Raw genomic sequence first — 288,358 nt, 5'->3', positions numbered from 1 at the left:
AGAAGAGGAAACATCTGCAGAGATTCCTGCTGGAATGCGAGCACTGTGATGTGGTGATGTGGGAGATGGAAGAGCCCTGAATTTCTTCCCAGGTCCCTCCTACCTTCATCCTTCCCAAGATCACCCAGGGCCATCTGACTCCCCCACTGTTCCAACCCCTGCCTGTTCTCCTGTCCACACTAGGGCTACATGTATTCTGAGCATAAAGATAGAACCAGCATCCTCTTCATCCCTCACCTATTCCCTCTGGAGGCTGACTGCTCTGGGGTCTCAGGGAGACCGGGAGGCTGCAGCTCTCTCCTCTGACACCTTTCTGAATAGCACAGACAACTCTTCTCAAGACTCTCTGAGGCTGAGGCTTTCTGACATTTAGTCTAAGGTCCCTGGGACACAACAGCAGAGACTTCCTGCCCCTCACCTTTCAGTCATCAGGACAATGTTTGGTCGCTTGTTTGCTTCCTCAGCCACCCTTGGAGATAAGCAAGAGACCTCAGATAACCCCAATCGTGAGAGAGATCATCGTGGTCTCAGAGAACAAATGCTGCAGATGCTCTCACGTCTCTTGCTCGACTGGTTAGAACCTTTTGGTTCCTTTGGGGATGATAAAAAGACACCACGTTCTCCTCTTCTACAATTCATTCAAAAAGTTAGGATCGGTTTCCATGTTTCTGATTCTGCCACCACTGCGAACCTATTCTTCCAAGTGCCACAAATATTATAATAACATTTCTTTTCCTATTACTCTTCCTTCAAATAATTCCTAAGGAATATACCCAATAGCACAGCAGTCAGGTAGTCAGGGGAGCCAGGAGCCTGCAGACCTGCACTTTGCTTTGGATTGTGGCTCTATCCATCCACTGTGTGCCCTTGAACAAGATACCACTCTTGTGAGCCTCGATTTCACCATTTGTTAAAGAGATGTACCAGAGTTTGCTCCCACTTCCTTAGTCTTTCCTTGAGGACTGGATGAGGCCACATATATTACAGCGACATGGGATGTATAGGATATGATACATGCGCATTGTCATCAGGCAGCAGAACAAAATAGTTAACAGCACAGATGCTGGAGCCACACTGCCAGTTTTCTTCTCTGGAAAATCAGGATAAGAATGTAGATTGAAAGCTCTGAAATCCCCAAAGCCCAGAAAACCAAAAGCTTTTTCATAAGTGGCATACCCAAACTTATTTGGTGTCACATTCAATGTGATGGTTTTGGTGGGCTTTGTCTAGCCCACTGGCTGCAGAAATGTCCATGTGCTTGTTTGCTAAGTGCTGCCCCAGACCCCTCTGGGAATCATTACATAATACACGGTGTAGGCACCATATTGTTTTTCTATGATGTGAACAATTCAGTATTGGAAACACATTTGGCTTCAAGGATTTTGGATATAGGATTGTGGGCCTTCAGTACTGAACTCACAGGGCTGCTATGAGCAGTCAGTTGATTCAGGTGAAGCTCTACTAAGAGTGTCTGGCCCACAATAGGTGCTCAATGGATGTTACCTGCCATTACTGTTCCCTCTGTTATGCAACCCTGAGCACCTCGAACAATTTCCACGTTGCCCTGGACCTCCTATTTGTGCCCTGGAACCATTAATGTCTGGATTTCTCTCTATTCAATCACACAGCACCAGACTCACCTGAGGTTCTGCCTTCTCAGCTCTCCATTAAAATGCTCTCCTTTTTAGGAATATGGAAATCCTCTCGGTAGCAACCCTCACACCCTTCCCTCTGCCTTCTTGGTAGTGAAGGAGGCTGGGAGAGGGCTCTGGGAAGAATCCCAGCAGTGTCTCAGACACCTAGCTCACCCCGACATACCTCCTATGGGCTGCATGGCTGAGATCCCATATGTGTGGGTGCAGCTCTGATTCCTTTAGAGAAATTAATCCCACCTTTCTAGACCTCCGTTTCTCATGAATAAAACACAACAGTCAGCCTAGATGAGAATGACATGCCTTCTGGTCCCCTGAAATCCTACCTCCTGGACATCTTGGATGCCACTTCAGCAGTCAAGTGATGTGACAGGGAGATGAAAGCTACCTCGCTTCAGCTCCAAGTATGGTACGTCCAGCCCCAAGAGGGCCATATGCAAAGCATTCTGGAACTTTGTTACCACAAGACATTAGATCCTCTTTTCCTGACTCCTGGGTACTGAAACCAACCTGACTGTAGAAACAGGCCTTTGGTCATCCTCTGGACAAGTTCAGACATGAACTGGACAGTCTCACATTCAAGGAGGTACAGCTGGGAGCCAGAGGGCTACAGGCAAGGATGCCACACACTGATTCAGGCAGAGACCAGGCAGCACACTGACCAGTACCAGGATCTGGTCCAAAGACAATAGAACTCTGATGTGGTGGTGAGAGAGGCTGAGGCAGGAGCAGGAGAGGGACTTTGGGGAGTGGCTTTGGTTCAGGGTAGGGTTCTAGTTTAGGAGGGAGACACATATGAGGGAGGGTGTGTGAGGAGAGGGGAAACATGACAGAAGACTGGTGCTGTAGACTCCGTCACCCAGAGGTGGGGGGAATCACCATGACCCTAAAATCATGGGCTCCCAGGGCTCTTTCCTAGAGCACCAAATGCTGCCATACTGTGACAAGACACTGTTAGATGCCAGTCTTACCTCCCTGTTATCCTTATGAAAAGAACCCAATTTTGTTTTAGAAACAGTCTAACTGATTAAAAACACTCACATCCCAGAGTCCCAGGTATGTTTAGTAAGATAAGCAGACGTTCCTGCAAAGGGCTGCAGGAAAATGTGTTAAAGGGGTCAATTCAGTTGGCATTTGCTTTTCCCCTTTATCCTTTCCCCCTTTTTTGTGCATGGAACTCATACAGGATGCTGAAAGAAAAAACAGCTGTGTAGTGAGCAGGAAGCCCCAAGCCACAGGCTCAGCCTCGGGGAGCTGAAAGCTAAAAGAAGCCTGAGACTCTGATGGCACTGGAGAAGTCACAAGACAGCCCTGAATGCTCTTGCAGCCTCCTGTCATGTGAGAAAGATAAACTCTTCTTTGGTGAATCTTGTATTGGGTTTTTGTTTTACACAAGCAAACCTAATCCTAATAGGCACACATACCTACCTTACACAATTGTCATGAGGATTAGATGTATTTGGAGACTCTGAAGGGTTGAAGTGAACCCAGAAGGCATAGCTCATCACCTAGAATCCTGCTTTGGAAATTTTATCCCTTCTTAAGCCCCTGTAGGTGGTGGAGACTTAAGCCACTGATAAACTTCCTGCTTCCAACATGATCTACTCAAGACTTAATGGGGTTAGGGTAACCCTGAGACCACAGTGGGGAGGTGTCAGTAAATCTAGCTGCAGGAAAGCAGTTAAAAACAACAGGAGAAGCAAGTTAAAGGATGACATGTGGCTTACTGAAAATTATCTGCACTTCTGGAAAAAATGTTTCCGATTATGTCAATGCTGGGTCAGTAGCACCTTCACATTGCAAGCACACGTCATTCATTCACTTCCTGAATGTCTGTAGCATGTCAGACACTGTGTTAGGTGCTGGAGAAACAAAGATGAATAAAATTACAGTCCTTGGCCTCAAGCATCTTCTCTGAGTTTCACACTTTTGGGGAAATGGGAACCAAAAGATGAAGGGTCTATTTGAGTTAAATATGAGGAACAGAAAAAACTCTGAATACTGAAATTGCTGTCATTTTGCATCCTCTGACTGATGCTGCAAAAATAATATACCCCAGCTTTTAGGAGATGAGGGGTTATTTCCAATCTAGACTGAAGTGGAAAGTTACTAGGATGCTAAAAAATCAGCTTACATAATTATGGGCTGATGTCAAACAAACTATAGAAGGTTGTTAATTTCTAGTATTTCCTTGGGCTGTAAATAAACTACCACTTGACCCAGGTAAAATATGCTGTCTCCTTAAATGGAAAAATACTCAGATGGTGGGAATTTTGTGCTATTTATCAAAAAGAAGCTGTTGGGTCTTCAGTGATACCCACTGTACCACATTCTGGCCAGCTGACTAAGGTGGCTCCAGCCCACCATATTTCAAATAGCTGCTCCTGACAGAAAGGTATTAGAGCATACAGTATATCTGCTCTGTTCTAGGGCATTAAAAAAAGAGTATGCAGTGTAGGCCATGCTTTGGAGTTCATGCTCTGGAGTAAGAACACCTGACTTTGAATCCTAACTTTGCTACCTATAGCTTGTGAGAAGCCAGGCAATTCCTTGGCATCACTGAGCCTAGGGTCATGAATGACATGGATATGATAATTCCTACCACATAGGCTTGTTAAGATGATTAGAAATATTGTGCAAAGGATGTTCAGTGCTTGGCACAGATTTAGAGCTCAAATGTGTTGATTGTGGGGAAAGTGAGGTGGGGAAGCAAAATGAGGGAATGCAAAATCTTTTCTCAGAGGAATCATCTGGGCTGGAGCCAGTTTACCCCAAATGGACCTCCTCGTACCAGGCGTAGTCATATTCTCAACAGACCTCAGAGCCAGTTCAACCTCTGTTTTCCCTCATTCTGCCCCAATCACTGTGAAGCTGCGGGAGAATGTGTGGCTCCCCAGTTATTTAACCAGAGAGCTGTATTTAGGTGGTGCTGAATTGTTCACTCTGAGGGCAGACATGTGGGCAGTTCTGTAGGGTCTGTAGAATGAGCAGGTAGGTCCAGTGCTCCCTGGGATGACTATACTTTGTGATGCTTTTTAAAGGTTTTCATGAAAGGCTTCCTTATATAAAGGCATTGGCTTTCTCATCTCTTCAGTGGAGGTGATTATACCAACCTCACCTGATCATCATGGGAATTAAAGCAAATGAAAAAGCACCCAGCATGCTGACTGGGAGGAAGTAGGCACTCAATAAACATTGCTTTATCCTTTCCCATGACCCGCCCTGGTGTCATGCTGCCCTCAACCAACAGTATTACTGTCAATGTGCTGACAATGTGTGGCAGGAGAAATAAAGGAATCTACTCTTAACTACTTACACTTTAGTTGGAATTACTCTGGCGAGCTAGGTCATCATTTCCTAATTCTTTTTAACTCTGGTGCACATTAGACTTATTACTGGGCAGAATTCTTAAAACTGCTGACGTCCAGCACACATCCCTCCTCCCACGCCAAGAGAATCTGATTTAATGAATGGCTCCTTAAAAGAATGAGCACCTCTCTGGCTTTCAGTTTGTTTCTGTGTAAATTGAGAGGCAGAAAGGTAGAGCAACTTACCATGTCGCACAACCAGAGAACACCCCATGTCCTCTGGAGCCCAGACAAGGGTGTTTACTGCAATGGATACTGTCTTTAGTTACAATTAGAATATTTTGTCTATCATGGATTTTTTGCATTAATTTTGATTTTTAAAATAGTGCATTAAAATATTATTTATCTCGATGATGGAGTTTTTTTTGGCACCCTGTTAATTTGCACTTGAGGCCATACCCAAATGTTGGGGGAAACTTAAGAAAAAACCCTCAGCCCATGTGCCTTCAGTCTTGATTCCTATCTCCTCACACATCCTCTCTCATGCTTGTCTCCCTCCTGAACTACAGCCCTAGCCTGAACCCCAGCCACTCCCCAAATCCCTCTCCTGCTTCCCCATCAGCCCCTCTCATCAGTGTCCTTTTGTCTTTGGACCAGATTCTGGTACTGGTCAGTGTGCTGCCTGGTTTCCTTTATTTATTATTTTGTTTTTTTAAACTTTTATTTTAGAGACAGTGTCTCACTCTGTCACCCAGGCTGGCGTGCAGTGGCACAATCCACTCACTGCAGCCTTGAACTCCCAGGCTCAAGTGATCCTCCTGCCTCAGCCTCCCACGTAACTGAGACTACAGGAACATGCCACCACACCCGGCTAATTTTGAAACTTTTTGTGGAGATGTCTGTCTCGCTATGTTGCTCAAGCTGGTCTCAAACACCTAGCCTCAAGAGATCCTCCCATCTCAGCCTCCCAAAGCATTGGGATTTCAGGTGTGAGCCACCATGCCTGGCCTGGTCTCTGACTTTAATCAATGGGTGGCATCCTTGCCCACAGCCCTCTAGCTCCCAGCTGGACCTCCTTGAACTTGGAACTGTCTGATTCATGTCTAGGAATTGCATCTAAAAAGGAAAATGAACTGGACATCTTGTGCTTTTCCCTTTGGAAGTTCATTCTAAGCACCCCCTTCAGTTTTGCGCTGTGTTATCAGGAGTGGTGATGACCAGTCACAAGAATGAGGATGAGCGGCTGGTCTGTGGCTGAGTGGGGCACAGGCCTAGTGAATTCCTGAGACTTCTCTACAGGAAATCAGTTGAGAATAAACTTAAGACTGGTTAGATTTTGGCTGTGTCTCTTTAGCAGATTAGGCAGCAAATGAAATTCCTCCTGGAAGAAGTACTCATTCTTTATCTTGCCACTAGTTTAGAGTGAGTTTTGACTTTTGGTAGCTTGAAATTTGCAGCCCTTAATAATCTGAACTAGGTAATAAAGGAATGGCAATACTAGAAGAATTCCTTCAGATGTCATTAGACAATGAGCTAACTGATTTGTCTGGCAGGAACACAATGCTTATCAGGTTAGGAAACAAGTCAACAGTTTGCAAAGAAAGATGCAGACAAAGTGGAGTCAGAACCAGGTAAAGCCTCTTCCTGGCAGGGTAGACAGATACTGGGGCTCATAGGAAAAGCCATAGCCTGTCTGACATCATCTGCCTCACGGAGTCCTCCAGTACCCTCAAGAGCGCCACTGAATTCTCCACAATTTCTCTAAACTCAATTTTCCTTTCCTTTGGTTTCAGTTCCCACTGCAACAGAAGCTCCTTTAGGACGAGGACATTCTCAGACTGTGTTCAGTGCTGTATTCTTAGCGACATAACTTTGCATGATTGTTCCGTTTCCCTCAGAAGTAACACTGAAGTCCTTATGTGGCCTGCAGACCTGCATGATCTACCCCCTGCTTACTAATTCAACTTCCAGTCAAGTCACCTTTCCGTCATTCACTATACTGCAAGCTCTGCCCCACCAGGCCTTTGCATGTTTTCTCCAGCCAGAATTCTCTTCCTCCCTATGTACATGTGCTTTCCTGTGTGCACTGACTCACCATCTTGCACAACCAGAGAACACCCCAGGTCCACTGGAGCCCAGACAAGGGTGTTCACTGCAATGGATACTGTCTTTAGTTACAATTAGAATATTTTTGTCTACGATGGAATTTTTTGCATTAATTTTGATTTTAAAATATTGCATTAAAGTATTATTTATCTGGATGATGGAGTTTTTTGGCACCCCGTTAATTTGCACTTGAGGCCATAGCCAACTGTTGGGGGAAACTTAAGAAAAAACCCTCAGCCCATGTGCCTTTGGTCTTGATTGCACATGGACACGCATGCACACATGCACAACAGAACTAGATTCTTCTCAGCCTTCGTGTCTCTCTTTAAAGGTCCTGTCTCCAAGAAGCTGTCTCTGATGACCTGACCCATCCTGTCCCTCTTCTCCTTTACTCTCATTTCTACATTTTGTTTCTTTCATAGCACTTTTCCCAACTTGTAATTGAATATTTTAAAATTTGTTCCCCTGTTTATTGTCTGTCTGCATATTTGATTCCAAAATTCCCAAGGGAGAGACTATGACTCTGTCCTGTTGGGGATCAGAAAATGATACCCCCAGATGAAGGCCTCTAAAGCATCCCCCAGAGTAAAAGATTTTCTCTGACATTTTCCTGCCTTCTGTCTGTGGCCCCTCATCCTCCCCCAAGACCAGCCATAGAAACTAGAATCCATCTTCCCCAAGGCAGACTGTAGAAACCAGAACCCCTTTTCCCCAAAGCCAGCCATAAAACCTAAAAATATTACTCTAACTTCCCCCCAGCCTTTTTGTGTAAAAACTGGCCATAAAAAAAAATTGTCTAGGCCAGGCGTGGTGGTGGCTCATGCCTGTAATCCCAGCACTTCGGAAGGCCGAGGCAGATCACTTGAGCCCGGGAGTTCAAGGCCGGCCTGGCCAACATGGTGAAACCCTGTCTCTACTAAAAATACAAAAATTAGCTGGGTGTGGTGCTGTGGGTTTGTGGTCCCTGTTACAAGGGAGGCTGAGGTGGAAGGATTGCTTGAGCCCTAGAGGTTGAGGCTGCTGTGAGCTGAGATCACACCACTGCACTCCAGCCTGGGCTCACTGTAAGCTGGAGGCAGGATAAAGAATGAATACTTCTTCCAGGAGGAATTTCATTTGCTGCTTAAGCTGCTAAAGAGACACAGCCAAAATCTAACCAGTCTTAAGTTTAATTTTTAAAAATTTTTAAAAAATGATCTGACTTATCTTGTTTGATTGTAGGTCATAAGACCCCCATTTCAAGAGGGTCCTGCCGCATACCCAGAAGGAAGGAATACTGCACAGAGAAGCTAAGAGGAATCTAAACAGACAGACCTTGCTGGACTTTCCTACTCAGTCCATCAACATTAGATCATACCCTTTCTGCCCAGTCATTTTTCTCCATGGCTGTCCGTACTTCATTGAACCTAAGCCTAAAAATGGGCAGTTTCTCCTGTATCTTTGGGTCTTTATTCTGAAGGCTCCTGTGTAAAACTATAATCAAATAAATCTGTATACCTTTTCTCCTATTAATGTGTCTCTTGTCAGTTGATTTTCAGTGAACCTACAGCGGATAAAAGGAGATTTTCCCTTGGCCTCCACAGTTCCAATGTATCCATTCCCCTCTCAAAGACCCTGACATAGAATAGGTATTTACAAATTACTTGTTGAATGGATATGTGAATGAACGAATGAATGAACGTTTGTAGTATGTATGACCCTGTCCTAGACTAAAACATGAAGATGGGTCTCCCCATGCTCTCCCTAGTAGGTGTTCTTTCCTTGCTTGTGCCAGTGGCCAAACACTGCCCATTAGCTGCCTAGGCCTCCTTAAATGCTCCAGCCTTGGGTTTGACAGTCTAGACAGTGCCCCCATAAAATGCTAAAAGCTGAAATGTGAAGTGCTGCACATAATATTTAGCTTTTAACATCTGTTAAAATGAATATACACCATTCTAAATACTACGGGAACATAGGGCATCAAGACAGTTTATGGGGAAATGATTTATGTGCAGACATGAGTGGTCATTCACCCCACAGGGCAGCCACCTGGCCTGTCATCTGTGCAGGGGGCAGATCCTGGCATACCTATTATAATTCATTTAAACCGAGTTCATCTGGGGTTTTCATGTTCTCTTGATCATTCTGAAGATATATTGGCTGTCTTGCACTATTTTCACTTCTAACATACAATAGAAGAGAAATAACTGAAAGAGCATATGTCACAATGTCAATAGTGCTTACATTTAGGTGTTGAGATAGGAGTGTTTTTAGCATTTCCCTCTTACATGTGTCTATTTTTAAATTTATCTTTATTGACAATATATTACTTTTATAATTTTAGAATACTTAAAGTATTACTTCACGTGTTCTTTTTTGTGTTTATATATATTTCAATTGTGTAAAGCTGAGCTGTCCAGTAGTATCCACTAATGGCATGTGAGTACTTAAATTTAAATGAATCAAAATGAAATTCACTATAAGGAACTTAAACAAATTAACATGTGAAAACCAAATGACCCCATTAAAAAGTGGGCAAAGGACATCAACAGACAATATTCAAAAGAAGACATACATGCTGCCAACAAGCAAATGAAAAAATGCTTAACATCTCTAATCATTAGAGAAATGCAGGTCAAAACCACAGTGAGATACCATCCCATCCTAGTCAGAATGGCCGTTATTAAAAAGTCAAAAAATAACAGATGCTGGCAAGGTTGTAGAGAAAAGGGAACACCTATACACTGCTGGTGGGAATTTAAATTGGTTTAGCCACTGTGGAAAGCAGTTTGGCAATTTCTCAAAGAACTTAAAACAGAGGCTGGGCGTGGTGGCTCACGCCTGTAATCCCAGCACTTTGGGAGGCCGAGGCGGGCAGATCACGAGGTCGAGAGATTGAGACCATCCTGGCCAACATGGTGAAACACGGTCTCTACTAAAAATACAAAAATTAGCTGGGCATGGTGGCGCACACCTGTAGTCCCAGCTACTTGGGAAGCTGAAGCAGGACAATTGCTTGAACCTGGGAGGCAGAGGTTGCAGTGAGCTGAGATCGTGCCACTGCAGTCCAGCCTGGTGACAGAGTGAGACTCTATCTCAAACAACAACAACAACAACAACAACAAAAACAAAAAAACAGAACTACCATTTGACCCAGCAATCCCATTATTGGGTATATACCCTAAGGAATATAAATTGTGCTACCATAAAGACACATGCACATGTATCTTCATCACAGCACTATTCATGACAGCAAAGAAATAGAATCAACTTTAATACTCTTAACAGTAAACTGGATAAAGAAAATGTACATATACACCACAGAATACTATGCAGCCATGTAAAAGAATGAGATACTATCCTTTGCAGGAACATGGCTAGAACTGGAGGTCATTTTCCTAAGTGAACTAACACAGGAAGAGAAAACCACACACCACATATTTTCACTTACTAGGGGGAGTTAAACATTGAGTACATATGGACACAAAGAAGGGAACAAGAGACACCCAGGGCTACTTGAGGGTGGAGAGTGGGAGGAGGATGAGGATAAAAAAACTACCTGTCAGGTTCCATGCTCATTATCTGGGTGACAAAATCATCTGTACACCAAACCCCCATGACACATAATTTGCCTATATAGCCAACCTGCACATGTACCCCTGAAACTGAAGGAAAAGTAAGCAAAAAATGAAATCCAATTAAAACGCAGTTCCTCAGTCACAGTAGCCATGTTTCAAGTGCTCAGTAGCACATAGAGCTAGTGGCTAGTATTTTGGACAGTGCAGAATAGAATATTTCTATTAGTATAGAAAATTCCATTGGAAAATTCTGGTGTAGAGTTTGTAGGTTTTAGCCATTTGAATATAAAGATAGAGACTTGCAGGCGGTGAATGGTTATGTGCTGCAAACAAAGATTTGAAAAGAGCAACTCTCTGGGTTCTTTGTGATCCAAATGCAGTGGGTATTGATTACTCATTGAAGGGAGACCTTGTTATGCTCACCAGTGTCCTTGGAAGGGTGCTTGATGAGGGAAATGTGTCCCTGAAATTTTATGGCTACAGAGGCTGATAACTGAGTTTAGCCTCCTGAGACTTTTTACAAGGCAATCTGAAAAGCCTGGGCAAAATGCCCACCATGATGTGTCACTCCTAGGACCCAACTTGCTATAGGAAATTCCCATAGGCTTACCTGAAATCAGATTCCCTAGGGGAAAATTCCTATTCCCTTTTGAACAGGAATATTCCCATCAAAAGGCTTTTAGCATCTATTCTTGGATGACTCCCTTTTGCTAAACTACAGGATAACCTAATGCTAAAGCAAATTTATTGGGCAACCAGCCCAGGAGGTCATGCTCAGTAACTTGTCCAGGCTTTTCTTTGAAAGACTTAAGGACTAAGTGACCTTTGACACAACAGAGCAAAATGTAAGCAGCTCTACTTGCTCTGTAATTATCAAAATTTGTTTGGTTTCAAGATGAATCCTCAAACCCACATTCTGGTGGCCTAAGGAATGCATCACATCTGCCTCAGCCTTTGTGAGCAAAGGGGACCTAAGTTATTAGCTGAGAAGTATAAGGATATAGACATTCATGTTTTTTTTTTTTCTCCAACAAATGTTTAGTGAGCCCCTACGTATCATGTGCTAGGTACTAGCGATAGGGCAGTGAATAAGACAGACCTGGAGACTGCCTTACAGAGTACCACCTCAAATCATCACAACAGCAACTTTATCAAGGTTAAGAATAGTCTTAACCAGAAGTGAGCTGACACCCAAGGGTCTTTTATAGGCAAGAGTCAAGAGTGTCTCCAAAGTGCAGTAAAGATAAAACCCTAGCTACATGTCTAAAGCAGGAAGTTACAGAATGTATGGCTGTGCTTTATATCAATTTGAGCTTCTCAAGGGAGCCCGTAAGCATCATTAAGGCCTATGTAACAGAAGAGAGTCAAAATGTTTCTGTAACGGGGTCCTGCAGGGGACATTAATTACTGTGTGAAACGACACTGTGCAGTGGACTGCCAAGGCCTACAGCGTAGCTCACTGCCCTTTCTTCAGGGCCCTAGGTTAACATGGCACAGGGAAGATCTACCAAAATGTCCATGATGAAAGGTCAAGTTTCTTCAAATAAATAAGATTATGGAAATTGCGTGGAGAATGTGTGGCACTATGAAGACAGAAGGACAGAGCAAAATAAAAGAATGTCTTCTTAAAACATCTTCTTGCCTATAAAAAACAAGAAATCAAAGATTGGATGCCAGTTCTAAGAAACAGACACTCAGAGGATACCCTGTAAAGTATATCTAATTGGCTAGAAAGGGTAGACTAGTAAATTTTACTGTAAATCTCTCCTTTGGTGGTGCAAGCTTCCAAATCACACACTGTATTGATTGATGCTGCAATGATACCTGATTGAGGCACAGAGACAGGAGAAGGAGGAAACGACATGTAAAGGCCCCCATGCTCCTGAAATAAACTTATCTGAGGAAAGGAAGCATATTGACTGATGGTCAGAAATCAGCATCAGGCATGGTGGGGGAGAGCTACAGCACATGTGAATTCTGCTAGAAGCTCTTTTATACCAATTCACACTGGCTCAGTGGCTGTGCTTTGGAAAACATTTGTTAACGACAAGAGTATGTAATGTTGAAACTCAAATGTAGGGAAACTTGTGGCCTGGGAAAAAGATTTAGGAATAATCAGTAGTTGTTAATCATTAACACAAAGAGCGTGCATGAAATCTGTGAGAAAGGGTGACACACGATGAGTGGATCCAAACATGAGCACTTGAGTATTCCCCAAATTTAAGGGCAGGACAGAATGAACGGTCAAAGAGAACCAGCAGAGTGTACTGTCAGAGAAGCTAAGGAAGTAAAGAATTTAGAGAAGAGACACTTGGTTAAACACAGCTGAGGAGCACACCCAGCTAAGGACCATAAACCGCTCCTTGGTTTGGCAATGTTTGCCAGAGAATTTGGAATGGAATGGTGTGAGCAGAACCCAGATTGCAAGAACTGAAGAAACAGAGAGGTGAAGAAATGTGAACAGGACCAGCAACTGTTTTCTAGATCCCTGAAATGAAGACCTATGTGGATGTCATTAATAAGCTCTTTACCTGAAAAACCTGGCTTGCTAAATTGTAGAGGTTTATCCTCAGAACTGACTTACCTGAACTGCAAGGGCAGGAAATAATTATACCTGACCCTTTGATCTGAGGAAGTGTTTAAATAACAAAGCATTCTGACCTTTATCTTCTTTGATTATTAAAAGTGTTGTTTAGCCCTTAGAGAAATAATTTTTCTTGAAAACATTCTCCATACCAATTCTTACCCTTTCCTATAGCGTAAAAATTCCCCACAAGAACTAGCTCTGCAGAGTTCAAGGAAAATGAGTTGGTATCTTTTCCTTTGAAAAGTGAGCTTTAGGGGTTAGTCAGAAATTGAACCTTGCAAAGTACTTCCCGCAGAAACAGGAAAAGGTTATCTTGATCTACTATACACAGACACTAGGCCCTATGTAACCTTTGGGTAAATAAAGATGACCAACAAGCTTCAGATCTGCAACGTGATTAGAAGGCTGTGCATAAACAAACACCCTGGAGATGTTGGAAGGCAGATCTTGCCTCCTATTAAACAGTCACAACCTCAAAGTTGTTCATGTAGACCAGTTGTATAAATGCCAAGAAAAATATTTCAGTGATTATTTGTTCTATTTCACAAAGCCAAGAGTCCTCGGCTATCACAACACCCTAATGTTTTCAACTTTTTCTTAGTATTAAATTCATTTGGTGACCTCAATTGTTTACAGGCTGTGAATATGTATAGTAGACAAAAAAGCTGGACTGCTGTGGTTGAAGCTGGGTGAGGAAGGGCTAAACTTACCTCCCTGAAATGCAAGATGCAATTTCAAAGCCTTAGCTCCAGAAAAGTGGTTCACAGCCCTGGGTTCACATGAGACTCACCTAGAGATAATCCTAATGCACTTAGGGATTCTGATTTAATTAGTCTAGGTGAAAATGCTCTGGGATAATATGTTTTAAAAGCATCCCAGATGATTCTATTGTGCATCAAGGGTTGAGAACTGTTGCCTGAGAGAAAGACTGTTTATGAAAAGCTTCGTTTGACTAAGAAGGCTCTACTTGTAGTAAAATTGCTGTCAAACCAGCAGTTAGGGGATTCACTGCTGTTGATTAATCAAATAGTTAATTAGATTTGGCAAGTTTACCACGAGTCATATACATATATTACAAAATTCAGACTGAATATTTCATTCAGCCAACATTCATTCAGAAATTATTTCTTCAGTGACACACTCTGTGTAAGGTGCTAAGAGAGAAATGCAAATGATTCTTCTTCCAATCTTTTCTCCTAAAGAACTATTAAGTATTCTGTGGAAGGTAGACATTTCTAATATGAAACAAAATCTAAAAACCAAGAAACGTTGAAGGATCTTACATATCCTTGAAGTCATTGTCAGGTCATTGGTGGATTAAAAATGACCACAAATTCTAGCCATCCTTCCTATCAAAAGGTAGCATCTGTTTTCCTCTCCCCTCATATTCGGGTTGGCCCTGTGACCTTCTTTGACCAATAAATACAGCAGAAGTGATTCTGTGCTAGTTATAGGCCAAGGCTTTAAGAAACTTGTCAACTTCTACCTTTGTTCTGCTGTAGCCTTCAGCTACAATGTAAAGTTACTTTGATGGAGAGAACACAGGGAAAGTTAGATGCCTTGCTAATGTTAGGATGTTAGCCATTCTGAACAAAGTGCTAGATATGTGAATGGAGCCTTGAAACGTAGTCTTGAGACCATTGTGTGAAGAAACCCATGTTAGCCATGTGGAATAGCCATGTGAGAACTAAGGCATCTTGGCCAGCAGCCTTAGATCAACTGCTAGATCAATACAGTCTCATAACTGAATCAGTGAGACCAGTGGAAGATCACTCTTTCAACTCACTAAATCCTGAGAAACAATATATATATATAGCTTTTTAAAAAAGACATGAAGCTTTAGGGTCTTTTGTTATACAGCAAATATAACTGATGCAGAAGTTGGTAACTAGAAGTGCAATGCTGATATAACAAAAACCTAAAGCAGGCCAGGTGTGGTGGCTCATGCCTGTAATCCCAGCACTTTGGGAGGCCAAGGTTGGGGGATCATTCAAGGTTAGGAGTTTGAGACCAGCCTGGCCAACATGGTGAAACCCCATCTCTAATAAAAATACAAAAAATAGCCAGGTGCGGTGGTGAGTGCCTGTGATCCCAGCTACTCTACTTGGAGGCTGAGGCAGGTTAATCGCTTGAACTCAGAAGGCAGAGGTTGCAGTGGGCTGAGATCGTGCCACTGCACTCCAGCCTGGGTGACAAAGCGAGACTCTGTCTCAAAACCAAACCAAAACAAACAAACAAACAAAAACTAAAACTAAAACATGTGGCATCGGTTTCAGATCATGTAGAGTAGGTAGAAGTTGGAAGGATGGCAAGGAGACTACTAGTGGAGGTTGGAAAAGCAGTGAAGTATTTGCTATCAGAAGCTAGAGAAAGCAAAACTTATGTAGTGCTGGAATTGTTTGGCAACATTTTTGCCTGTGGTTACCTGGAAGGTAGAAAACACATCAATGAATTTATGGATCTGGCCAAGAAAATTTTGAGGCAAAATGTCAAAAGTGAAAGTCAGCTTATTTTAGCCACTTATAATGAAGCATGGGAAAACAGAAATGAGCCAAAGAAGAAATTATTCGTTTTTAAAACAGAATTGAGAGAAAATATTTCCATCCTTGGACGTACTAGTCTGGAAAATAAAGCTGATTTTTATTGCATCTCCACGAGGAAAAAAGTTCTCAAAATAAGGAACGGTCTTAGGGTAAAGATTAAATCCATGATGCTGACACTAAAATAGTCTCAGAGTAAAGATTGAATCAAGGTTATATGACCTTGACTTGTGGTTGTGCAACCCTTTGACAAGACTTCAGAAAAATCTAAGATCCTTAATAGCATTTCCCCACAGCACCCTGACTTGTCGTTCAAAGGGGGAAAAATGCCTATTTTGAAGATGTTTATAGGTGTGATTTTTTTTTTTTTTTTGAGACAGAGTCTTGCTCTGTCACCCAGGCTGGGGTGCAATGGTGCCATCTTGGCTCACTGCAACCTCTGCCTTGCGGGTTCAAGCGATTCTCCTGCTTCAGCCTCCCAGGTAGCTGGGACTACAGGCGTGAGCCACCACACCTGGCTATTTTTTGTATTTTTAGTAGAAATGGGGTTTTACCATGTTGGCCAGGCTGGTCGCAAACTCCTGACCTCAAGTGATCTGCCTGTCTCCGCCTCTCAAAGTGCTGGGATTACAGGCACGAGCCACTGTGCCCGGCCAGGTGTGATGTTTATTTAATAAGGTCAATTTGCTATTTGATGAATAGAAAATATACAACATTTTAAAGAGGATTTTATTGGTAAAAGCCTCACCAGTTTTGACTAAAAGGGACAGGAAAGTACGAAATAAAATGAGGCTTCCAGACTCTAAACTTTACAAAAGCAGAAACCAGGCAGAGAAATTTACTCAGCTGTGAACAGTAGATTGGGAAAAATCAGCCAAAGAGCCAAATGGGAAATAAGAGAGCAGACATGGACCCTAATCAAGGAATAGTCTCTGTGCTATAGTAGGAGACCTGACAACCTCTCCCCAGATGGATTTCATAATTACTATGGGCCAGAGGCTGCTATGTGCTTCCCTTTCCTCCCTTTTTGAATGGGAGTACCCATTACTGTGTCATCTTTGTAGGCTGAGTGTCTGGGAAGAAAAAGAACTTGTGTTTTTAATTCAGAGAGCCACAGTGATTGGCTGTACTCAGGGAACTGCACCTTTGGAACCCCATTTATATCTGGACCTGATTTAGATGAAAACATTCTGGATCTTAAGTATGAGCCTGATGCCATAATGGAATAAGCCTTTTGAGGATGTTAGGAAGGAATAGTGTATTTTGCAGATTAGAGGAATATAAATGATTTAGCTTTAGAGCTGCAGAGATAGCCACAAATTCTATACGTTCCTTCCACTGAGAGATGGAGCTAATTTGTCCCTCCTCCTTCAATCTGGGATGGTATTGGGAATTTCTTTGCCCAACAGAATGTAGCAGAATCAATTCTAGCTTAGGCTAGACTTAAAATTAGCAGCCTTTGCTTTAATGGAGTTTTGAGCCACCATGTAAAGAGGTCCAGGTACCTTGCTTGAGAGGACACATGGCTGATTTCCAACTAGTCTAGTTTCCCAGCCAAAATGCCAGACATGTGATGAAGCTGTCTTGGAATGCTGTTTGGAAACCATCATGCTGTGTGGAAGCCCAAGCTAGCCATAAGGAGAGGCCACATAGAGAAAAATGAAGGTATCACAGCTGACAGGCCCAGCCTGGCTCCCAACTGATTGCAGTTACAGAACTGACCCCTACAAGACTATAACTATTTATTCAACTCACAAAATCATGAGAAATAACAGATTATTATTGTTTTAAGCCACTAAGTTTTGAGGAGGTTTGTTGTACAGAAATGGGTAATTTAAACAATTATGAGCCACAACTGGAGCACTCTAGATACACAGAGGAATCTTAAAATAGAGAGTTCTAGTTGAAAGGCCAGTTAAACTATAGTGGGTTTTTTTTTATTAGCAGATTTTTTTTTCTGTATCTCAGGATGACATTAATAAAAGCAATATTAGGAAGCTTTCAAATAAGTAAACCAAAGAGTAATGCAGCCTAGAGAGAGGACTTTGATTCCACTTATTATGTAGTTATGTCTAGATGGGCAAAGTACTGGAAAAACTCAATAGATATTTATCAAGAATCTCTACTATGAGTGTCAGTATAACCTAAGGAGAAAAACTTATCACCAATTTCTAAGGAAAGGTGAAATTTTTAACGCTCAAATAATAATAAAAAAATTAGCCAATTTTAAAGTTTACCTGACTCGGAACATCAGAGAAGTGTTCTCTTCTTCTATTTTCTGAAAGAGATTGTGTAGGATTGATGTTAATTTTTTATTAAACATTTGGTAGAATTCTCTCATAAAACCATCTGATTCTGGAGTTTCATCTTCTGGGAGTTTTGAAATTATGAATTCAATTTCCTTAATAGTTATGGGACTATTCAAATTATATCTTTCATGTTGGGTGAAGTGTGGTAGTTTGTACTTTTCAAGGAATTGGTCTACTTTATCTAAGTTGCCAAATTTCTATGTAGACTTCTTCACAGTATTCCCTTAACATTATTTTGATGTTTGTAGGGTCTGTAGTAACATTCCTTATTTTCTTTCTGATGTAGGTAATTGTGTCTTCTCTTTTTCTTTGTCAGTCTTGCTAGATCAATTTTATTGATCTCTTCAAAACACCAACTTTTTATTCATTGATTTTCTCTATTCTTTTTCTGCTTTAAATTTCATTGATTTCTGCTCTTTATTTTCTTTCCGTTTGCTTTGGAATGATTTTGTCCTTATTTTTCTAGTTTCTTGAATCCTTTTGTTCTACAGGAAAATACTACTTCAGTTTATCATCTATGTATGTGTTTTACTACATTCAGTGCAGTCATGCACTGCAGAATGACATCAATGGCATATACGGACCACGTATACAATGGTGGTCCTATAAGATTATAATGGAGCTAAAAAAATTTTAATGCCTAATGATGACATAGCCATCCTAATGTCATAGCATTATGAACCACATGGTTGTGGTGAAGCTTGTGTTAACAAACCTACTATGCTGCTACCAGTGGTATAAAAGTCTAGCACACACAATTATGTCCATGACATAATGCTTGGTAATGATAATACATGACTATGTTACTGGTTTATGTATTTATTACACTATATTTTATTGTTATTTTAGACTATACTCCTTCTACTTACAAAAAAAAAAAAAAACTGTAAAACAGCCTCAGACGGGTCTTTCAGGAGCTATTCCAGAAGAAGGCATTGCTATAGCAGATGACAGCTCCATGCATGTTATCGCCCCTGACGACCTTCCAGTGGGACAAGATGTGAAGGTGGAAGACAGTGATATTGATGATCATGGCCCTGTGTAGGCCTAGACTAATGTGTATATTTGAGTCTTCATTTTTAACAAAAAGTTTAAAAACGAAAAAAAGAAATAAATTTATAAAAATAGAAAAAAGCTTCTAGAGTGAGGCTATAAAGAGAGTAAATATTTTTGTGCAGCTGTAAAATGTGTTCATGTTTTAAGCTGTGTTATTACAAGAGTCAAAAAGTTAAAAAGTTTATAGAGTTAAAAAGTTACATTTAGCTAAGTTTAAGTCATCATTGAAGAAAAACAATTCTTAAATAATAAATTCAGTTTAGTCTAAGAAAACAATGTATGTGAAGTCTATAGTAGTGTACAGAACTGTCCTAGGCCTTCACATTCACTCCTCACATACTCACCGACTCACCCAGAGCAACTTCCAGTCCTGCAAGCTCCATTCATGGTAAGTGCCTTATACAGTCTAGCATTTTAAATAATCTTCTATACAGTATTTTCACTGTACCTTTTTGATGTTTCGATGTGTTTAGATGCACAAATTCTTACTGTTGTGTTATAATTGCCTGTAGTATTCAGTATAGTAATATGCTGAATGGGTTTGTAGCTTAACAGCAAAAGGCTATCCCATTTAGATTTGTGTAAGTACACTCTATGACGTTCGCACAATGAGAAAATCACCTAATGACACATTTCTCAGAACACAGTCCCATTGTTAAGTGATGTATGACTGTACATATATTAGATATGACAAATATCTAGTTATCTAATAACTATGATTATCTAATAACTATATACTTTCACATAGCCCATATAACATGCTTCCTCCATATTCTTGTGAAGCCATCGAACTATGCCTGAAAATAATAGTAAAACTCACAAAATGTGAATGGACTAAAAAAAAAAAAAATCAAACAATCAGACTAGCTGCTATATCCCCAGTGTGCTTAGAGGTGCCAATCATGACTTATGCCAGTAACAGGAGCAAATCATCAATGTTTTTTCCTGCTGCTCTAAAATTTTCCCCTAAGCAGTAACCAAGCAGTGGAAAATCCCCAGCATAAGGGTTCATAGAGGAAGTGTACTGGTCACTAGATTTATCTTTCAATGATGTGTTTCCAATAATAAGTGGCTCTCAGAACAACAAAGAATCTGAGTGTGAAAAGGCTTAGGTTAGCCACGCAGCTGCAGAAAGACCAAAGTGTGGTTCAAAAGTGACGACTGGCATATTTTCTTCTTATATTTGTACCAGTGTTCATTTGAAATTACTTGGTGTATTTTTAAGAGGCATGCAACAACCCACCCAATTGAATTTTAAAATCACACAATTATTTTTACAGATGTACAGACGCCAAGAGGAATCTGAGACCAGAGTGATGAAGTGATTTACCCAACGTTGCCTACCTGGGCGTCAGCAGAGCCTGAGCTCAGACTTCCCCGCATGGTTCCATTGTTTAGTCAACGAATATTTATTGATTGCCTACAGCATCACACAGACCATTTAGGTACTAGGATGAAAATTTTTTTAAAAAACAAAAAACCTTGGCCCCACAGAACTGGCAGAGGAAGAAACACAATAAACAATTAATGAATTAACAAAGTAAATTACATAGTATAAAAGGTGATGAGAAGTGCTACCAAAAAAAAAAAAAAGTTACAGCAGACGAAGAGGAATTGGGAGTGCTGGCAGAGATGCACTTTTTGTAAAGGGTAAATTCTAAATAGGGTGGTCTGGTAGGCCTCTTTGAAAAGATGTGGAGGTAAAGTTAGCCGGGGGGTAATCGTGTGGGAGAGAACATTCAGCAGAGGACAGAACCAGCCCAGAGGCCTCACAGCAAGTGCGGGCCTACAACAGCTTCCGGGATGAACCCGGCATGCTTGAGGAACAGAAGTCACTTTTCTGCGACCTGTCCTCTAAAAATCAGAGAACTATAGACTCTTAAGAGTTGGGAGAGCCTGAAAAAAAATTTTCATCCTAGTGCCTAAATGGTCTGTGTGATGCTGTAGGCAATCAATAAATATTCGTTGACTAAACGATGGAAACATGCGGGGAAGTCTGAGCTCAGGCTCTGCTGACGCCCAGGTAGGCAACGTTGGGTAAATCACTTCATCATTCTGGTCCAGCTGAAGCAGGAATGCTCCGGGCAGTAGCACAGATCTGCACTCGTATGGGTTTGAACAAATCCCTCTAGGCCACAAACTCACTGGCTTGCAAAATAGATCATCCCATTTTTTTGGCCACCTCCCGTGGTTAAAAGTCTCGTCTTACACTGAACTGAAATCTGCCTCCTTTGGCTTCACCCTGTGATTCCACCTCTACCCTTTGAAGCAACACAAAATCCCTCCTTTCAACCAATGCATATTATTTCTTTGGTCAAGGACACCTGGGAGGCAGTTTGGCACAAAGGCAAGAATGTGAACCCTGAAGTCACGCAGGACTGGGTTCAAACCCACTTTCCAGCTGTGTGGGCTTGAGCAAGTTCTTTCATCCCCTTGCACTTTGGGGTCCTCATCCCAGAAGACTCTTGGGGGCGTTAGAGACTATACAAGTGCACATTAAATGGCAGTTGTTCTGTATATTTTTTATCTGCAGGGTGACTTATCTTTCACTTAAACGCTGTCTCCAGGGCTTAGCATATACCACCCTTTGAGGAAAGCTAATTTAGATTCAGAAAGTCCCTGAACACTTCCCACTTGTGCTCTCCATATTCTGGCTGACCTTAAGGAAAGGAAAATCAAGTGGCCTGCCTGAGGTAGGTCATCTGTGATGGGAAAGCACATAAACCAGATGGTATCCAGCTGCATTTACCAGTTAGTTGGGGCAGAAGTTCTGAAATCAGAAGCCAAAAATCAATGAAGAAAAAAGCCCTGTGGAGTAACAATGTTTCAGAGTAAATTTGCTGGGTACCAGCACATACTAGGAATTTCCTACGGGAAGAAATGCAGGCAAAACAACTGGACACAGGGCCAATGAGTCAGAAGCACAGGATTATCTACCCAGATGCACTGAGCAATGCCCTTGCACACTGGAAGGTCATGGGGCCACCCCTGCTGACCAACTTCTTCCAGGAACTCAGGTGTGAAGTTGGCTGAGCCACTTTAAGAGAAGTCTCCTAGCAGTGACGATGCCATGAAAGATTATGCATCTGCAAATAACAGAAGAAGCTATTATCATTTACTGGGTCCCACCTGTGTGCTGGCATTATGTATAATAAACATTCTCTCACCTGAAAACAACAGGTACCTGACTTTTGTTTTGGTCAAATTGTCCTTCTAAGAAGTAGCAGCCAGCAGTCTGAAGACAGATTTACTAATGACCACCCTAGCCCCATCTCCCCTTTTCCAAACTCTTTCCAATCGTCTCAGCCCTTCTTTCTACTGGGAAGGTTACCAAAATCAGCAAAGCAAGGCTGAATTCAGCCAGATTAAATCAATCCATATAAAACCACTCAGCATAAACAAGTGTGGCAAACACTTGCCATACTTAAATATCTTCTTTGAAAGATAATGCTGGGTTTAAAAGAATCATTCTAGAACTTTCCATGCAGCGTATATGCATTGGAAAGTCACCAAGCAGTGATGTGCAAATATAAATCTCATTTTGTTTTTATCTGTGTGCATTTCTTTGACTAGTCCTCATATCTGCCTAGAGAGAGGAAACCTGAATTCAGGACAATTTAGACAGCTAAGGCCAACCCTGTCATTTTTTTAGCCCCTTTGAACTGAACTGTAACAAGATCTCTCTCCAGTATGCATTCAGTCAAGTACAGGCATTATTATTATTATTATTACCAGTTTTCATCTAGTTTAACACTCCCTCTGAGTTTCTGCTTGCCCCTTCCTCCTGTCTGACTCTTAAGCTCCCACGGGCCCTCACTCTGACCATTTCCTGGCAGCCTCAGCCTCAGAAAGAGAAGGAAGAGGCCTCAGGAACCTGGCTGAATATTGGTGATGGGGAGGTTCTGCATCTGGCTTTTGGTCCACTTTTTGGCTGCCTCCAGCCGATCTGTCCTTGTCTGTTGCAAGCTGTAATGTGTGGTGCACTTAATGTGCCCCTCTGCATAGCTTTTAGATATGGACAGACCCACAGGAATACACTTCCTTCCCTTGCCCCCAGGAACCCATCTCTAGTCATCCCGCAGCTATAGGCCTGGGTAGCAGCCACATTCTAGGGCTCACCAACTTCTATAGCTCATGCTGAGCCCATGGAAAGCTCACATGCCTTTGCCACCCCACAGTGGGGACGTGGGCTATCTCAGACATGTTTTCCGTGTCTCTCAGCTGTACTGGCTGACACCAGCCTTTCAGAGGATTCAAGATGAGAAATGCACACCAGCTCTATCTTCCAGAATGCTTCCTTCAAAAGTCTCTGGGTGGATTCTCCTGGTGCCTCTTCCTTGAGTTTGGGCGAGTCCAGTGCCTGCATCCTTCCATGAGGCTAGAAGGCTCCACAAACCCTCATCTGTCCAAAAAGAGCCAGTCTCATCCCTCCCAGTCCCTTTATATAGATCCTAGTGGCAATGCTCACAAACCAGGTCTTCTTGTTTATGCAAATAAATTTTGTTTCACACTTGGCAGGGTCGCCACTGAACCTGGCCATTGATAACCTAGATTATTTGTTCTTGGCAGTCACAATGGAATGGTAGAGTGTGGGGGTGATGACAAGGAAGGAAAAAGAACAGAACTGTGCTTTGGTGACTTGAGTCATTGCCATATGTAAAACAAAATACCTAGCATGCCCCTACCTTACACACACCTACATTCTACTCTTCCATGGGACAAGTGGCTACTCACTCTACTTATCATGATTATGAACTCAAAAACACTGCATTTAAAAAGGACTTTAGAGATAATGTAGTCCAACGTCCTAAATTTGCAGATAAGAAAACTAAAATCTATATGCATGAAAATATGAAAAATTTGTTTTCTCCTATAACTTATTCCTTTTGCCAGAAATTCTGGAGCATTTTAAGTGGAAGAAAATAGGTGCTAGCTATTTTAGTACAATCTGCAAACTCAAGATAATTAAAATTACAGACAGAAATATTTTAGGCTGCACTTATAAACTGATTATTTCCAAGTTCCTGAACAAAACCTCTTAAATTCAAAGAATTTATCTGAGTGCTGCATTTTCCTTTGAAGAAAATCTTAATTCAGCTGACAGAGGTAGAAAAAGTACTTGGAAAGCTAGACAGCTCCTTAGGGACACCTCTGTCCTCCTACTTGGAGAGGCTCTCAGTAAAGGGGAAGTGTGATTTATTATTAATCAGAGGATGTGATGGTTACCATTACATGTCAACTTGTCTTGGCTATAATACACAGATATTTGGTTAGACACTGGCCTAGATGTTGCTATGAAGGTATTTTTAAGATATGTTTAACATTTAATTCAGTAGGCTTTTTTTTTTTTTTTTTCAGAGATCGGATCTCGCTATGCTGCCCAGGCTGGTCTCAAACTCCTGGCCTCAAGTGATCCTCCCACCTTGGCCTCCCAATGTGCTGTGATTATAGGTATGCGTCACCGCACCTGGCATTGATTCAGTAGACTTTGAATAAAGCAGATTATTGTCCAAAATGTGAGTGGGCCTCATTCAATCGGTTGACAACATTGAGAAAAAAAAGGTCCCTCAAGGAAGAAGTTCTGCCTCCAGACAATCTTCAAGCTCAAGTTGCAACAGTAATTCTTCCCTGAGTCTCTAGGCTGCTGGACTTCCCTGCAGAATTCAGATTTCCCAGGCCCAATACTTTCATGAGCCAATTCCTTAAAATCTATCTATTGATTGATCGATTGATCCATATCTATCTATCTATCTATCTATCTATCTATCTATCTATCTATCTATATTATAGATCAATATTATACATATATATAAAGATGAATATCTATCTATTATCTACATATCTGTCTATCTACACATCCTATTGGTTTTGTTTCTCTGGGGAAGTCTGACTAATACAGGGGGTGTCACAGTAACTTGATCAATTTGCAGTGAGTGACTCACACTAAGCCCAAAGAATGGTTCAGTCCTGTCTGTTCTTATCACCTGGAGAGACTCTGACCTTCCCCACAAGGTCAGCAACAGGAAGTGTAAATTAATAAGACTGAGACTCACCACCTGGCCAGAATTCCCAGGGAAACCTGAACATCATAACTCATTTGCCACCCTTTGTGCCAATGATGATTTTTCTGAAAAGCTACTAATTGTGAGAAGGAAAAGCCAGGGAAGCCGTAAAGCTCAGGGCTAGGGTCTTCTATGCTTACGGTCAATTTATCCTCTCAAGACTCAAAATAAACTAGCCCGCTTTAGTGAATACCCTCTATTTTTATAGAAACTAATATGAAATTTTATAGAAACTGATTTGAAACAAGCTCCATTTGTTGCTTTCTCTGGTTTTTGAGGTGCAATGGTGAAGCCCTGCTCTTCTCTGTTTCACACAAGGCTCATCCATACCTGCCTGGGACCTCCAAGTTTAAAGAGAAGGCAAATGTGTGAACTGAAGGACCAGACATAGAATTGCTCTGCGCTTTGGACATGAAGACCATTTTCTCCTGAAGTTTAGTGATGTAGAAAGTGTCACAAAGTGAAGTTGGCCTCATTTCAGAGGTTCAACATTCTCAGGACCAATACCCCTGGGATTCTTTTGACTTTTCATCCATGGTCACAATATGGCTGCTTCTACTTTGGGCATGACTTTCACTTTTAAGGCAGGAAGGAAAGGCACAGAACAGCAACAGCAGGAAAACAAATGCTTTCCAATAATCCCAGCAGATAGTTGCTTAGGTCTCATTGGTCATAGCTGTAAGGGAGTCTGGCAAAATATTAGCTCTTCTAATCTTGTTAGTAGAAGGAAGAAGAAGATTATAGTGTATTGGTATTTGATATGAATCAGAATTATATATATTTTAAGAGCTATGATAAAATATTTTTGCATATAGTGGAGAAATATTTATGTAATACAACTCTCCCAAAATAAATGTTGCTTTTAAGGCCACCATGTAGGTCAGAGTTTTCCAAATTGTGGGTTATGAAATGTATTTAGTGGGACTCCACTAGAAGGAAGAGCAGGAGGAGGAGTAGGAAGAGGAGGAGTAAAGAAGAGGAAGGGAGAGATGGAGGACGAGGAAGAGGAAGATGATGAACAAATCGAAAATAACAATAGAAAATATCAGAGTGAAACTTTTGTTTCAGATATGTTTTTCTTACTCTTGGTTATTGTCAACAGGGTTTGAAAGCTACTGTTATAGAGCATGTGATTAGCAGGTTTTAAGAGATTTTTGCATACACAGCTTTGCACTTACCACAGTTTATGCATATTGAATATGCCCTCCACTTGTTTAGAATCTTTATTCTTAGCGTCTTTCCTGGTCCCTTCTTCAAAAATGTATTTCCTGCTTAAACATCTGCTTGATCCTGCTACTTTCTCTCCACTTCGTTCTTTCCTGGAGCAGTCGATCACCTATAACTGAGTAGTCTACGTTCACAACATCTGTTTCTTCTGCACTTCCTCCTTGGAAATTGGATTCTGTTCCCCACAACTCCCACCTCCATTCTCCCATATACATTCTCCAAATATCCTTAATGCTAAGTTCAGCCTTTCCTGGCCAGCCAAAGTTCTTCATCACTTTGTTGAAGGGTGTGTTTTTGGCCATGTCCTCCTTGAAACTCTCTCCTCTCTCTACCTCCTCCTGACTGCCTTTCTCCCTCCCTTTCCATCGAATCTGTTTCCTCCTATCCCGTGAACCTGGGAAAATATCCACAGAACACAGCCGTCTGCCCTCTGCTCTCTTTTCTTGCAATCTCTCTCTGCCTCTTCCTCTCTCTCATGTAGGTGTCTCTCGAAGATACAATTATCATCACCTTTAGCTGATGATTCTACTCCTGCATTTGCAGTTCTGATCTCTCACTCTTACAACCTGTACTCCACTCTTGCAAGACTTGAACTCAGAATATCTGAAAGGAGATGAATCACTTCCCAACGCAAAGCTGCTTTTTTCTACAAATGTTTCTGTCTCTGTAAACAGGACAACAATTCTTCAGTGATCTAGGTGGACATTATCAAAACCATCTTCACCTCTTTGCTCCCTTATCCTTTATTTTTTATTTTTATTTTTATTATTTCTTTTGAGACTGAGTCTTGCTCTGTCATCCAGGCTGGAGTGCAGTGGCATGATCTTGGCTCACTGCAACCTCCACCTCCCGGGTTCAAGCGATTCTCCTGCCTCAGCCTCCCAAGTAGCTGGGCTTACAGGCATGATTTTTGTATTTTTAGTAGAGATGGGGTTCCGCCATGTTGGCCAGGCTGGTCTCAAACTCCCGACCTCAAGTGATCTGCCCGCCTTGGTCTCCCGAAGTGTTGGGATTACAGGCGTGAGCCATCGTGCCCAGCTTCTTTTATCCTTTACATCCTTCCCCAAAAGCAGTCCATGCTGTGGGGAACAGAATGCCTTCCACTTGCCGCCTGTCCTGGGCTCTGGTAAGAGTGAAATATCTGAGGCAGCAGGAGCTACCACCCCGCCTTTTTCTCAGCTAGGCTAACGCTTAATTCCTGGAATTTCTTCTTTGAACAGAATCATTCTTTTTAAATTTCTGTGTGTTGAATCCGTTATTTTTTAATGAGAAGAACATCTTTTTTTATTCCATTAAGCATTTATTTTCAAAATTTAAATCAGCGCTGAGAGGCATTAAACATGTAAATTATTTCTCTCCGTTTAAGAAATGATTTGGCAATGCATCTAAAGAACCATGAAAACATTTATACCACTTGATATAATAATCAAAATTCTAAGGAAAGAAAAGGCTAGAATGCAGAGGTGTTCATTATATATCTATGGAAATATCAAAAGCAGTCTAACTGTTAAACAATTAAAGAATGGTTGGGCAAATTATTCTTAAGAAATTATCACTTTCATTAGCTATGATGCAGCCATTAAAAATGATCATTACTGAAATTACGTAGCAATCTGGAAATATAGAAAATAGCAGAATATAAATTGCATTTCTGCTATGATTATAGCTATGTTAAAATTAGGCATGTCTTTTGGCAAGAACTAGAAAGAAATGTGAGTAACTAGGAAGAACCATTAAAACCTAAGCTTAATCCTTAGCTTGCAGGTACAAAGCTGATTTTTTTCCAGGGTTTTCTGAAGTAGTTAGGATTAGATGAACTTAGTCAGCTAATCAAGCGCAGAAGAGACTCATGCCAGAAAGCTAAGTTAATTACTTGCAAAAGGAAATTACCAAGCACACAGGAATAACATTATTGCTTTTTCTCCCTATGAATAAAGTTATATGAAAACCAAATTGTAGTCAAAACTCTGTTTTCTGAGAATGGAATCAGAGAAGCAACTGAATGATCTCAATGGCTATTGTCAATAAAGGCCTAGCATGTCATCTCCACCTGGGTGCGTGCCTACAAACCAAACCAAATACCCATGGTCATCAGTCAGCATCTTCTCCACCTGATGCTAAAGAGAGATGACACTTTGTTAATTTGGGGGTTTTTCCTTTTTTTTTTTTTTATTCCATACCAACCTCTCTCATCTCTCTATTCATACTTGTTTGCTTCAGATGTTTTCTTCAGATGCTAAAACCAGTCATGTTATGCAAAGTACATCCCATAGAATAACACGTAAGCTTGGAAAATTTGGGGTTAAGCAATATTAAGTGCTTATTCCTGCAAGACTTCTGCAGAGTCTTTATGTATTGATGTGAATTATGAACCTACTTCATGGCATGTTTCAAGCTAATCTGAGCACCTTTTATTTCTCAAGTAATTCCCTCAGCATGAACAGCAGTAGAAAGGCTGGGGTCCAGTTTTCTGGCCTTCACATTTGTTTAAGTCTTGATTACATTATAGGTCCTATTCCTACATTCAGCCTGAGGAAATCCTACTTTGTTGGAATCACTTCTGTATAAAGGTAATCTTACCTGTTTTATATTGAATCCATTGCTTAAATTTCTTAATTGTGGTGGGGTCACCTAACTAATGTATTCACATACAAGCTATTTATTATATAATTTATATGTTTTTTTTTTTTACTAAAAAGGGATTAGTGACATTTGAAAAAAATTAGCAGAAAAGAAAAAGCCTTATCCATATCCCCACTATCCCAATTTGACTATGTGCAAAAAATGCAAGGACTTATTTTGTATATTCTTATAGTTTCTCCACAATTAATAAGTTTTTTTAAAAAAATACCTTCCCTCAGCCGGGTGCAGTGGCTCACATCCATAATCCCAACACTTTGGGAGGGCAAGGGGCGGGGGGGGGGGGGGGGGGACCCCGGGTCGGGGGGTCGGGACCCCCCGGCCCACGTGGAGAAACCCGGTCTCTACTAAAAATACAAAATTAGCTGGACATGGTGACGCATGCCTGTAATCCCAGCTACTCAGGAGGCTGAGGCAGGAGAATCGCTTGAACCTGGGAGGTGCAGCTTGCAGTGAGCCGAGATCGCACCATTGCACTCCAGCCTGGGCAACAAGAGCAAAACTCTGTCTCAAAAAAAACCCAAAAAAACCAAAAAACAAAAAACGAAAAAAACACCGTTATCTCAATCATTCATTTAAAAATATAATTAAAATCAAAAGTACTCAGTGTTCATTGTTTCAGCATTCATGTCTTCCTTTAAAATTACCAATTTAAAAATAAGTTCCAGGAGGTTGTCTAATCCTTTCCCATACATACAGAAAATAGGGTGCCTAATCATATTTGAAATATGATAACCTGCTATTATATTCAAAACCTTTTCCAGGAAAGAGAAAGATACAATAAGAGAATGTATCTCCTCTCCCACAATGGTTACCTTCCTGCAGTATTTGGGGAAAAGATAGCATGTCTCACGTCCTCATCTAAGTAAGTCAGTGTGGCTTCTCCATTGTTCTCTGGCTCCTACCCACAGTTTCCAGGGTCATCTTGCTTATTTCACTCTTGGTCGCTAGAATTCTGGTCACTGTGGTGCTAACTGGTTTCACCAGCGGGGTCAAGTTGAGGAGGCTACAATTCCCTTATTGCTATGCAATAGAATTTTACTGGATGTTTGCAGGTTAAAAAAACAGAGAGAGAGAGAGAGAGAGAAGAGAAATTTCAGTTCAGCACAAAACCAAAAACAATTTTAAATTTACAATTTTATTAGACATTTCTTATAAAACCAACAACTTCCCTATCACTGGGATTTTCTCAAACTAGGCTTGGTATGTTGCTAGAAGCTACCTCTTCCTTACCTTTCTCCCCAGATGCCAGGTTAACCTCCCCAAATTGTTGTTACTTTCTAGTACTTTCTTACTACAGTTAGGTAGTTAACCCATGTAACCCAGTGGTTCTCGACTGGGAGTAATTTTGCTCCCTTGCCCCCAGGGCACATTGGTGATATCTGGAGACCTTTTTGATTGTCATTACTGGGCAGGGAGGTTCTATTGGCATCTAGTGGGTAGAGGACAGGGATGCTGCAAAACTCCTATAATGCATAGGATAGCCTCTCATAGCCAAGAATTATCCAGCCCCCAAATGTCAATAATGTGCAGTCGAGAAACTGATCTAACTACAATCCACTGGAACCAAACCAGGATCAGGTCACATGTCTCCAAATCCGGAGACTGATTAAGGTGTTTTGCTAAATAATTTACTCCAAGACCATCTCTAGCAATCTAAAGAATCAGTGAACATTTTGAAATTACTTCTCTTTCTTTAGAAGCTCCTGATTCCATTCTTCAGCAGGATTATTATATCTACCTATTTCTGAAAAGTAAGAGGGACAATAGAAATATTTATTCTTCCCTATTCAGAAAAAGTCCCTCAGAATTGGGGATATTTTATTCCAGTTACACAATTGCATCTAAATTATGTTTTACATTCCTTTTTCTAAGGCCTTATTGATATAGAGCATTTTGCTGGTGGCAGAAAAACGAAGACAAGACTCATTGTTGGGTGGCTCTGCAGCTGTAGAAGTCAGAGGATTGGTGCTGTGGTTAGAAAATGGTTCATCTGGGCTGGCACGGTGGCTCACACCTGTAATCCCAGCACTCTGAGAGGCCGAGGTGGGCAGATAACGAGATCAGGAGTTCAAGACCAGCCTGGCCAACATAGTAAAATCCCGTCTCTACTAAAAATATAAAAATTAGCTGGGCATGGTGGCACGTGCCTGTAATCCCACCTACCCGGGAGGCTGAGACAGGAGAACTGCTTGAACTGGGACCTGGGAGGCGGAGGTTGCAGTAAGCTGAGATCGTCCCACTGCACTCCAGCCTGGCCACAGAGCGAGACTCCATCTCAAAAAAAAAAAAAAGAAGAAGAATAAAAAGAAAATGGCTCATCTTTGTGTTAATAGTTTATTTCGCATGAGTATTGTGCACCTCTCATCATGATGCTTGCCCTGTTGTATTATAATTTCCTGCTTACCTAGAGGACTTCAATACTCCCTTGACCACATCTCCCCTTAATTTTTAAGGTCCTCAAAAGTATCCCCAATCCTAGCACAGTGCCTGGACCATAGTAACCCTAAACAGTTGTTTGGTAAATAAATACATAAATAATTACTCAATGGAATCAGGTAAAATAACATAATTCAAGTTGAGGTTGAAATATAAAGAAGGACTTGAATTAATATGCAAATATGGGGAAAAATCACTAAAATTTCCAGTCATATGACCATGAAGTTTCATAATACTAATTTCTTTAAAGCGTCATTTTTAAAAAGCAATTTATAAAGGTAATTTTTAAAAAAGTATTTTGAAGTGTAATTTCTCTGGTCCTATATACTCAGATAGATAAAATGACTATGTGTAGATACAAATATATTTTCCCTGTGTTTGGGACTGTGTTTGTGACCCTTAAGGATCTCAAACTTGAGTGTGTATCAGAAACGCATAGGATGCTATTAAAATACAGATTTCCAGGTCTCAACCCCAGCAATTTTGAACCATATGATGTGAGGCCCAGACATAGGCATTTTAAAGAAACTCAGCAAATGATCCTAAGTTTGGTTAGAGTCTTATTTTAAGAAACATTCTTTATTATAACATACTTCTAAAAATAACAATAATAATGATAATATACACCCCAGACCTTAGCCTAATGATATTTATTTTCATTCATCAATAAATTATGACTTCATGCTGAGTCCGGTTGGAGAGAGGTGGCTAGAATTTCTTAAATCCTTAAATACTGTCTGAATTGGTCATGTTCTGGAATGAAAACTGGGTAAGTCTGCAGGTTGATTTAAGTGGTCAACTTGGGGAAGAGGGGAGGCAATGAAAGTATGATGAGGAGTCAGATGGAGGCTTCCTTAAGGAGAATTCTATGTGCCTGTCAGGGCTTTTTTGTGAGGTTGGTGTCACTGTTTATTAATTTTAGCTAATTTTATTTCAAAACACAGATTTTATCTGGGCTTTAAAACGTGTTGTTCATACTACTCTAACGTTTAAAAGCCATCAACAGGTGAAATGAAATGAAATCAAGAGGGAAGTGAAGAATAAAAGAGAAAGGAAATAAGTTTTTCTCCAGTAACCAGGTAAGGGCTGGTTTAAAGAAAGAAGGTAAAACACGCTTAAAGAGAATCTTCCTGGAATCAGTTTACAAGCGCTGCAGCCCAGCTTGTCCCTGTTGTGGTCCCTACCCTGTGAGATGAAAACAATGTTACGAAAGTGAGACACCAGCTGAAGTCCCAACAAGAGCTTGTCTGCCAGTCCTAAGGAACCTGGATCCTTCCACTCCCCAAGGCTCCCTGCTATGGACTGAATGCTGTGTCACCCCCACCCTAACTTCATATGTGGAGGCTTAATCCCCAGGGCAATGGCATTTGGAGGTGGGGCTTTGGGGACACATTACTTAAAAAAAAAAAAAAAAAAAAATTGCTAAAACCGCAATTACTTTTGCACCAACCTAATAATTACATCATGGCAGTGAGAAGACTGCCATCTGCAAGCCAGGAAGCAGGCCTCATCAGACATTAAATCTGCCAGCACCTTGATCTTGGATTTCCCAGCCTGCGGAACTGTCATAAATAAGTGTTTGTTGTTTAAGCCACCCAGTCTATGGTGTGTGTGTTATAGCAGCTCAAATGGACTAATACAGTCCCTAGGACAGAACTGAGTACATATGAACCCCTTCCTAACATATGGTTGATTATTTACACTTTCACTTCACACTCATCATCTAAAGAAAGCTCCAAAGAGCAGGGACTTTGTCTGCTTACTGCTGTATCCTTAATTTTTAAAAATTGCCCAAAGATGTAGTTCTTGATATTTTAATAAAAGATTATATAAACAGCAAATCCAACATCTCAGGAGCTCACAGCCAGGAAGAAAGATATTGTTCCAAGCAACGGGCAGTGAGTTCTAACAGAGACAGCTGGAAAAATATTAAAAAGGCCATGCTTTTCTGGTAAGCTTTATTTTTCTTATCTCTAGTATAAACATACTTAATTTGATAAAGAAAAACAGAATTCTAGCAAGTTATAAATTATATGCCAGCATGTACAAGTCTAAAGAGCCAAAGTCATTGTAATATATGCTAAGGGCAAAGGGAAATAGCCAATAGCTTTATTAGAATGTCTTCAGGTCTTTGAATTTGGACAAGGTAAACCTCAATATAATAATATTTTCTGAAAAGTGAACTTCACAAAACAAATGACAAAGCGATGATTCATTCAAATACTTCACATTCAGAGTTTATTTACAATTGAGTATGTTGACATTACCTCTGCTAGAATGGCTTTTAAGACTTCTTTGAGAGGTGTGTGAGAAACCTGTTTAGATGAAATGAGAATTTATGTGGTCAAAAATATTTTTAAGGCCTGAAGACACCCTTGATGTAGCCCCTTTCCTTCATCACTAAAATGTTTCTCTGTACTTCCTGCTTCTGGTCAACAGCCAGAGAAAGATGGGGCAAAAGGTGTAGCCCCAGCACAAGCAGAAGGCAGTCAGTAATTGCATGTTCTGCCTTACAGTCTTTCTTAGTTTAATATTTAGAATCCAGGGCATTGCATTTTCCTGATAAGAACAGCAAAATGGGTATTTTATACAAGCTTGCAGCTAATCTTATTAAAATGAGACAAAGGCAAAATTTCTACCTATTTTTCCTGGAAAACAAAATATCTGGAGAAACTGTACTTAAAGATGTAATGCAAAAGCATTAAATAAAACCATTCGGTCAACAAAATTTAGCAGCTAAAATTAAGGTGTGAAGACATATTTGGTGTTTTTTTTTTAAGTGCAGAAAAGATTTAAATATTTTGCAAAGTGTTCTTTCCAGTAGAATTGACAATACAGATCCTGTATAAATCATAGGGCTGTTACTGTTTTGTCATACAAACTAGACATCTAAACATTGTCCTAGACTTTGTTTCTGGAATTTCTAAATTTACATCCCTTCTATTGGGAGAATTTAGCCCTGGTTTAGCCAATAATGCTTTAAACCTGAGTCCAATAGCTAGCCAGACTGGTGTCATCCCTGCTAAGATCCACAACCATGGTGTGTACAAAGCCCCAGAAGCTTTGCCAATGACACATGGATGGACGACCTAAAAGTCTCTTGTGTCATTGAAGAGCATAAGAAGAACAGGACCTCCAGACCACTTAGTCCATTAACTGAAGATTACAACTCTTGTAGAATCCCTGAGCAATGGGAGAATTTGATCTAGGCTTCTTGGTTCACAGTAATTTTTCTCTGCATTGCCTTATGGTTTTCCTTCCTAATATCTGTGATTGTCATAAAGTAATGTAGCACTATAATACAAGGTATGGGTAATGAGGCCAAATATATCCTCAGTATAGATCAACCATTCAACCCATTGATTTTTGACTTTTCAGTTATACTTTACTATCTTGAGGATTTCTTACTTTATTTTATTTTAGATTCAGAGGGTATGCATGCAGGTTTGTTTCTTAGCTGTGGTGAACACATCCTCTCCTTACCTACAGAGAGAGAGACAGCGCAACGGTGAGGGTAAAGTAGCAAATACTAGTTCAACAGGGATTTTTACCTTATTTTTGAGCTCAGGAGGCTATTTGGAAGACATAATTTACATGTTAAGAAAGTGCAATTTTAAGAATATTCTCAGCTGCTCTGCCTATGGAGTAGCCATTCTTTCATTCCTTTACTTTCTTAAAAAAAGAGAATATTCTCATTGGCTTAAGAGGATTGGGTCAAAGTATTTTTAATTTTAATTTACTTGCATTTTCTGGATGTATTTTATATGGCATATTATGCATATGATGACTCCAGGCTTCTCTGCATCTTCCAAATTCCCGTAGATGAATGATGCCCTCCCCATTCCCAACTCTCAGGGATGTCCTTGATGTCTTCATGAGTGGTACACAGAAGTGCTGAACACGTGTTGTTTATCTGTCTTTGTCTACTATTCAAAAAAAATTTTTTTTTGCATCAGGTTATTAAGTAGCCAGTAGAATATAAGATATTATCAAATACATGTTAAGATCCAACTCATTCTATAAACATTCTGCATATCCCTTTGCAGCTGACTTGGCTAAAATTATTATTTTAGTGAGTAACTATATATTTGTTTATTCAGTTTTAACCCCAATTCTAATGGTTATTCTTCTATTTTCTTGTAGTCACAATAGTTTGAAAATTGAGGTAGAGTTTATTTGCCAAAAATTCTAGGTCTAGATTATGTCTTTTCCTAGTGATTAGTTTTTCTTTAAAGACTTGTTTTGCAAAATTAAAATTAATCCTAAAACAAAAACTGGTTTTCTTGTTATTAAATTTTGAGAGTTTCTTATTACATTCTTATACATTCTTTATCAAATATATGATTTGTAAATATTTTCTTCCAGTATGTAGTTTGTCTTTTTATTCTCTTAACAAAATCTTTTGAAGAGCAAAAGTTTTTAATTTCAAAGTTCAGTGTTCAAATTTTTCTTTTATGGTTCATGCTACCTATCATATCTATGAAATCTTTGCCTAACACCAGGTCACAAAGGTATTTTTCTATGTTTTCTTCTAGAAGTTTTATAGTTTGGAGTTCAGCATGCCAGTCTATGACCATTGATGTTAATTTTTTTATGTAGTGGAAGATATTGGTCTAAGTTCATTTATTTTTGCCTATGGATATTCAAATGTCTCAGTACCATTGTTGAAAAGGCTGTCTGCCATGGATTGAATGTTTGTATCCCTCCAAAATTCATATGTTGAACTCTTCATCCACAGTGTGATGGTATTAAAAGGTGGTGCCTTTGGGAGGTAATTTGATCTTGAGGATGGAGCCCTCATAAATGGGATTAGCACCCTTGTAAATGGAACCTCAGAGAGCTCTCCTGTCCTCTTCTACCATGTAAGGCTACATCAAGAAGACAGCAATCTGAAGCCTGGAAGAGGGCACTAAACAGAATCCAACCATGCTGGCATCCTGATCTCAGACCTCCAGCCTCTGTAACTATAAGAAGTAACTTTTTATTCTTTATAAACCACCCAGCTTGTGGTAATTTGTTAGAGCAGACTTAACTATTCTTTCCCCCACTGAATTGCCTTTGTACATCTATCAGCAATTAGTTGTGTATATATGTGTTGGTCTATTTCTGGGCACTTTATTCCATTCCATTGATCTGTTTGTCTGTATTAATGCCAATATCTCACTGTCTTGATTTCTGTAACTTTATAATAAGTCTTGACACCAAGTAGTGTTAGTCCTCTATATTGTTTTTTTCTCAAAATTATTTTGGCTATTCTAAGTCCTTTGCATTTCCATATGATTATTTATTTATTTACTTTCCACCTTGGTTGAATGCCATCCATATGACTTTAGAACCAAATTGTCAATTTCTATTAAAATGTCTGCTGAAATTTTGATTGGGATTGTGTTGAATCTACAGATCAATTTAGAAAAAATTGCAATTGTAAAAATATTGAGTCTTTCAACTCATGAACAGATAATGTATCTCTATTAATTTAGGTCTTTAATTGTTTTTAGGCAATGTTTTGCAGTTTCAATGTATAGGTCTTTCAAGTATTTTGTCAGATTTATACAAGAAATGTATTTCCTATTTCTTGATACTATTGTAAGTGGTATTGTCTTATTTCAATTTCTAATTGTTTGTTGATATGATATAGAAATACAATTCAATTTGTGCATCAATCTTGTATCATGCCACCTGGCTAAACTCATTTATTCATTCAAGTAGTTTTTTTTGTAGATGCCATTATATTTTCTACATAAAGGGCCATATCATTTGAAAAAAAAAATCTACTTCAACCTTTTCAGTCTGGATAACTTTTATTCCTTTTTCTTGCCTTATTGCATTGACTAGAACATCCAGTACAATGTTGACTTGAACTGGTGAGAACAGACATCCTTTTCTTTTTTCTTATCTTGGGGAGAAATTATTCGGTCTTTCATCATTATGTGTGAGGTTAGATGTAGGTTGTTCATTGATGCTTTTTATAAGGTTGAGGAATTTCCTTCTATTTCTAATTTGTTGAGTGTTCTAAAATCACCATAAATAAAAATTGCCTTCTTTCTTACATTGTTCCTGATATGGAATCTACTGTTATCTTTATTTTTGCTCTTCTATGTATAGCATGTGTTTTCTATCAGAGTGCTTTTAAGACTTTCCCTTTATCACAGGTTTTGAATAATTTGATTGTGCTGTGTGGGTCTGAAACTTTCATCAAACTTGAAATAATTTTAGTCATCATTATTTCAAATATATTCTCTGCCCCTTCCCACTCTCATCCTTCTGAGTGATTCTGATTAAACATATATAAATCCACTTGAAGCTGTCCAATAGTACACTGATGTTTTGTTCATTTTTATAAACATCTATTTTCTCTATATATTACATTTTGGATAGTGCCTATTACTCTGTCTGAAAATTCACTCCTTTTTTCTTTTCTTATGTTCAATCTTCTGTGAATCTCATCCAGTGAATTTTTCACCTCAGAAACTGTAGTTCTCATCTCTTGATGTTCTATTTGTTTTTTAAAAACATCTTTTGTGTCTCTGTTTAACTTTTTTGCCTGTAAGCAATACAGTTGTAATCACTGTTTTGTCTGTTATTTCTTCCATGTATCTAGATCTGTGTTTATTTTGGTTGATATCTTTTTTCCTATTATAGGTTATGTTTTTCTTTATCCCTAGTAATAATTGGCAGGCCTGGTAATTTTTAATTGGATGTAAGCAATTGGGAATTTTTATTTGTTTGTTTGTTTTTGTTTTTTTCTTTTAATTTTAATTTTTAGTTCTGGAGTACATGTGCAGGACACGCAGGTTTGTTATGTAAGTAAATGTGTGCCATGGTGGTTTGCTGCACCTATAAATCCATCACCTAAGTATTAAGTCCAGCATGCATTAGCTGTTTTTTGTAATGTTCTGTCTCCTCTCACCCCAACCCCCAACAGGTGCCAGTGTGTATTGTTCCCCTCCCTGTGTCCATGTGTTCTCATTCGTCAGCTCCCAATTATAAGTGAGAATATGTGGTGTTTGGTTTTCTGTTCCTGCGTTAGTTTGCTGAAGATAATGGCTTCCATCTTCATCCATGTCCCTGCAAATGACATCATCTCATTCCTTTTTATGGCTGCATAGTATTCCATGGTGTATATGTACCACATTTTCATTATCTAGTCTATTGTTGATGGACAAAGACATAAATAGACACTTCTCAAAAGAAGACATTCATGTTGCCAATAAACATGTGAAAAAAAGCTCAACATCACTGATTATTAGAGAAATGCAAATAAAAACCACAATGAGTTACCATCTCATCCCAGTCAGAATGGTGACTGGCAGATGCTGGCAAGGTTGCAGAGAAATAGGAACGCTTTTACATTGTTGGTGTGAATGGAAATTAGTTCAACCATTGTGAAAGATGGTGTGGTGATTCCTCAAAGATCTAGCACCAGAAATACCATTTGACCCAGCAATCCCATTACTCAGTATAAACCCAAAGTGATTGGGAATTTTACCTTGTTGCAGCTTTATATCTCCGTAAATATTCTTGTTTTTGTATTAGTTCATTTTCACGCTGCAAATAAAGACATATCTAAGACAGTAATTTATAAAGGAAAGAGGTTTAATTGAGTCACAGTTCTGCAGGGATGGGGATACCTCAGGAAACTTACATTCATGGTGGAAGGAGAAGCAAACATATCCTTCTTCACATGGCAGCAGCAAGGAAAAGTGCCAAGCAAAAGGGGGAAAACCGCTCATAAATCATCAGATCTCATAGAACTCACTGACAATCATGAGAAAAGCATGGGAGTAACAGCCCCCATGATTAAATTACCTCCCACTGGGTCCCTCCCATGACATGTGGGGATTATGGGAACTACAGTTCAAGATGAGATTTGGGTGGAGATACAGCCAAACCAAATCAGCTTTGTTCTGGGACACAGTTAATGTATATGAAAATAGTTCAATCCTTTCAGGTTTTGGTTTCATGATTTATTAAATGGGACGAGAGCAGTCCTTGTATTACAACGCTAATTATCCCCCACTACCAAGACAAGACCTTTCTGAGTATTCTGCCAAATGCCTTATGAATCATGAGGTTTTCCAGTGTGATTTCTGGGTACAAGCACGATGCTGACTCTGTGTGAATGCCAGACACTGTTACCTCTGTCCTTCCAGGTAATTCTGTTCCTGGACTCAGGTAGTTTCCTTCCATGCATGTGCTAATTATGCTCAGCTGAAAACTCAAAGGAAGCTACAGATCTTCAGATAGCTTGCCTGGTAGACTTTCCAGTGACTCTTGTCACTTTATTCACTCCCAACTTTTAGCTCTATTTCTAGTCAGGGAGTCTTCCAGGCTCCACTTGATTTCTTCCTCCCTGCACTACAGACTGGGCTCTCTCTCTCAAAACATCAAACCAGGGTAATCACAGGACTCACCTCATTCATCTCCTGTCTTTCAGGAATCACTGTTTTTGTCTGATATCCAGTGTCTTGAAAACCATTGTTTCATATACTTTTAAAATTTATTGGTTAAGGTGAGAGGGTAAATCTGGTCTTCTTCTCTATCTTGGCTGGAAGTGTAATTTGATCATAGAATATTTATTTGGAGAATGAGAATAGTTACTGTTCATTAGAAAGAAAAAGAAAGAGAAAAAAGAAGAAAGAGAGAGAGAAAGAAAGTTTTAAACAAGAAAGGAAAAAGGAAGTAACGAAGGTTTTAAACAACTGCTTGTTAGGAAGCAGCAAAAGGAGAAAAAATTGTATAGTTTTTCATGAAGCTAAATTTATTTAATTTAAATTGCAATTCCTTATACTGAGATGATCTATTTGCTACTTTTTGTGTGTCAAAACGTCTTTCATTTTGTTTTTTACCTTGCACAATTAAAACTGGTAATTCTTCTAACTAAAAAGATTATTGACCTCTCAAATTCCAAAGTCTAGAAAAGAGTGGTTGAAATTCAGGGGCTTTTAAAGTCTTAAAAGCAGTCTGAGAGAAAACACATGCTATATACAGAAGAGTAAAGATAAAGATAACAAGATTCCATATCAGAAACAACGCAAGAAAGAAGGCAATTTTTTAAAAAACAGGTAGGTGAGAAATTGATTTCTGAGGAGATAAAAAACTGAGAGCTCTTTGAAAGTTGTTGCTGTTGTATCTCTATTTATCATTTTATTTCCAGTGTCCAGCACATAGCTGGCACTAAATATACGGTTGTTGAGTGAATTAATGAATTTGGTGCCTAACAACATAACACCCTAGGTCTGGTAGGCCTGGGAATTTTCCAGTGCAGCTCTGCTCTTAATTGATCTCCTTTATTAAAGTGGAAACAGTGTGACTAATTGGCTTTGACACAGGCTAATTTCCCCAGGTCACTGATGTGGCTGTCACATACCCCTCAGTAAACAAGCTGTTGTGCAAGGCACCTGAGGCAGGGTCTTGGATCATGACAACACAGCTAGGGAAAGAGGAAAGAGTACAGCATTAACTGGTGAATCTGTGAATGTCTGACAGCATAGACACAAAACTGGCAAAGAATTGACCAAGCAGGTGCTGTGGGTTACAGCACCATTTGCTCATCAGAATCACTTGGGTTGCTTTTAAGACATATAGAATCTGTACACAGAGAGATTCACACTCAATTATTCTGGGATGGGGCAAAATTGGAAATTGAAACATTTTTAAAGCCCTCAGTTATTCTCTCGTGCAGCTAGAATTACAAGTCACTGCATCAAGCCAACAAATGAATAATCCCAATCCTTCTATCTTTGATGATTTCACCAATTAAAAAAGTGTCCTATTTTCTGGCATGGTGCTACCAGTAGACGGTATGCATTAGAAGAACCCAAATATCAGCAAATATGAAACACTTAATTTTGGTGCCCATTTTTCTCTTATAAGTTCCCATTCATGTTCTATAGCAGGAAAATAGTGCAATCTGTTAAGCACTGGTCTAATGTAATATATCTGTAGTCAAATTCAAGTATTATCATTTCAATTACTATCCAGTTCAAAATTCTCTCTTCACACTGCCTTCACTCCCTGCATTCAACTGCAATTCAAACTGCATTCAACTCTTGGTGAATTTCCAGGGAGGGAATCTCATGTCTGACTTCTTGTGAAGGCAACAGGGAGAGGGGAAGATGAGGAAGAATGAGCTAACTGATGCAGGCAGTGGGGCAGGTGGAAGTGGAATAGCTGATTTCAGTCACCTCTCCGCTGATTGCAGCTGCCAATGTCATCACCCAGTCTGGTCGATGGGTACCACTTGCTGGCTCAGTGATCCTTGGATGCCTATGGCATTCCGACATTCACTTCAGCTTCATCCAATCTCAGGATAGTGGTCTACCATGAGCCTCTGCAGATGGGATTCCTTCATGTCCACCCAAACTTTACAAGGCATGGGGCAAATGGAGGCCCCATACCCTAAGTATATATTTTTAAGAATTATAAATCAAACTAACAAATTGCTAAATGAAATATGTCCTGTCATCCTCACTTGACAAACATACCTTTATGAGGACAAATTAGAAAAATATATGTACAGCCCAGAATTAGCAAAATATCAAAGACTATTGAATTTAATTTGTATTGCATGTACCTGGGCGTTCTCTTCATGGGCTGGCAATGTTCGGATGAGCAATAATTCAGAAATTAGTATGTACTCACTTGCTGGAATTAAAATTTTTTGGTCATCATTTCTAGCAAAGTCACTAATTATGTTGATAAAATTAATATTTTCATATATAACTTGTATTCTTGCGTCAGCAGTGATCAAATGGATTAAAAGTTAAATGTAATTATATTAAAAATATATGCAATTTGAATGCATTAAGAAAATTTAAATTGGAGTAAACATAAACAAATATAAATAAATTTACTTTTCCTACATTTCTGAATAATTAAGATTTCATCTAAAATATTCAAGATTTATTAAAATTAAAAAGCCTATTTTATAAAAAAAGCTATTTGCAATTCTAGGATTTAATTTCTATCAAATTGCCATAGTAAAGAACAGGAATTATGCTTCATGCATATAACTAGACCTACATATATACGTATTTAAGCATAATATGAACAATACTGCTATGCTCTTCACACTCCAAAGCAGCCTCTGTAGCAGCATAGCCCACAGACCTTCAGAGTTTTGCATATACCATCTTTTATTTACAGGATCTAATGCAAGTGGAGATTTCCCTGGGGCCTGCATAATGTCAGCTGGGAGAGCAAATATTTAGAGTTTTAGGTTGGTCTGTGCCAGCTCTGAGCTCTGATCTCAGACCCAGAATGGCAGCAATACGTGTTCTTTAGTAAATATATTTGTTGGCAAATGCAGGACCCTGTAAAGCATGGGGTCCAGGACAGGGGACCCTTTAGCCTGAGACTAATATTGCTACTGAGTCCCTTTGCTTCCTGTGTGTCCAGGGAACGGAAGTTTGCTTAGCAATTCAACCGGCCAGTCAGCTATCTTATGGGGCCTCTGGGGCCCCAAGAATCTTAGACTCCCTATTACAACCACCTTGGGTCCTTGAAGAACTGGGAGGTAATTTGTGCCCTCTCCTGACTTGTTCTGCCCCCGTTTCTGAGGCCCTCTGCCTATGTCCAAAGCTGTCTGGTGGCCTTTGCCTGGGGCTTGGCATGTGCCAACGGGTTCTGCCACTTGGCACACTCCAAACGAGAAACTGGGGCCAGTCCCTATGTTCAGATGTACCCTTGAGCTTTGCGGGATTGTCTCTAGGGATCCTCTCTATGAGGAACCATGGCAAATGATCCCCTTTCTCAAGGAGAGAGGGAGAATAGAATGACTCTAATATCCCAAGATGTCTTCAAGAAGTCTCCCCAGTCTTACTCCTAAATCACTTCTAAATCACCACCTTTGGCAGGTAGGAGGAAGGCAAATCACTTCTCCTGATACACTCCAGTGTTTTTGTATCCTGCCTGGCATAGTCCTCATGGAGCCTACACATTCATATCTATGTCTATTCCTGTGACCCAGGAATGAGTTTGTAGCAAGGAGAAAAATGTAAATTGAGGTCTCAGTTATTGTCATAGTTAATAGCTTATGAACTTCTCCAGAACTTATCTTTGGTGGGAAGATGACAAGAAGCAAAAATGTCTTCCTAAAATAGCTTTGAGAAGTTGCTATAACTGGCTAGATGACTGGCCTGAATCAACAAGTAATATCTGTGATATTAGAAAACAAAACTCCACCTTTCCACAAAACCTCTGGAAGGATACTTCAATTTTTTTTTAATTTTTGTGGGTACACAGTAGGTGTATATATTTATGAAGTACATTAGAAGGATACTTTAAAATGTGATTCTTCTTTACTGCTATTTGTTTAGTTGAGAGGGTCCCTAAAAATCCCTGGGAAAAATGTTGTAATCTTGCCACTCAGAGTGATCTTCCCCAGATTTACCACTTTCATTAGTGGTGATATCTTCATTGATATCCAGAAACTAAAAGAATTGGAAGAGAAGTCTTCATAATGTAGCATTCTTCATTCAAGTATGAATTCTGTTCAGGCAAGCCAGATGTTAAAAATCTTTGCTTTTCCCAAGCATCTCTTTGGCAGGATTGAAGAAAAAATAACTGAATATAATTTTTATCACTGTGCCATTAAGATAGTGTCTGCTTTTAAAATAGGAGTTTGGGAAAATGTGCTTTTCAAATTCAACTTTGGCATCAATATCCCGGGCTGGGGGGCCAAGAGGATGATAGGAATTGCTGTGTGTCAAATCCTCTCTATTTTGTATTCTGTTTTGATATAAGGAGTCATTAGGTATGGTCCTACATGTTGAGGGGAAAATTAATCTACTGTGTCCAATCGTGGCAAGGCTCCAAGCATCAGCTCACTGCTCTCCCAGCTCCCAAACTCTCATCGATTACCCTGCTCACTCATTTCAGCAGCACCCAGAAGCTGGAAGGGGTTAGGACAAATGGCAGAAAGAACAAAAGCATTTTAAGTGGAAAGTGTGACAGATATTTTACTTCTTATAAGTATTTTACGTTAGACATTAAATTTTTTTTAAAAAAATATGAGGACTTGTCTGGATTGTGAAGCACCTAGATGTATCAATCCATCCCTGCAGACTTCCATCTTGTATCAATATTAAAAAATCTCTGCATCTCACAAGCTTCTGACTAAAAATCAAGGTAATGTGCGCATTGAATGCCTAAATTACTGTGGCTTAAGTTCCCAGCAGGTTGATTTTGAAACATTATCCCCCCTCGATTGAAGTTCAGTCTAGAGTTTTGTGCCATGTCCTAGAAATTAGCTCCAATCAAGTCTATGGGGATTAGATTTAAGAATGAGGAGCTCACACTTTGGCCCAAGGGCGAGTCAGTGAGTGTACATCTCAGGTTGGGTGTACTTCATCTTTTTTCTGTGTGTGAAGCACTCAGATCATCCTCCTGTCATCTTTGGATGCACCAATTTCTGAGTCCCGTCCCAAAGCCTCCCCTTTCAGGTAGGTGAGCACTTTTCTAACCCTTGCAATCTCTCCTTTCACCTCCATTCTCTTCCACTAGATTTCCAGCCCGTGGCTGTCCTCTTTGGTTTGGCTGAATTAAAATGTCTAGCCAATTTTAAGGAAGCTTCCATGTCTATGTTCATAGTTCATGAAATTTTAACAACTCACAGTGCTGTCCAAAAGAAATAGAATGTGCACCACAAATATATATCACCTACGTAATTTTACATTTTCATATAGTCACATTAAAAAACTAAGATGAAGGCTGTGTGGGGTGGTTCATGCCTGTAATCCCAGCACTTTGGGAGGCCGAGGCAGGTGGATCACCTGAGGCAGGAGTTCGAGACCAGCCTGGCCAACATGGTGAAACCTCGTCTCTACTGAAAATACAGAAATTAGCTGGGTGTGATAGTGCGTGCTTGTAATCCCAGCTACTTAGGAGGCCGAGGCAGGAGAATTGCTTGAACTCGGGAGGCGGAGGTTGCAGTGAGCCAAGATCGCACCATTGCACACTCCAGCCTGGGCAACAGAGCAAGACTCCATCTTAAAAAAAAAAAGTAAGATGAAACAGGTACAATTAATTTTGATAATATATTTTTGTTTAATCCAAATATATCCAAAATCTTATTTCAGCACTTAGCCCAATATAAACATTATTAACAAGGATAAGTTTCCCAGGAAGATTAATCAGATAGCTAGTAGTCTGAGTTTCAGAAGGTCATGATTTTCTCTCTCATTGCTTTAAAATATTTTTAAACATTTATTAGGTTTGCTTTGAGAAGACAGAGAGAAAAAGAGTGGCAAAGAGCTCTTTCAGTCTCTATTCTTTTTTTTAGTCTTTTTAAGGCATTTGGAAATTTTCTCATGATGCATTTACAAAAATTCTGGCATAAATGCCTGTCTAAATAAAAATGTCCCTCTAGCAAATGTGGTCAACTGCGTTAACTGACTTGTCTCCATAAATCCTCTTGGATTCTTTCCCAAGAAACAAAGTTTACTACTGTAGTAATCTTTTCAGTGTAAGACAGCCCACAGTTTCATCTCTAAGAAACTTGAGAATGAATATTCTAGAGGCAGAGCTACTCTAAGGGTATGCAAGGCCCAGGCCAATATTTGTTGTGTGGACCCTGCTTATCTAAATAATTTGAGTCACTCAAAATTAGCACGTCAGCACCATTCCGTAGGCATACTCTCCCATGATCTCAGGAAAGAAACACTTCTGCCAGTGGTGGGGGCAGTCTACTGGCCAGGCTCCTGGAACCAGTCTACCCTCCTGGAACCAAGGCCCTGGGATGACCCTGTACATTTGAGTCCTCGAGCTCCTGGAGGCATCTGATTGTGCCCCATGCAGGGTAGAGTGTTGAGGAGGGAAGAAATAGAGGTTCTAACCTGGGCTCCAGTGCCACACCGGGAAGGCCCTGCCATCCCCAGTTGGTCACAGGCACTGGAAAAGATGGGAAATTTTGAGAAGGGCACTCCCAAGTACAGGGTCCTACTTGTCTAGGTCTAAGTGACTAGTATGCTAACTGCCATGGGACCTAGTTAAATAAGTGCACATGCATGTGGACAAAATTAAAAAAAGAAGAAAAAGGTGCTTGGAGAAACAAAAGGAGGACTCGCAGCAGCAACATTGCAGATCCCACTTTAAAAGGAAATCTTTGGTTTTTACTATGCTTTGTTCAACCCAATACCATTTCTCATGTGCCATGAGCTGGGTATTATATAGTACATGCTTGATGAGCAGTGGTGAATAAGCATGCCCTCAAGATACTCTAGTACTGTGTTTCTCAAGTCCAGGTGTCCATTAGAATCACGTTGGAGAGCTTTTAAAACACTGTTGTTCTCAAGCTCCACCCCAAACCAATTTATTCAAATTTCCTGGGGTTGGGGCCCAAGCATCAGAATGTTTTAAAATTCTCCATGTTATTTTAATGTTCAGCCAGGCTTGAGAAGTCCTGGTCTAGCGAATGACTAGTCCTGGTCTCTCTCCTGCCTCTGTTTTCCATGGCCTCTGATCTAACCCAGCAGATGCTGAATCCCTTTAAGAATTTAGACTGGCTTGGGCTACCCTCTTTGGGTCCCTTCCCCCACTTTGTATGGGAGCTCTGTTTTCACTCTATCAAATCTTGAAACTGCAAACTCTTCTGGTCTGTGTTTGTTACAGCAAGAGCTGAGCTTGTGCTCACTGTCCACCACTGCTGTTCGCCGCCGTCGCAGACCCGTCACTGACTTCCATCCCTCTGGATCCAGCAGGGTGTCCGCTGTGCTTCTGATCCAGTGAGGCACCCATTGCCGCTCCCAATTGGGCTAACGGCTTGTCATTGTTCCTGCATGGCTAAGTGCCTGGATTGGTCTTAATCGAGCTGAACACTAGTCACTGGGTTCCATGGTTCTCTTCCATGACCCATGGTTTCTAATAGAGCTGTAACACTCACTGCGTGGCCCAAGATTCCATTCCTTGGAATCCGTGAGGCCAAGAACCCCAGGTCAGAGAATACGAGGCTTTCCACCATCTTGGAAGCGGCCCACCACCATCTTGGGAGCTCTGGGAGCAAAGACCCCCTGGTAACATTTGGTGACCTCCAAAGCGATGGGAAATGTTCCCCCCAAGGCAAAAACGCCCCTAAGATGTATTCTGGAGAACTGGGACCAATTTGACCCTCAGACACTAAGAAAGAAATGACTTGTATTCTTCTGCCGTACCGCCAGGCCACGATATCCTCATCAAGGGGCAGAAACCTGGCCTCCTGAGGGAAGAATAAATTATAACACCATCTTACAGCTAGACCTCTTTTGTAGAAAAGAGGACAAATGGAGTGAAGTGCCATATGTACAAACTTTCTTTTCATTAAGAGACAACTCACAATTATGTAAAAAGTGTGATTTATGCCCTACAGGAAGCCCTCAGAGTCTACCTCCCTACCCCAGCATCCCCCTGACTCCTTTCCCAACTAATAAGGACCCCCCTTCAACCCAAATGGTCCAAAAGGAGATAGACAAAGGGTAAACAATGAACCAAAGAGTGCCAATATTCCCTGATTATGCCCCCTGCAAGTGGTGGGAGGAGGAGAATTCAGCCCAGCCAGAGTGCATGTACCTTTTTCTCTCTGAGATTTGAAGCAAATTAAGATAGACCTAGGTAAATTCTCAGATAACCCTAATGGCTATATTGATGTTTTACAAGGGTTAGGACAATCCTTTGATATGACATGGAGAGATATAATGTTACTGCGAGATCAGACACTAACCCCAAATGAGGGAAGTGCTGCCATAACTACAGCCTGAGAGTTTGGCAATCTCTGGTATCTCAGTCAGGTCAATGATAGGATGACAACAGAGGAAAGAAAATGATTCTTCACAGGCCATCAGGCAGTTCCCAGTGTAGACTCTCACTGGGACACAGAATCAGAACATGGAGATTGGTGCCACAGACATTTGCTAACTTGCATGCTAGAAGGACTAAGGAAAACTAGGAAGAAGCCTGTGAATTATTCAATGATGTCCACTATAACACAGGGAAAAGAAGAAAATCCTACCACCTTTCTGGAGAGACTAAGGGAGGCATTGAGAAAGCATACCTCTCTGTCACCTGACTCTATTGAAGGCCAACTAATCTTAAAGGATAAGTTTATTACTCAGTCAGCTGCAGACATTAGAAAAAAACTTCAAAAGTCCGACTTAGGCCCAGAGCAAAACTTAGAAACCCTATTGAACTTGGCAACCTCGGTTTTTTATAATAGAGATCAGGAGGAGCAGGTGGAATGGGACAAACGGGATTGAAAAAAAGGCCACTGCTCTAGTCATGGCCCTCAGACAAGTGGACTTTGGAGGCTCTGGAAAACGGAAAAGCTGGGCAAATCAAATGCCTAATAGGGCTTGCTTCCAGTGCGGTCTACAAGGACACTTTAAAAAAGATTGTCCAAATAGAAATAAGCTGCCCCCTCGTCCATGCCCCTTATGTCAAGGGAATCACTGGAAGACCCACTGCCCCAGGGGATGAAGGTCCTCTGAGTCAGAAGCCACTAACCAGATGATCCAGCAGCAGGACTGAGGGTGCCCGGGGCAAGCACCAGCCTGTGCCATCACCCTCACTGAGCCCCGGGTATGCTTGACCATGGAGGGCCAGGAGGTTAACCATCTCCTGGACACTGGCAAGGCCTTCTCAGTCTTGCTCTTCTGTCCCAGACAACTGTCCTCCAGATCTGTCACTATCCGAGGGGTCCTAGGAGAGCCAGTCACTAGATACTTCTCCCAGCCACTAAGTTGTGACTGGGGAACTTTACTCTTCTCACATGTTTTCTAATTATGCCTGAAAGCCCCACTCCTTTGTTAGGGAGAGACATTCTAGCAAAAGCAGGGGCCATTATACACCTGAACATAGGAGAAGGAACACCCGTTTGTTGTCCCCTGCTTGAGGAGGAATTAATCCGGAAGTTCTGGGCAACAGACTGTCCTGTTCAAGTTAAACTAAAGGATTCCACCTCCTATCCCTACCAAAGGCAGTGCCCCCTTAGACCTGAGGCCCAACAAGGACTCCAAAAGATTGTTAAGGACCTAAAAGCCCAAGGCCTAGTCTTTATATGTCACAGAAAAAAACAGGAATAGCTCTAGAAGTGCTTACATAGGTCCAAGGGATGAGCTTGCAACCCGTGGCATACCTGAGTAAGGAAACTGATGTAGTGGCAAAGGGTTGGCCTCATTGTTTATGGGTAGTGGCAGCAGTAGCAGTCTTAGTATCTGAAGCAGTTAAAATAATACAGGGAAGAGATCTTACTGTGTGGACATCTCATGATGTGAATGGCATACCCACTGTTAAAGGAGACTTGTGGCTGTCAGACAACTGTTTACTTAAATATCAGGCTCCATTACTTGAAGGGCCAGTGCTGCGACTGTGCACTTGTGCAACTCTTAACACAGCCACATTTCTTCCAGACAATGAAGAAAAGATTAGAACATAACTGTCAACAAGGAATCGCTCAAACCTACGCCACTTGAGGAGACCTTCTAGAGGTTCCCTTGACTGATCCCAACCTCAACTTGTATACTGATGGAAGTTCCTTTGTAGAAAAAAGACTTTGAATAGTGGGGTATGCAGTGGTCAGTGATAATGAAATACTTGAAAGTAATCCCCTAACTCCAGGAACTAGCACTCAGCTGGCAGAACTAATAGCCCTCACTCAGGCACTAGAATTAGGAAAAGGAAAAAGGGTAAATATATATATACAGACCCTAAGTATGCTTACCTAGTCCTCCATGCCCATGCAGCAATATGGAGAGAAAGGGAATTCCTAACTTCTGAGGGAACACCTATCAAACATCAGGAAGCCATTAGGAGATTATTATTGGCTGTATAGAAACCTAAAGAGGTGGCAGTCTTACACTACTGGGGTCATCAGAAAGGAAAGGAAAGGGAAATAGAAGGGAACTGCCAAGCAGACATTGAAGCCAAAAGAGCTGCAAGACAAGACCCTCCATTAGAAATGCTTATAGAAGATTTGCAACCTACTCATCTGACAAAGGGCTAATATCCAGAATCTACAATGAACTCAAACAAATTTACAAGAAAAAAACAAACAACCCCATCAAAAAGTGGGCGAAGGACATGAACAGACACTTCTCAAAAGAAGATATTTATGCAGCCAAAAAACATATGAAAAAATGCTCATCATCGCTGGCCATCAGAGAAATGCAAATCAAAACCACAGTGAGATACCATCTCACACCAGTTAGAATGGCCATCATTAAAAATTCAGGAAACAACAAGTGCTGGAGAGGATGTGGAGAAATAGGAACACTTTTACACTGTTGGTGGGACTGTAAACTAGTTCAACCATTGTGGAAGTCAGTGTGGCGATTCCTCAGGGATCTAGAACTAGAAATACCATTTGACCCAGCCATCCCATTACTGGGTATATACCCAAAGGACTATAAATCATGCTGCTATAAAGACACATGCACACGTATGTTTATTGCGGCACTATTCACAATAGCAAAGAATTGGAACCAACCCAAATGTCCAACAACGATAGACTGGATTAAGAAAATGTAGCACATATACACCATGGAATACTATGCAGCCATAAAAAATGATGAGTTCATATCCTTTGTAGGGACATGGATGAAACTGGAAAACATCATTCTTAGTAAACTATCACAAGGACAAAAAACCAAACACCGCATGTTCTCACTCACAGGTGGGAATTGAACAATGAGAACTCATGGACACAGGAAGGGGAACATCACACTCCGGGGACTGTTGCGGGGTTGGGGGAGGGGGATGGACAGCATTAGGAGATATATCTAATGCTAAATGACGAGTTAATGGGTGCAGCAAAACAACATGGCACATGGATACATATGTAACAAACCTGCACATTGTGCACATGTACCCTAAAACCTAAAGCATGATAATTAAAAAAAAAAACAACAACAACAACAAAAAGAAATGCTTATAGAAGGATCCCTAGTATGAGGTAACCCCCTCCAGGAAACCAAGCCCCAGTACTCAGCAGGAGAAATAGAATGGAGAACCGCACAAGGACATAGTTTCTTCCCCTCAGGATGGCTAGCCACCAAAGGAGGAAAAATACTTTTGCCTGCAGCTAAGCAATGGAAATTACTTAAAACCCTTCACCAAACCTTTCACTTAGACATTGATAGCACCCATCAGGTGGCCAAATTATTATTTACTGGACCAGGCCTTTTCAAAACTATCAAGCAGATAGTCAGGGCCTGTGAAGTGTGCCAAAGAAATAATCCCCTGCACTGCAGGCCATACATTTCAATCCCTGTATCTTTAACCTCCTTGTTAAGTTTGTCTCTTCCAGAATCAAAGCTGTAAAACTACAAATGTTCTTCAAATGAAGCCCCAGATACAGCCCATGACTAAGATCTACCGCGGACCCCTGGACCGGCCTGTTAGCCCATGCTCCAATGTTAATGACATTGAAGGCACCCCTCCCAAGGAAATCTCAACTGCATGACCCTACTATGCCCCAATTCAGCAGGAAGCAGTTAGAGCAGTCGTCGGCCAACCTCCCAACAGCACTTGGGTTTTCCTGTTGAGAGCGGGGACTGAGAGACAGGACTAGCTGGATTTCCTAGGCTGACTAAGAATCCCTAAGCCTAGCTGGGAAGGTGACCGCACCCACCTTTAAACACGGGGCTTGCAACTTAGCTCACACCCAACCAATCAGGTAGTAAAGAGATCTCATTAAATTGCTAATTAGGCAAAAACAGGGGGTAAAGAAATAGCCAATCATCTATCACCTGAGAGCACAGTGGGAGGGACAATGATCGGGATATAAACCCAGGCTTTCAAGCCGGCAATGGCTACCCTCTTTGGGTCCCCTCCCTTTGTGTGGGAGCTCTGTTTTCACTCTATTAAATCTTGCAATTACCAAAAAAAAAAAAAAAAAAAAAAAAAAATTTAGGCTGGCTCTTACTGGGCTGTTTGCTTGGTCACTTCTTTCTGCTACTGGAGGTGGACAAGGTCTCTCCTGCGCCATTAATGAAACCGTCCAAGGACTGTTCACCAGCTGACTGTGGCAGACTAAGCCTGACATCACATCAGGTCACTGAGGAAATCACTTCTTTCATGATTCTTTCTGGCCCAGAGGCTAGAACCAGGTTGCCTCCAGTCTCAATGAATCAGCTTCCCAAACCATACACAGACTTTTTTGGAATGTGATAGCTCACCTGAAACAAATATGAAACCAAATTTTTGCCATGTTCTACTAAATAATATGGGTGCCTTAATTTTCTGTCAGCCTTGGGAATTTAAGTGAATAGGACTCTTCAAAATATAAAATACCTGCCTAATTCTAAACTCGAAATGACGTTTACAAAGTTTGTTTCAAGTGGGTTTCGAAAGAGGAAAAACATGTTTTTACTTAATAGCTTTTAGACAGTTCCCACTTATGTACACAACTCTATTTCATAATTTTAATTCCTTTTCCTAGAAAGGTTTTTCTCTCATATCAAGCATGACTGATGCTCTGCAATGCAATGCACATAATATTGTTTGTTATCTTCCAGGTTTATAATTTTCTGGGGCTGCCAAATGCTGACTAAATTATTTGTAGTAGTCAGTTCCCAGTGGGGTTTCTCCTTTTGAGTTCAGACAGGACAGCTGTCTCCATATTTTCATTGTATTTGTGTACCATCTTTTATGCTTTGTGTGATTTTAAACAGTATTTTATCTAGAACTGTATAAATCATAAAAATGACAAAATTTTAAACATGCAGTTAGTAACCCCCAAAAATAAAGTCAGCATAAGAGAAAGCAAAAATACCTGTTTTTTTGGAGGAGAAGCAATTCTTTCTATATTCTCCTCTTTCTTTTTTTCTGTTTTTTTGGATGGGAAGAGTGTAGGTGGTTTCTTATGAAGCTCTTTCTCATGCAGCTGGAAAGCTCACCCAGCTGAAAGGCTGGCTGTCTCTCAGTCACAAAGCTGAAAAAGTTTCCTAAGATTGAGAGAAAATGGGAATGTGACGAAAGTCAAGAAAAATAAAGTCCACTTGTTTCTTGCTTGATGTTTATGCAGGTTTTAAAAAGATGACGTTAGAGCAAAATTCTACAAGGAGTTCTGGGCTTTGCTGTTGATGTAAATTTCAGCAGTTTGGCTCAGACAGGGTCTTAAGTGTGGTTTCATGAATTTGTTCTTCCAATGAAACTCACTGACCACCTCTGTGCCAGTCTCTGCTCCACACTTAGGACTTAATGTTAAATTGGACAAGGTCCTTGCCCTCAGCGAGTCTTCCTGTCATCTTGCAGAGGTGCCTATAATCTACAGGCCTCAAATTACGTGGATGAGAAACTGTATTTTACCAGTTTTCCCTGGAATCTTCACTGTATGGAGAGTTGACTTATCGCAAACAAAATCCCAACAGACTAATTATAAGTCAGAATATGTAAGAGCTGGTACAAACCCTTTCACAACTCATTTCCTACTTACCTCCCAGGCCAATTCCACTTACCCTGATCTAGTGTCCCACTTCCATCATGGTTCCTCCCCAGATCCCTGGGGAGAATATATATATATATATACACACACACACACATATATATGTTCTAAAATATAGATAGATAGATGATGATGATGATGATAGATAGATAGATAGATAGATAGATAGATAGATAGATAGATGATAGATAGATAGATATTTAAGTCAGTATTTGCTATGCATGGAAAAAGAAGCTAAAATCTAAAGATCCAAATGACCTGTGCCTAGCATTGAGCTAGGTGTGGTTATCTCTGCGAATGTAGACTATATAACAACTATAAGGTAAGTATTTTTATGCTCATTTCATGTAATGCGGAAATAGAAGCCTGTAGATGGTAAATTGACCAATTGACCGAAGTCATACAGCTATCAAAGGGTGAAGCTCAGATTCCAGTAGGCTTGTCTGATTTCAGAGGCCTTCCAATTTCATGATCGTAATCTCATTATTAAGATCATCTTTCCCTCTTAGGTCAGTAGCAGTTAATTCTTTCTACTTATTCCAGGTGTCAACTACTTACTTAAGGTCATCTAATTTACCTGTCCCAAACAGTTTTTCAAAAAAAAGTCAAATGCATTTCTTCCATTCGGTTTCTTAACCATGGAAACAGCAGACATTTTCCCAACTTGGGGCATAATTTCCAGGATCCAAACATACCACAAGTTGGTTATTTCGTCATGGTCCCGTTGAGCAAAAAAAGGAAAAAGAAACCATAATATTTTTTCTTTATTCCCTTCCTCCTTTCTTGCCTCCTTTCTTCTTTCTTGTTTCATTTCCTTTCTTCCTTCTATTCCTGGTTTACTAAGCACCATGTGCTAGGCAAAGTGTACTCATATCTTGGTGTAAAAAAACAAATGCATACATATATTTATCAGGAAATAGGATATGTATAATAATAGAAATACACTCAAAATATAGTTCCAGCCTAGATGAGGATGTGATTAACTCCATTCTGGAGACCATGGAGCCAGAAAAGTTTTCAGAGAAGATGCTTGATCTAAACGTTGAAGGATGAGTAAGCAAGAGAAAGGGTGGCTTAGGAAAAGAGGACAGAGTATAAAAAGCTCGGGGACATCTCTGGTGGCTACAAATTCCTATATTAGTGACCATTATTACAATGGTCAGAAGAAGAAAGAGGATATAGAAAGGTTGGAGCTGAGCAAATATTGTATTGCTGTTGTCAAACACTGTATTGCTAATGGCAAAGTATCCAAAACCAAGTATTCTGCTGCTCTCAGCCCTGCTACAGTGAAAGGTGAGGCAGCTGCAGGAATGGCAGCAAGCCAGTCTATGTTGCTGGAATGGCTTTTCTTTCCTGGAAATTATGATATGAAGTGCTTAATTTTTATCAGAATAATTTCTGTTTGTTATAAAAAAGTCAGTTGACATGGTGCAAATCAGAGCAAGGCTGTATTTCAGAGCATTTACTTTCTGGCAAATATTTGTTTATATAGCTGACATTTCAAAATAAAATCTAAAAGTTACTTTTGTGTCAGCATTATCACTCTTGTCATAACTTTACATCTTATGGCCAAAAAAAGTAGGTCTCTATTTGCTGTAAATCAACTTAAGTAGGCAAGTTATGAAAATTATAGTAAATGACTATACATCCAGAACATAATATATTGTATTGTCTTTAAGCCATAGTAATTTAAATTTTCTGGTAACGGTAGACTAACTTGTTCCAGACCAGTTTTTTCACCGAGAGTAATTACGAAGTTCAACAAAATATAAGACATCTTTTGGAAGGGAATAGAGAACTACCAAAATAACAAGGACTTGGGAGGACAAAAATCTCAGAGAGAAGGAAGGCCAAAGGAATGACCCCAATATTCAGTGTAGCTAAGTGGTGGACAAAAGGCTGAGAGCTGAGCAAATTCTAGGGACAGGGTCTGTAGGGATCACCTAGGAGGATCCCTTGATTTTGGCTGATATCACCAAAGGTCTTAACTCTAAAAGTAGAGTTGAACTGGAAATAGACTAACACTCACAAAGACAGTGCTCAGATCATTTCAATTCTTGGTATAAATAAATAATCTGCATACCAAGAAACAAGATGATCTGGCCAAAAAAAAAAAAAAAACAAAATCCCAGGAAGAAATGGACAACGGAAACAGCCCCACATGGATCAACATATTGCTGCTGGGAGGCAGAGCTAGATGGTGGAAGAGAAGACTCCACCAATTGTGCCTCCCTGCAACACCAATTTAACAACTATCTACACACAAAAAAGCACCTTTATAAGAACCAAAAATCAGGTGAGCACTCAATACCTGGTCTTGTTTTGGCTTCGTATCACTGAAGGAGGCACTGAAGAAGTAGGACAGTCTTGAATCACCAATGCAACCCCTCCTCCATCCCCTGGCAGTGAGGGTGTGGTGCAAAGAGCAATTTTGTGCTTTGGGGAGAGGGAGAGCCAGCAATTGTGAGGCATTGAACTCAGTGTGCTTTCCTGTTATAGCAGAAAGGAAAGCTGGACCACACTCAGCTGACACCTGCCTGCAGAGGGAGCATTTAAACCAGCCCTAGCCAGAGGGGAACCACTGATTCCAATGGTCAGAACTTGAGTTCCCGAGAGGCTCGCCACTGCAGGCTGAAGTGCTATGGGGCTCTAAATAAATGCAAAAGGCAGTCTAGGACACAAGCACTGTAACTCCTAGGCAAGTTCCAGTGCTGAACTGGGCCCAAAGCCAGAGGACTTGGTTGGGTGGGGAGGCCATGTGACCTATTGAGACACCAGCTGGGGCAGCTAAGGGAGTGCTGGCATCACCCATTCCCTAACCTAACCCCAGGCTGCACAGTTCATGGTCCAAAAGAGATCTCTCCCTCCCCTTTAGGAGTGGAGAGGGTAGAGTAGGAAGCACATAGTCTTGCTTCCTGGATACCACCTCAGCCACAGCAGGACAGGGACAGGACAGCCCTCAGAGTTATGAGGCACCCATTCCAAGCCCTAGTTCCTGGATGAAATTCCTAGACACACCCTTGGGCCAGAAGGGAACCTGCTGCCTTTAAGGGAAGGACCCAGTCCTGGTATCATTCATCACCTGCTAACTAAAGAGCCTTTGGGCCCTGAATAACCAGCAGCAATCCCCAGGTACTACCTCAAGGGCCTTGGGTGAGACTCAGACTTATTGGCTTCAGGTGAGACTTGGCACGTTCCTGCCTGTGGTGGTTACAGGGCAAGACTCCTGCCTGAGAAAAGCAGAGGGAAAAGTAAAGAGGACCCCATCATGTACCTTAGAGACCAGCTTGGTACCTAAGGTGACAGACGAGTGGGTTTTTGGGGTCCCTGATTTCAGGATTTGGCCCTTGGACAGCATTTATAGACCAAGCCCCAGGGCCTTGAGGGGACACAGGCAGTAGCCAGGAAGTGGTTAAAGCAGGCCTTGGGTGAGACCCAGTACTGTGCTGGCTTCAGGTCTCACCCTGTGGTGGTGGCCATAGGGGTGTTTGTGTCACTCCACCCCCAGCTCCAGGTGGCTCAGAACAGAGAAAGACTTTGTTTGGGAGAAAGTAAGGGAAGAGAATGAGAGTCTCTGCCTGGTAATCCAGAAAATTCTCCCAGATCTTGTCCAAAATCATCAAGACAATAGCTGTATGAGTCTGCAGGACCACAGCATTACTAGGTTTGGAATGCTCCCTAAAACAGATATAGCTTAGATCACAAAACTCAAGTACTTTCAAATATCTAGAAAACCCTCCCAAGAAGGATGAGTACACACAAGCCCAGACTGAGAAGACTACAAATAAATACCTAACCCTTCAATGCCCAGACACAGATTAACATCTACAAGTATAAAGACAATCCCAGAAATCATGACTTCATCAAGTAAACTAAATAAAGCACCAAGAACCAATCTTGGAGAAAAAGAGATATCTGACCTTTTACACAGAGAATTCAAAATAGCTATTTTGAGGAAACTCAAGGAAATTCAAGATAACACAGGGAAGGAATTCAGAATTCTATCAAAGAAATTTAACAAAGAGAATGAAGTAATTAAAAAAGAATGAAGCAGAAATCCTGGAGCTGAAAAATGAAACTGGCATACTGAAGAATGTATCAAAGCCTTTTAATGGCAGAATTGATCAAGAAAAAAGAATTAGCAAACTTCAAGACAGGCAGTTTGAAAATACACAGAGAAAACAAAAGAAAAAATAATTTTAAAAAAATGAAGCACACCTATGGGATCTAGAAAATAGCCTCAAAAGGGTAAATCTAAGACTTACTGCCCTTAAAGCAGAGGTAGAGAAAGAGACGGGGGTAGAAAGTTTATTCAAAGTTATAATAACAGAGAACTTCCCAAACCTAGAGAAAGATATCAATATCTGAGTACAAGAAGGCTATAGAACACCAACTCTGTCATGTACCTTAGAGACCAAGCAATTTAACCCAAAGAAGACTACTTCAAGGCATTTAATAATCAAACTTCCAAAGATCAAGAATAAAGAAAGGATCCTAAAATAGCAAGAAGAAAGAAACAAATAACATACAATAGAGCTCCAATACATCTAGCTTTTCAGCAGAAACCCTATAAGCCAGGAAAGAGCAGCAAGAAATATTTAAAGTGCTGAAGGAAAAAAAAATTACCATAGAATAGTGTATCTGGTGAAAATATCCTTCAAACATGAAGGAGAAATAAAGTCTTTCCCAGATAAACAAAAGCTGAGGGTTTTTATCATTACCAGACCTATCCTATAAGAAATGCTAAAAGGAGTATTTCAATCAGAAAGAAAAAGACACTAATGAGCAACAAGTAATCACCTGAAAGTACAAAACTCACTTGGTAATAGTAAGTACACCAAAAAACACAGAATACTGTAACACTGTAACTGTGGCATGTAAACTATTCTTATCCTAAGCAGAAACACTAAATGATGAACTGACAAATCAATAACTACAACAACTTTTAAGACATAGTACAATAAGATATAAATAGAAACAACAAAAAGTTAAAAAACAGGGGGACAGAGTTAAAGCATAGAGTTTTTATTAGTTTCCTTTTTGCTTATTTGTTTGTCATGCAAACAGTGTTAAGTTGTTATGAGCTTGAAGTAATGGGTTATAATATAGTATTTGCAAGCCTCAAGATAACCTCAAGCCAAAAAACATACAATACACACACAAAAAATAAAAAGTAAGAAACTAAATCATATCACCAGAGAAAAATCACCTTCACTAAAAGGAAGATATTAAGCAAAGAAAAAAGGCAGGTTAAGACCACAAAAGATCCAGAAAACAAATAACAAAATGGCAGGCGTAAGTTCTTACTTCTGAATAATAACACTGAAAGTAAATGGACTAACCTCTCCAATCAAAAGACATAGGGTGGCTGAATGGAGGGAAAAACAAGACCCAATGATTTGTTGCTACAAGAAATACATTTCCTCTATAAAGCCACACATAGAATGAAAATAGAAGGGGTGGAAAAAGATATTCATGTCCATGGAAACTAAAAAAGAGCAGGAGTCACTATACTTACATCAGACAAAATAGATTTCAAGAGAAAAACTTAAAGAAAAGACAAAGACAGTCACCATATAATGATAAAGGTATCAATTCAGCAAGAGGATATAACAATTTTAAATATATATGTACCCAACACTGGAGCACCCAGGTATATAAAGCAAATATTATTAGAGCTAAAGAGAAAGAGAGACTATAATACAATAATAGCGGGAGACTTCAATACCCCACTTTTAGCATTAGACAGATCTTCAGGCAGAAAATCAACAAAGAAACATTGGATTTACTCTGCACTATAGACCAAATGGATCTACAAATATTTAGAGAGCATTTCGTCCAAGAACTACAAAATACACATTCTTTTCCTCAGCACATGGATCATTCTCAAGGACAGACCATATGTTAGGTCACAGAACAAGTCTTAAAATATTCCAGAAAATTGGAATTATATCAAACATCTTCTCTGACTACAATGAAATAAAACTAGAAATCAATAATTAGAGGAATTTTGGAAACTATACGGATGAATGGAAATTGAACAATATGCTCCTGAATAACCAGTGGGTTAATGAAGAAATTAAAAAGAAAATTGAAAATTTTCTTGAAGCAAATGATAATGGAAACACAACATACCAAAACATATGGGATACAGCAAAAGCAGTACTAAGAGGGAAGTTTATAGCTGTAAGTGCCAACATCAAAAGAGAAGAAAAATTTCAAATTATCTAATGGTGCATTTTGAAGAACTAGAAAAGCAGGAGCAATCAAACTCAAAATTAGTAAAAGAAAAGAAATAAAGTTCAGAGCAAAAACAAATGAAATATAGAAAACAATACAAAAGATCAATGAAACAAAAAGTTGTTTTTTTTGAAAAGTTAAAGAAAATTGACAAACATTTAGCTAGACTAAGAGAAAAAGTGAGAAGATTCAAATAAATAAAATCAGGGATGAGAAAGGAGACATTACAACTGATACTGCAGAAATTCAAAGGCTCATTAGTGGCTACTAAGCACAACTATATGCCAATAAATTGGAAAATATAGAAAAAATTGACGAATTCCTAGATACATACAACATACCAAGAATGAACCAAGAATCAATCCAAAACATGAACAGGTCAATCATAAGTAACAAGATAGAAGCTGTAATAAAAAGTCTCCTACTAAAGAAAAGCCGGGGACCTGATGGTGTCACTGCTGAATTCTACCAAACATTTAACTCCTGTACCGTTTAGAAAAAAAAAAAAAAAGCACAGCTCGCTGCCAACACTAATTTAATTTTACATAAATACACTATTTGAGGCTGAAGCAAATCTGACTGATTTTCAATATGAAAATAAAATATAAAAACTGTTCTTGGAGTTATCTCTAAAGAGAACTAACATCAGAATCATCAGAATAATCTATTCAGGAAAAATTGGATTCATCAAATAAATCTTCAGCCAAGTATTAGAGAACAATGTTAATGTCACAGAGAGGAATGCTGCATTTTCTAGGATATGACATTTCAGCGATGGAGAATTACTATATTTTGTGAATAAAAAAATCATTACTAAAAACAGAATGGTATAGAGTGATGTCTTTTGTTTCCAAAGTAGATTAATAGAGCAATATGAAAATAATAGTAAAAGTGAGATATTTCATGGCAAAGTTATCTTGGGGTAAACGCTGCAACCACAAGTGCTGCTGGCAAGTAGTCTCAGGGAAAATGGGGAAAGGGTTAAAGAACTAATAACAATCCTACTCAACTACTCCGAAAAATAGAGAAAGAGGGAATATTTTCAAACTCATTCTAGGAGGCCAGTACTACACTGATACCAAAACAAGACAAAGACACAACAACAAAAAAAGAAATCTACAGGCCAATATTTCTGATGCACACAAAAATCCTCAACAAAATGCTAGCAAACTGTATTTGACAATACATTAAGAAGGTCATTCATCATGACCAAGTGGGATTTATCCTTGGGACACAAGGATGGTTCAACACACATAAATCAATCAATGGGATTCATCTTATCAATAGAATGAAGGACAAGAACCATATGATCATTTCAGTTGGTGCTGAAAAAGCATTTGATAAAATTTGACATCCCTTCATGATAAAAACCTTCAAAAAACTGGATATGGGAGAAACATACCTTAACATAATAAAAGCCATATACGACAGACCTACAGCTAGTATCATACTTAATGGGGAAAAACTGAAAGTCTTTCCTCTAACATCTGGAACGTGACAAGGATGCCCGCTTTCACCACTGTTATTCAACACAGTACTGGAAGTCCTAGCTAGCACAATCAGACAAGAGAAAGAAATAAAGGACATCCAAATTGGAAAAAAAGAAGTCAAAATATCTTTGTTTGCAGGTGATATGATCTTACATTTAGAAAAACATAATGATGCCACCAAAAAACTATTAGAACTGATAGGCAAATTTAGTAAAGTTGCAGGATACAAAAGCAACATATAAAAATCAGTAGCATTTTTATATGCCAACAGTTAACAAACAAAAAGAAATCAAGAAAGTAATCCCATGTACAATAGCTACAATAAAATACCTAGGAATAAACTTAACCCAAGAAGTGAAAGATTTCTATAATCTAAACTATAAAGCATTGCTGCAAGAAATTGAAGAGGACACCAAAAAATGGAAAGATATTCCATGTTCATGAACCGGAAGAATCAATATTGTTAAAATGCCTGAACTACCCAAAGCAATTTACAGATTCAATGCAATCTCTATCAAAATACCAATAACAGTCATCACAGAAATAGAACAAATAACCTTAAAATTTATATGGAACCCTAAAGACCCAAAGTTGCCAAAGCTATCCTAAGCAAAAAGAACAAAACTGGAGAGGAATAATATTACCTGATTTCAAATTATACTATACAGTTATAGTAATCAGAAGAGCATGGTACTAGCATAAAAACAGACACATAGATGAATGGAACAGAATAGAGAACCCAAAAAACAAAACCATCTATAGTGAACTCATTTTCAACAAAGTTGCCAAAAAACGTACACTGTGAAAAGAACAGTCTCTTCAATAAAGAGTGTTGGGAAAACTGGATATCCATATGCAGAAGAATGAAACTAGATCCCTATCTCTCACCATATACAAGAATCAAATCAAAATAGATGAAAAACTTAAGTCTAAGCCTTCAAACTATGAAACTACTACAAGAAAATTTTGAGAAAAATCAACAGGGCATTGGCCTGGGAAAAATTCCTTGAGTAATACCCCAAAAGCACAGGCAACCATAGCAAAAAATGGACTGGTGGGATCACATCGAGTTAAAAAGCTTCTGCACAGCAAAGGATACAATTAATAAAGGGAAGAGACAACCCATAGAATGGGAGAAAATACTGGCAAACTACCCATCTGACAAGGGATTAATAACCAAAATATATAAGGAACTCAAACAACTCCACAGCAAAAAAATATAATAATGCAATCAAAAAACGGGCAAAAGATTTGAATAGACATTTCTGAAGATATACAAATGGCAAACAGGCACATGAAAAGGAGCTAAACATCACTGATTATCGGAGAAATGCAAATCAAAACTACAATAAATTATCTTCTCACCCTAGTTAAAATGGCTTATATCCAAAAGACAGGCAATAACAAATGCTGGTGAGGATGTGGAGAAAAGGGAACCCTCGTACACTGTCGGTGAGAATGTAAATTAGTACAACAACTGTGGAGAGCAGTTTGGAGTTCTTCAAAAAGCTAAAAATAGAGCCACTATATGATCTAGTAATCCCACTGCCGGATATACACCCAAAAGAAAGGAAATCAGTATATTGAAGAGATATCTGCACTCCCATGTTTGTTGCAGCACTGTTCACAACAGCAAGATTTGGAAGCAACATAAGTGTCCATCAACAGATGAATGGCTACAGAAAATGTGGTACAGATACACAATAGAGTACTATTCAGCCATAAAAAAGAGTAAGATCCTATCATTTGCAACAACATGGATAGAACTGGAGATCATCATATTAAATGCAATAAACCAGGCACAGTAAGAAAACATTGCATCCTCTCACTTATTTGTGGGGTCTAAAAATCAAAACAATTGAACTCATGGACATAGAGTTCATAGAGAAGAATGGTTTACAAGAGGCTGGGAAGGATAGTGGGAGAGGGTGTGGGAAGGAGGGTAAATGGTTAATGGCTACAAAAAAATTAGAAAAAATAAATAAGACCTACTATTTGATAGCATGACAGGGTGTCTATAGGCAATAATTTAATTGTACATTTTTAAATAACTAAAAGAGACTAATTGGATCATTTGTAACACAAAGGATAAATGCTTCAGAGGATGAATACCCCATTCTCCATGGTGTAATTGTTATGCACTGCATGCCTGTATCAAGACATCTCATGTACCCTATAAATATATACACCTACTATGTACCTACAAAAATTAAAAATTAAAAGATATTGCTTGCTGGTACAAGAAACAGAAGTTAAAATAACCATGATTCATATATTCAATAATTAGAAAATATGATAGAAAACTCCAGCAGATAAATTGTTTTATGGGAAACTGTAATAATAAAAAATGTGAAAATCTTCAAACTAAAATACAATAACTGAAACTCTGAGCTTAAAGAGAGGTTTAACAACAGGTTGCACAGAGTTGAATAGAGGGTTAGTGAATTGGAAGATGAGTCAGAAGAAGATATCCAGGCTGAAGGACAGAGAAAAGACAGAATGGAAATACGGAAACAAGTATAAAAGACATATAAGACATGATGTTAAAAATCCCACAAATGTAATATAATTATTTGTTAGAGAGAAAAGAAAGAGAATAAGCTTAAGAAAATATTTGAAGTAAAAATTTTCCAGAATTAATAGAAGACATCATATCATTGTTTCAAGAAGTGCTATGAACCTCACACAGGAGAAATATGAAAAATAAACTGCACACACTTATTTATAGTTTGGTAAAACTGCTATAAACTAAAGAAAATGAGAAAATCTGAAAAAGCAGCTAGAGAAAAATCACAGATTACTTTCAAAAGTGCAACAATATGACAGATGACTTCTTAGAAAGAGCAGAAACCAAAAGCAATATAATGACATCTTCAAAGTTGTAAAAGAAAATAAGTACAATCAAGAATTCCATACCCAGAAAAAATTCTTTGAAAGTAAAAGTAAATAATTACATTTTCATGAGAAAAAAAATGTAGAATCTGTCATGGTCTGACCCCTTCTACAAGAAGTATTAAGGAAAGTTCTTCAGGGAGAGAGAAAATTTTTCTAGCTGGAGGCATGAAGATAACAGGAAGAAATAAACAGCAGCAGAAAGGGTAAATATGTAGATAAATCTAAATATACTGATACATAAAATCAATGTATTATAAAACAACAAATCACACATTGTAGGACTTAAACTATATCTGGTATTAAAACACATGGAAACACTAGCACAAAAGGCAGAAGTTGCCTACATGAAATTAAGGTGTTCCAAGGTTCTCATATTGTACAGGAAGTGATAAAGGATTAATTTATATTAGGCTTTAATAAGTCAAGGGTGTATATTATAATCTTTAGAGTAATGACTGAATCATTTCTGAAAGCTAACTAACAAGGTAATAGGAAAAAGTGAATAATAAGCAATCATTAATCCAAAAGTACAAGAAAGAAAAGATAAAGGAACACAGAACATGTTGGAGAAATAGAAAACAAATATTAAAATCGTAGTTTAAAAAATATATATATATACACGAATGACATGAAAATCTATAGACTAAATGCTCAAATGAAAAAGATTGTCAAATTAGGTTTTAAAAATAATTGTATATTGCCTATAAGGAATATACCTGAAATATAATGATGTCGATAAATTGAAAACAAAACTTTGCAGGTAAAAGATATACCATGCACATCTTAACAAATACAAAATGGAGCTACACTGAAAGCAAGTGAAGTAGAATCTTCTGAAACATTTCTAGAGGTTAGAAAAAGGACATTTCATTGCTAAAAGGGTTACTCCATGAGAAAACAATTATAAGTGCAACAGCAATTAACAGAGCCTCAAAATATAGAAAGCAAAAATTAGGGGAATTAAAAAGAGAAAGAATAAAAATGTTAATCATAAAGGATACTTTAATAATTTAAAGGGAACTCAAGAGGATATTTTAACACACTTCTCTCAACAAATCGTCTATGATTTGGTCTAGCTGACCAAAAATGTCAGTAAAGATACAGAAGATTTAAAAAATATGATTAACTGACTTGACCTAATTGACACATTTAGAAGTATATAGAGCTAAACAACTCTAGTATGCATTCTTTTCAAGTATATAGAGAACATTTGTCAAAACTGACCATATGTTGAACTTAAAATACACAAAAATTTCAAAGGATTAAAATAATACAAAGGATATTCTCTGATCACAGAATTAAGTCAGAAATCAATAGCACAAAGATAACTTGAAATTCTTTGCATATTTGAAAATTAAGCATTTCTAAATAAGCTATAAGTCAAAGAAGATGTCAGAATGCTTTAAATCCTATAACGATGTGAAAGAAAACTAAGCTCTCAAATATTTTTATAACTAACAGTTTACCAAAATCCTGGATATTCTTTCTTTAAAATGACTTTTAAATGAAATGTCCTTTTTCTAACCTCTAGAAATGTTTCAGAAGATTCTACTTCACTTGCTTTCGGTGTAGCTCCATTTTGTATTTGTTAAGATGTGCATGGTATATCTTTTACCTGCAAAGTTTTGTTTTCAATTTATCGATATCATTATATTTCAGGTATATTCCTTATACCTTATTTTAGAAGTAGAACGGATAAAGTACTATTAAAATTAGAAGAAGGATGTAGAAAAGAATAGCTATACAGTAGAGAAGGAAGAAGTAAAATGACTGTTTGGTTTTCTTTAAATGAGTGCATCATCCTCCCATAAGGTCCAGCCTTCTTCCTCTCTCATGGAGGTCTCTGAACTTGATGGTCATGCATCCCTGTCAACAACAAATGCTTGAGAATATACCCCGATGTGGGCTTGTTTGTATGTTTATAAATCATATTCATGTAGTACTGCTACACTAATACATTATGAACGTTAACATTTCAAAATATTTTTGTGTGTGCATTGTATAATGTAAAAAGTAAAAAATTAGGAAAAAATAGAGTTTCTGTACACACTTTGATAAATCTAGCACATTGCCTGTTCCTTATACCCTTTGATCAGATTTGTTAAGAATAATTATATTTTAAAGTGCTTTATCACAAAAATTGTAAAAATATGCAAAAGTAGACATGAAAGCATTATAAATCCCCATGCACTGATGACTCAGTTTTAATAATTATCTGTTTATGGCCAAACTTATTTCATCTCTACCTCCCCAAATCTCACTCTCCTAGGCTATTTTGAAGCAAATCTCAGATATAGAATAATTTTATTTTTAATACATCAAAATTACATTATAGTCCACCTAATTGACAGAAAAGAAAATCAGTGAAAGAAGAAATGAAAAGAAAAAGGGAAAGAAGGAAGGAAGAAAAGAAAGAAGCAAATAACCAGTAAACCAACTAAAAAGGAAAGAAGAAATTATGAGGAAGGGAGTGAGAAACCTGATTTGCTATTATTTTATTCCTGTAAATGCCAATTCAAATGAAGTAGCAAAATTTTGATTTGGTGCAAGCTAGTTTGCTTTATTTTGAAACTGATCCCAGTTAGCGCATATTTACCTTCAAAGAGTTAAGTTGTGCTGTAAACCCATTGATTCAATTTCCCAGGTGCTTCAAACACTTGTAGATGGAATTCAGACTCTGTGGGATCATCTGGTCCTACCCAGAGGGTGGTTATTATAGAACCAGAACCACCTTACTCTGGGTTTCCTTGTCACTAAAACAAACAAATACAATAAAATCTGGCATTTTTCTGACCTATGGTTTTATTTTGTTTTGTTTTCACTGTAGCTAAAAGACTTCAATAAAGACAGAAAAATGTAAAACTTCAGAAGGTTAAATACCAGCACATAGCAGTGATCACATTTCACTTATAGGAGGATAATTAGGTAACTTTCCTCCTTCTAAGCTCACAAATACAGGACCCCATTCTTGTGGGCGCTGGATGAAAAAACATGGGTTTATCTTGTGCCAAGGCCAAGGCTATTTTAATATTAACTGACCTTGGACTCTGCCGACCTCCAGAGGGAGCCCTGAGGCAGCCAAATCAAAGGCTCAGCAGCAAAAGGGCCCAAATTAGTTTGAACTGCCAATGCAATGTTTATGTAGTGAGGCAATATTTATGATAAACACGACCCAAATGTTGGTGTTCAATGGGTTAAAGATCAATTGTAGCAATTTCAGGATAGAGAGCACCTTTGATAAGTAAGCAGCTTGGTGCTATGCCTATGTAGTCTCTTGAATCCACGGACAGGAGCAAGTATTCAAGTGAAACGATCTCTACCATTATTTGTGTTTCCCATGTTTTTACAGATGGCAGTTATGGGAATCCAGCCAACTGTGCCACCTGGGGAACTCTATGAGCTAAACACTATAGTACATTGGGGTAGTAACATGGCTCTGAATAGCCACAAAAGCCTACCTTTGTGGAGGCTTTACAATATACACCATACGTAAGCCACTGTGAGATCCTGAAACTCAACATTCTCATCTATAATATCTCTGATTGTGTATTAAGGAAGAGTAATCTGGAAACAAATCAACCGCTGCTTGATATAAAGGAGCAAGGGATCTGTTTTTTAAAATCAAGAGAAAATCTAAAATCTTAACACTAATTCATCAGCCTTCAACTATAATGATCATTTAATAATTCCTGTAGTACTTTGGGGATCATAATGAGGCTAATCCCATGCACAGTTTTTATGTTTGCATTCTGTTAGGGGTCTTTAAACTTATTCTCTAAGAATGAGAGTGATAAATTCAATAATGTTGCTTTTTATTTATATAACACCTATCATTCCAAGCAGTCCAAAGGCCTTCAGAGAATAAATATACTTGCAGACTAGACATCACAAATGCTTTTGAAACATGGCAGGTTATTAACTAAACAAGTAACTCACTTATGGACTAATTTTAAGTGCATGTGTCCTTGCTTTTTGAACATGGTTAACTGAGAAAAGAAAACCCTCCTGTAAAACTAATACCATTTAGCTTATTCAACCACACACTATGCTTTTTGAGGTATAAATTCTAACAATAAAATATCAGTTTTTCGAAGTATCCACCCACAAAGTGCTAGCTGGTATGATTGATTATCTGTGATGCGACATTTCACTCTACTCTTCCGAAGTACAAAGACATAGGTTAAGCAGAGAAGATATGGCAGATAAGGAAAAACCCAGGAAAAGGAAACCAGTGGTATCCTTTTGGGGAGATCACAGAGATTTGATAAGGGAAGAAGTTTGGCCTTTATAGGATTCAAATTCATTTTTAATCAATTGTAAATAAAAATGCCAAAGATGACTCACCTGTTTCTTGACCCAGCCAGACTTCTGCAATCTGATATCTTGTTTACATTTATGCAAAAAAAAAAAAGGAACAATACGCCCATGGTGAACTAATTTGGTGATGTTTCTGGAAAGTAAGTGGGGAAAGGGGGAAGCAAAGTAGTCCCCCATCCCACTGCAGCTGATATATCTGAGGTTATCTTATGTACTCCTGTAACATGCTGCTTTCCGCCATGCTGGATGATTTCCAGTGGAAACTGGTAAATCAAACCAGAGACTCCTTTGAGAACAGCAGTGGAACTTAACAGGCAGTGTAAGAACCCAGGATTCCCTTGACTCGGCTAATCCCTCACAGGGCCACTGCCCAGGACTGCCTCATTGATGCACAAAAGAGGAACTAGTAGCATTCCTTTGTATCCTCCTTGTCCCCTTACGTTGTGACACTTGAAATTACTGTTTAAGGAGTGTTTGTTTGGTTTCTTCAGCCCTCAAGAAAGATGTAATGAATGAAATAGTGGAACAAACCAGCTCTGTTTAAGCAGATAATGCTTGTTTATTTAGACTAGAGGACTTATAAAAATATATAGATTCCAGATTGCACTTTAGGCATCAGACTGTGCAGTTGGGGCTCAGGAATCTACATCTTTACAACATTGCCCAGGTAATTATGTTTCTTAGCTAAGTTTGAAAACTGAGGGACTAGATTTTCAAGCATACCCCTAAATCCTACCCAGATTTTAGTTTTAAATCTATTTCTTTCTCCTTAGACTTTAGTCAGTGACAAAGTAGGATACTCCTCCCTTTCCCAGGCCTTTATATCCACAGAATGAGTATTGAATAATTTATCCCATTCCTTACCAAACATTTGTTTCATATGCCAAATGAAGACACATACCCAGAGATGTTAAGTGCCTGGGTCAAGGTTGCACCGTACATGAATGAGAACACCATGGCAAGAAAGCTGGATGTCTTAGCCTCCATGGCCAGATGACCACTCCCTTTTTGCTCTTTTTTTCCTGAGTAAGAAAAATGGAGGCATCCAGGGGGCTTCCTTGAAAAAATCAGACATGAATTAGGGTAAGTGTAGATGTTCATCTCCAAGCAACATTTCTCTCTGAGATGAACCTATAGATTAAAAAAGACTTAAGAAACATATCAACCAAATACAATGTGTGGACCTTTGGGTCCCAATTTGCAAAAAATGTAAAGATAAAAAAATTTATGAGATAATCAGGAAAATAAGAACACCGTGTGGCTACTTAATTACATTAAATAATCATATTTAATTGTTATGTGCATGACTATCTTATTATGGTTACCTGTTTTTAAATCCTCACATTTTAGAAATATATACTGAAATATTTATTAATGCAATGATGTCTGGATGCTTCAACTCCAGTGGTGTAATAAGGGGCAGAACAGCTGTGATGAAACACATAGTTTTGAGACACGATTGTCTATGAGTTGATAATATTGAATCCAAGTGATGAGTATGCAGGGCTTATTGTGCTATTCTCTCCTATTCATGTATTTTTAAATCTTTTCATCATAAAACATTTTAAGTGTATTTCTCAAAAGGGCTGGCTTACAGTTTTGTAGGTTATTTAACTTACCTGTATAATAATATGCTTATTAGTAAGGTACATAACTTGATAAAATAACAACAACTTTACATATTCAGGAAAAATCACCTTGTCTTTCCACCATGGCTTTTGTGGAAGATCAGATGAATAGCAGACATTTAAAGTAGAAACTATGACTCTCCAATAACAAGACTCTCTTTCAAAGTAGCACAACACTTCTGTCATCTGCTACACTGTGATGAGCCTAAAACTGCAGTAGATAGACTACTGAAACAATTAAAGCATTCAAGAATTATAAAAGATCAATCACCTATTTCATAAAAATTTTCATAAACCAGACTATACTTGGGGAATTTTAATTGCCTCAAAGTAAAATGAGGGCAGCCACCCAGATATGGTTAGGAAGTAAATTCATTACAGTGTGAAGTTTAACACCAATTTCCAAATGCACATAAGAAGCTGCAGAGTCCAGACTTTGAGGCTAAACAGCTCTGCCTTTCTCCTTAGTCCTGCCCACTACCTGCTTTCTGAATCTGCGAAGAGCTGTGACTCTTGAAGGACAGGACCTACCAGCATTCATTATGACTTCACTCATGGCAAGCTCTCAAGTTAAATTAAAGGTGTTTGGGGTTTATGTTTTTAAACAGTAATGAAATAGCCAACGAGTAAAACTGGAAATTACTTTCTCCTATGACCTAGAAGTAGCAATAGGAACTCTAAGTGGGAAACAGAAATAGAACTCTGGAAAGATAATGTTTCGTGTGTTTATTTTTCTTCCAGAACTCCAAATAGTTGCCTTGGCAGGAAGGCTACCCTCTAACTGCTCCCTTCCGAAGACTAGGAGGTGTTTACAGAAATTGAAAGTTCCAGCAGTACATTTCCATGAGCTCATTACCAGTTCCATTTATACCTTTCAGATTTCACATGTACAAATGAATGTCCTTGCAGTATAAACTCCTGCTTTCAGCTTGCATTTTAATTACAAACAAAGTAGCAGAAATCAGGTACTCAGTTACTGTAACATAATGGCAGGGCATCTTTAGAATCTGTGCTTTGGTCACTATTATTCAAAGCAGCTCCAGTGCCCGTCTTGCCTGCCTCTTTATGCTAATCATCCTAGCCCACTTTGCTCCTCCTCCTTCCAGCGTCCCTTAAGAACTGTACACTTTCAGCTGTCACCGAGGGTAACTCAGATCAGGCTTAGAAATCACTTGACTTAACTCAGCAGCACTTTTTCTTTTCTTTGTGTCTGTATTACTTTAGCAGTCTTCTCTAAATACTGGAGGCATTGGATTTCATGTCGGCAAAAGGAATTTAAAAATGACAAAACCATAATCTGTTAGAAATAGTTAATTTGTAGAATTTTACTCTATAAAAGGGTTTAGTTTCAATTTGTTTTGAAATGAAAGAATTAAGTTGTGTTTTTAGCCAAATGAATTGGCATCTTTATATTTAGGAGAAGTAACATTGGTGATTATTTATTTCAAGAATCATGACTGGAAAAAGCTTGGAAGTTTAGTAGAGGAGTGTATGTTGTACATGCAAAGACAAGATCTGCACGAATCTATGTATTTCTGGGTGTCTGGTGAAGGCCATTTTAGGTGACTGGCCAAGAGAAGGAGGTGCCCTAGTGATCCTTGAGTCACGGCCTTACTGCTAGGACCATGACTACCATACCAAGAAAAGGCAGCAGCCACCTGCTTGGCAGTTTGCACACCTGTAAACTGAAGCTGCAAGAGGACCGGCAACAGCAAGGTGAGTCAGTCCAGCTCATGAGTTGCATGTTCTGTGACCTTCTGTGCATTTGCATTCCCGCAAGAATCGTGGGCTGGTGAAGGACCCAGGGAAGCTCTGACATAATAGTGATGCATAAGGGTGGGTTAACTTGGATTCACTATTGATTTTTAAAGGACTATGGAAGACTGTCAAGAATGCATATTCCTTGGAGCTGTCATTCTGAAATTTACATGCTTAAACTTCTAGCCACTGTCAGTTTTTTAGAGTATGCTAGATTTTGTCTAATTCAAAACACCCATCTGGGCAAGGCTGAGTCAGCTACAAGGGGGATTCAGCTGAGAGTAGCTTTAAGTTAGCCTGGAGCTTTCTCTACCATCCTACCACTGGTGGGACACTTTTTTCACTTTGTTTAAGCCTAACTTTGTCTGGATCTCTGGCTCATTCATTGTGGGAAAAATAAATATATTCTTGACTCTTTCCTTTTTATGGTCCAGGGACAGCTGGAGACAGTCAGGAAAAAGTGTCACATTTCACTTGCTGGGCACTCATTCAAACTAAACTATCTACCTCCCAGCCGTTTTCACCATCAGTCTTTTTAAATTTTCAAATCCACTCCCCAGCCAGCTGAGTTAGTGTCAGATGGTTGACATGAATAGACAAGATGATCCCTCCAATCCACTCTGTCAGGGACAGCAAATGACACTTGTGGGAAAGGCTGGGTCTCTCATGGATGACATCATCACTCCACAGAGGTTAAGGATTCACCAGACACTTCTAACTTCTCCTCAATAACCTAGGATAGATCTTTTTATGTGTGGGTCTAGGCAATGAGCTCTTTAATTATTTTTCTATAGACATGGTTTTAGATTTCAGTGGTGTGGTGGGTATTGGCTAAAGGGTCAAAACCTCCCATTTCCAAGATGGAATCTGTGTGCTAACAGTCACATGAATGTGTCAGGCCACCTCTCTGCATCAGTTCCTGGAGCTGTATAACGTGACTTCATGCTCTCCAAGGTTTAGCATAGTGTCGGCAGAAAATACTTCACGGTAAATGAAAACAATGTGAACTTTTTAGACCATGCTTTACTACTAGGGCTCAAACAAATTTTGAACCAAGTACCTTAGAATGTAACGTCCTGGAATGTGTCAGGGTTAAGGCATAGCACTGTAAAATGCTCTTGCTTCTCTGTTAGTAAACAATTCTAGTTTATCAGAGGTTTTTGTTTTCTGTTGACTTTGTTTGAAATGTTAAAATGACTTCCCCCCACTTCAATTGCTAATATAATATTTTTAATAGAAAATTTGGTGGGGGTGAGCCTAAAGAAGATGATAGAAGTCACCTGTAACCCCATCACCCAAAGATAATTGCTATTAACGTTTTAATGTATAAACATCTGGACTTTTCTTCTATGCACATGTATGGATTATTCCTTTGCTTGATTTTTAAACAACATAGACTTGTTCTGGATACTTTTGTAAACAGTGTTTTGTAAACTGCTTTTTAATTTAACGACAGAGGATGAACAAATTTCCAGGTCATTAAATATTATTCTACAACCTTATTTTTAACAGTTGCACACTGTTCCTTTATATGGATGTAGCAAAATTCCCTCAGGCAATTCTCTACTGTTAGACATATTATTTATTTCTAATATTTTAACTATTATAATTAACACTAGGCTGCACCTAAACTAATGAATAGATCTTTGCACCGATATGGGATTATTTTCTTTGCATAAATTCTTAGAGGTGAAATTGTGGAGTCAAAGGATTATACATTCTTAAAAATTGTTTTTGGCCAAATGACCCTCCTATCAGCAGTGTTGGGGTATGTTCTCAGCAATACTATTATTTTTTAAATTCCTTCTCAATTTTATAGGTGAAAAATAATACCCCACTGTTGTTTTAATTTAAGGCAGGCTATCCTGAAGATTTCTCCTTTACTGGTTGTATTAATCAAAATTCTCTAGAGGGACAGAACTAATAGGATATATATATATATACACACACACACACACACACACATATGTATGTGTATATATATACAGATATACATATGTGTATATATGTGTGCGTATATATATGTATGTGTGTATATATATAAAGATGAGTTTATTAAGTATTAACTTACACAATCACAAGGTCCTATAATAGGCTGTCTGCAAACTGAGGAGCAAAGAGAGCCAGTCCGACTCCCAAAACTGAAGAACTTGGAGTCCAATGTTCAAGGACAAATGGCATGGGAGAAAGATGTAGCCTGGGAGGCTAGGCCAGTCACCTTTTCACGTTTTTTTGCCTGCTTTGTATTTGCTGGCAGCTGATTAGATTGTGCCCACTAGATTAAGGGTGGATCTGCCTTCCCCAGCCCACTGACTTAAACGTTAATCTCTTTTGGCAACACCGTCACAGACACACCCAGGATCAATACTTTGTATCCTTCAATCCAATCAAGTTGACGCTCAGCATTAACCATCACAATGGCAATATCCAGAGAAGCCTGGAAATAATCACTATGATGACATACTTCCCAAAATACCCACAAGACTGGTCTTCTTCCTCAGACTTAGCTTTTTGACTAGAATGTTTTGAAAGCAAGCATATTCTTCCACACCCAAGTCTCAAAATATCTGCCCACATAAGCCACAATCCATAAAGTTGTGAAGCATGCTAATGCAGTCCAGACTGGCCATTGATTGCTACAAGAAATGTCATCTAGTGATTTGAGCTGGGTAGTATTTGCTGTGTTGCTAAATTGCATTCCAGTTACTGTCCTGGAGTTTTAAAGTATTCTTTCAGAGCAGTGGCCCTGATTTTTCCTCCAAGCTATTTTTGCACCTTGCTATTATGTGAAGTTCAGCAAAGGTCCCAGGAAGCAAAGCCATTTGTTTTAGAGAGTGAGGTCTGGCTTTATTCATGGAATCATCCTGGGTTCATGGCTTTGGCCTTTCCCCAGCCAGCCTAAAGTTCTGCCTCTATTATTTAGCATACAGACTATGATTAATTGACATTCGACACTTCTGTAGGCGTGACTAGCTTCAACACATACGTGTTTTCTTTTCTTTTCTTTCTTTTTTTTTTTAAGATGGAGTCTTACTCTGTCACCCAGGCTGGAGTGCAGTGGCGTGATCTCGGCTCACTGCAACCTCTGCCTCCTGGGTTCAAGTGATTCTTCTGCCTCAGTCTCCTGAGTAGCTGGGACTACAGGCGCACTCCACCATGCCCGGCTAATGTTTGTATTTTTAGTAGAGATGGGGTTTCACCATATTGGCTAGGCTGGTCTCGAACTCCTGACCTCATGATCCGCCCACCTCGGCCTCCCAAAGTGCTGGGATTACAAGCGTAAGCCACCGTGCTGGCCTCAACACGTATATATTTTCTAACCCCCCATGCCATATGCTAAAATGCTTTGTGTCCTTCCATCTAGTCACTCACAAAAGTGTAATTTTGAAGTGATTACACAGATAAAAGTCACTTATTCTTCAGCAGTTATCTGGGCAACAACAATGTGCAAAGTATTGTGCTAGATGCTGAATATGCAAATTGAACCAAGACAACTAAGCCATGGTTTTCTGTCCACATGGAGTTTACTATGACAACAAATGCTCTATCAGTCCAGAACACAAGTCCAGGAGGCTCATCTCCCAACTTGTTGCTATCTTCTAGCTTCTCCTGTGATATTTTGAATCCATTTATCTCTAATATTGACTCTATGAGCACATTTGTAAATGTTAATTTACATGTCTATACAGCCTCAGCAAAGCTTATTACACATTACATGTACTAGGCAGACAACCATCCTTATGTATTATGGTGCTTTAAAATTTACAAATGGTCTCATATACATTATTTCATTAATTTTCACAACAACCAGATGAAATAGTGTAGTCAAGCTTCTTCAGGGAAACAGAACCAATAGGATGTGTGCGTGCATCTCTGTGTGTGTGTGTGTGTGTGTGTGTGTATACAGGTGACTCTTGAACAACACAAATTTGAACTGTTCAGATACACTTACATGTGGATTTTCTCCCTTTGCCACCCTTGAGACAGCAAGATCAACCCTCCTCTTCCTCCCCCTCCTCAGCCTACTCAAAATGAAGACAATGATGAAGACCTTAATGACAATCCACTTCCACTTAATAAACAGTAAATATATTTTCTCTTCCTTACGGTTTTCCTAATAACATTTTTCTCTAGCTTATTTTATTGTAAGAATACAGTATATAACACATATAATATACAAAATATGTATTAGTCAACTGTCTTATGTTATTGATAAGGATTCTGGTCACCAGTAGGCTATTAATAATTAAGTTTTGGGAGCATCAAAAGTTATATGCAAAATTTTAATGAGAGAGAATAGAGAGAGAGACGAGAGAGAGTGATAGAGAGGGGGATTTATTTTAAGAAATTCACTCCCACAATTATGGAGGCTGGCAAGTCCAAACTGCAGTGTAGACTGACAGGCTGCAGACCCAAGTGAAGAGCTAATTCTGCAGTTGAGTCCATTCTTGGTTGTTCTGGGGAAGTCAGTCTTTTGTTCTATTCAGGCTTTTGACTGATTAGATGAGACTCACCCAATAATGAAGGGCAATCTGCTTGAGTCAAAGTCTACTAGTTTAAGTATAAACCGCATCCAAAAACATCCTCACAGAAACATCCAGAATGTTGACAAAATATCTGGGTATCATGGAACAGCCAAGCTGACACATAAAACTAATAATCACAGGCAGGTATTGTTATCCTCATTTATAAAGATGTGGAAACTGTGAATCTTCAAGGTCAAGATGACTTTTCCAAGGTTACACAGTTATTAAGAGCTGTTTTCAATGTACTTTCTGCTACATACAGCTGTCTCATAAAATCTATGATTTCTAGTATTACAGTGTTTAGTTTTTTAAATTGATCCGCACTAGAGAAACTTCTCCATGGATAACCAAGACATGTTGGAATTCCTCATGATTTTCTTTGTGTCTTCTGACACAGATTCTCTGAGTGTCCTACAATTCAATTCAATTCTGACACTACCCAGAATTAGTGAAGACCCACAAATGAAGGACTTAGTCCCACAAGACTGCCCCATTTCAGATTCTAACAACGAATTTCAGGTGTCCCCAAGCAACCTGCACTTCTGCTAGGACAATTACAAATTAAAGACTTCCTACAACCCTTCAGATTTGATAATTCACTAGAACAACTCACAGAATTGAAGAAAGCTCTGTACTTTCAATTTCCACTTTATTATAAGGGATACAAATGGTCAGCCAGATGAAGAGGTACATGGGAGGAGGACTGGAAGGGTCATGAGCACAGGAGCCTCTGCTTCCACAGTCAGGGTGTGCCACCCTCTTAGTATCAGGAAGCTCCCCTGAGCATGGTGTCCATAATGAGGTTTCATTATGTAGGCATGATTGATTAAGTAATTGGCCATATGACTGAACTTAATCTCCAGTTCTTCTATCCTCCTAGGAGGTTGGGGAATGGGGTGGGTTTGAAATTTCCAATCTCTATTCACATGTTTGGGCTTTTTGATGTGACAGCCCCTTCCTTGGAACTATGTAAGGACCCCTTAGATAGTTCCATAATAAGCCTTCCTAATAGATTCCACTAGGAAATAATAAACAAATAAGTTTAATGGCTGAAACTTCATTTTCCCACTTCACACCTATTAGGATGGCTACTATCTGAAAAAAAAAAAAAGAAATAACAAATGTTGGTGAGAATGTGGAGAAATTGGAACCTCGTGCACTGTTGGAGGAGATAAAATGGTGGAGCTGCTGTGAAAAGTACTATGGCAATGTATTAGTCCATTCTCGTGCTGCTATAAAGAATTGCCTGAGGCTGGGTAATTTATAAAGGAAAGAGGTTTAATTGACTCACAGTTCCACAGGGCTGGGGAGGCCTTAGGAAACTTACAATCATGGCAGAAGTGGGGAAGCAAACATATCCTTCTTCACATGGTGGCAGGAAGGAGAAGTGATGAGCAAAGAGAGAAAAGCCCCTTATAAAACCATCAGATCTCATGAGAACTCGCTCACTATCATGAGAACAGCATGGGGGTAACGGGCCCCATGATTCAGCTACCTTCCACTGGGTCCCTCCTGTGACATGTGGGGATTATGGGAACCACAATTCAAGATGAGATATGGGTGGGGACTCAGCCAAACCATATCAGGCAGTTCCTCAAAAAATTAACAAATAGAATTACATGTTACCCTGCAATTTTACTTCTGGATAAAATCCTAAGAGAAGTAAAAGCAGGGATTCAAAGAGATACTTGTGCACCTATGCTCATGGTAGTATTATTCACAATAGCCAAAAGATGGAAACAAACAAATCTCCACTGACAAATGAATGGATCAACAAAATATGGTGTGTGTGTGTGTGTATATATATATATATATCTGTGTGTATATATATATCTGTGTGTATATATATATATACACACACACACACCATATTTTGTTGATCCATTCATATATGTCTGTGTGTATATATATATCTCTGTGTGTATATATGTATACATACATATATAATATGTAGCATATATATGTATACATACATATATAATATGTAGTGTATATATGTATACATACATATATAATATGTAGTGTATATATGTATATATGCATATATTATATGTATACATACACACATATATGTATATATAGTGTATATATACACATATATGTATATATAGTGTATATATACACATATATGTATATATAGTGTATATATACACATATATAGGTATGTATATGTATATATGTCATATATGTGTATATATAAAATATATACATATATACACTATATATATACACTATACATATATACACTATATATATACACTATACATATATATACACTATATATATACACACACTATACATATATATATATATATATATATAAAAAACCAAATAATTTTCAGCCTTAAAAATGAAGGAAATTCTGACACATGCTAAAGCATGGATGAACCTAAGGACATTAAATTAAATGAAATAAGCCAGTCACAAGAAGATAAAGACTGTCTGATTCCACTTACATGAGGTATCTAAAGTAGTCAAATTTAGAGAGACAGAAAGTAGAATGGCACTTCTAGGGTTTGGGGGTAGAAAGGATTGAGGATATGTTGTTTAATGGTACAGAGTTTCAGTTTTGCAAGATGAAAAGAGTTCTGGAGATTGGTTATACAAACGTGAATACAGTTCACACTACTGAACTGTACATTTACAAATGGTTAAAATGATACATTTTATGGTAAGTATATTTTACCACTAAAAAAAAGCCGGGCCAGGCACGGTGGCTCACGACTGTAATCCCAGCACTTCGGGAGGCCGAGGCAGATGAATCATGAGGTCAGGAGATCAAGACCATCCTGGCCAACATGGTGAAACTCTGTCTCTACTAAAAATACAAAAAAAAAAAAAAAAAAAAAAATTAGCCAGTCGTGGTGGCATGCGCCTGTAGTCCCAGCTACTCAGGAGGCTGAGGCAGGAGAATCTCTTGAACCCGGGAGGCAGAGGTTGCAGTGAGCTGAGATCATGCCACTGCACTCCAGTCTGGGCAACAGAGTGAGACTCCATCTCAAAAAAAAAAAGAAAAAAAAGCCAGGGTTGTCCAAGGCCATCCCTAATTACACTTTTGAAGTTGGACTTAACACACACAAAATCCAAAAAAACTCCTTTATTTTTCCATTCCTAAAAACAAAGTCATGAGAAAGTAGTCTGCTTCTCCATGATTCCCCAAAGCTACTTCTTTCAAAATATTAATAAAATTAATAAATCCCTACCTAGATTAATCAATAAAAAGAGACATGGCCTGGTGTGGTGGCTCACACCTGTAATCACAACATTTGGGAGACTGAGGTGGGCGGATCACTTGAGGCCAGGAGTTCAAGACCAGCCTGGCCAACGTGGTGAAACTCCATCTCTACTAAAAATACAAAAATTAGCCAGGTGTGGTGGCATGCGCCTGTGAGCCCAGTTATTCAGGAGGCTGAGGCACGAGAATTGCTTGAACTGGGAGGTAAATGTTGTAGTGAGTCAAGATTGTGTCACTGCACTCCAGCCTATGCAATGGAGTGAGGCTCTGTCTAAAAAAAAAAAAAAAAAAAAAAGGGAGAGAGAGAGAGAGAGAAACCACCAGTATCAGGAATGATGTAGAAGGTGTCATTACAGATATTAAAAGGATTATAAGGGAGCGTTATGAATACTTTTGTGCCAGAAAGATGCAGAGAAACATAAAATTCAACACCAACTGATATAAAAACTCAAGGGATTTGGAATAGAGCAACTTCCTCAACCTGATGAAAAACATTTACAAGAAACCCAGCAGTTAACACTACTCGATGTAGAAGATTGCACATTTTCCTCCTAAGATTAGGAAAATAAACAGAGATGTCCATTATCATCACTTTTATTCAACGGTGTACTGGAGATCCTAGTCAGTGTATTACATTAAGAAAAAGAAATAAAAGGCTTACCTATTGGAAATAAAGAGGTAAAACTGTCTTTTTTTTGCAGATGATTGATGGAGCTTGTAGAAAAATCCTGAGAAATCTATCAAAAAATGCTAGAACTAATAAATGCATTTACTAAGGTATCAGGCTACAAAGTCAACATACAAAAAATATCATATTTCTATATATTAGCTGAGAACAAGTGGAAATTAAAAATATTACAGTACTCATTTAATAGCATAAAAAGGAAATACTTATGGATTAATTTAACAAAATATGTGTAAGACTTGTACACTTAAACATTGCAGTGTGAAGCTGAAGAAGACTGAATTATAAGAAGAGATACATCCCAAATTCATGAATTGGAATGCTCAATATTGTTAAGATGTCAATTTTCCTCAACTTGACCTATAGAGTCAAGGCCATCTCAATAAAAATTACAGCAGATTTTTTGTTTTGAAATTGACAAACTGATTTTAAAAGTATAAGGAAATGTTAAGGACCTAGAATAACTAAATCAATTTTGAAAAAGAGAACAAAGTTGACAACCTACGCTTTTGGATTTCAGGCTATAATAAATCAAGACGATATAATATCAGTGTAAGGATAGAAAAATCTATTATTGGAACAGAATATAAAGTCCAGAAATTGATCTATTAGTACATTGTCAGTTGGTTTTTGACAAAGGTATCAAGATAACTCAAAGGGAGAAGGGATAGTCTTTTCTGTAAGAATCCTGGAACAAATGGAGAAAAATATTTCTGAAAATGAACCACAATACCTACCTCACACAAAAATTAGTTTGAGATAGAATATGGCTGAAACACAAAAACTAAATATATAAAGCTTCTAGAAGAAATGTAGGAAAATATCTTCACCATCAAAAAGGCAGCTTTTTAGACAGACAAAAAAAGCATTGACCATAGAAAATAGATAAGTTAGACTATCAATATTAAACATATCTGTTCTTCAAAAGATACCACTAAGACTGGGAGAAAAATGTCAAATACATATTTGAAAAAGAACTTTCAATCAGAATATGTTAAAAACTCTTACAGCTCATGATAAACAATTTGATTAAAAAGTGGGCAAAAGATCTGGCAAACACTTCAAAAAGAAAGTATATAAATGGCCAAAAGCACATCAAAAGATGTTCAATGTTATCAGTTATCAGGGAAATACAAAATAAAACCACCATGAAATGTCACTTTACATCCACTAGAATGGCTAAAATTTAAAATGCTGATAACATGATGCTTGGAGAAGATGTGAAACAACCAGAACTCACTCACTGCTGTAAAGTGGTAAAAACCACTTTGGAAAACGGTTTGGCAGTTTCTTATATAATTAAACCCAAAAGTACCCTGTGATCCAACAGTTCCATATTTAGGTATTTTTCCAAGAGAAATAAAAATATATCCACGAAAGCCTTGCACAAGAATGTTCCTAGCAGATTTTATACATATGAGCCCCAACATGTGAACAACCCAAAACTGTTCATAAGCAAGTAAATTGGTAAGCAAATTGTGGTATATTAACACACTGGAATACTACTCAGTAGTAAAAAGAAATGAATTACTGATACACGTAACCATGTAGGTGAATCTCAGAAATGTTTTATTGAGTAAAAATAAGCCAGACACAAAAGACTACATATTTCTACAGGCAAAACTAGGCCATGGTGATAGACATCAAAACAGTTGTTGCCCAGGGAGGAGAACTGGAACAGGACACAAGGAACACACTGGGGCAATAAAAATGTTTTATATCTTGATAGGGTTTTGGTTACCTGCGCACATACATTTGTCAAAAATTCATCTGTGCATTTTATTCTATGTAATTTAGGCCACATTTTCTAAAATGTGAGACTGCCTAGGAGGCCTCAGACTCCAAATTTTCCTCTAGGTCTCTACTAGTAATTCCACAGAATAGTGAAGAGACTGAAATATCTCAATGAATTAGAATAACTTGCCCAAGAACATAACGTGTCCTACTGGCAGAGTACTCACAGCTCAGGAAATATCACACCTTCAAGAGAAAATGTTAGTATAACCTTAGTCAGGCTTAATAATAGTGGTATTTTATTGTTGCTTTTATTCCTAAAGCTTAGAACTTCTCTATTAATAACATAGTCACCAAAAATTAGCTAATCAATGAGATTAGCACAGGATAAATTGAGGAATAATAAAAAGAACTATCTAACACCTAGGGCAAGACACTAACTCTTTTTGTCAAGCATCTGTCTTTTCATTATTGAACATCCTTTAGAATCAATGATTTATCTTAATTTTCTTTAGAATTCAGTGTTGTTATTGTTTTAAAGCCATAACTGACTCATGAGTTATCCTTTAATAAACACCTAAAATGGACTACTTCATGAATATTTTTTCACCCCATCTCTACTTCGTCTTGTTTGCATTTACATAGCACTTCATTTATTTTGTTTAACACATACTTAGTGGCTGCCATTTATCAGGCACTGTTCTCGACTCTAGTGAACAAAGCAAACAAAAAATCCTACCCACAAGGAGCTTATTTTCTCAGAGGCAGAAAGGCAAACAATAAAGAAGATAAATGAGCAAAATATATAGTGCAAACAGGGGTCTATGGCCTGTTAGGAACTGGGTCACACAGCAGGAAGTGAGCAGGGCGTGAGCAAGCATTACCACCTGAGCTCCGCCTCCTGTCAGATCAATGCACATTAGAGTCTCACTGGAGCGTGAACCCTATTGTGAACTGTGCATGTGAGGGATCTAGGGTGTGTGCTCTTTATGAGAATCTAATGTCTGATGATCTGAGGCGGGGCAGTTTCATCCCCAAAACATCCCTGCCCACCTTCCCACCATCTGTGGAAAAATTGTCTTCCAGTCCCTTGGGCCAAAAAGGTTGGGCACCAATGGTGTAAATGATAATAATGAAGATAGGGATTATGGAAAAAAAATTAAGCAGGCAGAATAGAGTGTCACAATGGAGGTCTGATTTAAGCAGGGTGCTCAGGGAAGACCTCATTAAGAAGGTGAATTTGAGTAAAGACCTGTAAGAGGTGAGGGAGTGGGTCATGCAACATCTAGGGGAAGAGCAGTCCGGGTAGAATAAAGAGTAAGTACAAAGACTGAGTTTTAGAAACCACACTTGGTCTACATTTGTTCTGATGTGGTCACTGATTCATTTCAGTTAGAGCAATATTTCTATCACAGTTATCTAGGTTAGTGATTCTCAAACTTTAGCATCATCTGCAGGATCACCTGGATAGCTTATTAAAACACAATTGCTGGGTCCCATTCTGACTTTCTGATTCAGAAGTTCTGAGGGGAGTGGAGGGAAGGAGTCAAGAATTTTCATTTCTAACAAATTCTCAGAGAAATGCCATCATTGCTGCAGTTGCAGAGATCACAATTAAAGAATGACTGTGTTGGAGGGACAAAAGGAGGCCAGTATAATCCAGTTAGCTTAAGTGAGTGTTAGGAAGTGATTGAGAGATAAGGGAGAGGGGAGAGGAAAGAGCAGTTGCATAATCATGCCTGCCCTGGTAAGTCCTTTGGCTTTGACTGTGAGAGAGATGGGAAATATTACATGCCAACTTGAGTTAATTTGATCATTTACATCTTTCAGGTTCTTTTGGGGAGCTAGAAATAACCAACAAAAAGTTAGGGATGCAGTAAAAGTAAGCTACTCCTCCCAATCTCAATACCATGTTAAAATAAAGCAAATCTTAGGGTAAGTTCTTTCAAATGGACAGATATTTACTAAACAAACATTAATTAGCAAACAAGCATAAAACACTGCATATGATGTCCCAAACTCTTTGTTCCTTAAGGTTTGCTCAGACAAAACGACATTCCCCAGGCAGTATTCTGTGTAGTCAGCCAGTAACCAAGAATTATCCTGCTCATTAATGGACACTGGGACCTTTCCGTATAAAGCTTTGGGTACCATACTTAAAAGTGCAGGCTACAGGTCTTGCCAGATTCTTCTGTCCAGGTTGTGTAAGACTAGCAAGTGTCCTTAAAATACTTCAGGCAATCCAAGGTCTTGAATGCTATTAATTTCACCAATGAAAATTCATTTCTGATGTTGATGATGCTAAATCTCAAAGGCTTGGATATTGATTGAGATGGAAAGATGACAACCTTGTAATAAGAAGCCTCTGAATGTGGGTTTCCTCGTGCTGATAACCACACCTGAGGTACAAATTCCCCACTAGGTCAATAGATGCACTTTAGATGGTATAATTTAATCTAACATTCACAAACAAATTATGCTGTCTTTGCTGGTGTCTTCTAAAGTCAATTACAACTGCGATAACAAAAAGCAGCACTTCTCTACAATTTTTCACAATAAGGCATATGTTAAAAATGATACAGCACTTTGAGGTAAATTCAGGAGGCTGACTGTGTGGGATGAAGGGCCAAGATCCTGGCACTCATGTAGCCTGTACACTAGTGTGCTCCACACATGAAGTAAGATCTGGCAAGAGCAAACATTTGAACCCTTATTGATATTCTTTGTTATGGAAGGCCATCTACTGAGGATGCTCTAGACACCTTAGATGATAAGTTCTACTAGGGGACCTATAAAATCACTTTCAAAACTGAGATTCTAAGATTTGCCAAGAATTATTCTTTCATGGTAATGCTGCCTCAGTTGTGTTGTACAAGTTATTTGAGACAGAAAAATGGATTCATACCCTAGCATACCACAGTGCTAACATGTCACTTACAAACAAATCACATTTATGAAGTGTTTGTTAGATGCCAGACACTGTCTTTCAGTACTTTTGATGTATTAGCTCATTTCTTTGTGAAAGCCCCAGGAGGTCTCACAGCTAGGGTCTTCAGCCAAGCTCGTAATCCAAGATCTGGACTCCGGAGACTGCTTTCACTCATGCTCACTGCCTCTTAAGCTGGTACAAAATAGATGTTCAGCTAATTAGGTACCTGAGAAGAGCTTGGATGATGGCTGGCCCTTGAATTCAATTTGTGGTTCAGTTGTTTAGAATAGATTGCTATTAAATCACTGGTTAATTTCTATATAAATTACCAACTACATCCAGCCATCTCCCAAAAGGGTATATTTGACTGGAAAAGAAACAGTTGCAAAAGTGCAGATGTATCAGTGCACACCTAGCAGCTCAGAGCAAGTGGTTTACTGATTAGGTTAGCAGTTTTTGCTTAAGTTTAAATAACTGCCTAGCCCCTATGTCCCACACTGCATGAAATGAGAAAGATAGCAATGTACCATTTTTGGAACAGGACTGATACAGCCTTGGAGAGCAGTTTGGGTTTTTGACAAAATAAAGAGGCAGTATGCAAAACCTCAAATTAAAAAGGGGCTAAATGATAGTCATTATTATAATTCACTTTTTATTTAAACTGGGACTTTATTTCAAGTGGTGGCTCAACTATTACACTAAATCATTAACTTGACTTAAAATTTTAATCAACATTTAGGGAAGGTAAGTTTCACACCTGAGTTGTTTTTTAATGAAGTCTGTTGGCAAATCTAGCAAAATATTCAATAGTCAGGATTTAAAATGCAGTAAATACCTGTATTCATTAAAAAGCTGCATTCCTTCTACCCAATGATCACATACCTCACACCCTGTGGATGGCAATAAACAAACAAAAGGTCATAGGAATAAGATCAAGACTTTTAACAAGGGAAGCTGGTGTGAAGGTATCTTTTGATACTAACTAAAGCCACATCAAAAGAACATAAAATATATGTCTGTGAGTTGATTCAGAAGGAGAACAGGGGTTAAAATGGGAAGTGAGCTACACAGGAGGCTGAGGCAGGAGAATCACCAGGAGGTGGAGGCTGTGGTGAGCCGAGATCGTGCCATTGCACTCCAGCCTGGGCAACAAGAGTGAAACTCCATCTCAAAAAAAAAGGAAGTGAGGAGAGGGAACCCAACCTATATACTCAAACAGGAGAGATAAAGAAGAGATTTTTAAGTATGACCTGTATCGTGGAGGATGGGCTTCAAGCCCTGAAATAACTCCATGCTAATAAGCTTCAAATTTCTTTCCCTCATCAGATTCAGAGAAACTTTCAGACCTGCAGCAACTACAGCTCAATAACATGGTCATCTCTCTGGAGAGGGGCTCCATCTAGATGTAAAAACCACATTTCAGATTTTTATAATGACCTGTTTAAGGAATTGTTCTAACAAAAGGAAGGATATTGCTATTGAAAGAGTAAGAGTAAAGTAAGAAGAAAGTCTGTGAATGCTGAAAATGGATTATTTTGGTCTATGATTGGCTGTATTCAACTTTACTTGTCTGCAGAGACATAAAGTGGAAGATAAAGGTGTGTGTGTGTGTGTGTGTGTGTGTGTGTATTTTTATATACAGAGCATAGGTAAGACACATACCAGTACTACAGATTATGAGGTTCTGTTTAACAAGACAAACTTTTGTTATAAGAAGCTTCATTCTCAAATATGGATTAAAGTTTTTTTTTTGTTTTTTTTTTAACATTTTTCGCTTTGAAAACTGAGTAAGGTAAAATTAACGTGCTGGGTGTGGTGGCTCATGCCTGTAATCCCAGCACTTTGGGAGGCTGAGGTGGGTGGATCACCTGAGGTCAAGAGTTTGAGACCAGCCTGGACAACATGTTGAAACCCCATCTCTACTAAAAATACAAAAATTAGCTGGGCTTGGTGGCACATGCCTGTAATCCCAGCTACTCAGGAGGCTGAGGCATGAGAATTGCTTGAACTCAGGAGGCAGAGGTTGTAGCCAGCCAACTGAGCTAGCCAGGCATCCTCAGGAATAGATAAATTTAAAGGACTGTTTTCAGTTTTCCTGGGAATTTTTCAAGTCATATAAATTTTAAAAGTAAAAACTTCACTCTGCTAATTTTTATTAGCTTGGTGAACAAAACGTTTCTGGTAAGTGTACAAATTACTATCTGGCCTTTACTTCCTCCAAACTAGTTCTGATATGGTGCAATAATATATATCCCTGCAGAACCATCTGCCACAGGCATCATGTTATTCCTGCTACATTTCTATGCCTGAGGGCCAGGAGTGCAGTTCAGCCCTCAAATGCAAGGAGAAGAGGAATGACGGGTCTCCTGGGGGTTCCCTAGAGGAGAATGGGGACCAGGCCCCTCCTGGGCTAGTTGGGCTTTGGATGGCAGCTCAGCTCCTTCTTCCTGAATAGACTGCCAAACACTTGTTCTCCGTGGAATAACATCCACTTATTCCTGTGGAAATGGAGAAACAAGGAGCTTTTTCTTCTATGTGCTCAAAGGCTCAAGACAAAGAGGAATTAGTTTAAAGAAAAGAGTTTTAGAATTGGAAGAAGTTGGAATCAAGCTTCTCCATCCGGCCTATGTCCTTGGAATCCATGAAGAAATTTAAAAATAGTATGTTTCTTCACCAAAGGGGAAGAGTTTAAATTTATCTGGACTCAATATATGAAGCTCTATTTCAGCTGTATTAACTCATTAGTAGTCTTTTTGAAGAGTGATTTAGTTCTTACTGATATGATATTTTGTGTCAAAAGTACGTCTTTAATGTTAGCAGTAATGAAAAATCTACTAATTATTATTTTAAATTAACTTTAAGAAGATACCATTTTAGACTTGCGTATGTGCCTGCTCAATGCATATTTCCAACATCCCATGAAACCTAGACTTTGTTCCCCACTCCCTCAGCGAAGCAGAGACCCATTTTCAACATATGGAAGCATTTTCACACTGCGAGTTATTCTGAGTGAAAAATATGTGTTTTACAAATGCTGTCAAATTAAATATGTATTTCCAAATGGTATCAGGTTGACCAAGCACATCCTAGGACACATTCGGCAACTTTCTGAGCCCTTGGGCCTAAATAAGGGAGTAGTGTAGAGAAAGAGCAAAAAGTTCTTTCTGTCATTATCAATCCAGAAGTCCCACATTTGCTGCTAATAAGCATATTCAAGTAAACATTGCAAGTAATTTTGTCACAAAAGAACACAATAGTCTTATTTATAGACAAACTAACACCTTCAAATTATGCAGAAATGGGTGTGCCCTGTCAAAAGTAACACATTCTTCTTAGTTATTGCTGCCAGTGTCTGAAAAGAAATATTTACTTGGAGATTTTACATTGCTAGGGTCACTACGCCATTTGCCTGCAGATATTCTTGATCAAACCTCTTTAGAGTCAGAATATGTACAAACAATGGCAAGAATAACAGAAGCATCTTGCAGCATTTTATAGGCAGCAAAAGTGAAGTGCAGGAAGACTCATACAATATAGGATCATGTCCCAACCAGGTTTATACAGAACCATGGAAGGCAGGAAAGAGCCATCATAGCCCAGGCATGTCACCTTTCAGAAAAAAAGAAGCTGTAAAATAGTCATTTAACTCACAATGGAAGCCAGGAAGAAAGCTAACTTAGAGAAAAAAGATTTGGAGTCAGCTCTCATGCGTTATAGTCTCAGATATCTAAGAATTATCTGTGTGACCTGAGACAGGTCCTGTAATTTTAGAGCCTTAGTTCTCTCATGAGCAAAAGGGTTCAATAACTAACTTCTTGAGGATCATTATCATGTAATAAGAGCTGCAGCTTACTGAGCATTTCTTATGAAGCAGGCACTGTGCTGAGTGTTTTACATACATGACCTTGCTGAATCGTTACAGCTCTATAAGGTAGGTCTAATGATCCCCATTTCACAGGTGAGAAAACCTGGACTCTAGGGTTCAAATGACATGCCGCAGCTCACACAGTAACCTGAGGAGATAAAATTTTAATCCAGTCTGTTTTTCTCCAAAGCTCAGGTTTTTAAAACCATACCTCTAGTTCCTAGCAGTCATTCTTTTATTTACCAAATATTAATATATGTAAATATGTCTTATAAAGTATGGCACAAATGTAAATTTTTATATTATGCCAGTGCATAAAAGAAGCATCCTTGGTGATCAGCCAGATCTAACTTTTCATAGTACTTCTTAAAGTCATATTAAGTTAAACATTTCAAAAGGCAAAAGAGTAAAGACTAGTCATGACGGGTGTATGTATTTCATATGGTAGCTATTATCTTTAAGAAGAAAGAAAAAATAATAATTCAAAGAGTAATGTCCTGACACTAAAACAGTAGTAAAATATGATGGAGCATGCTGTGATAGCCATTGAAAAAGATCTATTAAAAAACAAAGAAAGTCCTTATAAAACCATTCTAGTCCCTGATCACCCCCAAATAAAAAGCTAGCACTGCACGTGATGATCATATCTTTTGGGATCAATTACAAAACATTTTCAAAATATATATATAAATTCAGTTTCTTCAGTCATCACTGTATTTGATTGATAGGGTGATCTGTCTGATGTTCTATATGAAACGATTTAACAAAAATTATGTTTTTAGGACTCTGTGAACTTCTCCATAAAGATGTTAGTGAAGTAAACAACTTTAAAAAATGAGAAGAATTTTTCTTCAATTGAATTATTGCTGCTGCAGACCCCCAGTTTCTTAAATGCAAATGAAATTAAGTCACTGGCTACGGCCCACTACCACATGTGGCTGGATTATAAATGAAGCAGCACAGTTTGGTGTTACGTTTGGGGTGAGAAGTGCCTTCAACCCAAGAGTTTTCAAGGGTTTGGTCCTACTTTCAGAAGGGTAGCAGGTCTGTGTTTGATACAACCTATGAGTCTTCTTGCCTCTTGTTCACATTAGATATTTTCTTATCTCTATGTCTTGGTTTTTCAAAATTGTTCAGTGTCTAGATCTAGACCAATGTACACATCAGTGGAGGAGAGAGTTGAGAGTCTTTAGAACTTAAAATGAATGGTTCCCTTGAAGATTATCAGCATGAGAATCAGATGCGTTCAGAAAATGAGAAGGATTAGACAAAGTTCTGGATAATAATGGTTGTAATCAGTCATATTGACAGAGAGTTTTCTCATCTTCTCCAATTTCTTCTTGTGAAATGATTTCCATTCTGAAAATAACTGCTTTCTTTATCAGCTTGGTATTGATGGGAAAAGAGAAATAACTTTCCTTATTTTTTTTTACATGTTGATTCTTTTTTCTCTAGTGTGTGCCTGTCATAAATGAATATAAACTAAGAAATGCTAGATTTCCTAGAGCTGGCAGTTTATAACTTCATTCTGATAAAAACTTTAAAGCAGTTAAGAACAAGTACAGTTAAAACCACAGTTAGATTAAAAGGGATAAGGGTTCCTACCCTTTTACTTCATATACATCTGGTATAAAGATCTGAACACAAAATTGGTTACATCTTCAACATGTATGATCGGGGCTGCAATCATTTCAGCAGGATCCTTTATCTTGCGTCTCCAGTTGAGCTAGTGCTTTGTGAGTCAGCCTGGAAACTTTCTGTATAAATTGCCTCTGTTTTCCCCAGAGGCCCAGTTATTTTACCTTCAAATTGGTACAAAGTATCTCAGGAAATAGAACCAGAGTGTCCCATCACAGTTAGTAATGTCACCCTGTGGCCCTACCACCTCCTTCTGTAAAACATACTTTTTAATCTTTTAGTAGATAGTTTGTTGTTTATTTCATTAAAAAATTTTTTTTACAGAGTTCCCCCACATATGGCTAGAAATAAGTAGAAACAAGTACAGAATGTCTCACGCTTGTGGTTCCTTTGTGAATTAGCACAGATTCCTTCTTCCTCTGGGGATACAATTTGCCCCTTCTCTAAACTATCTTAAAAGACTTCAATATAGGTTTGGTTTTTTGTTTGTTCTTTTTTAAAAAATCAAGATCGTGATTCTAACTTTCTGTATCTCCTCTTCCTTGGGTTCCATACAGAGATTGAGATCACCTGCTATGATTTGTCTATTTTTTTTCTACAGATGTTAGTTTTTACATTTGAAACTTCAGATGTTTCAAATTTTTGTTGAGGAATTTTAGAGCTATGGCCAATGTTTTTGATGTAGTTTATGCTTCCAGCTTAAATTTTTGCTATGCAGTAATAAACATTTTAATCAACATTCAATAATCTCAACCGGTGACCTTTTCCAAAAAAATTTGTTCATGTAAATAAGTTAGATTTTAGGTATATCATTAAAACAGAAAGCAAACTTTTGCATGTGAGAAGAAATCATTAATTGCTTCAAGCAAAATATCCGAATGACTAATTTTAATATCAGTATCAATATTGATATTTCAATATCCTTACCACAGAGATTTCTTTGCAAGTACTTAGGGTAGCCCTTGACTTCACCTTACATTGAATTGTAGTAATTACGGTATATGGTTTGAATAGTAATTATTTTCACATTAATTGTGAGCTTACTCAGAACATCCCACAGGTTTAGTCTCTACTAGTTAGTAGTCACTACTCTAACTAGTGACTACTAGAGTAGTCCAGGAATCTTTACTGCCATTTTCCTAAATTTGATCTCAGTTGACAGAAATCTGAATGTGCTCTAGAGGACTGCTTATCAAGTATTAGCATGCCTACAAATCACCCGGGGATCTTATAAAATGTAGCTTCTGACTTAGTAGGTTGGGGGTGGAGACTGAGATTCTGCATTTCTAATGGGCTCCCTGTCAATGCTGCTGGTCCATCTGGACCACACTTTGAGGAGCAAGGATCTCTAAGACTATTTATGGGCCACATCTGAATTTGGAAACTTCCTGATATCAAAAAATAAAAAGAATAAAAAAGATGGGAGAGAAATGAGAAGAAGGCAAGGGGTAAACATAAGGTAATGAGTGAAAAGAAAAAGAAAGACTTTTGGGGAAGAATGAGTCACTTCCCCCAGAGCTAACATAGAGTAGGTAAGTGATATGGTTTGGCTGTGTCCCCACCCAAATCTCCTCTTGAATTGTAGCTCCCATAAATCCCGTGTGTTGTGGGAGGGACCCAGTGGGAAATTATTGAATCATGGGGACGGTTTCCTTCATGAGTTGTTCTCGTGGTAGTGAATAAGTCTCACGAGATCTGGTAGTTTTATAAAGGGAAACCCCTTTTGCTTGACTCTCAATTCTCTCTTGTCTGCCTGCATGTAAGATGTGTTTCTCACCTTCCACTATGATTGTGAGGCCTCCCCAGCCACGTGGAACTGTGAGTCCATTAAACCTCTTTTTCTTTACAAATTTTCCAGTCTTGGGTGTGTCTTTATCAACAGCATGAGAACAGACTAATATAGTGAGTGCATATCACACAGGACAGCAGAGCAGGAGGGAAGTGAATCTAACTTTTATTCAGTGTCTCCTATGCAGACTGTAGCCTGACATATTGCTACATGTTTATGTTTATGTATGTGTGGATAGATGTCTACATCTGGATATATGGAGAGATGTGTGCATATACGGAGGACGGATGAATAGACAGATACAGATAGATATTCTACTTTGTTTCAAAAGGTTAGAAGAAGAAGCTGTAGGTGTTCTCACATGCATATACTGCTTAAATCCTCATAATAGTTCATATATATATATGTATATATATGTATATATATATGTGTGTATATATATATATATATATATAGAGAGAGAGAGAGAGAGAGAGAGAGAGAGATGAAAAAGCTGAGGCTCGAGTCCTTTATTTAAAATACAGCTCTAGGACCATCTGACTTCCAAGCTCTAAAATCCATGCTTTGACAAGCCAAAGAACCAGACACAGTGAAGAAGGATGAGAACACAGGGACATAAAGGAAAGTACTGGAGACTGGGGTGAGACAGTGCACAAGGAGCAGAAATTAGAGAAGAGGATGTGGAAGAGACATGTGGAAAGGGCCAGGAAGAAAGGGAGAAGAAAATGCAGGGACTGCCAGGGCTACAGTTCAAGTGGATAATTCCAGTCCTGGTAGCAATTAGAGCTGACCCATTTGGCAGTGCCTGCCCCTCTGCAGAGGTTTGTTGCCACCCTCTTTCCTGCCAAGACTGTTTACACAACCTTTTTTAACCCTGGCTAGAGTAGCCTGGTTCTATCCAGCATGGAGAATTTGGTTTCCACCTCTACTACACTACCAAGTGGAAAGAAGAGATGTACTGAAATCTAGGTGGGGGAAGCCATGTAGCAGAAACTTGGGGACCTCTAGAAGCTGCCTGTCCCCCATGCCCACTGGAGTACAATGGAGCCAAAGGTACTCCATTCTCAGCATCTTACTCTATCTTTGACATCTTCTTTTGACTCAGTAGGTCCTTTCAAATCCCCATCTCTGAGGAGATCCAGCAAAAAAATCCTCCAGTTACTTTCCCAGTTGAAATAGGTTTATTTGTCAGAGAGCAGGTGTCAATTAAAGATATGGAAATAAAAGGTAGGGACACCTTACAACCCACCCAAAATTAGGGGGTGTATAGAGTACATAAAATAGAAAAAAAAGTTTATTGTAAACATTGACTGTGATAGTATAATACTTTAAAATCCTGGAGGACAAAGCTATTAAATATATGCATAGTATTCAGCTGAATTTTTTCCCCCTATACATACCTATAATAAAATTTAATTTTCAAATTAAGCACAGCAAGAGATTAAGAATGATAGTCTAGGACAATTTTAACAATATACTGTAATTTTATGCGAATGTTCTCTCAAAATATCTGAAGTGCAGTTGACCATGTGTAGCTGAAGTCACAGATAACAGGGACCACTGTACTGGGTTTTCTTTCTAATGAATTCCTGTCTACAGACTCAGATGAGTGTTTTGAGTAAAGGTGAAGGCCAAGACCTAAAGCAAATGTCTTTCAAAGGTTTAGATGGCATCACAAAAAGCAGATCTTCAGTTATTCTGGGGAAGTTTTGATTGCTTTCTGAACTCAGTGACTCCATCTTACTTATACCTTTATTTCCACCTACTTTAATGTGAAGAACAGTTAAGCCCAAGAAGCAAGGTACTGTATGCTTGCTGGGCAGGATAATTCAATAAGAAGTCTATTTTTGGCAAGCAGCATGGGGTTTGTCCTCTAATTCTGGGAGTGTGACTATGGTAGAAAGGGGATTATTTTTTAATTTAGTTTTTATATTTTCAAAGTTATACATATTCATGTGATTTAAAGAATCAAATGGTTTTATGAGGCTTTTCTGGAAAAACAGGAGACTCATCCTTGTCCCCTCCTTTGCTCTCCCTTTTCTTGATCCCCAGAGACAACTGTATCCAACTCTCACCACTGTTTCTTTCGGCATTAACCTCCGTCCACATATCACGGTATTTATTTATTTTTATGTTTAGGCTCTATTAGGCTGCAAAGTCAGTTACCACTTATCCTTCTGCTTCCCAGCTTCCAAAATTTTGTTGCTATTATTTCTCTTCATTTTTCCTTGTATTTGTGGTGGCTTCCTCTTCCTCCCCCACACCAAGAAAACCTTATTATTTTGTGATTTCTGATTTAAGGAGGGAGTTGAAGTTCACGTGTATGGTCAATCAACTTTGACGAAGCTGAAAGTTCTGTTACTTTATACTAATATTTTGTTAGCATAGTGCTGGATTATGTCACGTATCATACATTTGGGACTAATTTGTGCCAGTAGAGCCATATAGGATAATACGTCAGTATGATGCACTGAAGTTAAATCAACGGTTTTGGAGGCAGGAGGCCTAGATTTAATTAAAGGCGTTGCCACTTACTAATGGTATGCATTTAGTGAGGCACTAAACCACGCCTTAGTTTCCTCATCTGTAAGTGGCAGAAACCATATTTAATCCACAGAATGATTAAAATAATTTAGACCAGATGATGGACAAAAGCACTTGACCCACAATGTACCTCCCTTGTGGAGCAGAATTACAAGTGAATTGAGATTGAATTAAATAGATAGTACTTCGTGTTCTTTCTTGTAACAGGTACTCAATACAGTATTTGTGAGGTGAATGAATGTCTTCTCTTAATGAAGTATTTCAGAAAAAAACAACATTGAATATTGAGATTCATTAAATGCTACATGAATCTCAAAACAAGCAAAATAGCAAAATTAACCTTTAAGTTTTAAAGTATTTCTTTCTAATCCCCTCATTTTCTTTCATTGCCACAGAAGACTGTATTTTAAACTTTTAATTATTCGATTTCTCTAAAAAAAAAAAGTCATGGATGCATGATTTTAAACAAAGAAAAAAAGAGCAGCCTCATCAGTTCCTTTCTAGAACTTAGACTAGCCTCTTAATTAGATTCCTTATTTCCTCTCCCTTAGCCTCTTCCCCCCAATACCCTTTCATCACCATGGGAGGGGTGATCTTTAAAAGAAAAATGCATATCAGAGCAAATCACTCCCCTGCTTAAAATCCCTCTTTGACATCCCATTTTTCTTGGAATAAAAACAGAACTCCCTGGTAGAACCTACAAAGCCTTGCAAAGCTCCAGCCTCATATCCAGCCCTGTTTTGTAACCCTTGTCCACTGTTTTCTTAGGGTATCAGCTATACTGGTTCCTTTCATTATTGAAATGTGCCAAGCTCTAGCCTTCCTCAGAAACTTTCCTCTTGCTTTTCCCTCTGCTTGGAATGTCCTTCTTCTATGTTTGCCTGGCTAACTTCTACTCATCCTACAAGTCTGCCTAAATATCACCTCTCCTGGAAACCTTACCCTGACCCCAAAAACCAAGATTCTCTTGTTGGTTACCTGTTGAGAGCCTGGTACTTCCCTTTTATAATGCTTACGCCAGGTGAACTTCAATAATTGTGTAATTAATTATTAGTTCTGTTTCTCCTCCTCAGTGTAAGCTCTATAAAAGGCAGGGATTACATCTGTTTTCTTTTCTGCTTTATCCATGTTAAAGGAAAAAGTTTAGAAAAATTAAATTTATTAGAGTTTAATTGAGCAAAGAACAATTTGCGAATCGGGCAGCCCCCAAACCATAATGGGTTGAGAGAGACTCTGGTGCTGCCATGTGGTCAGAAAAAGGAAACAGGAAAAGGAAAGTGACCTGCAGGAAGTGGGGTACAGGAACAGCTGGATTGGTTACAGCTGGCTTTTGCTTTATTTGAAGAGTTGGCCTCCTGTGATTGGCCGAAACTTAGTGATTGGTAGAGGAGTAGGTTCCAGTCTGTTTACACATCCAGTTCACTATGAACAGAGAAATCTTTAGGCAGAATTTATAAGGAGGTAGCTTTAGGCTAAACTTAATTTTAACATCCACAAGAGCATGCAAAATGTCTTGCACATAGTCATTTCTCAATACATATTTATTGAATAAATGGATTAATGACCATAGTAGAAAGGAAAAAAGGCTACATTTTAAAAATATAATTTTAAGGACTCTGTTTTTATTTTCAGATTCTCCTACTGGGTCAGGTAAAAAAAATCTGCTGTAGACCCAATGGCTTGACAAATGCTTACTTTTGACTCAGTCTTTGGAGCTAAGAGAATTGTTTGGGAGAAGGGGAGACAACCTAGGTAGAAGAAGTATGAAGGTTATCTCTTTGCTAACCAAGTTCTGGGCAGCGTCAAGGAGGGAAGGTGGCTGCGCCGCCACTAATCCACCTTCAATTAGACCATGTGTCCCTAGTTCCCAGCACAGTGCTTGCATAAAAAAGATGCTCAATAAATATGTGTTGAATTAATGGATAAAAGTGGCCTTTTTACTTTGCTATATGCCCTCCAAGCTGCAAGTACTCTTTGTGACTTCCTCTTTAATGCTGCCATTGAAGATCACTTTTGCACATTTTTAGCTATATGTTTTGATAGAGGGAAAGTCAACATATTATTTGTGTAGGCTTAGGTCAAGCCATGCTGTTTAGGGATGACTGTCCTAAGCCCAGTTTAGAAGAGTCACATTTATTATTCTAATTCATAAATATTCCACTGCACATTCACAAAAACTATTTCTTTTCAAAATCTCTGTAAATCTCACTGCTTAAATCTAACATAATTTCCGGAAAAGGAGCTTGTTTTGAGAAACAACAAAGAACTGAGCTATAGTTTCATATGAATGGTAATGCCAATACATTAGTGAAGATTTTCTGCTGGAGATCACTTGGCTCCAAGGGAAGACAGCATGGTAAGTGCTTGCATAAAAAAACTAAACAAGGCCGGGCGTGGTGGCTCACACCTGTAATCCCAGCACTTTGGGAGGACGAGGCGGGTGGATCACCTGAGGTCAGGAGGTTGAGACCAGCATGGCCAACATGGTGAAACCCCATCTCTACTAAAAATACAAATTAGCGAGGTGTAGTGACACATGCCTGTAATCTCAGCTACTCGGGAGGCTGAGGCAGGAGAATCACTTCAGTCTGGGAGGTGGAGGTTGCAGTGAGCCAAGATTGCACCATTGGCCATTACACTCCAGCCTCGGCAACAAGAGCAAGACTCCGTCTTACAAAAAAACAAAAAACAAAAACAAAAATACCCCACTAAACACTAAATAGTTTATTTCACTGGACTTGAAAGAGGTATCCAAGTTCACATGGCTCTAGGAAATTCACAAAGGGTGTTTGCAGACATTATGAAACTCTTATGAGATAAGATTATGGAGAAATGGGGAATCCCTTTCTGGCATTTAAAAGTTGTATATGTCTGGTAGTTTCTTGAAATTTGTCAGCTAGAGCTTTATTTATTCAGCTCAGGGGTGGCAAATTACCTCAGTGCATGCCAAGACAATATGTTGGTAATGGTTGCTATACTGAGAAAAGTTCTGAGGTCTTACTTGGTCTCATCCAGAATGTGTTGTCATCATTTAGCAATGATAGCTATGAGTTTTAGAATGGGGATTGGTGGAATGCCAGGTATCCTTTCTTTAAGGCTTTTTTGTTTTTGTTAAAATTTAAGAAATTATATCTAAAAGTCTCATTTAATCTTCACATAAACTCTGTGAGGTAAGTACTGCTATAATCTCGATTGTTTTTTTCAGATGAGGAAACTAAGGTAAAGATACATTGTTTCCCAAAGTATTTAGTCAATTAGTGATGTAACTTATATTTGAACACATGCCTATCTAAACTAACTCCAGAGCCCAAGCTCTTAACTACCATATAGTATTTCTTAAGAATTCTGGAGCGTTGATATTTAAAGCTGTTAACACTTATGTATACCCTACAATGAACGAGTTTCTCTCTATTGCCTTATCTAAGATAAGAAAATACAAAATATTAATAAGGCTGGCATGGTTGAAGACAAACTTTACCTACTTTATAACACTGTGTAAGACTCATTTTTTATCTAAATATTAAAAATAAAGTTTGGTGTATGACTAGTGAAGGAAATATGAATTATTTCTGGATATCTTAAGGTTGTAATGCAATGCATACATATCATTTATACCTCCACATCTAACCTAAGTGGAAGTACTACTCCTAGATTAGATTTTTCACTCATTGAAACTTTTTATTCTTAAAGCAATGGTGTTAATCACTATGCCTTGATGAGATTCTAAAGGTACATAATTATATTGTGTTTTCCTTAAACACTTAAATCATGTTTTTTAATGGGATTATCTATTTACGGAAACATACTGCTATCATTTCCCCCAAGTATTTATTTCTGTAATTAACTGTTAAATTATTTATAAATGTGCAATTTATAGTATCCATGTAAAATAGCTTGGCTTTTACCCAAATGCAGAGAAAACAAAAAACAAAAAAAAAGTCTTCAAATATTTTTAGATGATGTAAGAAATGTCAGAATATGCTTTGATTTCTTGCCTGTTTTCTTCTTTTTTTCACAGAAAAATCTGTCATTGCTCAGCCAATATTTGTTTTTGAAAAGGGAGAACATACTTTTAAGGTAAGATTGACTACTTCTTTGTTTAATTTTACTTTGACAAAGATAATTATATTTCAGGAAGCTAGTTATCCTGAAAGATATCACTGCTGCATAGGTTTATCCTGTTCTTTACTAGCAGAGTAGTGCCTCCAGATTATTTATATAGTCAGGATTTACAAACTTCAGGTTGGCTGGAATGGGAAGCCAGAGGCCTTGTCTTGCAGCTATAGATAACATACTGTTTCACTATAGTAATAACTTTATTTCGAGTAACTTGAAAAGGGGAGGAGCTGAAAGAGATTAGGAGGGCTATAGCTCCTCATATGAGTCCTCACCACTGACCTAGCCTAAAACTGGGTAAAAAAATAAATTCTAAATTACAATATTTGATTTAAAAGGGATCTTCTGAACTCTGTCTGCTTTTTTGGCATCATAATAAAATCATTTGTTTTGAAAGACCAACAGTAAGATTAGTTGTTGGGCGTGATGGCTTGTGCCTGTAATCCCCGCACGTTGCGAGGCCACAGTGGGAGGACTGTTTGAAGCCTGGGGTTCAAGGCCAGCCTGATCAATAAAGCAAGACCCCATCTCTACAAAAAAATAAAAATAAATTAGTCAGGCATGGTGGCATGTTCCTGTAGTCAGTCCCAGCTACTTGGGAGCCTGAGACAAGAGGATTGCTTAAGCCTAGGTGTTAGAGGTTGCAGTGAGCTATGATTGCACTGCTGGTACTGCAGCCTGGGTGACAGAAAGAGACCTCATCTCTAAACAAACAAAAAACCCCACTAGATTCTCATTTTACCTTATTTCTTGGTATTCATTCTTACCCATGCAGGTAATTTAACCTACTACCCACAAAAACACTAAACGAAAGAAACACTCAACCTCCAAGCCCTTGTTAAAAAAAAGCAGATTCTTGGGCCCTATCCCAGAACAACTACTTCAGAATCTTGAAAATAGGTGCCTCAAAATCTACATTTTAAACTAACTTCCACAAGTAAATCTGCAGTCATTGAACTATAAAACCACTGGACTAGACTTTTGGTTTTTCTTGACTATGTGCCTGACGAATGAAGGTGAACTGCTTTGTCCTGGCCAGGCTGATTAGCCCTGGCTTCTGAGAATTCTGTAAAGTGGCAGGGTGGAAATCTGATGTACTAGGTTGGTGCAAAAGTAATCACAATTTTTGCCATTACTTTTAATTGCCAAAACTGCAATAACTTTTGCACCAACATAATACAAAGACAAATACTCAGCTTTCCTCAGTGGTTTTGTTTCCTTTCAGAGACCTGCAGAAGATGCCCTGTATGAAGCAGCAGAACCAGGTAATGATTTTCATCCTGTATTCCAAAATCAATCTTTATACAAACAAAATTAGCAGACACAAGTATTTTGGCATGTGGCACAGACGATGTGAAAGTTAATGCTTTTTCTTTTTTTAAACATGCCAGTAGATTCACTTTTGTCTTGAAAGATGATATATAGTTCCCTGAGAACACTGATGTTAGTGACTAAAATTCATTGTGCTCCACTCCCTGCCCCTTAGCCTATCAAAAGCATTCTCTGTAGACCTCAGAATGCATATACAAATTATTGCTGACACCACTCATTTCTAATTGTTTCATACTAGTATGATATGCCTATAGGTTTATAATCAATCAGCAAACTATTAACCCCAATATTTAAAATAGTTCTTCAAGGGTTAATGTGTTATCAAATGATGATCTGTGTAGACAAAAGAAAATTCTGTTTATCCTACCCTATCATGAGTTGAGGATAATTTGTTATAGCAAGTAATTTTAGCCTTTCCATTGCTTTTCTTGCAGAATGTAATGGTTTTTCAAGAAAGCGTGTACGATCTTCATCTTTCACTTTTCATATTACAAATTCTCAGTCCCAGGGAGGTATGTATAGCCTTGACTGTTGACTATTCACTGTTATGTTTACTCTGAATGCAAAATTACTGAGAAACTTTTCAAAAGGGTAATGTTAAAAGCTTGCCAACTGAATAGTGTTTATAATATATTGTTATGTGAAAACAACAAGCTATACAATGGTACAGTGAGTCAGTATTTAAACATTCCATTTATCAGCATTGGAAAAAATACCAAAAGGACATAAGCCACAATGATAGCAGTGGTTATCTTAAGTAGAGGAATTGCAAGTGATTTGGTCTCCTCCCCGTCCCCCATGCCTTTGTATTTTGCTATGTTTCCAAAGTTTATGCATTGAGCATGTATTAGCTTTGTAAGTAGGGGAAAAGGCCATTTTTAAAGTAACCACCAGCTGGGCATGGTGGCTCACACCTGCAATCCCAGCACTTTTGGAGACCGAGGTGGGCAGACCATGAGGTCAGGAGTTTGAGACCAGCCTGGCCAACATAGTGAAACGCCGTCTCTACTAAAAATACAAAAAAAATTAGCTGGGCAAGGTGGCAGGTGCCTCTAGTCCCAGCTACTTGGGAGGTTGGGGCAGGAGAATCTCTTGAACCCGGGAGGCGGAGGCTGCCGTGAGCCGAGATTGCGCCACAGCACTCCAGGTGGGGTGACAACGTGAGACTCCTAAAAAAAAAAAAAAAAAGGTAACCACCTATTTAAATAAACGGATGCCTACCCCTTGAAAATAATTTTATCATACACTGTATTCTGAGTAAATCAGTAACTGAGTTTGCTTCTCTTCTATGCTGAAAGTACTCCAGTTATTCCTTTTATAATGAGCTCTATGCCTTCTGCCTTGTAATACAGCATCTATGTATATATTTTTCCTCCACTGTGAGTTCCTTGAGGTCATCTTCATGGTTGATAGTGTCTTACATGTGGTGACCACAAAATAAATATTTACTGTTGAATGGAATTGAATGGAAATTAATTTATCATCTTCATCAGATGTGCTCCTTATTTTTATTAATAAAAATAAAAAGATTTTTCTAAATTAGTGATACAGAAATTTTTCCAAAACAGCAAAACTCCAAATGAAAACAAAACAAAAAACCCACTTTCTTACTGACTTTAGTTTGCAATCTGCTTTTAGTGTCAACCTTGTCTCAGAAGCAAATGAGATGTTCATCCGTCACTAACCTCCCAAACTTCCCCCATTCTGGGTCAGGTAATATAGAGTTTCTAGAACCTCAAGCCTGACACTGACTTTTCAAAATCATTCTTATTAATGATGACTTTTCTTTCTTAGTGATCATAAAATGCTGACACTTTAGAAATAAACAGAGGCCTTAGCAAAGTATGCATCGAAGAATACCTTATGAATTCTAACTTCACAAATTCTGAGTATATGTTTTTACCTTTGTTAGAAAGTTTGAACTTAAGGTTTTATTAGGATTTCACATTTATAACAGCATTATTTTATTTAAGGCAGCCCTATAAAAGTAAAAACAATTTGTATTATTTTACTTACTATTGTCCATTTACATAGTTTATAATGTATAGCATTTAAAACATGCAATTATTCTTTAGATTCATATTTTAAGTTTAGCATAGAAATCCATTAAAATTTCCACTAATTAAAACATTACTCCTCTTTACTTGAAATTTATAATGTTTTGCTTAGTAAAACTATTTTATCATAATAAAATATTTGAAATGGTTGGTATTTTCTCCACATTAAAATGATCTCTATTCTCATATTTTTATTTCTACTAAACAATCAATTGCCTTTTCCAAGTTAAGTTTGCCACTAAGAAAGAAAAAGTACAAACTACTCACTTCATTTGAATTGATCCTCTTCTACCCAGGAACTACAGAGTTAGTTCGTTCTTTCTTTCTTTCTTTCTTTCTTTCTTTCTTTCTTTCTTTCTTTCTTTTTTCTTTCTTTCTTTCTTTCTTTCTTTCTTTCTTTCTTTCTTTCTTTTTTTTTTGAAACGGAGTCTGACTCTGTCGCCCAGGTTAGAGTGCAATGGCGTGATCTCGGCTCACTGCAACCTCTGCCTCCCGGGTTTAAGCGATTCTCCTGCCTCAGCCTCCCAAGTAGCTGGGACTACAGGCGCATGCCACCATGCCCAGTTAATTTTTGTATTTTTAGTAGAGATGGGGTTTCACCATTTTGGCCAGGATGGTTTTGATCTCTGGACCTCGTGATCCGCCCACCTTGGCCTCCCAAAGTGCTCGGATTACAGGCATGAGCCACCGTGCCTGGCCTGAACTACAGTTTTTCAATGAATAAATCTGTATTCTTATTAATAATTGCAGGCATGACTGAGCAACAGTATATCAAGTACCTTTCAGATGCAGAAGAGACACTTTTAGTGTCTCTAATCCTTCTAACCTGACTGACAAGCTCAGACATTAAGAAAAATAGAGATCCTGGCTGGGCGTGGTGGCTCATGCCTGTAATATCAGCACTTTGAGAGGCCAAGGCAGGCAGATCGCTGCAGGCCAGGAGTTCGAAACCAGCCTGGCAAACATGGCGAAACACAGTCTCTACTAAAAATACAAAAATTAGCCAGGCGTGGTGTTGCACGCCTGTAGTTCCAGCTACTTGGGGGGCTGAGGCAAGAGAATCGCTTGAACCCAGGAGGCAGAGGTTGCAGTGAGCCAAGGTCACGCCACTGCACTCCAGCTTGGATGACAGAGAGAGACTCTATCTCAAAGAAAAGAGAGAGAGAGAGAGAGAAATAGAGATCCTAATCCCAGAGGCAAAGGTGTTCTGTTTTATTGTATTTATACATAAAACAAAGGAATGGCTTTAAGTTATTTAATTCATTTTTTACTGGACACTCATACAAAAAGAAAGAGCATCATTCTGTTTTATGTTGTGCAGAATGTTAGTGGTGTTCAGCAGGAGAAAAATATGGCTCTTTTTTTGTTGATGTTCAATAATAAAGATCATAAAAAACATTAAATTGAACTCTGAAGTAGAGAAGGGATTCTACCCGAACATTTATGTTATAACACCTTAAAGAATACTTTGAAGAAGCAATTATTCTTTTCTCATTTTCATTAAATGCCAAAGGTTGCTGTTTCTGCAATTTGCAATCAAGAGGAGATCCCTTTGAAATGTATAGAAATTCTATACTCGGAGCCACCACCACAGTCTTACCCCACCAACATGCTTGTAGAAAAATTACCTAGCAGATTTGTTATCTTTACTTCTTTCTTCAGGTATACTCATTAAAAAGTCAGGGACTGTGGGCAGACTTTGCTAACAGTTTTATAATATTTTATAAGAGCTATATATTAATGCCGAAGGGTTTATTACCAATTCAGATTTTATAGTCTGTAGAATTTCTGACGGTACACTATTGAAAGATTCTAAAAAAGGCTGCCTTTTCTGCTAGTCATCTAATTTTCACTTGGATTTCTGAAAGTAAACAGAACTATGTAGCAGGACGCATCTGGCAATACCTTGTTTTTTTTTTTTTTTTGAGATGGAGTCTCGTTCCTGTCACACAGGCTGGAGTGCAGTGGCGCGATTTCAGCCCACTGCAACCTCCACCTCCTGGGTTCCAGCGATTCTCCTTCCTCAGCTTCCCGAGTAGCTGGGATTACAGGCACCTGCCACCATGCCCGGCTCATTATTTTTTTTGTATTTTTAGTAGAGACGGCGTTTCGCCATATTGGCCAGGCTGGTCTCGAACTCCTGACCTCAGGTGATCCACCTGCCTTGACTTCCCAAAGTGCTAGGATTACAGGCGTGAGCCACCGCGCCTGGCCGGCAATCCCATTTTTAGCAGAGCCAGTGCTCCAGAGGGCACTACGTACTACTCTTGTTAGTGCCAATTGCGACATCTGCTGGTGAGTTCAGAACGGGATTGTTAAGCCCCAAATAGTGTAGAATCTGACACTCTTCTATATTTAAAAAATTTTTAAATATTTTTTCTTACAGTGAGGAAAAACAATGTTTTTATGACATCAACTCTTGTGCAAAGTAATGTTGATATAAAGAGTGCTGAACAAGGTATGTAGCTTCTATTTCAAGAACCTCAGAAATTGTATATTTTACCATCTATATTTTCATCTCCCTATATGTGTGTGCGTGTTGGGGGCATGGAGGTAGGTCAGAGTGACAAAACATGAAGAAATAATGCAAGTAAGCCAGGTTTCATGATCAAAATGAATAGTTATTGGGCAAAAGCTAGGCAGGGTGTGAATGTTGGGGAACTCAATGGTTATTTTTTGACTTGGATTAATTAACACTAGTCCCTCATTTAAATGACTTTAGAAAATAATAATTATATTAGTTAAAAATAGGGAGTAAAGGAATATTTCACTAAAAATATATTTATCCTTTAATTCTATTCTTTTAAGGTCCTGTGAAACATTCTAAACATGTTATTAGACCTGCTATTTTGCAGCTACCTCAAGCTCGAAGTTGTGCAAAAGTAAGAAAAACATTTGGACACAAGGCACTGGAATCCTGCAAGACTAAAGAAAAAACAAATAATAAGGTGAGAAAGCCCAGGATAACGGTACTGATCTCAATCCCTCATCCTTCTTTTTGTAGGTTGTTTGGGGCCCCCATATCCAGAAATAGGAGTTGTCTGAGCTTTGTTTTGTTGCTGGGCTAGATAGCATAAAGCCCTTGGTAAACTTTTTAAAGTTGTACTCTTACATTGGAGAGTTGTAGTCTCCCAAATCTGTGGTCTCTCTAAAGTTGTAAAGTTGAGTACTGGGTAGTGGAAATCTGGGGGTCTTGTGCCAGAGCAATGGCCCTGTGTGAGAATGGGGACAGCAATGAGGGAGCCAGGGGCCAAAGTCAGTGGTCAAAAAAGAGACAGGGATTTTCTCTACGTCGCCAACTGGTCAACATTACAGTGTATCTTTGCCAGTTTAGGTCCTACCAGGGGTTCATTTCAGACCCATATTCCAGTATAACAGGAGCAGAGAACTCCCTATACAGTGCAATTGGGAGGGTTTGGGAAGCCTCCAGAGACAGATAAGAATTCTAACTTCCAACTATGTAGTGTCTGAATTACTCTTTGTAGGCCTTTCTAAAGAGACAGTAACTTATACAAGCCATGCAGATATGGGTTTGGGGATATACTCAATTGCTGTAGTGCTACCTCTGTCTTTCAGCAGAAGCAGACACAGGAGGAATAGGACTCAAGATAGGTAGGTTGGAATTTGAGAGTTATTCCATCTTAGCCATTTGTTTCCAGCTGAACTACTGAGGATTGGTCACATAGTTTCGCTTTGTTTTGTTTTCTCTGAGTGAATGTAAGGATAGAAACATGGAAGTGTAAAAAAATACCAGATTGGTACTAGTCTTGCCTCTGCTACTATCTTTGTTTATCTAAACAAAGCACCCATTCAACATCTTTTTATATCAGCAAAGTAAGGGACTTGAACTTGGTCAGCACTTACCAATATTTTTATATTCCTAAACCCTTTACTTTGTAAGATATGATTTGGAGAGATCCATTATGAATTTAAAAAATCATTTCATCGTTTATGCATGCTATATAAGTAATTTTTAAGTAAAACATGTCTTCAATTTCAGATAAGTATATTATTGTTTTCACTTAAATATAATGTAATGATTATCACCATGTTACATAATTCCTTACTTTTATTTAAGAAGTGATGTGGCCGGGCATGGTGGCTCACGCTTTTAATCCTAGTACTTCAGGAGGCCAAGATGAGTGGATCTCTTGAGCTAAAACGTTCCAGACAAGCCTAGGCAACATAGTAAACCACTGTCTTTACAAAAAATACAGAAATTAGCTGGGCATGGTGGCATGCGCCTGTAGTCCTAGCTTGAGCCCAGGAAGTGGAGGTTGCAGTGAACCGAGATGGTACCAGCCTGGGTGACACAGCCAGACTGTCTCAAAAAAGAAAAGAAAAAAAAGAAGTGATGCATGGTGTTTAACTTGTTTTAAATTATGTAATAGAAAATATACTATGTTGACTAATTTCTAAAAAGTTATATTGCATTTGATTTTAAAATGGCATGCACTACAAATATAGAGTGAGATTTTAATTACATGTTATGACATCAAAAATACATCAATATTTTTTCTTGGCAGAATTTTTGTAAATATTGCATTGCATATTTTTAAAATAAAATTTATTAATATATTTATTCCATTTTCTTCCTAAATGATCCAAGCATAAGAGAAAATTTCAAGCTATTGTTTATATTTATTTTTGAATAAATTACAAGGTCTAGGGAATAAACCTTATTTCCAGTTACTGAAAAGCCCTACTGTATATGCCCATCATTAAAAAGAAAATTTAATGCCCATCATTAAATTTTCCATTTAATGATCTTTGAAGATCCAGAGACACACTGTGTATAAGATCCTATGTAAGAATTTTGACCAAATGAATGTAATTTAAAGATTTGGTGAAAATTATCTCTAGGTGGATTTTGTAGAACCATTATCTTTATATTTCTTATTATCTTGTATATCAAAATCAGATAAATTATTTTCATCCTATCATTAATCAATGGTTACTTACTATGTATAGATTAAACAATATATGCCTAAATAACTATTTTAACCAACATAGGAGTGAAAACTACCATTTTGGCTGAGAGATACATCATCTGAGTGACTAGGTAATGAGCATGTACTTTGATCTTTGCCAACCATGGCACATGCTCTCTTGATACATATTTGTCAGTTCTCAAACTCCTGTTAAAAAAGGAAAAGTACTCAAAATTATTTTTATTGATTGAAATAAAAATTTAAGTGGAAACATACCCCATCTGGCTTTAAAAGACACGAATGCCCTGAAACATCTTTGCAAATCCCTGGTCGAGGAAGGAAGGTGTCCACAATACATTGTAAATACTAGACCAGATAATTTATAGGGTTCCTTCCAATTCTAAATTTCCTCACTCTTACATTTATATATTAATTCAGGTATTGTGCATACACATATGTACATAAGGCAAAGTAACTGGATAAGTTACTAGTTGAAAATTTCAAGATAAATAGATGAGTGGGGTTTTCTCTCACATTGGGTGACTAGGATGGTGACATTCTTAGGGTGTTTCCCAGGATTAAATAGTCCTGAAAGAGAGCTTTACTAATCCAGAAATGAGAATTAACCCAATTTGACTAAAATGGCAAAAATAACAAAACATAGTGGGATTTCTGAATATTATGATATTCTGGTATTAGATCTCCATTGTATGTGACCTGGGCAAGTTATTTAAGTTCTTTGTGTCAGTTTACTTACCTGTAAAATGTGGACAATAGAAGTACAAAGTGTACAGAGTTGTAAGAAGTAAATGAGATCATACATAAAATGCTTAGGGCAGTACTTAAACATAGTAAGCTTTCAATATATTTAACTATAACTATTGTTTCCTTGTCTTATGGTCCTGTATAAGGTAGTAAGGTAGTGTTTATAAACTTTTTGATGGATTTCTTTACTTTCAGATTTCTGAGGGAAATTCCTATTTGTTAAGTGAAAATTTATCAAGTGCTAGAATTTCAGTCCAGCTGTCTACTAACCAGCACTTTTTAGGTGCAACATCAGTAGGGTAAGTTAATGAGAAAACGGAAGGGTTGTCCTTTCATTCTTGCATTCTTTCATTATTATAACCATTCATGGAAAATAATTTTCTGACCTTGTATGGATAAATTGCCAAGATTCCCATTTGAAATGAGATTTTATAGGAACACAAGTTTAAAATGTTTTTAAAAATATTTCTGATACTTAAATATTATCATATTAATACTGGATTGTCTTCATTGTTTCATTGACTTGGGTGAGAAGTTTTTGAAAATGTATGGCTAAACTTTTATTTAGTTGGGCATAAATCATCTGGTTAGTAGATTAGGCTCTCTTCCTCTCTGGCATTTTTTTCTTTTCTTTTGGCATTATACATTATTTATTGGCATAGGTTATATAAGCAACAAGGAAAGCAGTATAAATCGCAATATTTATTAGTATTTATTAGTATTACTAGTGATGAATAAATGTTTGATCTGAGAGATTAAAACTAGCTGTGGATATAAACTGACTCACATGACTGGGCTCTGTCCAGGTGTGGTAGCAGGTGCCTTCTATGTGCATTGGGGATGCAATGCTGAACCCTGAGCACATCTGTCTACAATGAGAGGGCTTCCAGTCCATGATGAGTTTCTCATCATGAAAAACACTTTTAACATTAAAAAAAAGTTTCTGGGAGGCAAAAAATTTAAGCCAATGCACACTCAATTATAACAGACAGGGTTTCGCTTTTGCCCTGGAGATCTCTGGTTGCTAAAAGCATCAGCCACTTGGGGAAGAGAAGAGTGGAAATTAGATATTAGACAGGGTGTGTTGGAAAAGCAAAAGGGGTTGGGCAGCCCTCCTGGCTGACCACACAGCCAGTGCAGTGATGGGCATGAGGCAGTCAGGACTGGTCTCTGCCAGTGCTGTAATAGCTGGAAACTATTTTGACAATCACCTCTGGATGCCACTATCTGAATTTTTCCTTCATTTTTCATTAAATTCACACTAACAAAAGTGAGCAGTAAATTTGATTTACATAAATCTATTAAATTATCTGATTATTTCAAGATTTAAAATGGCTTTATCCATGTATTTAAAATAGTAAATGCTTATTTCTTTTTCTTAGATGTCAACCAAATGAAGATAAATGTTCCTTTAAAAGCTGCAGTTCCAATTTTGTTTTTGGAGAAAACATGGTAGAAAGAGTTTTGGTAAGATTTTGGTATATGTTTCTATTACTATATACAGAGCTGTCACTTTAAATTTCTAAAGGTAAATTAATTAAAAGTAATATTAAATTGAATTATACTTTTTAACTCCTCAGTTCAAAGTCACGTTTTCTTTCTTTAACTGGAAAGATTCTCCTGGGAAGCATGTCCTAGTTGTTAAAATAATAGAAACCCACGGAGGAAGGGAACTGTGTAATTATAACATTATTACTGATGTGAAATATTAAATAGTTCTTTGACTTGTGTTAAACCAAAAGTACCCAAGGAAATCCCAGAATTATCTGCAATAGTTAGATAAGCTAAGTTGGTAATGATATTTTAATAGTTTGTCAATTTCATCATCTTATAACAAGATGCATTTAAAATTATTTGCCAATTTGGTTTTTTGTTTGTTTGTTTGTTTGTTTGTTTTTTGTTTTTTTTTTGAGACAGAGTCTGGCTCTGTCACCCAGGCCGGAGTGCAGTGGTCCGATCTCTGCTCACTGCAACCTCCGCCTCCTGGGTTCAAGCGATTCTCCTGCCTCAGCCTCCTGAGTAGCTGGGACTACAGGTGCTTGCCACCACGCCTGGCTAATTTTTTTTTAGTAGAGATGGGGTTTCACCATCTTAGCCAGGATGGTCTCGATCTCCTGACCTCGTCATCTGCCCACCTTGGCTTCCCAAAGTGCTGGGATTATAGGCGTGAGCCAATTTGTTCTTATTAGTTAACCACAACGCTACCTTCAAGCTCTTACATCAAAAAGCATTATTATAACTTTCTTTTGCTAGCTTTCAGAGAAAATTCATAGTGCTTTACTTGCCTAGGAGAATATACTTGCCTAGTGAAAACCCCTCACTGTTATTACCATCATCCTTATTTAATGTTCAGCATCCTCTTGCAATGAGGTAACTGCTTCTCTGATCCCCACAGAACTCTGATCTACAGTAGAAAATTTTACAGAAAAGTGAAAGCTGTGGAAGACCATGCCTATGGCTTTATCTGGTCCATCACATCTTCATACCTTTTCCAGCTTTCACTCAAGTCAGGAAAGTGGCTGAGATAGCTCGAACGTGCCTAGCTTGTCTCAGGGATACCAGTTACATGAAGAATCCCAAAGAAGCTGCAGAGATTTAAAAACCCATGTATGGATTTAGATTAATAAAAGAACCAACTCGTTAAGCCAGTTCATTCCAATTTTTTATTTTTATTTTTAAGATGGGGTCTTGCTCTGTCACCTAGGCTGGAGTGCAGTGGCATGATCTCGGCTCACTGCAACCTCTGTCTCCCTGGCTCAAGGGATCCTCCCACCTCAGCCTCCTGAGTAGCTGGGACCACAGGCACATACCACCATACCTGGCTAACTTTTGTATTTTTGGTAGAGACGGAGTTTCACCATGTTGCCAGCTGGCCTCGAATTCCTGAGCTCAAGCGATCCCCCCGCCTCAGCCTCCCAAAGTGCTGGGATTATAGGCATGAGCCACCGCGCCCAAACTCATTCCAAAATTTTTAGGGCTTTCATATGTTAGTCATTTTAAAGGCTTAGCTTATTTAGGAACCCTTCTGTCATTCCCAAAATGAAGGTCAACTCACCAATCCTAGAGCTGTGACCTATGCCTTTGGATGTGAACCAAAACGGACCAGCCTCCATGGCGAATTTACAGGCAGTATATTTAGGCATATTTATTCCATATCATTTATTTCTAAGTTTGACACCAGATCAGCCACAGCGTCTGTAAAATGTCAGACAATGCTTTCCAAACCTCACAGGATCAACTTTACATTCAACTCAATTTACCAAACATGTACTGAGTTCTTATGGTATATAAAGCATTGATCTCAAATTTGGCTGCCTGTTAGAATCATCCTTTTAAGGATTTCCTACGCCTGGCCTCATCCCAGACCAATTCGCTCAGAATGCCTGTGGGTGAGGCCAGGTGTCAAGTGATTCCAATGTAGAGACAGGTTTGAAAACCACCTAAGTAGTTATGCAAGCTAAAGGAGACACTGTGTCCTCAAGGTGCTTACTACCTAATAAGAGCAGACAGAGAGATACCTATACAAATAAACTATAGTCAGGACTACAGGTTTTGTTTGAGAAGGCACTTGTGCACATTTCCTGTGGGCATTTTAAATGCTTAAAGGAACCTCAATTTATAAAGGCTTATAAAGGAACCTGAACTCTCTCTCTTTAAGTTGGTAGTATCTTAAGGATAACACGAATTATAGAGATAATTTGTGTTTGTCCTCTAATCCTGTAAATTTTTGGCCTTGTGATTTGGGGGCCAGGATGCACTCTTGGCTTATTGGCTATGTGTTTTTAGAGTGAGTCATTTAAACTTTCTGTGCCTCGGTTTCTATTTTCTTAAAATGGAAATAATTATACCCATCTCTACCAATTTTAAGGGAATATCTTGATGTCTACTTAAGTAATGTGAAAGAATTTTCAGTTCATAAGGGAAAAAATATAAGCATAAGTTCTTAAGTATCATTGTTCCAGTTCTCTGTGTTTTGCAGAGGGTATACATTATCACAAATGTCATGTCAATTAGTCTTTTTTTGTGCAGGCCTTGATTACAACAGACATACAGAGCCCCAAGTAGCCTTAAAAGCGACTGTTGGCAAAAATTGTCTGGGAGGAAAAGTTAGGATTTTTTCTACAAAGATGTTCTCTGAGACATCTTGTGGGGGTCTCTGGATAACTTTTTTGTTTTTTTCCATAGAATGGATAGCCAGAGTAAATTTCTGAGGATACTGAAATATCTTGGTATATGTTTCTATTACTATATACAGAGCTGTCACTTTAAATTTCTAAAGGTAAATTAATTAAAAGTAATATTAAATTAAATTATACTTTTAAACTCCTGAGTTCAAAGGCATATTTTCTTTCTTTTCTTTCTTTTGTACCTCCTGGGCATCAGTTTAGTCTAGTGAGAGTGTGGAACATCTGTTACCTCCTTTTGTGCCCTCAGACCTTTCCCATTGCCTCCGGGACTAGATCCCACCTGAAGTAGGCTGGTGGTAACTAGATTATGTTTTCTGAGGATTAGAACTAAGGCTTTCTAACAATAGAGACGAGTTCTCTGTTCAGCACACAGAAAGTCCAAAACAAAAACAACCAGCTAGGTTTGCTTGCTGTGTTGAAACAGAAAAACGAAAGTGTCTTATTGCAAACATATAGGGATAAAATTAAAACTTTTATTAAATAAAATAATGCATCTTTTTCCCCACTCAGGGTACTCAAAAACTCACCCAGCCTCAACTTGAAAATGATTCATATGCCAAGGAAAAACCATTCAAATCCACTCCGAAATTTCCTGTCAACTTTTTAAGTTCAAGTAAGAATTCTTTCATTTGTAAAACATTAGATTCACCTAGTTTGTCTCCTGTTTTTTATGTTATTTATTAACATTAATATTTAATATAAGTAAAATTAGTATTTAATATAAGATTTTAAAAACCTATAATCCAGTGTTTCAAATATTTTGGTAAAGATTAAAGCATATAAATATGATTATCTGATATATAAGCTTTACAAATTTTTTGAGTTAATGCTATGGGGGAATCGATAAGGAGATTTTACACGAACTCAAGCAGTTTGAATTTTTGGAATCACTTACTATTAGAAAAAGCCGGGCGCGGTGGCTCACGCCTGTAATCCCAGCACTTTGGGAGGCCGAGGCGGGTGGATCACGAGGTCAGGAGATCGAGATCATCCTGGCTAACACGGTGAACCCCGTCTCTACTAAAAATACAAAAAATTAGCCGGGCGCAGTGGCGGGCGCCTGTAATCCCAGCTACTCGGGAGGCTGAGGCAGGAGAATGGCGTGAACCTGGGAGGCGGAGCTTGCAGTGAGCCGAGATCGCGCCACTGCACTCCAGCCTGGGAGACAGAGCAAAACTCCGTCTCAAAAAAAAAAAAAAAAAAAAGAAAAAGCCAAGTAAATATATGTGGTAAGAGGGGCAACAAAGAACTTTCACAGTAGAGAAAATGGGGACTTTTAAGTGTTTTTTCCACATTTTCTCTTAGGAACAGACTCTATTAAAAATACTTCCCTAATTGAATCAGCTGCTGCATTCTCTTCCCAACCATCAGGAAAATGCTTGCTGGAGAAAATTGATGTTAAAACAGGGGAGGAAACAGAACATAATGTGTTAAAGGTCTGTATATCATGTTTTACTATTTCTGGTAGCGTTTACATACTTGGAATAAAGTTAACATGAGAAGAGACATCTTTAAAAATACAGACAGAAGTATAGTTTTCATGGAGACTAAGTTGCTTAAATAAAAATGTTGGATGCTCTCAAAAATTAAACCAATAATTTATTATCTTCTTGTGTTTGTATGTGTACTTTGCAGGAAAATGGGTTGTTAGGTTTACAACTATTCACATTAGTCCCTTAGAAATAAGACAGCCAAGTATCCTGCTTTAATACTTGCTTTTATAATTAGTGCTATTATTGTGATTAAATAATTCTACTTACACAGGTTTGACAATGTTGATAACTTGATTTCAGTCCAATAAGAATTTTGTTTTCCTTCTAAAAAAGTTTAGAATTTCATATAAAATTTAGCTTCCTTTAAAAAAGTTTAGAATTTCATGTAATTCAAGAATTTCACAGATATACACTACAGTATCACAGGATTTTAATGTTGAATAGTATCACCATCAGCACAAGCACATGAAATGTAATTACTACGACTTTACCCTTTTCCAACAAGGCAGACATTTCCCTTTGCCTTTCTCCATCTGCTTTTCTCTAAACTCTCTCCATTCCTCTCCACTTCCTCTATGATCTACAGACACTTTTAAGTGTGTCTCAAAGCACAACCCTTGGATTAGATTAATTCCAGTCTTATTGAAGTAATTGTTAGGGGTGAGGCTCCGGCATGCTATATTTTTAACAGGCTGTCTAGGTGATTCTTGTACACAGTAGTAATGATTGTAGTAGGGTAACCTGTGGTATCACATCCTACTTCTCCACATTATCATGCTGTCTTTGAAAATTTTGAAGCATGCAAATGGTTCAATGATTCCTTTACTTTCAAATAACATTATATAGCTCAAATAATTAATATAAAAGTTGATGTATATATAGACATAGTGTTAAAAAGTCAGAGAGTATGTATAGCATTCTACCATTGACAGAAAAAAAGAGGGGGAACATTTATATGTATTGGCATGTATGTATGTACAAATATCTCTGGAAGGATAAACAAAATATTTACACCAGTGGTTACTTGTTGCAGGGGTGGAAATTGGTAGATGGGAAATAAAAGCTGGGGGCCCTTTTCACTTTGTATGTCTTTTTACTTTTTGATGTTTGAACTATCTGAAAGTTATATGTTTCTAAATGTTAAATATATTTTAAAAGCTGGTTTATAAATCATTAACAAAGATTATTTCGGTAAAAGACCAGACACATATAAATGTGTCATAACATAGGAAATAACTTACTTTGAAAACATTTTCTATACATTTGACATTTTAAAAAATTGTCATTTAGATCAACTGCAAGCTTTTCATATTCAACAAAACAACACAATCCTGGATTGAAAGGGGCAGAGGAACGTTGAGACTGAATGACACAGCAAGCAGTGACTGTGGAACATTACAGTCAAGACTAAGTAAGGAATCCTTTTGTAAAGCAAGCCATGATTTCTCAGGATTTCTCCTGTGTACCTATAATAATACAGGTACACATCATTTTCTGGAGATGTGCTATAAAATACACCAAAAAATCAGACTGTTGAAAATATTTCTATAGGAGCTTCCCATTTCAAGTAGGCTCTCCTGTTAGACTGCATGGGCGCCAGCTCTGGCTCCAGCAGTGACTACCTAGTGACCTTGACAAGTTTTTTAATCTCTTTCTCTATTCATATCAATTTAAAATGGGAATAACTGTAGTTCATGACTTATTGAGTGACTGAAAGAATTCAATGAGATAAAGCAGGTAAAGCACCTATATTAGAGCCCAGCACACACCTAAATAGTAATCTTACTATTATTTGAAAGAATATGATGCAAATTATTTTGTGAAAAGTTTTTCTAAAAGAAAATACTTGTCCCATAATTTATCCTTGGCATCCCAGACATGGGATGGGGGTCGGGATGAAAGATTAGTCTCTAAGGAAAAAGATTAGTTTCTAAGGTGTGCAGTTATTGAATCCTGCAGGCACAGTGATGTTCAGAAGCTGGAGCCAGTCAAACCTAAAAATACAAGAGAGCTAGCATTCAAAATGACACAATGGGCATTGTTCAGAGGTACAAACTGAAAGAGAGCAGAGGGAGAGATCTGGGCAGGATGAATGGATTTATTGGTCAATTTTGAGAGGTCAAGACTTTGGAGGAGACCACAGGTAGACATTGGATCCAAGAATAAGGTTATTTGTCAAGCTCAAGAAATGGGTAAGAGATATAATTCAGATTAAAAGGATAGAAACAGTGTCTTCAGTTCTGTAACTGGCACATAGATTTCTAAATCACCCAACCAAGTAAGAGTCCCAAGGCAGGTGCAAGTTATTTACTACTCTGGTTTGATTCCACTGCCTGCCAAAGAAAAAAAAGTACCCCCAAACAAAAATAAAAAACAAAAAACAAACCCCAAAAGAAGCTTTCTTTTTATTATGCAGGTAATATACATTCATTGTAAAAAACAGAAAGCATGGATTGAAAAAATTTTTTAAAAAATCACTTAAAGGCCTATCTTCCTGAGATAACACCTATTAACAGAATATATTTTTCTGGCCTTTGTTTTCTGTATATACAGATGTATACATAGATTGTAAAAGTTCTGATTCATGGTGTTTATTTTGCTTTGTAGCCTAATTTTTTCTTTTACATATTGCACCATGATTTTTCCACATCAATAAATTTCTTTTTGCAGTATTCTTAATGAGGTCATAATATTCTCTTGAATGAGTACCCCATAATTTATTTAACTGATTCCATTTTTTGGACACTTAAGGTTTTTGTTTTGGTTTTCTTCATTGTAAACAATTCACGGACAAATATTCTTCAGACCATCAGTTCTTAAAAGGAATTCTAAAATTTTAACCACTTTTAAATATTACAGTAAAAATGTGTAATTTCAGCATTTAAGATAAAAAAGTTCTCCCAACATAATAAATTTGAAAATCAAGTTATAATCTAGTCAAATCACAAGTTAGTATTGAATCTACAGTCTGAAAAACAACTACAAGATTTATTTTGCTTTTGAAAATGGTAAATTCCTTTGTGTCAACTGTTCTGTGGCCTGATGTAGTCACCTTCCTATTTTAGTTATGCGCAATCAAGGCAGTCTAAGGCTGATCCTCAATAGCAAACTCTGGGCCCAAATGAAGATTCAAAGAGCAAACCACAAAAATGTACGAATAACAGCTACTGATTTAGAAGACTATAGCATCAAAGTATTTTTAATTCAGGTAAGTGAGAAATTTCAGTGATAGAAGATTATCCTACTAAATTAATAGATGTCTGCAATTACTAATTTGTTTTTTCATTAGTTATAATAATCTGTACCATTGGCAAAAACTCAGCCATTCATTATGTCTGTTTATAGCATAAGACATAAATTTTATGTGAAATTCAGAAATTAACACCAAAGTCTATGTAATCAATTGGTACACATTCCAAGACATTTGTGTGATACATGCCACCAAATCTCTACCCTTTACTTTACTATTGAAATTTTGTGAACAGTCTTACTGTTACCAAAGTGACTATTGTCAGGAATGGTTCCCAGGAAGAGGTTAGCAGACTTTGAAGCCTAATGCTTATCCTGCAAGCTGAGATTGAAAAAAGCCTTTAGGTCACTGGAAAAGAACCAGTGGGAAATGGAAAAACACAGAGCTAGCAAGTTAAAACAACCAGTCCAACAGCAAATTCCAATTCTGGACATGAGTAAATCTCCAAGGTAACAGGATGGGAGCACAGCTTTAGCTGTTCCTGGCAGAGGAATACTTGACCTCAAATACAAGATCCAGACCAAAGAGGGCTGGCAAGAATAAAGCTTAAAACAAAACAAAACAAAACGAAACCCAAAAACAAAACCACAACCTCCCCCCGCAAAAACTGGATTTCCCCATGGACTGACTGGAGAAGACTGATTACCCAAGTTCAGGCAGAAGGTGGCAATACAAATAAATTGGCTTCCATGTAGTAATATGGAAAAAAAACCTGGCAGGTGCCTGTGATGAAAAACCAAAGTTTATTAGCTACCAGTAAGTGTACTGTTAGGTGTAAATGATATTGAGCATTAAAATGTTCTGGTAAGATGATGTACAAACCCCGTTTACCATTTAAGGTATTAACACTCTTGCCAGTCTTCTGGGCCAGATTCCCCCTTGGTTTTAGGTGGGTAAAGTAGCATGCCAGAGACCGAGCCTGTTAACCATGACTAGATTCCATCCTCAGAGATGGTCACTATTAACATTTTGGTCTTATATTTTAGTATATACATGCAATTGTGTGTAAGTATATACATACGTACATATATGTAGCATAGTGTACATACTGTATAACCTTCGGGAAAGCTACTTAGCCTTTTTTTTGAGACGGAGTCTCGCTCTGTCGCCCAGGCTGGAGTGCAGTGGCGCGATCTCGGCTCACTGCAAGCTCCGCCTCCTGGGTTCACGCCATTCTCCTGCCTCAGCCTCTCGGAGTAGCTGGGACTACAGGCGCCCGCCACCACGCCCGGCTAATTTTTTTTGTATTTTTAGTAGAGACGGGGTTTCACCGTGGTCTCGATCTCCTGACCTCGTGATCCGCCCGCCTCGGCCTCCCAAAGTGCTGGGATTACAAGCTTGAGCCACCGCGCCCAGCCTTAGCCTTCTTTAAACTGATTTTATTTATCTGCAAAATGATGGTAACAATAGTACATTTTATTTATACATTTTATTATTGGCTTTAGAAAAGCTGCTGAGATTAAATAGCTAATATGACTGAAATACACGTTATTTTACTTATCAATGTTAATGAGTGTCTTCATGACATCAGTTTTTTTCTTCAAAAATTGTTTTAGTGGGTGAAATAATTCTATTCTATTATGGACCATAATTTATTCCATTAATCCCACTAATGCGAATGACAAAACCTGGGATTCAACTTTCAGCCAATTTGCTGACTAGCAACTCAGACAAGTCATTTTACCCTTCTGAGCCATAATTTCCTCATTCATAAAGGGAAGAGGGAAACAAGCATATATTTAATACCTGTGCTGCCTATATTTTGCTAATATAAACGAAATTAATAATGCACCCACAGTTTTACTGAAGGAATTGAAAAAAAGAATATTTTAACAGTAAATGTTATACCAACTTTATTGTTACCATTATTTTTATATTTTCATATGAATAACAACCATTAAAATAGCACAGAAAAATACTGAAAAGCAAGAACTTCTGCTGTATTTATGGTACAATACCATAGACTGCTCTAATGAGCTCAGCATATCCACAAAGCTATGTAGTTTGGAGGAATGTCCAAGCAAAGTGATGGACAGGAAATGGAAGTCTTTTTTCTCTGCAAGCCTACAATTTTCTATAGGGTAAAATAGTGAAAGAGGGATGGTCTTAACTAATTTAAATTCAAATAGAAATTTTATATAACAAAATTTCACTTTCTCAATTTAAAATGTATACATTGGGATTGCTTATAAAAGTATACATTTTAGGATGCAATTTGGTTCAAGATTGTCTTTTTACTGCTTAATTTTTAGGGTTGTTAGCACCTATGTACACTGTAGATTTATGCCATGTAATTCCTTCCTTATTAGTAGTGAAAGATTAAAAATCTGTAAAATGTAGCTAACATATTAATGATTTTCTTAACAATTTAATGTTCCTCATGCAGGCCAGTGCCAAAGATACAGCATATTTGTATGCAGCAATACATCATCGTCTTGTTGCACTTCAAAGCTTCAATAAGCAGAAAGATGTCAATCAAGCTGAAAGCCTGTCAGAAACAGCCCAACAATCGAACTGCGAAAGCTGTGATGAGAATGAGGATGATTTCATCCAAGTCACTAAAAATGGATCAGGTAAATAGCTTTTGTTTTGTTAGTTCAGAGGTTTAAAAAAGAATTCTTAAGCACGATCCTAATATACTAGGTAGATTTTTTAACAAGTGGAACTGCTCTGTTTAAAGTTGGTGGTGGCTAGAGCCTTAGTTGTTTGGATCTGAGGAGTGGGTTTGAAAATCACTGTCTTCTATAAGTGGTCTTCATTTTATCAAGTCAGCTTCATGGTGATGCCTATGTCATTTGCTTATAAACTGCATAAAAAACTATTACATTGCTACCCTGAAATTAACCCTTCATTTTTATTTCTCTTCACTTATTCTCATTTTATTATTGGCTATACTAGGAAGAATTATAAATACATATAATGAGCCCACTTGGTAAACTTGGCTTGATACCCTGAGAATTCTGTTTATTCCATTTTTAGAATTTGACTGCTTGTAAGAATAACTAGATTGTACAAATACTGTTTTCAAGGACCTATTTTGTCTAGGGGAAAAAGTACTATTTCTTTTATTTTATCAGGATTCACAAATAAAGTAAGGTTGAGGTGGAACCAGTGATAAACAGATTGTTAGGTTTTAGTGCTTATCTTGATATGTGGATTTAAAACTAACATTCATACTTCTCTTTGGAGAAAAACAGTGTCAAACATAGTAAGCTCAACTTTGTTATATAGATGCAATTATTCCAATAAAGTCATCCAAGCGTTTTCACTAACAGTTTCACTTAGTCCTGAATTCTGTTTTACAGAGGACTGAGTAATACAATTACAATGATAGTGTGGTAACAAGCATTTTTTTTCAACTCTTAATCATTTTGAAATATTAAAGCTGCTTTAATCATACATAATTTAAGAATCTATCAAAGAACGTGCATAACTGGATGAAATATCTTCCTTTGCTTAATATTAAAGCTATAATCAAAAGGAAAAATACACAAAACATGCAGCTCAGTATTATAACCTGCTTGACCCAGTGATTCAGAGAACTAAGTGGATATGATTTTTCTTGCTACTTTAAGCAAATCTATTAAACAAATGGTTTATTAGTCTTTAAAAAATATAAAATAAAAAAATTATCTTTTATTTTATAATAATGTTTACACTGCCAACAATAAAATGGGGTCTATCAGAGAACTAGTTGGTACACATTAACAATGTCAATTTGAAATAAGGATTAAATAGCAAATTCTCTCACGAACTAATGACACGTGCTTATGATATCTATATTCTGTTATATTCCATTTTAGGAAAGGGGTGCTATGTAACTATCTTAATAAAAAACAATGAAAATAAGGCAAAGCAAATGTCAATCGTATGAACCCCCTTTCCCCTGCCATTTTTTCCCGTTTTCACTTAGTATCTTCTCCAGGAGGCAGTAAAAACAAATGCTAAAATGTTATGGAAGCAATAAAAGGTCTAATTTTTTGCACTTTGTTGCTTAGAAATTATCTAAAAGAGGCATGATTAAAATTTCAGCAACATCTCTAAATGTTACTTGTAAAAATGTATATTCTGTAGTTTTTATTTCATCACCAATATTCATTAATATTCATGTTTAGTTGCATTCAATATTAAAAATCTACCCTAATATTGCATAATAAAACATTTTAAATCTATATCACAGATCCTTCTAGGTGGACTCACAGACAGTCGGTTGCCTGTTCATGAATACTACCTACTATAAACATGACATCTACAAAAAGAGGGGTCACCCTACTGAAAATACTAAACCACCCTAACTAATGAGAAGATTCTATTCATTCCTTGAAGAGTTTTTATAGAAAAGTTTAAGAAATGTAATTTGTTGCAATTAACATTTTTATGTTTTACATTTTACATTTTGATTATTGTGCAGAAACTGACAGAATTTAAAAAAATGGACTTAAAAATTTATCATTTTTGAAGAAGTTTATTTAGAATAGGATTTTATAACTAATTTGGACTCTTCATCACATTGATGGATATAATACTTAGAATTATTAATTGCTAGATTTGATAAATACCTAACAAAATGTTTATTTTTTTCAGTCATACATGACCATAAAACAAATCTTTTACTAAATTTCCAGAGTCATTTCTTTGAAAAATAGTATAATTGCATAATAACATTTCACTAAATCCTGTTTATCTTCTGGAAAATGTATATTTTAATTTAGCTTTTGGATTTCCTAACATGATAAGCTTATATATTCATGGTATGAATTCCTTTAAAAAGAGCATCTGCTCTTGGACTTGTATCTGTTGCATCTTGTCAATGTTTGACTCATGGTCAGCATCCAATAGCTGTTAAATGAATAAATAAAATATAATACATTACCCATGTATCAAAAAGCACATATAAGAAAGCCAAATATGTTAACTTGTTCTACTTTATTTATGTAATTATATTTTCATTAATATCTTAGTAGGTGGGGCTGTATAGAGAGAAAAACAAATGTATCATATATAGCCAAATGAATCTTTTTCTTAAATGCTATTATTATCGTAGGCTACAGTAACTTCAACAATTTTGCAATAGAGTTTTGATCCTCTTCTTTGAGATTTGTTTCAGAGACACCTCATGGATCACACAAGAAAATCAGTCTCAGTACTTATAGCCCTGTTTCATTTTTCAATTCAGTTTTATCACACCATGGCTTCGAAGTGACTTTTGATTGTGACCCCTAAACAATTCTCTGATTAGGGGATAAAAATTCGTAATTCCAAGATGTTTCTGAAAATGTTCTGAACAATGACAACATATTTGGAATGAGGGCATAATTTCACTAAGTGATACTTCGAAGAACAATATTCATTTGGATATGTGAACACACATTTTCAAAAGTTATATTACTGTATTACCATACCTGTTATAAAATAATAAAAATATATAAGTATTTATTAAGTCAAACTTCAGCTAGTGCCTGAAAGTTTAGCATATGAAAGTTAAATTAACTTTTAGATTATGATTATGACAATTGTTCAACATTTTGTCCTTCCTTATAACTGAGAAAGCATAACTCAACATAAGTTAACCACTAAGAGAGGCCCATTCATTCTTCCAGTGATTCTAGAAGAAATATGGCACATAATATCCTTTACTTCTAAATAAAAGAGTCAATGACTCAGAAAATAAAGAGGAAAAATAAAGTTAATGTGAGAGAGATGAAGAAAAGATAGGAAAAAAGAGATTTAGCATGAAAGAAAGAACAAAAAGAATGGACAACAGAAATACTCTTTTTTAAAATCAAGAAGAGTGACTGATGCAGAACACACTCAGCAGAAAATTTTCATTAGAAACATAACACAGAGAGATATTTGGAGAAGATAATAAAGCACTGGTTCTCTTTTATTGTAAGATCTCAGCTGATGTGGGAACATTGTGATTGCACTATAAATTGCTAACGTGAAGAAGAGAATAACTTTATTTATTTATTTTGTTTGTTTTTTAGACAGAGTCTCGCTCTGTCACCCAGGTTGGAGTGCAGTGGCATGTCTCAGCTCACTTCAACCTCCCCCTCCCGGGTTCAAGGGATTCTCATGCCTCACTCAGCCTCCTGAGTAGCTGGGATTACAGGCGCCCGCCATCATACCTGGCTAATTTTTGTATTTTTAATAGAGACGGGGTTTCACCATGTTGGCTAGGCTGGTCTTGAACTCCTGATCTCAAGTGATACACTTTGCCTCAGCCTCCCAAAGTGTTGGGATTACAGGCGTGAGCCACCGCACCTGGTCATCTTTATCTTTTTGACATGTTGATCCTTGTCCCCACACTAAGGTAGAGATAAAGCAATTATCTTCTCAATGCTTGAAATATTTTAGGTTAAATTCATTCTATGATTTTCTTTAGATTTCTCCGCATATATCAATGGAAAAAATTAACTACCTTAATTTCTGATTATACAGAAATGCCAGTGCAACAAAACCAAATGTAGGGTTAGAATATCAGGAAAGCAAAGAGAGAAGTGAAAATTCCCAGATTATGAAATGGAAAAGAAGAACAGAAACATGATATTTAGCTCACAACTCTTTCAACCCACTTTCTATACACTCCATTATTCTTTCTTAGAATTCTTACACAAACATTTAGTATAATTTTGGAGGAATAGTAGAAACATTTTATAGTTTTTCCTTGTCCTGTATCTTCATCTAGCCTTCTTCTTTTCAGCTTTCCTATGTCCTTTGTTCCCCTTTTATAAGGAGAGATCGGTTGTACAATAACATCCATTTTCATAAGTTATTTAGGTAAATTATTTTGAAGTATACATTTTGGATTTCCAAAGCAGCTGTTTTTAATTAAAATTTAATTAACTATCTAATTTATGTCATTACATATCTTTTGTTAAGACAACCTTAACTTTCTTCTCTTTTAGTAAGATTTTACCCAACTGTTTACCCTAATTATAGACAATTAAAATGTTCTCTCTGAAAAAAATATTATTTTCCATCCATTACTGCCAAAACAAGGAAACCTTTTTCACCAGGAGAATACATCCTATACAGCAGTGGTAACCAACCTTTTTGGCATCAGGGACTGGTTTTGTGGAAGACAATTTTTCCACAGGCTAGGGGGTAGGTAGGGTGGGGGTGGTTTTGGGATGAAGCTGTTCCACCTCAGATCATCAGGCATTAGAATCTCATACGGAGCGTGCAACCTAGGTGCCTTGCATGAGCAGTTCACAGTAGGGTTTGCATCCTATGAGAATCTAATGCTGCCTCTGATCTGACAGCAGGCAGAGCTCAGGCAGTAACGTAAATTATGGGAAGCAGCTGTAACAGATGAAGCTTCACCCCTTTGCCTGCCGCTCCCCTCCTGCTGTGTGGTCTGGTTCCTAATAGGCCAGGGACCGATACTGGTCCACAGCTCGGGGGTTGCAGACCCCTGCTAGACAGGTCTTAGAGTATTTGAATGTCATAAAAAGAGGTATATATGTCTTTCATAGAGTCAGAATGTACATGAAGTGGGGGTGGCAAGGGTTCTGGGGGTTGGGAAGGATACATTTTAAGACCTCTGTAAATCTTCAAATTGTGAATATCACAGTGATACACAATTTTCCCCATAAAATGTTGAGAACAGTTAAGCTTGCTTGAGATATGGCTATCACATGGTTGGCTAGACTCATTTACTAGAAAAGCACACCAGCCTCACCATAGATGGAGTTTGAGTTTAAAACTCAAAAATCCATGAATGCCAGCAGTTTTGTTTGGGAGGGTGAGGTCGGCAGATTGCCTGAGCCCAGGAGTTCAGGACCAGCCTGGGGAACATTGCACAATACCCCATTTCTACAAAAATTTCAAAAAATTAGCACGGTGGCTGGGTGTGGTGGCTCACGCCTGTAATCCCAGCACTTTGGGAGGCCGAGGCAGGCAGATCACGAGGTCAGGAGTTCTCAGGACCAGCCTGGCCAAGATGGTGAAACCCCATCTCTACTAAAAATACAAAAATCAGCTGGGCGTGGTGGCACGCACCTGTAATCCCAGCTACTTGGGAGGCTGAGGCAGAGAATTGCTTAAACTGGGAGGTGGAGGTTGCAGTGAGTCGAGATCATGCCACTACACTCCAGCCGGGGTGACAGAGTGAGACTCCATCTCAAAAAAAAATTAAAAAAAATTAGCAGGGCATGGTGACACATATCTGTAGTCCCAACCACCTGGGAGGCTGAGGTAGGAGGATCGCCTGAGCCTGGGAGGTTGCAGCTGTGTGAGCCATGCAGTGCAGTGCCACTGCATTCCAGCCTAGGTGACAGAGTAAGACCCTGTCTCAGAAAACAAACAAACAAAAAAGATATTTGTAAACCATGGCACTGGAAGGAAGAATTATTGAAATGATTAGCCAATGTTTAGCCTAATCAAGACTTGACATGGGTAAGTTTTCTAACAGAGTATTACCAAGATTTCTTAATTTCTACCAATCTAGTGGATATAAAATATTATTTCACAATGACATTATTTGTATTTCTCTAATTTCTAATAAGGTTATCTTTTCAGGTATTTATTCACTGTTTGTGTTTCTTCTGAAAAATTCCTGCTCACGCCTGGGCGTGGTGGGTCACGCCTGTAATCCCAGCACTTTGGGAGGCCGAGGCAGGTGGATCATGAGGTCAGGAGATCAAGACCATTCTGGCTAAGATGGTGAAACCCTGTCTCTACTAAAAATACAAAAAATTAGCTGGGCATGGTGGCATGCGCCTGTAGTCCCAGCTACTCAGGAGGCTGAGGCAGGAGAATCCCTTGAACCCGGGAGGTGGAGGTTGCAGTGAGCTGAGAGTGTGCCACTGCACTCCAGTCTGGACGACAGAGTGAGACTCCATCTCCAAAAAAAAAAAAATTCACAATTTTTGCAAAGCTACTCGTGTCATTTTCTCCTTTTGGTTGCCTCCTAATATATGCAGGATAAAAGACAAGTTCCTAAGCATGGATTTAACATTTTCCATTGTCTTTGCCCTTGTCTACCTCTCTAGCCTCACTTCCCAGTGTTGCTTGCCTCTCTCTAAATTCTCTAAAAATTCAAAAATTGCTAGTTCATTGCTTCTATGCATTTGTTCATGGTGTTTCTTCTGTGGAATTTCCTTCTCATTCTTGCTGACAATGGCTAATATTGTATTCATTATTTAAGGCTTAGCTCTTCACATTCCCAGAAAGCCTTCTCTAACTCTTCTTAGGCTGACTTAAGACCTGCTCCTCCAAATTTCTATAGTATTCTGTGTATAACTCTATCACTGCATAGACTTTAGGCTCCTCAAGGGCATGGATGTTTTTTATCATTTCATCTGTAGCACCTAGCAGGATGCCTGGCCTACAGTGACACTCTAATCTCCACGAATGTGTGTTACATGTGTAAGATTTAAGAGACATCATCTAAAAGGAAACTAGATAAGGATTGGAAATTCAGGAGAAAGACCTGGGCTAAAGATGCCAGTAATAGCTGAGGTCATGAAAGGGGCTAATATTTGCCAAGTGTCTACTGTGTAATGGGCACAGTGCTAGGCATCTGTGCATATATTCACAATTTTACAAGGTAGCAATTATATTTTATAAATGCAGAAGTAGGCTCAGGAAGGTTAAACAACCAGTTCAAGTTTCACAAAGCTAATAAACAATAAAACTGAGATTTGAACCAAGACCCTTCCATTACACAACAATGAATGAACTCAGGAGTGTGTGTGTGTGACAGACAGACAGAGAGAGAAGGAGAAAGAAGAGGGAGAAGAAGAGACAAGGAGACGAGGACAGAAGACATCTTGGAGGAGATGGGTTTAGGAAGAAGCCAAAAAGGGACATAGAGATGGGAGAAACACTGTTAGGGAATGGTATGTTGGGAGACAGTAAAAGATTTCAAGAAGAAATGATAACCATTTCAAATTCTTCAGAAAGATCAAGCAATTAAAGGACTGAAAAAAGTCTTTTGAGTTCCAACAAGATCTTTTGGTCACCTTGGAAACAGCAGTAATTAGCAAAGCAGTGGGGAGAAGCTAGTGTACAACAGGTTGAGGAGCAGGGATGTGGCAATGATGAACAGACTACTCTTTCGAGAATCAGCTGTTAAGGTAAGGCAGGCAATATGTAAAAACCAAGGCTTAGAGGTTGTTCTGTTTTTTTAGAAAAAACTTTAAAGATCTCATAGACATGAGCATATTTAAATACTGAAGAGGCACACTCATTTGGGAGGGAAAATTCAAGATACCTGTGAGAGGATGCCTTCAGAAAGCACTATTTTTGAGGAGGTGGAAGATGAGATGCAAAATAACTATGGACAAAGGGCTATTCCAACTGAGATGTCAATGCATATGTTTGCAGCTGAAATGAGTGAGCCAAAAATCTGGGTTTTTATCTGGGAAATGGGAAGAAATGAGGTCCGAGATTTCAAACATGAACAACAAAACTCAGACTTTGATCCCAAACAGTTTCTCCCTACTCATTTTTTTTTTCTGTCGAATGGATCAATTAACATTCCCCTATTCACCCTGGCCTCAAACCTAAGCGTCATCTGTGATTTCTCCCCTTTTTTTTCCTTCCTAATAGCTAATGAAGTTTAAAATAGTAAGACTACAAAGGAGTCTGAGGATAGTTATAGATGTTACCTCTAGAAGCTCAGGTTATTAAGGTTGTTACACTACACGTCACTATTAGCAGCTGCTGTGAGGCAAAGTTCTTGGTGAGAATGGGTCAGTGGTAGAACTTTACCAAGTAAACACCTATCGGGCTTCATTGTGTATGCTCCCAGTCCAATACACTACCTGGCACACAGGAGGCACACCGCGGGAGCCCACGAATGAACGCTGGTGCTGGTGGGCCCGTAAGGAGAGTCATAGATTCACTGAATCGAATTGGACTTGGTAGAACCTTGGGGTCACCCTAACCCCCTTTTTACAGATGAGGAATCTGAGACCCAGAAAGATGAGGTAACCTGCCCAAAGTCCAGAAGCGACTTAGCGCCAGGACTACAAAGGAGCAAACACAGTGCCAGGGGAAGGGGATCTAAGGAGCTGCAGGAATTGAACAGCAGGATGTGCACTGCCATGGGGTTCTCCCCTTACAATGGGATGTTTCCTTCTGTTCTCATCACACCCCAGCCCAGGTCCTGATCACTCCACGGGTCATTATCCCAACAGCATCCCTTCCTCCTCTTCTTGCCTCCCAAGCTACCCAAGATTCCAAAGCCAGATCAAGTCATCAAACATTGCTTTAACTCACTCCTTTCCAGTTAAAAGCTTTCAAAGAACTAATTCATTTGGACTTTGTCCTATAGGTAGGGCTCTTCGGGGGGCAGGGGGCAGCGGGGCGGGCACTGGGTCCCACGCCGAGAGGATTTCGTGCCAAGCCACGCACACAGTGCAGCAGGAGCCGGGTCCGCCTCCTCAGCCCACAGCCTGGCCCCAGACACACCAGCTATCACACTGACCCTGCTCAAATAAACCAACGGGCAACGTGGTCGGCCTGCAGAACACAACCCAAGCGAGCATATGCCAGGAACCTGCCTTCCCGCCAGCCGCTCAAAACCCCACCCGCGGGCCCCGCGCCGCCTCAGACCGGATCCAGCTGGATTCCTCAGGGCGGCGCAACCGCGTAACAGAATTCTACCTCTTTCCCAGGCCGCAGCCAATGGCGCGGCCCCTCGGATCCGGAGCCGCCGCGGGCTCTGATTGGCCGATAGGGATAGCCAGGGGGCGGGAGAAGAGCGACCTCGGGGAAGCGTGTGGAGCGAGGAGGTCGCCCCCGGGCGGCGAAGCGGCCATTATGCAGGCGTGATTGAAACGAATAAACAAACAAACAAAATCCACTAGCCCGAGGCCTCCATTTCTTCCCCGCCCACCTTTCTCCCGCGTGGGGTCTCCCGTTTCCCAATCGCCACGCTTTCCCCGCCTTCGTCAACGTCTGGGTACGTCCCCCTAGCCGCGCGGGCCACGCACGTCCTGGCACTTAACCTCTGCCCGTCCGGCGCGAAGTTAGAGGCCGGGGCGGCGCGGACTGCGCGCACTCCCGGCGGTGGGGAGCGGAGGCAAGGAGCCCGAGCCCGTGGCCGTGGCCCGGCCCACGATGACTTGCTACCGAGGCTTCCTGCTGGGCAGCTGTTGTCGCGTGGCGGGCGGCCGGGCGGCGGCGCTGCGGGGACCGGGTGCGGGAGGCCCCGCCGCGCGGCCCCGGCTGGGCGGTGACGGTGGCGGCCGGCGGCACCTGGGGCAGGGGCAGCCGCGCGAGCTGGCGGGCTGTGGCAGCCGCCCGGACGGCGGCTTCCGCCCCTCCCGGGTGGTGGTGGTGGCCAAAACCACCCGGTACGAGTTCGAGCAGCAGCGGTACCGTTACGCGGAGCTCTCGGAGGAGGACCTGAAGCAGCTGGTGGGTCCTGGCTCGGCCCCGCTTCGCTCCCGGGCTCGGCCGGGGCTCTGGTGGCGGCTGCGCCCCCTCGGGCGAGACCTCTCGGGACGACTCTTCCCAGGGCACCGCAGATGCCGGTCCTGCCTCTCTCGCGGCCCCCAGGTCCTCTGGCTTCTCCCTGGGCCTCCTTTGCCTTTGGGCGTGTGCGAGGGAGAGGCAGGGCCGGGGAGAGGGGGAGAGAGAGGGGCAGTGTTCATGCAGGGACTTCCGAGGCAGGGGCGCCGCGGGGAGGGCGAAGAGGGGCTGCCCAGTGGCCTCATAGAGTGAGGGGTTTGGGGATTCGTTGGTGTCCTCGCCGCCCCCGCTCTCGTTCCCTGGTTGGGACCCACTCCAAGAAAGTGAGCCGGTGGCCTGAGGTCTGGACCCCCTGCGAACAGCTTCCCTGGCCGCCCCGAGAAAGGGGGCCCGGGGCGCCGCTGAGGGCTGCAGGGGGAAAAGGGCCGAAACTACCGCGGACACACCCCCTTTTACTCTGCAGGACTGCGAGGCCTAGGGCACTCCGGAAAGTCCTTCAGCGTGAACCTTTTCCTTGCTGTAACGTGGTCGTTGGACACTACCAGCTTGTTTTAAAAGCACAGGTCTTTGATGCTAAGAAGGAAAAGAGAGAAAATTTGACTTTTATATATACGTTATTAAGGAGAAATGTCAGGACGAGGGGCTGGTATACTAGGTAGTGTGTGAAATAAGCCTGCGATTCTTGTGCAGCAGTATCTCCACAATAGACCATGTTTGATATGTTTATTAATATAGCTGCAAAGATACAAATTCAAGAGAAAAACCAGAGTTTGAATCTTCCTGTTGTCACCGCCCCCCCCCCCAACTTTGAAAACAATTTCTGATCCCATACCACCATCCACCAACTTTAGGAAAAGGAGAGTACCCGGTGCTACCATGACCAATATGTCCAGAAAAATATATTGGAAATCTCTTAATTGTTGGCACTGTGCACCAAAAGGTTTTGGAATTAATTGCACATAACTGATTTAGTTTAATTCTGTCCAAGACTAGACAACCTGTCGGAAACTTCTGGTATCGTGTGATCTTAGCGAAGTTATTTTGTAGAGGCATCAAAATGAAATTGTAAATCATCTTTGCTTAAGTGCTGAGTCTGTTGTCAACATTAAACATCCTGCTGCTTTGTTGGGTTTATTGAAGAGGGCCCCTGCATTCACCTGATGGGAGTCTAGATTTGTAGATTTGTTTTCTTTTTCCTAAGTGTTTGAAAATGACTGTTTATGGAATACACTTGTATCATTTAAAGAATAAAGGATTTGAACAGGAGGTTAGAGTAGAGTTTGTATTAGGGAGCGAAACTAGAGGTGAGGTAGGGACTAGTGTCCTAAGAAAGCATAGTGTTACTATTTGGAGAAAGTGGTGTGCCCTTTGGGTTGTACTAATTTTGCAAAGTCTAGCTTGTAGAATTTGTCAAATGCCATGTATGCATAAATATGTGCATACAGTTTTATCGAAGCTTCCCACAACAATTTAAAATAGCTCACTTGGCATGTTTAGAGTGTGGGATTAAGAGTGAAGAGCTCAGTTCTAGGCCCTGGTTCTGTGTGGTTAACTTCCTATGTGAGTTCTTCTCTGGGCCTCATAGGTGGAAATGATACTTTTTGTGTAGTAGTGTCAGTTTTCAAAGTGCTTCACCTAATTCAGTATGTGAATTGCCGAGGTTATACCAGATAGCCTCCAAGGTCCTTTACAGTGCCGGCATTTTGAAACTGTGGATAACGTTTTCAAGGCCTCAAGAAAATGGGTGGCATCTCAGTTAGGATTAACTCTCGGACCTCTGAACTAGATTGCCACTTAATAAAAATACTTTTAAAATGTAGGGAAAATCAGTAAGTCTTAAAAAAGTCAAACTACCCAAGTGTACCCGTTCTGAGTGGAGGAATCTCTAGTAGGTAAATATTTGTCTATTGCTAGGTAATGCTGTTTGGGATAAGCCAGCTTTGAAGTAAAACTCGTGGACTGTAGAATACACAGTTTTGTAATCGCCAGGCAGTGGAATAGTTTTTGTTGGTAGTGTTGTCATTACAGTTTTATTGGATAAGTTCCTTACTGATTTGAATTTGTGTTATAGTTTATATAAAGGCCTATACTCAGAATGCAATAGCATTAGTTGTAGCCCAGATGAGAGATTTATTAACAGGCCAAAGAATACTGGGCTGTGTGAAGTTGTCCTAAAATGGGATTCTGTAATAGGAGTGATAAGATGATAAGTATTATTTGTTATATTGCTGGGGTAAAAAATACTGTTATGTGAATTGGATATAAAAGAAAGTGGCCAAGTGCTTGAGTCTCACCATGGCTGCTGTGTGTATAGTGTCATGGTAACTTGGTTTTTTGTCAAAGCATTCTCTTTTGTTGTGGTGGTGGTGGTTTTTTGATGTAAAACAGGTCTGTTTTAGACTATTTGTTAAAATGCAAATGGAAGATGAAGGATAGAGTGCCAGTATAATTTTATACCCTGAAGGCTGATGATTTTCTAACTTTGTAGAAATGTACACAATTACAGGAAATATTTTTTAGTTGATAAGGCATGCATAGAATAGGTTTACGACCTTCAAGCTAGTCAAAGTTTTGACTTTTATTTACCCTTTCATATTGGTTACATTGCTTTATTTTAAAATCTTGTCTTTTTCGCCATTGATTGACCAGTGACTTATTTTGTGATATCAGATTTCTGGTCAAACATTTTACCTCTACTGTCTCATGACCTTTCAAAGGCCAGTGAAACTGTTATTACAATTTACTTGCATCATTAAGAGATGTAGCTGTTGGCAAATGTGGAATTGCTATTAACAGGGTCCTTGACACAAATTAGAACTCTAGACGAACCAAAACTGACTTGGAAAGGATTTTGACACCAGAAACATACCTCATTGGTCAAAAAAAGGTTTTATTTAAAGTTCGTTTTCACCTGTCACCAAGGATGGGGAACTGAATAAGGAAAAAAACATTTTAATATAGAACAAAAAAGAAGTCAGCAGTTTCTGCCCTCCTCTCCATCATTCCAGGTCTCACAACTTGGCAACCCTTCTACTGGTTCCTATTTTTAGTTTTGTGTTTTAAAATTTCTAATGGGATAGAATAATTTCATTTAACAGTCTGCCGTGTTATTGGATTAAACTAGATGACTTGGAAGGTGTAGCACTTTGGATTTCCCTTTTGTTTTCTGAAGATTTTATGGCTTACTTTGTAGCACTTGGGCAGATAATACTTTTGCCACAGGGTATGCAGTAAGTGTACCATGGTATACTTTTGTCACATTGTATGCAATAAGTATATTACATACAATATGATTGTTAATCAAATTAAAGAGCATGATTTGGAGTACTGCTAGAGCTTTCTAACTGAATCCTTGCTCCTCTCAAATCTTCTAGACAAAGTCACCAGAGTGTCTATCTAAAGTGAACATCTGGCCCTTTCCCTCTTTTGCTTAGAACTCCACAGAAGCTCCCTGTACCCTTTAGTCATCAAGAGTACTTGTTAAAATGCAGACACCTGAATCTTAGCCCCCCAAGACTCTGACTCAGTTTGTGGAGAATTCCCAGACTTTGGTTTTATGAAGCACACACCTGAAATTAATGACTCTGACTGAATTCCGGGGATGTGTTTTATCCCTGGTTTGCATGTGGTCCCCAGTTACACTGAGAAACACAGTTGTGGGCTCAAGTTCATGATCTTTAGAATGCCAGATAAGTCCCTTCATGAACTGGCTACCTCTTGAGCTTCACTTCTGATCACTTCTTGTCTTAAATTTCATATTCTAGCAATTTCAAACTGTGTTAGTTTCCATTAGATGTTGTACTGATTTAGTTTAATTTATGGATCAGTAGCACATAAAATGATTCAAAATATAAAAGATACAAAATATTATACAAAGAAAAGTCTTTCTGTTACTTGTCATCTGTCATTCAGTTTTGTCCCTGGAAGTAACTATTATCAATTTCTTGTATTTTCTTCCAGAAGCAACCTATACCTACAAATCAGCACAGCGAAATATTCTTTTTCTTTGCCTCATCTCTTTTTATTCAATGATAATATACTATTTAAGCTATTATGTGCTTTTTTTTTTTTAGCCTAACAGCATTGTGGAGATTGTCATAAAGAACATTCTCATTCTTTTAAAAAATAGTATGTATATTACTTTATTGTGTGTCCTAATTTATCTTCTGCTATTAAACACATTCTGAAATGAATAACATTTGTGTTTATATGCATGTAAATGAAGCTCTAAGACAAATACCTAAAGTTGAAATTGTTGAGTCAAAAGGCTTGTGCATATAAAATTTTAACAGATTTGGCCAAATTGCTTCCCTTAGAGATTATACAGAGTTTTACTTTCACCAGCCCTGTATAAGGGGACTTGTTTTTCCATACATAGTTTATTAAATTGCTGGGTCTTTGCCAACCTGGTGGGTGAAAGACGGTGTTTCAGGGTGGTTGAATTTGCATCTCTCAGTGTCTATGTGTCTACGTTTGTAGCCTCCTTTGATTCGAATGCTCTTCTTCCTCTATCCAATTCCTGTTTTTTTTTTTTTTTGGTTTTGCTCAGACATTACCCTCTCAGGACGCCATCCTTGGTAACCTTGCTGTGCCTCTGGCTCTCTCTGGCTACCAAGATTGTGTTAGGCATTCTTCACTTCATAATACTTATCTGTGATTATTTTCTTTTCTAGACTGTAAACTCTTTGAGGGCAAGAATTGCATCTCGTTCATCATCCTCTCCACCCCCACACTTCCACTAAAAAAAATAGTAAAATGTTTCTGATGTTCTGTAAGATCATTTTTAGGTCTTTTCTCCTTGAGCCTGGGGACCAGCTTCCTTCAAGTCCAGGGCCTTATTACCAGCTGTCTGTCTTTCCAGATGTTAGCTGCTGAAAGCGTAAGTCAGAGTTTAAGCCTTAAGCTTTGGATTCTTTGATAGAGGTTTCAGGTTAAATGTCTTTGAAAAACATGAGCCCAAGCAAAAGATGATTTTTATTTGACCATGGGATTCTTTTTGGTGGGAGGGAGCAGAAAATGTTTTAAATTCTGTGGAACACAACTTGGAAAACAGAGGTTTAAGGTATACTCTCTTTCTATAAATACTTGCAGTTAAATAGGAAACTCACAAAGATGTAAAAGAATTAAATATCACAGTAGCTGAAGTGTCAGCATTAGAGAATCATTGACCAATATGCTTTACAGCCCTGATGTTCAGCCTTCACTGTATATAAGCATTATCTAGGGGGAGGTTTTAAAAACTACAAATATGTGACCAGCCATGAGATTGCAGATAACAAAATTTTTCACTGTTATCATTTTCCTATATTTTTAATTATATAAATTAAGTTCTAATAGTTAAGTGTTTGATGCACATTAATCTCTTCTCATCTAGTAAAGTGTAAATTGACTTTATTTGTCACTATCAGTGAACTTTGTAATATACAACAGAAATATATAATTTCAAAATATCAGCAAGTGTGCCAGTTATTTCACGCTTTAGGAAAATTTATTATATATATATATTTTTTCTTCATAATAAACCACTAGATGTGGATTATGCAGGAAAATAGACCAATCTTTGTAAAACATTTGCATTCAAGTAGGGTTCATGCAATTGGCTCTCCTCTTCCTAAATGAAAGGCGGTAGAATTAGGTCCTGATAAAGAACAGAATAGTTCTTGAGTTATGTAACTTAGTCATCACAATTGAGGCTTAGTGGCCTAATGATTATTCACAGTTCTCAAGCAGGAGTAAGATATATGGCTAATGTGGGAATGTTAGTAGTATGTGGCTGCATGGATATAACAGAGTAGACAAATCCTGCTTTAACAGCAGAAAATCAGAGTTTTGATCCTGAAAGAACAATCTAATGTCTTTGTAATCTCGAGCAAGTAACCTAACCTCTCTGTATCAGTCCCTTTGGCTTTGAAATATTTATAATAATACCTGCTTTTCCTTTCTCACATAATTTTTAGAAAGGTGAAATAATTTGCAATTTACATAACTTAAAGCTGCATAATCTAATTCCAGTTTAGCCACAATAATGATCATTATGTAAATATTACATATATTTAAATTATGTACCTGAAATGGCACTGATTTGGTTAACTCCAGAGTAGATTCCTTTACTAAGATAGATCACTTAAGTGAACTAAAAATATGTTGATTTTAACTCGGCTTGCGTAGTGTTTTTTTAACCAAAATTTTAAAGAAGTTACCATTTCGAAGTAATAGAGAAAATAATTACAAAAATTATGATCTGCATTAAAAATACTTGCTACAGTGTCACTATTGGCAATATCTAGAAAGTCTGTTAGTTAATTTGTTTGAAGTGTCACTTTGAAATATTTGTTCACAAAACCGTTTTTTGAGCACCTGCTAACTGCTAGGCATCCTACTGGATCCTGGAGAACCAAAGATTAATAAACAGTTTCCAAACACAATGGAAACATCTATTACATTGTATTATAAATATTTATAAGAGATCCATGGGAGTACAGGGAAGGGAGAGAACAATTTGGGAAGGGTAGGGATGAAGGGGAGAAAAGACTGTCCTCCAACTTTTAAGTAGATTTTTAGTGGTCTTTTTAAAGTTTAGATTTTCAGTTATGGGATATTTCAAACATATAGAAACGTTTCAGAAAGTAACAAGACACCTGTGTATTCAGCTACCTAGACTTAACAGCTATTCTGTCATATGTGCTTCAGAATTTTAAAAACGGAAATATTACAACTAAAGCCTTATGCATCCAACTTTTCCCACTCCCTACCCCACCAGAGGTAACCACTGCCTTGAAGTTAAGTGTATTGTTCTCATACATATGTTTTTACATTTATTAATATGACAGTATCCATAAACAAGTGTAACATCATACTGTGTGTCTTTTAAAAGTTACCTCAATGATAATTCTATTCTTTAGAATATGTGCCTATTCTTTAGAAATTTGCTTCTCTTATTTACTATTGGTTTCAAAACTTATCTGTGCAGATACATGTTAATTCATTTTTTTTGAGTTGGAATTTCCCTCTTGTTGGCCAGGCTGGAGTGCAGTGGCGCGATCTTGGCTCACTGCAACCTCCGCCTCCCAGGTTCAAGCGATTCTCCTGCCTCAGCCTCCCTAGTAGCTGGGATTACAGGTGCCTGCCACCACGCCCAGTTAATTTTTTGTGTTTTTAGTAGAGATGGGGTTTCACCATGTTGGCCAAGCTGGTCTTGAACTCCCGACCTCAGGTGATCCGCCTTCCTCAGACTCCCAAAGTGCGGAGATTACAGGCTTGAGCCACCGTGCACGGCCCATTAATACATTTTAACCGCTGTACAATATTTCATTGTTTAGATAATTAGGTTATTCACAGTTTTTCCATTATTAAAAAAATACTGTAATTAGAAGTACAAATAATTTTTTCCATAAGCATTTAGTGGGTTCCTGAACAGTACTTAGTAGACTTTAACATTTTTGCTAATATGACGGTGAAATGGTATCTTTTAATTTCAGGATGTTTGAATTAAATATTGAAAAATACAAAAGAATTTTTATGTGTGAAGGAGAGAACAGCAAGACTTGAGTGAAGTTCATCTTGTAGCCAACCAAAAGAACTCTGATTATGTGATCCATAATCAGAGATCTCTTACATTGTGACTCAGTACATAATTTTGAAATAAGAGATAACAGGGAAGAATTTAGCCTTGTATGTTTTATAAGAACATCTTTTAAATAAAAGATAACAGGGAAGAATTAAAAATATCTTTTAAATAAAAGATAACAGGGAAGAATTTAGCCTAGTATGTTTTATTTTCTAGTTAATGATAATGCTGGCTGTGATCATTAAATTGTGACCAGCTTATAATGCACTTTAAGACAATTTGAAAATCATAGTATATTGAGGCCAAACAGGTAGAGTGGACCTTCTAAAGGTGATAAGTCTCTTGCCAAGGAGTTAGCTTTATCTCCTAGTGGTTTTCAAACTCTTTATGGTAGAACACAACCTTTGCTCAGCCTCTGTCTTTCTCCATAGGAATTGGGTGATGAGGGTCAATTTTTCTGAGATTTCAGCATTTTGGACGTTGTATGAAAACTGGCTTTTGTTTTCATACGATGCCCAAAATGTGGTGGTGTTAAGGTTAGTTAGGGGATGGGAATTAGTCAAAGACTTTTGAAGAAGGAACTCGTTTAGAAAATCTGGAGGCAAGCTTTTGCGTTAGACCAGATAAAAGTTGGTGTGGTCCAGAACTCAAGCAGTGACAGCATGAACTTAAAGTACACAGATTGTCAAAATACTTCACAGATGTAATTATTTGACTTCACTACTGACTGGCTGTGGACATTGAGTGTGAGGAATAATTAAAGATGACACAGATTTATTAAGTTGCTCATGTAAATGATGCTATTTTTAACTGATAAATTGGACTCAGAAGAGCAGATTTGAGGGGGAGTATATAATCAAGTTTTGATATTTTTGGAGAGAGGTACCTGAACTATTTGTGGATGGGTGTAAAGGTAGCATTTGAAAATTTGAGGCTGTAGATCAAGAGACGTGGACTAACAGTATAGATTTCAAGGTTACTGGGATATACTTGGTAGGTCAGTTTCCTGGAGTGGGGAGATAACTCAGGGAAAATGAAGTGAGAGCAGATAGGAAAACCAAAGTTGGAACCTTGAGCAATATCAAGGGAGGAGGTCAACAGGATTAGCAGAGGAATGCAGAAATAGAGAATGTTGGGGAAAATGAAGGTGAGAGCCTGGGAGAAAGTAAGTGGGATAGAGCTGATCTAAGATAAATACCAAATATATCTGAAGAAGTCTTTAGGGCTCAGTGCACTAGGTCTGATCATGTTAGGTGAATGGTTGACTATCTAGGTGTTAATTAGGTGCTGTTAATCTTTTTAAGGCAATTTTGAGTAACACTTAGAGTACCATTTAGTTAAATGTGTATGCTTTTAAGGGTGCCTAAATTATGCCTAGTGGATTGACATACTGAACTGTCATTGTCTCAAAAGTTTGTGCATTTATTATGTGTTAAATTTAAGAAAACTTAACTCCTTCCCTTATTAAGCTATCATAGAAATTACATAGAGTACAAAATAGCAATACTCAACTGAGTAGTAAAACAAGTCTTATAAATTTGTAATTGCAATAAATTTAGTTTTAGATAAGTAAAACTATCTGTGATAATTTAATAAAGGTGTTATAAACCATTTAGGTAATAGCATAACTATCACATCTGGACTTAAAATGTGCTAAATCTATCCATTCAAAATCTTGCTTTTTTCCTTACATGTTGTGCTTTATTTTAATATCAAAGCTGTGTGGGGAGACATGATCTTGGCTTTCGGAGATTCTGTAGGAGAAACTCTTGCTTATACTGAAATGTGTCTGTCTGTCTGTAGATCTCATGGAGTCACCTGCTTTTTCCAAGTGTCCTGCTGAATCTTTATTTATTTATTTATTTTAATGGAGAGAAGAATTAACAGGTTTTTGGGGAAAATATTAAAGACTGTTACTAATAATGTGTAACATTACAGAGAATTGGGAATGTATTCTAAATTTCAGTAATTTCTCTAACCTTTTAATGGTAAGACATTTTTCTAAGAAATCATGTGTTCTTATTTTTGTCTGATTAAAGGAATGTTTTTAGATATTTGAAGTCATGTTATTTTCAAAGGTATAGCAAGAAATTCTTACCAGCTTTTGCATATTCCTTTTAAACAAATATAATTATTGGACTTCAGTACTCACTGGCTGTGGCAATTGAACGTGAGGGAAGAATTAAAGCCAGTTGAATAGTGATTTAAGCCTTTCTAATTTATGTTGTTTATTAAGTGATTTTCTTATTTTTTATCTGCCTCGTTTAGCCAGTTCATGTTAATAAAGCTTAATAGCCCAACCAGTGAGGCCTTTAAAGAAAATAAGAACTTATATTCTCTAAATGAATGTTGAGGATGACTTATTAGAAAATTAGTTCACAAGAAGAAATTTGAGTGGGAATAAGAATTTATGAACTGACATTTCTGCTTCAATGTTAAGTATTCTGATGCTGCCTGAACTTTGTATTTAGATTTGGAATTTTAGGAATTTTAGTATTGTTAGCAATCATAGAAAACTTGAAGTTTTTTGTTAGTTCTCCAAAACTTTTTCTCCCACAAATTCAGACCCTTTCACCATCTCAAGCCAAAGTTCCCTAACAGTCAACTGCCATTTACCTTATTTTCCTGGGGCTTGCTGAGAGCCAGGAAGTAAGCATAAAAGTTTCTGAACTACCAGACTAGCATTTACAGGGCTTACACAGTAAGGTTTATGTGCTTTTTTCCTGGGTACATGTTCCATATTGTCCAAACCAAAATTTGGAACATAAGGTAAAAAGCCTGGATAGGGAATTGAAGTATGAGGGCCAGCTACCCTTGAAGTTGTATTTAAAGTAGAAGTGGTAAGTAAATTAGATGTAACTGTTGTAATAGGCTTATTGTGCATTTGAATTAGTTATCATTGTCTTTGGCAGTTTGCAGTGCCTTGTTTAATACATTTGATTAAGTTCAACTAGTAGTTAAATGAACACAATAGCAGGCAGTCAAATATTTAGATGAATACTTTTTTAGAGCTTAATTTCTAGCTGTGTAACGTGTTCACTCCTAAAGTGGAATTGTGAGGGATAATTATTATAACAAAATAAAGTAACTAATCTAACTCTCCCCAATTCTGAGGGTTGGTTTGCACACTGTTGTCACTTTCTGGGTTATCTTCTGTAGCATCTGCTTCTGCACTATTCTTGCTTTTCTGGAAAATGCATGCATGAGTTCATTCAACAAATACTTAGCTAGTACTTAGGCCCTGAGGAACAATGGCAAACAAGGTAAGTAAGATCACTGTTCTCCCAGCACTTATATTCTAGTAAGGAAATTCAAATAGATTTTTTAAAAATACCAGGATAATTTTAGGTGTGGTAAATGCAAAAAAAAGGAATTAACAGGTTTTGGGATGGAGTAATTGGCAGTGGTGGCTTTTGCAGCTGCAAGGGCAGCACCACCAGCAGCTGTTTCAGCAGTCCTGGCACCCCAGGGTTAAAAAGAATCAGGGTTAGGTGGAGGGATGGAAAGCATTCCAGCAAGTACAAAGGAAGAGCTTGGTGAAAATAGACCAAAGAGATTAGAGTGTAGGGAATGGGGAGGAAAAATGAGATAGGAGAAAGGAGCAGAAGTCAGGTGGCATAAGCCTGAGAGTTGGTAGGAAGAAAGTGCCATTTGTAGAAGGGCATTAAGCTGAGGAAGAGACATGCTGTGGTCTCTCTGGTTTCCGTGTGGGGAATAATCTATAGGGTGCCAAGAGTGGAAGTAGGGAACCCCAGTCAGAGGCTTGTGCAGTGGTTCACGTGTGAGATCATGAGTGGCAGAGGTGAAGAAGAGAAAAGTGCTTGGATCAAACATAAGATTTAGTAATTGGATGTGGAAATAAGCAAAAAAGGAGGCATCGACTGTGACTAGACTGTTGGCTTAAGCCATAGGTGGGGAATTCTTGGGCCAGAAAATCAAGGGCTAGATATTGAACATGCTAGATACGTAATGAATCATAATAGTATTTCAAGTATTCAGTATCTAGCATGTTCAATATCTAGCCCTCTAAATTTGAGGTGCCTGTTAGATAGCCAAAGAAAGATGTCAAATAAGCAGTTGAATAAATGTATTTGAAGCTCTAAAGATAGGCCGGGTTGGGAGACAGCAGTTGGGAATCATCAGCATCAGCATATAGATCTCCTTTAAAGCCGTGAAACTAGAGATTGCCAAGGGAGAGGGTAGTGGTCCATACTGAGAGGTGGTTAGTGCAGTTTTAGTCAATCTGTAGCTGGGTAATGATAGTGGTAATCTGAATATTCATGCTATGTTGGTCCATATTAAGAAATTCTACTCTAAAATAGTTTTTCAAACCTTACTGACTCGTGTTGATTTGTTGATTAAATTAAATGAAGGATTTTTCTAGTTATTATCATAGTCAGTGCTTTCCTTTAAAAAATTATTGACATTGGTTGCTTAGTCTAAGTTTAATGAGGCTTTTGGCTAGGCATTAAACTTTGGCACAGGCTGTCTATTATAGTAAATCTTGGTGAGTTAACATCTATTAATTAATTTTCACAATAGCCAATTGCTTCCTCAGCTTCTCTTTTGTGAGAACATACAAAGATTACAAAGCGAGGACAAAACTATTTAAAAACTCTTAACCCAGTATTCGTAGGCAAAAGATGGGGAAGGCAGGTATCAAAATATTAACACTAATGATTTTGAGCCATAAGATTATATTTGATTTCAATTTTCTTTAAATATGCATCTTCTATATTGTTAGTGTTTTCTTTATAACCTTTAAAAAGTAAAATATGTATTAAAATGCTGTCTAAAAATTAGTTTTACTTTATAGTTCAGTAAGTAATGATTTAAAACAAAATATTTGAGATTGTATATTAGGCTGGGTGTGATGGCTCACACCTGTAACCCCAGCTTTTTTGGAAGCCGAGGTGTGTGGATTGCTTAAGCCAAGGAGTTCGAGACCAGCCTGGGCAACATGGTAAAACCCCATTTCTACCAAACAAAAACAAAACAAAACAAAACAAAAATTAGCTGGTTGTGGTGGTGTACACTTGTAGTCCCAGCTGCCTGGGAGGCTGAGGTGGGAGGACGGCTTGAGTCCAGGAGGCGGAGGTTGCAGTGAGCTGAGATCGCACTACTACACCCCAGCCTGGGCAACAGAGCCAAACCCTGTCTCAAAAAAAAAAATCATGTATTAGACAGGTATTTGAAAGACTGATTTTGTTACATAAAGAGGAAAGGTATAAGCTGGGCACAGTGACACATGCCTATAATCTCATCTATTTGGGAAATGGAGGCAGGAGAATCATTATAGCCTGGGAATCCAAGACCAGCCTGAGCAACATAGCAAGACAGCATCTCAGGAACAAAAAAAAAAGAAAAAAAAAAAAGGGAAAGGAAAGGTATAAAGGAATTCGGAGGAGCAAAGAAAGTACAAATAACACACTTTTGAATTCTAGCATTCACTCTAGTGGACAAATTTCCTACTTGGTGATTAAATGGACGTTCACTAAGGATATTTCTGACTTTTTTCTCTACATTTTACTTTATGGATTATTCATAAGAAATATACTTTAAAAATTTTTAATGGTAAGATAGTAATAAAATGTTACTCCAACTAGGAAAAATAATTCTTGAAGGATATATATATATATATATGTTATCCTTTCTAAGGGAGCTAGTCAGCCCTTTGTTTAGATTGCGTAAGGTAAATTCCAAATAGAGTTTATAAATCTGAGAACGAGAGAGAAGCAAATCCAAGTGGAACAAAGGTCATCTAACCGCCTCTACAAATATTAGTTTATCTTTGGTCATCAAGTAGCCATATGCAATGTGTTAAAAAATCATCAAGGCTGAGGCAGGAGAATGGAATGAACCCGGGAGGCGGAGCTTGCAGTGAGCCGAGATCGCGCCACTGCACTCCAGCCTGGGCGACAGAGCGAGACTCCATCTCAAAAAAAAAAAAAAAAAGAAATCAAAAAAAAAAAACTTAAGCTGTAAAACATAAGATTTTGAGATCCTGGTGACTATATGATTCAGAAAACGTAATGCTGTATTTGGTATTAAAGTCAAATTATAATTTTCTGATATCAGGCTTTCTAGTTCAATTTGTATTTGTAGGTTTCACAGGTAGTTATTAAAATGTATTTTCAAAAAATTGTATTTTATATGGGGCTTTTAAAAATCATAATATTAGAACATCATGTGTAATATATATTAGTAAAACAACATTTCTTTTGTTTTGATATAGCTTGCATTGAAAGGCTCTAGTTACAGTGGACTTCTTGAACGACATCATATTCATACCAAAAATGTAGAACATATTATAGATAGTTTACGGTAAGTCTGTGGGATTGGGTCTTGGGTTGGATTTTATATTCAGGACTTCCAGTTTTTATTTTGTACTAGCAGCCCATTCTTAGATTTTTAGTGATGATTGTTATTATAAAATCATTTTTCAGAAAATTATATCAAGGTTAATGGATCTGATTTTATAGCATCTTTAAAGAAATATTTATTGTGCTCTGAAAATGTCACAGGTGTTTTCAATTATTTGGTCTTCCAGAGAAATGCATTTTCTGCAGAGTTAATTCAGTTACACAGCTGGCTTCAACTGTATAATGTTTTATTTATTAAAACAGACTAGTGGATTATATGAGTGTTCATTGTAATAGTATTTTTGAGTGTTTGAAAATTATAGCAACTTCTGTCCGAAAATTACAGAAACTTCAGTTAATTCAGAACCAAACACAATTATGTGTGTACAAGAGAGTCAGTGTGAGAAACATGCGAATTACAAAGTATTTAGTCACTATTCCAGTGTCTGGTACTCAATGAATATTTGTTGGATTTAAAGTAACGGCCATTCAGTTTTATAGTTTAAAAAATTGTCACTCTAAGGTGTTAGTCTTCTGGACCATTTTTGTATTATGAATTTAAGTATTAGAAGGAGTAGAGAAAATGAAATTCTAACCAATATTGCTATTCACTAGTGGTTATAAATGCTTTTAAAGCACATGGAGATTTGGGATATAACTTTCGATTTATTCATATGCTTCCTTAATTATCATAGTTAATTGGTTGTTGTAATTAAATGGAAAAGATAATGTTATAAAGCTCCATGTAAATTTGTTTATAAGACACAAATTTGTTTATTTTACGTCTCTATTGTAATCATCTGCCTCTCAGAAAACATACCCCTGTTATATATATTATTAGTGGAAATTTCATATAACCTTTCCTTTTTTATCCTAGGAATGAGGGAATTGAGGTTCGTCTAGTAAAGAGGAGAGAATATGATGAAGAGACTGTTCGATGGGCAGATGCTGTCATAGCTGCAGGCGGTAATAATTTTACAGAAGTAAAGATGCTGGCATATACAAATGTTTAATACACATTATTTCCAGATACCCTAGGGTCTAGCTATATTGAAGCCTTCAGAGTCTTACCATTAAACACATTTTTGGATTGCTACGATCAGGTTTAAAACTTGTGTTTTATACAAGGCTACTTTTTAAATGAATGATGCTACCATGAGGTTCCTTGTGTATATTTAAGGTATGCATTTAACTTCAAATATGATTCAAAGGATCAGTTATTGTATTTTGGTATAGTTATGACAGTTTTAAGAAAAAAATGAAGTTGATAAAGAGTTTAATGAGATGAGGTAAATTCTATTCCTCTTTGGTCTCAATATACTTATACTTACTTTTTTCTGAACTTTATCATTAAGTTAATGGCTACTGTTTCTAAAGCTTTAAGTGGACATCAGGTGTTGAAGAGAAAAATTTGAAGTTGGACACATTGGATATGTTTTCATTAAAATAATTTGTGAATTTGGGCTGGCGTTATGGGAGAAGAAGATTGGCTAATAGAAGTTTTTGGATTAGATTAATGGTTACCAACTGTGGGGTGCTACTGTAAAGGGACTACCTCTAAAACATTCTACGGTGTCCCCACAACAAAGAATTATTCTGCCTAAATGTAATCTTGCCACTTGTGAAATCCTGGATTAGAGTGGGAGAGAGAATCCAAAGGTATAATAGGTAGAAAGGGAGTGGGATAGGCTATAGCAGTTAGTAGGGTGGGGTATGTTTGTTAAAACTACTAATTTTCAAAATGGCCAAAAACTAGATTTATAACAGAAATCTGGTTATATCTTGTATTTTGTCTTATGTTCCTTAGGTGATGGCACAATGCTGCTGGCAGCAAGTAAAGTCTTGGACAGACTTAAACCAGTTATAGGGGTAAACACTGATCCAGAACGGTAAGAAAGAACATATACTTTTTGTTTGATTTGTGTGGTGTGCTTTTTAATTTTTTTTTTAGGTTATACATACATGCATTTCTGCTTTGCTTGCATAGTATCTTTTTATGGTCTGTCTGAAAATTTGGAAGCTATTTTTTATTTTCTCGACCATGTTCACATTCTTGGGCTCTGTTGCTACAGACATTTTACCATGGTGTATGGTGTCTAAGTGGAAGCATCATTGTTCCTGGCCACCATGAACATTAGAACCATGTTCCAGAAACATTCTAGTAATGAAATTTAGGTACGTAGAATTGAGTAGGATTGTCTTTTATGTAGTTGTTTTCAAGGATATAGCTCTAGTTTTAAGCTCAGGCATGAAAAATATATATACATCTAGCTGACATTGGTGGTAGGAAATTATGTTATGGGATGGACCAGTTCTCACATTTTAGCTTCCCAGGTAGTTTGGGAGTAGGATCTGTGGCATAATAGACCTGAGTTCTTGACCCAGGTGAGTGTTGGGGACCTTTGGTATCGCTGAGGAGGGACAAGTTAATAATGATCCATTTTCTACCCTTCCTTATGGCTTGTATTTATATTCCTCATTATGCTACCACTGATTTTTTTGGGGGGTGGTGACTTTACTGACTTAATAAAAAGACCTATCCAAACACTATTGGCACTTTTTTTTTCCTTCCTCAGCTTTGTGATATTTACCCTCATTCTGTTCTAGCCACCCACAGCCATGACTATACCTGGACTTTATGATCATCTGGAATTCCCTATCTCTACAATCCTAATTAATTCCACTCTGACTGCAGCCTCCTACCTTAACACCTTAACAGCAGTCTTATTACTTTATCCCACTAAATCTGCCCTTTGATTTTCAGTATTTTGATCCCCTCCATTTTCTCCACTTATTTCTTCCTCACTTCACTTTCTTAAATATTTATTTATATATTTATTTATTTATTTTTTTTTTTTGAGACAGCGTCTTGCTCTGTTGCCCAGGCTGGAGTGCAGTGGCGCACGCACTCTCAGCACACTGCAACCTCTGCCTCCTGGGTTCAAGCAATTCTTCTGCCTCAGCCTCCTGAGTGGCTGGGACTACAGGCATGCACCACCACACCTGGCTAATTTTTGTATTTTTAGTAGAGATGGGGTTTCACCATGTTGGCCAGGCTGGTCTCAAACTCCTGATCTCAAGGAATCTGCCCACCTTGGCCCCCCAAAATGCAAATATATCTTCATGATTATCTTTCTGCACAATTCTAGATCAATCTGACCATCATCCTTTCTACTTCTGCATCAGTACTGCATGGTCATCTGGGGAAAAAAAGATCTTTGGGTTTGGTGGCACTTCCAATTTGTAGTCTTCAGCACTTAGCAGTGGACTTAGAGTTGCACACAAACTTCCTAAGTAGCCCTACTCATCTCTCTTCCCCATTCTCTGTGGTGGCTGCTTCAGTAGTTCAACTTTTGCATTCACTTCGCTTCCCTTATCCTTCTTTCTTCAATAAACCCACCCTTTTTTCACAGAGGAATTGAAAGTCACTGGATTAGAACTACTTCACCTTTTCTCCTGCTTAAAAAAATCTTGTCCTGTCTCGTTGTCTTTTTTTCTCTCCCTTCACACTTGACTCCTTTTAGCCTAAAAAGACTTGTTCAAGACTCCTGTTTTTCAAGAAAATTTTAACAATCCTTTACCCTGTGTCGCTCTCTTGGTTATTATCTCTTTTCCTTCCACTTATCCCCAAGCTTGGTATCTCCACTTCTTCAGTTCTCAGTTATTTTCTAAAACTTTGCAATTTTTTTATGGATTTGCCCCCAACCAGTTCATTGACCTTGCTTTTGCCTTAGAGATCAGTGATATCCTACTTACAGAATCTACTGGATATTTTAGTCCTTGTCTTACCCAGTTTCTGGGAAGTTTTGGTGCTAACTGCTCCCTTATTTCAACTGTACTTTTTTGGCATTTATGATACCTCTTTCTTCCTATCTCTGTGACTATATCTTTGTCTGTATCTCTTTTGAAGGATCTTACTATTTGGTTACTGGCTAAATACTGATATTTTTACATATTGTGCTCTGGGCCATCTTTTTTCTTCTTCAATTCCTATATTGTCTCTAGGGAGGCTGATTAATACTGTGGTATTATTGGAGTCCCCTGGGACTCCAGAATCTTTATTCCAACACTGATCTTCTTGCTTCCATTCTTACCCTTATAGTTTCTTAGTTCTTCTCCCCACTGCAGCCAGCGTGATTATTTTATGGAAGTTTGATAATATTATGTGACTTCTCTGCCTAGATTTTTTTTTGTCGTGGCTCCCCATCTAACTTAGGATAAAATCTACTTTTTTACTATGAATAGGGTGACAAACTCCTCCTGGTTTTCTTGGAACTTTCCTAGTTTTAGCACTGAAAGTCCTGTGTCCCAGGAGAATGTCAGTCCTAGGCAAACCAGGGGACAGTTGGTCACCTTAAATGTGACATACAGGCTGTACATTATCTGGCCCTTTACCATTCTCTGTCCTTATTGCCTATTATTTTCCCCTTTATTCTATTCTAGCCACACTGGCCTCTACTTTGGATATATCCAGTGGTATTAAAAATGTAACATGTACAAATAAACTCTCCTTTCCTCTCTCCCATCATTCTTGATGAATGAAATCATCTGTGCTGAAGCTGTAACTACCTTTCCCTCACTCTATCGTCAAATTGGTCCTAAGTTCTAGGGAACTTACTTTTGAGTCCATCTCTTGCCATCCTCACTGCCACTAAAAATAGCTCAGCACTTTATAGTTTGTTTAAATTACCGAACTAGCTTACAGTCTCTCTCCTTCTAACTCATCCTTTACACATTGCCTTAGTCTTCTTTCTAAAGCGCAGATCTAATTGATTATATCCACTCCTTATTAAATCTTTTAGAGTTTCCCATGACCTTCAGGATACATTGTAAATTCCTTAGCATAATATATATTATCTTTCACTGTCTCTTGCCTGTTTGCTTTTCTAGTTTCACCTGTCCTCATATGTCCACAGGCATGACACATTCTTTAGCTTAAAAAATATATTTTTGGGAACTGTTCTAGGATCAGCCTAGGATCCTTTCTATAAGGCTGTTCTTAACTGCAAAATGTAACTATATGAGTGTCCACCAACATTCTGGTTAGAGGCCCACACAGGGATGCTTTTACTCTGGTGGGGAGCTTTGTTGATATGTAAGACTCCAGGCATGATTTGAGAGTAGGTGAAAGAGTTCTCCAGAAGGCCAATGTCCCCCTAACCCACCCACCCATGCCTTTGTATGTGCTTTTGTCAAAAGTCCCCTTATACCACTTACTCACTTCTGTGTTTCTTGTTTGTTCAAGACTGGTGTTTCTCCTGGGTTGGAATTCCCTCTACAGAAAGCACTTATCCCTATATATTTATTTTCTGTTTCCTTTTCTCTTCCATTAGACTATAAATTCCTTGAGTATAGGACCTTGTATTTTAATTTCTCTGTCACTAGCATAGTTTTATACATAGCTGGTAGGTAATAAACACTTGAAAAATGAATGATTAATTAAGTGATTTTAGGGAATAGGGATAGAACCCCAATCTAGCTGAGTAAATATTCCCTGAATGTAAATAATACAGATAATTGGTTCAGTAATTAATTTTTAATTGCCATCAATGTTGATGCATGTGGGTTTTAGAACTTCTTAATGGCTTATTTTTATATCATTAAGGTAAAAGATTCTTAACTTTAGTGATCATATGTTACACAGTTTATTGAATTATATTTTCTTTTGAAAACTGGCTTCATATTCATAAATTTGTAGGAATTTGAAGCTGGCAAGCAATTGTTAATATTGTCATCTCTTCTCTATTTTCTAGCTAGAAGAACAGGTGTTAGAAGTTCTTTGGTTTCTCTTCTTGCCTCCAGGCAGATATATTAAATTGCCTTCTGGTTTTGTGTATGCTTCAAGTTGTCTGATTTCTTTATCTTAAATATAATGGTATCTCAGTCCTTAAAAAAAGCCCAGAAGTTAATATTCAACTTAAGTTTTTTCTCCTATTTATTAGTTGTCAAATGCTGCATAACAAATCACCCCAAAACTTAGAGGCTTATGACAGTAACAGTGTATTATTTCTTATGGGTTGTGCATGTCAGGAGTTCAGGAGCAATTTAGCTGGGTGGTTTTGGCTTGAGATCTCTCCTGAGGATAAGCAGATGTCAGCTTGGTCTGTAGGCATCTGAAGGCTTGACTTGGGCTGGAGGATCCACTTTCAAGATGGCCCACTCACATGGACTCATCTAAATCAAATGTGTAATTTCCATCCATCTCTTCTGTATTCTACAGCCACTCTACTGAGCCTGGTAAACAATTACAACATTTGAAAGCTTAATATTCAAAACAGGATAGAGGGCATGCGGTAGTCAGCCTCCAAGGTAGCTTCCTAGTATTTAGGTATCCTTTAATGTACTCCTCCCTGCCCCCCAGTATTCAATCAGGGATGGCCTGTGTGACCAGTAGAATATGGTGTGAGAATGTGTAAGTTCCAAGGCCAGGTCATAAATGGTATTGCAGCATCTGTATTGGTCTTCAGGATTGTTCATTGTGGGGTAGGACAGCCACCATGATGTGAGGATACTCACAAGCAGCTCTGTGGAGAGGCTTACGTGGAGGGTGATTGAGGCCTCCTGCCAACAGCCAGCACCAGTTTGCCAGCCATGTGAGTGAGCAACCCTGGAAGTGGTCGTGCTAGCCCAAGTCAAGCCTTCAGATGCCTGCCACCCTAGCTGATATCTGACTGTAACCTCATGAGAAAGTCTTCTCTCTACAGGGGTTTTAGACTTACAGTTGACGTCAGCAGGTATTATTCTGTCAAATGACTATTGATACCTTTTTTATACTTAACATTGTGTGAAGTGTTACAATGAATATAAAAATTTAAAAACCTAGGCCTTACGCTTTCTTAACCTCAGTGTTGACCCACTTAGATAAAGAAGTTGACTATTCACAACTTTGTAAAAACACGTTTCTGTGCTCTTCACGCTTACAAGTTGATTTACATTTATTATCAGGAGTTTGTTTTGCTAAGCCTACCCTCAGTCTTTTCTTCAAGATTGGAGTATCATTAAATGATGATGACTGAGCCTTCTGGACATCTTTAGGTGCCACATACTCTCATCTACACCAACCAAGAGGCAATCTTACCCCCTTATAATTTGCAATGATTTGTTTTAATTTGTCTTCCACATCAAGCTATGAACTCCTTCAAGGAGTTTCATTATTTATGTATTTTTGAATAAATGAAGGATTACATTGGATTAAGCTTTCTCAGTTCTTTTTTAGTGACTTAGGATGTCTTAAATGACATTTCAAAAAGGATTATGGTTCAAAACGTTTCACATAAATATTTTGATTCCTTTTGAGATTGCTGGTTTATCCTGATTTTGGAGATGAGGAAGCTGATGCTAAAGTGGGTTGCCCAAAGTTAATAGTTAAATAATTTAAAGGTTAGAATAAAAATTTGAAGGTAGTAGTTAAATAATGTAATGATTTGAACAACACTGTACCATTAAATAACTTTACAGGGTAATTAGTCAGTGGCAGATTTGCTGCTATTTTTAGTTTCATTGTAATGTAGAAACTCACATATTATGTATTATGGCATTAAAGCTGGATGTAGACTACTAATTCTGTCTGGTCTTTTTTGTTTTTGTTGAAAGAACACAATTTTGTGGCAAAAAAATGGAATATAGAGTAGAAATTTTTAGAATTTCATTTCTTATTTTTATAGCTTAGTGATACCTTTTGATTAAATTTGTTTGCTTCACCTTTTTTCTTTTCCTCTTTATATCACCAAAAAATTCCTGTTAAAATATAGGTCTGAGGGTCATTTATGCCTGCCCGTTCGATATACACATTCCTTTCCAGAAGCCTTACAGAAGTTCTATCGTGGTGAGTTCAGGTAGGAATTTCTTACAGTTGTTCTTATGTAAGTATCTTAATAAGTATGTGCCATTAATAATGCTGTTAAAAAACAGAACAAATCAGGCAGGGCACGGTGTCTCATGCCTGTAATCCCAGTAATTTGGGAGGCCGATGCGGGTGGATCACTTGAGTTCAGGAGTTTGAGACCAGCCTGGGCAACATGGTGAAACCTTGTTTCTACAAAAAATACAGAAATTAGCTGGGCACGGTGGCAAGCACCTGTAGTCCCAGCTACTTGTGGGGCTGAGGTGAGAGGATCACTTGAGCCCAGGAGGTAGAGGTCCCAGTGAGCCGAGATCACACCAGTGCACTCCAGCCTGAGCAACAGAGTGAGACCGTCTCAAAACAAACAAACACACAAAAAACCAGAACAAATCAGATAATGTTTGGATTACTCCATAGATATAACAGTAGCCATTAAAAGTAATGTATTAGCTGAGTCACAAACAGGTCTAATTTACCTTCTCCTAGTCCAGTTGGAATTGTGGAGAGAAACCCTGACAAATATTGGTTGGCCTATAATATAACTGCATATAGAAATTTTTTTTCTCCTTCAGTGAGATAGCCGCCATGTCTCTACTTTCTTAACCTTGTTACATGTCCTTATCAGTTTAGTGGAAAGGTAATTAAAACTTTGGCTGAAATTGTTTGAATTTTCAGATTTTATATTTTTTATCTTTATCTCCCATCTAGTAATGATTGAGAGTTGGATTTAATGCAACCATGCTGAGATTCCTGGTATCTGTCTCACATAAAAGTATTTCTTAAGCAGTGGGGATGGGATTTTTAAAAGTTTCTTTTACTTAATATGTTCAGTGGTCAGACCATCAGGAAAAGAGGAAGGTGGAGGAAGGAGCATGAGGTTGGCCAATTATATTTGAGAGAGCCAAGTTGGACTACTTTTTATTTCCTGACTTGGACTAGATTTTATAGTTGGGGAAAGCTTTTCCCACAGATGTTTGTGAAGTTGTATTAGATCTTCTTTTCAAGAATCATTTCATTACCAATAATTCTAGTTTCTAGTCATTTCAGAAGTTTGACAACTTTAGAAATGGCTAATTTATAGCTACCAAGTGGAAGTATATTTTTGTATACTTACCTAGCAGAATCTGTCCCACTGACTTTTGATACATTGATTATCAGTTTTGAAATCAAACCTGATTGTTTTTTTCCTTTTACCAGAGATGTTATTTAAATTTTTAGGTGTAATCAAAGCTGTTTTATTTATTGTTTCTTAATCGTTTTTTCCTTTTATTGTTTTAAAAAAACCTCCATTACAAAATTTGTGGAGAGGGATTTTTATCTAATCCAGCCATCTGAACACAATATTATTTTAATTTAAGAATGCTTTCCTTTTTGTATAGTATTTTTTGCTGAGCAAAGCACAAGCTATATCAAGCTCAGTATCTTGGACTTTATGGGTTCTTGATAGAGTTTGACTTAATTGAAGTTACTTGGGAGATTTTGTACAAGCACATTAGGTGTTTCCGTTATAATTGAAAAGAGAATAAAATATTCAAATCTGTCATTTGAATAAGGAAGCTATAGGCTTTAGGTGTTTCCGATATAATTTATTCATGGAATAACTAGTAACTAGTTTTTATTAACTATTTAATTTGGTTAAATTATTATAATGTCTACTCTTTAATTTATTCTATTTTAACATAATTTACCTTTTCTTCCTTTTCTAAGGTGGTTGTGGAGGCAGAGAATCAGGTTATACCTTGAAGGGACTGGCATAAACCCTGTTCCTGTGGACCTTCACGAGCAGCAGCTAAGCTTGAATCAACACAATAGAGCCCTTAACATTGAAAGAGCTCATGATGAAAGTAGGTGGATTGGGCATCAGATGTGTTTGGGGAAGTATTTAACTCATAGTTCCTTTGACCTCAAATTTTTTGATGTAATAATTTATGATTAACTTGTTTTTAGTGTCATTAATAGCACTTAACAAAGTACAGTGAATTACTTCAGTTGTAAAGTTTATTAGAATCTGAAGTAAGAAATAATAGCATATTTCTAGAAGAAATGTTTTCTAGGACAGATTCGAAAACTAGCTGATTAGGGAAGGATTGTAAAGTATCTGATAATATAGTTGATGTTTGAGAAAAGATTCTTGGCCTTAATCTTTGAAATGTCAAAAAAAAAAAGCAGTAGAGATGAAATGAGCTAATCTGTGGAAGATTATGATGGTTATACATGTTATATAGTTATACTTAAATATATTAAATATATTTATTGGGAAATTTTGCATTCCAGCCTTAGGATTTGTGCTTGAAGTATTTGTGTAGCTTAGAGAATATTAGCATAAGGTGATTTGGCAGCTTTTTTTGTTAGGAGGGTTAAAGCGAATTCTCCATTTTGAGCCATATTTTCCCACTTTTTCTAGCAAATGTAGGACTTTATTGATGCAAGAATATCCCAAGAGAAATCTTAAATATTTATAGACTGTATAAAAAGATACAGTTTTCTCCTGTGTTTTATTTTCTGGATAAATTTATCAGGAAAAGCTACTTTTACATTTTTGCTTTCTGCCTCTGCTCTCTCATGGTATCTGATGTTTATATCCCCTTATTCCAGAGTTTTTCATGGTGACTTACAGCTTAATAGGTTAGCATGTTTCTAAAATATGTGTTTATGTTGTTTTTTAAAGGTTCTCCTCCAAGAAAAAAACTCTATTTAAAAAAATCTTAAGAAATTATATGCACATGAACTTCTACTACTGTTTTTGAAAGTCTGCAGTAACTATTAAGTACAACTTAAAAATAATAGTTAGAAATTTTAATCCCTCACTGAAAGAAGTTACTGCTACCACTAATAGAATGTAGATTTGACTGTCTTCACCAGCAGTCTTATAAAAAGATATAGATTGGTATATAAAGAGTCACTGCTCACATTCCTAGATTCACTGTGTTTAGTTTATAAATGAAGTTAATATTTCATATATAGAAACATACAAACTTAGTGAAGCAATCAAAAAATTATACATGATGATTTCTCAAAACAGGCAGGGGAAATTATTCAGCACATTGGTCTAGGCAAAGATTTTATGGCTAAGACTTCAAAAGCACAGGCAACAAAAACAAAATAGACAAATGGAACTATATTAAACAAAAGCTTCTGTATAACAAAGGAAACAACAGTGAAGAGACAGCCTATAGAATCGGAGAAAATACTTGCAAACTATTCATCTAACAACGGACTAATATTCACCATATACAAGAAATTCAAACAACAAACAAACAATCTCATTAAAAAGTGGCAAAGTCTCTGAATAGAAGTTTCTCAAAAGACATACAGATGACCAACAGCTATATGAGAAAATGCTCAACGTCACTAATCATCAGGGAAATGCAAATCAAAACCACAGTGAGATATCATCTGTCCCCAGTTAGAATGGCCATTATCAAAAAGACAAAAATAACAAATACTGGCAAGGATGTAGAGAAAAGGGAACTCTTGTACAGGGTTGGTGGTAATGTAAGTAAAGCCATTATGGAAAACAGCATGAAGGTTTCTCAAAAATCTAAAATAGAACTCCCATACAATCTAGCAATCCCACTACTGGCTATTTATCCAAAGGAAAGGAAATCAGTATAGCAAAGGGATACTGGCACCTCATGTTTGTTGCCGCCCTATTCACAATAGCCAAGTATGGAGTCAAAGTGTCCATCAGTAGATAAATGAATATGGAAAATGTGTATATATACACAATGGAGTACTATTCAGCCATAAAAAGAATGAAATCCTGAGATTTGCAGCAATATGAATGGAACTGGAGGTCACTATGTGAAGTGAAATAAGTCAAGCATAGAAAGACAAATATCATATGCTTTCATTCATATGTGAGAGCTGAAAAAGTTGATCTCATGAAGATAGAGAGTACAGTGATAGTTACCAAAGCCTGGGAAGGGTGAAAGGTGGGATGAACAGAGGTTGGTTAATGGGTACAAATATGCACTTAGATGGAAGGAATAAGTTCTAGCGTTCAATAGCATAGTAGGGTGATTATAATTAACAATTTATTGTATATTTCAAAATACCTCATTTTAAAATAGCTGGAAGAGATGATTTGAAATATTCCCAACACAAATGACAAATATTTGAGGTGATGGATATCCAAAATACCCTGATTTGATCATTATACGTTGTATGCATGTATCAAAATATTACCTGTTCTCCATAAATATACACAGTTAGTGTGAATCAGTTAATACTTTTTAAAAATTTCAATTAGGAAACTTAGGCAAGAGTCTTTGGATTGAAAGGACCCACAAAGTGTTTCACATAATTAATGGTAAAATGTTCTACACCAAGGTTTGTCAGAATACAAACAGCTACTGCAAGCTTCCAGAGAGGAGGAGGAGATAGAGGGGGTGGTGACTGGAGCAGATTATTTCATATACACTTATCCCTTGGTGTCTGAGGGTGATTGGGTCTAGGACCCCCTGCAGATACCAAAATTCGAGGATGTTCACATCCCTCATATAAAATGGCATAGTATTGGCATATAACCTATGCACATCCTTCCCTATACTTTAATAATCTCTGGATGACGTATAATACCTAACACAGTGTAAATGCTATATAAATAAAGACTGGTTGTATTAATATAGAGAGATGAATTGGTTTAATAAACAATCCCAGAACTCAGTGACTGAATGCAAAAGCTTATTTTTAACTCATCTCACTGTCCAGGGAGTTTTCAGGCACCCAAGGCTGCTGCCAAGTTGTGGCTGCTGCCGTGTTTTAAGGCCTCTGAGTCTTCTGCTGGATCCTCTGCATCTCGTGGGGAGAAAACAGAGAACATAGAAGATCTTATGGGAAGTGTTAGGAACTAGGCCTTTTCATTACTTTTGTCCACATTCTGTTGGCCATTACTAGTCACATGGCTCCATCTAGTACAAGTAGACCTGGAAATAAAGTTTAGCAATATGACAGTATGAGAGAATTACACAGTGTAGTAGTTTGTGTCACTAGTATTACAATTCTGTGTTTAAAAATACAAATTATAATTTTGTAATCTATTCTCTTGGATAAAAAAGTAATCAGTGGCTGGGCACGGTGGCTCACGCCTGTAATTCCAGCACTTTGAGAGGCCGAGGTGGGCAGATCACCTGAGGTCAGGAGTTTGAGACCAGCCTGACCAACATGTTAAAACCTCGTCTCTACTAAAAATACAAAATTAGCCAGGCGTGGTGGTGCATACCTGTAATCCCTGCTCCTCAGGAGGCTAAGGCAGGAGAATCTCTTGAACCTGGGAGGTGGAGGTTGCAGTGAGCCGAGATAGTGCCATCTCACTCCAGCCTGGGCAACAAGAGCTAAACTCCATCTCAAAAAAAAAAAAAGTAATTGGTATGGAGTCCATCTTTTCATGTCCCATTGAGGCAAGTTTTAAATGAACACAGTTCTGTGATTAGATAAGGTTTAGTAGTCAATTAGTATGAAAAAATAAGCAGAATTAAGATGATTAATGAGATTTGAAGCAATTTTATTTATTGTCGAACTCATTTGATGAAAGTTTTGAATTGAAATTGAACAAGCACATGTAATAAAAATGTAATATGGAGAGAGAAATTAGGATGAGGAAAAATGGGAATAGAGGTGGAAAGTCAAGACCACATAAAAGGGAAACGGTTACAGTTTGATGGTGAGAGCTCAAATTTACTGGTAATATTTCATGAGTACCTATTGTTGAGCATTTGTAGGAAATCTGTGGGGATAGTAATCTAAAACAAATTTCATTAGTAATTATTTAAGGAAAAGTAATTTAAACAATAAATTTTAGCCATTTGTTTGTAAAACTGTCAAGAATGAGAATGTGAATATATGTAGTACCTAAGACAGTTTAAAGCCAGTTTTAGTCTTATGTGCAATCAGATTTGATTAAACATATCAAATCTTTATATATATATATACACATATATATATACGCGTATATATATACGCATATATAGCTTTTTGTATCAAGGTCTTTCTCTGTATTATGAAATTGAGCTGATAATTTAGGTAAACAACAAGTGCTCCAAGGGTACTTGGTATTGTAATGTCAACTTGTTATATTTGAAAGAATAATTGGGTTCCCTTTAGGCAGTTATAGTCCAAAAGAAATGAGAAAAATATAATGTTCAATTTAATAAACATAATAAACAGAAGAATATAATAATTAGGCTACGACGTCAAAGGAGAAGAATAGATCGATGTTGTCTTGGTGACAGTGGTGGTTTTATTAGTGTATTTGGTAACTATAGTGTATTAGGTAACTATTGTTGTGTAACAAATCACTCAGTTTAGCATCTTAAATGTAAATATTTATGACCTCACACAGATTATAAAGGTCAAGGTTCTAAGAGTAGCTTAGCTAGTTACTTCTGGTTTAGGCAGGAGGTGACAATCAAGCTGTTGGCCAGGACAGCAGTATATGAAGACATGACTGGAACTAGAGAACACACTTTCCAGCTCATCACATGGCTTTTAGCAGAAGGCTTCAGTTCCTCACCATGTTGGTCTCTCCAAAGGGTTGTTCATGTTATCTCTTCCTCTAGAGCAGGTGATCTGAGAGAAAGAGAGCAGCCAAGGCGGAAGCAATAGTGTCTTTTCTAACCTGATCTCAGAAGTGATATGCCATCACTGCTGCCATATTCTGTTGGTCATATAGAGCAACCCTAGTATGATGTGGGAAAGGGAGTGTGAGTATATGTATTCACAAAATTGTGAATATCAGGGAGGCAGGAATCACTGGGGACCAGCTTGGAGCCTGCCTACCACAATTGGGATGGATTTTTAAACATTAACTTAGTAGGAATTGTGGAAGAGACAGAAAAGTGAACTTGTCTGACAGAAAGCAAACTTGTCACAAGATGCTTGCCTAGTGGGAGATACTTGAGTCCAATAAATCTGATAGTTGTGACATTGAGGATACAGAGTTGCCATTTCCAGTTGGAAACTAATAAAAGAAGTAAAGGGAACCATTTGAAGGGGACAATCACAAATTTGAACCAGAAAGCACTGGGAATCCTTTGGAGGATTTTATATGATGGTGTAATGTTTAAGTAATTATGAAGGAAGATTACTTTAACTGTGCACACAACCTTATTGATTTAAAAAAAGAAAACATTTTTTAGGAGTTATGAAGGGGGATGTGGAAATATTCCTCCAACGCTGCTGTTGCTAAAAACACTCTTGAGGTTTCCTTATTTGGAAAAAAAAGTCTGATTTCTTAACATACCTGGTTTGGTTTCCATCATCCAAGCCATGCATGTCATTTGCTGCTTAAATCCAAAATAGTTCTCTTTTTAATTGGTAAGTTATATCTCTGAAGCTTCCAAGATAAAATTAAGTGTAACAACAAGAATCTTTTGAGATGGATAAATATAGTTCATCACTCTTGAGAAATTGCTTCAAGAAGAATTAAGGTTTATTTTGCAGAGAGAGGGCCTTTATTACAGGTATAAGTTTAGGTTCCTTTAAGGTTTATATTGTGGATGCTTTAAGTAAAAGATAATTTAAATGTTAACTATATTAAAGTATGTGATTCTTTTAAAAACAAAAATATAAAAGTTGTAATGTTTTATAAAATTTTTATAACATTTCTAGAAATCAAGGAGCTATCTTGGATTTTTTTTGTCTTAAATTACATGCAGGGTCTGAGGCTTCAGGACCCCAACTTCTGCCAGTGAGAGCACTAAATGAAGTCTTCATTGGGGAGAGTCTGTCATCCAGGTACTTTTAAACCTATGATCTTGAGCATGGAATTTAATGTTTTAGTGCTTTTGGATATTCAGTTTCTACAACCTAGCTAAGATTTGTGAATAATATTTTGCAAGTAATGGCAGTTCATTATTTAATGAAATATTTCCAAAACCTTCATAGATGTTAATATGTATTAAGGGGAAAGAATATTCTATGACAAAAAAGTTTCTGAAACCCTAGATTAAATAAAGTTATTGTAGTGTGTCCCAGAGCCTTTAATCTGTTTATATAGATGCTTTATTATTTTTTTTTTTGAGACTGAGTCTCACTCTGTCGCCCAGGCTGGATTGCAGTGGCGTGATCTTGGCTCACTTCAACCTCTACCTCCCAGGTTCAAGCGATGAGCCTGCCTCAGCCTCCTGAGTAGCTGGGACTACAGGTGCATGCCACCACACCTAACTAATTTTTTATTTTTAGTAGAGATGGGGTTTCACCATTGTTGCGGGAAGTCAGGGACCCTGAACGGAGAGACTGGCTGAAGCCACGGCAGAAGAACATAAATTGTGAAGATTCAATGGACATTTATCAGTTCCCCAAATTAATACTTTTATAATTTCTTACGCCTGTCTTTACTGCAATCTCTGAACATAAATTGTGAAGACTTCATGGACATTTATCACTTCCCCAATCAATACTCTTATAATTTCTTAAATATTGGGGGCTGGTTCCCCCGATACACCATGTTGGCCAGGCTGGTCTCAAACTCCTGACCTCAGGTGATCTGCCCGCCTCGGCCTCCTAAAGTGCTGGGATTACAGGTGTGAGCCACTGCGCTTGGCCAGGTGCTTTATTAATGTTTTATTTTTATTCTTTAGAGATGGCATCTTACCATGTCTAAATGTTGCCCAGGTTGGCCTTTAAATCTGGATTCAAGCTATGCTCCTGCCTCAGCTTCCTGAGTAGCAGGGACTAGATGTGCATGTCACTGTTTCCAGCTTATAAATATTTAAGAGAGTAATATAGTAAGTATAAATTTGCAATTGATAGAAAACTTTTATAGGCAGTTCATATTAAAATTTCCTATTAGTGCTTCCTAAAGCTGATTTGTTTGCTTGCTTGTTTTTATAATTTGTTTGCTTGTTTTTATCTAGGATCCAATTAAGGATCACACATTGCATTTGGCCATCATGGCCTGTTAAATTTAAGAACACTTCCTTAGCTCCATCCTGTTTTGTCATTCATGATACTAATATTTTTGAATAATCTAAGCCAGTTGGATTGCAGAATATCCCTTATTTTAAATTTGTATGATTTTTTTTCATGTTAGATTCGGACTAGGCATTTTTGACAGAAATGCTCCATAGGTGATGTTGTATCCTTTTTAGTGTAACACATCATAAGGCAAGTGCATTGACAGTTCAAGATTGTAACCATTATTGCAAAAATTAAGGTTAATGTAGTTCCTCATTAGGAGTGTAAAAATGTGTGTATTTCATTACTGGCAGAATCTGTTTTGTGGGACTTGAATATAACTTAGGCTTACATTATCAACATAATTTTTTTGCAAAACATTTTTGTGGAACACAGTGACGAGCTATAAAATGACTACTGTGATATAAAGTTAACTCTTGGTGGTACTTTAGAACCTGGCTTCTCATCCTTGTAGATGTAAGTAAATTAAGGGTAGAAGATTAGAGATGAGTTTTATTTGCTACTTTCCTGCTACTAGAACCATGTGAGTGGCCCTTTGAAGATTATGTTGTTGGACCCCTAGTTTACTAAGAGTTCCATAAATTCTGAAATTTTGTTTGCTGGAAGTCATATCCTTTCATAAGAACTTTCATTATAGTGAGAAAAATTTGTCTTAACTAAAAAAGATATTCACATTGTAGCCAATGACTCAACTCGGGTTGTGCTGAAAAAGAGTTGAAGTTTGATTCAGCGGAAGGGTTTGAACAGTTTTTTTGATTTGTAATTTGTTTATGTAATATTTAACAAAAATACATCATGCATGTGCTGTGTGTAATATGTGAGTCACTAGGGATGTAAAGATGAATAACAAAGATAGTGGTATATTAATTTTTTGGAGAGTAATACATAATTTTAAAAAGTTAAAAGTATAGTAAGGTATAAAAATATACTTTAACACAGCAAGACTTATGCTGTATATAAAGTTTTCTCTTTTGCTACATATAAAGTTTGAAGCAATAGGGACATGAATTATAGATACTATGTGGTAGTTGAGAGAAGAAAGAAAATTTAACTCTACTGATACAATCTAGTCATTATTCTAAAGACATAAGATAGAGAAGAGAGGAAGAACTTTAAATGAGATTGGAGAAAGTCTACCTTAAATAAATGCAATGATAAAAATGTTTTGTGAGTTTATGCTTACTTCAGGGAAGCCATTTAATAGCTTATTTTATTCTGTTTGTGTATTTTAAAGGTAACTGCTGAGAGCTAGCTTTGCTTTATAATTTTGTACTTACTAAAAAATTAAATAACTTATAAATGGAGGAAAACTGGGAACAGTTGATAGATTTTGGGGGAGTTAGTGAAGTTTCTTGAGGGGATATTCAATCGAATGCTTTTATTTTCTGTGGCAGTAATGATCTGGTTGGTTTATCTCATAAATAACTGATGCTACTGCTTTTTGTGTTCTTTGATGTCTCACCTTATGTTTTTACTAAGTAAGGACAGCAATGGATTGGCTTCTGATGCTGTTGAAAACAGTTTAACTACTGCAGGTATTAGAACTCACTTTTAAAGATTTTATGACATAGACTGTTAGGTAGAAAGGAAATGAACATTTATTGGATGCCTGCTATGTGTCAGGCACTGCGTATATTGTGTATGCTATCTCATTTAATGCTCATAGCAACCCTGTGAGAAAGGTGGTTGTATTTATTAGTGACAAAATTGAGATTTGGAGAGTTCAAATAACTAGCCCAAGGTCATATAATTAGCTAGCATCAGAACTGTAACATAAACCCGGTGTTTCTGATTCTAGATCCTGTATTGAGGCTTCACTATGCTCTGAAAACTTAAGTGCCTTGCTTGGAAAATATGAAGTGCAGCAATATTATTCCTGCCTCATTTATAATGTTCTTAGATTTAAGAACATTTTAAAGGCCCAATTTTGTTTTCTTTTCTCCTATTTGTTCTAACCTAGAATGTCTTATTCTTGGGCTGTAGCAGTGGACAATTTAAGAAGAAGTATACCCACTCTAAAGGGACTGTGAGTTTTATTGCTGCCTTAAAAAAATAATTTCCCTGAAACAAAAATTCTATGAATTGACTAATCTCGATAAACTTGCATGTGAGAATGACACTAAATTTGCTCATTATTTTGGGCTGAGCATCTCTCACCTGACTGTACTTGTCTTTCTCTCTGCCTCTGCTTCTTTTCTACCCATGCCTCCTTACCTCTAATCTCTTATGTTTCTACTTGATTCTGGCATAGTAGCAGCCACTTCTATGGATTTGGCTGGCTTGTCTGTACATAATAGGCTCCTAATGTGTGTTTTCTAGGAATACATAACAAAGCTATGGAATAGATTAAATGTGAATGTTAGGCCTGCTTTTATTTTTAATAAGAAATTCTGACTATAGAGAAAATAGTGAAAAGGAGTTGTATTATGCAAAACCCTCACAAATTAAGAGATTACAGGATAAACTGTAAAGGTTAGAATAAGAGATAAATTATCCCTAGTGTTAGTGTTTGCAAGCATGTCCAGTAATTATTTTGAAAAGTTGTATTTTATTATGGTTTTATTGTAATTTTTTTATTTGCTGGAGAAAAAAATTCAGTGTTGATCAGTGACACCATTATTTTAAGATAGAGTTTACAAAATAGGCTTTTAGACATTTCAAAAGTTCTTTGAATAGTTACAAATCATTTATGTATTCATGGAGTTAAAGAATAGTGCCATTTTTGCTGGTGCCAGAAAACCCATTTGATTTCATATTAATGAAATATTTTAAGAAATGTAAATCTCAAGAAATTTATAATTCTGATTTATTTCTAGTTTTGTCCACTAATCCAGTATTGGTTGAGAATTTTCTTCACAGCTTTATTATCTAATCTCTGTTAGCTTACTACCAGTTCAAAAGGTACATTAGCATGTAACTTAAGAAACAAGAGTTTAGTAGAAACTATTAATAACTTTAAGAATTAGAATCAGCTTTAAAATATATCAAGGACTAGCTACCAAGAATGAAACTCGCTTAAGAATAGTGGTTTTTTTTTTTTGGATTCTGAAATGAGGCTCTGTATATGTTAGATTCCATAAGAGCAAAAGCACAATGCTAGCTAAAAATTTGCAAGAAGCTCCTATTTGAAATATTAAAGTATTGACAGAAAGGAATATATAAATCAGACAGGCATGCAGACATGTAGTTTTTTTGTTTTTTTTTTTTAATTTCTTCTAACTTTTTCACTTAATCAGTATTGGAATTAGCATCATGATGTGTGTGCCTACTAAGTCAAGTATTTCTTGGGTAAGCTGACTTACTTAAGATTTCCTTAGTTCTGAAGAAGACTATCTTATTTACCGTGAACCATACGCTCAGCAAACAGTTTTATATTCTCAATTCACAGGGCTTCCTACTATGAGATTTCAGTTGATGATGGTCCATGGGAAAAACAGAAGAGTTCAGGGCTCAATTTGTGTACTGGAACAGGATCAAAGGCCTGGTGAGTAACTTGGGATGTTGCTTATCAAGTTTTGTGAAATACTTTTAGTAATGTAATATATTGGCACATCTAAGGCCTGTAATATGCAAGAGGTGTCCTGGTGGTGTTATGTAGGTAGGCCAAGTTTCTGTTTCATTCATCATTTGGGTCTGGTAGTCCTGCCTTGACTTCTTCGATTACAGTTACAGCCTGAATTTGGTCATTATTGAGCACTAGGTTTGTAAAGGAAAGGAAATGAGAAGTGGTTTTGGGACCCTCTTTTCTTAAAAATGAAAAATATTTTAAATAACTGTAAGGAAATGAATACAAAGTACAACAACAAAAAATAGGCTGGAGGTTTGTATATTAAAAGCCTAACTGGAGATAACCTGGTGCATCCTATGTCCTGTTTACTGTATAACCTCCCTCTGGGTAATCTTGTCTACTTCTTAGTACATTCCACACAGATGCCTCCCAAACATACCTTTTCTCCTGAGTACAAACTCATATTCTAAAATTACATGCCAGATAGGATGTTAGTAGCACTTCAGATTCAACAGATTCAGAACTGAATTTATTGTCTTCAGTTTTTCTATTTGTGTTCTTTATATTGATGAATGCCACCAGCATTTACCCTGTCTCCATGCTGTAGAGAAAAAAAGCAAAACATGATTTCTCAAAATCTTGTTCTTACCTTTGGAGTCTTCCATTCTTCATTCTCCCCTCTATATATCCCAGTCTCTAAATCCTGTTAATTGTACTTCTAAAGTCTTAGTCCACTTTTTTGGGTTTCTACTGCTGCTGCTTTGGTCCAAGCCTGTACCTTTTTAGTGAATATTCTTTGTGCCTCACCTTTTATTCTTCAGGCTGTCATCTGCACTACAACAGAGTAATATTGCTTTTGTTCTAGGGTACATGTGCACAACATGCAGGTTTGTTACATAGGTATACATGTGCCATGTTGGTTTGCTGCACCCATCAACTCCTCATTTACATTAGGTATTTCTCCTAATGCCATCCCTCCCCCAGTCTCCCACCCCACAAAAGGCCCCCGTGTGTGATGTTCCCCTCCCTGTGTCCATGTGTTCTGATTGTTCAGCTCCTACTTATGAGTGAGAACATGCGGTATTTGGTTTTCTGTCCTTGAGATATTTTGCTGAGAATGATGGTTTCCAGCTTCATCCATGTCCCTACAAAGGACATTAACTCATTCTTTTTTATGGCTGCATAGTATTCCATGGTATATATGTGCCACATTTTCTTTATCCAGTCTGTTATTGGTGGACATTTGGGTTGGTTCCAAGTCTTTGCTATTGTGAATAGTGCCACAATAAATACACATGTGCATGTGTCTTTATAGTAGCATGATTTATAATCCTTTGGGTATATACCCAGTAATGGGATGGCTGGGTCAAATGGTATTTCTAGTTCTAGATCCTTGAGGAATCGCCACACTGTCTTCCACGATGGTTGAACTAATTTACGCTCCCACCAACAGTGTAAAAGTGTTCGTATTTCTCCACATCCTTTCCAGCATCTACAACAGAGTAATATTTCTAAAATATAGATAAATCTGTCTCTCTTCTCTGCCTTATAACTTTCATGGACCTCTGTCCAGATTGCTTAATCTGTCATTTGAGGCCCTTTAACATATGACCTTAGTGATCTTATTGGCCTTATTCTTGCCCTACACTTACCCCCACCTATGGCACACTAGAATTGGCACAGCTACTTGCAATTCTCAGCACACTTTTTGTTCTCGCTTGGCTTTTTATTTTTGCTCAGTGCAACTTCTTCCTCCTTGAATGCCTGAACACTCCACTTTCTATCCACTGGCTGAAAATCCAGTCTTGAAATGTCATTCTCTTTAGCGAATCTTTAACACTCACCTGTTTCATAAAGACAGTGAATTAATCATTTTTATCCTTCCCTAACACTTTTTCTCATAGCACTATTATAGCCGTTATTACATTATTAGTTATCTAATATGCTAGTACCCAGCTAGTTAAAGCAACTTTATGGATTTGGGATGGTGACTAGAGGGTTTTTTTTTTTTCCTGCTTAATCTTTTGTATGCACAGTACCTTATATATATTCACTTAAAAAATATTTTTTGAGTAAATGACTATATGCTCACAATTGTATATAGCTAAAACAATGCTTATCAAACTTTTAAATTTGGATAGTTTAATTTAGAGTTTTATTTCCTACTTGTTTAACATGACTTCTTAAACTATTTTATTATGAAAAATTTTTAATATGTGTAAGAGTGACAAAATAGTTTAATGAATCCCCACATACCATTAGCTAGTCTCAGTAATTATCATCAACACATGCCCAATCTTGTTACCTCTGTACCCCTATCTATCTACTTTTGTCCTATTTATTTTGAAGTTATTTTCAAATACCATATCATTTAATTCATAAGTATTCAATAAAAAAACTTAGCCAAATAGTCTTTTGGAAAAAATAAGAAGTATCATTTAAAAAGATAGGTTAATAACTTATTTTCCTCAGGGCCAGTGAAAGGAACATTTCTAACATGAATTTTCCAATAATTTTGTGGAAAAAACTTAATCCTTTAATATGTTATAAAATTATTTTGTAACCATCTCATAGATTAAATTGAAAATATTACAATTAACAGCTTTCATTTATGATGATAGTATTTTTCCTGTTGAACATGCTATGCTACTTGTTGAAAACTAGAGGGAAATTAGAAATAGAAATGGAAATTTCTGTTAGAGATTATCTTTACCCAGTATTCTTACCATAAAAAATAGGCAAAGTGGTAAAACTGAAAAGAGTACTGGCCTGCAAGTTAAGAGACCTGATTAAACCACGGACTAGCTTTACAACTATGTACAAATTTCCTTGTCTGCAAAATGCAGGAATTGGAACTGATAAAATAGTAAGATTACTTTGCCTTCTGAACTTCTGTGATTCTGTATGTTTATTTTTTATGCATTGTAATACAAGCTATCAGTTATATAGCCCCTGCTACTTTGTACTGTGCTAGGTACTTTTATATATTAACTAATCCTTTTAGAAATCCTGGAAGAAAGTAGTAGCATTCCCATTTTATAAAGGAGTAACTTAAGGGTTAGCAAGGATAAATATTTAGGCCAAAGTTATACAAGAAGAGTCAAAACCTGGATATAAGCACAGGTGTGCTGTACTGCAAAATCAGTGCCCTTTTCACTGTCATTACTACTTGTGCTGCTTCACAAGGGAAGGTCAATTTTTAAATGGAGAGGGAGAGGGGTTCTGAGCTGTCTATAGAGGTCACATAGTTGAAAGAAAAGACACTAGGTTGTACTGAAGAATTATCAAGATAAATTTGCTAATTAATCTCAGTGAAGTAGTGCTTCTGCTAGAGGCAATGGGGCTTCTGTTTGGGGAGGGGTGTAATTTTGATAGATTTTGATAGTTCAAGTTTTCAACCTTTCGGAGCATAAGGAATGACAGCCACTACAATGCTTTTAAAGCATTCCTTGCCTCCCACATGTACCCAGTGGTTGAGTCCTGTGTTGATGTTGCATTTCGATAAGTATGGGTTAGACTAAAATCTCAGCCTTCTCTATGTTGCTTGTTAAAGTCTTCTGTTATTTCCTGTGCTCTAGTATAAAAGTCTTTCTCACAAGCTATATCCTATCCCTGCCACCTTGGTTGCTCAGTCTCTTCTCTACCAAGCCTCATGCAGCTTGCTTGCATCTAACATGTTCTCCCCTCTTCCGTTACTGATGATTCTTTTGCTATGATTGTAATTCCCATTCATCTTTTGTCCTTTTCGCTTCAAAAGATGTAGGAAGAGAAGAGAAGCCTAGGAGCCAGAGGGGCTGGGGAAAAGCTGTATATTTCTATACATTAATAATTTTTGTTTTTATCATACTACCATCTCTGAGCACATTTTTGTTCCAAGCTAATTAGGTGATCTTGTTTAAATTCTCACAAATACTCTGGAAGTAGGTGATTTTATTTTCATAAGTAGAATCCAAAAAGTTTCATAAGTTAACTGACTTTCCCAAAGCTATGTGGCTAATAAATGGTGAAGTCGTGATTTAAATTTTAAACCTATCTGTAAACCATAGACCTCTGAAGAATCACTGGAAAGAAAAGATTAGGATAGTCTGTTTTTCTCTCTTTTAATTCTTGATAGAGAGGGGCTTGTTTTTTTATATGAAATTAATTAGTCTTTGCTTTCAATATGAAATGTGGAAATGTATGACTCACGGTAAGCTATTTGTTATAAAAGATAAACCACCAATCTCAGTGGCCTAACACAGTATAAGTCTATTTCTTGTTCTTGTAAAGTCTGCAGTGAGTATTCCTGATTGGCAAGTGGCTCCCTGTAAGTGGTTATTCAAGGAGCCAGAGTTCTTCCATCACATGGCTCTACCACCTTCTAAACATAGCTCCTCCGGTTGCTCTGCTACAGAAGGTGGAAGAGCATGGAGGGTCCCCATGGGAGGCTCTGAGCCAGGCTTTGAAGTATTGTTTATCATGTCTACTCTGACTCCATTAGCTACAACTCAGTCCCATGACTATATGGCATGAAGAACTAGAAAATATAACCTATGCGTTCAGGAAGAAAAACAGGTTTGGGGAATAGTTATTCCGTCTCTGCATCTCCAAAAATTCTTCCACAAGAGACAGGATATAGGGGTGGTATTACACAGCAAATGTCTCTGAATTGTCCCATTATCATGTCAGTTCTCTGTTCAGTGGGGAATAAGGTTTACTCCATACACCCATACACCGGGAGAAATACCACAGAGCCAGATCACCGTATGTTTCAATTAGTTTCTTCTTAAGATTGTTCTCAGTCCTTTTTCTCCATACATGCTGCCCTACCAGACTTAATTAAGGATGAAGATGTGTGTTCAGGAGATGGAGCTTTAGTAGTTGATGAAGATATGATACTCAGTTTGTCTTCCAGTTTGGTAGTAGAGGTTATGTCTGATTTTAAATGAGAACTCTTAGAATGGTGAAGGTTGTAGACCTAAGAAAAAAATTCTCATGTTTTTGCATTTCTCCAAACATGAAGGGTACAGGGTTAGCAGGTATAAGAGTATCTCTTACTCTCACTCCCCCAAAAAGTTACGAGCCACTAATTTAGATTTAGAGTTGTGTTGACTCATATGTTACTCCTATTCCTTGGGATTATATATTGAGATCATGTATGAAGAGTTATGAGGCAGTAGAAGAATTCAAAATTACTGGGAATATTTTTTTTAAAAAAACAACCTTTTCTTAGTGATCTTTATAGACCCCAGGAGAGAACTATTTTGAAAAGTTATCCATGTTTGTATTAATGCTTGCAATTAAAATTGTAATTTTAATTGCACATGTAAAAGATTTCTTACCTTCAAGGAAACTATTTTATAATTTAAAGAATACTTGCCTAGGTTAAAAAGTGCAGAAGGGTATACAGCAAAAAGCTAGTCTCCCTTTCATTTCATATCTCTAGTGCTTATCTCTAGATTCATACTATATATATATTTTTTGTTTTTAAAATGAAACAACATATACACTATATGATGCCTTTTATTTTTTAACTTAATATTTTGGTTATCCTTACATATCAGCACATATATTTGTATTATTTTTAATATCAATGAGTAGCTATAATTTATTTAATCAGCTTTCTATCGGTACATATTTGAGTTGTTTTGCTGTTATAAACAGCATTTCAGCTAATATTTTTGTACCTATCTTTGTGTATTATAGATGGAGGTATATTTTAGGTTAAGTTACTAGATTGAAGAATATGTTCATTTTAATTTTGATAGTGCATAATTGCTCTCCAACTGCAATATCTCTTTTCCCATCAATGTATGAGAATACTTGTCTCATCATACCCATACTAGTACATTATTTACCGGTTTTTAACTTTGTTCATTTAGAACTTTCTCCAATTTCTAAGAATTTTCTATGTTTTAAGTAGGTTATTCCTTTTTTATTTTTAGCATGTTTTTAGAATTAAAACTAAGAATTATGTGATTTCTGTTTCTAGGTCATTCAATATTAACAGAGTTGCAACTCAGGCTGTAGAAGATGTTTTAAATATTGGTGAGTACCAAAACAGCTATTAGAGTAGTCCCCTCTTATCCGCAGGGGACATGTTCCAGAACCCCCAGTGAATGCTGAAACCTTGGATACTACCAAACCCTTATACTATGCATTAATTTCTTTTTCCTTCTTCACAATATCACTGATAGAAGATTCATATATCTGATTGTAAATCTTAGCAACCTCAGCATATGACCTTTTTCTTTGAGAACTTTGACCTGTTCATGTAAAGGAAGCATTTTATGGCTTCTCTTTGGCATATCTGATTTGCCGACATCACTACTTGTGCCTTGGGGCCGTTATTAAGTTAAATAAGGGTGACTTGAACACAAGCACTATGATACCATGACAGTCGATCTAATAACCAAGTCAGCTACTAAGTGACTAATGGGCCAGTAGTATGTACAGCATGGATAAGCTGGACAAAAGGATGACTCATATCCCAGGTGGGTTAGAGCAGGACTGCGTGAGATTTCACCATGCTACTCAGAATGATGTGCAATTTGAAACATGAATTGTTGATTTCTATAATTTTCCATGTAATATTTTTGTATTATGGTTGTCTGCCCGTAACTGAAACTTGAAGAAAGCAAAATCATGGAAAGCAAAAGTGCTAATAAGGGTGAGGGGGGGCTACTGTTTATTTATGATAATATGCTATATAATGTATACATGTTATTTTATATTAGCTATTATGTTACATAATAACATATATATATATTTATAACACATATACATTTTAAGCATACTTTCCCCCTTTCCTTTTTCAACAGCAAAACGACAAGGAAATTTGAGTCTTCCATTGAACAGAGAATTGGTAGAGAAAGGTCAGTGACAAATGGTAATAATCACTAACAGTTTAGTTCTGTTTCAGTTTTAAGGATGATAGTGTGAAGTGTTGTTTAATTAGCAAAGTACTGTTTTTTTACTCAAACATGCTTTTAATACAATATCCCCTTAAATGTCTTTAAGCAACATAAAGATTAAAGTTGGACTTTTGTTGTGATTTTTAGTCAACCCTGAAATATAACTCTTAAGTCAAAGCAGTATAACTGCAAACATGTCCTGGGGGATAGGGAATTACAGAAAAATCCTTATCTCACAAATAGGAAATGCATAGCTAAATTCAGTATGCCATTAATATCCTCTGAATGAGATGGAATTCACTGAGCTATGAGTGCATATCTTCTTATTCACTCAAATATTCTTTTTAACATTCTTCTCCCTAGTTTTGCCTGATTACCTCACGATTCCTGTAAGAGAATTAGTGCTGTTAGAGAAAGAATACTTATGAAGAAATCTGAAATCGTAGGTTCCATTTCCAGATCTACTACATCAGCTGTGAAACTTGGGCAAGGCTATGATCCTCTACAGTTGTAAAAAGAGGGGGTTAAAGTAGATCATCTAGCTGGTGTTTCTAGAAGTTCTTCAAATGTATTCTTTAAATTCTGTTTAAAACAATTTAAGTTTTTAAACTGAAAAACACATTCATTTGGTTTGCATATCAGATTGTAACACACTGAAGTCTACTATCTACCAGGATCATTCTTGTACACACCTCAAAGCTTTTTTGGCTATCTCCATTGAAGGATATCCTAAAATTTCAAGCTAGATTATTTTTTATAAAACCACAAACCCAAATGTGTTTAAAGTTACATCTACCTACCTATGTATTTTCTCAACATATATGGCAAAAAATATATAGACACAAAGTGAATATTGACACATATAAGACTGCAACTGTCATCCATAAACACAAATGCTTGGATTTGAGTTATCAGAACAGCCTCATTCTCATTGGTTACCTTAAAATGAGTTAGCAATATCTTTTAACCTGATACAATATTTGAACAGTGTCAGTTTATCTTTATTGTTAGGTTTCCACATAAGAAGACCTCCTTTGTTGGGGGAACAGTTTGCCTCTAAAATAGTTTGAAAAAAGAAGCAAATCTCTCAAGCCCCGTTCAGCCTTCTAAAATGGATTCTGGTCTCCTTCACTCAATTTGAGACCTACAAGATTATTTTAGTCATGGTTCATGAATTAGCACCAGCAGTAAATCTGTATCAGAGGAAAGTTAGGTATATATAGTAATTGCTTCTTAATTATATAATTCAACTTAAAAAATAATATATATAAAATAACTGAAATTTATGTCAGGTATATATATAAATTAAGGATGTATATATATTAATTTATATAACTATATATATATAAAACATCTGTGACTTTTAATAAACATACCAAAGCTTTACTTTAATGAATAGCATTCCTTTCAAGATTTGACTATCATCAGAAGCAACAGTGAATGCCAGTGATGCAATCACTGTTACAGACATTTATGAAATTACTCTTGAAATTTCCTTCAGAGCTAGCATGCTTTTTTGTGGTGTGTTCCCATGAAGCCAAATTTTTATTTTTGTGGGTGAATTAGATTTTTTTTCAAGCCAGTAATTCAAATGAAACTTTCATAAATAAGGTAGATTATCTGACAGTCTTTTAATTTTTTTAATGTAGTACTTAACTAAACTTTCAAGCCTGATATCTTTCTGGTTTTCTCAACCAATTTGTGCTTTGTATTCCAGCCCTCATGTACCTCTTGATTAGAGAGAAAGCAGGTCCCAAAGATTTCTAGAAAATATATTGAGTAATGGGGGTGTATTGGAGAAAGGATATTGCCTGTCATTGTTTGAGACTGCGTTTTATATCAAGGCTGTTTGCTTATTATCATCATTACGAGCTATTTGATGTGGTATTTTGGAAAGAACTTGCTTGGTAGGGCAATATGGCAACTCAAGTTCCTTTTTTGAGTGCATCTATCTAATTCCTCTATTGTTTAATTACAAGCTTTGAAGCTAGTGTTTTTTTTTTCTTTTTCCCCAGTTGTACCTATTTCTACTGTATTGTGGGTGATGTATGTTTCTGTGGGCAAATCATGGTACCTAATTCTTATTTATAAGGTTTTTTGTTACTGTGTTTTAATGGAATATGTGTTACGAGTTTCAAGAAACTTGTTCCTAAATAGACTTTTGGAACAGTTTTAAATGGGGGATGGCATCTATTTTTTGTTTTGCCCTTCTCAGAAGTGACCATCTTTTATTGAGTGTGCTAATTTTTTTTTCTTTGTAGTAACAAATGAATATAATGAATCACTGCTCTACAGTCCGGAAGAACCAAAAATACTTTTCAGTATTCGAGAACCAATAGCAAATAGAGTTTTCTCAAGCAGTCGTCAGCGTTGTTTCTCCTCAAAGTAAGCATCCTCGATCTGACTTCTGTTTTCATTCCTTTCATTGTTACAAAGCACACTTGGTTTGAAAACTATTTAATTTCATTAAATTTGCTCATTCAAACTTAATCTAGCAGCAAAAGTAGAACCTGTGAAAGTAACAAGGTATCATGCTAACCTGGCTAAAATCATATTTTCTTTTACACTTATTGTGCCATTTTAGAGAAGCTAAAACTTAAGTGACTAGAAAGGGTACGGTTATTTATTTCAGTGATTTGTTGGTTTTTTAAAAATGAACAAAGACACAATAATTGTAAAAGAAGCTGAACAGAAAGCCCCTTCTTTTTTCAGAAGCTGTAGAATAAAAACACAATAAACACTGATAGAAAACTTAGATTGCATAGCAATAAACCTTTAGAATGGTATTCATTTCTTTTAGGTTTTCCCTAAAAGTGACCTCCCACCTATTGAATTTGCTTCATTTTATTTTTGGGGAGAGAGGATATAAAAAAGTGGATGTAATTTCTTATTTTGTAAAGGTTCCCCAATTTTCCAAATTAACAAGAAAATCTAAAATTCAGAGAAAATGTCATCTATCTCATGGCAAGCAGAAAACAGCTTAAGCAATTACAAATTGCTGACCTTAGTGTACATATTTTCTTTTTATAGACATACAATTAATTTTTTCCCCAGGTTAGACACAAATAAGGAAATTTATCTTAACATTCATGTTGTCATTTGAGAGTTAATTTGATTAATCCACAGATCTGTATTTAAGTTTTTGCTAATAGGAGAATAGCTTTGTGATTTTGACAGTTGGAAAAGATTTCTTAAACATGTCATAAAAAGCACTATAACAACAAAAGATTGACAAATTGAACCACACTGGAAGTAAGAACTGCCAGTAATCAAAAGATACCATTAAGAAAACAAAAAGGCAGAGCGAGAAAGATATTTTCAGGACCTATATCCAGCAATGGGCTCATAGCCAGAATATTTAGTATATAAAAATTCCTACTGACAATAAGAAAAAGGCAGGCAACGTGATAGAAAAATGGCCAAAGTCAGGCATTTCACAAAAGGTGATATTCACATGGCTAATAAACACAAAAAACATGATTGACCTTATTATTCATCTGGGAAACGCTACCATATACACCCACTAGAATGGCTAAAGCACCAATTGTTGGCAAGGAGGAGCAACTACAATTTTCTATATATTCCTAAATTTCTGTTAGGAATATATAGCTTGGAAAATTGTTTGGCAGTTACCTAGCAAACCTGTACATAGCATACACAGTGATCCAATAATTCCCCTTTGAAGTATATATCCAAAAGAAATGTATGCACCAACAGAAGTATGTGCACAAAAACATTCAAGAATATTGATAGCAGCTCTACTCCCAATAGCCAAAAACCCAAATGTCCACGAATAGTAGAAGAGAGATATAAATTTTGGTTTTCATACAACAGAAGTGATTTCATACAGCATTAAAAATGAACACACTACTATTACTATTACACGTAATAATATGGCTGAATTTCACAAGCATACTATTGAGGAAAAGACAGGCACCACTGTGCATATTATATTCTTCTATTTATATAAAGCTCAAGAACAGACAAAGCTATTACTACTGCAGTGATAGAAATTAGGAAGGTGGGTATGCTTGAGGAGGGAGCAGGGATAGTGACTGGGAGAAGGCAGTGAGGGAGCTTCCAGCAAGCTGGGTAACAGTTGATTCCTGAGTTGGGTGATCATAAGTGTGTTCACTGAACTGTACATTAATCATCTGGGTGTATACCTGTATACATAATTACATGTACCCAACTCTTCTGTATATGTGTGTTATACTTAAGTAAAAATTTTAAGTACAAATTTTACATGAAAATAATTAACACTCTTATTCAATACTTAATATTTATAATGTTAGTAATTCAGCATTTAATCATATGAAAACAGCCTGTGAGTTCAGTCAGGTCTGCACTTCTTTACTGCTAAATGCTTGAGCGAATGGTGCCATCCTGAACATTTACGTTTTGAGACCTTCATAATATACCCATATATTTACATAGTCACTAATTTTCTCATATCAGAGAACAACTTGATTTTTAAAATGGAGGCCAAATGATCTGCTAGGTTAAAATTCAGGATTAAAATAACCTATTAAGAAAACTATTACTATTTAATGAGATATTTTCTTCTGCCTAGGGTTTGTGTTCGTTCTCGTTGTTGGGATGCCTGTATGGTTGTGGATGGAGGAACTTCTTTTGAGTTCAATGATGGTGCAATTGCTTCGATGATGATCAATAAAGAAGATGAGCTTCGAACTGTGCTTCTAGAACAGTGAAGTATTTCCTCATGACAAATTTTGATTACTGGAGAGAATATTTTTACTTCAGAAACAGACTACCAGTCGTAAAATGACATTTTTTGGTTATTGTTGAGACTGCTTGCCCGTGGGCTCAGAAGTGAGATTTGCATTATTCTTCTGTTGGATTCTGATAGAAAAAAAGACATTCACTGTATAAGAAAATGGATAGACTGAACTAATTAGAATTGATACCAGTGAAATTTTTATATTGCTTACAATCGGTAACCAAGAGTGCTGATATCTTTTTAAATTTAGAGGGGCAGGCTTAAATAAAGGACTAAATACTTAGGATTTGAAACTTAACTGTATAAGTGTGTTTTCCTTCCCTTTCCTCCTAATTGTGGGATTGTCAGAACTGAACACATATCATTTGATTAGCGCATATTTTTTATAGTACCTGAATTAAGATTTTAAAAAAATTTTCAAGACAGAGAATTTTGATAAATCCTGACATTGACCTAATTGACATAGGTAAATATGTTTGTATATGTGCCAAGAATTTTCTAATTTCAGAACACAATGATGATGTTATGACTATTGATTTAAAAATTTCAAATAATAATTTTTGAAATTATAGATGAATGCTTTCATTTGAGTTTCATTCTGTAATTTCAGCAGTTCTGGGTGAAATACAGATAGCAGAACAAATCATGATGCTGTTACAAATGTATTAGTTATCCAGTAAGTGTTTTAAGTCAATTTTTTAAAAATGATATGAGTCTTACAGGTTTCTTCCATCTTTAAAATGCTCAAACATAGATTCAGGGACTAAAAGGATGAACAGATTAGACATTTTCTATTAGGAGTTTGGTAAAATATTGTAAAAATGTCTTCACCTGTGTTAGGAGTATTATCAGAAAGAATGGATTCTTTAATAAATATGTAAAACACAGTAGTTTTGGAATTGCCTTCCTTAGTATTGTGGTTTTCACCTAGCTTATATTCCAAGATTTACAGAATAGCTTTTAGGATAAAATGTTAAGACTTTTCTTTTTTTTTTCCCCCCATGAGAATTCCTTTATTTTTGGAGGAAATTATTATCTAATTCTTGATCTACTTATAAGTAATCCTAGAATTTTTGCCAAAAGATCCTGTCGTTGCATAATGAAACAGTTGGTATTCTCGTGCCATTGTTCAAAGTCATGTGTTTCTTTCATTTGGTGCTGAAAATTTCTGTTCAATCATTGACAAATATTTATTGAACACCCACTGTGTGCCATGTACTACCACGTCAGGTGCTGGATATGTTGATGAATGAAACAGACTCTATCCTTATACAATTTGAGTCTTGTGGGCTCAGAAGTAAATTCTGTGAAAGCTGGACGGATAGTCAAATTGAGTGCTCTTAGTTTTGCCAATATTTAACATGTTGTTCTTATCAATTTTTTAAAATAAATGTTAATGTACAAAGTTAATCTAGGTTTTGATGTATATCCAGAGAATACATTTTTCTTTAAGTATCTGCGTAGACATTCATAGCAAAGAATTTATGACACATCAGATAGAAATACATTAAAATGTAGTATTTTCCCAGAGCTTGATCTGGCTTTTTTTTTTTTTTTTTTTTGATATATATAAGATACCACTTTAAAGAAGCTCCATACTATAGAACCTCCCCTAACAGGCTTAAAATACCTTTTTTTTTTTTTTTTTTTTGAGAACGGAGTCTTGCTTTGTCGCCCAGGCTGGAATGCAGTAGCATGATCTCAGCTCTGCAACCTCCATCATCTCCCAGTTTCAAGCGATTCTCCTGCCTCAGCCTCCTAAGTAGCTGAGATTACAGGCATGCACCACTACACCTGGCTAATTTTTTGTATTTTTAGTAGAGATGGGGTTTCACCATGCTGGTCAGGCTGGTCTCGAACTCCTGACCTTGTGATCTGCCTGCCTCGGCCTCCCAGTGCTGGGATTACAGGCATGAGCCACCATGCCCGGCCTTAAAATGCCTTCTTAAAGAAAAAATGCCAACTCCATCCTTAATCTCAAGGAAATCTGATTGTCCAAATAGATCTGTTAATATGTAACATATTAATAGGTAACTTGCTGTGTAAAATTATAAGCCATATTTTAAAAGGTTTTAAAAATACTTAATGTGCTCCATTTGTGATGTAATTTCTAACATTTCTGCTCTGTGATGGGGATTTATTTGTAAGAATAAGAGGCAAAGGAATGTTAGCATAGCAAAAATGTGTTTGAGTGAGTTAACCTTTTAATGGCAACTCTATATGAATAAAATTACACCACTGTTACCTCTTCTTTTTAACATTTCTTATTTCCCTAACTCTCAAGGGGGGTCACTCTTTGAAAACTAGTTTTCACAAAATGTTATGTTTCAGAAGTGTTTCCCCATTGCTGTGTATTATTATTCTGTGCCCTGTTGACTTCATTCACTGTTAACATTTGACATAGAATGATTAGTTATTAAATCAGGGTGAAGTGCTTACCTGGTCAATGTAGGCTGTTCAGATAATTTTGACTTAATATTTTTGATATTCCTTGTATATTTACATTCATGGCCCCTGTACATTAAATCATATTACATGTTTTACTACATTGATTTCACTTTTTAATAAGCAGAAAGATAGCGCCAGGTAACACATTTTTATTGTAAAATATCCACTTAAGTTGAAAAAGTTGTCAAATACAAGTTTAAGGATACGTTATATATTTTGCTCAGTTGTGAAAATAATGTACTTTAGAATTTAAATCACTTAATTCCAATTGTACCAATATTATTTATGCATCCTTATACTTAAGAATAGCATCTACTAAGACAATTATGCAAAAAAGATCCCAGAGATAATGCAACACCTAAATAATATAATGGTGGGGGAGATAAGAGTAAATGTACTAATGAATTGCCTAACTAAAGAACAGTTCAATTTTATTTTTTCAGAGGCATTTTATTCTTGACTTTAACATTAAAAGTACTCAAGGGATTGGGGCATAAGTCAGTGAAAAGGCTTATTAAGTTTTCTACATTAAGATATGAAGAGTTTTTAAGTCTTATGGGGTTTAAGACTTTTTTTTAAAGAATATCACTGACTAAACGAGCTAAAAGTAGAAAAGCATATTTTAAGTGTTAATCTGAATACCTTAAATATAGTGATTTTAATGCTCAAAATTACAATTTAGATATTCTGGTATTTAGAGAAATGTAAAAATACCAGCATTTTAGTATTTAGATTTGCTAAAACATAATAACTCAAAGCAGTTATGTTTTGAGTTATCCATAATATTAGTACAGGCTTTTAGGGCTTTGACTTGTATCTAGAAGGGTTAGTCTCTTGGTGAAGAAAACTTTAACTTTCTGGGATATTTGGCTAGGTGGGGAGGAATAGTAAAGAAAGAGGAGGTTGTCATCTTGCTTGTTCCATGGTTAGGGTATGCAGTGACAAGAGGTTTCTTTCTAGTTTGCCCAGTCTCTAGACTACTTGCCTTTGTTTCCTCATAGGCTCTGCATCTTCTCCTGGGCTGTTGTATCCTGCACATTGTAGATGGTCAATAAATGTTGAAGTGTAATTGGGTTCACCAGGATAGGACACAAGCACTTTATCCAGAAATAAAGTTTTGCACTTGGCCAGTGTCCCTCATGTCTCTGGAGCTTGTGGATAGGGTCTATTAGGAATCAAGAGCCCAAGAGCAGGTAAAGTGACAGCAGTGAAAATGAAACGGGTATGTATCTGAATAGAAGAACAGGATATTACTTATCAAGTGTCTCCTGGCTAAAAAAAAAAAAAAAAAAAAGAACTTGATGATACAAGTCTCTAGAGCACTGACACTATTGACATTTTGTTCAGACAATTCTGTTGTAGGGGGCTTTCCTGTTTTAGGATGGTTAGCAGCATCCTTAGCCTCTATTGCCTATATGCCAATAGCACTTCTCTTGTGACCATCAAAAATGTCTTCAGATGTTACCAAGTATCTCCTGGGTGGGGGAAAATCACCCCTGGTCTAGAGCTTTTTGTTGCTAGATCTAACCACCAGTCTATGGGAATAGGGGAAAGATTAACCTATCACTCCAGGGATAGATGCAAAATTCAGAATGTAGAACACAGGGCAGATAACATAGTTTCTTCAATAAATAAGTTACAAGGAAAGAAAGGAAGAAACCCTAAGTTTAAGATTTAGAGAATTTAAATCAAATGCATATGTACACCACGTTTGGATCCTGAGCAAAACAAACCCATTGAAGAAAACACGAGACAACTGAGGAATTGTCAACACCATCTTGATATATACTTCCGGATTCATGCAGGAGAATCCCTATCTTTTAGAGATATATACCAAAATAGTTATGATATTATGGGTCTGGGTTTTGCTTCAAAATTATCTGTATTGGAGGGGAATGGTTGAGATCATGGATTAAGTGAGATTGGCCAGGAATCAATGACTGTTGAAACTGGAAGATGGGGTCCATCATACTCTTTTTTTTTTATTTTTATTTTTGCGTATGTTTGACGTTTTTCATCATTAAAAGGCATAGTGGTGATGGGACCAATACAATTGGGTGATATTCAAGAATCACCATTCTACCATTCGAATGGAAGGGTTCAAAAGGAACAGAATTCCTGGAAGGCCTCTGGGCATACAGTGAACATTCAAATAGTTTCTGAATGACAATAAAACACATAGTATAACCTGATCAAATATATTTTTAAAATGCTGCTAGCTGACTTTTATTGATAATACTCCTTTGTGACTTGAATTCAAATGTTTTGTAAATATATTACTACTGGAAGCACTTTAAAGATAACAAGCCTGGCAAGGTGGTTCCAAGATGGCCAAATAGGAACAGCTCCAGTCTACAGCTCCCAGTGTGAGCAACACAGAATACGGGTGATTTCTGCATTTCCAACTGGAGTACCGGGTTCATGTCACTGGGGGTGTCGGACAGTGGGTGCAGGACAGTGGGTGCTGCCCACGAAGCATGAGCTGAAGCAGGGTAAGGCACCGCCTCACCTGGGAAGCGCGAGGGGTGAGGGAATTAAGGGAAGCTGTGACAGATGGCACCTGGAAAATCAGGCCATTCCCACCCTAATACTGTGCTTTTCCAATGGTCTTAACAAACGGCACACCGGGAGATTATATCCCGCGCTTGGCTCACAGGGTCCCATGCCCACGGAGCCTTGCTCATTGCTAGCACAGCAGTCTGAGATCGAACTGCAAGGCGGCAGCAAGGCTGGGGGAAGGGCTCTTGTCATTGCTGAGGCTTGACTGGGTAAACAAAGCAGCCAGGAAGCTCAAACTGGGTGGAGCCCACTGCAGCTCAAGGAGGCATGCCTGCCTCTGTAGACTCCACCTCTAGGGGCAGGGCATAGCCAAACAAAAGGCAGCAGAAACCTCTGCAGACTTAAATGTCCCTGTCTGACAGCTTTGAAGAGAGTAGTGGTTCTCCCAGCACGGAGTTTGAGATCTGAGATTGGACAGAATGCCTCCTCAAGTGGGTCCCTGACCCCCGAGTAGCCTAACTGGGAGGCACACCCCAGTAGGGGCAGACTGACACCTCACACGGCCAGGTACCCCTCTGAGATGAAACTTCCAGAGGAACGATCAGGCAGCAACATTTGCTGTTCAGCGATATTCGCTGTTCTGCAGCCTCTGCTGCTGATACCCAGGCAAACAGCATCTGGAGTGGACCTCCAGCAAACTCCAACAGACCTGCAGCTGAGGGTCCTGACTGTTAGAAGGAAAACTAACAGAAAGGACATCCATACCAAAAACCCATCTGTACATCACCATCATCAAAGATCAAAGGTAGATAAAACCACAAAGATGGGGAAAAAACAGCAGAAAAGCTGAAAATTCTAAAAATCAGAGCACCTCTCCCCCTCCAAAAGAACAAAGCTCCTCACCAGCAATGGAACAAAGCTGGATGGAGAAAGACTTTGACAAGTTGAGAGAAGAAGGCTTCAGATGATCAAACTTCTCCGAGCTAAAGGAAGAAGTTCGAACCCACGGCAAAGAAGCTAAAAACCTTGAAAAAAGATTAGACGAATGGATAACTAGAATAACCAATGCAGAGAAGTCCTTAAATGACCTGATGGAGCTGAAAACCACAGCACGAGAACTACATGACGAATGCACAAGCTTCAGTAGCCAATTAGATCAACTGGAAGAAAGGGTATCAGTGATTGAAGATCAAATGAATGGAGAAGTTTAGAGAAATAAGAGTAAAAAGAACAAAGCCTCCAAGAAATATAGGACTATGTGAAAAGACCAAATCTATGTATGATTGGTGTACCTGAAAGTGACGGGGAGAATGGAACTAAGTTGGAAAACACTCTGTGGGATATTATCCAGGAGAACTTCCCCAACTTAGAAAGGCAGGCCAACATTCAAATTCAGGAAATACAGAGAACACCACAAAGATACTCCTCGAGAAGAGCAACCCGAAGGCACATAATTGTCAGATTCACCAAGGTTGAAATGAAGGAAAAAATGTTAAGGGCAGCCAGAGAGAAAGGTCGAGTTACCCACAAAGGGAAGCCCATCAGACTAACAGTGGATCTCTCGGCAGAAACTCTACAAGCCAGAAGAGAGTGGGGGCCAATATTCAACATCTTAAAGAAAATAATTTTCAACCCAGAATCTCATATCCAGCCAAAGTAAGCTTCATAAGTGAAGGAGAAATAAAATCCTTTACAGACAAGCAAATGCTGAGAGATTTTTCTCACCACCAGGCCTGCCCTAAAAGAGCTCCTAAAGGAAACACTAAACATGGAAAGGAACAACTGCTACGAGCCACTGCAAAAACATGCCAAATTGTAAAGACCATCAATGATAGAAAGAAACTGCATCAACTAACGAGCAAAATAACCAGCTAACATCATAATGACAGGATCAAATTCACACATAACAATATTAACCTTACATGTAAATGGACTAAATGCTCCAATTAAAAGACACGGACTGGCAAATTGGATAAAGAGTCAAGACCCATCAGTGTGCTGTATTTAGGAGACCCATCTCACGTGCAGAGACACACATAGGCTCAAAATAAAGGGATGCAGGAAGAGCTACCAAGCAAATGGAAAACAAAAAAAGGCAGCGGTTGCAATCCTAGTCTCTGATAAAACAGACTTTAAACCAACAAAGATCAAAAGAGACAAGGCCATTATATAACGGTAAAGGGATCAATTCAACAAGAAGAGCTAACTATCCTAAATATATATGCACCCAATACAGGAGCACCCAGATTCATAAAGGAAGTCCTTAGAGACCTACAAAGAGACTTAGACTCCCACACAATAATAATGGGAGACTTTAACACCCCACTGTCAACATTAGACAGATCGACGAGACAGAAAGTTAACAAGGATATCCAGGAATTGAACTCAGCTCTGCACCAAGTGGACCTAATAGACATCTACAGAACTCTCCACCCCAAATCAACAGAATATACATTCTTCTCAGCACCACATAGCACGTATTCCAAAATTAACCACATAGTTGGAAGTAAAGCACTCCTCAGCAAATGTAAAAGAACAGAAATTATAACAAACTATCTCTCAGACCACAGTGCAATCAAACTAGAACTCAGGATTAAGAAACTCACTCAAAACTGCTCAACTACATGGAAATTGAACAACCTGCTCCTGAATGACTACTGGGTACATAACGAAATGAAGGCAGAAATAAAGATATTCTTTGAAACAAATAAGAACAAAGACACAACATATCAGAATCTCTGGTACATTTAAAGCAGTGTGTAGAGGGAAATTTATAGCACTAAATGCCCACAAGAGAAAGCAGGAAAGATCTAAAGTTGACACCCTAATATCAAAATTGAAAGAACTAGAGAAGCAAGAGCAAACACACTCAAAAGCTACCAGAAAGCAAGAAATAACTAAGATCAGAGCAGAATTGAAGGAGATAGAGACACAAAAAACCCTTCAAAAAAATCAATGAATCCAGGAGCTGGTTTTTTTGAAAAGATCAACAAAATTGATAGACCACTAGCAAGATTAAAAAAGAAGAAAAGAGAGAAGAATCAAATAAACGCAATAAAAAATGATAAAGAGGATATCACCACTGATCCCACAGAAATACAAACTACCATCAGAGAATACTATAAACACCTCTATGCAAATAAACTAGAACATCTAGAAGAAATGGATAAATTCCTCAACACATACACCCTCCCAAGACTAAACCAGGAAGAACTTGAATCCCTGAACAGACCAATAACAGGCTCTGAAATTGAGGCAATAATTAATAGCTTACCAACCAAAAAAAGTCCAAGACCAGATAGATTTACAGCCAAATTCTACTAGAGGTACAAGGAGGAGCTGGTACCATTCCATCTGAAACTATTCCAATCAATAGAAAAAGAGGGAATCCTCCCTAACTCATTTTATGAGGCCAGCATCATCCTGATACCAAAGCCTGGCAGAGACACAACAAAAAAAGAGAATTTTAGACCAATATCCCTGATGAATATCGATGCAAAAATCCTCAATAAAATACCGGCAAACTGAATCCAGCAGCACATCAAAAAGCTTATCCACCTTGATCAAGTGGGCTTCATCCCTGGGATGCAAGGCTGGTTCAAAATATGCAAATCAATAAATGTAATCCAGCACATAAACAAAACCAAAGACAAAAACCACATGATTATGTCAATAGATGCAGAAAAGGCCTTTGACAAAATTCAACAGCCCTTCATGCTAAAAACTCAATAAGGTATTGATGGAGCGTATCTCAAAATAGTAAGAGCTATTTATGAGAAACCCACAGCCAATATCATACTGAATGGGCAAAAACTGGAAGCATTCCCTTTGAAAACTGGCGCAAGACAGGAATGCCCTCTCTCACCACTCCTATTCAACATAGTGTTGAAAGTTCTGGCCAGGGCAATCAGGAAGTAGAAAGAAATAAAGCATATTCAATTAGGAAAAGAGGAAGTCAAATTGTCCCTGTTTGCAGATGACATGATTGTATATTTAGAAAACCCCACAGTCTCAGCCCAAAATCTCCTTAAGCTGATAAGTAACTTCAGCAAAGTCTCAGGATACAAAATCAATGTGCAAAAATCACAAGCATTCTTATACACCAATAACAGACACACAAAGAGTCAAATCATGAGTGAACTCCCATTCACAATTGCTTCAAAGAGAATAAAATACCTAGGAATCCAACTTACAAGGGATGTGGAGGACGTCTTCAAGGAGAACTACAAACCACTGCTCAACAAAATAAAAGAGGACACAAACAAATGGAAGAACATTCCATGCTCATGGATAGGAAGAATCAATATCGTGAAAATGGCCATACTGCCCAAGGTAATTTATAGATTTAATGCCATCCCCATCAAGCTACCAATGACTTTCTTCACAGAATTGGAAAAAACTACTTTAAAGTTCATATGGAACCAAAACAGAGCCCGTATTGCCAAGACAATCCTAAGCAAAAAGAACAAAGCTGGAGGCATCACGCTACCTGACTTCAAACTACACAAGACTACAGTAACCAAAACAGCATGATACTGGTACCAAAACAGAGATATAGACCAATGGAACAGAACAGAGCCCTCAGAAATAATGCCACACATGTATAACCATCTGATCTTTGACAAACCTGACAGAAACAAGAAATGGGGAAAGGATTCCCTATTTAATAAATGGTGCTGGGAAAACTGGCTAGCCATATGTAGAAAGCTGAAACTGGATCCCTTCCTTATACCTTATACAAAAATTAATTCAAGATGGATTAAAGACTTAGACTCAAAACCATAAAAACTCTAGAAGAAAACCTAGGCAATACCATTCAGGACATAGGCATGGGCAAGGACTTCATGTCTAAAACACCAAAAGCAATGGCAACAAAAGGCAAAACTGACAAATGGGATCTAATTAAACTAAAGAGCTTCTGCACAGCAAAAGAAACTACCATCAGAGTGAACAGGCAACCTACACTATGGGAGAACATTTTTGGAATCTACTCATCTGACAAACGGCTAATATCCAGAATCTACAAAGAACTCAAACAAATTTACAAGAAGAAAAGAACCCCATCAAAAAGCAGGCAAAGGATATGAACAGACACTTCTCAAAAGACGACATTTATGCAGCCAAGAGACACATGAAAAATGGTCATCATCACTGGCCATCAGAGAAACGCAAATCAAAACCACAATGAGATACCATCTCACACCAGTTAGAATGGCCATCATTAAAAAGTCAAGAAACAACAGGTACTGGAGAGGATGTGGAGAAATAGGAACACTTTTATACTGTTGGTGGGACTGTAAACTGTTTCAACCATTGTGGAAGTCAGTGTGGCGATTCCTCAAGGATCTAGAACTAGAAATACCATTTGACCCAGCCATCCCATTACTGGGTATATACCCAAAGGATTATAAATCACGTTGCTATAAAGACACATGCACACGTATGTTTATTGCAACACTATTCACAATAGCAAAGACTTGGAACCAACCCAAATGCCTATCAATGATAGACTGGATTAAGAAAATGTGGCACATATACACCATGGAATACTATGCAGCCATAAAAAATGACGAGTTCATGTCCTTTGTAGGGACATGGATGAAGCTGGAAACCATCATTCTCAGCAAACTATTGTAAGGACAAAAAAGCAAACACTGTATGTTCTCACTCGTAGATGGGAATTGAACAATGAGAACACCTGGACACAGCAAGGGGAACATCACACACCAGGGCCTGTCATGGGGTGGGGGGAGAGGAGAGGGATAGCATTAGGAGATATACCTAACGTAAATGATGAGTTAACGGGTGCAGCACACCAACATGGCACATGTATACATATGTAACAAACCTGCACGTTGTACACATGTACCCTAGAACTTAAAGTATAATTAAAAAAAAAAAGATAACAAGCCTGTATTAGCCCCTTTTAAAAAGGCATTATAAACTTTTTTTTTTTTAATGTATAAAGCATATGAAGTAGATGGGTCAAAAAGGACCATCTCAGGGCTCTGTTTTGAAGATTCTTATTTAGAGGTATCTAAGCCAAATGGCATACAACACTAAATGCTTTCAAATTTTAACCACAGCACTTAAAAAAAGAGAAAGAAAAAAGGAATACAACTTAAGTACTCATTTTTATAAAAATGTGTTTTATTGTTTTAAAACAAGTCTATAAAAGTAGAAATCACATACAAAAATACAGATTACTCTGACATGTTGGCAAAATAGCTTATGGCTGGACTTGAGTTTGGAAGTTCTGTATGTTTGAGGGCATCCGGATGTCAGAGTCCAACCGGATCCTAACCCCAGTTCTTGTCACTAATCTGTAAACAATAATTTCAAGTAGTATTTAGCACTTTTTAACTACTAAGAAATTGAAGCATTATCATTTCCTGTGCAACCCAACTTTAAAATCTTCCTTAGGTCTAAGCAGATAAAGGCACTTCATACTATGTTTCTAACATTAACAATTTTTGATTAAAAAAAAAACAGTTAATACAAATGACGGGTATTGGCTTTTTTTGTCATTACATTTTGAACATACGAACAAGTCATCAATTTAAATTAGTTTTTGTGATTTTTAGGAAGTAGAATTTGGCCGGGCGCGGTGGCTCATGCCTGTAATCCCAGCACTTTGGGAGGCCGAGCCGGGCGGATCATGAGGTCAGGAGATCGAGACCATCCTGGCTAACACGGTGAAACCCCGTCTCTATTAAAAATACAAAAAAATTAGCCAGGCGTGGTGGCGGACGCCTGTAGTCCCAGCTAGTCGGGAGGCTGAGGCAGGAGAATGACGTGAACCTGGGAGGCGGAGCTTGCAGTGAGCCAAGATCGCGCCACTGTACTCCAGCCTGGGTGACAGAGTGAGACTCCGTCTCAGAAAAAAAAAATAGAAGTAGAATTTAATCTTTTCACTTCTCTGTACCAGTTTAAAAATATATATATATCACTGATGGCATTAAAAGGTCCCACATCTGGATTTTAACTCTTATGTAGGTATAAGTAATGCTTACCACTGAAACTGCATGGAACATATACCTGCTTCTATTGCATATTTCTGATTGAAGAGAACATGCAGTTCCTCTTAGGGAACTGTAGGTCTGATAACCTTATAAATGGATAGTTTCAAACAATTATTGCTGAGAGATCATTAAAAAAAAGACAATTTAAAATACTTGATTCCAGAGTAATATAAAAGTAACCTTAAGAACCTCAGCGCTAAAGGAAAACAGCAGGCAACTTCAGAATTCTTCCATCCAAATTTTCAAGAATAGAGAGTGCATTAATACCACCTTTCTAAAACAAAGCAAGTCATTTTAAAAGCTAAAGGACCCATGTTAACATAATTTGATTATGAAGTTAGAAAACCACAATTATATTTCTCATCTAATTTAGATTCTGGAAACACAGTAACTTAATGAACATTACAGGATACTTCAAATTAACCTGTCATAGAAAACTGTCTGCTGGGCCTTCAAATCCTATACTGATTCTGTACCTCTGGGTTTTGTAATGTTTGGTCTTTTGTAAGTTTTAAGGTGAATTACATGAGGTTACTTATTTCTATTAACCTAATTTCAAATCTAAAGGCAAAATTAAAATGCATTTTTCTCTTTCCTATTCCTAGAAAAGATGGCCTCAGACACTACTATCCTATGATTCTCTTTTTTGTTCAGCTCATAATACAAATAGCTTATTGTTCTTCTAAGCTGTCTTATAAAGCAATACTACAAAATTAAATAGATAAAAGTTATATGGGCTATGAAGATTGTTTGCTGGTGGTAATTTTTAAGCTTGATTCCGAATAGACTTAGTAAGAAGGGCACTTGGAAGAGGTGGCTCAAATTTTGCTCTTTAAGGTATCTTGAAATTTTAGGCTCACTCTCCCAAAATTTCAAAAGGCCTACAACTTTGGCTCTTAAGAGCAAAGCAGTGATAGAAGCTTTTAGAATCATTTCAAAAAGCAAGATTTCATAGTTTTCCCTCTCAAATGGCTCCCTAGTATACTTGCAGAATGAAGGCAAAGGGAAAACCATGAATAAAACTAGCTAAGTACTCCAGCAATTGGGCTTCCTGCCTATTTTCCCTGTTCTAAAGAAGACACACCATCCTGCAATAAATACTTCATAGACAACTGGGCTTTTGCAGTGTCAGTCGGCATTTGATGCCCCATATCTCCTGGTTCTTTTTGTTGCCAATAGTTGGCCTGGCAATGGTGGTGAAATGGGAGCAATTAATCTGTAGATGAGGAAGGGCTTCCTTTAACAGTTGAAGGGTACCATCTGGCACGATTCCAAAAACTTGTAATGTTTTTAGTGTGGGAATTTCTCCAAGTTCACTGGAAAGGAAGAAAAAGACTTTCAGAATAGCAGTATCTATGGAAACTGTTTGACGAGAGTTATATGACCCAAATTTTACAATTTGTGTCATCTACAAAATGCAGTCTGAAAATATAATTTACAATAAATGATTTGAGAAAATAGCAAATTAAACTGGAAAGCACAGACCATATAGCTTGAGCAACATGTCATTAGGAAACGCACTGCTGCATTTTATTGAATGAGGTTCCTAATAACCTTAGAAACAGGTTTATTTAAGAATCCAACCATATTTGCTTCCTTTCTCCAATTGTGATCTATACAGTGATCTGAATGGGGTTACTGTGTTGTGAGAAGAAACTAGCAAGCAAGTGATGGTAAAAACAAATGTTTTACTGCAGCACCAGTTGGAACCACCACAGGATACATGCAAATTAAGGATATGAACTTGACTTTTACTTGAACTAGGCTCATCTCTCAAAGAGAGATGTTGTCAGGATTGATGAACTTCTTAATAATGGTTCATAGTCAACAAGTCCATTATGTGTGATGAAAACTACCACTGACTTCCTTAAGATATTTTAGATAGGGTTATGTAGTCGGGTACAGGTGGAGAAAATGAGTGAAAAATCATACCCTTTATAGGAGGCAATAACCATCTTACCTCCCTACGTATTACCATTTTTTTTCTGCATAGATAAGCCAGTCCCTTTAGGTATTTCACATTAGATGAAATTCAACCCTGTTAACAGTGAAATTCTGTTTCTCAAATTCTGTTTCACAAATTCTGTTTTTCCAAAGTAAATACTGTTTGGTGTTGGTAATGATTTTTTTCTTCTTAACTCAGATCTACGTGCCTAGAAATTCATCTCTCTGATCTGTATTTGCTCAAGGTTGGGACACACAGTACAAAGTCTCAGGAAAGGGAACATTTATTTTGGAATTTCAACAAAATCCTACTACAGATCAATGAGCACATCAATGACCTAAGGTCAGAAACATCCTTTATATTTTCACATTGTCAATAATTACTTTTAAAAAGCCCCAAACTTTCCTTATAACTGTCTTCCTTCTAGCCTATTCTATATACCAATTTCCAAGGCATACTCCTAAAGCCTAGCTCATGTTAGTCATTCATCTGCTCCAAAACCTTTGATGCTTCCCTTGTCTTTACAGAACCCAGGCTGTTCAGCTAGTCTGAAGACCTTCCGTGTTTAACCTGCTCTTCCAGTCTTCCACTACTCCCCTAAATGTATTTATTCTACATTCCACAAGGTGTCTTAAACCCCACAAATGTTTAATATATGTAGCTGAGTACAAGATGAAGGCTAATTTATAAAATAAAAGCACCATCCAAGTGAAATAAATACACTTGTTCACAAGAGGACAATAAGATCTAAAGGTATATAAACAAAGAAAATCAGAAAAATCAAATTGCTGTCATTAAGTAAACTGCTTTCTGGAATGTAGAAACACTGTCAAAGTAAGATCACAATACACAGATACTTATACTTAATCACTTATGATGACAGCAATCCAGCTCCAACTTTGAATCCCTCATGTGAAACTTGAGAAACGTTGCAATTACTATGAGAATTCTGGTTCTGGTATATCCAAATTAGCCAAATGGTGAGCCATTCTGCACCGGAGAATATTTAGGGGAAGAAACCGTAGGTGGAGGAAGAAAAGGAGGAATGGCAGATGGCAGAGGAGGACATGTTTTTGCAGCAGCATTGGGAAAGAGATTTGGTGAGGAAAGAAATTAAGACCAGACTTTCAGAACACACTCGGGTGTTATATATAAGGGGCTTATATAAGATAAGATGATGGATGAAGAACCAGTTCCAAGTCAAAAATCCAGAAAGTCTCTAAAATTTTAAGGAGACAAAAAAAAAAAAAAAAAAAAAGCCTCCTGGTATGTGCATTACCTACAACTGAGAATAAAAAATTTGCAAGCATCTTTTAAAAACTACAGTGGAAGAGACTGAAGAGCAAACTAAGGGAGAGCAAATAGAAATAAGTAGTTCAAGTAAGAAGTGTAAAATGACACCAATGTCTTATGTATATTCAATTTTAGAAAATAAAAGATATTTATGAACTCTTTCAAAGGATTGCGCCTTACCTTATCTATACAATAATCTGTTTTCCTTATAAAAATCTTAAATGCCTCAACTACAAATGCTCCTACCACAGAAGATTTTTAGTCTTATCTTAGATTAGTTTACTATCTCCAGCTTGGGTTTCTTACTTGAATGAGAAATAGGGAAGAATTAGAAGGAAGTTTAGACATAGATAAGAAGATCAATTAAGAAGTAAGGGAATAAATATAATGGGAATAGGTCCTGGGGAAGAAAACTTTATAGTTTCCCAAGTATTTTAAAATATTACAGAAGAAAGACATTCAAATTGTATTTTCCCACTTCTGAGAAATAAATAGCCGTAAGTTCTTTAGCAAAGATGGCTCTCTGGAAATTATTATGGAAACATCCTGGAATTTTTATTATAAACCTCAAATATATATCAGCTGCCAAAATGATTGAAATTAGAGTCATTCATATTCTCATTTTATATTGAGAAACTTTTAAGCATAAGGTGCCAACAAACTCATCTTAAAGGATTCACAATGCAAATCAGTATAGTATTTACACAATACCTAAAGAAATATACTCTTTTACCTTAATGTTCAAGGACAGGATCTTTCTTCTTCTCTATTCTAGTGGTCTGACTTGTAACTAAACTCCTAATGCCCCTGTTTGTCTTATTTCATAATATTTGTACAAATAAGAAATAATAATACAGTGAAGGTTCACAATAGGTCTGTGACTTCAGGCCTGTGTTTGTAACCATCAATTCACACTGCCTCCAGGTATTACCATGCGATTATTATGCAGGTATGGCAATTACTATTACTATTATCCCACTGGATAAAAATATTAAAATGAAGAGCTCTCAGCCTTCCCCTCGCCTCTGCTTGTGAAAAAGCATTTGGGTCATTACCTGCTTAGCTTCTTTCTTTCTGCAGAGAAGGAACAAAAGCAAGACACATGGATAGATTCTCTTGAGAAAAGCAACCCGAAAAGAATGATCACCACACTCCCCAGGGGGCTGCACAGGCAAAGAAGCAGGAGGCCAGATGGCAAGGACAGGAAAGAACGGATGACAGAGAAGCCTTTTTGGGTAGACGCTAGAAGCTCCTAGGAGTTCTGGATGCTAGAAAATAGAGAGGGCAGGGATTTTAATAAGAGTTTCATGCACATGAATTTAAACCCCAACATTTGAGAGCCAGGAAAGTAAATCCTGCCATCCTATTTTAGGCAGTCCTTTCCCAAATGAGATACCAGCTCAGACCCTGAACCACAAGATTAATTAAAAAATGATTAATTAAAATGCGTAACTGCCAGATTTCCTAATTCTACTAGTTAACTCTGTGTAGCTGAAGTATCTGATTTATTCATTAATTCTTGAAACTAACTTAAAAGATTCAAACTATGATTCTGAGGACTAAAGTTCTTTTTCAAATTCACCACTCTTCCTACCTAGGAGCTGGAAACTAAATTAACCTTTAGTTCATGAGCTACATAAATGAGTCCAGCAGCCGCATTCAAGACATGTTGGGCACCTGATCAACTCTAAGATACTGACCTCTTGTGGTTTTCAATAAAACTGCTACACATGTACATTTGCCATTAGGGAGACTTTTCCAGTCCTTTGGAATGAAATACAGAAAACCTTTTAAAACAAGATATGATTTTTAGGATGAGTTGGGTATGGTGTTTCCCAAAGGAAAGATGGACCAGGCTGCTTCTTTCTTGCACTCCCTTGATTTTGTGGAAGTTGCTGAGCAGGTAAAACTAATCCTTGTATAAACTATTAGATTAGATAGTGACTATTTTGCCTCTATCCAGGAGACCTAGGATTTAGATCCAGGTCAGCCACCAACTCACCATCAGTTTTGAATAAGCCTTAACATGCCCCTGTTCAAAAACAGCATCAGACTTACAATACATACCATCTACAGGCTTATATCTTTCCAATTTCTTCACTATCCAGGACTTACATCACTAGAAGATACAGAACTTTAAGCCCAGATGAAAGCTTTTGGAATCAACTGGAGTTAATCCGAAAAATTTGGAAAGAAAAAAAAAAAGACACTAACCCACATTGGGTCTGCCTTCCCAATTATACTTCAAGTTTCCTAGAGTAAAAGGTTATCTTCTGCTTCTCTGCTAAGTCTTCGCATAGATACTAAGACAGCAAGCTAGTAATTAAAACTGCTTACAGCTAAACAATAAATGTTTAGTGAACAATCTGGATCAACTCAATTTCACCAGTTTAAGCATTACTCTGCTGGTCTTTCATAGCCAGTCTGTGGTATACTCATTACTAATGTTTTGGTTTCATATGTCTATTAATAAAAATGGATTTTCACACCAAGGGGCATCTCTGTTGTTTCCTGCTTTCTATTAAGCATTAAAAACAAGACATACTTACAGTAAAGTTTCAGGTATTATATCATAGCACCGACTGAGTGATAGGTGTTGGAGGTAGTTGAGCTGGAAAAATTCCTGAAAGCAGTCATTCTTTAGCATGACACTATCACTGTAAGAAGGCAGAAAAAAAGATATTGAAAAATCACACATTGATCCTAGATAAAGAAGACAGAAATAACCTACTGTTTAGTTGCTTCAATTCAACATTGTGATCCTTTCCCAATTGAATGAGAAATCAAGATTTTTCAACTTTTGATCTAAAATAAATAAAAAAATACCTTAAGTCTAGATGGACAAGATTGGGGCATCTTCTAACTAAAGTAGAGAGATCTAGGAAAAGCAAAAAAACATGATGGTCACTATTAAATGAGGAACAAGACAAGGATATCTGTTATCACTACTATCATCGAACATCATGCTGGAAGTTCAGGGCAATGCAATTAGAACCACACACTATTAGAAAGAAAAAATAATTATCTTGGAACATAAAATTTTCTACCCAAAAAGCCCAAGAGAATCATCCGAAAAAGAAAACTGTGTAAATGACAATCTTTAGCTTATCTATGTATCAGCAGTAGCAGGCTGGAAAAATAATAGGGAAAAAAATCCCATTCACAATAGCAAAAAGTAAAATTAAACACCAGTGTATATATATAAGCAAACAATATATTACAAAGGTAGCACCTCAGATCAACAAGAGAAATAATGGATCAGTAAAAAGAAATATTGCTACTACAACTGGAAAAAAATATTTCTCCAACTCAAGTAACATATTTAAATACATTCCACATAATAAGTTCTAAATACAAAAAAAATATTATTTTTGTATTTAGGGTAATAATATATTAAATATTAAAAATTACTAAATAAATAATTCAGGGTAATTATTTAATTGAATCTTGGGATAAGGTATTTCTAAACATAAAAGAAAACTTAGGGAACACCTAAATTTACTACATAAATTTTAAAACTCTACCATATTAAAACAAAACAATTTAAAAAGTATCAGAAAACTGGGAATGTTTTCAACATACATTAAACAACGAGTTAATCTTACATAAAGAGAAAAAAAGATAAATCAAAAATAAGCAATGAACATGAACAAATCTACATTGCAAAATACCAAGATAATAAAAAGGAGCAAAAAATATCAAATAAAATTAGAAATATTTCTTCTCAGCCATGAAGTGAAAAAAAATTCTATTATAAAGTAGGTCTATCATAAAGTAGGTCTTCCATGTACCACAGGTAGATATTTAATTTTATTTGCAGGCTTTCAGGAGCCTGAACCCTGAACTGCTTTTTTTGGATAGTGAACTGATTTTTTTTTTTTTGGATCAATGATAATAACTCAATCCTCTATTTGACAAAGAAGAAGGAGAAGGAAGAGGAAGAAAAAGAAAGTGGGATAAAGGATCAGAAAGGGAGGAAAATAGAAAAAATTAGAGTATGACTCCAGGGTAGACCTGTTTTGTTGTCGCTTGGTTCGTTGGTTGATTTGACAGTTGTATTTTTCATATGTTTCGCCATGTTGGCCAGGCTGGTCTCGAGCTCCTAGCCTCAAGTGATCAACCCGCCTCAGCCTCCCAGAGTACTGGGACTACAGGCGTGAGCCACCACATCCAGCCCCCACATTGCTTCTGGCCTCTGTAGTAGACCTCCCAGATGGGGCAGCCAGGCAGAGGCGCTCCCCACATCCCAGACGGGGCGGCCAGGCAGAGGTGCTCCTCACTTCCCAGACGAGGCGGCCGGGCAAAGACGCTCCTCACTTCCTAGACGGGATGGCGGCCCGGCAGAGGGGCTCCTCACTTCCCGGACGGGGTGGCTGGGCAGAGGCGCTCCTCACATCCCAGACGATGGGTGGCCGGGCAGAGGCGCTCCTCACTTCCCAGACGGGGCAGCGGGGCAGAGGCGCCCCTCACATCCCAGAAGGGGCGGCCGGGCAGAGGCGCTCCTCACTTCCCAGACGGGGCGGCCGGGCAGAGGCGCCCCTCACATCCCAGAAGGGGTGGCCGGGCAGAGGCGCCCCTCACTTCCCAGAAGGGACGGCTGGGCAGAGGCGCTCCTCACTTCCCAGACGGGGCAGCCGGGCAGAGGCGCTCCTCACTTCTTCCCAGACGGGGCGGCCGGGCAGAGATGCTCCTCACTTCCTAGACGGGGTGGCAGCCGGGCAGAGGTGCTCCTCACATCCCAGAAGGGGCGGCCAGGCAGAGGCGCTCCTCACTTCCCAGACGGGGCGGCCGCGCAGAGGCGCTCCTCGCTTCTCAGAAGGGGCGGCCGCGCAGAGGCGCTCCTCACTTCCCAGACAGGGCGGCCGCGCAGAGGGGCTCCTCACATCCCAGAAGGGGAGGCCGGGCAGAGGCGCTCCTCACTTCCCAGACGATGGGCGGCCGCGCAGAGACGTTCCTCACTTCCTAGACGGGGTGGCGGCCGGGCAGAGGCGCTCCTCACCTCCCAGATGGGGCGGCCGGGCAGAGGAGCTCCTCATAACCCAGACGATGGGCGGCCAGGCAGAGACGCTCCCCACCTCCCAGACGGGGCGGCGGCAGGGCAGAGGCTGCAATCCCAGCACCCTGGGAGGCCAAGGCAGGCGGCTGGGAGGCGGGGGCTGCAGCGAGCCAAGACCACGCCACTGCACTCCAGCCCGGGCAGCACCGAGCACCGAATGAGCGAGCCTCCGTCTGCAGTCCCAGCACCTCGGGAGGCCGAGGTGGGCAGAGCACTGGAGGTCAGGAGCTGGAAACCAGCGTGGCCGACATGGCGAAAGCGCGCCTCCAGCCAAAGGAGAAAAACCAGGGAGGGGTGGTGGCGCGCGGCGGCAATCCCAGGCAGCGCGCAGGCCAGGGCAGGAGAATCACGGCAGCCGGACGCAGGGTCTGCAGCGAGCCGAGTTTACTCCAGCCAGGGCCACAGAGGGAAGAAAGAGAAAAGGAAGGAAGGAAGGAAGGAAGGAAGGAAGGAAGGAAGGAAGGAAGGAAGGAAGGAAGGGAGGGAGGGAGGGAAGGAAGGAAGGGATTTTTTTAAAAAATAATTCAGAGAATTATACACTTTACTTTTGGTCCAGTAATTCCACTTTTAGAAAAATATAGATGTGTATGAATATATTCAATGTGGCACCAGTTATATTAGCCCCTCCTCCAGTTAGTTTAATATGTTAACCTCATCCATTCCATGAAATACACTGCTACTCATTATGAAAAAGCTGATAACATTTCATACATAAAAAAAAAATACTAGGATAGCTTGTAAACAAAATATATACAATGCGTTATAATTTCAACTTGGCCAAAACACACTCAAACTCACATTTACACACAAACACATAAACAGAAAGAAAGAGAAAAGAAAAAAAAAAAGGCTGGAAGGAAATACATCCAAAACGTTAACTACAGTATTCAAGGGTGTTGGGATTACAGGCAACTTTTCAGAATTTGGAAGAAAGTCATGTAAGCTACTTGGCAATCAGGAAATGAATCAATAAATGTTACTTATTTAGAACAACAGGCAAACTTCATTAACATTTGAGGGTTTTTTCGTCTCACAAGTATATCCCATCCCCTAAATTCTGGACTTGCATTTTCAACTGCCTCCTCAACATACCGTTTGGATATGAGATAGGCCTCTAAATTTATGTCTAAAATCAAATACTCAATTTCTCCCCCAAATTTCCTCCTCCCCTAAACTCTTTCCCATCTCAGCAAGTGATAATCTCACGAATCCAGTGGCTTCAGCCAAAACCCCTGAAATCATAGTGGACTATTTTTCTCACATCCCACATTCATTCTGTCACCAAATCTTATGATGTTGGTTTTTAAAATGTGCCCAAATCTGATCATTTCTTACCACCTTAAGTGTCACCACCCTAGTCTCCTAACTGGTCTCCCTGCTTCATACTTCCCCGCTACAGGCTTTTCTTAACACAGCACTAGCGTGAGTCTTTTAAAATGAAGTCAGTCATATCATTGCTCTGCTTGAAATACTCCAATGGCTTCCCATATCCCATGTCACTTAGAAAAAATTCAAAGTTTTTGCCTTGGCTTAGACAGCCCTTGGCCATCTTTCTCCTCTCACTGTTCTCCCTGCTCCCTCTCACACACTGGCTCCATATCAAGGTATTTGCACTCGCTGGTCCTTTGTTCTTGAATGTTCTTCTCTCACATATGCATATGGATTCCTTCTTCACTCAGTCAGTTCTCTGGGTCCAGTACAGCCTCCTCAGAGAGGCCCTGTCTTTAACCATTCCATCTAAAAGTAGTCCTCTTTCTGCCACATTCTATCTGGTTACTCTGCTTTGCTTTTTGTCTTTGCATTTTTACCTCCTTTAATAACATTTATGAAATATGTTCACTTTCTGGCTCCCCCACTAGAAAGTAATCTTCGTAAGGGTGACTCTCTCTGTTTTGTTCAAGGCTACATCTCCTGAGTCTGGAACAGAGCTTCGATCACTGTACGTGCTCAATAAATATTTAATAAATGACCAAAAAATGAAAAAAGTACACAATAAAATTTTGAGGGACCAATCATCTAGCCAGCCAACTAGCCATCAGCAAAATCAGATGCAATCATACTTTGACACCACTGGAGAAAGAACCAAACATTGGGGGATAAAGTGGGTTAGTTTCCTCTGGCCCACACTTAAGCTCTGTCCTCCCTGGGCAGGAAGTAGTTAGTAAACAGTAGTCACTGCCAAGGTTTCCTTTTCACTGTCCCCTTCATTTCACCATAAACAGTAGACCCAACCTGAGCTAGAAGGGATCTTAGAAACCACGTAATCCAACCCGTTCCTTCAAAGGAGAGAGGATTTCGGCTATAGAAGTCAAGGTCAAATCCAAGACCAAACGTTTCTGTGCTTCATCCACTGCTCCATGGAAAGGTAGTGATGGGGGTAGTGGGAGAAGGAACAGTAATAACAGCCAACACTAATTGAACTCTTACTATGTGGCAAGAAATGTTCCACATGCTGTACGTGTCTTAACTAATTTATTCTTTCCTGTAACTCTAAGAGATGGGTTCTGCTTATCTCCATTTTACTGCTGAGAAAACTAACGAACAGGCAAGTTTAGCAACTTGCTCAAGTCTACCCAGTAAATGGCAGGGTGGATATCTGAACCCAGGCCATCTGGTACCAGTCTATTAGCTAAAACCAACTCCATATTATCTCATATATAATGAAATGGTGTGTGCTATTGTTAATGACATTAAAAACTTTTTATCCCCATTGTATAATTAAAAAACTAACACTTCAATTTATATTCTGTCTCTCTGTCCTGAATGTGTCTAGCAAGCAGAATTTTAATACCTACTATTTCTGCCAAAACTCGGTAAACAGGCTCTCTGTTCCCTTTCTTGGAGGAACAAAGGGAAAGGTTTTAAGCCGAACTTGGACAAAACCAACAGCACTTTGCCTACAGCAGTTTCTCAACCGTGCACCCAGAGCCTCGATTCATGTCAGAAAATCTTTCAGTAAAGTAGTGAAAGGTCCAGATGTGGGAAAGAAATATAAACAAGGTACTGCCTTCCCTTCACCTGCAGACAAACAGAGAAGAACCAAGAGTGATGGGATTTCACACCAAGAGAATGCTCGTGATGGGAGTTTAAACTTCTTGGAGGAAAATTTGGCAGAAACTATCCAAAACTTGAGAATAGTACCTAATGCTGGACCCAGCAATTCCACTTTTAAGAATCCATCCTTAGAAATGCATCCAAAGATTTTTCTCTGTCACTCATAAAATTGTTTATAGGAGAGAAAAACTGGGAAGATTCTGAATGTCCATTAGAAGATCAACTGCATAAATTGTTATTGATTTAATATAAATTATTCCATATCTATTTGATGGACTATCACATAGCCACTGATGATGACATCATGTAGTCACTGAAAATGGGGTTATCTAGGGGAAAAAAAGCATATTACGAAGTATTTAATATACTATGTCCCATTTAAAAACAGCTTTTGTACAGGAAAAGGCCTAGCAAGATGTTAAGATTATTGATAATTTGCTTCCCTTTGTGTTTTTCTATATTTACATTTTTTTAAATGAGTGTATAATGCTATGATCAGTTTTAAAATGGTAATTATAAATACTGGGTGGGGAGAGTGGCATGAAATGAAGACATGATTGCTGCTTTTATGGCTTACTAAAGAAAGTGTTCACCTTGTCTGAAAATGCAAGTGTTTGTAATGGCAGTAGTTCAAATTTGAGTCCTTGCACAGGTGAACGACTCGAATCTCTACCCACTCATGAGAGTCTAGCAATTGTTTTCTATAGCTTTATACATCTTACCAGAGGACGTCTGTCCTGGAGAAGTAGTTTTATACTACTTAAATTTTAAGATCTATTCTGCAGATGTTTGATTCAAATCTTTTTCAGAGTAATAAAAACTATAATAAACAAAACACACTCAAATAAGCTAGTACTAACATCAAGATATGGTTGATGTGTGTTGCTGGTTTAACTAGGTTTTGCAGAGCCCGCAAACTGAATGTTGGCCTGAGACGGTGAAGCCATTTAAAAAACTTGCCATTTGTAATCACTTATCTTTGCAAATCAAGATTTTCTCATTAACATACAAGTAAAATAAAGCGTAACTGAATATTAAGGTTTTTAAAGACTGTTCCCTGCTACCCTTAACTTCTAATGCCTGTTTTCATCTAAAAATCCTCGTTGCCCTCTTGGACTGAATAAAAAGTAAAAGTCATAAATATGAACTTATTAACAGAGTTTATACAGTTTTTCAACCTTGGAACTGATGTTTGGACCAGATTATTGTGCATGCTATTCTCCATCCTATACACCATCCACCAGCATCCTGGCTTCCGCCCATGAGAGACCAGCAGCACTCCTACAGCTGTGACAATAAAAAATGTCTCCAGACATTGACAAATGTCCCCATACAGACAAAATAGCCCCTAATGAAGAACCTCTACTTAATACTAATTAAATGCTACATTTATGTATTTTTATGTTGGGGTTTTACCTAATCATTTAGTTGATTAAAAGTTTTTCTGCTTAAAAATACATTGTTTCAAGTGTAAAGGTTTCTACTGTTAGATCCTGAATTCAAACCTTGGCTCTAGCTCCCCAGTTGTTTACCTTCACCTAACCATTCTGATTAGCAGCTATCTCATCTGAAAAAGGGGACTAACACATGCACTGGATTAAATGAGAAAACTTATGTGGAGGAACGATTAGGAGAAACTCAATGAATCTCATCTATTATGTTGTGAAGGCCTCAGTGGTCCAGGCTTGGAAGCTCTAACCTGATTTCTGGAGATTCTTTCTGTAGCCACTAAGATTCAACTGGGTGATGGTCTCTGACACATGCGCAACAGCCACTTGTACATGCTTTTCAGTGAAATCAAAGCACCAGGAGAGGTTCAGCTCATCCAGTCTGCACAAAAGAGGGGTAATAAAGAAAATATGAAACCATCACACGGGAATGAGTTTGCCTCAAACTGCGAACAAAGAAAATGCAAAGCCATTGATTCCTTATTTCATACACAGAACACCTGCTTCTCTAACAGCAGCTACGTTCAGTCACCTAAGTATATCTTGTTTGCCCCTGAAAGTTGCCAGCGGATCAGAAGGACCTTAGTGAATGTGCCTCCTCCTGGAAATGGACCACCCAACACAGACTGAACAATTACTCAGGATGTTCTACACAATTGATGGATTGCACTGAGGATTCCTAATAAAGAGATGCTGACATTGCAAAAAGCCACTTCATCTTACTGTGCTTCTGCTAACTGAGCAAAAACGAGGGTTTCAGAGACAAAATACAACCATTAATCCCCACTCCCCACTTCTGGCACTGCTGACTAAATATAGGGCTATACATTTGATCTCACTGATAACATTCATATCCAGAGGCAATCTATTTTAAATGGACCATTAACAAGACACAGATTCAAATGCTGTACCATGGAGACCAAGGGATATTTTTTAAAAACACACATATGCATAGTACTGTGTATTCCAAAAAGAATGTATTCCCCTCACTTAGCAATATCTGTAACTCTGTACTCTTTATGTGCTGACATGATTATGAAAGACATTGTTAATAGAATTGCCCAAATTTATGGTCTATATTTATAAAACACCAAATTTGATAAAAAATTGTAAGTTAGGTCTATAGATACCACAGGGGAAAAAACCTGAATGTACAGTTAAGTGTGAGCAGATTTCTTACAACCATACTGTTGATAGACACTACTATACTTCCCTTATTTTAACAGTTCCAAATAAACAAAAAAGAGATCACTATACAAGTATCGCTTGCAAACTCAATTGACTTGGCTCCTGAATTTGGACAGAAAGTTTGGAGGGCAAAAGATTTTGCATTCACCAAATCAAGAGCCTGGAAAGTTACAAAAAGCTCAAAGTTCATCCAATTTTATACAGATGTAAGGGATAATTTTACATTTGACATAAGAGTCTATAATCAAGTCTCACATCTTTCATACCTGGAACAGCTGCTTAGCAAAGTCTGCAGGGCAAATTCAGAGAATCCAGAACACCCAGAAAGGTTAAGTCGCACTAAATTTGAGTTTTGTGCAAGATTACTGGAAAAAGAGAAAAACGTCAGAAGAAAAAGACCAATAAGACACTCTATTCATCAACAACATTTAGATGAAAGCAGGCAAGTGTAGTTAAGCTCACAGGTCTTTGAGTCAGTGAGTTTAAAATGTATATCACTATCTCTCAGACATCAAAACAGGATAATTTGCCTCAGTTTACTCATCTGTGAAATGGTATTAGCACACCTTCTTGGTAGGGTTACTAACAAGATTAAATGATATAATGTAATAAAAGACTTAATACGAAGCAAATACACAAGAATATCAGTGTACTTTTTGAACTAAAAAGACAATGGAATAAACATATATCCATTTCACCCATAATTAGAATTAGCTTGCAAACTTCTACTCGTAAAATCACCAGGTTCTTTTGATTATACATCTCTCACATTTGCCATCTTCTCTAATACATCCCCAAATGCCCTGTGTTAGTACAACTTAGTGATTAAGAGTAAGAATTCTGGAATATTATATCACTAGGTTCACATCTTGGTTCAGCCACCTACTAACAGTGTGACCCTGGAAAAGACTTATTCAGTGTCCCTGTGTCTCAGTTTCCACATCTATAAAAAGGAAACAAGTAAGATCACACTTCATGGGGTTGCCGTCAGAATTAAATGAAAACGCATTTACAAAATTCACTATCTGGCACATAATACACGCCCCAAAACATTAGCTGCTATTACTGCTATCTGTTTTATATCAGACTTCATCTTTTCTCACTTGAATGAACACAGCAGTATCCTTAACTACTCTAGCTTCTTCTATCCTTCATGGACCCTCCATGGTACCTGGCAAGTTAATTTCCTAAATTTCAACTCTTAACGTGTTCCTTCCATTCTCAGAACAACTCTCTCCACCATCCTTCCCTTTTTTTTGTTTTTTTTTCAGATGGAGTTTTGCTCTTGTCACCTAGGCTGGAGTGCAGTGTCGTGGTCTCAGCTCATGGCAACCTCCGCCTCCCAGGTTCAAGCAATTCTCCTGCCTCAGCCTGCTGAGTAGCTGGGATTACAGGTGCCTGCCACCACATCCAGCTAATTTTTGTATTTTTAGTAGAGACAGGATTTCACCATGTTGGCCAGGATGGTCTCAAACTCCCGACCTCATGTGATCCGCCCACCTCAGCCTCCCAAAGTGCTGGGATTACAGGTGTGAGCCACCGCACCGGGCCCATGCTTCCCTCTTGATGGAAGAGTCCATTCTTCTTACAGCAAGGCTTAGGGGCCCATTACAATCTAGTCCCTGACTCTCGTCATCTCCTGTCACTCTTCTCCCTTAGTCCCGTGCTCCAGCAACTTCCAACTACGTAACTACCTAGACTGGTTGCTTTGTCTTATTACCTAGAGATCTCCTACCAAGATAACTTCAACACTCAAGAGTCACCTCCTCTAAGAAGGCGGCTCCTCGTGTGTTGCCACATATTCACCGAAACATTTAATAAACACACTGCATGGTAATTATCTGTCTTGCTCATAAATAGTTTACCTTCTTGCAAGAGGAAACAGACATGTCTTGCTCGATGTTTCCTCTTGCAAGAAGGTAAACTATAGCTTAACCAGCATTCACTACCAATGTGGGGAAAGTTTTGGAGCATTCATTTTCTTCCCAAAACACATGCACTGTTCATTCTTGTATCTCTAGAACCTAGCACAGGGCCTGGCATATAGTTAGCATTCAAGCTTTTGTTGCTTCAATGAGTCCTGAAAAGTTTTGCAGAAGCCAGAGCACTGCACTAGATATTTTCTGTGTCCACGATATGGCTAGAAGGGCACCCCGGTTATATACAGGGAAAAAAATTCATACACATAAAAACAATTGCCTTTGTGACACTCTGCCTGCCACTCACTTCACAATGGGATCCGAAAGCCGCAGGCCTTCCAGGCTTAGATTCTGCAACTTGGAACACTGAGACAGTATGCCGTGAAGGGTGGACACTTCTATAACCGAGTTCGACAGGTCCATGTGCTGTACACGAAAAGGGCTAAACACGGAGAGAAAAGAGGGGCTCCATAGGTGGCTCTCACAGGTACATCCAATTTCAAATCAGACCCCTCTTCTCCCCAAATGAGCAGCCAATCACAAACAAGACTCTAAATACATACTTCAGGCATTAACTATAGGGTCATAAAACATATTGCTACTAGTGTATTCCCATCTTCATTCATTTTTAAAATTCAAGAGGATTTTTGCCAAATACAGATGTTGCTGCCAATACAGTCCCACTTAGAAAATAACGAGTGGGCATCACAACAATGAGTTGGATGTGAGTGACAAGGAGATTAAGACTATAACAGCTCCTGGTTTCTGGCAGGGGTGAGTGGGTGAGCAGCAATAGAACAGGGAAGATAGTGGAAGAGCAAGTTTTAAAGGGAGACCAGGCTGGGCGTGGTGGCTCACGCCTGTAATCCCAACACTTTGAGAGGCTGAGTCTGGTGGATCACAAGGTCAGGAGTTCGAGACCAGCCTGGCCAGCATGGTGAAACCCAGTCTCTACTAAAAATACAAAAAATTAGTTGGGCGTGGTGGCGCATACCTGTAGCCTCAGGTACTCAAGAGGCTGAGGCAGGAGAATTGCTTGAACCTGGCAGGCAGAGGTTGCAGTGAGCCGAGATCACGCCACTGCACTCCAGCCTGAGTGACAGAGCAAGACTCCGTCTCAAAAAACAAAAACAAAAAAAAAAGGGAGGCCAAATTTAATATTAATTATGCTAATATTGAAGTCCTTGTAAGAAATTCAGGTACAGAAGTTTTTAGGTAATTAGAAATTTGGGAATTTGAAAAGGAGGGCCAAGCTACAGATGAGGAACTGAGAGTCCTGGGCATAAATGTGGGTGTATAGGACACAGCTTGTCCAAGGACAGCATTTGGATTTGAAAAAGATGGCAGCCAGGAACCAACCCTGGAGTGAATGAAGGAAATCACATGTGTGAAGGAGACTGAGAAGGAACAGCCACAGGAGGAACAGGATAAAAAGCAGTGGGAGAGGCGGTTCTGACTACAGAAAGAAGGGAAAAAGTACTGGAGTCAAGAGACATGTTTTATCTTTAGCTCTGCTGTCTTCAGCTTGTTTTTCTGTTCAGTACCTAGTTATTCTACTCAAATATGTGATAGCAGTAACCTTAGTATTGCAAAATTCTCAGAATAGAAAATTCTTTTTCAAAATATTCTACAAAAGAAACAAAAAGAGGGCATTTTTTTCAGGTTCCAAATTTCTCCACGACAAAAATCATAACCCCCAAGCTACAAATATGAAAAGACTCTTCACTTTTTTTATTTACCAGAAATGGGCAGTGGGGAAGTAACTGGGCACCCTTGCATCTGCCAGTGAGTGCTTTACTTGTGCCTGCTGTGTGGGACTCAAAGTCCCCATCAGCTGAGGACTTGAGAAGACACATGTGCCTCTTTCGCCCTGGGAAGAGACTAACAGTAACCCTGAGTGAAATGGGAATAGTGTCATTGAAATCTATGCTAGGTTTCAGCACAAAGGCCCCATAGCAAAGTATGGAATTAACATCCCACACCGCACAGATAACCTACCATAGGCTTTAAGGCTGAAGAAAGAAAAAAAAAAAAAAAGCTTTGATCTGTTTCTACCTCGAAATTTAGAAATAGTCTTTTCCAGGGATTTTTCATCTTTACCTGAAATGTTCAGCCAATGGTTGGTCCATAAATGATCGTGGGCAGCGGAAGGCAATCACCCCTTGAGACAGCAACCGACCAGTCACATCCGGGTGCAGATTTTTACCTGTGAGGTCTAAGGTCTGCCATAGAGACTCATCAGACCTATAAAAGAGGAGATGCTTAATTTGGCCAGTCGGTCACACTAAATGCTAGAAGCCCTCAACAACATTAATAACAAGGAGGACACTGCTGCTAAATCCCCTTGAAGCACATTCTAAAAGAACTTTTGTTTTTAAGTTGACTATACAATTAGCTATGATATTTTTAAGGCACTGGAGAATTTTTCTTGATCTCACCAGGGATAAGCTTCCATCTTTCTCTTTCTATACACTTCCAATTTAGATGGTTCAATGTGAACATTAGCACTGCCGTGATCTAGAACCAGAGAATCATATTCCAGGATTCAAGTTGACAAATTTAAAAAAGATTGCTCAAATTAATTAATTATTATATTACTAGGCAAATAGGATCCTCTAAGAAGTTTTGAATCTATTTGCCACTTTTGTTAAGCAATTACCATGATTACTGTAGCAACATGGAAATATTACTACAGGAACGAAAGTTAGCATTATTTTATTATGAAATAAGGCTGTCATAGATATTCAATAGGAACAGCCATAGTTCAGCTGTGCCTTATAATACATTTGAAGCTTAAAACATACACATGTGTATATGTATGTGTACATATGTGTGTATATGAACTAATGTGAAATAAGAGAAGGGAAAAATACAACAGATTATAGATGGTGTTTCTAAAACAAAAGGGACGTTCTAAAAACGTACTGAATAGCACAATAAGAGGGTTTTAATATCCACGGTTGAACTCAATTTAAAAAAAGAAAATGTGAAATACAAGCACATGAAGGAACATTTTAAATGCTTAGGTGTACTAGAATTTTCTTTTTTAATAGTGCTTTAAATAAGTGGACCACTGGCCAGAGTTATGAAATAATTTAATCACAAAAAAATTGTCAGTGTGTGATTTGTGTGACAAATCTATCATTAAAAAGGCGGACTGTAGATAAGATATCCTTAAGAGAGTGGCACACTTTTGTATCTTTCTTGCCCAGACAGAAATCCATTTTGGCCTCCAAGGTATTGACACCAGATTAGCACTGCTCTGGTTTGTCTTGAATCTCATGCTTGATGTTTCCTCTTGCAAGAAGGCAAACTATAGCTTAACCAGCATTCAATAACAACAACCTGGGAAAAGTTTTGGAACAATTCATTTTCTTTCCAAATAATATACATTTTTTAGGAAGATGAACACCTCACAGAAAAATGAATTCGGGAGCTACCTGAACCCTAAGCCAAGCATAACAAGGTATGGTATGATGGTTAAGACTGTGGAGTTAGCCGGACTTTAGATTCCTGCCTTTCCACTTATCTCTCAACCTACTATTCCTGACCCTGCAGTTTCCTCATCTCTGAAGCTGAGATGACACAAACACCATCACTTAAAATCATATGGAGGATTAAATTGCAAACACTGCACCTGTCACATGGCAAGTGCTTAATAAATGTCAGTTATTACTTTTATGACAACTGAGATGAAGTTTAACAGACTCTAGGGGAGATGTGGGTCCAAGAATACAAAGCCACAGATATGCAGGATGAACACATCCCAAGATATAGTATACAACAGGAGAACTAGAGTCGATAATACTGTATTGTAGTCAGAATGTTTGCTAAAAGAGTAAATTTTAGGTGCTTTTGCCACAAAAAATGGGTAACTACGTGAGACAACTGTCTTCAGCTTGTTTTTCTGTTCAGTACCTAGTTATTCTACTCAAATATGTGACAGCAGTAACCTTAGTATTGCAAAATATGTTAATATTTTGATGTTAATGATATGTTAATGATAGTAGCCATTTCACATACATATAACAAAATAGCATGCTGTATACCTTAAATATATACAATAAAATTTTAAAATGGGATTAATAGACTCTCCAAGAAAAGGACAAATGCATAGCTGGCAGAAAAAGAAAACCAAAGTGGGCTTGAGTGTGGTGAGGGTAAGTGAAACTTGCCTGCCACTTGCACCAGCATTCCAGGTGTGCAAACCTCTCTGCGGCTCTTCTAAGCAAACAACCCACACCTGTAAATAGCAGCACACCCTTGAAGGCAAGAGGCTCCTGCTATCTCACACAGGGAGTTCTAAGTATGTGGAGGGAGAAGCCAGACGGATGGCCTTTAAACACAAAGCAAAGAATGACCAGGAGGTAGGATAGGGATGAGAAGGCATGAAGATAGTAAAAAGTTCCAGTTGACAAACATAGCCTTTTTCTTACTCCAGGCCTGTTATTGCCCTTCCAGCTCACCAAGTCTTTCCACATGAAACTCACCTTCCACACTTGAAAAGTGTTGCCAAAAAAAGAGCACAACCCCACCAATGGCTACTCTGTGCAGACCAGGTCTGTGAGTCAGGCATCACACCGGCATCTTCACATTTCATCCTCATAACCAATGGTTTCCTCCTCGTAACCATTATCCCCATTTACATATGGGGAGACTGAGGCTCAGCAGTGTCAACTAACTCGCTCAGGTCATGCAGAGCGTAAGCAGCAGAGGCTGGGTGTGCACTCGGGTCTAACACCAAGCCTGTGTTCCCTCTCCCCATTGTGCTCACTGCTCAGCCCAACGGTGTGAGGAACCGCTGTCTGCATGCACCTCTGTAACTCTCTCCGCACGTAAAGCACACCGCCTGGCCTACAGTCAGCATCCCATAAACACATGCTGCACTGAATATAGGGCAAGGAGGTTTCCAGACATTGGTAAGTTTACCCCTCCCAGGAAATTCCTCTTCCACTGTGAAATGAGGACACTTATTAATAAAAATATGAAGGTACCTAGTTTGCTTTGTGCTGCTCTATTTTTCTTGGTTTTTAGTTTCATCAGACCAAAACGAATAAATAACCTTCCTCTCCTCTTCCTCCCCTACGTTTGCCAAAGGGGTGAAAAATACTTACGCTAGGCGATACCACCTCTTACAAACACCAGAGACCTTTAGCAGCTCAGGGAGGCACAGACAGGAAAAGATTCCCAAGAGCAGCTCATCCGGAAGGGAGTCCCATGAAACACCTTTGGAGGGAAAACAAGTGTTTGCCATCACCATTCTTTCACCCTATCAAGTCTACTGAGTCTTTTCAAACACATAAAGAATATACAACATTTAGCTTAAATGGGGAATTTAGCACAAATTAAATTACTCATCCTCACAATTATTTTTGTTTGAAAAATCATTTCTGTTGAACAGAAAAATAATTGCGGTGATGAGTAATTTAATTCGTGCTAAATTCCCCATTCCATCATCTATGTACCCTGAAGTGACCACCACACTCTCTCAGCAAATGAAAAAGAGAAAACCAAGAACACTTTTCCTATTCTTCCCTTCAGCTCTAGCCAGCCAATAGGAGGCTGGGGCATGAACAGTGGTGCAGAGAGCCAGCCAATTGGAGGCTGTGGCATGAACAGTGGTACAGAGCAAGTCCCACCCTCTCAAATGTCATTCAATGACATTGTCAATTCATTGACATCAATAAGATATTGTGGTGCTTTTGGGTGCAAAGGAAGGCCTTGTTTCTCTCTGATGTGGACTCGGTGGTGACCTTATTTAAAAGGCAAATAAATCTTCTTCCCTTTCTGATATGGTTAGCTGTGTCCCCACCCAAATCTCATCTTGAATTGTAGTTCCCATAATCCCCATGTGTTGCGGAAGGGACCCAGTGAGAGGTAATCAAATCATGGGGATGGTTACCTGGTGATAACCGCCCCTGTAATTTGATGCTGTTCTGGTGATAAGTGAGTTCCCACAAGATCTTATGGTTTTATAAGGGGCTTCCCTGACCTCTTTGCTCTGCACTTGATGCTGCCATGTGGAGAAGGACGTTTGCTTCCCCTTCCACCATGCTTGTAAGTTGCCTGAGGCCTCCCCAACCAGGCTGACCTGTGAATCAATTAAACCTCTTTCCTTTATGAATTACCCAGTCTTGGGTATGTCTTTATTAGCAGCATGAGAACAGACTAACACGTTTTCTTTCAGGTTTACAAAAGGCACAGTTTACCTAAAAGAGCAATACAAAAGGGTGTTGTCATTTCTTAATTCAACATATATTTACTGAGCTCCTACTACGGTGCCAGGTATCATTTGTGTTGGGAAGGAGTAGTAAATCAGACCCAAAACACTACCTTCATGGGACTTCGTTCCAGTAATGGGGAACAGATAATCACACATCAAAAAATAAGTACATTATATGATATCATAAAATTGATCTGTGCTGTGCAGAAAAATTACACAGGGCAAGGGAGAGAACAGAGAGTTCAGGGCAGATGTTATTAAGTTTGAACACGGTGGTCAGGGAAGGCCATACTGAGATGACGATCACTAAGCAAAGGCTTGAACAAAGTGAGGGAGTGAGCCCTGTGAGTATCTGGGGTGTGTTCTAGATGCAAGGAACAGCATGTGTGTTTGAGGCATAGCAAGGAGGCCAGTGTAGAGCAGCAGAGTGAGCAAGGTGGGTGGGTAGAGAAGAAATCAGAGAGCAGCCAGGTCATGCAGGCTTCCTAGGTCATGATAAAGCCTTTGGCTTTGACGCTGAATTCTATGAGGCGCCACTAGATTCTGAGCACAGGAATGACAGGCTCTCACATAAGTTCAAAAAGGATCATTCTGGCTGCTGTGTTTAGAACAGAAAGGTAGATGCAGGAAGAGCAGTTTTCTTTCATAGAAGCAATCTCTAAATAACTATTCAGCAAGTATGAAACTCTTACATATGAATATATAGAATAATCAATCCCACAAGGTCAGGATAATATAACAATTGCCAAGAAGGAAATAAATGCACAATGAAGGAATCCTAAAAAACGGTCAGATGAGTTCAATGACTGCCTTCCTAGGCTTTCCACCTCTGATGGATCTTCTACACCAATTCTGGTGATATTCTCTCCTCCCACTCCCATTTAAAGGTGCCAGTCTTTACTGAGCATGTCCTTTGTACCAGGCCCTGTATAAGTGAGTTTGAGGACACAAGGGAGAAAAACACCGAGGAGTGTGACAAACACCTGCTGCCCTGGGCTGTCTTTCTAAACCAGCATGTCTTTCCCCCAGTTAGAATCCTTCAGTGGTACACCCCAGGTATTTAGGCTAAAGTCCACAATGCTTAGTACAAAGTTAAAGGCTTTCAGCCAGGTCCCAACTAGTTTTTCTAGGTTCGTTATCTAGAACTGTGTTCCAGCCATTTGGAGCTACCTGTAATTCTTAGAATGAGTCATTCTGTGTCGTATCTCAATGCCTTTGCACATCCTGTGCTCGCCTCAAACTACTATTCATTTAAAATCAAATGGAAGCCCCAGTTCCTACAGAAGGCCTCCCATGACATCAACAAGGACAGGCCACTTATGTACCATAATTTCATTATTTACTTACTCATCTCTCTCGACCCCCAGAAGCTCTTGAGAACAAAAAAAACGCGTTTTAAAAAAATTTTTGTATTTTCAGGAACTAGCATAAAGTTGATATATTCATCCACTCCCATATTTATAAAATATGTACTATACACTGAGGTCTATTCTAGGTTTTAAGGATACAATGAGAAATAAGGCACAATCCTGACCCTTATTCTGCTCAGAGTTTGAGAGATACAGACAAACAGGAAACTTCAATAAACTGTCCTGATGGGCTACAGTAGGATTCAGGGTGCTGTGCAGCTTATGGGAGTGGCACAGGGGTTAGGGAAGCCTTTCTGGAGGAAGTGGCCTCTCTTGAAGAATGAGTAGGAGATACACAATTGTTCAATGAATGCCTGTTCCCCTCACACCACGCCCTTCAGGGGACAAAATTAAAGGATTGACTGAGGCCCTGAAAGCTAGGGGTAGAAAGCTGAAGGCAGATCACCCCTGCTGATCTGGGGAGGCAGCTGGAGGTTGTGAGGAGGCTCCTCCACGTGGCAGCTGTTCCGTCACTGCCACAAAGTTCCTCCAAAGTCAACGTGGGCAGGGGACAAAGTTTCTCAAACCAGGCTCTTGCCCTGCTCCCCAAATTGAAAACAAAGTTGAATGACAGGCTTTTCTCAAGTTTTTCTCCCATTAATCCAACTCTCTCAGACCTCTGCTGCCTCTTACGTATCCAGATCAGAATCTAGTAATTGATTGGACATAACTATATTTAGCTGTAAGTATAGTCATCCACTCACATATTTATTAACTATGTACTATATACACTGAGGTCTGTTCTAGGTTTTGGGACACAACGGTAAGTAAGGTACAATCCTGACCCTTATTCTACTCTGAGTTTGAGAGATACAAACAATTGAACAAGAAATTTCAATAAACTATCCTGATGGACTACAGCAGGATTCAGGCTGCTGTGCAGCACATGGGGATGGTGCAGAGGTTAGGGAAGCCTTCCTGGAGGAAGTGGCCTCTATGGAAGAGTGAGCTTAACTATACTTCAATAACATACTTAGCTATTTTGAATCTAATATGTTGAGATTTTACTATAATCTGTAAAAATCATACTGAGACCATGCGCTTGGCCTCCTCAACACATTTGAGGACTACTGGACTGAGGAAGCAGCACAGTTTCGATCGGAAGCCTGGCTGTGTTGCCCCAAGTCTGTGAACTTCAGCAAGTTACTTAATCTTTCTGGCCTCAGTTTCTTTACCTGCAGGAAAGGAAATTGACAGATTTATCTTGCAAAGTTGTTCAGTGAAGAGTAAATGAGGTACAAGAAAAGATGAAATAAGCAGGGAGTAAAACTTTCTATATTCCTCTCCTTTCCCAATTAAGTCTGCGTATTTTCTTCATGCAATGACCTTTTCAGTGCTGCTCTGAATTTTCACCCATGGGCAGACACTGGACAAGGTCTGCATGGTATGACTTACCAAAACCCCATATCTGCCCTCTATTTAAGTTTGGGTCCCCCAGAAGCAGATTCTGAAGCTCTGACTTCAAGTAGTTTATTTGAGAAGTGATGCCAGGAAGCACTACAAAGAGTGGAGAAGACAGAGGTGGAAGGGAAGAAAGTCAACCTGGAGTAGGCTAATGAGCAGGTTAGCCCTATGGGCAATTGAGCTTCAAATCTTCTGGGGACTCCAGTAAACCATCTAGAAACTACCCCAGAGCTTCTCATCCAAGGGCACCAGTGCTGGGGTATTAATCCATCAATTGCTGTTGGTCACTATTTGGGGACTCCCCAGTATTCCTGCCCAGAGAAAGCCCTCAGGCATGGAATCTCATCTACACGTAGGCAAGAGCTTTGGCATGGAAGGGAATGGTGGGCTTCAAGGGGCTATAGATAGGGCACCAACAGAAATTATAGCTGGGGAAAGGAAATTAGGAAAGCTTGCTATGAAGTACAGGGCAGGAGAAATAAATTAACAAACTTGGTGCTTTCTATTAGGAAGACATAAGAAATCAGGACCAATTAAAAGAGCAATAGCAGCCAGGTAATTAAGGTGCTAGAGGAAAACCTGGCATAGTGATGAATGCAGAGGTCAGTAGACCTAACCAATGAAGAACTGCATGTGAGACTCCAAAGTTTGGAGCACTTTGTGTTGCAACTTCCATCTTTGCCTTCCCAACTCCTCCAGATTTCAGCTTAAATGGCACCTGCTCAAAGAAGCATTCCCACCCAGGATACCACCACAGGCCCTATGCCCAGATTTGCACATCCATTACCTAACAATGCCTGCCACATAACAGGACTCTATAAATATTTGCCAAATGTATTTATTAGCCCTCTTCACGCAAATGGTGAATGTGCTAATTCTCTATTAGTGTGATTGGTTAACCCTTATTAACAAATTAACAACTATGTGCACAGCACTGTTGGCATATGGAGGGGATGAGGCCGAAGACAAAAACCCAGAGCAGAAGGGAATGTCCTCTATCAGTATCGCTGTAGTCTCTGGGAGATGGGGGCTGGGGCTTCAAGAGAACATGCAACTATGATAAAAGAGACAAGGTCACACAATCAGTAAGTGGCAGAGGGGGAATTCAAACTCAGGTCTGACTTCCAATCATGCCCTTTCCATCCTAGTGGATTCTAATATTCTATGCTCTCCTCTGTTGTAAGTACAAATTTTGAAAAGGTGAGAATTAAACCCGACTTGCTATGGAAACAGAAATCAATCAGGGCTAGGGAGTGAGTGGAAGAGGAGAGAGAAAATAAAACAAAGATGCTATCAATGGGTTCACCACCAAATGGAAGGAGCAAGGGCCTAGAAAACGCACACACTCAGCTAGCAGCCAAGTACCCAGTGCTCTTACTCAGCTGACCACAGAATGACACTACTCCTGGGGGCCCCGGGTGGGGGTGCCACAGCCTGATATGGGCTGCTGTCCCAGCAGATGGGGCAGAAGTTTGTCTTTAATAGCTGCTCTAGCAACAGGCATCCAGGCTGTGATATGCTTAATCTAATTTTCCTTGCCATATTTAATTCTCAAAACATTAGCCATCTGTTTCCTGAATTCACGATGACACTGCTGCCTGGTCTGTTTGCAGAGAGCGGAAGGAAAAATCCAGGTCTTTTCTCCACTTGTCTCTGCTAAATCCAGCAAGGCTGCAGCTGCATACCAGCCCCACATTAAAAGATATAATTACTGAGCCCAAGGTCTCCAGTCTTCAATGACATGGATGGCAGTTAAATATACTTCAGGGCCAGGAAAGGGCAAAAACTGGGCCAAACCAGCAAACCTGCTACAATCACCCTCACCTACCACTGTTTACAATTATTTCTCGGGTGCAAACCCAGTTTCCCACTTCTGTAACCTTATCACCTCTCACGCTTCCTGAAATTCTCTGGGAAGAGGGCCTTGTTGGAGAGTTTTCTATGCATTCCATCTTTGCGGTGTAGGTAACTCATCTTACTTGACGTACTTATTTCTCAGAACATCACTCCACGCCACTCAGATTCAAGCTGAAAATCCAAAGTAATGCTAATCACAATCAAACTTTTGACTTAAAAAATTGATGCTCTTGAAGTATAATCAAATTATACTTGCAGAAATGTGTACTGAGGACCTGGTACTCATACTTGTTTTTGTGTGTGTGTGCATTTCTTTCAGGGGGTTGGGGGGTGCTCACCTCATGATTGCTTTTGCTGGCTTGTTTTAAGTAGCAATACCCCATGCTTTCTTTCTGGGGAACTACAGATTGTGCCAACCCAGATGAGTTCTCCTTCCTCTTCCCACAAACCATAAATAATACATTTGAGGCCATGCTAGCTTTGGGTGTTTTTGTTTTTTTGGCTAAGGTGGGCAAAACTGAAAAAACAAAACACAGTCAGACTTAACAAGGATTCCCCCATGTACCCCTTCAGTCCACAACCCTTTATTTCTATGAAAGACTTGCTCAACCCTGAGGTGTAGGGGGTGTAATGAAGAAACAACAGAAGCTGGGATTTGGAAAAAATATGGAACAGTGTATAAGCACTAGGAGGGCAAGGTCTCTTGCCTGTTATGTTCAGTGTTGTAGTCCCAATATCTAGAATGGTGCTTGAGAAATATTTGCTTAATGGATGAATGAAAGGAAGCTATGGAACAAAGAAAGATGACTGGTGAACGTCCCATAAAGGCTCTTCCAGTGCTGAGTTTAGTAACTGTAGACTGAGACTCACATAGGTCATGAAATCAATTTAGTGAGTCTGACTAGCATATGTGTACATATAAAGAATGAACTAGAACAGAATAGAAAATATCTTAGTAAGGGGAAATACAGTTTTGTAAAACTGCTGTTTCAGATACATACCCAGGATTGCAATGTAAAATATGTTTCTTACTGGTTAAAAAAAAAAAGTTGGAGAAAATGCTTGTCTAAGGGTATTAAGACACAGATTCCCAGGCTCACTCAGGCCAGGACTCCCTGGATCAGAATCTCAGGAATTTTACACTTTGAACAAGTTCCCGTGGGGATTCTGATATACAGTAAATTTTAGTATCTCCAGTCTGACAACCACTTTAGGGTCTGGAATTTCAAGTATTTAAGAGTCATGGAAGAGCTGATCAACAAATTAGTTCAACTCCATTTTCATGGCTATCACCTGTTTAAAGGGTGGGGTGGGGGACAAGCATTTCATGACCATAAATAAAATGCAATTGTCCCCTTTCTGCCTGTTACTGACCTCATTGCTGGGCCATTTCCTCCCCAACTCTTTCCATACACTCACTCCAAGGGCCAATCAGACCTGTTCTAGTACAGGTTGGGCACAGAGCTTTCATCTTCCAAGATAAACAGATGAAGAGGATTTAGTTGCCAGATGTAAGGCTGGACTGGGGCCTGCAGGGAGAAACTGCTAAGCAAAGAACCGACAAAAACTCACAGCCCAGAACCAGTCATCAGATATCTATGTACAGCAGGTGTGGCCTGCTCTACCCTAATCCTGGCAAAGCTAGTAGCCACCTGTCCTGACAACTGCAGACAAAACTGCTTGGAATGACAATCCGGCTCCACTGGAGGCCCAGGCTTCCAAAGGCCCATTGGGAATCCTCTATACCAGCTGTCCCTCATCCTGTATCACTGAGTTCACCCTTCCCCACTCCATACCAATTAAGCAACCTCTGTTGTGTGTAAGTCCACGTACATTGGTTTCCCTCTGTGCCTCTCCGTAGGTAATAAACATAAGTCACCATTCTTTCTCTCTCACTTCAGATATATGCTTTTGAAGTCAGCTTTAACAATCAAGACACTGATTACACCATTTTCAGATCCCTCTCTTTCCTCAGAATCTCCTTTTTTGCTGAGTGGAAGGAGGAAGATCTTCCACATCCACCTGAATGGGAATCACAGCTCTTATTTTTTATTGCATTTTCTCCTCAACTTGACTTGCAAATTCCTGGGAGATAGCAAAGACTCCGGAAACTTCTGTCTTGTTCCCACAGTGCCTTGCTTAAAAAAAAATCTTTTTCACTTGTGGAAGGGCATATAGCAATCACACTCTATGTCAAAAGCTATCGGCACTGGACAAATAAAAATCTGTTCATCTTCGCAGGAAGTATCTTTCACCACATTTGGTTGGTCAAGCACCAAATTGTTAGGGCTACATTCCAGACACAAAAAAGAGTGGTGAACATTAAATTTTGAAGAAAAAAAAATTTTACACTAACAGGGTCAGAGTAACAATATTAAAAACAAAAGATAAAACTCCACTAGCCTCCAAAACTGGTGTCAGGAATTTTGTTGGCTTATTTATTGTTATGTGTCAGTGGCATGCTAAGGCTTTTACGTCACTCTCATTTAATCTTCACGACGACCTGTGAAGTGGGTATTATTACAGCACTCCATTTCACAGATAAAGGAACTAAGGCACAGAAAGCTCGAATAACTTTCCAAGGCTGGTAAACGCAAGAATGAGGATTCAAACCCAGATCTGACTTCACTATGATCCTCTACTGCTTCTCTAATTAATCCAACTCCTGATGTATATTCCCAGACCATACATTGGGCAAAGTTCTCTTTCCTAAAGAAAAGGCTGAAAACAAACGTATTTATTTTCTTCATTAAAAAAGTGGAATGCATCACGAATCTGCATGTCATCCTGCGCAGGGGCCATGCTAATCTTCTCTGTATTTCCAGTTTCAGTATATGTGCTGCCAAAGCAAGCAACCAACCAACTAAACAACCAATCTATCAACCCTGCTGCAAAGGAAACCAGATGGGAGAATTTATGAATATACTTAAATTACCTTGGTCTGCAAGACTTCATCTTTAAACGTTTAATCTGTTTCTTCTTCGCCATCATCCCCCACCTGATTTCAATTTAGACTCTGATCACCTCTTCCACAGATGATTTCAACAGCCTCCTAAATTCTGTTGACTTTAATGGCAGAATATATCTGGAATCTGACCACCCGCACCCCCAACAAGACTTCAAGCTTTGGCCAGGTGTGGTGGCTCATGCCTGTAATCCCAGCACTTTGGGAGGCCAAGGCTGGAGGATCGCTTGAGTCCAGGAGTTTGACACCAGCCTGGGCAAGATGGTGAGACCCACCCCCACCTCCATCTCTACAAAAAAATAAAAAAATTGCTGGGCATGGTGGTGCATGCCTGTAGTCTCAGTTACTTAGGAGGCTGAGGCAGGTGAATCGTTCGAATCCAGATGAAGATAGTGAGCCAAGAGCACGTCACTGCACTCCAGCCTGGGCGACAGAGCAAGACTCCGTCTTAAAAATATAATATTTAAAAAAGACCCTAAGTTTCTACATTTGACGCCCCTGCAGTTCAGTCTCAACACATCAGTGTGTCCTTTTTAGAAGGTTAAATCAGGTCCCATCACAACTCTGCTCAACATTACCTCCAGCCCGATCTCCCCCGACTCTCCCTTTCACTCATTCCACTCTTAGAATATGGCTTCCCTGTTCCTGGAACAAATACGTCACATTTATGCACCAGGGTCTTTGCAGTGGCTGTTCCTTCTGCTTGGAGCTCTTTTCTCCAAGATATTTGCATGGCACACTCCTTGCCTCCTTTATGTCTTTGCTTAGAGGTCACTGTCCAATTGAGGCTTTCCCTCAATACCTGGTTTAAAAGTGCACTCTATCTTCCCACCCCAGGACCTGCATTCCCTCTTGGCTTGTTCTATTTTTGTTTTTAGCCATAGCACTTATCACCTTCCAACATACGATATAAAAATAGTTATTGTGTTTATTGTATTCTCTCACTAGAATGGATGCTCCCTGAGAGCAGAAATGTTTATGTTGTGCCCACTCCTCTATCTCCAGCACCTGGAACACGGCCTAGCACATGGTATGTGCTCAGCAAATATGTGCTGTATTACTGTTTTAAATAGCTTACTAGTAAGAAAAACTGGTAACCCTAGGTCAATGCCCTATTTACCCTATGGCTTTTGCATACTCCAGGGTTCCAGTTCACTCTGGGAGGCACTCGTTCATCTGCTTGAGAAACTAGGGGATGGGGAGCTATTAAGGAGGGAAGATATAGTAAGTTCTACATTTCAGTCAATCCATTCTAGTTCAGGGGATAGATCTGGAGAGAAGAAGGTTGGAATTATGAATCCACTCCAATAGTTCAGGCAAGAGACGACGAGAACTTGAGAAATAGTTACCAGAGAAGAGGGAAAGATGCGATGAATGACTGGATGTTGGGGGGCGGTGGGAATCTGACTGACTCTCAGGTTTTCGGGTTGTGTGATGAAACAGATAGTGTCATCAGTAATGGAGACAGAACATACCAGAAGCCAATATGGGGGTGGGAGCGGGCCTGGGGAGATGTCTCCCCCACTTAGGTGAACGTTCACTTCCGTAGTGCACTGATAAATAACTAAAGTGATTAAGGCAAAAAGCTCACTCCGGTACAAAGCAAAAGGAATCCTACAAGAAGACCACTGTTTATGTTTCTGTTAATCGGTGAAACTGAGCTGGCCTTGAGGCAGGCAGATTCTCTTCTAAGGAAAAAGGCAGGAATGTCTTCTCATGGGTTAAAATTTTCAAGGTGATTATGCACCAGAACACGCATACACACATATATACATATCTATCTACCAAGATTCCTGCATACTTGACGACTTGCCTTATTTTGTTGAAAAAATAGCTTCAGAATTAGGCAATCTTAAAAGGAACCCATGCTAAAGATCCCTGAACAAAGGTTTCCCAACAACATAGCTAAATCCACCCTTTGCATAACTGACATTTTTACTCTCATATCCTCACCTGGAAAGTTCTCTCGATTTAGCTTAGGCCTGCGGACAATCACAAAGTCTTTGTCACTCCCTTTGCTCTTCAGCCGTTTCCGTGGGGGGCTCTCCGGGTGGCCCAGGTTTGAGAGCAGTTCCTGGGGGATGTTCTCACTGTCGGGCTCCTCTTTCTCCAGGGCGGAGACCCCCATGCCTGACAGCAGTTCAGAAGTCTTGCTGGAATCCCATCCCCACGTGAAGCTGGTGGCAACGTTGCTACTCAGGTCTGGAATCTCCTGGAGGTGCTTCCTGCAGAAGTGCACAATACCCCCGGTTCCTTTCGAAAACACACCCATAAATAATTTCAAGGTAATTAAAGAAGCTGCAGTTTATGCATTGTAGAAAACCTTCACAGCAGCTAACAGAATCGCATTTTTTACGTGCCCGCGGCGAGTTACCAAGAAAATGAAGAAATGAAAAGAACAAATCGAGAAGGCTTTTTGACTTACGATCCTGCAGAAGGCCTCAAGAATTTCTCCCAGTGGAGGGAACCGACAAGGAGAGAGGGAGGGCAATCATACACTGATTGAAAACGGTGGCAGAAAAGCCCAATTAGGGAAGCCAAATAAAACCGCACGCTGATCCCCGCACTAAGGCATCCATCCATTCACACTTGCCCCAAGAAAGGGCTAAGCAACCATTCACTTAACAGCATTACTAACAATATTAGCCAGTAGCGATATTCGCGGCCTAAAAGAATCATTAAGAGGGTCCATTTCATGCTCTTCCCCTTTTTGCAATCCGTTTACCTGTGCATAGCGTCCGCAGGCTCGGGAGTTTAAAATACTTGCATTAATTGCAGAGCTGCTCGCCTCCCGGATTCCCGCTTTGGCGCGCGGCGGCTCCGAGCGTGCTGCTCGGGCCCCCAGCAGCTAGACCCGCTAAGTCTAGCAACGTTCCATCCCCACCGCGCGCGCAAGGCTCTGCAGCCCGCTCTGCTTCGCGGCCGCACTGAGGCCCCAAGGCCTGCTGGGAATTGTAGTTTCCGTCCCGCTTCGTAGTCCGACAGGCTGGCCCTCACTTCCTTCCCTTGCAGCTTTACCCGCCTTCGAGATACCCACAAACCCCCGCGGGAGCGGGTCTGGTCGGCCCACCGGGTAGGCGGGGAGGCGGAAGCGGGCGGCGCTACGGCTGACTGGGAAATGTCAGCCGCTGGACTGTAGACGGATTTTCCTTTCCCGGGAGCCCGCAGGCCTTCTGGTGATCGCCAGCGCTGTCGTCTCTGAGCGTGGATCCCAGAACCTGGACAGCTGTGGCGGTCGCCGTTTCCCGGTCCCATCCAGACGCTGTCTGGAGAGATCGGACGGTGAGCCTAAGGCGGAACGCGTGAGGCGCTTTTGAGTCTGGGGTCCGGGGCCGAGCGCAGGCGGAAAGAGAGGGGACCCCGCAGACCCCGAGTGGCCGCCGCCGCGGGGCCCAAGTCCTTGGCTGCTGAGTGGTGACAGTAGCCCAGCCCGCCGGCCAGGTGAGAGGCTGCGAACTGCGGGCGTCGCACCTGTTCGTCCTTTTGCCAGGAAGCTTCTTCCTCCGTCGGGGAGAAGGCGGCCCTTAGAATTGGGTCTGTGGACAGGATCCTTCCTTTATCTGTAAAATACGCACAACAGCTAAACACACAGTTGGAACGAGAGACAGTGGTTTAATTTTACGGGAGCCGGAGACCCCAGCGGGTCCTGTGTGGTGGGAAGGCTGCGCATGCTCTTGCGGCCTTGACTGGTCTCATAAATAGTAGCATGGGAATAAATGAAAGGACTGTATTTTGCAACGGGCTTTACCCGTGCAACGCAGGGGGCCTCCAGCAAAGCCATTTGGTTGCTTGCTGTCGCTCAACTGGCTACGTGTGTTTGCGTCGCCGCCTAAAAGCGAGCTGCTTTCAGCCTATCTCTGCTGAGAAGAGTTTGGGGGCGGTTAGAGTAGGGAGCGTGACATATTCCAGGTACAATGACCATGCGAAATCCATTGGGCAAACTATACTACAACTGTGACCCCGGGAAAACAGTGGAAGAGGGAAGGGGGATGAATTCTAAGCCTCATGAAAATGAAGATTTATAAACTTCATAAGGAAGCATAACAGCTTCATCGCATATTAGAATATTCAGTGATGCTGTATGACACACTCTCTGGTTTCCTTGAAAAATGATTCGCTCTGTAGTGAAATTAAACCTCCCTTGCGCAGGTATATGCTTGTTTCAAGCTTGGTCCTTAGCTTGGAAGGTAACTGCGTCTTGAGGAAGGAATTCATGAACCTTTAGCTCGTTCTTGAAAGATGAGATTGGTGTAAAGAAGGGGTCTGTTCACAACTTGGTTTTGATTGGAACTAGGTGCAGAATACTAGGCTAAGCCGTTCATTAGACTAATGTTATATGGAAAACATTTTAAAATGCAATATCCTGATGTTTTACAAAAAGTGGCCTTTGTGTTACTTTGGCTAAGGAGAAAGCATTTGCCTTCGTTTGAAGCTACATCCTTTCCCTTAAGATTGCAACTCACAGGAGAAAATGTTTTTGACACAGAAAATTATAGTTTCCTTCAGGAAAGGGAACAGAACAGAGAGAGCCTGTAAGCTAATGGAGGATAAAGAATAAACATAAAATATTTAAGATGCCATAATGAGAATAAACAGTTTTGAGATGTAAAATAATTGGGAGAGCCCATTTCAGATATAGATCTCATAGATAGGAAGGTTTAATCGATGAGATGATTCTAAATTTAAAGATGAGAAATATCTTTGTTCAGTCTTGGTTTTACTAGGAGTTACCTGGGAACTAGAATACTTGCAACATCTGAATTAGTGAACACAAGATCCTCTCTAGGACTTCAGGGAGAGCCTGTCAGTTTTGAAAATCAGTTTAATAGTTTGCCCCGGTAACAGAAATACTTCATCTTCCTAATATGGGAATAATTTTTTTTTGCATTCCTTCTAATCATGACTATTGCCTTAATATAATAAATGCAAGTTTAAATTGGTACATTAGATTCTTTTTAACATAAGGAATTGTGTCCATTGAAGACGAGATTAGTAGGTATATAGAGGTTGCTATCTGGTCATAAAGAACTGCATTGTGATTGCTACTGATGTATCTTATTTTTTCTGATTAATTTTATTTTTATTTTTTGAGACGTAGTTTCACTCTTGTTGCCCAGGCTGGAGTGCAATGGCGCGATCTCAGCTCACCATAACCTCCCACTCCTGTGTTCAAGCAATTACCCTGCCTCAGCCTTCCTGAGTAGCTGGGATTACAGGCATGCGCCACCACGCCCGGCTAATTTTGTATTTTTAGTGGAGACGGGTTTTCTCCATGTTGGTCAGGCTGGTCTCGAACTCCCGACCTCAGATGATCCACTCACCTCAGCCTCCCAAAGTGCTGGTATTACAGGCATGAGCCACCATGCCCAGCCGATTCTTACATCTCTTTAAAAGGAAGAAGGCCCACCCTTCTTTGTTTCTCCATCCTGCTGTCTAGATGATGATAGGATTCCTGGAGTTCCAGCATCTGTCCTGGAACATAAGGATTAAATCCACCTGCAGGATGTGGACTAGAGAGAAGGGGCCTGGGCCTCTGATAATCTGATAACTTGCCGTAACCACCTATCTCAATACTTCTTTTACATGAGAAATAAATTCTGCATTGTGTAAGTCTCCATTATATTGGACTTTTCTGTTATGTGTAGCCAAACTAATCTTGAATAATGTGTTTCCAGAACTGATATTCTCTGTGGTGGTGGCAGCTACCTGTTTACATAACCTTTATCACCCCCTAATGTATTTCTTTTTTTTTTATTGCCTGTTTCTTCCCACTAGACTTTTTAAGAGCAGGGACTTTGCTTGGATTTTTCTATCTCCAGTCCCTTGAACAGAGCTCACCATATAGTAGCGGTTCAGTTAGTATTTGCTAAATGAATGAATGGTGCCTGGAACTAAGTAGATCTTTAATTTATTGCAATTTAATGCTCTAAGATAGGCAGATTGGGGCAAGAACAAACGGATTCTAAATTACTCTATGTTTTCCACTTTTCCCATGTGGAGTACAGTCATATATTACCCTTAAATCAAGTAATGGTAGTATAATCTGTAAGGTAAAAAGTTTGTGTTAAATTCTTTATTAAACATGACTTAGCATTCTGTCCTGATATATCTAAAAGAAACGGGAGAATGTCTCTAATTTGTTCCCTGTGAAGACTGAACAAAATAAATCATTAAGCAATTTAAATTGCATTAAGAAACTATGTCTAGATTAGAGAAGAGACATGTAATTATGATCCAGGCTGTGTAGTAAAGATGCCTCTATTTGAATTCCAGCTTACCATTCACCAGCTCTGTTAACTTGGACAAGTTACTTAACCTCTCTGCACTGGTTTTTTCTGTTAAGCAGGGAAACGAACAACCCTTTCTTACTAGGTTGTGAGGTCTAATTTGATAAAGCAAGGTAGGTACTAGCATTAATACAATGCTTACAATTTAGTGAACACATACTAAATGTTAGCTATTCATTTTGTAAAATTATTTTATTATTAGGAAGGACTTTATAGATTATTCTCTATCAAAATGTCTTGCAATTTCTATATATGAAGTATTTAAGAATTCAGTAAAATTTTAGTTCTTTTTTCTTATATGCTTACGTGATTGCTACCTCTTCTCTTCATGCCTTGCAAAAGGTAAAGCAGGACAGTATGCCACTGTCCTCAGGGTCTTGTCACATTTTGGAATTCAGGTTACCTGGTTGGTTCGCCAACTCAGCTCTTAGGTAGCTTTAAAAAATATTATGACGGTTTTTTTTTTTTTCATTTTTCGAGTGGGAGTAATAGTCTCTTGCAGTAGTCTGTGTCCTAAACTGAACTCTCTCATACCTGAAATCTTTAAATATGTGAATAACGATTACGTTTGGAAGATTTAAATTTTGATTATTGGTGGAAAATGGTTGACTTAATCATTCACTTCTAATTCTGGTCCTTTCGATTTTTCATAATTAGTATTTTGAGTTGTCTCTTGGTTTTTATTATTTCGCAGATATCTGAGTAAAAATACAGATATATGAAGTTGGATAAAATTTCCAATGGAACCTAATGATTCATCAGACTCAGATATTTAAGTTAACAGTATTTGAGTCTGATGAATCATTAGGTTCCAGTCAGAAATTTTTCATTCAGTTTCAGAATCTTTGGTTTTGACAAAATTGTCATCAGTGTTTTGTTTGTGTTCTCATCACTTGGTACCCATTCTCTCTCTCTGTCTCTCAAAACATTTGGAATTCTTGAAACTACAACATTATCTTAACCTCTGAAGTTCCATCAAAGGGTATTTGGCCTGAAAAACTATTATCAGCCATAAAGCACTCGGGAAACAGTACTTTAGTCAGTAACATTAACATGCTAATTGTGAAACCATTATAAAGGCATTTGAAAGTAATATTGAATAATATTTTGATGATTGTAAAAAGATTGAATTGGATTTTAAATGTTTAAGACTTTCAGAACTGGTATTTTGAAGGGTACGATATGCCCACACATCGGGCACTAAAATCTGGTAGTTTTAATGAATTGGCATTTTGATTTCGAGTACAATCAAGTTTTGCTATTGTGATGCTTAATCACATGGAACTGAATTTTTATTTACCTCCCCATTTTAGTATCATCATCATCATCATCATCATCATCATCATCCCCTTTCATTCTCCGTCTTCCCTAAACCTTGCAACTCATCACTTAAATGTTGGTACAAGGTTAAAGATATGGACTTTAAAACTATTATTTTCTCAAGTTAGGAAAACCCCAATTTTTATCTCCAATTTCATGGGATCACTGGTCCTAACCTGTGTCATAAGAAGGCAATATAGTTCAGCCTCAACAGAAATAGATAGTATGGTAAACAGAATAACAAACCCCTAAGAATGTCTATGCTCTTATCTCTGGAAACAGTAAAAATGATGAAATTATTCAGGCAGGCCCAGTGTAATCAGATGAGCCCTGAAAAACAAATTTCAAGTGTGAGAAGAATTTGACAAGCCATTGCTGCTTCTAAAATATTCAGGACCACAGACACACACACACATACACACACGCAGAGAGAAGTGTGTGAGGAGATAGATATGTTGATTTGACTATGGTGATTATTTCACTGTATATGTACAGTATATCAAAACATCACTGTTGTGCACTTTAAATATACAATTTAAAAAGATATACAGAGCCACATGCAAAGACTGGGGAGAGGCCTCTAGAGCTAAGGTTAAATGCCAGCTGTCAGCTTGCAGGGGAACGGGGATCTCAGTCCTATAACCATAAAGAACTGAGTTTTGGTTTGGCTAGGTGTGTCATGCCTGTAATCTCAGTGCTTTGGGAGGCCAAGGTGAGAGGATCACTTGAGGCCAGGCATTTGAGTCCAGCCTGGGCAACATAGCAAGACCCTGTCTCTACAAAAAAAAAAAAATTTTTTTTAATTAGCCAGGCATGGTGGTGTGCATCTATAGTCCTAGCTATCTGGAAGCTGAGGTGGGAGGATCATTTGAGCCCAGGAGCTCAAGGTTATGTTGAGCCGTGATCGTGCCACTGCCGTCCAGCCTGGGCGACAGTGTGAGACCCTGCCAGTAGCCTGAATGAGATTAGAAATGGATTCTTCTTCAGAGAAAGATGCAAACCTGCTGACACTTTGATTTTAAACTTGCATGACCCTAAGCAGAGAACTAAGTTGAACTATGCTGTGTTTGAACTTCTGACCTACAGAAGCTATAAGATATTAATAATAAACGGATGTTGTTTAAAGTCACTAAGTTGGCCAGGCGCGGTGGCTCACGCTTGTAATCCCAGCACTTTGGGAGGCTGAGGTGGGCGGATCACGAGGTCAGGAGATCGAGACCACGGTGAAACCCCGTCTCTACTAAAAACACAAAAAAATTAGCCGGGCGTGGTGGTGGGCGCCTGTAGTCCTAGCTACTTGGAGAGGCTGAGGCAGGAGAATGGCGTGAACCGGGGAGGCGGAGCTTGCAGTGAGCCGAGATCGCGCCACTGCACTCCAGCCTGGGCGACAGAGCGAGACTCCGTCTCAAAAAAAATAAATAAATAAAGTCACTAAGTTTGTAGTAATTTGTTACAGCAGTGGTAAGATACTAACACACGAAGTGTGGGAAGGTATGTAACCAAATCATTTATTACTAGAATAAACGATCCATAATTCTATTTCTTCATCTACAACCTTTAAAGCGCTATGAATCAGACTGAAAAACTGAGTGCCATAGTAAAAAAATTAATAGCTAGTGTCAGGTTTATAACTGATTTTGTTGTTTGCTTATTATGCCCATAATCTTACCACCTAAAGACTATTGATGTTTTAATATAGTTCATTGTTACCTTACTCTTTTTTATGCTTATGTAAAAATATGTGCCAAATTTTCAGTTGCTGTTAGGATAACTTTCTGATGTTAATAAATAATCTTAACAAACATTATTTCTTATACTACAATAATATTTGATCATTTGGCTCCGCCATGCTTTATTTAGCATTTATTTGGTAATCTTTAATATTTAGTCTTTTTTTCCTATGATTGTCATATTCCTTGCACTGGACAATTTCAGGTCTAGTTCAAGTCATAAAAGGATTTTCAGTTAATTATATTTAAACTCACATCGATTGGGTTTTTTTAAAGAAAAAAACCCCTAGATCTCGAAGATGGTTTTGTTATCAGCACATTCTGCGTTGAGCTTTCAGCCAACTACTTAATCTATGCTTAGCTTAAAAATAAGATTTGGCTGGGTGCTGTGGCGCATGCCTGTAATTGCAGCACTTTGGGAGCTGAGGCAGGCGGATCACTTGAGCTCAGAAGTTCGAGACCAGCCTGGGCAACACGGCAAAACCTTGTCTATTTTTTAAAACGTAAGATTTGACTTTGTTGTGGTATACGTTGTTTCATAGAATATGAAATTTGAAAATTTGAGTAGTATTTGGTAATGTTCAGAGTTGTAAGCCTTTTGAGTTGTAATAAGTATTTGTTAAATCAGTTTACCATTACAAGAGTTTTACATTGCCTTTGAAGTCGTCAGTAATAGAAAAATAGTGTATGTACTAAACTACACAGTATTTTTTATTCTTTCAACAAATATTTCTTGATATTACTATATGCCAGGTACTAACTACATCAGACAACTGGAATATAGTATGAAATAAAATAGTCAAGTCTCTGCTCTCATAGAGTCTCTGGGGTAAGGGGAGAGGTTTGGAGAGACGATAAATATAAAGAGTGTGTATTATATCAGATGAATAAATGCATTGAAAGAAAATACAGCAGGATAAGAGGGTAGAGAGTGATGAAAGAAGTTCAATTTTAGATATTTAAGAAAAAATGAAAATATTGACAGTTGAAATAGAAACTGTTTACCAATATAAAGAAATAGTGAAGAAAATTGTTCATTAAATGTGATTTTTCTATGTGATATTTCATGTAGGAGTATTTTGTATACAAATTTAACCCTTTAAAGTACTCAAACTGTCTTTTCTATTATTCTAAATAGTTTTAGTTAAAGATGTTTGTTGATTTGAAGTATTTCATTGGTTCTCCCTTATTTTGTTTTTTATTTATTTATTTATTTATTTTGAGAGAGTTTTGCTCTTGTTGCCCAGGCTTGAGTGCAATGGCATGATATCAGCTTACTGCAACCTCTGCTTTCCAGGTTCAAGCGATTCTCCTGCCTCAGCCTCCTGAGTAGCTGTGATTACAGGCACCCGCTACCACGCCTGGCTAATTTTTGTATTTTTAGTAGAGATGGGGTTTCACCATGTTGGCCCAGGCTGGTCTCGAACTCCTGACCTCAGGTGATCCGCCTGCCTTAGCCTCCCAAAGTGCTAGGATTACAGATGTGAGCCACTGCCCCTTATTTTATTTGGTTGGGTGGCATCACACTCTTGATTCTCTATGTTAGGATATTAATCAATTCCTTGTAATATTGTAGTATGTAGATAAACAAAAGTCTAACATTGATTTTACAAAGGTGAAAAGTTCCTATTGCCTTTGATTAGTAAATTTTTTTAAGTATAGAGAGATATCAAATTTTTAAATTTTAAAATAGAGACTTTAAATCTCTATATTCTAATTTTTTTGAGTAGAGAGATATCAGGTAAACTATTCACTGATGACTGTATCATAAAATTAAGAATGTTTTCAGATGTATGACTTTATTCAATAGTCATTGATAAATTTTCTGCATAGAAAATAGAAAAATTACAAATGAGAATTTATTAAAGTAAGTTTAAAGATTTATGTAGATAAATGGAAGTGATAAATATATTTTGTGAAGCAGTAAGTGAGTAAGAATTTCATGAAAGTTGGGTTGTTAGGCAAAATTAACACAAAAGAAAAATACTGTTTCAAAAAACAAAAGGTTACTTTTAAATGGTCTCTTTCCATTTTTTCCTTCCTCTCTTTTAGAAAATCTTAAATTATAGAGGATGAATAATCTTAGAAAAATATATTTTACTAAGTATCTAATTTCCTAGGATTTAGTTAACAGCTTATTTGCATAAACTATTCTGTTAGGACTTATAATATTAAGAAACAAACTCCAAATGACACTGTATTAAAACTGTTGACATCTAAAATAAGAACTTCTTAATTTGTAATATTGTAAGAAATAGTATAATTTTTGTTAAGTTTTTGAAAATATAAGGTATGTGAAATTTTTTAAGTGTGCTTTAAAAAATAAAATACAAGTACTTGACGATAGGAATTACCCTTTTAATCTTATTCATAGTCCAATGTGAAGCATAACATTTCTCCAGAGTTGATTAATGTATTAATGTACTAATAAATATTCAAATGAAATTTCCAAATGTCATTTCCTGTGTTAATGATGCATTTTAACCTTCTTTTCACTTTGTAGATATGGTCCAGACCTGTACATGAATAACTTTGGTTAGTCAGAGTGAAATATTCAATAATGAGTGGTGCAGCTTTGGGACTTGAGATTGTTTTTGTCTTTTTTCTGGCATTATTTCTACTTCATCGATATGGAGACTTTAAGAAACAGCATAGACTTGTAATTATTGGAACACTGCTTGCTTGGTATCTCTGCTTTCTTATTGTCTTCATACTGCCTCTGGATGTTAGTACGGTAAGGAGTGAAATTTATTTTCACAATTTAAAAGACAAATTTTAATCATACAGCATGTTGGAAATAATGTTATTTCTTAAGACAGCTAAGTTATGTCAGTTTGTACTTATATTTTGAATTAAAAGATTATATGGCCATTTGATCATTAAAAGGCATAGCCAAGGGCCAGGCGTGGTGGCTCGTGCCTGTAATTCCAGCACTTTTGGAGGCCGAGGCAGGCTGATCACGAGGTCAGGAGATCGAGACCATCCTGGCTAACATGGTGAAACCCCGTTTCTATTAAAAATACAAAAAAATTATCCCAGCGTGGTGGCGGACGCCTGTAGTCCCAGCTACTCGAGAGGCTGAGGCAGGAGAATGGCGTGAACCTGGGAGGCGGAGCTTGCAGTGAGCCGAGATCGCGCCACTGCACTCCAGCCTGGGCGACAGTGCGAGACTCCGTCTCAAAAAAAAAAAAAAAAAAAGGAAAAAGAAAAAAGAAAAGCATAGCCAGGAAGGTAAGTTTAGATAGATAGATTTATAAACTCTTTAGATAGATAGATTTATAAACTCTCATGTCCTTTAAGTACTTGGTAACCTTTGGATTCTCATTTTTAAACCATACATTCGTTGCTTTAGACAATATACAACCGGTGCAAGCATGCTGCTGCAAATTCAAGCCCTCCTGAGAATAGCAACATTACAGGATTGTACGCAACTGCTAACCCCGTTCCAAGGTATTTCCTTTTTTAAAAAAAAATATATAAATATTGTAGGGGACACATTGTTTAAAAATTGAAAGTTTTTACCATCCAGATTTTATATTTCTGTAAGTTATCATCATTCTCTACTAATTCCCCCACCTCTATTCTTTCCTAGTAGACTTTTCATTACATCATATTCTAATTAAATCTAATTTTTAATATTTATTGGTCCACAAAGCCCTTCAGCAGATGGTAGTGAGAAACTTGAAGAAGTCCTGATTTTTTAGTCCTGGTTCTTCTTTACCAAGTATGTAATTTCTAAAACCTGTTTTTCCTCTCAGCCTATCTCAGATTTAAAAACGTGGGATGTATTTTCACTTTTGCCTAATTTACAAGGTTATAATAAAGGACAGCATTTCTGAACTTATGATATTCCTTTCATATTGAACATCCTTCATAAGCTTTGTAGATTTACATAAAAAATGAATAAAGTTCAAATTGTCCAAAGATTATATTGAATTCATATTGAACTTTTAAGTAAAAAGCTTATATATGTTGACCATAGCCCTTATGAATGCTTTCAGTAGTATTTGCATGCTTCTTTATGCACATTTTTAAAAAATCTAACTTGAGAAAAGGTAAATTTAAAATGCAGGTGTTACTTCCATTTGAAGCACTATTTAAAAAAACTGGATAAAGATCAGCAGCAGCTACAGATTGTTGCAAGTTCTTGGGATATCCTTCTAGCTTAGGAATATGGCTACATGGCAGAATTCATGACCAGAGACTCATCATGTCTTCAGAAATTGAAACAGAATTATGTATAGTTGCTAGCATGCATCTCCATAGAAGCTATGTTATAGTGAGTGATTTAATTAGCATTACAATTTTCAGAAATTAATCACCTAATGTTTTCCCCTCCCAACCCCTATAACCTGAAAAAAAAAAAAAAACTCAACCTATAAATGGATTGTGTATTTTAAAGGTAATCATTAGAAATTTTATTTAATAATACATGTGCTTTTGATGATTGTTGCACTTTTAGTCTATAAGTTGAACATTAAGTGTTCTTTTTACCTAATGACTAAAAATACACTGAAAGTTGAAAATTTAAATGACATTTTCAGAACAAACTATTTTGTTGCTTTTGTGTGTTTTTTTAGTTTGGCAGTCAGCTTTGAATTTTATGAGTTATTGATTATTAGAGTCAGTAATTTAAAATCTGAATGTAAATTAACTTGGCCACATGCAAATTAATTGTATAATTCATTTAAGTAGTCATTATTTATGATTAATTGGCTTTAATTTTTTATTCAACAGCCAGCATCCTTGTTTCAAGCCATGGAGTTACATTCCTGATGGAATCATGCCAATTTTCTGGAGGGTAGTGTATTGGACGTCACAATTTTTAACATGGTAAGTTACAGTAAAGGATAAAATTTTTAAAATTTTGGCTAAAGGAATAAAATGTTATTTTTCAATCAATATAGTTTGGAATTTACTTGTGTCATTTTTTTCCTTAAATCTCTACCCTCTCCCTTTCTGCTCTCTCAAGTGTGTCCTATCTTACAGAAAAAAGAAAAAAAAATGAATAGGAAATAGAAAACAGAAACAAAGTTTTTGTTGTTACTGTTTCCTTTCAGTTATTGCCTTCTCTTTTGCCCTTCAGTCCAATCCTCCTAACAGCTGCATTATTACAAGAAACTTCCCTTGCTAAGGTCATATACTCTGGTTTTCTTTCTGTCTGCTTTCCCCAACCTTCTGAATTTCCTTTATGGGTGCCATTTCTGTTGCCCATTTTCTTTTTTTTTTTTTAATTTTTTTAAATTTTATTATTATTATACTTTAAGTTTTAGGGTACATGTGCACAACGTGCAGGTTTGTTACATATGTATAAGTGTGCCATGTTGGTGTGCTGCACCCATTAACTGGTCGTTTAGCATTAGGTATATCTCCTAATGCTATCCCTCCCCTCTCCACACACCCCACCACAGGCCCTGGTGTGTGATGTTCCCCTTCCTGTGTCCATGTGTTCTCATTGTTCAATTCCCACCTATGAGTGAGAACATGCAGTGTTTGCTTTTTTGTCCTTGAAATAGTTTGCTGAGAATGATGGTTTCCAGCTTCATCCATGTCCCTACAAAGGACACGAACTCATCATTTTTTATGGCTGCATAGTATTCTATGGTGTATATGTGCCACATTTTCTTAATCCAGTCTATCATTGTTGGACATTTGGATTGGTTCCAAGTCTTTGCTATTGTGATTAGTGCCGCAATAAACATATGTGTGCATGTGTCTATAGCAGCATGTTTTATAATCCTTTGAGTATATACCCAGTAATGGGATGGCTGGGTCAAATGGTATTTCTAGTTCTAGATCCCTGAGGAATCGCCACACTGACTTCCACAATGGTTGAACTAGTTTACAGTCCCACCAACAGTGTAAAAGTGTTCCTATTTCTCCACATCCTCTCCAGCACCTGTTGTTTCCTGACTTTTTAATGATGGCCATTCTAACTGGTGTGAGATGGTGTCTCATTGTGGTTTTGATTTGCATTTCTCTGATGACCAGTGATGATGAGCATTTTTGCATATGTTTTTTGGCTGCATAAATGTCTTCTTTTGAGAAGTGTCTGTTCATATCCTTCGCCCACTTTTTGATGGGGTTGTTTGTTTTTTTCTTGTAAATTTGTTTGAGTTCATTGTAGATTCTGGATGTTAGCCCTTTGTCAGATGAGTAGGTTGCAAAAATTTTCTCCCATTTTGTAGGTTGCCTGTTCACTCTGATGGTAGTTTCTTTTGCTGTGCAGAAACTGTTTAGTTTAATTAGATCCCATTTGTCAATTTTGGCTTTTGTTGCCATTGCTTTTGGTGTTTTAGACATGAAGTCCTTGCCCATGCCTATGTCCTGAATGGTATTGCCTAGGTTTTCTTCTAGGGTTTTTATGGTTTTAGGTCTAACATTTAAGTCTTTAGACTATCTTGAATTAATTTTTGTATAAGGTGTAAGGAAGGGATCCAGTTTCAGCTTTCTATGTATGGCTAGCCAGTTTTCCCAGCACCATTTATTAAATAGAGAATCCTTTCCCCATTTCTTGTTTTTGTCAGATTTCTCAAAGATCAGATAGTTGTAGATTTGTGGCATTATTTCTGAGGGCTCTGTTCTGTTCCATTGGTCTATATCTCTGTTTTGGTACCAGTACCATGCTGTTTTGGTTACTGTAGCCTTGTAGTATAGTCTGAAGTCAGGTAGCGTGATGCCTCCAGCTTTGTTCTTTTGGCTTAGGATTGACTTGGCAATGCGGGCTCTTTTTTGGTTCCATATGAACTTTAAAGTAGTTTTTTCCAATTCTGTGAAGAAAGTCATTGGTAGCTTGATGGGGATGGCATTAAATCTATAAATTACCTTGGGCAGTATGGCCATTTTCACGATATTGATTCTTCCTACCCATGAGCATGGAATGTTCTTCCATTTGTTTGTATCCTCTTTGATTTCATTGAGCAGTGGTTTGTAGTTCTCCTTGAAGAGGTCCTTCACATCCCTTGTAAGTTGGATTCCTAGGTATTTTATTCTCTTTGAAGCAATTGTGAATGGGAGTTCACTCATGATTTGACTCTCTGTGTGTCTGTTATTGGTGTATAAGAATGCTTGTGATTTTTGCACATTGATTTTGTATCCTGAGACTTTGCTGAAGTTACTTATCAGCTTAAGGAGATTTTGGGCTGAGACGATGGGGTTTTCTAAATATACAATCATGTCATCTGCAAACAGGGACAATTTGACTTCCTCTTTTCCTAATTGAATGCCCTTTATTTCCTTCTCCTGCCTGATTGCCCTGGCCAGAACTTCCAACACTATGTTGAATAGGAGTGGTGAGAGAGGGCATCCTTGTCTTGTGCCAGTTTTCAAAGGGAATGCTTCCAGTTTTTGTCCATTCAGTATGATATTGGCTGTGGGTTTGTCATAGATAGCTCTTATTATTTTGAGATACGTCCCATCAATACCTAGTTTATTGAGAGTTTTTAGCATGAAAGGCTGTTGAATTTTGTCAAAGGCCTTTTCTGCATCTATTGAGATAATCATATGGTTTTTGTCGTTGATTCTGTTTATATGCTGGATTACGTTTATTGATTTTCGTATGTTGAACAGCCTTGCATCCCAGGGATGAAGCCCACTTGATCATGGTGGATAAGCTTTTTGATGTGCTGCTGGATTCTGTTTGCCAATATTTTATTCAGGATTTTTCCATCAATGTTCATCAAGGATATTGGTCTAAAATTCTCTCTTTTGTTGTGTCTCTGCCAGGCTTTGGCATCAGGATGATGCTGGCCTCATAAAATGAGTTAGGGAGGATTCCCTCTTTTTCTATTGATTGGAATAGTTTCAGGTGGAATGGTACCAGCTCCTCCTTGTACCTGTGGTAGAATTCGGCTGTGAATCCATCTGGTCCTGGACTTTTTTTGGTTGGTAAGCTATTAATTATTGCCTCAATTTCAGAGCCTGTTATTGGTCTATTCAGAGATTCAACTTCTTCCTGGTTTAGTCTTGGGAGAGTGTATATGTCGAGGAATTTATCCATTTCTTCCAGATTTTCTAGTTTATTTGCATAGAGGTGTTTATAGTATTCTCTGATGGTAGTTTGTATTTCTGTGGGATTGGTGGTGATATCCCCTTTATCATTTTTTATTGTGTCTATTTGATTCTTTTCTCTTTTCTTCTTTATTATTCTTGCTAGTGGTCTATCAATTTTGTTGATCTTTTCAAAAAACCAGCTCCTGGATTCATTGATTTTTTGAAGGGTTTTTTGTTTCTCTATTTCCTTCAATTCTGCTCTGATCTTAGTTATTTCTTGCCTTCTGCTAGCTTTTGAATGTGTTTGCTCTTGCTTCTCTAGTTCTTTTAATTGTGAAGTTAGGGAGTCAATTTTAGATCTTTCCTGCTTTCTCTTGTGGGCATTTAGTGCTATAAATTTCCCTCTACACACTGCTTTGAATGTGTCCCAGAGATTCTGGTATGTTGTGTCTTTGTTCTCGTTGGTTTCAAAGAACATCTTTATTTCTGCCTTCATTTCGTTATGTACCCAGTAGTCACTCAGGAGCAGGTGGGCTGGTGTGTCAGCGCTGCCCTGAGTGTGTGCACACCCAGCTAGGTTGCAACAGTCCCTGGATTCAGTCACAACTTTTCTCCAAAATCAGAGCAGGTGTCAGGAGCAGGGAGAGGCCAGGCAGCAGGAGCAGGTCCTTCCAAGTCTGTAGGGGCATGGGGGCTTTCTGGGTCCCCGAGAGCGCAGGGATGCCTGGGTCCACAGCCATAGCTGGGCAGCTGCAGCTGTGCCCAAGAGGGCAGGGCTACTGCCCCACGAACTCGGAAGAGGGTGGGGCTCCCACCTCTTCCCAGCTCCTGCTAGCTCCATGGAGCACACAGCCCCCACCAGTCCTCCCCCACTGTGGCCAGGATCTTTGCCAGGGGCCACTCCAGATAAGCTGCTGCTGTCACTTCTTCCTAAAATATGGATCCATCCCCTTCAGCTCTTGTTACATACTTGTAGCTTTCAATTTCAACAAACCATGCACATTTCTCTCATCTTTTGAAAAGAAAACAGAAACAAAAATGAAAGTCTCAATTCAGATTCCTTTCCAGCTTCTGCCTTGTTGATCTGTTCACAATTAAATTTTTTTAGAAACTTTTTAAAATTGAAGCATAAATTCATACCGAAAAATGCATAGATTGTGTTTAGTTTGACTTTTTTCAAAGTGAATACAACCATACACCAGCACTCAGATGATGTTATAGAGCATTAGCAATGACCCCAGAAGCCTTGCTCACACTTCCCTGTGTAGTCATCCTGCACTCCCCAGAGGTAACCATGATTACTTCCATAACTATAGATTAGTTTTTGCCTGCTTATGAACTTTATAAGCATAGAATTATATACTGTGAACTTTTTTGCATCTCTCTTTGCTCACATATTTGGGAAATTCACCTATACTGTGCTATATGTATCAGTATTCTGTTCTTTTCCATTTCTGTAACATACCCCATTATATGTGTATGCCATTGTTTATCCTACCCAGCCAAACTTCTTAAATGAATTCTCTATATTTGATATCTCCACTTGCTCATTGTTTACTTATTTCTAAACCATAGTACTCTGCTTTCTATTCTCACTCCTCCACTCATACACACAGGTTCTTAATTTACTTCACCTCTTGGCTGCATTTGATTCTCTGTCTCCACTTTAACTTTCCTCTCCTAGTTCCTAATCCATGTGCTCCTTGGTTTTCTTCCTTGCCCCACTATTGTTCTGTCTCAGTCTCTTTTGCTGGTCTACCTTCCTTCTGTTCTCTACCTCTTTCTTGAAAGTTGATATTTCTCAGACATCTGTCTCAGTTCTTTCCTTCACGTTCTCCATACTCATGCTTCCAGTTGAGTATCTACTGATGTTATTTCAGTGCCGTTGATAGAGTGATGACTCCGGAAGCTATCCATATTTTTAGTCCTCTCTCCTGAACCCTGAAGCTGGGTTTGTGTGCAGCTCCTCTTGGATGTCTCCTAAGTACTACTTCAAAGTCAGTATGCTGTCAATTGACCTTCTCCCTTTTTGCTTCTTACCACCATCACCACCCTTCCCCCTCCCAACTAGTTCCGATTTTGTTCCCCTTTTATCCATTCTCCATGCTGAAGTCTTAGAAAACTAAAATTTGATCAAAAATGTTTTCTTTGAATGCAGTCCAGACTCTTCATAAAGGCTTTAAAGACCTGTTTGCTTTCCCTAAAATTTTATATTACAAAAATACTCAGTGATTTATTATAGTTTATTAAGTATTCATGATTACTTATAAGCATATTTATTAGTGAGAAGAACTATTCATTAAAATTGAGATTCACATATTTCTGGCATTTTGAGATTATGCAGACATATCAATTGTTTGGGTTTTTAATCATATTTTTTCTATCCATCTAGGATTCTCTTACCTTTTATGCAGTCATATGCAAGATCAGGAGGGTTTTCCATCACTGGAAAGATCAAAACTGCACTAATTGAGAATGCAATCTACTACGGCACCTATTTGCTGATTTTTGGAGCATTTTTAATTTATGTAGCTGTAAACCCACATTTACATTTAGAATGGTAAGAAAAGTAATCTTCTTAACATTGCTTTAATGTATGTGTGCATTTTTAAAAATTCATTTTTAACTTCATATGTGCAGGTAAAAAGACATTTCATTGAGAAATATATTGTTACATATTTTATGGATTTCCCCAAAAGAATATGTGAATAATTCATATTACTAAGAAAGAAAATATGGAATGACATCTTCAAATATAGATTTTAGGCAAAAGATTAATGATTAGTCTAATGGCTATATATTAAAAGTAATAACCCTTATGATTTTTGGATTGAATTTCAAAATGTTTATATGATAAAATAACTGGTTTTGTTTTTCATTGGAACTTGTGATTTTTTTTGTTTTGATTATAATTTGAGGGCATATTTGTTCTTAATGTTATCTTGGATTTAGATATTTCAATAAAGTTGAAATCTGTTTTATACTTATGATTTGTAATATATGTGAAGGTCTACATCTGAAAATTTAGGAATAGATCAGCAGTGCTAGGTCTCACTATTGTATTCCTGAGATTTGCTAGGTCAGCAACACAAGTTAATTTGAAACATTTTCAGGCTTCTTTTGCTTAATATAGAATAAAAATCACCTAATGAAAAATGTTTCCTTCAGGAAAATATATACATATTATTGCCATGAATTATTCTAGATGCTAATTTTAACTGCAATAGAAACAGTGTCTCTTGTGTTAAAGTCTATTTATGCAGTCACATTTTATTTTTCCATTAAAATATACATATTATCTGTTGTTTCCCTTTCTTAGGAACCAGCTTCAGACAATTGGGATAGCTGCTGCAAATACATGGGGTCTGTTTCTTCTTGTGTTGTTGTTGGGGTATGGCTTGGTGGAAATTCCTCGATCATACTGGAATGGAGCAAAAAGGGGTTATCTACTTATGAAAACATATTTTAAGGCAGCCAAACTGATGACAGAGAAAGCAGATGCAGAAGAGAATTTGGAAGATGCCATGGAGGTAAGCAAGTTTGAACCTTATAAGCAATAGTCACTAAGTCATGTGTATCCCCTTTTAGTCACTTTTGGTTTGTTGTTGTTGTTGTTAGTGCATTGATGGGCTTCAGATTGCAAAACTGGTGTTGTGCAATCCTTTAGGATGTCTCATCCAGGATGACTTTTTAGCAGTTCAGCCTCATGATTTGTCTTGTCCATCTTCTGTCTGACGGGGATTCATGGAAAATATATTCAATAGTGCAGGGCTATGCCCTTTATTTTGAGGTAACTTTTATAGTACCCTCTTTTATTTTCAAAAGTCTCCTAGATTAAATGATAAATTATATGGTTACCCTAACATAGTAGAACTGAGAATAATGACCAGAGGACATTTATTTCCGAAAGGTTAACCTAAGGTAATCCCACCAATTCTGGAAACCTCTTTAAAGAACAATTTGCATGGGAGTTTGTATTGGTAAGTTTTGTTTCCTATCTGTAATCTTAATAAGACACTTCATTTTACCTGATGACTTAACCCAGTTTCACAAAGTTGTTGAAAGTATAACTTTCAATACTGTACATAAAAATATACAACAAATTATAAAATTTTTCTGTGTTAAATAAAAATTTTGTTATGGATTTAAAGAGATTATTGTAGTCACTTCACATTTTTGCTCCCCAGGGAAAATATGCTACTCAGCTGATGATACTCTCCAAATTAAAACTCCTGTTGAAGGCTTTTCATTCATGTTAGAATAGACTCCAAAATATTTTAATGCAGCCTACAGAAAAATAATTTGGCCTATGTTTAGCTCTCCAGCAGTATCCCAAGCCTCTTGTCTTCTCACACTGGTCATCTTTGGTTTCTCAAACTTGCTAATGGTGATGAAATAATAAACAATTCTATAGACTTAATATTTACCTAACACTCAACTTTGGTTCCTCAAACTTAGTAATGGTGATAATTATAGTAAACAATTATATAGACTTACTATTTGCCTAAGAGGGACTTTGTAAGCACTATGCATATATTTAATTCTCATGACTATATGATAGAGATTTTTGTAAATCCCCATTCTATAAATGAAGAATATGAGGCACAGAGAGATTAAATAACTTTCTCATGTCTACATGGCTAGGAATTGATAAGATCCAGGCAGTCTTGTCTTTAACAGGGACTGACAAACTTTTCTGTAAAGGGCCAGATAGTAAATATTTTAGGCTTTGTGTGCAATATCGTTTCTATCGCAAGTACTCTTGTCATTGTAGGATAAAAGCAGCCATAGCCAGTAAATAAATGAATGAGAGTGGGTGTGTTCCAGTATGAGAACAAGTACTGGACTGAATTGATCTGGCTTGATGACCCTATGCTTAATCATTACACACATTGTCTTTCTTTTCTATCTTTGAGCATGCTATTCCCAAACTATTAGAATGCTCTTTTCAGCACTCTCTTCAGCTAATTCCTATTTCGTTTTCAAGACTTAACATAAATGAGAATTCTTCAGGGAAGCTTGATTAGCTTCCTATGACTGCAGTAACAAACTACCACAAACTGGGTGGCTTAAACAATAGAAAATATTGGCTCACAGTTCTGGAGTCTAACGTTCAAGATTAAGGTGTCTGCAGGGTTGGTTCCTTCTGAGGGCTCTAGGGAAAATCTGTTCCATGTTTGTCTTCTAGCTTCTGGTGGTTTGCGATCTTTGGCATTCTTGACTTGTAGACCCCTGCCTTCATCTTCACATGGTGTTCTCCCTGTGTGCCTGTGTCCAAACTTCATTGTTTTGTAAGGACACCAGTCATACTGGATTAGAGTTCATCCCACTCCAGTATAACCTCATCTTAACTTAGCTAATTAAATCTGCAACAACCCTATTCCAAATAATATCACATGTTAAGATACTGGAGATTAGGTTTCAGGGGACACAATTCAACCCATTACATCTTCCCTGATTGTCCAGACTCTTAAACACTCAGCAACCATTTTTTAAGTGAATAAATAAATAAACAAATGAATGTATACTGTGATTAGAAAATTTTATGTTGGCTTTGCAGCATTTATTTTCTACAAAATGTAAGAACTACAGCAGAAAATATTGATTTAAATGTAGGAGTGAGTCTATAAATAGTATTATTTAAACTGAAATGATTAAATTTCCTGTTATAGTCAACATTCCTATGATGAAGTTATTACATCTTTTGAAAGAAGATAATTTATATTTGATAAATTTTACATTTATATTTGAAATTTTGAATTTTTTAAAAATTGAAATAATTGAAAACTTATATTTCAATAAGATACTTATATTTGATAAAAGAAAATAATTTAAATTTAAATTTGATAGTGTTCCATCCAAAAGTTGGTATTAAATTCAGTTGTTTCAGATTTGAGGAATTTGGATTTCACTAATGTATTCAACATTCCTGCAAAAAAAATAAACCCAGGTATTATTTGAGTTATGGATTTTCCCTAGAGGAAGCTTTGCTGTCTGAATAAAATAGATTTTGTTGTTGTTATTTTAAAATAGGAGCCCTCTACTTAGAAATAAGATGTGGAAAATTAAGGACCCGCATTGGTGACTTCTCTGCTATTTTAGTATAGTATTCTTAAGTTTTAAGCTGTGTAAAAAATTTTAGATAAGAAACTGCTCTTTAAAAATGGATGTTTTGAAAATAGCAGTAAGTACACATAGATAGCAGGAGAACTCTGAACCTCTTTCCATCAAAAACAATGCATAATTTCTCAGATATGAATTTCTTTTTTGTTTTCGTGGGGTTTTAAAAAATTTTTGTACATGCTCTTCACCTCAAGCATTTATTTTTCTTTATGTTACAAACAATCCAATTATATGCATTTAGTTATTTTAAAATGTACAATTACATTATTGACTGTAGTCACCCTGTTCTATCAAATACTGGATATTATTCACTCTAACTATATTTTTGTACCCATTAACCATTCCCATTTCCCACCCTCCCCTCTATGCATAACCCCTCCCAGCCCCATAAATAAGTGGGAACATGTGAAGTTTGTCTTTCTGTGCCTGGCTTATTTCACTTAACATAGTGACCTCTAACTCCACCTATTATTGCAAATGACTGGATCTCATTCTTTTTAATGGCTGAATAGTACTCTGTTGTATATATGTACCACATTTTCTTTATCCATTCATACGCTGATGGACACTTAGGTTGCTTCCAAATCTTGGCTATTGTGAGTACTGCTGCAATAAACATGGGAGTGCAGACATTTCTTTGATATAGTGATTTCCTTGTTTTGGTAATATACCTAGCAGTGGAATTGCTGGAACACATGGTAGCTTTTTTTTTTTTTTTTTTTTTTTTGAGGAGCCTCCAAACTGTTCTCCATAGTAGTTGTACTAATTTACATTACATTATTGTCTGTCTTTTGGGTAAAACCCATTTTAACTGGGGTGAGATGATATCTCATTGTAGCTTTGATTGACATCTTTTTGATGATTACTGATTCAAAAATCAGTAGCATTTGTATATGTCAACAGCAAACAATCTGAAAAAGAAACCCCGTTTACCATTGCTGTAACACAAATAAAATATCAAGGAATTAGCCAAATAAGTGAAAGATCTCCACAATGAAAACTATAAAATGCCTGTTTTTGCCTGTTTGCCATTTGTATCTTTTTTTTTTTTGAGAAATTCAAATCTTTTGCCCATTTTTAATTGGATTATTACATTTTTTTTCTCATGGAGTTGTTTGAATTCCTTATATATTCTGGTTATTAACTTCTTGTCAGAAAGATAGTTTACAAATATTTTCTCCTATTTTGTGGGTTATGTCTTCATTTTGTTGATAGTTTCCTTTGCTGTGCAGAAGCTTTTTAACTTGATGTGATCCCATTTGTTCACTTTTGCTTAGATTGCCTGTGCTTGTAGGCTATTACTCAATAAATCTTTGCCCAGTCCAATATCCTGGAGAGTTTCTCCAATGTTTTCTTGTATTAGTTTCATAGTTTGAGTTCTTAGATTTAAGTCTTTAAATCATTTTGATTTGATTTTTATATATGGGGAGATACCTGATCTAGTTTCATTCTTCTGCATATATCCAGTTTTCCAGTTTTCCTGGCACCATTTATTGAAGAGACTATCCTTTCCTCATTGTATGTTCTAGGAACCCTTGTCAAAAATGAGTTCACTGTAGATATATGGATTTATTTTGGGGTTCTCTATTCTGTACCATTGGTCTGTTTTTATCCTAACACCGTGCTGTTTTGGTTATCACTTTATTATGTAGTTTAAAGTCAGATAATGTGATTCTTCCAGTTTTGCACTTTTTACTCAAGATAGCTTTGGCAGTTGAGGCTCTTTTGTGGTTCCATATAAATTTTAGGATTTTTTCTATTTCTGTTAAGAATGTCATTGGTATTTTGATAGAGATTGCATCAAAATTATAGATTGCTTTGGGTAGTATGGACATTTTAACAATATTGATTCTTCTAATCCATGAAAATGGAATACCTTTTTATTTTTTGTGTCCTCTTCAATTCCTTTTATTTTTTGTGTCCTCTTCAATTCCTTGCATCAGTGTTTTATAGTTTTCATTGTAGAGATCTTTCACTTATTTGGCTAATTCCTTGGTATTTTATTTGTGTTATAGCAATTGTAAATGGCATTTCTTTTTCAAATTGTTCACTGTTGACATATAGAAATGCCACTGATTTTTGAATGTTGATTTTGTGTACTGCAGCTTTACAGAATTTGTGTATCACTTCTAATAGTTTTTTGGTGGAGTTTTTAGGTTTTTCCAAATGTAAGATTTATCACCTGAAAACAGGATAATTTGACTTCTTTCTTTCCAATTTTGATGCCCTTTATATCTTTCTCTTGTCTAATTGCTTTACGTAGGACTTCCAGTACTATATTGAATAACAGTGGTGAAAGTGGGCATCCTTGTCTTGTTCTGGATCTTAAAGGAAAGGCTTTCAATTTTTCCCCATTCAGTATGATACTAGCTGTGGGTCTGTTATATATGACTTTTATAGTGTTGAGGTATGTTCCCTGTATATTCAGGGTTTTTTAGGGTTTTTGTCATAAAGGGATGCCGAATTTTATCAATGCTTTCTCAGCATCAATAGAAATGCTCATATGGTTTTTTTCCTTCATTCTACTACTATGATATATCACATTGATTGATTTGCATATGTCAAACCATTCTTGCATTCCTGGTGTAAATCTGAATTGATCAGATGGATGACCTTTTCAGCGTGTTCTTGAATTCATTTTGCTAGTGTTTTCTTGAGGATTTTTGCATGAGTGTCTATCAGGGATATTGGCCTGCAGTTTTCTTTTTTTTGATGTGTCTGTTTCTGGTTTTGGAATCAGGGCAATACTGGCCTCATAGATTGAGTTTGGAAGTATCCCTCCTCCTCTGTTTTTCAGAATAGTTTGAGTAGGATTTGTGTTAGTTCTTTAAATGTTTGGTAAAATTCAGCAGTGAAGCCATTGGGTCCTGGACTTTTCTTTGCTGGGAGACTTTTTATTACGACTTTGATTTTATTACTTGTTGTCAATCTGTTCAGGTTTTGGATTACTTCATGGTTTGATCTTGGTAGGTTGTATGTGTCTAGGAATTTGTCCATTTCTTCCAGGTTTTCCAATTTAATGGCATATAGTTGCTCATTAGAAGTCTCTAATAATCCTTTGAATTTCTGCAGTATCAGTTATAATGTCTTTTTTATCAATTCAGCCACGCTGTGTCTTTTGATTGAAGAGTTTAGTTCATTTACATTCAGTGTTATTATTGATAAGTGAGGACTTACTCCTGCCATTCTGTTATTTGTTTTCTGGTTGTTTTGTGATATTCTTTTTCTTTCCTTCCTTCCTGTCTTCCTTTTTGTGAAGGTGATTTTCTCTGGTGGTATGTTTTATTTATTTATTTTTGAATTTTATTATTATTATACTTTAAGTTTTAGGGTATATGTGCACAACGTGCAGGTTTGTTACATATATATACCTGTGCCATGTTGGTGTGCTGCACCCATTAACTCGTCATTTAGCATTACTTATGTCTCCTAATGCTATCCTTCCCCCCTCCCCTCCTGGTGATATGTTTTAACCTCTTGCTTCTCATTTTTTGTGTATCTGTTGTATGCTTTTTGGTTTGAGGTTACTTGAGGCCTGTGAGTAATATAGCCTGTTATTTTAAACTGATGACAACTTGACATTGATTGCAAAAATAAACAGAGAAAACTAATAAAAACTCTAGATTTCACTTCATCCTTCCACTTTTTAACTTTTATTTCTATTTATGTATTATTTTACTGTGTCTTTAAAAGTTGTCATAGTTATTTTTCTTTTTTTATTTTATTTTTTTATTATTATACTTTAAGTTTTAGGGTACATGTGCACAACGTGCAGGTTTGTTACATATGTATACATGTGCCATGTTGGTATGCTGCACCCATTAACTGGTCATTTACATTAGGTATATCTCCAATGCTATCCCTCCCCCCTCCCCCCACCCCACAACAGACCCCGGTGTGTGATGTTCCCCTTCCTGTGTCCATGTGTTCTCATTGTTCAGTTCCCACCTATGAGTGAGAACATGCGGTGTTTGGTTTTTTTGTCCTTGTGATAGTTTGCTGAGAATGATGGTTTCCAGCTTCATCCGTATCCCTACAAAGGATGTGAACTCATCCTTTTTTATAGCTGCATAGTATTCCATGGTGTATATGTGCCACATTTTCTTAATCCAGTCTATCATTGTTGGACATTTGGGTTGGTTATTTTTCATTGGTTTGTCTCAAGATATGAGTAGTTTTCACACCGCAATCATAGTGTTAATAATATTCTTTGTTTTTCTGTGTAGTTGCTATTACCAATGAGTTTTGTACCTTCAGATGATTTTTATTGCTCATCAATGTCCTTTTCTTTCAGATTGAAGAACTCCCTTTAGCATTTCTTATAGAACAGGACTGGTATGGATGAAATCTCTCAGCTTTTGTTTGTCTGGAAACGTTTATTTCTCTTTCATGTTTGAAGAATATTTTCACTGGATATGTGATTCTAGGATAAGTTTTTTTTTTTTTCTGTCAGCATTTTAAATATATCCTGTCACTCTCCTGGCCTGTAAGGTTTCCACTGAGAAGCCTGTTGCCAGACATATTGGAGCTCCATTGTGTGTTGTTTGTTTCTCTTCTCCTGCTGCTTTTAGGATCCTTTCTTTATCCTTGACCTCAGGGAGTTTGATTATTAAATGTCTTGAGATAGTCTTATTTGAGATAAATCTGCTTGGTGTTCTATAATCTTCTTGTGCTTGAATATTGATATCTTTCTCTAGGTTTGGGAAGTTCTCTATTATTATCACTTTGAATACACTTTCTACCCTTATCTCTCACTCTACCTCCTCTTTAAGGCCAATAACCCTTAGATTTGCCCTTTTGAGGCTATTTTCTAGATTTTGTAGACATTTGTCATTCTCTTTTACTATTTTTTGTCTCCTCTAACCGTATTTTCAAATAGCCAAATTTTCAAGTGTCTTCTAGCTCACTGATTCTTTCTTCTGCATCATCAATTCTGCTGTTAAGGTACTCTCATGCATTCTTCAATATGTCAATGCATTTTTCAACTCCAGAATTTCTACTTGATTATGTTTAATTCTTTCAACAGCTTTGTTAAATTTACCTGATAGGATTCTGAATTCCTTCCCTGTGTTACCTTGAATTTTGTTGAGTTTCCTTGAAACAGCTATTTTGAATTCTCTCTCTGAAAGGGCACATATCTCTTTGTCTTCAGGATTGGACCCTGGTGCCTTGTTATTTATTTTATTTAATTTTTTTGAGGCAGAGTCTCACTGTGTTGCCTAGGCTGGAGTACAGTGGCATGATTTTGGCTCACTGCAGTCTCCACCTCCTGGACTCAAGTCATCCTCTCACGTCAGCCTCCCAAGCAGCTGGTAGCTGGTACTACAGGCACACACCACCACCCAGCTAGTTTTTGTATTCTTGTAGTGACAGGGTTTCATGATGTTGCCCAGGCTGTTCTCAAACTCCTGAGCTCAAGTGACCTCCAGCCTCAGCCTCCCAAAGTGCTGGGATTACAGGAGTGAGTCACTGTACTTGGCCCTGGTGCCTTATTTAGTTCGTTTGGTGAGGTCATGTTTTTCTGGATGGTCTTGATTCTTGTGGATGTTCGTCGGTGTCTGGACATTGAAAAGTTAGGTATTCTTTATAGTCTTTGCAGTGTGGGCTTATTTGTAGCCATCCTTGGAAAGGCTTTCCAGGTATTTGAAGGGACTTGGGTATTGTAATCTAAGTTTTTGGTCACTACAGCTGTATCTATATTAGGGGACACCCCAAGCCCTGTAATGCTGTGGTTCTTGCAGACTTGGAGACGTGTGCCACCTTGGTGGTCTTGGATAAGATCTGGAAGAATTCTCTGGAGCACCAGGCAGAGACTCTTGTTCTCTTCCCTTACTTTCTCCCAAACAACTGGAGTCTCTCTCTTTGTCCTGAGCTGCCTGGAGGTGGGGGAGGGGTGTCTCAAGCACCCCCGTGGTCACCATCACTGGGACTGCACTGGGTTAGACCTGAAGTTATCATGGCACTGTGTCTCGCCCAAGGCCCACGGTAACCACTGCCTGGCTACCGTCTGTGTTTGCTCAAGGCCCTGGTCCTCCACAGTCAGCAGGTGGCAAAGCAACCCGAGCTTTTGTTCTTCCCTTCAGAGTGGCAAGTTCTCCCTGAGCTGGGGTGTGTCCAGAGATGCCATCTGGGGGCCAGGGCCTGGAGCCAAAAACTGTAGGAATCTACCTGTGGCTAAACTGGCACCCAAGCCACAAAACAAAGTCCTTCTCACACTTTCCTCCCCTTTCCACAAGCAGAGGAGTCTCTCCCCATGGCCACTACTGCCCCAGGGCCACAATGAGTACATCCTCATTACCTCCAGTGTTCATTCAAGGCCCAAGATCTCTTCAGTCAGCTTTTGGTGAATGCTGCCATGCCTGGGACTTTCCCTTCAGGGCACTGGACTCCCATCTGACCCAGAGAAGGTTCAACAATGCTATCTAAAAGCCAAGTCCTGCAATCTGGGGCCCCAAGTGGCTGAGGTTGTACCTTGTTTTTTGGTTTTTATGAAGGCACTTTTTTGTGTGGATAGTTGCTTAATTTGGTGTTCCTGTGAGGAGGACAATCAGTGGAGACTTCTATTCAGCCATCTTGCTCCACCTCCTGTGTATGAATTTCTCTGGCCATATACTTCAAGGTATTTTGGGATTCTTTCTGCTTTTCTGAATATCTGGAAACTTACAAACTTGAGGAGAAATGTATTTATCATTTAAAAAATACTTACTGTCTTCCTGCCATGTTAAGTGCTATGCAGAACTGGCCAGAATAGAAATTCCTATTCTACTGACTTTCTAGAGTAGAAAATTGGACAGAGTCCCTTACAGTATGTGGTAAACGTGACATGAATGATAAAAAGAAAATGCTCTAGTATGGAGAGGTATCACTAGTGAATAATGGTCAGAGGACATGAAGTATGGCCTGGGCCTTGCAGGATGGGTAGAATTTTGATAGCTGATAACATTCTGGGCAGATATCAGGAAGTTTTAAAACCAAATTAATTTGAGCATAAAGTTTACATTGGAAAGATAAAGCTATATCTTGGCTTTGAATGCCATACTGAGAAGTCCAGTCATTTGAGAGATAACAAAATTCAATCACTTTATTGGTAATTATTTTTTCAGCTATCCATTTAATCTCCCAAATGTAGTTTTATAAAAACTGTTTGGTATTTTTATGATATATTTCTCTCTGAAATTGATATATGCATTTGTGTGTCTATTGCATTTCTTTGAAGCATTAATAAAACTTATAAACTATGTCAAATCATTCAAAGGTATTTGCTAGATGGCCGAAAAGGTTACCTCTACCTTTTATCATTTTTCCAGATAGAGAATTTTAGGGAGGGAGAAACAGCTAGTTATTTCCACTGAAAACTGCCTGTTAGCCTGCCTTCATGGATGCTGTCTGACCTGCTTAGAAAAGAATTTGACAAGACACAGTAATGAAAGAGCTCTAAGTTACATTATTTTGTATGAAGAAGGCAAACAGTATATTTCAAATACTTTCCATGCTTTATTAAAAGTATGAACTTTTGAAGGAACTCTAAATTTATAACAGATATAGCAAATGTTAATTGTTTCAGTACTTGGTTTTTAATATGGCTAAATAATTTAAAGAAAACATGATATTTCACATATAATATATAAACAAATTGTATAGTTCATATTCAAAGTATGATAAATTTGTGCTAACAAGTCAAGAAACTTTAAGGCAGCTTAGTAATGGAAAATAGATGCAATGATGCTTCCAGGTAACCTCTTAAAAACCCAAGTCTTATCTTGTCACTGTCGTGTATAGGCCTCACACATTAACCTCAAAATAAACCATGATTAAGGGCTTCTAGGATCACTTTGATCTTGCTCTTTCAGCCTGATCCAGTGCTATGCAGACCCTTAATCTCTCTTTCCCTGTAATCACACTGGACTTTTTCAGTCCCTTCAAGTAATGTGCTCACTTAGGCCTAGAGGCCTTTATGTGTCCTGTGTCTGTCTCTCTGCCTGGAATATTCTACTCTCTCCCTTTGGTTGACTGACTTCTATATATTTTGTTTCATCTCATTTTAAATAATCAGTTAATCAGAGTCTATGTTCTCCCCTCTCAGAGCACCTCATACTTTGACAGTAGTTTCCACATCATTTTTATTTATGTTTGTTTTCCTCGTTAAGCTAAATTCCTTGACAGGAATAGTGTCTACTGGTACAGATTATTTATAAAGTATACATATTCTAAATTTCAGTAGATGTTGTGAAATTACCTTTAAATAGATATCACTTTTTGCTGTATATAGGAGGGCCTGTTTTCCCACAGTCTTACCTCTTTACATGATATCAATTTTGAAAAAAGCTTCTTATTTTTAAAATCTGTAACTGTTTTTAGTGAGCTCAAATATCTTTTTAGACATTTATTGGCCAATTGTATTTTTTTTCTATATTCCCATTTTTCTGTTGATTTGTAAAAGCTCATCACATATTAAGGATAATGAGTCTGTCATATAAATTACAAATATTTGTTCGCAATTTTGTCTATGTGCTGGATGGCTTCTCCGCCCTGAGTTTTGTATCCCTTAAAACCATGCTCTACTCTATGCCCCAGAATGTTCTTCTAAATATTCTGCTCACTTCTCTTATGCTTTCCAGGCTGTGAACATGCTGTTTCACTTGACTAAAACAGTGGTTTCGGCTTCTTAAAAATTTCATGAATATTATAGAATATTGTGATTCCTTAGGAACTACTGGTTCTAAAGAGTCTTCTCTTTAACCCTTTTGTGCCTTTTATACTCAGAATTGCTTATGTAATTATCCATTACTGGACTGAAATTTTAAGACTGACAATTCCTTGTCTTCTCTCCCCACCCTCCAGTATGGATTAGGGGGTCCTTACAACTAGCACAGTACCGGCAAATAGTATGCTGTTTTGTTTGTTTGTTTTTAAGTTATTCTATTTTTAAATTTTAATCTATTTATTTATTTATTTAGAGACCAGGTTATGAGACTGGCTAATGTTTGTATTTTTGGTAGTGACAGGGTTTCACCGTATTGCCAAAACTGGTCTTAAACTCTGAGACTCAAGTGATCCACCTGCCTCAGCCTCTCAAAGTGCTGGGATTATAGGCCTGAGCCACTGTGCCTGCCAGTAGATAGTGTGCTCCTCATAAGCAAGTATGGAGTTAATCAATCGTGACTGCTCTAGAGTACTCTTCTATTGGAAAGGAGCTGGCACTTTGTGACATTTGTAGGCTTTTCTGCTTCCTATGGTTTTTCACTGTATTTTACATAATGAGATAATTGATCTTGGTGAGTAAGGCAGAGGAACATAGCCCTATTCTTTTAGGACCATAAAGTTTGTCTGATCTTTTGTGGACTTTTAAATAGTGCTTATTCTTTTTTGTGTACCAAGTAATGAAGTGATGAGAGAGTGAATCTAGAAAGTAAGGAAAAGTTCAGGGTATAGAAATAGCTATTCAGTGACTTTGTATTTTTACTTGTGTTCTTAAGAACCTTTATTCATGTAATGCAAAGTGATTTGTGTTGAAGTTGAACTTGTGAGAAAATATATAGTACCTAATGCATTCTCATTTGGAATATGTGATCTGTAGAAATGGAAATATTTTTATTTATTTTACTGTTTTTATAGGAGGTTCGTAAAGTGAATGAAAGCATCAAGTATAATCACCCATTGAGAAAATGTGTTGATACAATACTTAAAAAGGTAATAAATCATCTTGTCCATTTCCTTTTGAAATATAGACTTATATAATATTATACCAAAAGTACCAGAAAAGTATGAAAACAGCCTATAGCTGAGGTCTTCTAAATTCATTTTCATAGAAATATCAACCGAACACCATTTGTACTTTGAATTTTTTTAATTACTGCAAGTTTAACACTAATTTTTGGCAGTATTTTCTATTGAAATATGGAGATAGAGGTTGACTAATATATAAGGATTGTCATGAGAATGATGGAAATAAACCTTTAAAATGTCATTGTATATGTTCACTAAAGGCATATCTCCTATAAGTAAATAAACTAAGGCCTCCGTAATATCCTACAATCAGCTGCCTACACGTTATTTTGCAAATATATTTCATTAATATATTCATGACATATATCATAAAATTAGTGATGTTAACATAGATATTTAATAAACTATACAGTTAAGGTTTTGATGCGTTGGTATTGAATTAGGGGTATTGATATACTTCCAAAAATGGTTATTTGCAGTTCCCCAATTGTCTTTTAAACCCACAGAACCATGGAAATATTTATTTTCCTAGATTTTAAATCTGTTATACTGATTCTTGTGTAGTGTTCTGTTTGGCTAAGATAATACTCATGGAATCACTTTTCTAACTATTTATCTCACATTTGCTACTTTTTGAGAACCACTAAGAGAGGTTAACTAAGTTGCCCAAGTTCATAAGTGAGTAGTAGTATGGAAGATGACTTAAATGCATGTATTTATTTCTCTGTGCTATGCCTTTCAAAAATTCAGCATCTTGGATTTGTCATGATTTTGCTTCATTCTTTAGCTAGAAAAATAATTTATCCTACTTAGAATAATCTTCTCAAATACTAGTTGCTTCCTGTAGGTAAGCTCCCCTGCCTGTAGGCATCTATATCTATCTGGTATATATGAACACAAAGATTAATATTATAAAGGTGAGAAGAAACTCAGTACATCTTTTAAGACATTTTCAAGTAAATATCAGCAAATGAAGTCTAAGTAGAGATGACAATAAAGTAGGAAGATGTTTTTGAGAAAATTAGAACTGTTCAAGAATGTAAGATTTTTAATAAAAATAAATTTTTATCTTTTTACAATTAAGATTTTTAAAAATCTACTTTTTTTGTTTTTTTTAGTGCCCTACAGAGTATCAGGAAAAAATGGGTAGGAACATGGATGATTATGAAGATTTTGATGAAAAGCATAATATCTATCCAAGTGAAAAAAGTCTGGTAAAACTGCATAAACAGGTAACTTTGTTAATTATAAGTATTGTACTTGATGATTTTAATTAGACTTATAATCATTGCTCATAAAAAAAGGAATTTTTAGTGAATGTGCATTTAAAACTTCCTTTAATCCTGTCCTTATTATTCTTTGAAATATTTTATCTCTGTGTATACCAGCAGGGGTACTATTGGCATTTGGGGAGGGAGAATTCTTCACTGAGCATAACTGTTACATTATATAAAACTGTTACATCATTTTAGAACATTAATATTCTCAGCCTGACCCAGTAAATGCCCTAGTACCTTGCCATTGTTGTGACAATCAAAACATGCTCCCTAGTGGAGAACTGAACCACTGTTGGATCAGAACACTGCCAGGTCTACCCCCATTCTCTTTTTTAGGTGATTTATTCAGTTCAGAGACACCGTCGAACTCAAGTACAATGGCAGATTCTTTTGGAACAAGCATTTTATCTAGAAGATGTAGCAAAAAATGAAACTAGTGCTACTCATCAGTTTGTTCACACATTTCAATCTCCAGAGCCAGAAAATGGATTTATCCAATATGTTTATAATCCCACATTTGGTATGTAATATGATATAAATTTCAAACTTTAATGATGAAAAGTTTTCTGTAGAAAAAAGTAATGTATTTTCACAATGCAAAGTTGGATTTTATTTGTATTATTTGATTTATACCATGTGATATTAAGTATCTGGTAACATTTCCCCAAAATAACTATTTTACTTATCATGTAACATATAATCCATCAGTTTCCACTGTTACTTCACAAATAATAAAAATTCTATTAAAAAAACATGTATACATCAAGCATATTTTGTATAATGCATAATATATAAAATTATGCATTGCTTAATGACTGGGATTACTCTGAGAAGTGTGTTGTTAGGCAATTTCATCACTGCGTGAGCATCATAGGGTATGTACTAAACCTAGATGGTATAGCCCACTACACAGGTAGGCAATATGGTATGGCTTATTACTCCTAGGCTACAAACCTATACAGCATGTTACTGTACTGAATAGTGTAGGCAGCTGTAACACAGTGGTTTTTGTGTATATAAACACAGAAAAGATAATAGTAAAAATGCAGTATTGTAATTTTATGGGATCACTATTGTACATGCAGTCTGTCATTGACTGGAATGCTGTTATGTGACACATGACTGTACTTAAAATAGTTAGAATTTTAAGTAATTTTACATCACAAGCTTGGGTCTCTTCTTCAGTCTTGACATACTGCTGAAATATTTCCTTAAGTAGTCCTCTTTGATTATTAACATTTATTAGTCTTATTATAAAACCTATACTCTGTAGTTATCATTTTTCTCCTTTTTGCTAATTTATGGCAGTCCCTTCAAGTATTGTCAGATTTAGTGTGAAGAAACTTAAAGCAAGTACCAAAGTGTCATAGTATTAAAACTTCTATTTACCTTATTTATTCAAAAAAATGGTTATATTCACTTGATTCTCCTTTGCATGTTTGGTTTTGAGTATGAAGACTTAATGGCTATAACAAATATCTCAGAAAGCTTCTTTAACAAAAATCCTTCCTAATTAAATTAAGGAATGATGTGGTATCTGTTTTCATTCATTCAACAAATATTTGGGTACATTAGTGCTATGTATTATTGGGTGCTTGGTAGTTTATTATGTATCAATTTAAAAAAACAGAAATTCCTGCCCTTGTGGAGTGAGAAAAACAGGCAATAAACATATAAAGGCATAAAGATACTGAATAGGCAGTTGATTATAGAAATTGAAATTCACGGGAGAAGTCTGAACTGCAGGTATGAATTAGGGTACCATCAATGTGCAGGGAACCATGGGGTCAGAATAAAATCAATAAAGAAGTAATTGAGATGGAGAAAAGAGAAAAGTCTGAGGACCAAGCCTGAGGCACTCCAGAATTTAGAGATCAGGTGGATGAGAAGTAACCAGCAGAAAAGACTAGAAAAGGAGGGGAAAATTAGGACAATGAAGTGTTTTGAGGAAAAAAGTATATAAAGTACCTTTTTGAATGTTGCACATAGCTTAAGGATCATAAATATTAGGACCTGACCATTGGATTTTAGAGAAGCGAGGGGAGAGGATAAAAAAGTCTGACTGAAATTTAAAAGAAATAAGAAGAGGAGCAATTGGAGACACACTAGAAAACTCTAAAAATGTTTTCCTTATAAAAGGGAACAGAGAAAAGGGGTAGTAGCTGAAAGAGGATTGGGGGCATAGTCAAGAGAAATTATCACATGTAGTTAGTAAATGATATAATAGAATTTGAGGCCAGGCACGGTGGCCCACGCCTGTAATCCCAGCACTTTGGGAGGCCGAGGCAGGCAGATCACAAGGTCAAGAGATTGAGACCATCCTGGCCAACATGGTGAAACCCCGTCTCTACTAAAAATACAAAAATTAGCTGGGCGTGGTGATGCATGCCTGTAGTCCCAGCTACTCAGGAGGCTGAGGCAGGAGAATTGCTTGAACCCAGGAGGCAGAGGTTGCAGTGAGCCAAGATTGCACCACTGCACTCCAGCCTACCTGTAGTCCCAGCTACTTGGGAGACTGAGGCAGGAGAATTGCTTGAACCTGGGAGGCAGAGGTTGCAGTGAGCCAAGATTGCGCCACTACACTCCAGCCTGGGGACAGAATGAGACTCTGTCAAAAACAGAAATAGAGACGAAAGAAAAGAAAAGAAAGAGAAAGAGAGAGAGAGAGACAAAGAAAGAAAGAAAGAAGACAGACTAAGAAAGAGAAAGAAAAGAAAAAATAGAATTTGATAAGACAATAGAGAATTTCTAGGACAATGTTCATGACTAGTAGAGATGAGATGGTGGGAAATAGTGAACAATGAAGAGAATGGTGGAGGTAAGGCACAGATGTAACTAGCTGAGAAGGTGTAGTGGTAGAAACTTGGGAAAATTCTCCTCTGATCGCTTCTGTTTTCTCAATGAAATGTGGAGAGTAAGTATAGGAGAGGAGATTTTAGAGATTTGAGGAGGGAAGAGAAGGTGCAAAATAGTTGCCTAGGAGAGTGGGCATGGGAGAAAATGGGGGAATTATAGTAGGCTAGTGAGGCAGTACTGAGGACCCACTTGAAGCTGGTGATTAAGAATTTAAAGTGAGGCCAGTCAACAAGGTGGGGTGTCTTTCTCCTGCAATGTGCAGCTATGTGGATGCAGGCTCAGAGTAGCCAGGGAGTTGGATTTAACCAGGTGTGATTTAGCTTAGCAGGTACAGTGGACCAAAATGGGGCAAAGTAAGTGGGATACTGTCCTCAAAGACTGGAATCTGAGCTGCATGAGGAAGGAAGGGTATCAAAGTGTTAAATAACAGTAAAAATGCGATAGAATAAATTGATTTTTCATCCAGGTATGGTCAGTTAGTGGAGTTGAAATACTGTACTAGATGAAGGTATTGTTTGAAGACAAGGATGCTGGAATGTGATTATATGGAAGGGCTGGAGATACTGATAATAAAAGGTTTAGGCATCACTATAGCAACAAGTAATTGAGGTAGGGTGGAGGGAAAGTTCATTAGAGGAGAGGAGGTCAAAGAAATGAGAGATAAGGGTATTGAAAGGGGAATCATTTATGTGGATATTGAAATCACTAGGAATTATGAGAGGAAAGTTGTAAAGAATTACAGTGAACCAGAAGCTCAACTATTCAATAAATGAACTAAAAATATAGCTTTTTAATTTATTGAGCTTTCTTTTTAAAATTTTTATTTATACCTAAATTCAGACTTAAAACCAAAATAGCGCTGGGCATGCTGGCTCACACCTGTAATCCCGACACTTTGTGAGGCCTAGGTGGGTGGATCATGAGGTCAGGAGATCGAGACCATCCCGGCTAACATGGTGAAACCCTGTCTCTACTAAAAATACAAAAAATTAGATGGGCGTGGTGGCACGCGTCTAATAAAAATGCAGAAAATTAGCTGGGAGTGGTGGCATGCGCCTGTAGTTCCAGTTACTCGGGAGGCTGAGGCAGGAGAATCACTTAAACCCCGGAGGCAGGGGTTGCAGTGAGCCGAGATCACGCCACTGCACTCCAGCCAGGGCGATGGAGCGAGACTCCATCTCAAAAAAAACAAAAAAACAAAAAACCAAAACAGTACAAAATATTCCCATATACCCTTCAACCAGGCTCTCCAATGTTAACATTTTGCCATATTGATTTGCTTTATCTGTATGTATTTTTTTCTTACTATTTTAGAGTTGTATCCAGACGTGATGCCTCCTTGTTCCTAAATGTTTCCGTGTATATTTCCTAAAAATAAAGATATTGTCTTACATAGCCAAATACAGCCATCAAAATAAAAAAATTAATATTTATACTCTACCATTATTTACAGACCTTATTCAGATTTTGCTATAATTGTCCCAATAATATTTTTTGTAAAAAATCCCAGATCATGCATTGCATTCAGTTGTTATGTCTCCTTAGTTTCCTCTCATCTGACACAGTTTCTCAGTCTTTGTGTTTTATGATATATCAGAAATGTTTTGGGGAGTATAGGCCAGTTTTTTGTTGAATGTCCCTGAATTTGACTTTGATGTTTCTTTAAAATTAGACGCAAGTTCTGCATTTTTCGTAGGAATACCACAGCAGCAATGTCATGTTCCTATCAGTACATCATAGCAGGAGGCACAGGATGTCAGTTTGTCCCATCATGGGTGTCATTTGGTTAGGGTGGTATCTGCCTGGTTTCTCCACTGTAAAATTGTTGTTTTTCTCTTTGTAATTAAGTATCTTATTGGGAGCTATTTTGAAACAATGTAAATACCCCATTACTCTTTTATAGTTTTCCTAATCATTTTTTTCTTTTATCTTCTAGAATGGTACTGGGAATGTCTTCTGCGACCATGGTTTTACAAGATACTTGCTGTGGTTCTGTCCATCTTCTCTGTGATTGTTGTGTGGTCGGAGTGCACATTCTTTAGCACTACTCCTGTCTTATCCCTCTTTGCGGTCTTCATACAGCTGGCAGAAAAAACATACAATTATATTTATATCGAGGTCAGTTTATTTTATGTCTGTCATAAATAGATGTCACTTCTTAGTATAATCCTTAACTGTTTGCTCCATGTATTTCTTCTAGTAAAAATGAAAGCAGTGAAGTTTTCTGCAGCGTTGTTATTCAGACTTCCAGAAATGTGCTTCATTATTTTACCCACACTATAGAAACCAAAAACTGTATTTGAGGAGAGATGAAAAGTTGCAAGATAGTGCAAAAATCTGAGAATTTTTTTTTTCTTTCTTTCTTTTTTTTTTTGGAGGCAGAATCTTGCTCTGTCACCCAGGCTGGAGTGTAGCGGCATGAACATGGCTCACTGCAGCCTCAACTTCCCGGGCTCAAGAAATCCTCTCACCTTCACCTTAGCCTCCCAAGTAGCTGGGCCTACAGCCATGCACCACCATCCCCTGCTGATTTTTGTATTTTTTGTAGAGTCAGGGTTTTGCCATGCTGCCCAGGCTGGTCTGGAACTCTTGCACTCAAGTGATCCTCCTGCTTAAGGAGAATCCATCACACTTGGCCCTGGAAATACTTTGATTATATTTATGCCAGTAAAGCTACATAACTTATAGGCCTCATGTGAAGAGTTGCCAAGGGAATGGGAAAACAGGCTCACATTAGAAGGTAGATTCGAAACTTTTGGATCTAGGATGTTAAACAGTTTGAAGTGTTGGTTTTTTTCATAATCTTAGTGGGTGATTAAAAAAATTCTCTATTACTGTATTTCAATTTTAGAGCATCAATAAATGTTAGCTAGAAATGAAGGCCAGGCTGGGCATGGTGGCTCACACCTGTAATCCCAGCTCTTTGGGAGGCAGAGGCGAGTGGATCATGAGGTCAGGAGTTTGAGACCAGCCTGGCAAACATGGTGAAACCCCGTCTTACTGAAAATACAAAAAGTAGCCGGGCGTGGTGGCACATGCCTGTAATCCCAGCTACTCAGTTGGCTGAGGCAGAAGAATCACTTGAACCCAGGAGGTGGAGGTTGCAGTGAGCCAAGATCGCACCACTGCACTCCAGCCTGGGCGACAGGGGGAGACTCCATCTCCAAAAAAGGAAAGAAAAAGAAATGAAGGATAATGCTTGTAATTGTTAAGTGCTAAAGTCTGTTTGTTTTAAACAAACTGCTTTGTTTTTGTTTTTTTCCAGATTGCCTGCTTCCTTTCCATCTTCTTCCTAAGTATCTGTGTTTATTCTACTGTGTTCAGGATTCGTGTATTTAACTATTATTATTTGGCTTCACATCACCAGACTGATGCTTATAGCCTTCTTTTCAGTGGCATGTAAGTAGGATTATGTTTAGAAACAAGAGAAATGTCATCACTGAGTGTATTCTTATGGATCTTTTATTTTTTGTTGTTTACAGGTGTTCCACTAACATCTGTATTTCTATCAGCTAATTGATTAGGTTTAAATATTAAATTGATGTTTGTTGATTGCCAGCTACCTCCTGCTTGAGGTTTAAGGTTAAAATAGGTGTGCTAGGTTAGGCTAGAAGGCAGGAGAAGCATACTTAGTGAGCCTGGATTTACCAACCAGAGATTAGCAAGCAGTAGAAACAATGGACAGTTTAGAGACTAAGTCAGACCTAGATGGTGTTCTAAGATTCAGTGGTCTCTCACTGAGTTGAGGAGGACTGAGACAACCAACAAGAACAATTTTTCCTGAGGAATTTAGAGAGGATTTAGAGAGAGGTCTTCAAGTTGGGCAAGATTGTACAATCTATTACTTGTTCTTATTGTTAAATGAGTCCTATTAGGTATTTATAAAGGATGAACTTAGATAATTTTATAGAGGAGTTGACATCTAAAATATTTTTAGGCATCTTTTTTGTTGTTTTCCAAATAATTATGGACTCACGGGGAGTTGCAAATGTACAAAAAATCCTATGTAACCTTCACGCTACCCCCAGTGATATCAAAACCAGGAAATGAGAGTAAAACATTACTGTTAACTATATACTACAGACTTTATTTAGTTCTCACCATTTTTTATCCTTCATTCATTTGTGTGTGTGTGTGTGTGTGTGTGTGTGTGTGTGTGTGTGTGTGTGTAGATTCCTGTAGCCACCAACACAATCAGGATTCAGAACAGTTCTATCACCACAAAAGAATTCTCTCATATTATGATATTATGTTTTTTTATTCATACCCACACTTTATTCTCCCCAGCCCCAATTATCCAGGTGTGTGGGTTTGTAAGGCATTCTTTTTATTTGGACAGAATTGAACAACTTTATATCTGTGCTTGTCAGAATGACATATGTTGATACAACTTCGGTTCTTTTATGTACTGAATACAATTCACCTTGAGGGGTGGATGTTATTGTCCTGGTCATGCTGTGAGATGGATTTTACAGATGGCTTAGTTGTAGGAGATGATACAAAGACACTCCACAACTTGTGGGGATAAAGTAATGGCATAAACCAAGGAGCTTGAGGCTGTAGTCACGTAGGCATTGATGTGGCAATTTTCAGAATATCTCCCAAGTAAGTGAGGGCAGGTCACATTAAGGATTCAATATACATATAAAGCAAATAGATGAAAATTTTAGCTGTAATTATCTGAAATGTTTTTAATACATCTCAGTATAATATAAAATGTATTTTGCCGCTTTACTTTTTATATACATATTTTTAAATGTTTGTTGCAGGCTATTTTGCCGTTTGACACCTCCTTTATGTCTTAATTTCTTGGGTTTGACCCATATGGATTCATCTATCTCTCACAAGAATACTCAACCAACTGCTTATACATCTGTAAGTATGGTCAGAAAATAGAATTCCTTAGGTTCACTATCTACATGAGATGCCGTTATTGTGAAATTTCTTTTAATGCCAGCAGAAAAGTTCTATAGTGTTACTGGTAAAATTTTCTCTTAAAGATTGTGTATGTATTACTACTGACTGGATAAAAGTGATTTTGCTTCTTTTATGATAAAAATGTTTTTTTGGTTCATATAGGTTGTCTAGCTGAGCAGTATCAAAAGAACTGACCTATACTAATATTAACTTTATAGTCAATGTATGTGATAATTTTGAGTAATAATTATGTTAATTTTCCTTAAGAGAAAACCTCAATAAAAAGCAGATTTTAAAAAATAAGTTCACTTACTGCTTTTTTTCTACTTTTTAAAATGTCCAAATGGATTGATATAACTGGTTATAGGCAAATTTTCTAATGATGGAAAGGAATGGAAATGATAGAGCTATTCCAATTTAACTCACTTTTTTCTTGCTCTTCAGATTATGGGTTCCATGAAAGTTTTATCCTTTATTGCAGATGGATTCTATATATATTATCCTATGTTGGTGGTAATTCTCTGCATTGCTACTTATTTTAGGTAAGAAACTTAACATTATTTTTTCTTTTGCTCTTAAATCTGGATATCCTTTCTCTTTAAAGCTCTTTTAAATATTTACTGATTGAGTTTCAGTTTGTTTTATTGTAGCTTTGGAGAAGCTGGGGATAGTTTGAAGGAACTACTTAAGTGATCAGGTGCGATTCCCCCTCTAAAAAATTTAGAGAAAAAAGAGGTAGAGTTATTCTTCTATTATAATAAAAATATTATTTTAACATTATTCTATTTAGGCTAAAAAATGATAGGATTAATTACAGAATGTTAACTCTAAGTCCTGGCCTTTGACACTGACAGCTAGCGTAGCCTGCAAAACACCCTTGTGTCCAGCTTTTTTCTAATGACATAAATAAGCCTTAGAGCTTTCCAATAATTATTGCTGGGTGTCTAGATGCTTCAAACCATGGCCAGCACAAAGCAGGTGAGGACTGATTGTAATCAAGCTATACATTAAGACTAGAGGAGAAATTTTCTCCTGTGTCAGAAAGTACATGGGATGCTGTTTTTATGGAATTAGAATGAATGGTAGAATCTAGGCAGGAGTGAGATTCAAAAGGAGTTGAAGGATAGGTGTACTTGGCTTCTCGCATCTGTCTTTCCTTCTTTTTACATGTCAGGCCTCCTCATCCTGTACTCCGCCCTCTTTCATTGCTGAAGTGCTCCATAACATACCCAAAATACCACTTTTTCAAAAACACTTAAAAATGTTCATTGCTTACTCTTCTGAGAAAAATAAATTTTATCTACCTACTTTATTTAAGTCTTCCAATACCATTTATAGTTGTTACAGATAATATCTACTAACATTACAGTAATGAGTAAACAGATATTGTTTAAAATACAGTCTCTATTGAATTTTTTATTATTATACTTTAGGTTTTAGGGTACATGTGCACAATGTGCAGGTTTGTTACATATGTATCCATGTGCCATGTTGGTTTGCTGCACCCATTAACTCGTCATTTAGCATTAGGTATATCTCCTAATGCTGTCCCTCCCCCCTCCCCCACCCCACAACAGTCCCCGGAGTGTGATGTTCCCCTTCCTGTGTCCATGAGTTCTCATTGTTCAATTCCCACCTATGAGTGAGAACATGCTGTGTTTGGTTTTTTGTCCTTGCGATAGTTTACTGAGAATGATGTTTTCCAGTTTCATCCATGTCCCTACAAAGGACATGAACTCATCATTTTTTATGGCTGCATAGTATTCCATGGTGTATATGTGCCACATTTTCTTAATCCAGTCTATCGTTGTTGGACATTTGGGTTGGTTCCAAGTCTTTGCTATTGTGAATGGTGCCGCAATAAACATACGTGTGCATGTGTCTTTATAGCAGCATGATTTATAGTCCTTTGGGTATATACCCAGTAATGCGATGGCTGGGTCAAATGGTATTTCTAGTTCTAGATCCCTGAGGAATCGCCACACTGACTTCCACAATGGTTGAACTAGTTTACAGTCCCACCAACAGTGTAAAAGTGTTCCTATTTCTCCACATCCTCTCCAGCACCTGTTGTTTCCTGACTTTTTAATGATGGCCATTCTAACTGGTGTGCGATGGTATCTCACTGTGGTTTTGATTTGCATTTCTCTGATGGCCAGTGATGATGAGCATTTTTTCATGTGTTTTTTGGCTGCATAAATGTCTTCTTTTGAGAAGTGTCTGTTCATGTCCTTTACCCACTTTTTGACGGGGTTGTTTGTTTTTTTCTTGTAAATTTGTTTGAGTTCATTGTAGATTCTGGATATTAGCCCTTTGTCAGATGAGTAGGTTGCAAAAATTTTCTCCCATTCTGTAGGTTGCCTGTTCACTCTGATGGTAGTTTCTTTTGCTGTGCAGAAGCTCTTTAGTTTAATGAGATCCCATTTGTCAATTTTGGCTTTTGTTGCCATTGCTTTTGGTGTTTTAGACATGAAGTCCTTGCCCATGCCTATGTCCTGAATGGTATTGCCTAGGTTTTCTTCTAGGGTTTTTATGGTTTTAGGTCTAACATTTAAGTCTTTAGTCCATCTTGAATTAATTTTTGTATAAGGTGTAAGGAAGGGATCCAGTTTCAGCTTTCTACATATGGCTAGCCAGTTTTCCCAGCACCATTTATTAAATAGGGAATCCTTTCCCCATTTCTTGTTTTTGTCAGATTTGTCAAAGATCAGATAGTTGTAGATATGTGGCATTATTTCTGAGGGCTCTGTTCTGTTCCATTGGTCTATATCTCTGTTTTGGTACCAGTATCATGCTGTTTTGGTTACTGTAGCCTTGTAGTATAGTCTGAAGTCAGGTAGCGTGATGCCTCCAGCTTTGTTCTTTTGGCTTAGGATTGACTTGGCAATGCGGGCTCTTTTTTGGTTCAATTTTACTTTCTTATAAGTAAAATAACTAAAAGGTCATAACTTCAAATTGTAGCAGGACGAGCTGCAGACAAGAACCCCTCAGACACCGAGTTGTAGAAGGAAAGGGCTTTATTCAGCTGGGAGCATCAGCAGACTCACGTCTCCAAAAACCAAGCTCCCCGAGTGAGCAATTCCTGTCCCTTTTAAGGGCTTACAACTCTAAGGGAGTCCGCGTGAGAGGGTTGTGATACATTGAGCAAACAGGGAGTACATGACTGGGGGCTGTATGCACTGGTAATTAGAACAGAACAGAACAGGACAGGGATTTTCACGATGCTTTTCCATACAATGTCTGAAGTCTGTAGATAAAACAAGCAGTTAGGTCAGGGGTTGATTTTTAACTACCAGGCCCAGAGCGTGGTGCTGGGTTATCTGCCTGTGGGTTCCATTTCTGCGTTTTAGTTATTACTTCTTTCTTTGGAGGCAGAAATAGGGCATAAGACAATATGAGGGGTGTTCTTCTCCCTTAAAATAATGCTTTTAATATGAACTGATAGCAAATCTATTATTTTGAGTGTTTTCTTTAGGTGGAGGAGACAGTAACAGATCTACAGTGTGAAAATGATGTGTTAAAAGAAGAGACTAATCATACTTTGTGTGCCTAAAACTATGTTTTTATTATGTGCTTAATCATTTGAACAGTTAATAAAGTGGAACATTAAGAACTTGTAATGTGTAAATGTTTTTTTAATATTACAGTTATGCTGGCAAGATTAGCATTTCTTCTTACCTTATTAGATGGTTATATAGATCAAGTGATATGGGGCAGAATAATGCTCTGTCAACTATAAAATCTTAGCTATAAGGAATCGCTATGTCTGAAAGCAAAATTGTTAAACTTAAATATAATCATTAAAAGTGTCTTTCTAGAGTTAATCAGGATAAACTTTGAGTGCCATTTTATCTTTAAGGGAAAAAAAGAGGTTGTATTCCTTAATTTTCAGATTAACTCACAAAATAGATTTTCTGTTATAGAAACACCTGAAGCAGTGCCTTACTGACATTTCAATGATAGGTTGACTCGATAAGTTCATTTTCATTTGAGATGCTGCCATAATTAGTCTAATTCCCACACTATTAGCAACACAGCCACATCCAGAGTGAATATTCAGACTTACCTGCCTAGAGAGCATAATATTGTTTCCTGACACTTTAGACAAAGATAAAACTTTCCCAGAGACAGAGACCTAATTCTAAGCTTCTCATCCCGGAGTATAGTACTCCCATAAGGATATGAAGATGGTAAGGAAATGTTTGAAGTCAGAGAATTAGCATGATCATCTACAAAACCCCAACTTTACCCAATGGTAATGCATAAAAAACATTTTTATATGAATGAAACAAGTAGATATATTATGGATTAGCTAGATGTTTACACATTTTTAGTGCAAAATGGAATGGCGATCTTCACTTTTTCTAAATTGCTTTCCTGTTTTCCCTCCGTCTCTCTGTCTCTCTCCCCTTCACCACCTTCTCCTCCTCCCTTTTCCTCCCTCTCTGCATAGAAGTACATTGAAAAAGTTTCAGAACTAATATAATAAAAAGAGCTGCTTGGTTTTTGTTTTCTCTGGGATTTAAATTCTAGGTCTGTCATTTATTAAGGGATCTTTAGCAAAGCATTTAACCCCTTAGGCCTGTTTTCTTATCTGTAACGTGATATTTATCTCTTAGAGTGATAGTAAAAATTAAATAAGAAGGCACCCATAAATTATCTGATGTATAGTTGGATCTTAACACATATTAATCCTGCCTATTCACCTATCATTTCCTTCCTTGTGTTCCATATTTTCAGTATTCTCGTCTTGTATAACAAATTTAAAGTAAATAGCAAATAAGATATAAGGTAGTAGCCTTCAGATAAGATATAGTAATCAATTTGTAGTGTATAAAAGCTAAATAGTTAACTCGATCAGAGGAAAAAGAATTGCTCTTACATTATTATAGTTATCATTTTAGCATCTTGGTATAATTGTTTTCTGAAGCTATGCTGATAACTTGACTTAATTGACATCTATAAGAAACCTGAATATAGTGCATACCCTAATCAGTGAAGTACAGGGCGTATGCTTCTTAGAAAGGGAGATAAGTGGTACTTCCTGAAGCATGTTAGATGTGACTATAGATAACTGTATGATAACAGATAATGAAGCCTAGTCTTCTTTTGGAATGACAATGCTAAAGAGCAATTCATCTAAATCTTTACAATGTGAAATAATGTTTGTCTTTTTAAAAAATCTGCTTTTATTAGTTTGGGAACCCGTTGTTTGAATCTTCTTGGTTTCCAGCAGTTTATGGGAGATGATGATATGACATCAGACTTAGTTAATGAAGGAAAAGAATTAATCAGAAAAGGTAAGATTTGTCTTTTAAAATAAATGAAGGGAAAATACTAAGGGCTAAGGCTCAAAATACAAAATTAATATTTGTATAGTTTGTGAATAATTTTTAATCCTAAGAAATTATAAATTAATGCAAATTTTTAGCTAAAAATGTACATATAGCCTTCCTAGCAAAAATAATTTGAAAACATAAATAACTGTTTTATCTGTCTTTAAAAAATTCTGAAGCTTTAATTATTAGTATGTCTGCAGCGAGATAACACCCTTGTATGGTCTTGGAATCATTTTCATGTTTACCTTGAAACATATTTGCCAAGTTCTGTACAACTATAAAACTCATTAATTTAAAGAATCATCAGTTTGATACTGCATGGGAAATCATTCAAACAAAGGCTACTTTTTTAGAATGTGATGATCATTAACAGCCTGTTAGAATACATGGCACTCTAGTAGAATCAAATCACAAAACTGAGTGTATCAAATTTACTGATGTTCAAAGTGATGATAGCATGGAGGGAAAAAAACTTGACTTTTGGGACATTGGTTCTTAAACATTCTCCCTACTTGAGTCTGGGGCTTTTGTGTGATTATGAGTTGAATGTAAGACAAAATGTACTGCAGCTCCAAAATAAGCTAGTGTAGCCTTCACATGCTCTCCTATTAGACCTCATATGGCACAGCACATCCAGTCCTGGGTGAGATTTCTAAGAATAAAACTGATGAATTAGAAGGTATTTAGAGAAGGACAGCTAGAATTATGAGTCTGTAGGGCGTATCCTGTGGGGGGAAAAAAAAGTGAAAACATCATGTCTATAACCTAATGAGAGTAACAAGGAAAGCGACTCATACAGAAAGAAAAGAAGTATGAACTTAACTTAGAAGACAGGAATAAAAGAGAATAGAATTTACAGAAAAACAAATTTCAGGTCATTGTGAGAAAGAACTCTTTCTTCACCAAAGTTATTTAAACGGAGACTACAGGGCCATCTGCAACAAAAATAGAGAAGGCATTCACTACTGAGTAAGGTAACCTCTCAAATTCTTTCCAGCAATAACCTATAACATTTAATTTTGTGATAATTTAAAAGAAATATCGGTCATAGCCCGATATCTTTACTTCAGTTGCACTATGTCTGATTAAACCATGTTATACCATATTTGAGATCATTTTTCTGTCTTTAGAGAAGAGAAAAAGGCAAAGGCAAGAAGAAGGTGAAAATCGAAGAAGAGTAAGTACAGCATTAATTTCTGTAATCTGATGATTAATTTGAAATTTAATTCCTTAAGAATCTCACTAATTTGGAATAATTAGCTAAAGACAGAAAAAAAAACAGTGGGAAAATATTATAAGATATATTTTTAAAGAAAGGGAATTTTAATCCTTTCAGGTATATACGCTAAGTATCCTGATAGACCTGTTCTAAAAGTCATTAGTAATAAATTACTTTGTGTTTAGCATCGAGCAGCTTCTTGCCTAAAGCAGGTGCTCTGTGAATATTTGTTGAATGAATAAATACATAAATTTGTGTATTCTTGCTATTAAAGTGATTTGATTGCTTTAAAATTGTTTCTCTTTTTTTGGTGCTGTGACATTAATTTTATTCCTCCTTAATTTTTCTTTAAGCCTCCATTTTCTGAGGCAAACTAACCTCCTGGAAAATGAAAAGGCAAAAAATGGGTAAAATCTAATAATAATTACCACACTTTTTTTTAACAAATGGGTGTATATACTGGCAAAGTAAAAACTAACAGGAGACTTAATAGTTGTCTTTGTGTATCTTCATATATGTGTATCTTCTTTATTTTAGAAGGCAAAACTAGAACCAAAGAGTAGAAGTTACTAGAGATAGATTTCTCTTCTCTATGAGAATTTCTAAATTATACAATTTACCAGAATTGCAATAGGCTTCTCAGACATTGAAAATTACATGCTATCTAGTCAGAGAGCCAAAATCATCTGGCAAGGATGTTTTAGAATGAGACCCTGCACTGCGTGGAAAGTTGTATTAGGTGACTTCTAATGTCCCTTTCAATTCTAAGAATTTAATGAGTAGAATCCAGTTAATATGGTTTTACTGCATTTAAGATAATACACAATGCCGTGTGAGTCATAGACTAATTATGTTTGTATACAACTTTAGCTGTTGACTTTTTAGCTCTCTAATATTTGTAGTTTATTTGAGTGAAAGAAAATTTTGTTAACATCTAATAGTCATTATGGGTTCTCAACTTTTGCATGGTCAAAGTAACCTTGTTTTAGTAATATTGTTTTACATTTTAGATACATGAATAACAACCAAAGTTAGCAAAAATGTCTCTATGTCATTTGTAAAAGTTGAAGTTTGTAGAGACTGTGACTTCAATAAATCATGTAAAAATAAAAACATTGACCTATGATTTTTAAAGATACTAGGATAATTATATTGATTAATGAATCTCTGATGAAAATAATTAAATTATATTTAATATAATTTAATTATAATCTCTTGACTTTAATGAATTATTTTCTCTTCTCTTATCATATGATTATTTGTGCTTCTTTTCTAGGAATGGAAAGAACGTTATGGACACAATAGAGAAGATTCCACTAGGAACAGAAATATTCATACTGACCCTAAAGAGTCAAACTTCTCAGATGTTAATACCAACCGTTGTAAGTAGTTTTTCTAGTTCACTTGGAAATTGTTTTCTTATGCTTGCTTGCATAGAGATTGAGTGTTAGAATACTCATCCGGAAATGCCTGTGTAGAATTATAAATGGTATATTTGCAGTGACTTTTTTTTTCTGCATTCCTCAGTATGTAGAAGGAAGGGGAAGCTCAAATATGTACTGTGGTAGGGAAAAGAGAAACTGGAGCATGAAATGAGTGGTTTTAAGTATACTAACCCTAAATAATGTAAGCACTTATCCCAGGTATGTTCTAGGCAGGTGTTTATTTCTACAACTTACCTTGATGTTTTTCTTTCCTATTAGTAGGTATAGGTTATTTGGTCATTTTTATAATAATTTATTGACTGAACCATGTAAGTTAGGCATATTCCCAGGTATACAGCAATACAAAGAAGGTATATTTCTTGTCCTCAGGATGCTCATAATTGAGTGAGGGACTGATACCAGACAGAAGCCATCTGCCACCAGGTGGGTTAGGAAACCTTCCTATAGCACTGACCCCACACTGACATGATGCAGAAGCTATGCCAAGAAACCAGTTTTTGCCTAGTACCTTGAACTGAGTAGAAGGAAGAGGCTGTTTTTGGGAGAGATGTAAGATTGCTGAAAGAGCCCCACCACTGAGGCTTCAGTGCACAGGGTTTAAGACTGAGGGTGGAGGAGAAAAACTGAGCACTCTCACCCACTCAGCTACAAGTTTCGCACTGAGTACCAAGCAATAGTAGTCAATTGTTGGAAGAGGAATAGAAACATGGGGAAGACTACCTCTGTGGCATGTCCATATCCATGCAGGGACTACTGAAATCTGAGAGTGGAAAAAGAATACTGAGAGAAACCATCTGACACTTGAGGCCCTACTAAGTACAAGGTCATAGGATTTCATTACTAGAGAAATGTGAAGTCTGTGGGGACTTAAGGAAACTAAAGCAACAACCAAATCCAAACTCAGATCAACTATAGGTTGAGTGATTCCAGCCCTCAACAGTGATGATCTAACAGAAGAGATGTGCCCATTCTGGGCATAAAACTATGATTTCTCTCCATCTTTTCCTTCTTTTACACATATTGTCTGACTTTTAACCCAAAATTATGAGATATACAAGAAAGTAAGATAATATGAGCCATTTTCAAAACATAAAATAGTGAACATACCAGACCCAGAGGTGGCTCAAATGTTGAAATTATCAGACAGTGCAATGACTTTAAAATAACCAGTTGACATGTTAAATGATCTGATGGAAAGCTTGGACAATGTGCATGAACAGATAGGGGGAATTTCACCAGAGAGATGGAAACTATACAAAAGAGCTAAATAGAAATGTTGAAAATATTTTAATTACAGATTATGTATGATATTGTAGATTTCTCATGACAGCTCTGATGGAAGGATGCACACCAGATGCAGAAGGAATTCAGCTTGGGGATTGAAAAACAGGGCTTATCTTAGGAAAGAGTTTTTATAATGAAGAAATATTTCTGTAATAAGGACATGTTTAGCTGAGTATTTAAGAATGAATGAATAGGACTTAGCCAGGTGAAGGGTATTTTAATTAGAAGGGAGACTAAGTGCAGGACGTTGTGGCATGAGAGAACCTTTGGGAAAATGCATGTTTTTCTCTGTAACTAAAGCCTAAGCATGGGGAGGCTAATAAGAGAGGATGCCACAGAGTAGCTGGGGAGCAGATATTGTCATTCTCCAATGTTTGTATTTGGGGCCGGGCACGGTGGCTTACGCCTGTGAGGCTGAGGTGGGCGGATCACCTAAGGCCGTCTTAGGAGTTCACGACCAGCCTGGCCAACATGGTGAAACACCGTCTCTACTAAAAATACAAAAAGTAGCTGGGCATGGTGGTATGCACCTGTAATCCCAGCTACTCAGGAGGCTGAAATGGGAGAATCACTTGAACCCAGGAGGCGGAGATTGTAGTGAGCCGAGATCATGTCACTGCACTCCAGCCTGGGCGACAGAGCAAGACTCCATCTCAAAAAAAAAAAAAAAAAAAAAAAGTTTGGATTTTGACCTAAAGGTAAGATTTCAATCTGGGAAGAAGCATGATAAGATTTTTGGTTTAGAAAAATGAATTTGATGGCAGTATAAAGCATAATTCTTGGGGAAGTGAGACGTAGAAACCATTTCAGAGACTGTTTGGTAATACAGTCAAGAAATGATTAGGGTCTAAAATAAGGCAGTTTTCCTGGAGATGAAAAGATAAGGATTTATTTGAAGGACTTTAGGGTAGAATAAATAGGAAAGGGCTAAAGCTTTAGTTAAAACTAGGAAATAGGATTCTGTAAAGGGATTTGGACGCTTGCTTACCATAGAGTGGAAGGAAGTTTACAGAATAGAAAGACCTGGCAAGACGGGAGAATGCTTAAGAGAAGACGAGTCACAAAGTCATAGGATGATGAATTAGAGAGAATCTAGCATGTATTGGGCAATTGCGATTTGCTGAATGAGTGAGAGAAAAGATGAAGAGATTTGCATTTAGGACAAAGTCCAAGCTTACAAAAATGTAAATATGATAGAATTGGCTTGCGTTAAGTTTTCAGAAAGAACTATATCATAAAGCTATTGTAAATCTACTTGGACTCCTGTGAACAACATTGTGAAAATTTGGTTTGTTTATAAAGAAATCCCTATCCACATAGAGAAGGGAGAGTTAGTTTTCTTTATCTGCTGTCTGGTATGATAATCATTAGCCACATGTGGCTATTGAGCTCTTGCAACATGTTGAAATGATAATCTTTTGGCTATATTGTGTTTAAATATATTAAAATTAATGTCACTTGTTTCTTTTTTTTAATATAGCTACTAGAAAATTTCTAATTAAATATCGGCTTGCATTCTATTTCTATTGGCTAGTGCTACCCATACTCTTGCCTTATGGTAAAAAGACACCTTTTTTTAAGAGTTTGAGCTGATTACACCTTAAAGTCCTAGCCAAGAAATGAGGTTTACTGTAAAACCAACTCAAACTACTTTTGTTAATGAACAGTTTCACCATCGTGATACCATAGTTAAATGTTAATTCTGAGTTACACTAATGAAATGTTTGCACTGTATCTGCTTCTGAGCTTAGAGCTTCTTAGCTAACTACAAGTCTAGAGAACTTTTCCTTGCTATATTCTATTATACTGCTTATAATTTTAATGTGATTTTAAGGAACCATGTAGTTATCTTTTCTTATGTTCTTTGTCTTCAGAATGAAAATTCAGATTCCTTGGAATTTTGATTTTTCTTTCTGTACCTCCATAGACTGTGACCCATAAGTTAAAAGACAGTAGGGAAGTAGACATTTTTCCCCCTTCCTTTGCAGCTGCATTCAAATATACCAGGGCTAATAACAGGACTGAGAGGGACCGGATAGAACTTCTCCAAGATGCAGAACCTTTGGATTTTAATGCAGAAACATTCACTGATGATCCTCTTGAATCTGAATCAGGAAGGTAAGTTCTAGCTGTGACATTTTAGCTCCAGCATTCCTCTACAATTTTAATAACACATTGACTTGACAAGATTGAAAATAAGTAAGTAAAGCTAAAAGTAAACAAGCGATAAGTAAAGGAAAATGTTCATTTTCACTAATAATAAAAAATATACTAAGTAACTTTTGATACCTTTTTAGACTTTCTAATGCTTTTATATTTTAAAAATTATATCATCCAGTAATGGTAACTAAAATTGTTATCTTCATACAATACTAGTGGTATTATAAATAAGAAAGAATACTTGAAATATATAGCAAAGGATCACAACAATATTTATATGCCTATTTCTGATTGTCCCGTTTGTGAAATTTATTATATTTAGTAACTGCTGCATAGCAGTGTCTAGATGCCAGACACTATTCTAAGCCCTTTAACAAAAATATTGTAATTGTATGGTTGCAAATTCAGTTGGATTTAAATCCAGAGAGGCTCAGTAAAGTGCCTAGAGTCACACAACTTGTAAATGGCAAATCAGGCATTCAGACTCCAGTATTCTGGCTACAGAGTCTGTACTTTTAGCCATTATGCTATAAGGACGTAATTAAATAAAAGCAAAATATGTGCACGAAAATGTTTACTGTAGTATTGCCTATATGCAGTAAGAACCTAGGTTATATTTATATGCAACAATTGAGAGTGGTTATTGAATTGATTAATCTCCCAGATGTGTTACATCCCCCGCCCCTTCTTTTTACATCTCTCACTCTGTCATGCGTATATTCTAGGGTCTAAAACAGTTGCTGGTTGATTTATAATTAAGTCCTTTTGGATAATATACTTGGAGAGTAAGTTTCTGCTTTCAGCTACTGACTAGATTTTACAGTACTTACAAATTACATGACCACTCCCTTTTAATGTATTCTTGTTTTCCTGTCTTCCTTTATTATTTTTGATGCCTCAGGTCATTTCTTTATGTTCCCTTTTTAGGTATCAGCCTGGTGGACGATATCTCTCAATGTCTCGCAGTGACATATTTAATGATGTTTAAAGTCTGAAAAAGTTTGTGGGACCACTAACCAAGGTCAACACATCAGTTCAGTCTTGATGAACATCTGTGTACCCTAGAGTTTCCTCTGTACTCAGTGAAAAGTGTCAAGATAACAAAAAAGGCACTGAGAATTAATTATATCTTAGGAATAATAGTTTAATTTGCATTGAATAGAGTATCACCTTTTCCAACAAGATTTATTACATATCATTTCCTAAGCGTCTGCCTTAGAAGTACAGTTACAGTGGAAGGATTTTGAAAAAGATCAACATATGTTAAGAACGTGCAGTTCAGTTTGTTTCAGATTAATTTTTTTTCAAGAGAGTTATTTTAAAGATTCAAGGAAGCCATAAGTTATACTAAATAATATTATATACACTTTTGTTATTGTGACTTACATTTTTGTTACTTCTAAAAACTATATTCAACCTGTATTTTCCAAAGAAATGTAAGTGAATGGAGACCTCAAATAATAACTGTATTGATAAAACTCGTGTCTTAAAACAAGGCTTACTTACTAGACATAACTGAATGTAAAAAGTGCTTTTTCAAATCTGTTTGCAAACTAGTGGAGGATTAAGATTATACTTCAACTGATGCGTGTCTGTGTATTTAGCATGTGTACTATAATCAGGTGATATAGTATTCCTTCAGTCTTTGTAGTAACTGGATGTTTTTATGCTTCTGGTATTGCTTTGTAAAAGATTTTCATTTCAGAAAGCTATGTTCACACTTATCATTTAACATATTGATTTAAATGTTGATTATGCCATTCAAGGATAAATCCTAGGCATTAATGGAAAATTGGTTTTTTTTTTAGTAGTCAAAGAGTCCAACAAAATCCTTCAATATTTAAAGGTACCTGTTTATACTTTTTGAGAAAAAAACTGGTTATTCAAAGGTAAAAAGTGAATCCATTTACTGTTATTACTGATACTTAAATTGTGGTTTATAGAAAACAAAACTAGATTAGAATAGAAATGTGTAATAACTTGTTGGCTAAACATTCTTACTAAATAGATTGTTTTAACCTTTGTGTTTAAGCTAAATTTATGTATTATCTTTTAAAGCACTAGTGTTTTATTGAAAAGTGAACATGTTTGATCGCAGCATGCTTGCAGAGAGTTTTCTTATGTCCCTAGAATATTTGCAACTCTTACTGAATCCATGCTACATTGGGTGACCATACTTCAGCTTGCCTAATACAGTCTCAGTGTAACACCTAGTATCCTGTTTATTACTAGTGATTACTTTCACCCTCAAGTATCCCAGTTTGAAGATGAATTATATGGTTCCCCTAACGTGAAGTTAATCTTTCCCCAAGACATAAATTTAAAATTTTTCTTTTTCTTTTTAATAAATATTATCATGTAAGTTGTTTAAAAACACAGCTCTATGCAGATATTGAAAGGAATAGGGCATCATCCGCATTATCTGAAAATTTTGATCTTCGAGTTTTTATGATCTTTGAGATTAGATCCCTTTTAAAATAATTGTCAGTGGATAGACTTACTCTGATTGAAGGTCATATAGACTACACTTAAGAACACATACTTACAGTCTTTTCATGTGAAGTGTGGCCAGAAAGCAATAAGCCAGGAGCAGAGATAATTTGATGCTCTTTGTAATTTAATGATTGACTAATTGAATAACTTGGGCAAATCACGTAGCTCTTCAGTGCCTCAGGTGCTTCATTCTGCACTTTCATTTGCAGAATGAAGATGATACTTGCTATTTACCTGCTGATCTACCTTACAAAGCCATTGTGAGGAAGTTGAGTTGGTGTTTATGTACTGGAGTTTAGAACTGCTATTTTTCCTAGTGATACTTGAAGGTATTGGATGGGGGAAATGATCATCCCAGAAAGGGGTCCAGTTTCTTGTTATTACAGAAAAGTTTACAAGTCCCTAAAGCAAAAATGCTTTTGGACTAATTCATCAAAAGTCCTGTGAAAGTAGTGTTGTTTTATTTAGTCTTTGGGTTTACTTTGGAATAATTTCTTAAGTATAATGTTTCTCATCAGGTTTTGTCATGAAATTAAGATGCTGTTGTTGAAACAGAAGCAGAAAAGGAAAAGAAACTAGCCAATTACTTTTATAACTAACTTTTATAACGCCCTAAGGTAAATTGGGAGGAATGTATAAGGTAATGTTACCACTTTCCTTTAGTATTAAATTTTTTATGGTTCTAATAATTGAAGTATATACGTGCATACACTTCACAACCAGTATAGATTCCTTTATGACTTTAAAGTTATATTTAAAATAATACTTGGTTGTTTCAGTGATTCAGGATATTCAACTTCTTAAGCAGAATTTGTCTTACAGAATGTGATATACAATCATATAAAAATGTTATTTTGTTGGATAAATTTGAGTTCAGAAGGCAATGACTTGACCCTGGAAGACTCAGTTTATTGCTGGGGAACCAAGTTAATATTTGTCAAGCCACCTTGTGTGAAAAACTGTAATGGGTAGAAGTTTTCTCTTTTGAGAAGCTTATTGAAATATAATGACATCTACTGCAAAATAGGACTACTAAACACATGTACTTTACATGCAGAGTACATTTCTTAAAGAATTATTTCTGGTAATTTTGGATGACTTTATGACTTGATAAAAAGTATTTGTTTAAAATTTTCCAAATTATTCTTTAAATAGTTGTTAGGTAAGAATATTCAGTAAGCCAGTAATTCAGAATAACTATTGCAGAAAATAATAATAATCTATTAATTTAATGAATCGCCTCTAAATTACTAATTAACTTCTTTTACAACATAAATAACTTGTTATCAGTAGAGCATTTTTGTAAAAAACAAAAGAAAGTATAAGTTTAATTATTAAAATCTGCTCTCTTACCAGATGAATACAAGGGCTTTTGAATGATCTCATTGCTTAAGAGGCCCTCATTTCACAAAAATGGTAAGAACTAAATCAAAAGATTCAAGGGTTTTCCCTTTATAAAGAATAGATCAGAAAATTTGACAATCCAGACATTCAAAAAAACATTCTGCCAGTTGATTTTTTTGGACTACTCTTTGATTAGATGATCAGTTCTGAAATTTAAGCTGGATGTATCCCAAATTAAATGAGCATAGGAAAGTCAATGTGTGTGGTTTTTTAAAAGTATATTTTAGCACATTAATGGAGAAATTTAATTTACATTCAGTTACAAACCTCATTCTTTATAGCATTAATAGGTTTAGGGAATGTTCTTGATGGTGTGCTGATTACCACATTACAGAAAAAATAAACTCTCTATATTATAATTCACCTGTTTAGTAAGGTGAGTTTCTTACTCGTGATTTCAGGGGATCATGCCTAAAAATTACAAGTATATTTGCACTAAGCGACAAAATATGTCCCTGAAAAATCTTAGCATACTTGAATCATCAAATGTAATGGATTGTATTAAATTCTAAATGTTAAGAAGTAAGTAGATTTAGGGTTTTGTCTTTCTTTTCTTATGTCCTCTCTCATTCCTTTATACCTTTCTTCCTTTCTGAGGCCTATGTTTATAGTATGCCTTTTAATGTGCTGAAAGATTTTCCTTCTGTTTTGTGTACAGAGTTGTTTTTGATGAGTGGTACACTCCGAAGGAGCTAGTTCTGACTACAAATCCCACTGCTTGAAATAGCAATATTGTACCTAAAGTAGTCAAACGGATTTTGCTAGACAACTAAGCAACATCTGAATACAAATGTAAAGTATGCTGGCTCAGTGTATCTTTTAGGTCACTAAAGAGGACACATCAGTAAATAAATTGTTTTCAGTGTAATATTTTTACATAAAAATAGATTTCCCCCCAAAATTTAAGATTTATTTAGATTCTTGAGACATCTTTTTATGAAAAGGAATTGATAACATACATCATCAAAACTTTTCTTAGGAGCGTTGAAACAATATAAGGTTACAGAAGGCCTTCTAAAATATGAATTCCCATCTGTATGAGGTACTTCTTTCCAACTCAGTGACTTTTTGCCCAGAGACTTGGAAGACTGGGCAATGTTTTCTTTCCCCTTTCCCAACTCCTGGAGACAAGGCCCTAGGAGCAATTTCCTCCAGTACGGCAGGCCGTAGTCCTGCTCTGTCTTACTTCCCACCGCAGCAGGAACATGTCCTCGCCTCTGATTCCTTCTGTACCCAGCCATTGGTCCATTGAGGTCAATTGAGGACTCACTGTAATTTTTAAATCTGTTAATAAAGCAAGAATATTGGCATGTTCCTCTTCTCATCAATATCCTAAAAGACATTTGTTTTTTACACACTCCTTGGGAAAAATTAACTGTTTTTCACTGAAAATATTTCCTTTTGTGGTTATCTTGATCTCAGATTATTTTGTGAAAGAATTTTACTGTACTTAGTTCAAAAGAGTAGAAAGAATGATTTACTATTGCAGACATATGTAGGGTAAAATCATAATTTATTTAAGCTGACTGTACAACACCATTTAGAGTTGATACTGACATAAATGTTATTAGCCTACTAATTTGGAACTGTATTTCTCAACAATGCTGGCAAGCATCTTCCCTACTTAGCATACCAAGTTGTAGGGGAGAGACGGTGTATTTATTTTTTAAAAGCAATCCAATGGATTTTTGTTCATATTTTGAAAACAACTTGAAGGATTTTTCTTATTTTAGAAGGTAGAAAATATGTAGACCTGTGTTTTAAGCTACTATAATATGTATTTATAAATTATAACATTGAATGATACAACAGAGCTCTAATATTGATGTTCTCACTTTCTGATATTTAATTTTTATAAATGTTTTTGTAAGTAACTAATTGTAGTATTGCTTTTAAATAGTTTTAAAATCTATCTCAAATAAGTTCTGCCCAGACCTGTTTCCTTAAGACAGTATTCTAAAGTTCAGTAGTCCAGTGTGAGCTTGAAATACTCCTAGATCCCTTCAGTGATGTTTATATATACCAATACACAAGCAAATTATTAATATACCAAAAACCTAATTTCTGCATTGCATTAATAAAATACTTGTTATTTTGCCTTTATCCAATTCAGTTGATTAGGTGAAATAGAAAATTAATCTTTTCAAATGTGCATATGATCACAATTTTTCAAAATGTTACTGTGGTCCTTTTCGGTGCATGATGCCAAATTTATCTTTAGTTAGCCATTGCTACCTGATACGTAATGACAAATGTTTCATTATCTGATCATTGGGTTGTAGATTAAACTATTTTTTTCTCTGTAGATTCTAACTACATTTTCAAATACGTATTTAGAAAAAGCTGCAAAGTGCTACCTGTAAGCAAATTAGTAACTTTGGCCTTATCTATGCATAGTGTTCTCTCAGTTTGGTTTTGATAAATTCATTGACTTGCAGTTCCTTTGTAGTATTTTAATTTATTGTGATGTAAGGAATTCTTTGAAATGTTTATTTGATTAGCTGTTAAAATATAGGAAAGAATGTAGCTTTGCATGAAATAAACTACATTTCTACAAGTTAATAAGAAGTTTGCTGATTATTTATATATTTTACTTCATTTGAGATTAAGGTTCTTTTAAGTAGATTCAGGCATTCTTTGTTCCTTATAAATTTATTAGCAAATATGACAAATGTTTTAAAATAAATATGTGTACTTTAGTTTTCACATTACTTTTTCTTATGTTTGAAAGTAATTATATATGTATTGAAACCTACTGTACCCCATAAATACGGACACTTATGTATCAATTTAAAACAAAGCTTATTTTAAAAATGTTTAAAAAGAGAAGTAATCCCCTCACTACAAAATGTTTAAAGAAAATTAGATCAGAAACCAATGAGATTGAAAATGGGAAAACAGTGGAGAAGATCAACAACACCAAAAGCTGAGACTTTAAAAAATAAAAAAGATCAATAAATTTGATGAAATTTTAACCAGACTAACCAAGAAGACAGAGTAGGCTGCTTTCCTGTATACCAAAAATGAAGACTTGGAATTTGAAATTTAAAACACAACACTATTTACATTAGTCTTAGCTAATAGAGTAAGAGAAGAAAGGGAATAAAAAGTGTACAGATGGTTTTTTCTTCACAGATGACATAATTGTCTATGTAGAAAGTCCAAAAAATTTTACAAAATAACTCCTAGACTAATAAGCAGTTATAGCAAGGTTAGAAGAAACAAGGTTAATATACAAAAGTCAATCACTTTCCTATATAGCAGCAGTGGGCAAGTGGAATTCGAAATTTAAAACACAATGTCTATATTGGCACTCCCAAAAATGAAATACTTAGGTATAAATCTAATGAAAGTTTTCTGAGATCTGTATGATGGAAACTACAACTGATGAAAGAAATAAAAAAACTAAATAAATGGAGAAATAGCCCATGTTCATGGATAGGAAACCTCAATATTATCAATATGTCTGCTCTTCCCAAATTGATCTATAGATTCAATGTCATTCCATTTAAAATCTCAGCAAGTTATTTTGTGGATATTGACAAGCTGATTCTAAAATTTATATAGACAGGCAAAAGACCAGAAGAGCCAACACAACATTGAAGAACAAAGTCAGGACTAACACTACTCAATTTCAAGTCTTACCATAAAGCTCCACTCCAGTAGTTAAGGCATTGTGGTATTGGTGAAAGAATAAACAGATCAATGGACCAGAATAGAGAGCCCAGAAATAGACCTATATAAATGTAGTCCATTGACCTTCGACAAAGGAACAAAGACAATTCAGTGGAGATAGTCTTTTTAACAAATGGTCCTGGAACATCCACATTCAAATAGATAAGTGTAGATACTGACCTTTCACAAAAATTAATTCAAAGCTGATCACAGACATAAAAGTAAAACACAAAACTATAAAACTTCTAGAAAATAACATAAGAGAAAATCTAAGTGATCATGGGTTTGGCAGTGAGTTTTTAGATACAGCACCAAAATCACAATTCATGGAAGAAAAATTGGAAGTTGGACATCATTAAAGTTAAAACTTATGCTCCACAAAAGACACTGTTAAGTGTATAGAAAGCTAAAAAGCCAAGCCACAGATTGAGAAAAGTGTTTGTAAAATATATATATATATCTTATACAAGATTCGTATCCCAAATATACAAAAGAACTCTTTAAACTCAAACCCAATTAAAAAGTGGGCAAAGAATCTGAACAGACACCTTACAAGATATACAGATGACAAATAAGCATATGTAAAGATGCTTAAGGGAGTATGTCATAAGGGCATTGTAAATTAAAACAACAATAAAATACCACTTACTAGAATGACTAAAATCCAAAACACTAAATAACACCAAATGCTGGCAAGGGTGTGGAGCAACAGATACTGTCATTCATTGCCAGCCACTTTGGAAGACAGTTTAACAGTTTCTTACAAAGCTAACATGCTCTTTCCATATGATTCAGCAATCAAGTTCATAGGAATTTACCCAAATGAATGGAAAACTTATGTCCACACAAAAACCTGCACACAAATGTTTATAACAGTTATATTCATAATTGCCCCAAACTGGAAACAACCAAGATGTCCTTCAGCGGGTAAATAAATAAGCAAACTGTTGTACATCCATAAAATGGAATATTATTCAACCTCAAAGAATGAACTATCAAACTTTAAGAAGAAAAGGAGGAATATTGAATGCATATTACTAAATGAAAAAAGCCAGTCTATACACTGTGTGATTCCAACGATAGGACATTCTGGAAAAGGCAAAACAATGGAAGCAATAAAAGGATCAGAGTTCCAGTGGTGGGGGGGTGGGGGTGGGAGAGAAGGGATAAATAGGTGGAGCTTGAGATATTTAGAGCAGTGAAATTATTCTCTATTGATACTGTAATGGTAGATGTGTTATGTTACACATTTGTTAAAACCCATACAATTTTACAAAGTGTGAACCCTAATGTAGATTGTGTGCTTTAGTTAATGTATCAATATTGGCTTATCAATAGTAACAAATATACTAATACAAGATGTTAATTAACAGGGAAACAGGTAGGGGTTCTCTGAACTTTCTGCTCAATTTTTTTGTAAACCTAAAACTGGTCTAAAAAATAGTCTCGGCCAGGTGTAGTTGCTCATGCTTGTAATCTCAGCACTTTGGGAGGGTGGGGTGGGTGGATTGCTTGACCTCGAGTTCAAGACCAGCCTGGGCAACACAGTGAGACCCCATCTCTCAAAAAAAAAAGAAAATACAAAGTTACCCGGGCATGGTGGTGCCCGCCTGTAGTCCCAGCTACTTGGGAGGCTGAGGTGGGAGGATGGCTTGAGTCCGGGAGGCAGAGGTTACAGTGAGCAAAGATCACACCTCTGCACTTCAGCTTGGGTGACAGAGTGGAACCCTGTCTCGAAATTAAAAGGAATAACAATTTAAAAATCTCTTAACTTTTTAAAAAAGTAATTTTAGTGATACCAAAATCCAATATAGGCAAACCAGACTATTAACTTCCATATACATCCTTTTACATCTCTTTGAGAATAGTATAAGAAATATATAAAGTTAGTCAAAATTGCTAGATTTTCAAGCCACAAAATTCTTAGAAATAAAAAAAATTTTTTTTTTAAACAGTTTCGCTCTTGTTGCCCAGGCTGGAGTGCAATTGTTTGGTCTAGGCTCACTGCAACTTCTGCCTCCCAGATTCAAGAGATTATTCTGCCTCAGCCTACCAAGTAGCTGGGATTACAGGTGCCTGCCACCCATGCCTGGCTAATTTTTCTGCTTTTAGTAGAGATGGAGTTTCACCATGTTGACCAGGCTGGTCTCAAACTCCTGACCTCAGATGATCCACCTGCCTTGGCCTCCCAAAGTTCTGGGATTAGAGTTGTGAGCCACCCCGCCCAGCCTAGAAAACAATTTTTAAGGGGAGGTTAGTGTCATTGTTCAGAAAGTCCTGTGGCTAAAGTGGCAAAAATAAGGAGAAAATATGACTACTATTTGACCTTTACCCAACTTTCAAAAGAACATTGCTTTTCTGTCTAAAAGAAGTAAGAATAAAGTTATTTTCACAATGAAGATAGCCAACAAAAATTCCTGAAAATGGATGTATCTTTAACACACACTTAAATAGCTAAAGATATTATGTGACCTAATTAACCAAAAAGAATTCTAAGAAATTTGAAAAACTATATTCTTCATTCACACTTGTGGTTTTCTTACCAGGACCAAAGAAATTTTTGGTCTCTGTCAACCTGTTTCACGTGTCATCTCTTGCTAAAGAAAAACACAACTCTTTGGCTGGTGATAGCTCAGCCAATGCCCAATAGATATTTGTCAACATCTAATAAATTAAAATAACTTAGTACTTTGAATTCTAAGGATTTTGGAGACAATAAAGGTGAATAGGCTAGGTTTGCTAGAGCACAAACAAGGGCTCAGTCATCTATACATCCCTAGAAACTAACAGTGCCTTTCATGGAGTATATGCTGACCGAAGGATGGTTAAAAGGTTAAAAGTGAATACAGAAGTTATAATAGTGAATATTATGGGAAAAGTCATGTTTAGTCATATACATATATCTTGCCCCATCCTTTTATAAAAGCCATACATTTTATATCCTGAAAGGACACAATGTTTTACCTTATGTTGAATTTACAGGGAAACATGATCTTTAATGTTAATTTTGATGAAGGTGTTTACTGAAACAGTTTTCAGAATGAATTTGAAGACTGTAGATAAATGTCACAAGTGTGTAGCCTAAAGTAGCATAGACGATAGACATAGTCTTAACCTGTTTGAAACTGTTCCTAATTGATTATGGAAGTGTTTTTGCTTATTTTAATTCAGTGTATTTTCAGCTACCAAATTATTTTAGTGTTTCATTCTGGGTGAGGGTTTTATAAGAATTGTGGGAATTAAAACTTTCTTTCTACAAATAAATAGTTTATGTCAGTGAAATATGAGATCTATCAAAACAGGCATTTTCAGAGATCTTAACTCTAGCCAATTTCACTCAGGTACCTTGTTAATAAAAATAACTGAATAAGGCACAAGTCTGTAGACATATCTTAAAGCTCCGCTGTTCTACCTCACCTACACCCAGGCGGAGATGACTACAGTAAATGTTAAATCAACTTGGTAGAAGTCCAAGGGGTTCTTGGACTTTAATAGGGCCTTTCCTAAACTACATCTGAACAGTCAATCAATTTTGTAGAATAATAAGCTACAAAGAAGCATAGATATTACCCATGCTTTGTGTGTGTATGCGTGTATGTATAAGTATACATAATACATATACATGCACGTACATAATCCTCTACATGTGGACTGTTAACATTGAGATAGAACTGTATTTCCACATCTGGCTGGCTAGTCTACTGACTGAGCCTGGACAGAGTTTGACTTCTGAGAAACAAAGCAAGAGTTGTCTCTAACACTGGGATGAGACAAAACCCTTCTTTCTCCCCCAGTCTTGTTATTTTCGGGATAATGAACCTAAGGACATTTGCCTTTGTACACTTTCTCACCAGATTTAGGAGGTGTAACTCAAGCGATCACACCTTGCTCACTGGAAGCAGGAGGGAGAAAGGATTAATGTCCTAACAATCAGCCTAATTAGGGAATTGTCTCCCTACCACAGCTGAAAGGTCCTGCAGGTAACTGACTGTGGCTTCTGGCCAGCCTGCTTCATTCTTACAGCGTGAAGACTTGTGAGCACCAAGCACCTAGCCTCAAAGACTTTCACAAAGTCCTTGGTTGGTTGGTTACTTCTTGACGATATGGAAATCGTCACAACTGATGCTTGGCTCTCCCTTGATGATGTCTTAACTGGTTTCCTTTTCTCTCCATGAAGTATTGAAACTGACTTGGTAATTTCTTGGCTTTTTCTATTTTCTTCCTCTGCCCACCCATCTCTCCATCCATGAGATGGGGAAATTCATGTTTCCATTAATTATTTATTTATCTTTTGAACTTCAAAAATGGTTCTTAGCCACCAAAAGATTCAACAGTTATGGCTTGCATTAAGCTCCTGTGGTCTCTGGACACCTAGGTTATAGAATTCATAAAGTGAGGAGGGAGGAGCCTTTATTATTTACTTCTGATTTGGACACTCGATTCTCTATATAAAACATCTCCCCATGGCCCTGGAATACAGAGATATTTCAGTTAAATTTTTGACTTATGTATTGAAGATTTGTTCACATCAATACCATAAGCTTAGAGTTTATCAAGGGTAATGTATCTGGATATGATCAAGAAAACAGAAATGATGCCAGGTTTAACAGAAGTGATTGGTTACATACATGTTAGAGTGCTAAAAGAACAGCAATGGAGCTATGTAGAAACCTAGAAAGAAAATCTGCAGAGAGCAGTCACCCCTATGGTTGGGAAAATACAAGTGAAGAGGTTGGAGTTACCAGATTGTAGAGCTTGAGGAAGAAACATTATGGAATTGGTGCTCCAACCGGCCTGCTGCTGGTACCTAAGCAATGCTATACAACCACATAAACATCTATTTGTTCTGCTTTCTGTTGTTCAGATCCCAGGAAATACCTACTTTTTATTCTGCAGAAGAAAGTGAACATTCAGTGGGGATTGTATTAGGCCATTCTTGGATTGCTATAAAGAAATACCTGAGACTGGGTAATTTATAGAGAAAAGAGGTTTAATTGGCTCACAGTTCTGCAGGCTTTACAGGAAGCATAATGCTGGCATCTGCTTGGCTTCTGGGAAGGCCTCAGGAAGCTTACTGTCATGACAGAAATCATGTCACACAGTGAGAGCTGGAGTAAGAAGGGGGAGAGCTGCTACACACTTTTAACCCTTTTCCCATTTGCACTGAGAATATTCACCTGCAGCACTTGCAGCTGCAGCATGTACGCCAAGATAACTTTGCCACGAAATGTCTCACTTTTATTATTATTTCTCATCACTCTAGGATATCGACTTTGGAAATAAAAGACATAATTCTATAATTTTGTTTTTAGTAGTGGTATTTCCATGTATAAAATATAGTAATTAGTAGTGGTATTTCCATTTATAAAATATAGTAATTCTTGATCGCTGAAAATGTCAAATTTGAGAAAATGTAATGCTCTATGCATGATGTTAACATCATTCTCAGACAATTGTTGGGTGAAGATTCATTTGATGAATCCAATTTTTCTGAAATAGACAATTCTGATGATTCTGACAATTCTGATGTTAGTTCTGTTTAGACAGAACTCCAAGAACAGTTTTTATATTTTATTTTTACATTGAAAGTCAATCATATTTGCTTTAGCCTCAAAGAACATGTTTATGTGAAAACTAAATGAGTGCTAGCAGCAAGCTGCACTTTTTTTTTTCCTAAATGGTTAAAGGCTTAAACAGCCACATCTCTCAAGATCTCACTCACTATTGAGAGGGGCAGCACCAAGAGGATAGTGCTAAACCATTCATGATAAACCCACCCCCATGATACAGTCACCTCCCACCTCCAGCATTGGGGATTATATTTCAATGTAAGATTTGAGTGGGGACAAGTATCTAATCTATGTCAAGGATGATCCTATGCAGGTCAGGAGGCCAAAGCCAAGTCAGCTGTGTAAGCAGTGATTATCATGGTAGCAGGGCTTCATTACATATGACCAGAAATAGAATTACATGACAATCTCAGTAAATAAAATCATTGAAATATTTTAATGAAATTCTTTGTGAAATAAAAACTTGCAAATTTGGAATATAGGGAAATATTTTTTGTTAGATGATGTTATTGTAGTGACTAGTAAGTTCACTCAGAAAACTCATTTTTTCTTCTTCCTGTGCACCACAGCTAGCTTACATTCCCAGGATCCTTTGTATCTGGTGAAATCATGTGACTAGTTGTTACCAACCTTATGTAAAAGAAAGTGATATGTGTCTCACATCCTACAATACATGAAGAACTCTTAAAAGTCAGTATGATAAAACCAAACCAATAGAAATACAGGCAAGGCACTTGAATAGGCCCTACATGAAAGGGGATTCCTAAATATATATGTGCTTGCTTTTCTTAGAATTTTTTTTATTTCTATTTTTTAGAGACAAGGTCCCACTCTATTGCCCAAGCTCGAGTGCATTGATGCAATCATAGCTCACTGCAACCTCAAACTCCTGGGCCCAAGGGATCCTCCCACCTCAGCCTCCCAAGTAGCTAGGACTACAGGTGCACACCACCACACCCAGCTAATTTTTATTTTATTTTTTATAGAAACACTCTCACTATGTTGCCCAGGACTGGTCTTGAACTCCTGGCCTCAAGTGATCTCATCTTGTCCCCGCAGAGCTCTGGGATTACAGATGTGAGCCACTGCACCTTGGTTAGAATTATTGAGAAGCAAATTAAAGAACAAAATACCTCAGCCACATCCATCAGAATAGCTAATTTAAAAATAATAATAATGAGTTGACCTAAAAGGAAGAGGCTGAGACACAATATACAATTTAAAGAGCTTACTTGGGCCAAAATGAGGACAGCTGCCTGGAAGACTGAGACCCAAGTAAGCTTGAAAATGAGCTCCTTTTGGGCTTTGTTACAAGCAGGTTCGTAAAGGTAAAAAAAAAGGGGACAGGGAGTGGTGGGCTGATACAAAGTCATTCATCAGAAATTCTCAGTGGCTTACAGAAATAATATTGATTAGTGATTGGCTATACATTGTAAAACTATAGGTGAGGTAGGAGACTGGCAGGACTTGTTTTCTTGTCACAACACTGCTGACCAAAACAGGATCTGGTTCAGACAGGATCAAGTGGAGAAACCAGCAAGAACCAGCAGATGGCGATGAAAGTGATCCCCAGCTGTCCTATTTGCTCATTAGCAGAAGACACGCCCACCAGCACCATGACAGTTTACAAATGCCATGACAATGACCCGGAAGTTACCACCCCTTTCCATGGCAATGACCTGGAAGTTACTGCCTCCTTCCAAGAAAGTTCTAAATATACCTGTCCCTTAATTTGCATTGGGCCACCCCTTAATTTGCATGTAATTGAAAGTGGGTATAAGGGAATACAAATACAGTTGCCAAGATCCCATACATTGCTGACTCTGGGTGTGCTGCCTGAGTTTGTCCTTCTCTTGAAGGAGCAGTACCATTCAGTAAAAGATTGCTGTCTAACCCCACTGGCTTGCCCTTGAATTCGTTCTTAGGCAAAGCCAAGAACTCTCCTGGGCTAAGCCCTAAGTTTGGGGCTTACCTGTCCTGCATCATAGGGTTTGGGTTATAGTGTCTGGTGGGGCATTATTAGGTTAACTTGTGGCTATTTGTGGCAATAGCAAATAAATAAATTAGAGGCAAAGAAGAAGGTGGCATTTTGGAGAAATGATAGAAGTCTGAGGTGTTTAGAACTGTTTCCATGATCACCAGAGCAGGGAAAATGGAGCTGTGACATAAAGTTGTATGGATATAACCACACAAACTTGAGTGTTCTGTGGAGGTGGGGCTTGAGAAGTGCCCACTCATGTCTACTTAGCCCTTAAATAAGAGCTGCTCTTTGCTTTTCCTGTCTCAAGCATCTAAGGCAGCAGAAAAGCTGGACATCAGTAACTCAAAAAGTCTTAAATCAGAAGAATCTGGAACCTCTGTCTCAAGGGCATATAATTTGCGGATACATAAACTTGAATGGGAAAAATACATCTTTATTTTTCACCACCTTTTAACTGAAAGTTAGCATATCCTTCCATTCTCAGTGTAGGCAAGAAACCCTGTAAGTACTCATGTTACTGTTTGTGACTTTGACACCATCAAAAACTACAGGTGTTTTTGTATCACTTCAAAGTTGCTTTGGAGACATCAAAAAATCATTTACGCTCACCATTTACACTCATTGCCACTTGGAAAGTGTGGTAATTGACCGACACCTAGAACTTGTTAATACATTAATAAAGAAGTGTATGTATTACTAAAAAAAAAAAAAAAAAAATGTTAACTATAGGCCCCCAATCTCTTCTGGCTTGTAGGTTTCAGCTGAGAGATTTGCTGTTAGCTTGATGGTGTTCCCATTGTAGGTGACCTGCCCTTTCTCTCTAGCTGCCTTTAACATTCTTTCTTTCATTTTGACCTTGGAAAATCTGAGCATTATATGTCTTGGGAATGATCTTCTTGTAGACTCTTGTAGGAGTTCTCTGTATTTCCTGAATTTGGCTGTTGGCTCCTCTAGCAAGGGTGGAGAAGTTTTCATGGATGATATCCTGAAATATGTTTTCCAAGTTGTTTGCTTTCTGCCCTCCCTCCCCTGCCCATTCAGGGATGCCAGTGATTCATAGATTTGGCCTCTTTACATAATCCCACACTTTTTGGAGGCTTTGTTCATTTCTTTTTATTCTTTTTTCTTTATTTTTGTCTGGTTGTCTTATTTCAAAGAACCAGTCTTTACGTTCTGAGATTCTTTCCTCAGCTTGGTTTATTCTGCTAATTCTTGTGATTGCATTGTGAAATTCTTGTATTGTGTTATTCAGCTCTGTCAGACCCATTAAGTTCTTTTTTATACTGGCTATTTTGTCCTTCAGCTCCTGTATCACTTTATCATGATTTTTATTTTTATTTTTTTTTGGATTAGGTTTTTCCATCCTCCTGAATCTCAATTATATCTGTTCCTATCTATATTCTGAATTCTATTTCTGTAATTCCAGCCAGTTCGTCCTGACTAAGAACTCTTGTTGGTGAACTGGTGCAGTTGTTTGGAGGACAAGGTTGACTCCTCAACCTTGTTTCAATCACAGTGTCTAGAATTACTAAACTCATACAACACTCTGGTCATGTGAGTAACTGGAGTTGTTGCATTGGTTCTTTCTCATCTCTGCATGTGGGTGTCCTTTAACTGCAGTGTACATTAAGTACAGCCAATAGACTTCTGTTCTGGATGTTTTCATTGGGCCATGGCTTCGTGCAGGGTCTTTATTTGTTGCCGACTTCTTGTCTCTGGTTTCAAGGGGGTATGTTATGAGGTATTTTTGGTGTTGAAGCTTTAGGGTGTGATTTAGTGGGTGGCACCTAGGTTTATTGGTCAGTTGGTAGACTCTTACTTGGTTATGTGTCTCCCCTGTGTTTCCTCATAGTTACAACTGTGTTCCTTCTCAGTGCTCTGAGGGTGTGGGTTTTCCCTCCCCATTGAGTGCTGGCTGTAGATCATGGCTTGGCATTCTTGGGCTTTCCACTACAGCTCTGGGGTGATCTCAGTGTTTATGTTCCTTCCCCAACTTGAAAGGAGCAGAAGAAGGGATCTTAGTAGTGGTTGTGGCCAAGGGTATTTTGCTTGACTCCTAGGGGTTCCACCCCAGAGAGATGCAGGTCAGCAAATGCTGAGTACAATCAGCTCAGGATGAAGGGTCTGTATTGTGGACCCAAGCCGGGGGTTCCCTGCCTTAAGATGAGCAGTGAGGGGTGTGTGGGACCCATGGGAGATGGACTGGCCTCCTCTTCTTAGGTCAACTGCAGCTTATTGGAGGTGTGAATAAAGCACTTAGGGTCTTTGTT

General features: G+C 37.8%; 4 protein-coding genes and 1 pseudogene across 13 annotated transcripts; 3 read left to right on the top strand and 2 right to left on the bottom strand.

The window, feature by feature from the left end:
- The first annotated feature begins 71,605 nt into the window (after positions 1 to 71,605).
- Positions 71,606 to 124,293, top strand: RANBP3L (RAN binding protein 3 like). Of its 2 annotated transcripts, none has more exons than XM_032135787.2 (14): positions 71,606 to 72,183; positions 99,189 to 99,247; positions 100,512 to 100,551; positions 101,053 to 101,130; positions 105,062 to 105,133; positions 105,484 to 105,623; positions 108,567 to 108,670; positions 109,754 to 109,838; positions 113,069 to 113,171; positions 113,864 to 113,994; positions 115,342 to 115,462; positions 117,117 to 117,259; positions 119,688 to 119,874; positions 121,482 to 124,293. In XM_032135787.2, the coding sequence occupies exons 1-14, from the start codon at positions 72,093 to 72,095 to the stop codon at positions 121,523 to 121,525; spliced, it is 1,398 nt and encodes a 465-aa protein (XP_031991678.1). In that variant the 5' UTR covers positions 71,606 to 72,092; the 3' UTR covers positions 121,526 to 124,293. The 2 variants fall into 2 exon arrangements, with proteins under 2 accessions (XP_031991678.1, XP_058286316.1); XM_058430333.1 differs by having other exon boundaries at positions 71,614 to 72,183; positions 113,930 to 113,994.
- A 4,884-nt stretch (positions 124,294 to 129,177) lies between these two features.
- On the top strand, positions 129,178 to 176,447 carry NADK2 (NAD kinase 2, mitochondrial). Of its 3 annotated transcripts, none has more exons than XM_032135788.2 (13): positions 129,178 to 129,673; positions 143,530 to 143,618; positions 144,534 to 144,622; positions 145,464 to 145,545; positions 151,408 to 151,491; positions 153,207 to 153,343; positions 159,158 to 159,236; positions 162,379 to 162,444; positions 163,807 to 163,902; positions 169,898 to 169,953; positions 170,727 to 170,780; positions 173,081 to 173,204; positions 175,393 to 176,447. In XM_032135788.2, the coding sequence occupies exons 1-13, from the start codon at positions 129,374 to 129,376 to the stop codon at positions 175,529 to 175,531; spliced, it is 1,395 nt and encodes a 464-aa protein (XP_031991679.1). In that variant the 5' UTR covers positions 129,178 to 129,373; the 3' UTR covers positions 175,532 to 176,447. The 3 variants fall into 3 exon arrangements, with proteins under 3 accessions (XP_031991679.1, XP_031991680.1, XP_058286317.1); XM_058430334.1 differs by lacking the exon at positions 129,178 to 129,673 and adding an exon at positions 134,275 to 134,606; XM_032135789.2 differs by lacking the exon at positions 162,379 to 162,444 and having other exon boundaries at positions 129,180 to 129,673.
- Positions 164,487 to 220,224, bottom strand: SKP2 (S-phase kinase associated protein 2). 5 transcript variants are annotated; one of them, XR_004244840.2, is made up of 11 exons: positions 220,016 to 220,224; positions 219,244 to 219,515; positions 208,547 to 208,658; positions 205,533 to 205,676; positions 203,740 to 203,874; positions 201,780 to 201,878; positions 200,577 to 200,707; positions 193,594 to 193,645; positions 193,317 to 193,424; positions 191,823 to 192,035; positions 177,991 to 179,173 (listed from the first exon to the last, which is right to left on the bottom strand). XR_004244840.2 is itself a non-coding variant. In XM_032135793.2 (10 exons), exons 1-10 carry the CDS (start codon positions 220,021 to 220,023, stop codon positions 164,512 to 164,514), a joined length of 1,077 nt encoding a protein of 358 aa, XP_031991684.2. In that variant the 5' UTR covers positions 220,024 to 220,224; the 3' UTR covers positions 164,487 to 164,511. The 5 variants fall into 5 exon arrangements, 3 of the variants coding, with proteins under 3 accessions (XP_031991684.2, XP_031991682.1, XP_031991683.2); XR_009210665.1 differs by lacking the exon at positions 177,991 to 179,173 and adding an exon at positions 188,736 to 188,845; XM_032135793.2 differs by lacking the exons at positions 177,991 to 179,173; positions 191,823 to 192,035 and adding an exon at positions 164,487 to 164,527.
- On the bottom strand, positions 217,077 to 217,176 carry LOC116457198 (U6 spliceosomal RNA; annotated as a pseudogene).
- Positions 220,225 to 220,361: 137 nt separating the features above from the next.
- Positions 220,362 to 279,075, top strand: LMBRD2 (LMBR1 domain containing 2). Of its 3 annotated transcripts, XM_032135783.2 has the most exons (18): positions 220,362 to 220,731; positions 229,131 to 229,361; positions 229,980 to 230,077; positions 231,365 to 231,460; positions 237,012 to 237,179; positions 237,939 to 238,149; positions 250,358 to 250,432; positions 251,587 to 251,700; positions 252,082 to 252,265; positions 256,538 to 256,719; positions 257,867 to 258,000; positions 259,371 to 259,476; positions 259,963 to 260,060; positions 264,715 to 264,818; positions 265,988 to 266,034; positions 267,353 to 267,458; positions 270,794 to 270,923; positions 271,893 to 279,075. In XM_032135783.2, the coding sequence occupies exons 2-18, from the start codon at positions 229,188 to 229,190 to the stop codon at positions 271,951 to 271,953; spliced, it is 2,088 nt and encodes a 695-aa protein (XP_031991674.1). In that variant the 5' UTR covers positions 220,362 to 220,731; positions 229,131 to 229,187; the 3' UTR covers positions 271,954 to 279,075. The 3 variants fall into 3 exon arrangements, with proteins under 3 accessions (XP_031991674.1, XP_058286052.1, XP_058286051.1); XM_058430069.1 differs by lacking the exon at positions 229,131 to 229,361 and having other exon boundaries at positions 271,893 to 272,529; XM_058430068.1 differs by lacking the exon at positions 220,362 to 220,731 and having other exon boundaries at positions 228,769 to 229,361; positions 271,893 to 272,529.
- Positions 279,076 to 288,358: the final 9,283 nt, after the last annotated feature.

Source organism: Hylobates moloch, unplaced genomic scaffold, assembly GCF_009828535.3.
Source record: "Hylobates moloch isolate HMO894 unplaced genomic scaffold, HMol_V3 SCAFFOLD_17, whole genome shotgun sequence".
NCBI lineage: Eukaryota > Metazoa > Chordata > Mammalia > Primates > Hylobatidae > Hylobates > Hylobates moloch.
Note: the sequence above shows the minus strand (reverse complement) of the source record. Positions and strands in the feature narration are given on the sequence as shown.

What these genes read in the sequence shown, in the direction of transcription:
- RANBP3L (XM_032135787.2), top strand. Translation starts at nt 72,093, where the DNA reads ATGACTACCATACCAAGAAAAGGCAGCAGCCACCTGCTTGGCAGTTTG. An exon ending in ACATGGTAGAAAGAGTTTTG is followed by an intron (nt 109,839 to 113,068) that starts GTAAGATTTTGG and finishes TTCCCCACTCAG; the next exon opens with GGTACTCAAAAACTCACCCA. An exon ending in TCAAAGTATTTTTAATTCAG is followed by an intron (nt 117,260 to 119,687) that starts GTAAGTGAGAAA and finishes TTCCTCATGCAG; the next exon opens with GCCAGTGCCAAAGATACAGC.
- NADK2 (XM_032135788.2), top strand. Translation starts at nt 129,374, where the DNA reads ATGACTTGCTACCGAGGCTTCCTGCTGGGCAGCTGTTGTCGCGTGGCG. An exon ending in TGAAAGAGCTCATGATGAAA is followed by an intron (nt 153,344 to 159,157) that starts GTAGGTGGATTG and finishes AATTACATGCAG; the next exon opens with GGTCTGAGGCTTCAGGACCC. An exon ending in ATACCCACTCTAAAGGGACT is followed by an intron (nt 162,445 to 163,806) that starts GTGAGTTTTATT and finishes CTCAATTCACAG; the next exon opens with GGCTTCCTACTATGAGATTT.
- SKP2 (XM_032135791.2), bottom strand. An exon ending in AAGAGGTGGTATCGCCTAGC is followed by an intron (nt 205,677 to 208,546) that starts GTAAGTATTTTT and finishes CCTCTTTTATAG; the next exon opens with GTCTGATGAGTCTCTATGGC. An exon ending in TTGCTAAGCAGCTGTTCCAG is followed by an intron (nt 200,708 to 201,779) that starts GTATGAAAGATG and finishes TCTTTTGTGCAG; the next exon opens with ACTGGATGAGCTGAACCTCT.
- LMBRD2 (XM_032135783.2), top strand. Translation starts at nt 229,188, where the DNA reads ATGAGTGGTGCAGCTTTGGGACTTGAGATTGTTTTTGTCTTTTTTCTG. An exon ending in TGTTTATAATCCCACATTTG is followed by an intron (nt 252,266 to 256,537) that starts GTATGTAATATG and finishes TTTATCTTCTAG; the next exon opens with AATGGTACTGGGAATGTCTT. An exon ending in AAGGTGAAAATCGAAGAAGA is followed by an intron (nt 266,035 to 267,352) that starts GTAAGTACAGCA and finishes CTTCTTTTCTAG; the next exon opens with GAATGGAAAGAACGTTATGG.